Below are 288,358 nucleotides of genomic sequence, written 5' to 3'. Positions count from 1 at the left end.
TTCCAAGAAATGGATTTTATAGGAATTTTTTAAACTTAATCGGCGAAAATTGATAAATTCGAAAAAATTGTTGATCATTTCAAAAATTTATTTCTCAAGAACTGAGAGTGATTTTTCAAAACAGCTTTTTGCATTAAGAAGAGGATACTTTAATTATTAATCAAAAGTGATAACCGCCACAGTTGTGTTAGTAATGAATGTGATGATGAATTACAAGCGAAGAGAAGGAAACTAGACGAAACTGCAACACGAGATTTTATATATCGTATTGGGATTGTTACAATGAGGTTGCTAAACGACTTTATATACATAAAAGGGGTAGAATTAGCTTGGCAATTTTTAGCAGTATCTGGGCTTTTGAGTAAAAAAGGAAAGCTTAAGCAACTTACTGAGATTACTTGCAAAGTTTCCGTAGCTTTACCAAATTTTTGTTTTGCCATTTGTTGTTTATCCCAATTCAATTGGAATAATTTGTACAGACAACATTGTGATGAAATTGCACTTGCTTTCATGATGATCGAAAGTACACATTGATTTGAACTCTGACTTATTGTTAGTTTCCAAATGTAAAGAAAATATTGTTGTTTCTTTTCAATCATTTCCATACAATCTAATTGAAAAAGATAGACAATGGGTAGGTTTACGTCTCTGAATGGTGAATGGACGTATAGTCAATGACCGAGACAAACCTGATGGTGGATCTATTCGGTTTTGGAGAGACGCGACGCGCGGCCACATACAATTAAAACAACAATCGCCCATACTTCACTGGCCTGTCGACGTCACATCCGAAAAACAATGGCGACCGGTAATGGTGAGCCGCCCTTGGGGCTCGGAACCCCAAGAGAATTTTGTAACAAATCCATAAAGATGGGATATATTTATTTGTTTCGTCTGCTCGAACGACAGGCCTGTTTTTGGTCGCTGATTGCCGGCCCGACATGTATGGAAGACGGCGGGTCGTGGCGCGGAAAGGGACGCCAAAAAACTGCTCGACTTTGGTCCGAACGAACTCGACGGTGCCATCCCGATTTTGCAGGCCAACGTCGACACTATAAAATATTTATGTTATGCGTCAACGCGACCGCTTCTAAAACGCGACAAAAACCGGGATTCGAAGCTTCCAAAGAAACTTTCGATATCTCCTTTTTGATGCAAACAATAGCTTCCAAACGGGATCCTTTTCAAAACGTTGTTTGTTTTGCAATCTTTAGTTTTCTTTTCCACCAAAAACCTTATGATGTGACAATTCTTTTAAAGATATGGTCCAAGAACAAAACAACTCAGATTCCAAATTTTTTTTATAAATTTAATTCAACACAATTTCAACACCATCGTCGTTCTAAAAAGGTGACGTTACGAAACGGCGCTTAGAAGAATGTGTAGTCTTTTTGCTGTACGTATGAATAAAAGAAAAAAATGGAGCAGAAAAAAACGAAATCACCTTAATCGCAGGATAACGGAAGGAGTCAGCACATTTCTCACCGAACCGTGTGCTTTACACGGCCCTAGACTTTTCGGTTTTTTTATGGGCGTCCGTGATTATGATTTTTTCCCGAAATTATGCCCCAATGAAACAGCGCGTTCTAAACAAAGGCTGCGCTGGACCTGTTCGATTATCCTGTATGACTCGGCGCTTATGTCCTCTGTACTCATCTACGCGAACCCGACCGGTACTGGCATGTTCCTTGCCCATTATCAGAGTTGTTTTTGTAATTATGATGCCTTAATGGTCGGTACAGTCAATCTACATGTTCAAAAATTCACTCGATTTATTTACCTACATTAATCAACAAAATACATAATTTAAAACATTCTATTCACACTATTATAAACGCTTACCTTATTATAATAGCAAATCATATTTGACGAAATAGCTTAAAAATAAGTGGAGTTTTTGTAGAGATACAAATTTGTGAATCTGTTTTCTTGTTGAGTGTACTCATGACATATACAATCTACGACGTAAGGTTTTAATAAACCAACCTCGAATCCGGTGTATTACCGAAGGGTCCAGTAATGACCACTTCTATACCTACATATTGAGGTCAAAGGGGCTTAAAAACCCAACATTAATTAAGCCTCTTCATAATTAACCCATAGCAGACTTGCGAGGAAAGATTCTCTCGTGTAAATAACATCAAGCTCACGAGATTGAGTTGTAAATTAACAGCTGTTCGTATCAGCAAAGAGTAAACTTGCGTTTTATTACATTTTTTTGTACAAGCGTTGCTGGAAATTAACCGTTTCTGAACGGCGTTAGTTACTAATGGCAATGAAGTTAAAGTGTAACTATTACGAATCGTTTGTCTAATCAGAATTGCGATTTATTATATTATATGATGTTTGACTCACTTCTATTTTATATAAAAACATTAATATTAAATAAAATAATAAATAACTTTGTCATTATAAATTATGCTTATTTATTTTGCTATCTTTTTTGCTATTGTCCTAGAAAAACTCTAAGTAATAACAAGAAGGTATCTCTTGTCTGTAACAAGCTTTTAAGTCAAGCAGCTTTATAATTGTTTACATCTCATGTTGTATATGTTCTCTTAACACGTTCTTCTCGAATTATTTTCCTAGAACTTGACAATCTTTTTTATTTACTTTTAATAATATTATATTTACTCTAGAAGTGTTCATAAAAACCGAAAGATATTATACTTGTCCGTTTGGGCACTATAAAAAATTGTAAGGGAGTAACTTTGGTCATTAGTTATATAAAGCTTATTCTAAACAATAATGTTTTGGTTTAATAAATACTATTTGAAATTCAAAATGTTTATACTAAAAGATTACGTATTAAAAAACAAAAAACCTTATACTTTAGGCATTTAGACATCGCAGTTTCTGCATTGCACAACATTCAACGCATTTTGTCATCAAATACTATTCAATGTTCTATTTTATCATACAGCTTTGTTTCTGGAGGGTTCGGCTGGAATCTCTAACATTATAAAGGACCCAATTCTGACTCCTATCTCCAACTTGGAACTACCCTACCGAAGACAGCAGACATTTATCCTAATGAGGCAAAAATTTAAGAAATAATGACTTAATTCTGTGCTCCAGGAACGGAAGACCTCTATATCGGAGCAGGCTCTCTAACCACTAGGAGATATCCTGGAAAAATTCAAAGCTGGAATAACCTCCATCCAAGAAGTTAGTTGTACCGAGTAGGACCATTTACAGAAGAAGGATTATGACATTTTATGTAGCTGTCATGACAGTAGGCATGAGTTCGGAAAAGATAGTTGGCTTCGAAGCATAGAGACCCAAAATTCTTTGATATCATGACAAAAATCATAGGTGACTTTATTGCTATGTAGGAATTCCAAAAATAGGAAAAATTTGGCGCCACGAACAAGTAGGAATCAACAGCCTTCATGTGGTGTGGATTCATCTCATAATCGTAACGAGTTGCCAAACATTGACTCGGACTATTTTTTGCGAAATCCAGATTGATGAATATCCAGATTCAACCCCGAGCTGGTGTAGGACGCAGATAAGCAAAAGCAATTTCAGGAAGAGCTAACGTCAAGTCTACCAACCAACGAGGGCTTGTCAACACAGGAAAGATAGAGAAAGGTAGGACAGCTATCTTAACAACTAGCTGAGAAGTTATAGGCCCACGTAAACAACGGAAAAGAAACGACTGATTTAAAACCGACTGTGATGGAGCAACAATACGAAAAAACAGTTGTCATAACAAAATAGAACAGAGGAGAACAAGGGAAAATGTCAAGGAATGCAGAGAGACCAGAAAGCAGGAAACGAAATCACAGAACGAAGAAGCGAACCGATAAAAGTTTTGAAAAATCTTCGGCTAGTTAACGAAATGAGAATGTTTTACTGAAAACTCAATGAACAAAAAAATTTGGAACCCAGAGTCATGTTGTGCAAGAGTAAAGTTGGGAATCTTATATCGAACCCCAACTTAATATTAAGCAGATGGACCCAGTATTTTGATCAGCTTAACACAACTGTAGACGCTAACATGGCCGCGAAGAATCGGAGGGCACTAAATAACAAGAAACTGGAACCAGTAATTTAGCAGAGATAGAAGATCGTCAAAAGCTAAGAAATAATAAGTCAGCTGGTACCGCCCAAATCCCTGCGGAATTCTTTAAACAGGGAGAGCCTTAACTTATCTGTCAGTTACTCAAAATAAATATAAGAGCAAATATGGACTTGAGAAGAAATACCGTAGGAGGAGTGGTACCTGGGGATTATCTGCCCTATCTATAAAAAGCAGGGCCCGTTGAAGTTTGGAAATTATAGTGGTTGATGGTAAGCACAAGAAATAAAGTAGGTCAACGACGGACCAAATATTTGTTCTACGCCAGATCTGGAAAAGGACTTAAAGCACAATATCGACACATTTCACATGTTTATTGATTTGAAGCCCGCTTATGACAGCATCATACAAGCTAAACTATATAATGCCTTGTAGAGACTCAACATCCCAAGAAAACTGGTAAAAATGAGAATGAGTGACGTCAGATGCTGCATAAAAATATAACATAATATCTCAGAGAATGTAATATATAGCAGAAAATAAGTCACGGACTCTCCACTATCTCTTCCACTATCTACACGTGGATAATTCACAAGTGGCGTTGTAGATGAAACGACTAAAAACCGGTAAGACATCAAATCCAGAGAATATCTCCAATAAGCGGTTGAAGTGAGGAATAGAAGGACTAGCAAAACAACTGGCGGAGCTGTATAATAAAACAGTATCACTATTCTACTGTTTAAGAAAGGAATATGCTCAGACCCAGAGAATTAGCGAGGAATTCCCTTCCTACACACATCCCTGAAGCTGTTTTCTCGGCTCCTGCAACATCGCATTCTGAAGCATATAACATATATGTCGACGTGATCTTTATACTTGACCAAGTAGGAAAGAAGGAAATACAATATAGAAGAAGCCAGGAGATTCGGGAGGAATGGATAGCCAAGGATTGCTAAAGATTGTAGAGGGAGGATTGCTACTGAATGTAGTACTTCATTTAGAACAGGCGAGATGTTTTTACCTACCAAGTTTACCCTATGAATAACACAATACACAAGAATCATTTCTGGATTTGCATCTTTTATCAATTTTAAACAGCTATTTTTCTTGCCTATCATATTAGGAGCACCATCTTCAGCACAAGATGTTATATTTTTCATTGGTATATCATTGACATCTAAGTAGTTTTTTTGCTTATTATATATATCTTTGGAGGTAGTGGTGCTTTCTAATCTTTTACAGAACAACATTTCTTCAGCAAAATGCCCTTTATCAATATATCTTACGTAAGTTATCAATACTGCGTCACTGTCTCTCAAAGTTGATTCATCCATTTGCTATGAGAAATTTCTTATTTTCAGCTTTTCAACAAGTTGTTTTTCAATATCTTCACTCATTTCGTCTATTCTTCTGCTAACAGTATTGTTTCTGAGTGGCTTATAGCTTTTACATCTTTGTTATCTTTTTCAAGAACCGTTTTAAGAAATGCTGATATCGATTGTTTTATTAAATTCTCTCCTATAGTATGATTTTTTCCAGTTTTAGCGACGAGTAATGAAATTTGATAACTAGCCTCAAGAACACGATTATTAGTTGAAGTATGAGCAGTAAATAGAGACTTTAATGTTGTTCTCTTTTCAAAATTTTTCTTTAAAGTTTTAAAGCAGTTCAAATCTGAATTAATATGAGTACTATGTTTCGTCTTCAAATGCGCCTCAAGACGACCTCGTTTCATTAATTTGTTGGTCGAGCATTGCTGGCATAAAAGACAAAGAGGAATCCTCATTGGGAAACACTGCTTTAGAACCTCTGCTAGTACGTGTTATGTTCTCTGTGGGAATCTGATGGTTACTTGTTTCATTGTTCCAAACTACCTCAGATTTTGGTTTTCAGCTCTTCAACTAAATTAACACTAGTGAACCAGTTCTGAATTATAAATGGGTTTGGAAACTCTCAGCACAACATCTGACGGTTTAATATAAGTACGAAGGCTTTCACGGCCGGTGTTAATTTAACTAAAACTAGTACTAACACTAGCACTATCACTAGAACTAACACCAGACCTAGAAACTTTCGGGTTAAGCCATGCGTTTTTTGAAAAAGATGTTTGACGTTTCGGATGCCATGTAGCAACCTTCCAGTCCAGTTTGGCCAACGTAATATTTCCCGCAACTGCACGATAGCCGGTAGACTCCCGCTCCCTTTGATGGGGTTAGTTTGTCTTTGGCTATCGGTAGGGCGTTTTGTATTTTGCTGACCGTACCGTATCGTACCGCGATATCATTCTTCTTCAGACGCCTCGCATTCGCTCCGTCACACCTGAAACAAAAGGAAGGCAGATAAAACCGGCTAGTGTCGTACTTACCGAGTCATCCTTCTGTTTGCGTGGTTTGGTCGCTCGTCGGATATCTCCCATCGTATAGCCGTTCTTCTGTAGCACATCTTCTAGGAATCTTTCTTCGGTTCTCTTTATTGCATATCCTCTCTGCTCGCTGGAATAAGGTTTGAATCACGGACCTCTTCTGTTGTGGGATGAAGCCTGCAGGTACCTATTCGTATGCTTCTTCTTTCGATATACTCCCAGTTCCATGCCTCCATCTGTCTTCTTAGTGACTAACATATCCGGAAATGGCAACTGTTTTGCAGTTTCTGTTTCCTTGGTAAATTTTATCATGGGGTGCTGTGAGTTGAGGTGGTCTAGAAATTCCTGGAGTTGCTTTTTTCCATGTTGCCAGATCACGAAAGTGTCATCGACGTAACGGAGCCAAAGCTTCGGTTTTCAAGGACTCTTCTTTAACGCTTCCTCTTCAAACATCTCCATGTAAAAATTGGCTATCACAGGAGACAGATCGCATTACTCGTAGAATTCCCCCTTCCAGCTGAAGTATGTCGACGATAGGCAGTACTCCACTAGTCCTGGGACATACTTGGGCAAACCCTCCGGGATGAGTTTATGGCGAAGACCATCCACGGCATCTTTGACTGGTACTCTAGTGAATAGAGATTCCACGTCGAAACTTACCAGCATATCCTTAGGGTCTAGCTTCATACTCCTAATTGATTCGACAAAATGTGTGGAGTCTCTGACATATGACTCTGTTCTAGCTGCAAAAGGAGACAGAATCTTGGAAAGGTGTTTTGCTAGCTGATAGGTGGGAGAATTTATGGCACTGACAATAGGGCGTCGTGGGACGTCTGGTTTATGGATTTTGGGTAATCCATATATCCTTGGTGGTACTGGAACCTGTACGAATAAGCTTTTTTGTTGATCTGCTGGGATTTCTATGGATTTTACCAGTTCTTTCATTTTCCTTACTATCTTCTCGGTTGGGTCCTTTTTTATTTTCTTACAGGTGGCTGGGGCCAAAAGGCTCTTAATCTTGTCGTCGTATTCCTTTCTGTCCATAACCACGGTCGCATTCCCCTTGTCCGCTGGTAGGATGATAAAGTCTGGTTTTGATTTTGGTGCCTTTGCTGTTTTAAGCACTCTCGCTATGTCTTGACGAATTTCTTCTGCTTGCACTGCAGGTATTCTGCGAATAGCCGCTTCCACTTCACATATAATTTCTTCTTTGGTAACCCTCTTTGGAACGACTGCGTAATTTAAGCCTTTGACGAGTATTTTAGTTTTGTCCTCTCTTAATGGGGCGCTTGATCGGTTGATAACGCCTGTTTCAATTGGCAAATCATTGTTTTTCCTCTTGTGGGTGCGATGGTAACGCGCGGCTTAACCCGAAAGGTTCTAGTTCTAGGTCTAGTGTTAGTTCTAGTGATAGTGCTAGTGTTAGTTCTAGTTTTAGTTTAATCTGACGGTTTGTTACTGATGCGATATATTTCTTCTGGCTGCAACCCAGCCTATATATTTTTAATTTACATAAACAGAATACTTGAGAATCAATATCTGTTTGGTTTTTTGGGATGTAATGTTTAAAGCTGCATCTTACTTGAAATCTCTTAAGTTTCTCATCAGCTGTAAAGTTCTTTCCCAACGAATAACAGTTTTGAAAAATTTTAACAAATTTTTCGAATATTTGGCGTCAAACAAAATTTTTCAATTCCATCTCCAAGGGGGTCTAAAATCGATAGACCTATAAAGGCTTTTAATTTAATATCAATTTTTATTGCATCTTTTTCTTGAAGAAATTTTGTTCTGGTGTTGTCAATTTACTGATTTTAATTTTATACAATAATGTTCAAAATATCATTATTGAGCAGTTCTTGCCGCATCTATAACTCCAGGAAATTTTTGAATTAAATTATGCTTTCGTGAACGTATTCTTTGTAAAGGCGGATTCTTGTTTCGTTCCGTTTCTTTGTTTTCGCCAATAAAATAACCCTCATTGTAACAATATTTGCATCGTCATTATTGTCTTCTTCGGCCTCCGAATCTTCCTAGTGACTATTAAATTCTTCTCGTTCTGTGTTAACTTCGTCTTGAAAATCTTAGCTAAAATACCAAAGTACATACCACCAAAATAAATGCTTATAAAAGAAAATTAATGGCAAGTCTGTAATGGTAAGTCTGTAATCTTCTCGTTCTGTATTAACTTCGTCTTGAAAATCTTAGCTTAAATACCAAAAACATACCACCAACATAAATGCTTATAAAAGAAAATTAATGGCAAGTCTGTAAACATGCGAAATTGCTCTCAAGAAACGCTGGGATCGAATGGATTAAATATGTTCCCCTTGAAATTTAACTTAATTAATTTAAAATTTTTTTTATTATTATGTATTTATTTATCATGGGCAAGACTGGTTTTGTAGTTGACCATACGACGTTGCCAAATACCGTAATGTCGAGCAAAGAGACACATGATACGAGAGTACCGCAGTTGAATTTTAATTGATATTGAATCCGCTCGCGCACCGCATCAATAAGCAATAATTAATTATTTCGAAACGGTATAGACGGGGAGAAAAAGGCAATTGGAGAACGTTAAATGATAATTGGCGCAGCCCATCGCGTACAATAAATATTTATTTCTACGAAGGCATGCGGTTGTGCGCGGTTTCATCGTTCTTGTGTTCACTTGTGACCGCGATAATAAACCAAAGGATTCATCATAACCGATGTGGATTCGCATCCTGCAAAGAACTGAGTCCGTTGAAAATATTATCTTTTGTAAAAAAGAAGCTTATTCTACTTAAAGAAATCTTCTGGTTCCATAAGCAAAGTGACAAGAGATTCCATTAAAAAAATGAGTTAAATGGACTAAAGCCGACTGGAAGGGTTCGTACTTAAATGGGTTTTATCATAAAAATGACACCTTCTTACGCGTTTTAAGCGCACACAACGAAAGGCTATACGTCTTGGCGATCCGGTGCTTCGGTGACACTGCGAAGCACCGTGCAAGATGTGGTGTCGATGTCCCTCCGGGTATCAGATACGTATCGGCTCGGTGTATCGTATACCGACGACCATCGATATGCACTTGACCGCAACCCTAAAAAACCAGAGGACCCTGAGAGATCCCGCCGACCATCCTTTCACATGGTTGAATCCGGGCACTCTCCCTGGTGCGTTATCTACGGACCACTGGGCCGTGAAAGTCGTGCTCGACTCAAATTCAATTTCGTTCTTGTACTTGAACGAAACCCATTACCTATAACACAAGCGAGAAAAATTAAAATTGAAAATTAATAAATTTTTAAATTATGAAACCAGATAAGGATTTCTGTTTTCGGCGTCGTTGTTAATAAATGCGGTACGATATGGCGCAAGTTCTTTCTCATGCAGTCCATCCGACTGATTAACAGCATCCAGCTGCACGGAGCGTTTCGGATCTCGTTCCACAGTGGTAGAGGCATCGATGTCGGAGGCTGGAACTGGATACGGTAGTAGATGACACGTGGGAATGCCTTTGGTCATACCGACCGTGACATACCGCGTCCAACGGGGCAGAGGCCGAAAATACCAGCCGAAAGAAGCAAACCTGAAACATTTGATGTGTTAGAGCGCTTACCTGTGAAAACTATTCGAAAGAGAATTTTCATAGATTGTACTTTTAAAGCGTAGATAACCTATAACTATAATTTATCGACTGTAGAATTATAGATTATTCGTGTAGCTGTAGACGGAGAAAGGAGTACTAATTTGAGAAAGTGTTCTAAAGCTTACACCATAAATTTTATTTAGATCATGACATTCCGATATTTTTATACTTGCAAATGGCAATATTAAGTAAGTGTTTACGGCCTTTCAATGTTGAATTGAGCTCTGTCAATAGATAGCGTGTTGATGTTACATTTTGTTCAGTGACCCATTAAAGAGATCCGCGTCTTTGGGTACACCTTTAAGAAGTTGTCCTTATAAACATACTATAGTAGTTTACATGCTGATACTATTTGTGGAACTTGCATCTTAATTACTAGTGGTGATACCGGATAGTTACCAAATAAAAACCTATTACTTAGTACTCCACCATTCACAGGAATTAGTATCTCTTTTACGTGTTGGACTTTTTTCATTGAATACGATTTTATTTCTATCAGGTTTGTCATTAGCAACCTCATTATAACAATCCCAATACGATATATAAAATCTTTTGTTGCAGTTTCGTCTAGTTTTCTTCTCTTCGCTTGTAATTCACCATCACATTCATTACTAACAGAACTCTCGCTGTTATCACTTTTGATTATTAATTAAACTATCCTCTTTTAATGCAACAAGCCGTTTTGAAAAATCACTTTCAGTTCTTAAGAAATAAATTTTTGAAATGATCGACAATTTTTTCGAATTTTGCAATCTTCGCCGATTATGTTTTAAAAATTCGTATAAAATCCAGTTCTTGGAATATGAGTACGAAAATTTCCCAAAGGGTTAATAAAAGTGTCCTCTTTCCAATGAACCTACATGTTTTGAAAAATAACTTTTAGTTTTTGAGAAAACAACATTTGAAGTTTTGATAAAATTTTCGGTGTTGCAATTTTCATCGATAGTTTTCAAAACTTGCTATAAAATTAATTCTTTGAAAGATCCTTGTGGAAATATCACCAATTATTAATTAAACTATCCTCTTTTAATGCAACAAGCCGTTTTGAAAAATCACTTTCAGTTCTTAAGAAATAAATTTTTGAAATGATCGACAATTTTTTCGAATTTTGCTATTTTCGCCGATTAAGTTTTAATAATTCGTACAAAATCCAGTTCTTGGAATATGAGTACGAAAATTTCCCAAAGTGTTAATAAAAGTGTCCTCTTTCCAATGAACCAACACGTTTTGAAAAATAGCTTTTAGTTTTTGAGAAAACAATATTTGAAGTTTTGATAACATTTTTGATGTTGCAATTTTTATCGATAATTTTTAAAATTTGCTATAAAATTAATTTCTTGCAGGATGCTTGTGAAAATATCACCAATTATTAATTAAAGTATCCTCTTTTTAATGCAAAAAGCCGTTTTGAAAAATCACTTTCAGTTCTTGAGAAATAAATTTTTGAAATGATCGACAATTTTTTCGAATTTTACTATTTTCGCCGATTAAGTGTTAAAAATTCGTACAAAATCCAGTTCTTGGAATATGAGTACGAAAATTTCCCAAAGTGTTAATAAAAGTGTCCTCTTTCCAATGAACCAACACGTTTTGAAAAATAGCTTTTAGTTTTTGGGAAAACAATATTTGAAGTTTTGATAACATTTTCGATGTTGCAATTTTCATCGATAATTTTTAAAATTCGCTATAAAATTAATTTCTTGCAGGATGCCTGTGAAAATATCACCAATTATTAATTAAAGTATCCTCTTTTTAATGCAAAAAGCCGTTTTGAAAAATCACTTTTAGTTCTTGAGAAATAAATTTTTGAAATAATCGGCTATTTATTCGAATTTTGCCATTTTCGCCGATTAAATTTTAATAATTCGTATAAAATCGATTTCTTGGAATATGAGCATGAAAATTTGCCAAAATATTAATAAAAGTGTCCTCTTTCCAATGAACCAACACGTTTTGAAAAATAGCTTATAGTTTTTGAGAAAACAATACTTGAAGTTTTGATAAAATTTTCGATGTTGCAATTTTCATCGATAACATTCAAAATTCGCTATAAAATTAATTTCTTGAAGGATCCTTGTGGAAATATCACCAATTATTAATTAAAGTATCCTCTTTTTAATGCAAAAAGAGAGATGCAGAGTTTTTCTTCTTTCATTCCTTTAGATGTCCTACAGCACATAAAATAACATTTTTCTTTACCTGCCATTAACATCTGGAGAACGTTAATTTTCATTTTATGCAAATTTAATTTTTTATTAGTTATTCCTTCCTTTGGAAGTACATTACCGGTTACTTTCGACGGTATTTCGTTCCATTGACTTCGTCGTAACTCGTATAAGTCGTTGTCGGTTAGGTATGGCGTGTCGAAGTCCCCCTGATATCAATCTTTTTAACAAAACCCATTAAGAAAACGAAAATTCCCGATCAACGACATTTTAAAACGTTTATACATCCGGATTGTTGAAACGTCTCTGCACATATAAATAGTTTTATGACGCAAAATAAACGCCACATCAACTCAATCAAACGCAGACGCAATTTCTTGGCGAATTTGAAAGTGAAAATTCTGATAAAGTTTATATTAAATCACGATTAGCTTGATAAACAACCATAAAACTTAGTTACGGAGACGTATTTATACATAGATTCGGTTTTATAAAGCTTGATTACTATGAAGGTCTCTATCTATCAAGTACTATTAATGTCACATTAACTTAACTAAGCGCTAACATAATGACACTTAACGGTTTGTTAAAACTTGATTAATGTAATCATCATATTAAGTTAATTGAAGGCTAATATAATGTGTTAATCAATCAGAGAATGTAATTGCACGATTAAGATAATATGATTGTGATGAGTGATGATAATATGATACTTACCAGTTTGGGGATCGGTATAAAAGTTTACCTATCGAATAAAATTGGCTTATTTATGTTTTACCTAAAATTGTAATAAACCCCCTACAATATAACAGTAATTTAAACGGTGATATAGTGGTGTTATATCGATATCATACACCAATTAAATTAAAAAAACTATTACCATAGTGAAATTGAAATGATCTGAAATTGATAAAAAAGAAGTTTTGGAGGAAATTAATGATTTATTTCTCATTCGGGGTGGACACGTAATAAAAGAAAGACTATATAATTTTGACCCTACTTTTATACTATGGGGACCCTAATGCCCTATTATAGAACTTAATTACAGACCTTCAAAATTACCGAGAATAAGTGCATTTATTGAAACTTGGCAATGCTGCTCCGCTACATCCCATATAGGCACTACTAAAATAAATAAAGAAGAAAGATCTATGTTCGTTATTTGTTTAAAAATGTTGGTAGCAGACAGCATGAAACCTAAGAAACTTAGATGCCATTTGGAAACACTTGATAGTGAGTACGTTAACAAGCCCCGAGAATTCTTTAAATTAAATTTAAAGTCAAATGAAGAGCAAACATCAATCTTGAAAAAAACTTTATCTTTGAATGAAAAAGCTTTACTTGCTTCTTACAAACTATCATATAAACTAGCCAGATGTAAAAAGGCTGGCACCATTGGTGAAGACCTTATTCTGCCAGCTGCGATGGAGATTTTAGAAACAATATTTGGAGATAATTTTGCCAAACAATTGCAATCCGTACTTCTTTCAAATGATACTGTTGCCCGTCGAATTGGTGATGTAGCCGAAGATGTACAGCATCAGCTTCTTGAAAAGTTGCGTGACAAATTGTTTTCGATTCATTTTTTAATTGTTTTATTCATTTAATTGCGTATGTCCGATTTTGTGGTGGTATATCGGCAGTAGAAGAACTACTTTTCTGCAAACCTATAGAATTCAAAGCAACAGCACTCGCTTTGTTTGATATTTTAAATGATTTTATTAATGAGGCAAACATAGAGTGGAAGAATTGCGTTGGAATATGCACCGATAGTGCTCGTACAATGTCTGGGAAGATTCCAAAGTGTACAAGTACTTGTGGAACAAAAATCTCCGCAATATGTCTGTACCCATTGCATGATCCACAGAGAGGCTGTGGCTTCCAAAGAAATGAGTCCTGGTTTCAACATTGTGCTAACGACGGTTGTAACTGTAGTAATTTATATAAAAATGAGACCCCTAAAATTAAGAAACTTTAATGCACTTTGCAAAGATATGGGTGCAGAACATTCGACGTTGGTATTTTATTGAGGCTTTGAGGCTAGATGGTTATCGCGTGGGAAATTTCTACAACGTATTTATGAGTTAAAAGACGAAATTGCCACTTTTCTAGAAGAAACCGCCCGGAAGCCAAAAAGTTTTGAGATGCTTTATTTGTGATGAAATTGAGTTACTTGGTCGACATATTCGAGAAATTAAATATCATGAATCTTCACCTCCAAGGAGCAAACACACATATGTTAGATAGCAGTGATAAACTTAGTGCTTTTTATAGAAAGTTGGAGTTATGGAGCAGAAATGTGAAACAAAAAAAACTAGAAATGTTTGCAAATGCGAATGAGTGTGTCAAAACATACAAGGAAGAAGAACAGTATGTGAAAGTTATTTTTGTAAACATAGAAAATCTAAGAATATGGAACTATCAATGATTTTGTAAGATTTACTCTCGTTTTTTTTTAAAATCTTTATTTTCATTTTACATTACAAAAATCGGAAAACAAGAAACAAAATAATTATTTCCTCACTATAATTTTCTAAATTATCCGGAAATTTATCCAGATGATTGCGGAGATAGTGTAACTTGATACTCATATTTGCTCCTAGACTCTGAAAGTTTGTCAGCATATTTTGTACAATTTCTTTATAATTTGGTGCTTTATGGTTACCTAGAAAATTTTCGATTACCAACACAAAACTTTTCCAACCTTTACTTTCCGGAACAGTCATAACTTTAATAAAATCTGTGTCTTTTATCAATTGCCGTATTTGAGGACCATCAAATATTCCATCTTTCGACTTTTCCGTACTAAGCTTCGGAAATTTTCTACAAATGTAATTAAAATAATCTCCTTCCTTGTCCAACGCTTTTACAAATTGCTTTATCATTCCTTAATATGTAATGGTGGAAGTATGATTTTGTCTCTGCTCACCAACGCCTTCCTTATTACATTGGCTTTACCGACAGTTAAAGAATTTCTTACAGGCCAACCATCTTGTTTCCAATGAAGTTGCTTTGCTCTACTGTCCCACATACAAATGAAGCAAGGATATTTCGTGTATCCACTTTGTTGACCAAGTCAAAAATTAGCCATTTTCAAATCTACACAGATCAGCCATTGATGCTCCGAGTAATTAATTTGATCTAAAACTAATTTTACATTTTCATATTCTTCTTTGAGTTTTGTACAATGGGCAATTGGAATTGATGCAAATTAATTTCCATTGTGCAGTAAGACGCATTTTAAACTTTTACAACTGTTAATAAAAAGGCGTCACTCAGTAGGTTTGTACTCTTTTAAACCCATGTCTAGAAGCAGCTTCGCAATATCATTACAGTACAACAGTCCTTCATTTTCACTAAAAAATTGTAATAACTCACTTTCTCGCGTTCTGTATGTTGTAATTGTTATTGTTGGAGCCAATAAATTTTTTTCTTTCATCTTGTAGCTAACGGTTCTGATCCTTGTTTTGATAAATTGAGATCACGTATTAAATCATTGAGTTCATTTTGAGAAAATAACTTCGGCGTAGTGTTTCACCCTCCCATTCCCTTCCACTGGTAGACTGTCCCGATTTCTGTGAATTTGGCAACATCATTGTTTCTGAGGGCATGCGAATTACTTTTGAAACGTAAATAGGCCGAGGGAGATTTTCACTGTGTAGAACAGGACATTTTGTAGGCTGTAAGTCTGGATATCTCCACGTTTGATTTCGATTAAAACCTTTAGCATCTACTACGCAAAAGTAACAATCATCGAAATGATTCTTAGGCTCCATGCAGATCATAGGAATACCAAAGTCTAATCTAGAACGTTCTCCTTTTTTCCACAACCGTAAAGACTCAACACAGGGCTTACAAACTTTATGAGGAACCCATGATTTATCTAGTTTGTTCATTTTAAAACCAAAATATTCAGCATAAGTCTCTTCGACAAAGTCTGTGATATTTCTTTTTTGTTATATAAACACCGCAAATATAACAAAATAAATCACTACTATATTTACACTTTCTTCTCACGTTATAAAAGACAAGACAAATATATTAGAATGGTAATTCAGTAATTGAAACAAAATATTAACACATGACAACTTATCCAGATTCACGTATAAGTACTTCAATATTGTCAAATAACTGAGATCTCAGCTGTTGGGGATGAGAGTGGGGATCACGTTATGTTTGTATAAGCGAAAAAGTTGCGCAGAAGCCTAATCATGACTGAGAAAATAAATTTTATTACTAACAAGATGATAATTGTTCAAAATATAAGATAAGTAAAAATTATGAAAAACAAGAGCACATTCAGTACTTTCATGAATATATTCGTAGTCTGGGCAGTTTAAAACATAAAAATTTGCAAAGATATCCAGGGTAACAAAAAAAAATTTTTTGTTGTAGAGCTGTGTAACCAATAGATAGACTCGAATTGTTTAATTATATTTCGTGTTTCATTTTGTTATACATATAGTAATGTAATATAAATGTACAATATGAAAAGATAGAATAGTATTGAATTGGAGTGACGAGTACTGTTGCAATCCACAGTGAATATAATGGTGAATATCTTCACGTCTAGGTCAAAGACAAAAATTTTTTCGCCGTCCACAGTTGACAACACACACGCCAGTATAAATCACACACACGGTAAATAATTGATGTACCCCGTTCGGAAGCCACATTGGTACGTCGGGCAACAAACGAGCTAACATGTAATGCATGGGAACGGTCGGCGGCGCGTTCTGGGCCTCGCCATTGATAGATAGGTGACACAGACTAAACCCGGTGGTCTAAACGATTTGAATATAATTCCCGCTGCCCGCCGATCTTCTTCTTAGCCCGAACAAACGGGGTCCCCTCGGATTCTTTTTGGCCGTTTTCGCCGCCTCGGAACGACGGCGGCGGCTGCGGCCTCCGCGGCCCTATATTTAAATCGGCCACCGATATTTAGACGTATTTATACCTCATTGTCCTCGCCCGTCCGTTCTTCTTCGGCGTCGCGTTTTTTCCAGCCATTAATTGCCATTAGCCGCGATGGACGCGCGCGACGACTGCACATCAAAGGACGTCGCCGGCAGCGTCTTTGTGCCCTCCAACTCCGGAGTACCGTGCACAATCGGCACTCGCGTCGTATACCTGCTAGATATAAACGTTTACATCCGAGGGGCATTTTATTGCGCCTTTATCGTGTTGATTTATTGGCTCGTGACCCTTCGGCAACTTTCCGTCTTCCAGTAGCACGACATGTGTCATATTTGTTTTTGTCTGATAGATATTTTTCATTATCAATCGACGTATACATCGCAATGTGAATGTGACATTTGAATTATGATGTTCATAATCAACTTTTCAAAGTTTCAAACAGAAAAAAATTACGATGATTAATTTAGTGATGGAGGAGTTATATCCCGGAATTCAGGATACTTACCGTAAATAAGAATTAAAGTTATCAACATAAGATATGCTTCCATAAGCAACTCACCTTGTAGCTTATGAAGCTAGAAAGTTAGAGCTAGTTAGCTAGAAAGAAAACGAGTTTTCAGGGATATTATATGGAAGAAGGCCACATAAATAATCATTCGTAACTTCGCACGATGTGGTCTGCGGAAAACGAGAAAAAACGCGTAGCTAATATTTCCAAATCTATATTGTACGCCAAAATTGATTGGGTAGGTTTAATCTAATTTCCTGATTTGTAATAACTCCCTTTTGGTTTATGTGTGGTATATCAATAGAAAGCTCTTCACTTTCAGATAAAACGACCGAATTCAAAACTAAATACCAGAAACATGTAACATAAAGGAAAACTGTAACGTAGCAAAACTGCAACGTGTGCCATAAATACATACTAGCGACGGAAGTCCTTTGTACTATAGTACGAAAATTTGCATATTCAATCTTACGATATATGAGATACTTCCACCCAACCCTACTTTCTCTTAAATAAAAATGCAATCTGGTAATTCGAGCTTGTTATTACATTACATAAATTGATTTTCTAGTACAATTACGGAGCTGCTTTATAAGTACATAAGTGTTTCAACTCCAACATCATAGATTCATGAAAATAGACAGCATACATAGTGCAAGAAAAAAGGCATAAAAGTATATTCCTGTGTACACCATTCATGATTGGTTATCAATTTTCCGCATAGTCAAAACATGTAGGTCTAACAAACAATTGTACATCTTAAAATTACTGTTAGAAAACAAGCTAAATGATATCTTTTGGGAAAAAGTACGCTGCTTTAAAGTTTATGCAAAGGTTCGCCTAAGAAACCCTCAAAATATTCGGCTTTAGCACTATGTAAAGGCGATTATTTGTAATTTTGTGCAGATTTTGCCCATCCATGATTACTATACAGATTTAATAAGAAGCCTCTGCAAAAGTTGGATTTGTCCATTAATAAAATACACAGGCCAACAAAAAACAACTTCTTAAAAACTTGTTTAGCATTTATAGCTGATCCTTATTCCTTTTCTTGTGTTGACTCTATCTGTGGCGTCAGTTTTTTTTATCACCCACAATTTCATTACAATACCACTCCCTTTTGCTTATCACATTACTTTTTTTCTTGTTTGATTTACTAACTATTAATTAATTATATTACCTATTCAACCTCATCCTTCGAATTTTAAACGCTATTCTGTGATATTTCCAATAAGAATGATAGGCTCTAATAGAAGCCATCAGACCGAAACTAGGATACAAGATACGGACCAAAATGTTAGCATAGTTTGCTATGCTGACGACGTCGTTTTGATTGCAAGTAACGAAGATACAAGCAATGCAATGTGAAAATATCAACGGAGAAAACAAAATGTATGTATGTATGTAAGGAAACGGGAGTTCATGCGTTTCCGCACACCGCACTTAGATCTTATTGGACCCCTTGAAAAGAATATGTATATCCAAAGAACCAAACTACAATTTGAAGACTTTATAATAGAACAAGTTATGCATGTTAAATATCCAGGTGTAGAAATTACAAGCTATCTATTATCGAGATCTATGTAAGGAAGCACAAGCACAAGTTATAAGAGCGACACAAGTGACAGGCTGTCTAAAGGACACTATATGGCGGAACAAATACATGCGTGTAGAAGCAAAAATGAAAATATATAAAGTCGTGATACGACCCATACTAACATATGGTATCGAGATGACAGCAGAAACAAAGCAGACTAAACAGAGGATGAGGGTGATGGAGATGAAAGTCTCTAAATCTATGTTGAATGTGACACTGCGAGATAGGGAGACCACCACCTCTATCAGAAAAGGTGGAAGGGGCATGTGGAAAGAATGGAAGAGAGGAGATTGACCAGTATATGTATGTATGGACAACCAAAAGGAAAAAGACCACAAGAACGACTGCCCAAGAGATGGACACAGAGCTGGTTCTCCTCGTCTGCGGAGTAAAGTCCAAACATAAGGTTTGACAAACAAGGATGCATCCCTAGTAGAAGGTAGAAGAAGAATGATAGTCTCTACAGTTTTTATTATCATGACAAGGAGGTCATATACCAACCTAACGAATATCTGAAACACTGTTTTTTAAGAAAATTTATTCAGGTATTAACACAAAAATTAATTGTTTTTAACATTACACAGGATTTATATATTTATTTCCGCTCCATTTTCTCCTGAAAGATCTTCTGAAAAATCTTCTCTACATTTCTCTTCACTGGCATTATTCAAATTGTCTGGGAAATAAACTTCTCCATATTGGCAATTAGCGAAACATAAAGTGGATCGATTGAAGAATTTGATAACAACTTGCTTGAATGGTACCCAAGCTTCTGTCTTACGTACTATTATTTGTGATTCAAACTAAGAGTTGACATCAGTTTTCGTGTATCAGGCTTAACAAACACACCTGTTTTCAATTTTGCTTTTGACTGGTGTGAAAACCGCTCGCAGATACTCTCTATTGTCCATCTTTAAGCAAAAACTTTCACAAACTGTTTTTTAATCTTAATTTTATGTGTAGAAGTAGCAGTAGAATGCTTTTCGAATTCTCAAAGTTCTCCCTCTAGGTGGTAAAGATTTGCTAGCAGGTCATTTTTTTCAGGACGAATGAGATTTGCTACTCTACTGTCCCATTTAACAGTAAGAAGAAGAAACATAGGTATTTCCTAAAACCAGTTTGCTTGCCAAAAATTACATTTTCAAATTATTAAATATCTGCCAACCATGATACCACAATAATTTATTTTATTTAAAACTATATCCAAATTTTCATACATTTCCTTTATATGTACAGATTGAGTAACAAGCAATGATACATAAATGTTCCCATTGTGTAATAAACCAGCCTTTAAGATAGCTTCAAATGGATCTATAAATAACCTCCATTCATTTTTTAGTACACTAAAACGTCTGTTTGTTTGAAAAATTGAGAATTTTTTTCTTTTTTTACCTACATACATGAATGTTAGTTTCACCTAGAGTTTCAAGCCAAGTAATTGGGACTTCTCTTTTATTGAATCCAAATCCTTAACCAAGTCAAGTTGATATTTGTACGACATTATGGATAACATTGTCCAAAACGTTTGGTGGTTTAGAGACGAGAGGATCGGAACCATAGGTAGCTTATTAATCACAAACCTGCCATAAACATAACACAAAATGTCAGGAATGTTTTTACAAATGATTCTACTATTGGTTGACGTCTCGATATGGTTTACTAACACTGCAGTGTTAGTAAGTCATCAGTGCACTGGTGCTACATATGTGTACATTCTTATTTTTTTTAGAAAATACATAGTTTCCTCGATTTACTTTATCCCTATTCAACGCTATTTACGAGGGATGGTCGATTATAAAGGTTCGTTTGCACAGTACACCTGCGTCATTCCGGTCAGGTTGAAACTTATGCATATGCATATATGCACCTATGCATATGTACTGCATAGGTGGCTATTGTCATTGCCTTAAGTTCAGTAAAACGTGTGCAGTGACAGCCGTAAAATGTCAATTTCGATCGAAACATAAACTAAGGTTGAAAACAATTAACAAGAAATGAAATCAAAATGAACATATTGTCAAACTCTCGAAAAACTGCACCAAGCCATTCGGCAGAAACGAAGAGGAAGAAACAAAGTAGTATTTTAAAAATTTGGATCGCACCTTTTACGACGGAGACATACAGACGTTTATCCAAGAGTGCTTTAATGAAGATATAGTAAAGTAGATCTAGAGATAATAAAGTAATGTAATTAAGTTAAACACCAACATTTTTTAATTTTTCTTGAGCTTATGATTTCTGAGAATATAGAATAAAATCATAAATTTTTCGCCATGGGAGTTAAAGTAGCTTATGGTTCATAAACTACCAGTAAAATTTGTTAAAGAATTACCTCCTAAAATGTGGCAATATTGCTCAAATATACCCTATATACAAGTGTCCAGAAATGGTAGGAGGTGTTTGATGAATTGTTTGATGACAGAAACGTGAGCGCCCATTACATAGTCCAAAAGTAATTATGTGAGCTGCCATGTCTGGTAAAGGCATCATTGGAGACATGTTAAGAAACTTTTTGGTTTTACAAGCAGAAGTTTCAAGGCTTTAATGTTGATAGATAATTTCAACACGATGGAACCACATCTACACCTTAACCCAATCACTTGAGATTGTTAATAAACTTTTCCCTGCAAAAGTAATCTGTCGTAGAGGTACCATCAACAGATCTTACACCCTTTGAACCCACTGAATGTATACATGTGTATGTATCTGCACTAAAATGGTCATCGTTTCCAGAGAGATTTGTAGACGAGTAATGGTTTTACATGTTTGGTTAAAGGACCGCCAACAGCGTGACGGTCAACATTTGGACATGATAATCTTTGGCATATACTTTTTTAAAAATTTGTCTAAAAATACAAATACCCCCACCCTTTCTGGATACTTGTATATATATTTTGTATTAGCTCTATATTTGTACAATTGATGTTTAAAGGCAATTTTTACAATAAAAGTTAGTAATAAATAAGAACTAGTAGAACTAATTTCTTACACAACGGCTAATATCCGGTGCATAGGAATATTATATACAAAATTTATATACATATAGGTTGATTTCGAGTCATTAATTATGATTTCACCACACATAACGTTGTTTTCACATTTAATGACAAATAAAAAGTATTTCTTAATTGTTCGTATAACATTTAATTTTCTATGAGATTTCTTAGAGATTTATATAGCAGGAAACCGGCGATTTACTTAGCCCGTCATAATAATTTACGTTATCGAGACGAACGTCGTAATAAAGCATACTCCCCGAGAATAAAATGTCACTTCGCGGCCGTTAGCATAATTGTAATTAATGCAGCGCGACCAGAGGAATGTAAGAACGGGCGCGCGGAAGGAATGTAAATTGGTGTTCTACAAGAAATGATAAAAGATTCTCGAGAAGCGTTATCAAAGCAACCACAAACGGAAATAACTGATCTTCACAAAATGAACGCGCCTTTAATCGTCTGTTTGCGCTCCGCTTCTTTGCCCGGGAAGTTATCGTAACTTACCATAACCCGTCATTACCACTCAAATTAATTGATTGAACACGTGTCTTATTGAGTTTCGATAAAAATGCCGCGAGACTTCGTTAGGACTGAAGATTGTATTTATGAATGTACTCAAGGAGTTTTGCATATTCATTAGTTATAACTGTGGGTTGGTGTTATTTACATTTCTACTTAATAAGCATAGAGATGAAACTAAATACTAAAAAATGTTCATGAAAATACTCTCGAAATAAAGAATTATTGTCTGGATTTCTAAGGGCCTTTGGAAAACAGCTCGGTATCGTAATAAAAGTCGTCTCCGGTTTTATTCGCGTTTTACGATTCAACGGCAGCAGCCCCTTGATCAGATATGTATCAGCATCGGCGAGGCTTCGCTGACCACCCGATTGATATGTATATAAGCAATTAAACTGGTTAATTACTTCTTCAAATGGTCCGAGTCGAACGGGCAGTCGGTGTCGTCAATGAGACGTTGTTACAGTTGTTCATCGACCGCTTTTTCTACTTTGTAGACTCTCCCCGATTCCGTTTCTTATGTCTTCTTTATTTTTCGATCGAGATTGTACGTTTGCACAGCGTCGGCTCGTTAGAGTAACGACGGAATCGGTGTTGGTATGCCCCCGTTTTATGATTATTTCATTCACCTTCGTTTCGTTCGACGACAACTATTTAGCTTTATGGGGAAAACGACGATTGATTGCGACGACTACGACATTCGAATAGTCTATGTTAGAGAAAATAACCGATATCCTACACGTCGTCGTCTAACGGCCAGGTGTTTCCTGATAACTAGCTGTCAGTCAATGTTGAGGCATAGTCGAGGCGTTAATATAATCATGGAAATTAAGTTTCTAAAGCCGATTATGGATAACATGTAATTAACGAGTTAAAGGAGTGGCTAATAAACCATGTATACGTATTGTATCTATTCTAGTATACATGTTTAATTGCATAGAATTTTAATTAAAAGACGATTAATTTGTGGCAAGAATATGTTATTTCCTTGATGAAATCGTTTTTTTTGTTAAATTATATTGCATTTACATCTACTTTTTTAGCCTAAGGAGTGTTAAATGCTTGAACAATGGGGCCGTTACACTTTTTTTTTATTGGCTTGTTCGATAGTTTAGCAAAATTTAAGACTTCTATAATTTTTTATTTTTCAACCTGGGCTTTAATTTTTCCAAAAAGAATAATGAAAATTTGAAAAAAACTTTGGTGACGTCACCGTCGTTTCGCAGGCAAAATCTAAAAAAGGTGTATGAGCGAGATGCCACGAATATCTTATGCGCTAGAAGAAGAGATCCGAAAGATGCACGTTTGTGTCTTCTTGATCTTACGCGAAAACTTCGTAAACGTCACCAAAGCTTTTATAGAGGATATTTTGAATTTTAATAATAAAATTCATTATAAATTATTTCTTCAACATTATGATGGTTCCTTCTGGCGTACCGCAGGGTAGCCACTTAGGTCCTCTCCTATTTAATATTTACATTAATGACATCTTTGAGGTGATTCACAGTGCACAGTGTTTGATGTATGTCGACGACCTAAAATTATTTGCTAGAGTGTCCTCACCTCTGGATTGCTCTAGGTTACAGCGCAATATTTCTTAATCCTGGCAAATGTAATGTAATCTCATTTACAAGGAAGGCGAATGTGGTCAGATATGAGTACGACATCGGTGGCATAACCATACCCAGAGTAACTCAGATTAGAGATTTGGGCGTTATATATGACGAAAAACTGATGTTTGAGGGCAACGTTGGTGCAGTAATCGCCAATGCATGGCGCATGCTTGGATTCGTTATGAGAACCACTCAAGACTTTGCGGATGTCAATGCTATAAAAACTCTATATTTTGCTTATGTTCATAGTATTCTGAATTTTTGTAGCTCCATTTGGAATCCGCAACATCAAACATACATTTCGAGAATTGCAAGAATTCAAAAGAAATTCGTAAAGTATCTTTGTCATAAGTCCGCAATTAATTACATTGGTTACGATTCCGCATGCTCATCCTTCAATCTTTTATCTCTTCGTCAGCGCCGTCTTTGTATTCCTTAACATACCACAAAATTATCAGTGGCAGCTTCGATTCGCCAGCACTTCTTGAAACCATTAATATACGCGTTCATCCCCGATTGCTTCGATTAGATTATATATTTCACACTCCCATTCCTCACACGAATGTCTTTCAGAATTCTTCTATGCTGAGAATGGCACACACTTGTGATCATTTTCATCGCAACGCGGGGGTTGATGTCTTCAGTAGTTCACGTAGGGAATTTAAACGTTTGGTAATTGCATATTCTAAGCTTAAAGCTGATCAATTAATTTAAGTAATTCGTTAATGAAGTTTAATTTGCGTTTTCTTTTTTTGCAATGTCTTGTTATTATTATAAAGTCAATCCTTTTATTTTTATAATTATTATTTTTATTTTTATTATCTCAATTAACTCGTTGCGCGCGCTGTTAATGTAATTTTGGTTTAACATAGTTTTTTGGTGATTTGTTTTTGTATTATTTTGTGGCGCAGAGTTTGTGGGTTAATAATAAATAAATAAATATTAATTACACTGGTCTACAGTGATTTTGCTGCCCTAGATATAATATTGATTTTGGATATATTTATGCTCACAATTCATGAAACTATCAATGATTTTGTAAGATTTGATCTCGTTTTTTTTAAATCTTTATTTTCATTTTACATACAAAAATCGGAAAACAAGAAACAAGATAACAGATATATTTATAATATCAGTTTTGTTTTGACATATTAGGATACATCGAAGTAAATAGAGAGGAAAATGTCGAAAACATATGTTATATTTCTATAAAACACCTTTATGAGCTTTTCTTTTATAATTTTTCAGGGAACAATCTCTTTTTAAAAACCAGCAATAATCTGCCAACATGTGACAATCCCATCGACCCTGATACCTTTCCTCCATCACTTGTTCACCACCCTCTCCCTGTTCCTCACTATAACTTCCTAAATTATCCGGATATTTATCCAGATGATTGCGGAGATAGTGTAACTTGATACTCATATTTGCTCCTAGAGTCTGAAAGTTTGTCAGCATATTTTGTACAATTTCTTTATAATTGGTGCCCAGGAAATTTTCGACTTCCAACACAAAACTTTTCCAAGCTTTACTTTCCGGAACAGTCATAATTTAAAGAAATCTGTGTCTTTCATCAATTGCCGTATTTGAGGACCATCAAATATTCCACCTTTCAACTTTTCCACACTAAGCTTCGGAAATTTTGTACAAATGTAATTAAAACAATCTCCTTCCTTGTCCAACGCTTTTATAAATTGCTTTATCATTCTTAACATAATATGTAATGGTGGAAGTATGATTTTGTCTCTGCTCACCAACGACTCTCTTATTGCATTGGCTTTACCGACAGTTAAAGAATTTCTTACAGGCCAAACATTTTGTTCCCAATAAAGTTGCTTTGCTCTACTGTCCCACATACAAATGAAGCAAGGGTATTTCGTGTATCCACTTTGTTGACCAAGTAAAAAATTAACCATTTTCAAATCCACACAGATCGACCATTGATGCTCCGAGTAATTAATTTTTTCTAAAACTAATTTTACATTTTCATATTCTTCTTTGAGTTTTGTTGAATGGGCAATTGGAATTGATGCAAATTTCTTTCCATTGTGCAGTAAGACGCATTTTAAATTTCTTTTACAACTGTCAATAAAAAGGCGCCACTTAGTAGGTTTGTATTCTTTTAAACCCATGTCTAGAAGCAGAATTTTCTTTGTAGACTGTAATGTTCTGATGAAGGATACAAATAAATCCGAAAGCTTAACGTTATAAAAGAAAAAGCGTCTTATTCAGCGCCTTGCCGATCAATCCCAGTACTAATTTTTCGAAATATAACTTATAACATATACAATAATATATAATAATAATAAATGTCTTTATTTGTACCCAATAATTATAACTCAAAATAACATTAGAACATTAGAAAATAACTTAATTGTTATATCCCGAAAACAGAAAAAAAAACAAACAAAAAGGGTTGAGAAGGGTACAAAAGGGCGAAGTTCAGTGACAAACACTGCTTAAACTTTACCCAAAAAAAAAGAATACATGAATTCAATGAATAAACACCAATAGTAATAATTATAACAAACTTACAAAAAAAAGAAAAGAAAACAAAGAAAGTGTCTATAACTCTCCGTTTGTATGCAACGTATCCGTCCAACCAAATAAACGATTACAAAGTTAACAACATTAATGAAATTAATACAGGCTCATTACGTTGGGGTAACTTAAAATTAGGGTACTTAAAACTAGAAAAACTAGAGGAATTGGAGGTAGGCCACCCAATCATGCACGCTATTTATTCTGCTAGTAATCACTAGTAATCAAATTTTGAAATTTGATATGGTTTGTTTGAATAAACATTAATAACAAAATTATTGCAAACGCAATTATTAAATTTAAGATCTGAAACTAACGGATTCACATTTTCAGTTGAAATATGTACTTGTTCGTTATCCATCGACTCGGAATAAATTGGTTGGTTCTACCTGCTTCCTTTCATCGTACCACAAGAGAACATGGTGCTTGGCACTGCTTAGATTTAAAATTAACGTGTTAGACTGGAACTCATTATTGTCATTCAGTGACCCCGATGTTAGCAATATGTATCATGAGTTTTCGGAAATGTTCATGTATTTTTACGATACGTGTTGTCCGTTAAAACAGAGGCGTCCTCCTGCAGGTTGTGGCCTCTCAAAATGGGTCACCCAGGAAATCAGAGATGCGGGTAACTACTTGAAAAATACTCATTGGCCCATGTCCAATGGTTTCCCTGAACTTAAACCGAATTACACGAAATTGAAATCTAAGTACAAGTCCCTGATAGAGAATACAAAAAGAAATCATTTGTCAAATAAAATAGCGAATTCCGAGAATCTTACAAAAGCGTTTTGGCAGTGTGTAAAGAATGAAATCGGTAAAGATACACGGAAGAGTACTGCTTCAAAGTTGGTAATAGACGGTACAGTGTAAAAGGCGGTGTAAAAGACCTACAGTGTTGGTCCTGATGGCGTCCATGTCGGCTGTGTCAAGTTTCTACGAGATGTCTTAGCCCCATCTCTATCAATGATTTTAAATCGATCAGTTTCCACGGGTACATTTCTGGATAAACTCAAGACTTGCAACACGATTCCCGTGTATAAAAGGAGAAGCCCGTCGGATATCTCAAACTACCGCCCTATTTAGTTATGTAGTGTTTTTTCAAAATCTTTGAAGGTGTGCTTAAAGAACGTTTGGCGGGCTTCCTCGAAAAATTCAATATTGTGTCAGATGACCACGATCGATTATTTCAGATATATTTATGAATACCTAGATAGGTGTAATTTCGTCTTTGGCTTATTTTTCGATTTGACTCGTGCCTTTGACTCCTTATCTCCGGAGTTTATTGGACATAAACTGTTCAGATTGGGAATCCGTGATCCAATACTCGACTGGGTCATCTCATTTACGACTGGTCGCAGTATGAGGGTAATTTTAGCGGATGCGACATCAGAATATGCTCCAACTGAACTGGGAGTCCCCCAGGGCTTCATTCTTGGACCCTTAATATTTTTATTATTTATTAATGACCTACCCAAGCACATTGACAGGGAGTCAGGGCAGTGATTGAAGAATTTGAAAGTTGGTATAGGAAAAATAGGATAATTCTCAATTCGAGGAAAACGGTCTGCATACATTTTCACAAACGCCGTGTTTTTCCCAATCATACGTGTTTGGCCGTTCTTTTATCGGAATCGGTGAAATTCCTGGGATTAAACGTTGACTGTAACTTGTCCTTTAGATCACATATAGACCAGGTATGCTCTAAATTGAATTCCGGTTATTATGCAATACTAAGGTTAAAATCGTGTTTGGCTGAAGGATCGATATTACAAGCCTATTATGCAGTGTTTTTCTCACCTTGCATATAACATCTTAATATGGGGTCTGGGTACCGATTGGCAACGTGCTTTTGTGTCACAGAAGAGTGTCTTGAGAATGATTTTTGGGTTCGGAGTCGTTGAATCATGCAGGACTGTTTTTAGGAAGCGAGAGTTGCTGACCTTTCCGTGTATCTACAGGGTGATTCGAAAAACCTCTGACACACTTCTAGGGCAGGTAATACATCAAAAATTAAGATGAAAAGTCTTAATATACATGGGGTCGCAAATGCCTCCCTAACGATATATAGCGGGTCAAAGTTTCTTTAAAATTAAACATTATCTGCAATAAAAAGCATACTACAGCCAGTGGGAGTATCTTTCTGATACCTTAGTAATTTAATTTCATTGAAATGTTAATTGTGATCTATAATTTTGCTTATGTTATTATTATCTTATTTTGTGTTTTGACAATGCATATCCACTGTTGTGGCCCAAATGTTTAATAAATTATTATTATTATTATTACCTCGGAATGTTGACCAAGTACTCCACACTGATGCTTTACAATCCTTCATATCTTGAAAGTACGCCAACCTAACCTTTTCGGAAATGTTTTTCAATCCTTTTTCTTCGCGCCATTTTTCAAATTTATCATATGCCTCTTCATACTTGCTTTTAGATTTTTGTGGTATGATTAAACTAATAGCAAAATTTGCCGCATCTTCTACATCAGAGGGCATATCAGCATCCATTTCGACTTCAGTAAGAAAAATTTTTTCACTGACAAATACCATTTGTTTGTTACATTCTCACGAATGTCCGTAATAAGAGAGACATTCGTGAGACTAATCTTTTCGTGAAACATTTGTGAAATTAGTCTTTTAATTATAACTGGTTGCGTAAATAACTATTGTTGTAGAACTGTGTATTGCAAAAATTAAACAATTTTAGGATCTGAAAATATTACCAATCCTTCTATTTTTACATAGTTTATCGATTTTTTGAAAGACGGTCTTTCTGTTCGATTGAGGGTAATGGTCCCATTGAATGTGTCACTAATTCTAAATCTATCATCTCACTCTGCAATTAGTGATTGATTATGGCACTTATTTGATATAAATTATATTTATAAAATTTATGTATATTCAAGCAATTAATTAAGATTTCTCATTTAAATTTAATCCTAATAACGTAAGTTGTAAAATTTAAGTATACAGGCGATGTCGATAATCTCCGTTCAATTAAATCTATTTTGACGTGAATTCGCATCAGAAGAAAACGAGAATACTGCTTCGGTTGAAATCCGTTTAACCGAACCAGTTGAGTTGTTAAGTCAGTTTCGTGGCGACGAACAACCATCGGGTGCGGTTTTATACGGCAATAATATCTAAATACCAACAAATTCATTAAGATTACCATTAAGGTCTGTGGATGCGACGCCGGTAGCGGTTTCATTACCGAACCGGGGGGCAATTATAAAAACGACGCACACCGGCATTTATATCAAACCGACGCCGCGCGGCGACCGCCGCATTTATTCTCATTAGCGGCGAGGCAATTAAAGCCGGGGCTGTGCTAAGTGCCTTCACTTTCTCGGATCCGAATCCGAGAGCATAAAGCCGTTCGATTATATGCGGTTATGAGGGACGATCCAGGGATCAAAAAGAAATTAAAAATAATATGACGATAATAATAAAAAATAAATTAAAAAAGGAAGTGGGGACGTGCGCGCGAGATACCCGCAAATAACGTTGAAAGAATCTGTAAAGAGAAGATTGTTGTTTCTTGTACGTTTGCCTCTCTAATTAAGTCGACGTGGATTCGTTTCGGCAAAAACTGGCGGAAAGATAGTGATTTGTGGAACTATATTAATAATCTTGCGATCAATCATCATTGAAAGAGGACGCCACTTCCTTTTTATTTCGTGCTCTTCGAACGATTATTTTAAATACCATTTAAATTGCATCAATTAGTAACTAGTTCATGTTATAAATTAATATAATTGTATCTTAAGAATTTTCAGAAATTGTTCTTCTTTTTCTCACCTTTAGAGTTTTATAAATAAATAAAATATTTTGTATAATATAGTTTAAGAAAAATCAAATCAAATTAAGATAATTAAAGTATCAAATTGAATACTTCATAACAGGATAGGAACGGTAAGAGCTAAAGTGTAAACAACTAAAAATTGATTGCACATTAAACGTGAGTTAACTTTAGAAATCATTGCTATACCATATTTTGATGTAAAATTAATTTACATTCAAAATATAAACCTAATAAGGTGCAGTATAGTGTATTTTTCTTGTTTATATAAGTATCTATGTTTTCTGGGTTATTGCTATTTAATTAAAATTTTCATATACGTCAAATGTCCATCATAATATTCAATATTTTAGGAAATTGTAGAAAGGTCAACTACTATAGACTTGCCTAGGGGTGACTGTGTACACGCTCATTGAAAACACATTGAGGCCATAATATATATCATCGGCAAAAAGTAAAAGTAGAATTAGTAATAAATCAGGTATAAAAATAATATTTGCATTAAAAAGATCTGGTTTAGTTTACAATATACACACTTTTAAACAAAACAAAAAAATTTTTGGTGATAGGGTAGAGTGGGATAGGTTCAGATAAGGGGTACCTCCGGACACTTCAAATTTAGCGCCTCAAAATAATGTTGGTACACTGGGTATCTAGTATGCAAATATACTATTACAACATCGGACGATTCTATTATCAAAACGGCTAAAAAACAGCTGAAATGATCGCGATAGTATGTTTTCCATGCTTCTGATAATGCTTGTTGGGTTGTATTCATAAGCGTGTATATTTGGAATAAAACAATTCAGGTGAGTTCTACTTATTTTACGTGAAACACCATTTAATACCGAACAACATAACCTCACTAAATTTGATCATTGGCACAGTAGTAAAAAGCTGTCGTAAATTTTGTGTGATATACCGGTGTGGGACAAATTCGGACAAAGTTCATGGGGCAGTTCCGGACAGTGTCCGAATATGCCCCAACGTGTTCGATACTGTTATATATCTGGAGAGTTTTGACATTCGTGGGTTGGCAATATGTTTTTCGACAGTTAACGATTCGCAAATTTACATGTATAACAGTTACGAATAAATCGTAATTATTAAAGTAACTTTATTATTAAATACATATACAACAGTGGCGACGAGGCGAACATTCGAACCGCAATACAGTGGTGAGCACATACAAATTACACTACAAATTACGCAAATCTTACAACCATTACAATTGAGGTTATGATACGGAAGCGTTCCAATTCCCGAGTGAACCTTTACGTTTTTACCTTTCGATCAAGGGCCGCTACATTCCCAAAACGCCTTGATAGCCCGCTAGGCGTATCCTAAATTCTATACAAAATCCTATTTTCAAAATGGAACAAACATTATTACAAATTACGCAAATCTTACAAACGTTACAAGAAAACCAAACTACCATTTCGTCAACGATATCAAATCAAAAAGAAGTTGTTGATGTAAAGGGAGGTAATTTACAACCGTACGATGAAGCCAACGAAACATTTAATTCATACTTACAGCGATTACAAAATTATTTAGATCTACGAAATCTAAAAGCAAATACACCCGAAAGAAATAAGAAATGTGTACAAATTTTAATAAATTGTCTTGGACCAAAACAGTATCAACTACTTACAAGTCTTACAGCGCCAGAACTACCAAATACAAAAAAATTCGAGGAATTGAAGACATTACTGCAAGACCACATGTGTCCGATACCTAGTGAAATATCGGAACAACACAAATATACATGTAGGATACAACAAGAAGGTGAATCTATTTCAAGCTTTCAAGCTGAGTTGAAGCGATTCTGTACAAACTGCAATTTCGTATGCGAACATTGTAAAAAGCCAACTATAAATACTCATTTAAGAACTCAATTTATTAAAGGTGTTCGCGATTCAGATACAAGAGAGAAACTTTTACAAAGCGTCGATTTAAGTTTTGACAAAGCTGTTAAATTAGCTCTATCGATTGAAGCAGCTAAATCAGAAAGCAGAGAATTACAAGAAACAAAAGGATTAAATTACATTAATAAAACTAAGAATTACAAAACAAATAAAAGAGATTATACACAGAAGAGAGAAGAGAAGAAGAGTGGAGAAAAGAAGAAATGTTTCCGATGTGGAAAATCTACCCATTTTGCTGCAGTGTGCAAGGAGAAGAACTTAAAATGTAAAGCATGTGGTAGAGATGGTCATGTCGAGGTGGTATGTTTCAAGAAGAAGCGAGATGTTAAACAAGTAGAAACCGGAGAAGAAACAGAAGAGGAAATTACAGATGAAGATGAAGGACCGGAAATAAACTGCTTAAACACAGTCAATTTAATGGGAAGTAATTATTCTGATAAATTCAAGATTACAGTACAAATTGAAGAGCAACCATGCATTATGGAGGTGGATACCGGAGCAGCATTATCCATAGTTTCTTATTCAACATTCAAGAAGCTTTGCCCACATTTACAATTACAAAAGACATCTACGAGACTGCGGACGTATACGGGGGAAATTATCAGACCGAGGGGAACATGCACTGTGAAAGTAACATACAATGGACAAAAGATTACCGAATCACTTTGTGTCTTAGACGGAAAAGTCGACAACATTTTTCGAAGAGATTGGTTGAAAAAGATTAAATTAAATTGGTCAGAAATAAACCAAGTAGCAGTTGTTGATAAAAGGTTTAAATCAGACGTTAATACGCTTATTTCGAAGTATAATGAGATTTTCCAACCACAATTGGGTGAGATACCTAACATTAAGTGTGACTTTAAAGTAGCACAAGAAGTTACACCTATTTTTGTCAAACCAAGACCGATACCATACGCCCTTCGTGGAAAAATAGAAGATGAATTAAAACGATTGGAGGACGCAGGAATAATCGAAAAAATAAAATACTCAGCTTGGGGAAGCCCTATTGTTCCTGTTGTTAAAAAAGATGATCGCGTGAGAATTTGCGAAGACTACAAGGTAACAATAAATAAATATCTGCAAGATGATAATTATCCTATACTAAGAATAGACGATTTATTTGCCAAGATGAGTGGAGGAAAATTCTTTAGCACATTGGATATTAATCAAGCTTATCTGCACATGCGAGTTAGTGACGAAAGTGCAGCTTTGCAGACAATAAACACTCATCTAGGAACATACAAGGTTAAACGGTTAATGTTTGGAGTAAAAAAAGCTCCTAACGTGTGGCAACGATTTATGGATCAAATCCTACAAGAGTTGAACGGCGTAGTGTGCTTTTTCGACGATATATTAGTCCAAGGAAAAACTAAAGAAGAATTTCTTCATAATTTGGAAATGGTATTTCAAAAGTTAAGAGTAAATGGACTACATTTGAAAAAGGAGAAATGTCAATTTCTTGTGGATTCTATAACGTACTTGGGACATAAAATTGATAGAACTGGACTTCATCCTACTCAAGACAAAATAAAAGCCATTATAAACTGTCCGAAACCAACGAGTGTATCTGAGGTGAGAACATTTCTGGGACTGGTGAATTATTATCAAAAGTTCCTACCGAATGTGTCTAGCAAATTGGCACCTATTTATGCTCTACTCAGGGAGGACACTAAATTCTGTTGGTCATCGAAATGCGACAAGGTGTTCAAACAGTTGAAACAAGAGATTGCTAGTGACAGGGTTCTTACACCTTATAACCCAGAGCTACCACTTTCGATTGCAGCTGATGCTTCACCAACTGGTTTGGGAGCTGTGATTTCGCATACCTTTCCGGATGGAACCGAACGACCGATTGCGTTTGCGTCAAGGTCTCTGACCAAAGCAGAAGCAAATTATAGCCAGATCGACAAAGAGGCAACAGCTATAGTATGGGGGTTAAAGAAATTTTTCTTATACTGTTATGGACGACCTATAACACTGATAACTGATCATAAGCCTTTAACAAGAATTTTTCATCCAACAAAGGACTTGCCAGCAACGTCTGCAATACGATTGTTGCATTATGCAAATTTTCTGGCAGGATTTAAGTACGGAATTCAATATAGAGAAACAAAAAAGCATGCGAATGCTGATTACTTATCTCGATTTTCAAGACCAAATTACGGAAAGGACGAACATTTGGATATGGATTCAACTTATGCCTTAAATCAATTAGATACTTTACCAATTGGACGAGAACAAATTCAAAAAGAAACTCTTAAGTATCCTGAAACTGCAAAGCTTTATAAGAACATCCAAAGTGGATCTGAAATGGAAGCTGATGAGTTAGTCAGGTATTCCATAGAAAATGGATGTATTTGGATATTGGACATACAGGTATAGTAAGAATGAAGAACTTAGCAAGAAGCTATGTGTGGTGGAAAGGGATAGATAAGGATATTGAAGGTTTAGTAAAATGTTGCAGGAATGTTGTTTATATAAGAATAATCCAAGCAAACAAACACCATATCATCCTTGGGTGTATCCAACTCAGCCGTGGCAGCGTATTCACGTTGATTACGCGGGTCCGTTCCAGGAAAGGTATTTTCTAATAATAGTCGATGCTCATTCGAAATATCCTGAAGTGTTTATTACAACCAAAACGGATTCGAAAACCATAATAAGGTTGTTGCGTGAAACATTTGCACGATTTGGCATTCCAACAACTTTAGTGAGTGATAACGGAACCTGTTTTACATCTCAAGAATTTCAGAAGTTTTTACAACTTAATGGAGTCAAACACAAACTTACAGCACCTTATCATCCGGCTACGAATGGCCAAGCTGAAAGATTCGTACAAACTGTTAAACAAGGATTAAGAACTATGTCAGGTGAAGGAGACTTATCTGTAAGGTTGACACGTTTGTTAATGCAATACAGGGGAATTCCACATTCCGAAACTGGACAATCACCGGCGGAGTTGTTATTTAAGAATCATTACCGAACCAGGTTGGACTTGGTGAGAAGAGACCTTCCTGCAGAAAAAAATGATAGAATTCCTGATGGAACTTCGAGAGATTTCCAAGTAGGTGACTATGTGCAGGCGAGATTTTATGCTAACAAAGATGAGAAGTGGAAGTTCGGAGAGGTATCGCAAAAACATGGAAAACTACACTATGAGGTCAATATCGAGGGACAGTCGCACCGACAACATCAGGACCAACTAACAAGTTGTGGAAAACCCAATGACGAAACTGAGCCGACTGTTGAAGAAACGCCAAAACCAGAAAATACAGAGAAAAGTGATTCAGATCCAATTCCGGAAGTGATACAACAGAATGTTCCAGGAATAAGGAAATCATCTAGAATTAGGAAACCTCCAAATAAGTTAAATCTTTGACAACTTAATTTGCAGTGGTTAAACTTTTCAAACGGGGAAGAGGAAGGTGTTATATATCTGGAGAGTTTTGACATTCGTGGGTTGGCAATATGTTTTTCGACAGTTAACGATTCGCAAATGTACATGTATAACAGTTACGAATAAAGCATAATTATTAAAGTAAGTTTATTATTAAATACATATACAACAGATACATTCATTTAAAAAAAAACAATGTAGGGAAATGTGTAGGCCTCTTATTCAGACGCTACATTCATTTCAGGATGGTCAGAAATTACATCAGGAAGACTCATAGACCTGAAATTCTCGAAACGGAATTAAAAAATGGTGTCAAAAACGTGTTAAATCACACGATGTCAGTCCGCGAGGCTGCGAGTTCTTTTAATATACCAAAATCTACTTTGCAAGATAGGTGTAAAAAAATTAAAAATATCAAAAACCAGTTTATCGATTCTGGTAACGATTCTTCAGAACCCGAAGAATCTCGTTCAAAATACGCCACGTGTCAAATATTTTCTGCTGCAGAGGAGTTAGAGTTGGAAACGTACCTGAAAAAGTCATCCAAGATATAGTATGGACTGACATATAAGACTACACGAGCCCTAGCATATGAATATGCTGTTAAACTTGGCAAGAATTACCCGCAAATTTGGAAAGAAAATAAAGTGGCTGGAGTCGATTGGATGAGAAGTTTCATGAAACGCCATGCTAATCTTTCTTACTGCAAACCTGACAACACAAGCATGATCAGACCCACTTGTTTCAATGAGGCTAAAGTAGAAGATTTTTTTCAAAATTACTACGAAGTACAACAAAAGTACAACTTTGCACTTAACCGAATATAGAATGCAGATGAAACAGGTATTACCACCGTTCTGCAGGCACCAAGAGTTATTGCCGAAACAGGTGCCAAAAGTGTTGGGCAATATGTATCAGGTGAAAGAGGTGTTTTAGTCATATGTGTGGTACAATTTCGGCTACTGGAAATTCAATCCCACCAATGAACCATAAATCATGAATCCCACCAAATCCTATTTTACTGTTGATGGACAATCACGGGACGCATGTGTCTTTGGATGCCATATCTTATGCCCGAGAGAACGGCATTGCTTTATTGTCACTTCCTCCACACTGTACATACCGCATGCAACCCTTACATAAAGGGATGTATGGTCCGTTCGAGGCAAGGTGCAAAGTGTCCTTTAACGATTTTATATTATTGTATCCTGGGAAACCAATAACAATATACGACATAGGAAGACTGACTGCACAGCCATTTTTGCAAAGTTTTTCACCTAGAAACATAATCAGCAGTTTTAGCGCTACGGGTTTGTGGCCCATTATCAGGATGGTATACAAGGATAACGACTTTTTGGGATCTTTTACTATAGATCGGCCTCTGGAAAGTTCTAATGAGATTATTGCTGATATATAAACTCCAAGTACTTCTGTTAACAACTCGATGAAGAAAGCATCTTCTGCAGCTACTTCCGTGGATCATGCTCCAAGACCTATGTTCAGGAGTGGATGTTAAGGGCTGCACAATAATGATGATGGATGATCTCTCTCAATTTGCGAAGAAATCTTTCTCTGTTTCTTTGAAAAACTGCGTATATATTTCGTCGGTTTTCTTTGTTTTCTTGTTATTCTATGTACTTGTTAATATTTTTTATTAGTAACCATATTGGACATTGTTCCCATTAAATTTAACATGCTTATTAGTCTTTTATTATTCCTCTTTTTCTTCTTGTACTCTGTGTTTCAGATAGGTTATCGAGACTTTCTTCTCCCTATCATGTGTGACATGTATGATATTTGCTCGTCGATATTTTTTTTTGTTTTTATCGTGCTCTCGTTTTTATAACATTCCTCTCTACATTTATCCCAGATTGTGAACTTATTTCTCATTATTTTGTTCTTTATCTACCATTCAGGTCTAGTGATCATCATTCTGACATTAGAATGGCTCTGTTTATACGTCGAATTGCCACATTTCATCTATTTATGGGAAATTTGGTAAGAATTACTTTGTAGACACCCCGATGTACCCTCAATGTATACACCAAATTTCAACTTATTTAAATTTTCGACAATCTTTCCGTGTTAAGTACTACGGTTTAGATGAAAAGCGGTCATTGACCCAGAATGCACAACTTTTATTATTAGGATTAAAAGGGAATACAGAGATTATTATTAAAATCTCGAAGTCGAATTTTTGCACTTTCTCTTTTACATACTTCATATACTCGAGAAAGTAAAAAAATCATAGAAATATAAACCAAGCATCAAAGATAACAACATGGTGTGATTTTATTTGAAATTTTGCGCAGTTGACTTTATTATAACAAGTAATTGCAAGGAGCATCAGAAAATCACTACATTACTTTGAACTTATTATAATCCGTTAAAAGTATGCTGTAGGTGTTGGGGAAATGTGGTATAGTGAATTTCTTTAATCGTCCCAGTTTTCCTTAGTTTATTACGAACGTCATCAGCACGTGCTGCTTAAGGCTTATCTCGTCCATGCTAATCCGCCACGGACTGGCATAAATTATTCACGAAAAAGTCCAATGTCATGAAGCTAGCCAAAGGACGCACGCTCGGCGTTTGTTCCGAGCCATTGAGTCCGTGATTCATACTTCTTGCGCTGTTGCGCGAATAACAGCAATTACGACTTCCTCTGGCCGCGGCACCAGCAGCCGCCACCGGCTTTTTCGCGACCTTTTTCTTCTCCAACTCAGCCTACGAGTAACATAACATTCGCTTCAACCGACCGTACTCAAAACCAAACGCCATTCTAAAACTATCACCAATCTTTAATATATGACACGTATATTAAGTAAATAACGGGTTCAGTTGTGATTTTTATTGAAACAACAAAAATCAATCAATCTTTATAATCAATTTTTAATATCATAGTTAAATAGTTACTTGGAGTGACCTACAACTGTAATTTTATTAAATACTTCCCTGTTATCTACACTAACAGTGACTATTACCGCGTCAAACTAATTGACAACGACACAATGCATGCTGCAATTTGCACAACAGGCGGTCTCCGAACTAGGCACTATTTATTTACAATAGTAATAATTCTTTTTTTGCATTTATCATCTAATCGGACCCGTATATCATTCACTCGGCAAGTGTTCACAATCTATTGGTTTTGCAAATCTAACCGAGGTTAATATGATTTATATTTTCATACCCCATTATATTCTCGAATACATACTGGTTAAAAGAGAAAAGCATTACGGAAATTACAAGAAGTAAATGTCGTTTAAATGTAGATCAGTTAATCGAATGAAATGGGACGGCGCGCAAGGTGTTCTTTATGTAATTGAAATTGTATAAAGCATTCTGTTCTTTTTTTATTGAAACCAGTAAAAATCGACATTTATCCGTGGCATGTCGGTAGCTGGCAGCTAACACTGGCATTTCAACCAGCCTTCTTTTATATTAATTGTTGGGTTTACATCCTGTTGATATTTATAAGTGAATTATGATTGTAATCGGTAATAAACGTTGTTTCTACCATAATTGAATCTTATATTTAATTACTACAGTTAATAACCAAGATTAAAAAAAATAAATTGGAAACATTTCCTTAGATTGTTCTTGTTTTTAATTCAATTCAAATTACCTTTTGCGCCATCAGAGTAAAAGTATTCTTGCTCAATTTTAATGATTTAAAAAACTGACTATCCAATAAAATTATACTACTTATTTCTTAAAGATTCTAATACAAATTAAAGTTTACGATGTAAGAGTTCCACTTTTTTTTGTATATAAAATATCCTTCTCATAAATTAAATCACGTTTAACTCCATAGGGTACATTAAAAATCGCATCATTTGTGAAGTTACATTTCATGTTTTCTAAAAATAATTATTTCTTCAAATTCACAACGCAAGAAAAAATAGTTCTTGCATTCGTGGACGATTTGCTGTTGGTCACACAGGCTGATAGACGCTAAAGTTTTCAACGAAGAACAAATAGTATGAAAAGGTGGAACCCGAGCAATAAAATAAAAATGTCTAGTAATTAAGCCGAATAAAGGCATCTACGTGGAAAAGAGAGTCGACTGTGCTAATCATGTACTAAAAGTACATCATGCTCATCTGCTTCATCCGACGATTCAATAAGGTTAACCAGATGTAACATCACATCTGACCACAGTGACCATTTGACAGTGACTTAAATTGGTAGAAATTAATCAAATATTGTATAAGTCTTCATATTCATGATAAACATCGAAATATAAATTTTCAATGACATTCCCTAACTGGAAGTAGAACTTTATGATTTGCGTTATCTATCGATGATAGCTTTGCACAGTTAGTTATATACTTTTATAAGATTAGCTGGTGTAACTGTTAGCATAATTATTTATAGGAAAGAAATCACTTACAATTATCAACAAGTTTGACAGAGAAGAAACAAGCTGATTACTCTCACCTCATTCTGAAATATAACAGACACATTAGTGGTGTGAACTTATTATATAGCTTGATGGATAAAACACATACGTGTTTTACAATCCAAAAAATCCACTTATTATTGAAACAGTAACTAGCATCGTGACATGACTAATGTTGACTAAGTGTGCAATGGTAATACGATTTGATAATGAAATATTAATTAAACGAGAATCATGCAGATACTATTCTTGGGCATGTTTAGTTTATTTAATTCTATGATTTATTGGCGAATATTAAAGTTGTCTCACATTTGCTGCAGGTAATAACAACCAATTTTCTTCACAAGTTGAAAATGTTTCTATTCTTTTAAGTGTAACTTTTTGACACATTTTTCTGTTTTTCGGAATTATTGTACTCTCTTGTATATACTGAAGTGAATGATCAGGTAGCAGATCTTCCCGAAAAGCCGAAAATGAAGCTTCATTCCATACTGTTCACGATCAAATCTTTTAGTGATTCTAGAATCAGGACTCTAAAAACTATATGAAAGCTGCAATGTTTTGCATTGCAGCTATCACCATTTCACTTTAAGTGGAATTCTTCTAGCACCTGCGCTGTTGTACAACGAAATAGTACGTTGCCAAAACTTTTATCTCTGGTGAGCAGAAGTATATTATCCAACTAATTACTAATAATTTGTATAGTTAGATATAAACCAAATCCCTTGGTATTTGATGAAATAAGTCCCCACAAGGATGGAACTGTAGGTCGGTTTTTAAGACTTATTGATAAAAGACTTGTTTGTAAAAGTTTCTGAGGAAAAAAAATAATTCAATACTTGTTGTCAAAAATGGTGTACGGACAACAAATTAAAAATGTGTAGTAATTAAATGTACGTCTAGTGCATCCCTACCCTAGCGGTTTTCATAGAAGAGAGGGTCAACTGTGCTGAATATGTACAAAAACTACGTCATTTACAATTGCATCAACTGGTATTCATGCAATAGCAAAGTTAACTCTGAAAATAAAAAATCCTAATTAAGAACATTTAACTCTATATGAAATCTGCGATGGGTCGAATAATCCAGAGGGCAAACGTACAGGCAGAAAATGCTGTAAAAAGCTTGGTAAAGCAAAGATGAAAAGAACTAAACGATACATAACACAGTGTCCTTCCACTTTTTGAGATGTCACGGAGTGTATCTATACGAACAGAAATTATAGGATTCCTATGTCTAATAATTGCGGGGAAATAAGATCAGTATTAAGTCGACACTCACAATATGGTATTATCAGAGATCAAGAGCTTTACAGGACAATGTGGGCGGTCAACAACTATTGCGAGGTTTCCTTCTAGAGAAAACATCAATTACCCAAGTTGTAATAGTGGTGTTGAAGTCTTGTGGGGTTCCGTATACTTCAACTTCAACTTGGTTGAGACGTTAGTGTCCGCTATCTTCCACAATCTGATCCAATCGTCACTCAATATTTGAATTAGTTAATTTCACGACGTCATTGTCTCTCAGTTTGCATGGTATGCTTATCCTTTTGACCCTGGTACGCGCAAAACAATCTTGCATTAACGGGTAAGAGAATTCTTTTAAGAGATTTTGACAAATGTCTCTGAAGATGACCTACAATCAAAACTCGTACGTTACGATAACTAAATAAAAACAACAAGTACAATAAAGTCTTTAAAATTATTTTCAAAATATAGTAACCATACGTATTTGGGAATTGTATTTTATAGAACAAGATTATCTATCCGTAGTAACTTGTAATTCGTGCTGTAGAGCTTGCAGCGTTGGCGGAGGATGCAGTAAGTTCTTTAGTCACCTCCTCATAATATCCCTCAAAACAACATGCTCGATGGACGAAAGATCTATGTTTATGGCATAAGATTGATTTAATTCTTTGCAAATCGATCCATACAACTGATCAAGAAATTGTGGAAATTGCGTCCATTGGCGTTCATATTGTGTTAGAGAAATACTAAATGACACCTAGTCCCATAAGTGGCAGCAGCCCATACCATAACCTCCACAGTTTGATGTAGATGCATCGCGAACGTTGCTGTCGGTCATGTCGTTGTGTTACCACTAACACAAGATGTGGTCGATGTAATTGTAAGCTAAAAGCTCTGATTCTGCGATAAATAATTGGAAGGGTTACAGGACGACCTTCGTCATAAGTTGGAAAGATTTCTTCTTCGCTCCCGGTTGTTCAGCGATGTGTACCTAATTAATGTCTGATAGCAGCACATGGTGGTGGATTGATTCCAGTTATGGGGTATTTGCAATTTTTCTGAAAAATCACTTTCGTACAAGCCAACAATTCGAGGTCTGACTTGACGATCATTTCCATGTTGGCCCAATGATCACAACCTTAGAATTCAGAAAAGATTAAAAAAATAAAGAGCTGAGCAAAATCTCGCAAACTGATAAAATTGCTAGAAAAACCTGACCTCACATCACGTGGGCCATTAAAACGAACTTTTAATCAATTGCTACTTTTTATAGATGAACATTCTGCCAAGTTTTTTGAGCAACTTCCTACCTCTTTTTGACGTTGCGATTTCCATGTCAATGAGTATAAAAACACAATTAGTTATGATGATGAAATTTGGTATATAGGTACATAACTTTTGGGCAAATGTTAGTTTATAACATTTAATTTGTCACATGAGCTTTTTTGGCATTTTTTACTTTATTTTGACTCCCCAAGGTGGAAAACAGGTGTAGAAAAAAATTATAAATTACGAATACCCATATTTAACTTGAAACTGGTCTTCCAAATCGACCAACATACGAGGACTCCATTTGCTTTGGTATCGCTCTTCCATGCTAGAAATATCCTGTTGGAACCTTTCTTCATGTCCATCGCTAACAGCTCCTATGTTCTCGGAAAAGAAGTCGAGATCGGAATGTAGAAAGTGTATTTTAAGTGACATATTACAACCGAGTATTTGATACGTCGAAAGTAATTTTTCTATCAGATCTTGGTAGTTGCTTTGTGGTCTTTCAACAAATTTCGCGCGACATTCTTTACATTTTTCCTAGCAGATGTCTTCACCGAACTCAATTTTTCTCCGAATATTATCTTTGAATAATGGGGCCGTTACACTTTTTTTTATTTTTCAAACTGGACTTTAGCTTTTCTAAAAAAGAATAATGAATATTTAAAAAAACGAAAAACTTTAGAGACGTCACCGTCGTTTCGTAAGCGGTTGGTTGAAATAAAAATCAATAAAAGGTGCATGACCGAGATGCCACGAGAATCTTATGCGCTAGAAGAAGAGATCCGAACGATGCACGTTTGTGTCTTCTTCATCTTACGCGAAAACTTCGTAAACGTCACCAAAGTTTTTATAGAGGAGATTTTGAATTTTAATATTAATTATTGCAAAAATTAAACAATTTTACGATCTGAAAATGTTACCAATCCTTGTATTTTTACATAGTTTATCGACTTTTTGAAAGACGGCCTTTCTATTCGATTGAGGGTAACGACCCCATTCCCTGATCTGAACTCCAACGAAAATTCCTTCCTTTATTTTACGTCACTAACTTTAGGAAACTTTTCTTTCAAGTACATAAAATCTGAACGGTTGCGATCCATGGCTTTGACGAAAATTTGTATCAAACCCTAGAACAGTAGAATCTAACAGGACTGCTACATCCATTGTTGTTTTGTAGCCCACTACGGGTTGGTTGCCCGCACTCTACGTCACACTATTTGCCACGCCCAGTTAACTGTCATCGAGTTCTATGCGTTTGCAGTGTGTTTTTAAAAATTATATGATAGTTAATTAATACGTCTAAAAAAATAAAACTTCAAAAATATAACATCCTGTTAGATTCTACTGTCCTTGTATCAAACCTAGTTTTATATGTAATGATGGTAAAAGTATTCTGGCGAGCTAGACAAGAAAGGGGTGTAAAACATTGTTTTCTCCAGGCATGAGGCATACTTTGGCCAGTCTTTCTTGCGGTTGTGATTGTTTCGATCTTTGAAAACCCAGCTGCTATCCTAGAAGTAAAGCAATGACTTCTAAGTCACCACATAGTTTAAATAACAATGTATTATTATATGATTTTTTTCTAGCACCAATTTCATGCTTTCATAAGTTTCTTTCATACCGGAAGCATGTGGTACCGGAACACGTACATAGGTTGGATCATAAATTTCATCTGCAAATGCACTATATGAAGCTAAATCAGCACTATGAGGGAGTGGTCGTGTTGCAGAACGTACATTTGCATATTTCATAGTAGGTATATCTTGACGGTATATTTATCCTATTTATATTAGTCTGGTAAAAGTAGCAATCTGATACGTGGTCTACAGAAAGTGACTTCGCCACATACATAGCAAAAACTGTTAGGATGATTGATATATTTCATTATTATTATATTTATAATCATAAGCTTCTCCTTAAACAGTATTACCTACTCTAAGAATTTTCAAATAGAAAACTACAATGTCCTTTCTTGGTATATTGGATTGATACGCAATATAACATAGTACTCATAAAGTATTAGGTGCATCATTTTTTTTTAGAAAAATCAATGAGTTAGTACATCTAGTTGTTCTTTTTAAGTTTCTAGATAATACGTCAAGATTTGTAGAAAACAAAAAGTTTGTCGATTGATCGAAAATATTCATGCTCAAGATTTCGAGCTGGAGACGTAGATAAATCTTTTGAAAACGGTAGTGGAGGCCATTCATTATTGACCGGGAGCCTCGAAACAATTAAAGCGACTTCTTCTTCGGCGTATACCTTCCACCCGATGGGAGATGAATATAGGCGATGGCCTCCTCGGACTGCCTTGAGTGGAAAACCAATTGTTTGTGTAATCACAGAACCGAACCTGTAGGCAATATTTTACCGGGCTTATCTATTTATTACGACCACCCGTCGACCAACCCAACAGTGAACGATTAGCTCGTATCGGAACGTTCACGACTTAGTTTAACCACTGTACGCTTATTATAGGAACCCTATAATGCCCCCGATTGGTCCCCGAGCAATTAACAAGTTTATTACGGTGAATTATCGCCGGACTCTATCTAAAGCAATTTCGATGCTAATTGATTTCGTGTGGTTTATTTGGCGTGTATTGCCGAGGTTGATCTTAATCCCCCTTTAAACCCAAGTTAGAATGACATTTAGCTATGTATTTATCAATTGTAATACCTTTGTGTTTTTTTTCGTTCTAACGTATATTTGATGCTATCTGACTACGTCGCTTAATTACCAGTAAATGTCAGTCGTACGACAAGGACAACGGGGCATCGTTAAGCTTCAATCGCGTCCACGCAACGTCTTATCCCGTCTTAATTAGCTCGCCGGTGGTGGTTCTTATATACGCAAGGTAAACCCAACGTTGAAAATTGAGATCGTGCAAAACATACTTATGGTGTATGTAGGCGTGTCAAATGTGCCACAAACTGACACATGCTAATTGACGCGCATCTGGATACGTCCAGAGGGGCTTGGTTAACATCCCGAAGCCCGGAATGCAGTTATTATAGTTATTATTCAAACGTAGCTCATGCTACTACATTTTAAAGTGCTTCCTATTTGTTTCTTGATGCTTGGAATATAAATTTTCTTAAGAAGCTTTCATTCACACATTGATGAAGCGAAAATTGCTTTTATTAATTAATAAAAGAAATAAACGAAATCCTTTATTCCGCTATAAATGTTGTACCATAGCCGGTGTCGAATCCCCAAAACCGCCATATCTTTCATTCTTATCGAATTCGATTCACGCGACTTCTCCGCTACGCGACGCTCCGTTCGGTCGGTAAATCCCTTAAAAAGGGACCCGACACGACCACAGCAGCACGTTGGTTGGGCAAACGTGGGCGACGGCGGCGGCGGCGCGGCGGCAGGCGAACGGACCGCTTTATTTTAAATTTGTCCGGGCCCTCATTAAGTGTCCGGTAGCTTCATTTCTTAATTAACATCTCTTGCGTGCTATCTGCGAGAGTGATGTCGGTCTGGGGCCGGCTTTGCGATAGCGCGCGCTGCGCCATCTACCTGTTGCCGTTATGTATCCCTTCTAGACACGCACGTCGGCTTTTACCGCCGACACTACCCTCTATACCAAGTGCATCCAACCCGCGACCTAAAGCAAATGGCAATGGATCTGTCAAATAAAGAAATATTAGATTTCTTCTCATTTATTCCATTCATTACAAATAGGCCACGCTACCATCCTAATGTTAGGGTGATACTAAAACATTTTTTGTGTACTAGTTATCCCTGTATTTTTGTGTGGAACAGACTGACAACATAGCCAAGATATCCAACTATTTATAAACTAATGTCAAAATTTAAACGTTGTTTAAAACAACAAAATATTTACATGTTTTGAAATATTAGGATTCTAATACACCAGAAAACTGTTTCGGTAGATATGAACTCTAAAAATACTAAAAATATTGTAGAATACACCATCTTTTTCATGTGGCTGAAGTTAGATTCATATTAGAATCTGTACCAGATTCAGATAAAATAATTACATAAAATTACAGTTGACCAGACAAGTATTGAACATATCAATTAAAAAATCGTTTTCTGAAATTACAGAAGTTGTAGCAATTTGCAACTACCCTGGATAATTCGAATAGACCCTCTAGTATGTTTCCTGTCTACCCTCACCCCCAGATTTACGTAGAGGCAGAATGGTGAATATTTGAAAACTCATTGATTTTAATAGCAAAGTTAAAATTTATTTTCTCATCAACTAAGGACTGCAGCACCCTGGGACTAGTGTAGATTATTTCACTAGCTCCTCTGGTATCCTGATAGCCCACTTACACCCCCAGATTTGTCATAGGAGCTTTCAATGGCACATTTACACATTACTTTGGGAGACATTTTCTCAATAATTATGCAACACCCTGGGACTGGTCTAAATTATTATATTTAAAATTTATTCAATATTTAGTTTGATATTATATTCATATGGCTTTTACTTCTCTTTTTAATGAAACTTGAACGATATGGATTCAGGGGACCAGCCAAAGATATAACATCTTATTTAAATAATTATAACACCTTATTTAAATAATAGGTCATACTCTACTAAAGTTAATTCAAAAACATTAACAGATAAGTGGTTATCAAACTACTGCATCGACGCATTTGCGTTTTCATATTTAAAAAACATGACTCATTATATTTATTACATAGATACTGTTTCAGTGCAATTTATGTTTTCCGGAAACGATTACTTAAATTTAAAAGTATTTGTAGAGAATTTAAATAATTATAAGTACATATTTATTCCATATAATGTAAACTCTAGTCACCGGATTTTAATAGTCCTAAGTATGACAGAAAAATTAATTTATTTACTCGATCCCGGTCAAACAAATGTGGACAATAATATAGCATTTAAGAACATTAAAAACCTTTTCCAAAGGTGTAATAAAACAAAAAGTCGTAATGAATGAATAAATATAAAGGTTGGAAAATGGATAAAGACCACAAATATCCTAAACAAACGGATAGCATAAATTGTGAACTATTTGTTATACATTTTATGAACGTTATAGGAGAACGGGGCATTATTAATGATCTTTTTTATGTAAATAAACATTTGGATACAGAGGAATACCGGTTTAGGCTACAAGCGTACTTGTTGAAAAATTCAGAAAATATTAAAAAGTAGGTACTGCCCTAGGTGTGGTCTCTATAACGAATCGCAAAACATTTATTGCAATCAATGTCAACGGTGATATCATTGTAAATTTTTTTTCCAATATTCCACCAAACTTGTCTTTTGAACAAGCGTCCCACATTACCTTCATATTTACTTGCATTCTTTGTTCAATTTAAATGCTTTAATGTCTCCCAAAATAACGTTTAAATTTGCCATTGAAAACGAGGAATATTAAAAAAATTCACCCTTCGGCCCCCTACAGCAAACCTGGGGGTGCTGGTGGGCTAGAAGGATACCAGAGGATCTAATGCAATAATCTAGGCTAGTCCCAGGGTGCTGCAGACTCTAGTTATTGAGAAAATAATGTTTAAATTTGATATTGAAAATGAGCAATATTAAAAAATTCTCCCTTCGGCCCCTACGACAAATATGGGGATGCTGGTGGGCTAGAAGGATACTCAGAGGACTTAATGCAATAATCTAGACTAGTCCCAGGGTGCTGCAGTCACTAGTTATTGAAAAAATAATGTTTAAATTTGCTATTGAAAAGGAGCAATATTAAAAAGTTCTCCCTACAGCCCCTACGGCAAATCTGGGGGTGCTGGTCGGCTAGAAGGATACCAGAGGACTTAATCCATTTGATTTCAACTTGTGGAACTCAGTGGAAATTCACACACGTGAACGAAGAGTTATTAAACAGAATACAAATGGCTGCTACTGAAATAAGAAATCAACCAGACATTTTAATTCGGCTGAAGAACTCTTTAATTCGTCTTTGTAGAGTATGTATTCTCATGTATTAATAGCAGTATGTATTAATAGCAGAAGAGGCTATTTTGAACAATATTTGTAATATTTGTGTTTTAAAAAATATATAGCAGTTAATTATGATATAAAAATTAAAACTTTAGTGTTATAATTTCGTAAATAATTGAAATAGGTTCATTAACTTTTTTTTTGTAATTGGATTAGCTGTCATATGTCAAAATTTGATGGTGAGCTAATAAATCAGCTTGTATATTTATTTCATTCAATTTTGCAATTCCATTGCTTATATATTAAGCCAGCAATATACGAGATAGTATATGCAATAATGTATCAACCCCATTTCTCTAATTTCAAATATACAGGAAATATAAGCATTTTTTGAAATTATGAAAATTTGACTTTTTGGCTATAACTTAAAAATAAAAGAAGATAAAAGTTTGATGTTTGCGGGCACCTACTTTTTTCGTGTCTCTTACAGTTTCTGAGACGGCCTATAATAACACCCAAATTTGCCCACCCTGTACATTTCAATTTTACCAAAAATGTGCGTTAAAAAAGATAACATAGATGTCCGAATATTTTTCTGGAAGAATATTCCTCGAATTTGTATCGAATTTATTCCTTACTTTATAATAATAATAATCGCTTTTATTCTCCAATAAAATAATACAAATAATCCATATGTTATTATATTACAACCTATCAAATAACTAAATATTTAATTATTGGAGAACCTCAAGGTGCAGTTCAGATGAGTGCCAATGACACTTTCTATTCTTACACTGAACCTTGCAAACTAAAAAGATTAAAAAAGAAAAATTAAGAAAAATTGAAAAGAAAATGAACAGAAACTAAAAGTAACAGCAGAAATAATGGCCTAAAAACTATTACTAAGAATCTACTTAAGCCTAATTAATCCTAATTAATTCCGCAAGAAAAAGAAAAATTCCGTGTCAATTCCACAATATCATAACAATTCAATTCAAAAAAGGACTCATTGCAAGGGATTATTGGTCGTTGAAGAGCAAGAGGAAAACAGCACGTCTGAACGCCACTACACCTTACTTTTAATTTCTACCGGCAGGTTATTTATATTTATATTTAAAGTAAATGTTATAGCTAAAAGATCTCTCAAACAATGTTGTCCTATGGGCTGGAGGAGCTATCAAGTTTCTATTTCTAATGTTAATAGGGTGAATATCACCCCTAAACCTAACTTTTTTGAAAAGATAACACGGTTCTCCTGTCCGCGATAACCGAAGAGAATCAGGGAGCTCAGAATACAAAGATTTTTCATGTTAAGCCAGTTCAAAACCAATAATTTATGTGAGATTCTATCAAATTTTCGAATGCCAAATATATACCTCATACAAGCGTTTTGAACCCACTAAACCCTGCGCACACACACCGAATTCAAACAAGGACCATAGACAGGCGAGCAGTAATTGAACAAAGACAACACCATACTTTCACCCAGCACAGTTTTAAGCTTCACACTGAAAATGGAGGCATAAGGGTAAAGCAACTTCAAATTACAAAAAGCAGCTCCAATTTTTTTCGAAATATGAGCGCGATACCAAAAACTGTTATCGATAAGAAGTCCCAAATTCCTCGCTGACGAGGTAACCGGAAAGCGCGATCCACCAATAGTTATACCGATTGGTAACTTTAATTTTAGGAGATACACCCAACACGGACGTACGTATAAGTATACTTGTGTGTGTGCATATGCGCGCGGAGTATGTTTGTGGGAGGGGAATCGCAAGAGTAGTGGATTGGAGAGCAGTCAGCCGTTTGACATCGTTCAATGATAAGAAATATTATAAAAATAATAACTAATATTTATAATAAATGAAATTCAAATAAGACAAAGCAAATTCTTAATTCTAAAAATAAAAACAATTCGTAAGTAACTGAAATAAACTTTGTAAAACAACAAATAAACCACCATTCTGTGCTAAACAATAGCCCAATCTATCGTAAAAAGTTCGCCTTACATTCGCTAGTATATCGGGACTAATATCCTGTATACAATTGCGAATTTTTGTTTGTAAGTCATCCAGATTGGTTGTCCTTTCTTCATCAAAACCATAAATTTTCGATTTTAAATATCCCCATAGAAAAAAATCATTGGGGGCTAAATCTGGTGATCTAGGCGGCCAAGTTAACGTTCCGCAAATAGATATTACACGAATTGGAAATTGTGCGTTAAGATACTCTTTAACTTGCCGGCTGTTGTTGGAACCAGATACTTCCAAATTGAACATTGTCTAATTGTTGAAGCGATGGGATTACGTCATTTTGCAAAATGTTTAAATACTTGTGACCATTTAAATTTCCTTCTATGAAAAAAGGACCGATAATATGGTCACCTACTAAGCCAGCCCAAACATTTAATTTTTGGGGATATTGTGTACGAGCCGCATAAACTTTGTGTTCATTGTCACGACTCCAATATCGAGCAACGCTGGGATTATGCCGACCATGCAAAGGAAATGTAGATTCATCGGTAAGTAAAATGTTTTTTATAAAATCAACATTTCCGTTGGCCATTTCCATCATAGTAAAGCAAAATTCCGCCCTTGTAATATTATCGTTCTCGCAGAGTTCCTGACTTTTTTGTACCTTGTACGACCTGTACCCGTGTTTCTTTAATGTTTTTAGGACGGCAACATGGCTGATAGCAAACGTCTCCGCAACTTGTCTGCTTGACTGATTTTTATTGCGTTCAACATCAGCACATATCATCGTATCACGTAACTCATCTCTTTTACCCCTTCGTAATTTGTGTTTCTGTGGAGACACACATCCATGTCGCTCAAAGTTTTTAATAATATTTGAAATTGTTCCGCGACTAGGAATTGATCTGTTTTCATAGGCCACAGGAAACAAATTAATTATTTGGGCTACAGAATTGCCACCATAAAACCATTTTATAATCTGTACCTTTTCCGCTACAGTAAACAACATCTTAGTTTTTTTTTGCTAGGGTTAACTGCAAAGCGATGCGACCAACTTCGCCTCTCAACAATCTATGAACGATTTAATTTGTGCATTACCCCTACGCTTGTTTATCCCCCACTTAACGACACCGAATATACACACACACGTATACTTATACGTACGTCCGTGTTGGGTGTATCTCCTAAAATTAAAGTTACCAATCGGTATACAGCGATTCGCTCAGCAATTCGACTTTTTTATCGTTCCCAAAAAGTATCACTAAGCTTTTATCAGGATTCAATTTCAAGGAGTCCATTCGAGCATAACAAAATAAACTTTCGAGATCATTATTGATTTTACCCAAAGCGTCATCTAACTCTTCCCGTTTAAAACTTAAGTATAACTGCGTATCATCCGCATACATATGAATATTACAGAAATTTATAGATTTCGGTAAGAACGCGATATAAATACAAAATAATAACGGGCCCAATATAGGGGCAGATATACAATTCGGTAATTTAACTGTAGACGATTTTCTAAGTATGAACATATAAATTTCACAAACGAAACATCACAGCCAATATGGTGTAAAATAGATAATAAAATACCGTGATGGACCATATCAAAAGCTTTACTAAAATCAAGAAGTACAAGTGCAGTACATTTATTGATATCTTTAACACAGATTATATCATCAGTTATCTTCAACAAAGCAGTAGAGCAGCTGCGGCCTGACACAAACCCAGATTGATAATCAGGAAGAATGTTATTTACATTAAGGTACTGCCTTAGCTGAAAATTAACGATTTTCTCCAACACCTTGCGGATGGTCGGCAATATACTGATGGGGCGCAAATCTTTGTACTCAATTGGTGAATTTATTTTGGGTAAGGGGAGCACTAGCGCCGATTTCCAAGCATTAGGAAAGTAGTTTGCTCGAATGTACTCATTTACAATATGTGTAATGTGGTGCAGAAGCTGAGGAACAACCAACTTTAACATATTTATACTGATACTGTCCGCGCCAGAAGACTTACTCTTAATTTCCGTTAATAATCGCATGATCGTATCCTCATCCACACCAGTTAATCGAAAGGAAGGATTCAGGTCATTAGTAGAATTCTGATAGAAATCTATCATGTAGGATGAGGGATCATAAGTAGGCTGAGGAACATCATTTACAAAGACCTGATTTATTAAATCAGCGTCTCCTAGATGATCGGGACGCCCCATGATCTTATTGGGTCTCAACAGTGAGTCTTTTAAGCGTGATCCATAGAGCACTAGAACCAGAATTTCGGCTCAACTGCTCAAAGTACGCCTTCTTTTCGTTACTCACCGCTAATGTTGTAAAATTACGCAGCTCTTTATAGTACTTCCAATTTAGCTCTATCCCTAAGCCTCTGCAAAAGTTTGACAGTAAACCAAGGTGTTCTTGGTTGTACACAGTTAACACAGTGTATAATTTTGATATAAAGATATAAAATTTATAGAAGTGAAAGAGATTATCAAAAACGTCGCTATAGTAAACGTCATAGTAAGCGATGGTGGTGTAATGGTCAGCATAGTTGCCTTCCAAGCAGTTGATCCGGGTTCGATTCCCGGCCATCGCACACTTTTTTTTTGTTTCTATACTTTACTAATTTATGTAACATAATATAGCAACATTTACAGTTTTCTTTTCTGTTATTGGAATGCTTATCAAACACAACAAGTTAATAATATCTCAGTTTTGTATTTATCTGGTATTTATTTATCAATAAAAAACCGTAATATAAAACAACCGCTTACGTAACAATTACAAAACAAATAGTTTTCATTAAATTGAATCGAAATTTAAAACAAAGTACTATTCCATTATAGTCAATTAACTATTGTAGTTAGATACAATAAACATAGGTACAGAAGTGCCATTGAAAGGAAATTCAATTTTTAAAGTGTTTAGAAAATGCTGGCCATAAGGGCGTAGAAATGGAATATATAAAAAAGAAAATAAAAACTTCTTACTTGCTATAATTTTAATTTAAACGGACCCAGTTTCAAGCATTCGGCAAGAAGTATCTTCGACCGATAACCGTCGGAGGCAAATTTAAAACGATCTATTCGGGGTGAACGGTTAAATAAAGTACAGGAACAACTTTTTACAATTTGCTAATATATTTCGGTTGTCGAATTACAACCTTCATCAGAGCGAATTTACATTTGCTGTTAAAGAGAAAAAATTTCTTAAAATGATAGAAATTTTATAAAATTGGTTTAAAAACTTACTTGTTTATGAAGTTGGTAAACTAAAAACATTATTGAATACATTGCTATTGAAATTATTGAGTTTAATTAAATTAAAATATGGAAATAAATGTTAAAATTATTAAGACGATGATAAATAAATAAAATGTTTTAAAGAAAAGGGAGGTCAGCCATGTATGTGTAATTACAACGTTAAAATTTTTCTTTCTTGTTTTGATTCTGAAATTCTAGTTTTATTTGAAACAAATTGGAACAATGCGCACAGCGCATGCGTTAAAATGTAAAGAGGACACCGTTATTGAAATTCAAATTAAAAAATTTAAACATGATGATAAAAGTATACAAAACAAAAATTTAGTTGTTTAAATTAATAATAACAAATTTATAAAACTTTAAACATTGATGAAATGTTAATATAGGAAAAGTCTTATATAAAAACAGAAAAACAAAATGTCTAGGGAGCTAGCCTGTTCTTGTTCTTATCGTTAGAAATGACGTAAGCATAAATGTTGCTTAAGGATTGTGTATCCGTTTTGAAGTTTATTGAGTCATCAGTGTAGTTAATGTAAAGAACTTCTAAAAGGTTTCTGCTATGATAGTTCTTTTCAATGTCTAAAACTTTGATATTATCAAAATCAAATTTATGTCCTGTGTCTGTGATATGTTGTGATAGAGCACAGGAGGATTTTAATAACCTACAATCGCTCTTGTGTTTTGAAATCCTACTTTTTAGCCACTGGTTGGTTTGTCCAATGTATTTGCCATTGCATTCGCCACACGAAATGCAATAGATGACACGTGATTTTAATAGTGGATCAGTGCTGTCCTTGACTCTAGTGAAATATTTCTGCAATTTGTTATCGTACGAATCCACCACTTTGAAGTTCACACCGGAAGTTCATTCCCATAAGGAATTTTACGATATTTAACAATCTGTCTAGTTATGTTTGTTGTTGTATTTAAGGTGTTGGTAGAGAATAACAATTTATTAATAAGTTTTGGGGGGTACCCAAAATTAACAAAAGCATTACTTGAAAACCTCAAATTTTCATCAAGGAATCTCCGATCACTAATGTGCATTATTCTATGTTTCATTGTCAATACTGTTGCTATCTTGTTGCCAAAAGTGTGGTTTGAATAAAAGTTTAAATATCTACCAGAATAAGTAGGCTTAATATACCAATCAAAAACGATCGAGTTATCCACGTTTCTGATGATTTTAGTGTCAAGAAAGGGTAACCCCTCGTCGACTTCGTGATCAAGTGTGAATTGTATGCTAGGGTGAAAACTGTTAAATTGATTTAAAATTACCCCTGCATCGTCTTTGTGGACACCCAAAAATAGATCGTCTACATATTTTTTAATGAAATTAATTCTGAAGTTAGTGTTATTTTTCTTTAAAATGTTATCAATGACGTGGTCCATCACTATCAGAGCCAGTATCGGAGAGATTTTGGAGCCCATAGGGGTTCCTTCAATTTAACGGTAGATTGTTCCATTAAAAGTAAAAATTGAGGTTTCAAAGATTAATTTCAAACCCAATAAAAACGTATCTTTATCCCAACCACACTGGTCCACTACCAAATCCCATTCTTCCTCTATAATTTTATTAACCAAGTCTAAAGGAATCACCGTAAATAAACTGATAGCGTCAAGGGAAATCAGTATGTAATCCCGTGGCAGCTTATAACCCTTATAAACGTTAACAAATTAAAAAGTGTTTTTGATATTGTAATCAGTTCTGTTGTTAAACGCTAAGCCTAGTATGTCTGCCATGTAACCAGACAATTCATAGGAAGGGGTTGCTACAGAAGAAATAATAGGTCTTAAAGGGTTATTTTCCTTATGGATTTTTGGAAGAAAATACGCTTTGGCCAAGACTGAGTTATATGTTTTTAATTTTTTAGCTTCGATATCATTGATGTATTTTTGTGATTGTATACATTTAATAAAGGTGTTAATTTGTTTTTGAATGTTATTTAATGGGTCTTTTTTAATAACCTTGTATACCTCATTATCACTAAGCATTGTGATACCTTTATTTATATAATCGGTTTTGTCCATTATCACTGTTGTTGCCCCTTTATCAGTCGTAGTAATTATAATATTAGGGTTATCTTTAATGTAATTTTTGGTGGATTTTAACATTGAAAAAATTCTGTTATGCAACCCATCATAAGTTTCCTTGTCTGATTGGAAATTGGTTATAATGTTTGTTATTTTAGCTGTAGCTAAGTTTTTTTGTTCTGTTTTTCTGTTTTTATATAAGACTTTTCCTATATTGATAATTAACATTTCATCAATGTTTAAAGTTTTATAAATTTGTTATTATTAATTTAAACAACTAAAATTAGTTCTAGGTTGTGAATTTGTATCGCTGGGGTTACTCTAAATTTTTGTTTTGTATACTTTTATCATCATGTTTAAATTTTTAAATTTGAATATCAATAACGGTGTCCTCTTTACATTTTAACGCATGCGCTGTGCGCATTGTTCCAGTTTGTTTCAAATAAAACTAGAATTTCAGAATCAAAACAAGAATGAAAAATTTTTACGTTGTAACGTGTTCGTCTTAATAATTTTAACATTTATTTCCATGTTTTAATTTAATTAATCTCAATAATTTCAATAGCAATGTATTCAATAACGTTTTTAGTTTACCAACTTCATAAACAAGTACATTACATTACATTACATAGAATACATATCGGGTAGGCGAACCAACCAACCTTGCACCGCGACCCTAAGGATCTATTGTACCCCGATAGATATCGTTATCAAATTTCACCGTGCAGTCCAATGCTCTTAACGAACATTAATACCTTGCTCGGCGAAAGGTCATTCAGATCTTTTGAGAAGATAAACTGCGACCCAAAAATCGAGAATCTGATACGGTTAACGGCAGGGCAGTGGCATAAAACATGCTCAACCGTCTCTGCTTCCTCCGCACATAGTCGGCATTCAACATCGTCGGCTAAACCCAACAAGTTGAGGTGTGCTTTTAATCGGCAGTGCCCAGTAAAAACACCCATTAGAACTTTTATGCTACTACGGGCAAGTCCTAAAATATTCCCGGGTTTGATAGTGGCGATGTTAATAAACACCTTAGCATGTCTCATTCCAGGAGAACTGGTCCACAGTGGGCGAAGTCTCTCTTCAGCCCACAGTCCAATACTATATTTGGCCATCGCAAATGATACACCAACTGCTGGTTCCGGTCCCACAAACGCTTCAGCGCTGCCATCTCGTGCTAGCTTATCTGCCGCTTCATTGCTAGCAACCCCAGAGTGACCCGGAACCCAGATCAGAGAGACTCTGTTATCACAACTCAGTGTGTTTAATGTTCTCTTACAATCATTAACCAGAGGCGACACCGTTTTCACGGCTTGCAGCGCCTGGAAAGCGGCTTGACTATCTGAGAAAATTCGTACTGTCATGTTCTTCACCCATAGCATAGCAAATACTTCCGCCTGGAATACAGTACAGTACGTACCCAGGCTGTAGGCTTGCTTAATTCGAGGTGTCTGGCAGTATACTCCTGCTCCTACCCCTTCAGGCGTTTTTGATCCATCTGTGTACAAGCAAATGTCTGCCCGAACCAGAGAATTTTCATTTTCGATCCAGGACTGCCGCTCAGGCAGTACGATCTGGTATCGAGCATTAATCACTGATAGTGATACCGCCAAATCTGACGGCATTGATAGCACAGTATCAGTGCTTATAATGTCTTCCGCAGCCCATTGGTAGGACATGTCGGAACAGTTTTGAGCATATTGCTTAAATCTGTAAATGGTTGTTCTAGCCACTTTCTCTATATGCAAATGCAGAGGAGATAGGCCAAGCAGAACCTCTATTGCTAGAATTGGCGTTGTGCCTATCGCACCAGAGATTGCCAATCCAGCTACTCGTTGAATTCGTGAAAGTTTACTGATAACTGAAGTCTGTCGGACTTTCCTATACCAGGCTGCTGCTCCGTATGTGTTCATAGGTCTAACCACAGTCACATAGAGCCAGTACAGTCTTTGCGGGGTAAGACCCCAATTTTTTCCACAAAGACTGCGACAAGTCCACAAGGATAGTCTAGCTTTGTGCAAAACTCCCTGCAAATGTCCATTCCATGACAGGGTTTTGTCTAGGATTACTCCTAGATATTTGACTTCCTTTGAGAAAGGAATTTCTTCACCTTGGATAGTTGGGCGGATTAGTCCATCCAACTTTCACTTCCTGGTGAAGGGCACAACAATTGTCTTTTGCGGGTTTATTGAGAGGTTCTCTTCCTTACACCAAGCGCAAATGTTATCTAGGGTCACCTGGAGGACTTTAGATATCCTCGGCAAACAGGTTCCTTTGACCATAACGACAATATCATCAGCATAAGCTTGTATTTCCACACCAACGGCTTCGACTATCGCAATCAGATCGTCAACTAGGAGGGACCAAAGCAGGGGAGATAACACCCCTCCCTGCGGGCAGCCACCTCCCGTCCTGAAGCGTATCGTATCACCGTGGAGTGAAGTAGAAACTATTCTACTATCTAGCATATTGCGGATCCAACCCGCTATAGTTGCTTCCACTCCCCTGTCAAGAGCAGCTCTTTAAAGAGATTGTAGTATTGCGTTGTTGAACGCTCCCTCTATATCCAGAAACGCACAAACCAAGATTTCTTTATCCTGCAGCGTCCTGGATACTCTACCAACTAAGTTGTGTAGAGCCAATTCTGCTGATTTTCCCGCTTGATAAGCATACTGGTGGCGACTCAGTGGACCAGATACCAATGGCACCGTACGGATATACCGTTCCAGAACTTTTTCAAGTGTTTTCAGCAGAAATGACGTTAGGCTGATGGGTCGAAAGGCATTAGAAGTAGGGACCGAACGGCCCGCTTTGCGTATGTAAGATACCCGTACCTTAGTCCATTCTGCCGGCACATATTTCCAGGCGACACTCGCTCTGAAAATTTTTACCAAAATTGGCAACAACAAAGACCTCCCCTGCTGTAACAAAGCAGGAAATATATTGTCTTCTCCAGGCGATTTGAACGGCTTAAACGTTTGAATTGCCTGGTCCACGGATGTGTAAGTGACGACTTTTCTAGCCACGCTCCAATCCGTATTTAAGGGGCGCTTTGCCTTGCAGGAATAGCCCGCTGTGGCATTATCGGCCCTCATCATCAGGCTTCCTGGGAAGTGAGTCTGCATTAGAAGCTCCAACGAGGCTCTGCTAGAGTCCGTAAAACTACCGGATCTCTAGCGGATCTCTAGCGAGAATCTTGTGAATTCTTGCACTGCTGAGTGTGTCTTTCACTTCCTCACAGAACCTCCTCCAAGACTCTCTTTTTGCCTTACGTATGTTTTTGGTGTAATTCGTTAGAGCCTGTTTATATTTCTCCCATTCACCTAATGTCTTGGCCCGGTTGAAAAGCTTTCGGACCTCTTGTCTTTCGGAGCTAAGAGATTCGTTCCACCAGGGTGTGCCCCGATTACTACTTTTCACCTTCAGTGGACTGCTACTGTGATATGCAGAGCGAATTGCCACAGAGATCTGCTCCGTGGCTATTTCAACCTGATCACAGTTCCTAACGGTTGCGATAACACTAGTTAGGTTATCTGCAAGGCAACTCTTAAACAGATCCCAATTAGTGCTACGGGGATTACGGTACGTACAGTCCGATTTCATCCCTAGATCAATTTTAAATTGAATATGTCTATGATCTGAACACGACGGTTCAGAGGATACCCTCCAGGAGGTTATCTTAGAGCTTAATATAATTGAGCTGAACGTAATGTCAAGTACCTCTGCTCTATTTCTGGTAACAAAGGTTGGTTTGGCGCCTACATTATTAACAGTAAGCCCCTCCCCTAATAGGTAGTCAAAAAGTAACTCACCTCTTTCATTTGTATTGGTGATTGCCCACATTGTGTGGTGGGCATTGGCGTCACATCCAACATAAACAAGTAAGTTTGTAAACCTATTTTATTAAAATTCTTTCATTTTAAGATTTTTTTTCTCTTTAACAGCAAATGTAAATTCGCTTTGATGAAGGTTTTAATTCGACAACCGAAATATATTAGCAAATTGTAAAAATTTGTTCCTGTACTTTATTTGACCGTTCACCCCGAATAGATCGTTTTAAATTTGCCTAGTTTCAAGCTACAAGCTCATCCTCGGTCGAATCTAATTAATAAATATCAATTAAGAGCATGACAATGTCAAAAACTGCTGTCATCGCGAACATGTCGACATGAAATTACTCAGGAATTATCGAATTTTAAGACGGGTTTTCTCTAAATAGTAGGATCAAACAAAACGCTCTACAGCACACTTGGGAAACCAATATTTTTCACTAACTTGTATGTCTTTCCACACGAGCCGAAGGCGAGTTACATACGACGCGAGTTTCATACTCGTTAATGAAAAATCATAGTTTCCTCACTTGTACTGTAATATACTATTACTATTTATAATTATAATTAAACAACACAACGTACGATTAACAAAAGTTAAAATCTTTTATAGAATGACAAGGTGAAAGAAAAGGAAATGGCCTGAAGAAAATATCTCTTTAAATAACAAGTTCAATAGCGTTAAACCAATAACAAACATACAAAAAATGAGACATCGAAATATATTCGCTATATGTATGGTTTGAATTTAAATTTATACAAATATGCGAATAGAGGTTTATTATTAATAATTCTTGGTAGAGTTGTTTTGTACTATTGTCTTGAAGGGACTCTATGTTAATTTTTTCGATTATTAGTCGACATCGACTACTTTAAATCCTTGTGAAGGTTTTCGTTGATTTCTTGAAATGTACCAATTTTCACTATTTTCGTTCATAACTTTAGCAAGTAGCAGCACATTCATGGCTGACCTCCCTTTTCTTTAAAACATTTTATTTATTTATCATGACAATATCACCAAGACAATTTGTTTATTATTATTTATTATTCATTCATTAAAAATTCACTCAACATATTCGCTTCATTTATCTATTAAAATATAATTATTAATTTATTAAAGAATACATATTTTTTATCATATTGTGGATAACATCCCCACAATAGTCATGTTCATTATTTGCGTTGATCTTCATTTGATCATTATTCACTACTTTAGTTTGGTAATTTATTTTATTTTTTGATTTTGATAAAATTACTAAAATTGGTAATTTTATTTGCTATAATCGGTGCTTTTGCGTTTGTTTGCAATCTCTTGTCTATTGTGAGTGACGTTAGATGGAATATATTTGTAAATCGGATAATATTAATATCAAAAAAATTCTAAAAAAACTTTATTAGTCCATCACATAGTACCGTATAAAAACGAGTGAAAGTTTAGTGTAGGCCACTCCAGTTAATTGAATTATGTTTTATTATTAAATAAATCATTCTGACAAGTAATCATACTGCTGTGCGAATTGACATGTACTAACATCCGTTATTCGACGGACTTTTCTTACTGCTCCGTTTCTTAAGCTTTCTTAATGAATATTTCTTCATTAAGAAAGCTTCTATGTCTCAATTAATTTTTTGCACCTATTTTTCTATTAATACCAACAGAAATTTATAATATTCATGTAGATCTGGTGAAGTTTAATATGCTGGTCTGAACATTCCAATGATTTATTCTGTTCAGTTACGAATCATTTATACATGTAAATGTGTCTACGTTTTCTTTTTATAAAACGTCTAATTTTAAAACGAAATACTACGAAAACTAATTTGGTGTCAACAAACCCAATTTACTTGATTGTACGAACTAAATTTCTTACAATATTATGATAGGATACACATTATTTGAATTAATAGACGATGTTAAGAAATTGAGTTTTACCGCAAGTTGCATATAGATACAAAATTATTATTTTCTTATCTTTAGCTTCGTGTGTACACAGTCTCATTAGCGCGCTTACCGTTCAATTTCACGTCCCAGTGAACATTGTAGTATACATACAATAATCGGTGCGCAATTAAGCTAAATTGATTCTGAATTGACCGGTAGATGGCGTTTGCGGGAAAAAAACCTTCCATCTCGCGGTAGCTGGCAGAGGAAAAGAGATAAAGAAGGGCGTAACAAAAAAAGTTTTGCTCTGCTGAAAGCACATCTCTCCGTTTTGCTACGACAATTACAAAAAGGCGAACGCGGTGCGGTAGCGAACTTATAAATGCAAATTTATCCGCATGATGTAAACGAGGGCGCGCAAAAAGAATCATAAAAACGATGACAACGCCTTCTAGTTTAAAACTGCTGATTCGATTTTAGATAATATTCTATTGGACACAAGACTAAAGGTTTCTGGTAAAATTTAATATGCATCATTGAATAAATTAAAAACTTGTTTAATAATATCTTAATTATTAATAATATATTTACAAATTACGTTATTATTAGACGATTACTTTATTTATAGGTATATGATAATGCAAAACGGTTGATTGTCGGTAAATTTTTTAACATTTAAGTAGTGTGAGTGTGATCTTAAACAGAGCACTAAACGTCTTTTATAATCGAGTGAAAAATCCACGGCTAATGAGCCATCTCTCATGTTTAATAACCGTCGTTAAGTAAAATTAAACGTTTTACATAGTAATCTAGAGATCCGGCCCCTTTTACTGACGGTGTCGATTTTTCTCTCTTAGCGCAACGCAAATTGCCGATGGTTTCAGGTTGAAGAACGAAGAACGAATAATTTGCGTCCACAAGACTCGATTACCGAGGCCGAGTGGCAAACGTCAAAATTAATTAGCGCTAATGATGAAATTGAGATCCATTACGGAACCGGCCGCCGGACGCTCTAAATTATTAGGGGAATAATTTAATAACTCGGCAACCCCGAGACGACGATGATGTTTCTTATTGCTTGCTGCATTACTTTGCTGCTATACATCGAAACGGAATTTCGTCGTCGCAATAAGCGGAACGATGCGCTGATCAAAGGGTCCCCGTATTTAGTCGTAAACATTTTTGGAGCACCGACTTCTGCGCGAAATCCCTTGTACGTACGTTTAATTAACGAAACCGTAAAGATAAGGACAGCAGATGCTGCTCAACGAAAATAATCCAGACGATGCAGAATGTACAAGTCTATAGATGTTGACTTTAAACCCACATGGAATTATCTTATGAAAGTCAGAAATTTCGATAAGGTAAGCGTTTACCCAATATGATACAAAATGGTCTGCTAATTAATTTTTGTTTTAATTATAGCCTTTTAAAGTTTATAATTAAGGCAAGGAGAAATTGTATACCATAATATATTTATACAACATCGTTGTATACATTATCGGTTATTTTTAAGGTACGTGAAATTAAAATTCATGATATCAAAAATATTCATGAAAAATTTAACATAGTAATTTGAAGAGATTTGTATCTTTGTATCTTTGTCGGCTATCAATAGAGATGATTTTTTAATACATTTTTATATTGTTATGGAATAAAGAAAGAACTTTTGTGATTACAATTTTTCTTTAAATGTCATTTTGAAAAGTATGTTTTGTAGGAGAAAACATAAATAATAGAAATTTTTAAAAGTTACCACCGAATCATTGCAATTGTATCTGAATTTACCTCAATTTCTAAATTAGTCATCTGTGAAGTACTTAAAAAGTTTCAAAAGCTCATGGATTAAGGTGTAAAATATCGATACAATGCCAATATGGTGTTCAATATACAGGGTGAGTCAGAAAGAATGGGAAATCCAAATACCGAAGACACTAGACATCAAAATATGACGATTTAACCTAATCAAATTCCTTTTTCGAATTTTCTTGCTAATTACCAAGAAGACTAAGAAGCGGCACTTCATCTAGTTGTTCCAAATCATCTAATCTGCGAACTTCCATGCTCAAATGATGGGTTGCCTCATCCCACTGAAGTACAAAATTTCTAGAACCTCGGCGAATTTCTTTCAACTCTAACAATTTCACGTGAATTTTCAGTATCCCAGAATCGCACATTATGATGGTTTACTTTCCCGATTATATGCAATGCAGCTTCATCGCAGAATATCAACTTAACATCGAAATTTTCATTTTACATCATCCTCCGGTATTAAATTGTTGCAGGAGTTGCATACGGTGCAGTTTGAAATGTAAGGTATTCCCTTTCCATAAATAATACATGATTCAGCAGTTATTTGAAAAACATGCTCCTTTAGTCTTAAGAAGGGTAACGAAACCATTTAAACCTTGGATTACTAGTAACACCAAATATCTAATGAGGCTAAGAGCTATGCTAACCTGAAATACAAGAGAACGAAATTAGATTCGGACTGGCGGTATTACAAAGTGATTTGCAATTTTACTACAGGAGTTATCCGTAAGGAGAAAAACCGACACATTGCTTCTACAACCAACTCCCAAATACTATGGAGGCAACTCGTAAGGCAAGGTAGCCACTCTGCGCCACAGTTGATTATACCTGAACACGAAGAGGATACCAGTACATTAAACGATTATTTTGTTAACTCGATCCGTGTTGTTTGCTCTGGTCCGCATTTCTCATATGATAATCGGTGTGGTAAAGATTATTCTCTGATAATAATTTTAAGTTTAAATTAATTAGCGACATTGATGTGCTAAATGCAGTGTATATACACTATATATCATCTAAAGCAGCTGGTTGTGATGGCAATGATGTGTTCATGATGAGATTGTGTTTGCCGTACATCATCCATTTAGTGAATTTTTGTATTGAACATTTCGTTTTCCCTAAGAGCTGGAAGACGTCTTTAGTCAAGCCTCTCCCTAAGATATCAAACCCTGTAGAGGCAAAGGACCAATTCACTTACTGCCTATTTTGTATAAAGTTTTTGACAAAATTATCTTTAAGGAACTTTATGGAATTCCAAGTAAATGATATATGGCGAGTATGTCAGTTGGGATTTCATCAGGTACATAGCACCACAAAAGCTTTGTTCAAAGTGACCAATGATCCTCTAAAGGATTTAGGACTAAATTCTGTTGTAGTATTGTTGGATTTTAGTAGAGCGTTCGTGACTGTTGACCGTGATGTATTGTGTTCGGTTTTGTGGTACAAAGGGATTGAGCTGCGACAGCTACTTCGAAGTTATCTTACTGATAGATCACAAGTTGTGAAGATTGATAGTTGTGTATCGGATCCTAGATCAATTAATAGAGGGGTCCCACAGGGTACTATTTTGGGCCCACTACTACTTTCGTTATATACTTTCCAACTTCCATGTCAGTTAATGCAGGCAGAGTATCATATGTATGCAGATGATTTAGAACTTTATATAGTGTTTGAACCATAAAATTATAAAGACGCTCTCCGCAGGTTGCAGCAGGATTTGATTAGTGTTATCAATTTTGTATTGAGGCATGCACTTACTCTTAATGCTGACAAATCGGTGCTGATGCTGTTTGGGGGTAGATGTGAGACATTGGCGAAACATGTACGGCTGGAGGTCGGAGGAGTTCCGATACCATTGGTTGCCGATGCTATGAATTTAGGGTTACTTATGGACAACAAATTTAGATATAAGAAGTACATTTCGAAATACGTTTCTAGTTCATACTTGCAATTGCGAAAACTATTTCTTTTCAGAAATGTGTTACCTTAGTCACTTGTTCTATCGTAATTTACTTATCTGACATGCATGTTTGGACAGTGTTGATGTAGTTAAGGTTCAGAGAATACAAGATTCTTGTTTACCCTACATATACGGGATTCGTAAGTTTGCATGTGTCTTATAAATTAGAACATGTACAATGGTTAAATATACGCAATAGATGAAAACTACAATGCTGGTCCCTGTATTATGTCTTAAAAGCAAGTAAGCTTTTAAGTCGCCTGGATATCTTCATAAACTAATTAAATTTGGGAAGAATGTACATGCAATTAACACTCCATTCCGAGACCGCCTCTCTCCACTCTCACTCACAGACTGGCAGTTTTTCAACGGTCATTCTTATATCAAATTTATACAATGGTTAATGGAATTAGTAATGATATAAAACAACTTTCACCTGCGCAGTTTAAGAAAAGGATTTTCCAGTACCTAAGATGTAAAATCGTAGTAAAAAATTCTTTACAATTTCAGAAACCTCAACATTACATCTGTTAACAAACCAACCGTCATTATTTTTGTATACATTGTTGAAGTTAAACCTTTCTTGCAACTTATTAAGCTTATATTTAATTTTTTTGTAAAGTTTTTGTATATGAAAATGTTCAAAATCATGAAATATCAACTAGCTTACGTTCTATTTGCCTAATACTAGCCTTAGTCTTTTTTAAATCATAAAAAGTAATCTATTTCAAAATTAAGTCAGCAATAAAAGTATTGCTAACTTATCATTAAATTCGCGAATCCTTCCTGCGTTTTTATGCCCATTCTTGACGTGTGCTGATGTTAATCCATGTCGTCGACATTTGAGTAAGAAATATTTTCTATTACGTAGCTTGGCTAACCTGGTACTAAGGTTCATCGTTGTCTTTAGTAATTGAGCAGCTGAAGATGTTATCCAAGAATTACGTGGAAAGGATCTTAGTCTTTTAAATTAGATGGTTTGTCCTGAAGAAGAAATAAAGTTATTTCCTAAAGCTTGGTTAAAAAGAACAAGGACGACATTGTAATTCCTTTTGCAGTGGTTGATTTTGCCAAGATTTTTTACAGTTTTAGCATAACAATAAATTTCCACATCATTTTGCAACAAATCATTCTTGAGCATAAATGTTATGATATATTATTATAGTTTTGAAATATTAAGGTAGGTATGTTATATTAATACCCCGAAGGAAATATTAAGAAGAAAATGCGAACTTTCAATTATAAACCAGAGTACAGAGAGCATGTTTGGAATGATGACAGATTTTCTTAACAACACCGAAAACATGAAACAGTGTTCGTATTGCAACACGAATACTGTGATATTGGTTGCATACTTTCAATGATGACGACAGTAATTAACACACTGTATATTACATACAGTGTGTCCACAATATTCGAAAAAATAATTAAGGAAAAATATAGATGCTTTTCCACACTTAATCAGGCATGAGTTTTTCGATTACTTTTCATAAAGCATTGAAAGATTTCATGAAGTTTTCTTCTCTATGCAAAGATATTAATCTTTTCATTTTAATCAATACCTTTGCTCTTGAACCAATAAAACGACAATAGCTAAGAATGTTTCAACTACCGCGCATTCCAATTGAAACAGTAGCCTTTTTTCGACGATTTGCCTCTTATAAAAAATAACCGCGACAGCACACGAGTAGCGATTGCCTCGCAGCCAATTAACTATAAGTAGCTAATGCGTCGAGATTGCAGTGCGCGTAATCGCGCGAGTGGCTCGGCTATAAGAAAGTAGGAAGCGATCGCACGCACGCGGTTACCACAAAGTGGCCGTTTAAGTCGTTTCCTGCGTACTCTGGCGAAGAAACACATCGGCGGCCGTCCAATAACGATAAAATAACAATTAGCCGAGCGGCTCTTCTTCTATCTTTCGTCTCCGCGCGGTTCGATTTTTATGGATTAGAGAAGAAGGGGAACATACCCGCACAATGGCCATTAGCATGCGTCGGTCTTTGCATAAATGAGATTGTTGTTCCCATCGGTCCTTATCGATCAGATCGGATCTTGCGATTCGGTCGCCCGTATGGCGGACGGGGAATTGATTTTTGCCCTCGTTTTGCACGTTTTTTCTCGTCAACTAAGCCCAAGACCAACGTACTACACGCTCGTCAACATTAGTAAAGGTCTCTTCGGCCTTTCCGCTTGATGGATGGTAGCTTCGTTCTCATCGACAGAGTCGAAATCACCGTCGACTTCGTGCTGTATTATTCACTTACCTAAAAGACGGATTTAATTCAACAGGAATAAAAAAAAAACATTAATACGGCGAAGGGAGTATGTATCTATATTTAAAGTTCGTTATATGAAATAACTTTTATATGGTAATAATAACACGGGAACAGGTGCACAGCTCAAAAGTTCGTGACGTAAGTGCTGAATAACAATTAAAACTAGAACTAACACTAGACCTAGAACTAGAACGTCTGAAAAGTTTTAGTTCAATAAAAATATGCAACGTTGTGATATTTAGTGCTAACCTAGTACTGCCACTAGAACTAAAACTAGACCTCTTAAGACGGCTAAACCCGGATGTTCCTAGTTCTAGGTCTAGTGTTGGTTCTAGTTTTAGTTCAAGAGCAAAGTACAACAATCTAGCGCTGAATAACAACTAGATATAACTAAAACTAACACTAGACCTAGAAATAGAAACATTCAGGATTCCAAATCCGAAACTTTCTAGTTCTAAGTCTAGTGGAAGTTCTAGTTAAAGTTTTAGCTCAATGAAAAGTATACAACGATCTAACGCTGAATAACAACTATAACTAGGACTAACACTAGACTAGAATCTAGGTCTAGAGACTAGATCTGTTTGATTCGATGTTGATGTCTCTTACCTGCTCCCCAAATCCAGATGCATAGAGAGGAGTTTGGAGATGACCCTAGGACATTAAGGGTAATACAATGCAACTTGCACCGTGACAGGGCTGCAACTGCAATATTATGCAAGCACCTTGACATGATGCAAAATACCATCGCTCTGATTCAAGAGCCATGAACTACTAACTCAAATGTTTCCGGTTTCGGTTCTCTTAGCGGTTCTCTTTTCTTTTTCAGCACTCAGGATCGACCGAGAGCTGCAATCTACGTTCCCAGACACATCTCCGCGTATCTCTTGCCGGAAAAATCAAATCGGGGCTTCGTTGTACTCAGAATTTAATGCTTCCTAGCGAAGGAGAAAACGACGCTGATTCCAGCATTTGTCTACCTGCGAATAGAAGAGATGACTCCTACTACGGCCTTGACAACACTAGTCAATACTAGTAAGGTATATAATTGGCTACTCATTGTAGGTTGCGACTCCCATGCTCATTCTGTAGCTTGTGGATGTGATGAAGGAAACTTTAGAGGTAAGAGGTTGCTTGAATTTATTACCAGTAATAACTTGGAAATAATTAACTAAAGCTGTGAACTAAAAAGTGCATGAATACAAGGTGTCAGACTATTATTGATTTGACCTTGGCATCGACGAACGTATCTAAAAAGATTAACAACTAGTGAGTCTGCCAGAAAGCGTCTGTGTCTGACCATGGATGGATTACTTTTGAATTAGGACCAACTACGCTCTTGAAAAAGAGGATCCGGTATTCAAAGCGGACTGACTTGAACATTTTTGCAAGCTGTCTAACCGAGCAATTGCAAGAATACCGATGAATCGGAGAATTATTCAAGCCTCGTAGGTGACACACTGACCCAGGCTTTCCACAGAGGCGGAGAGCGCTGCTGACGCCTCACGCCTTGCGGTCAAAAACATGTTGTGACATGCTAAAAAAGACTGATGGCAGTTTTGCCAAAGATCCAGAAGAATCATTGCACTTACTAACAGATGTTCACTTTCCAGGTTCCTTGCAAGATTTTTCAACGCTTCCACACCATGTGGAACTAAACAACTCTCCTACCAAACATAACTGGCAGATAGCCAACCAGATTGTACTGAACGAGTGGGCCGTTGGCAGTTTTGAGCCCTTCAAAACACCCGGATCCGACGGGTGTTTTTGTTTTTTTGTTTTTGGGACGGTATCTTTCCTGGTCTTCTTCAATGGAGCCTAGAAGATATAAAAATACACTTGATGAAGGTTGGGTTGGAGGAGCTGGAGGATCAGCTGGAGTAGGGTCACAGTAACTTTTATAACAAAGAATGGAAAAAGGATCCAACGGATCCCAAAGCTTTTCGGCCCATTAGTCTCTCATCATTTCTTTTAAAGACACTTGAAAGACTATGTGATCATTACATTAGAGAATCCGTTGATGCAAAGCGTTTGCATCAACATACCCACATCAAAGGTAAATCTGTGGATACCGCCCTACACATGATGATGGGGCGCATCAAGCTAGCACTTGATTCGAAAGAGTCTATTTTGGAAGTTTTTCTTGACATAGAGTGTTTGGCAAAACCACCTTTAGTCGCATTAATCTGACACTGGAATCTCAAAGAGAGCCGTTGGTCATCGCGGGCTGGATAAAAAAAACAATGCTAACAAGCAGAGTTGTTCAAGCTAAGGCGAAAGACCACACAGTACAGAGAGCTGTGGTTAGAGGCTGCCCACAAGGTGCTTAACGGTTGATGATCTCATTCGTGAAGTAAATAATAATCATCTCTTTACAGTCGGTTACGCCGATGACGTGGCTATTCTGTTAAGAAGTAAACCTGACAATTTCATTGTTACAGAATGCAACAGGCGTTTAAACTTGAACGACGGTGTGAAGAACATACCCTCTCTGGGGGGCGAATGGCTCCGTAGTAAGCTCTCGGGTTGCCACGCCGGCGTCCTGGGTTTGATTCTCAGTCAATACACGCCGAGTCGCTTCCCCGTCCTTTGGAGAGGACGTAAACGGACTGAATGCGCGTCTGCGCTCTTTGACCGGTACTGCCGCCAGCGGATGTATTCAAGTTTTCTGTGCGTTGGAGTTACCAGCCCGGCTTGAGGCGAAGCGAAGAAGCGATATCGGCCTATCGGATGCCATTCGAACATCTTTCACTCCTCCAAGTAGACATACACATGGCCGAAGTAAACCGTGAGGATGTACAAAGGGACCACTGTGGTTTAACCAACTTCATTTGAAACTACATACATAACCTCTCTGTTAATCCTAAAAAGACTGAGATTGTTCTTTTCACTAAACAGAAAAAACTGGGACACTTAACACCACCCTACTTTCTGCAATAATCCATTAACCTTTGCTCCAGAGGTGAAATATCTTGGTGTTATCTTGGATAAAGGACTGACATGGAAATCACACATTAGTTGCAAAACCAAAAAAGCAACGATTGTACTGACCCAGTGTCGAAAGGCAATTGGAAATACTTAGGGATTAAATCCGAGGGTTACAATGTGGATCTATACTTCTGTGATAAGACCCATTGTGGATCCTTAGTTTGGTGCTCAGCACTAAAACATGCATCTAACGCTAAATTGCCGCATAAGTTGCAACGACTGGCCTGCCTGTTAGTTACGGGCGCCATAAGATCGACACCTACGATCCTGATGGAGACTATACTGAGCATGCTGCCCCTAGATATTTTTATCAGGGAGGTGATCGTGATGGCGTTGCTTCGACTGCGATCAGTGAACACCAAACAGGTTGTAAAAATGGGAATAGTCCGAAGCGAGCTCTAGAGCGAGGCATTGAAACGATACCATAGAGCAACCTAAGGTCGGGCAAAACGCTGACCATCTACACTGATGAATCAAAGAAAACTGGAAGCTCTGGCAAAAAAGTCGGCAAAAACGTTGTAATCTGCACTGATAGCAGACAGGCTATACTGGCGGTTGATATCGCTACTTTTTAATACAGCATCAAAATTGGCCAACTCCATCTCCCATCGAGCTTTTTGCGATAGATGGGATGAGACGGCAGTAGGTGCCTTTGCAAAAGTCTGCTCTACCCTGACTGGAAAAGATCTCAGTTCCTAGGAAAGTCAAAAAGTGACTTGAGGCTCCTCACCCACTTCCTGACCGGACAATGCAGGTTACGCAAGCACATGTTCTACATGAAGCTGGCCCCAAATTTCGAATATAAGGAACATACCTTGCTGTCCTACAGTGTGTTAATTAATTATCGTATCCGACGTAATCATTGCAAGTATGCAACCAATATCACAGTATTGGTATTGCAATACGCAAATTGCGTATTGCAATAAAGTCCGAAGTCCGATCTAACGAGGTCCGTTATATAGGGATTTTACTACCTATAATGCTAAAAAAAGTGACTCAACAAAAGAAAACGGTTTCTTACAGCAAAAGTGTGTCTTTTATAACTCTTTGTTGCAATACGTTAAAAGTTACTATCATAAAATTCATAGATAACTTCTGTAAAAAATCGAAATCTAAGAACGTTTTGTCTGGTATGATTTAAACGATATCGTTTCGAGATCGTTGATATACACACGTGGATATCCTGCGGCAGGAGTACACAGGACGTCGCGGTCAGTTTGGGTCATAAAGTAACATTCGACTCGTTAGCGACTATGACTTACGACCGGAGTCCGGTCCGGCGCAACGCCATAAACAAGCGCTACTTAATTTCGACCGGTGACATTATGGCACTGATCCGGGCGCTGAAAAAGCTTCAGCGCCTCGTTATTCAACGCCCTATATATAAATATTCAAATAGCGAGAGCGCGCCGCAATCAACGTGCGAAAGAAGGACGAAATCAATGTAGAAAACGGCGCGGCGAGGACGCGCGGAGGGCGATCGCAACCTGAAAAGGGATATTCATTACCGTGAAATATGACGCCGCGATATGGCTCGGTCCGGACCTGATTTAGGTCTAAACGGGGCCCGACCGATAAATTTCTTCGATTCCGTGCACCGAAGCGGCTCTTGCATCGGCTTTATCGGACGCGCTCCTGCTATTTTTCACAATCAGGATTCTGCGAATGGACCCATTAGACACGCAACGTGCGCAAACCACCTTAATCTCAGGAACGATTTGGTACGAGGATGTTTAATTTACATGATCTACATTCATCGCACTAGTATAAATAATTTTTAAAGTTTATATAAAGTACGCGTCAAATGTATATGATATACAGTGTGTTAATTAATTATCGTACCCGACGTCATCATTGCAAGTATGCAACACAATACGCGATTTGCGTATTGCAATACGAATACTGTGATATTGGTTGCATACTTGCAATGATGACGTACGATAATTAATTACCACACTGTATATCTTGTAGCATTTCTTTATACATATAAACTTATAACACATTACATCTTGAACAGTCTTAAAGCAGGAACTACACGTGGTCGAAAATAATGTAACATTAAGGTTTTGTCTGAGTCTGAAAACTCTGTGTACTATTTATCATGGACGATTTAGTGTTGTCGATCTAAGGAATAGTAGTATGGCATTATGCTAGTTCTGACGTTGGAATCGTAAACCAAAGTCGTCGGTGACATTCGAAATAAAGCAGGCACCTCTCGGAACGCATTGCCACGTTTGATCGGCGATTCTATGGACCGTGGGATCGTCCGCGCTTTACATCTCGATCTGGCAACGGTGCCGAACCAGTTATTCGATTGTTAATGCTCTTTCTCCCCGGTTTGTCTCATACGTTCCCGCGGGCTCATTATCTCTAATGCCGTACAGGGCTGCCGATAATTTCTACGAGCGGGATCGCCTTTTGTCTCCGACGAACGTAAGTCTCCGCTATATAGGCTATATGACCGACTACCATTATGGATAATTGCCGTTGTCATTTCGTTAGTTTACGATCTTTTCCATTGATGGTAATCGATGGAATCCGAACGAGCCAAAAGATTTCTTGAACTTTTTTCCACGGGTTGTAATAAATAAAAGTATGTATGGTGTAAAATGTAAAATAACTCCACAATGTGTACGTGTATTTGTTTTCGCGGAGATTTTAAAACTTTTATCGAGATACTTTAATGGTATGGCGTTCGTTTGGAATTCCAGTGAATCCGTTGATAAATCGCGTCCGCAGTTCTCTTGCACGTGGTAAGTGTTACGTCGCGCTCGAGTACGTCGCCGTGGACAAAAAATAATCGGTAGCCGGTCCAATATTAATTGTTGCCGTCGCCGTCCCGGTATTACGTGCGAAATACCGTGGCTTCCGTAGATGCACATACCTATACCAGCTGTATCAACCAAAGGAACTTTGTTCTATGGTAGCACTATATATCATGCAGTATATAAACTAATCTCTTTAAGATTTTCTATTCAATTCCTTACCGTACTAATTCATTTTAACTCTATAATTCATGAAAGTAAGAGAATTAAATAAGGCAATAATGAACAATGGATTTATATACTTAATTTTCAAGGTACATTTACCTTTAACAAAAAATATTGCAAAATGTGATATCAATGGACTGTTGTCTATCACTAGTTATTGCAACACTTTAACACTAGCACTATAACTAAAACTAACACTAGACCTAGTGTCACTTTGAACTTGTTTCTGAAGAAGGTTCCAACATGGCATCCGAAACGTCAAACATTTTTTCAAAAAACGCACGGCTTAACCCAAAAGTTAGGAAGTTAGGAAGTGTTAGTTCTAGTTTTAGTTTAATTAACACCGGCCGTGAAAGCCTTCGTACTTATACTTTTATTACTGTTATAACGTATTGGTTTCATTAGTCGCTTAGAAGATATTTAGTTAAACTTGGATAAGAAAAATCTTTATAAACCAAAATTCAAACACCACTTCAACCGTTTTTACTGAAAAACACCGGAAATGTCGGTTAACGAATTCTAATCTAATTCTGGCGATTTAGCTCACAAATTTGCCATTTTCTGTGCGTTATAGTATTCTATTAGTTTTGTACCTTAATGTACCGGTGAAAAAGTTTTGTACCCCACCGGTTTCCGAAAAACAACCCCTTTAATAAGGCGGGGGCTGGCTGAAAGTTACATTCTGGCGATTTAGTTCACAAATTTGCCATTTTCTGTGCGTTATAGTAGTGTACTAGTTTTTTACTTTTTCTATACAAAGAGAAAGTATTGGAACTGTCTGTGTGTCTGTATGTCTATAAGCAAGATAACTCGAAAACACGACAAACTACGTTGCTCAAATTTTATATACGTCAATTAGAGCAAAAAAGTAGATCTGTATCAACTTTTGAGCGAAATTCGCCTAGACACATGTCCGATCTATTTCATATAAAGTATAGTTTTTGATCAAGCTATTTGGTTCATATTTGGTACAGATTCACATAATAACTAACAAATACCATATCTAAGATTTCATGCATATTGCACAACCGGAAGTGGTAACTTACCTAAGCACCCGAGCGATTCTTTCCCATATACTATAGTTTTTAATATAGATATTACGAGAAAGTCCCGGGGAGAATACTCCCGATTTTTTGTTGATGTACTAGTATTTTATTTAGTTTTAGATTAACTAATATTTTGCAAGGAGAAATTAATTTTAAATCGAAAATAAAGTTTAACTTTTGTTCTGATCAGCAGTCGTTCTTAAGATATTAATAATTTGTAGTAACAATTGATAAGGTTTAATATGGGATTTTGGACAGTAACATCATAAAGTATGCAACATCACAACGTATATAATATTTCGATAGGTAACTGAGATAGGTATCGAGAACAAATTAAATTTTCTTAATTATTCAATATTTTATAGTATAATTATTAGTACATATTTTGATGGAAGAAATGTACTGTGTAGAAATTACTTTTTTTATGTTTTCTGTACGAAGTAAGCATTTAATCGCTGGTATTCCCCTGTTTTGATTTCTTGCAGAAGCCATTCATGAATAAAAATCGCCAGAATATTTTTCACCGGTACATTAAGGTACAAAACTAGTACAATACTATAACGCACAAAAAATGGCAAGTTTGTATGTTAAACCGCCAGAATGTAACTTTCTGCCAGCCCTAGCCTTATAAAAGGGGTTGTTTCTCGGAAACCGTTGGGGTACAAAACATTTTTTCATCGGTACATTAAGGTACAAAACTAGTACAATATTGTGGTGTACTAAAAGGTTCGTTTTCATCACAAAAAACGTTATAGTTTAAAAATCGTAGGGGTACAAAACTTTTCGTCGGGGGGCTGCCTACATGGACCTCAAAAAAACTCGTCTTCTCTCCGGAACCGCCAGAAAGGCATTTATTCAGAGTTGGCGTCCTCCATCCGTTTCCTTCATTTTCGACTTTGTTTTCCTCTACCTATTGTCTTCAAAATGGATCGTAGAAAGTCTCGGATATTTTCAGCATGAAATAAACAAACATTATATTACTCTTTGTATGAATTATTTGCTTACCTCGTACCGGAATCGCGGTGGGTGGTTCCCACCTCACCTTCTCTTCTTCCATTCCTGGTTGGGACGGGGCTTATGTCGTAATTGGGTGGCTTTTTTCCATGCTCGTTGGGTGGTAAGTCATCTCGGACGTTCTTGCTCATCATGGAAAACAAAACCAAGCCTTTCCATTACTTTTAGTCTAATTTATTACTTTACCTTGCACCGGGAACGAGGTGGGTGATTTCCATCCTTTTTCTCCCTTCTGTTCCAGATGGACCCTTGAAAGTCTGGACGAAGGTTTAAAAATCACGGGCTGTAAACTAAAATGTTCAATAAACACAAAAAAAATAGAATTTTGATATGTATACAGTCTATGCACAAAATGTAGATGGTCAAACATCTTAAACAAAATTCTCTGCGCAGTCGGTGCAGCATGGATTTGAATGCTCCAAACAGATGCAAGTACCACAAAACTTGCAAAAATGTTTCGATTTTCGGTCCTTGCAGTATTTACACCTTTGTCGACCAGTCGAAACCGTTTGAGATTCTTGTGAAGTTGGGAGTCCTGATAATTCCTGATAATTGAGCCGCTAGTCCTCTTACTTTCCGCGGTAGGGTCGGTTTATTAGCTCGTATTTTCATATTTTCTAAAATTAATTTCTTGCCCAGCTCCTCCAAAAACAGTACACTGAGAAAAATGATATGGAAAATTGAACTAAATCAATTTAGTTGTTAGACAAATAGTCATTTTTGCTAGAAAATTTATTGATTTACCTAACGTAATTTAGCCGACATATACAATTCTAATTAGTCAAATTTATGATAGTTAATTTATCTATTTACTGAGGAGATATAACTAATTTTTAGAAAAAGAAACTACGTCGTGAAAACTCGTTGATAAGTCTAGTTGTTGAGTAGTTTAGTTACCTAAAGTATTTGGTATTTTGTGTATTTTGTTCTAGTCTGAATATCTATATACATTTAACAATGAAATATTTTACCTAAATGGACAAATGTACTATTATTAAATACTTTATTTAAATGTATTTTAGTCATTACATCGATCGTTTATAGAAAATATTTCTTAATACAAAAAATTAGGTAAGACGTCTATATTTAAGTAATAAAGCTATGTACAACCATTAATAATAAAAATAATATTAATAGTAAAAACATCTATTAATACTATATATTGAAACTAATTTGATTAGGTATTTATAAGATATATTTTTCGATCATTTATCTATCTTAAATTATCGAAATAGAATTAGTTTTTATAACTAGTAGTAGTAGTTAGCTAATTTTTGACTAAAAATTCTACATAATATGACTAAATTTTAGGTCGTTTTCCCACATTATTTTTCTCAGTGTAGCCTGCTGTTTGAAAATTCGCCATCGGGGCTATTACTTTTATTTATTATGAATGCGTTGATTGCTGCTACATTCAGTATGCCGAAGAAACTACCAATGGCCACCGCCTTGTGTTTCGAGCAACGTTGTAAAATGTAATCATTCTATCAACTACATCAACACCACTCTTTGTATTATTATAGAATGTTATAATTCCTGTTTATGATTCCCTGATAGCAAACAAAAATTTACCTTCTTATTCAAAAGTAACCGAAAGAATTACTTCTTGTATTCAGGACTTCCCCTAAATAGAAGAAACGCCGTATAGTTACAACGCAGGGGATGCCCCAGGAACGTTTTATACATAATTGAAATAAATTACCTGTACAATTTTTATCATTTATGATAAAAAGTTACATGACAAAGAGCGACACGAACACACGGGTTGGGTCTAATAGGCCCAAAGCCCTATTAGATTTATTAAAACTAAATGACTATGACGTCTTTTTTTTTTCAACACGATTAACGCGATTATAATTAACAAAACATCCAAAATCAACAAAATCACCCCCCACTAAATAATGGCGATATTCGCGGTACCTCGGCTTCCCAGTGAAGATAGGGGTAGGCAATATTTATAAAAAGGCGCCACGCAATTTACACCACGAATCACTCTAATTGCGAAGAGAAGTTGGCGAAGAAAAGATACGATAGAAACAGATAAACAAAATTGAAATAATCAAAGGAAATTAAAATTTTATATCGCACATTTAAATTTATTAAATTAAGGAAACAGTAATGAACGATGTAATAATAAAAAAATAATATAAATATATAAAAAAATTATGAATAGTGAAACGAATAAATAGTACCCCGAAATAATGGGGTAAAAAAACATTAATTCAAAACAAATAAGCAATAGAAAATGAACCCTAAATTTGACCGCGTTACGTCCCTGTTTGATTGAGATCTCTACCAGGTGAACGGAAAATTTAATATAAAAAAAAATCGAAAACAAAACTAACCAAAATTTTCCCTCAAAATCTGACCACTATCTTTACAATAATTAAATGAGATGATAAAAAAAAAGAGTCTCAATAATAAAGTAATTACAAAACTTTGGACTATACTCCAAAGAGGTAATTAACATGAAACTTTTAAATTAAATTTAACACAATAATCAAATTATTTTTCTTTTAGAACAAAAAAAAATTAGCCAGAGACTTAAAACAAACTGGATCACTCTGACCTTTATTCCTGGTTCCTCTCCGAGTATCTTATCTTACTTCCACGGGTTGAAAACACACCAACAACCAGCAAACGTCCTCCAGGAGCACTTCGTTGGTAAGGATTAAAAGATAGTTGGCATTGTTCCTTGTATAAACCTTTGCTCTAGTACTCGAACAATTATTCAGAAGATGGAATTTGTAGGCTCGTAATTAAAACCTACATATTAAAGAAAATTAGAAAAAAAAAGAGTAGAAAGGATTTATATTTAAGTTATATAAAAAACGTAAGGGTAATTAAAAAACCTACCTCTAGATGTACTGAGGTTTTCTAAACCAGCAAAATGTGAAGTATCGGGACCAAATAATATCCGGTAAAACCGTTAACAATTCGTCGAATGACTTCCACAATAATAAAATTTCTAGATGGGCAACAATAACCCCGAAAAATCTGGATAAACGACTTCCAAAATTCTCACACGAGACCCCAAAAATCAAAATGTCGCTAATTCGTTACCCAATCCTTACGCCCCAAACGCTGGTTAACAAAAGAGATCGAGACCTCCTTTTCCGTTGGAAAATTACCCAAATCTCCCCAAAAAAACTCGTTTCTATTCTTACTACTCAAAATAACAAGCGCGCTCAAGCCACAAATTTAAAATCAACAGCACCCCCTAACATTGAAAATTTAAAACTTGTCTAATTCAAAGCAAAAGGTAACTAGTTAACCGTAATTTAAAACTAATATTTGGTTTTTAACAACAATAAAATGTAAAGGAAAAGCTTAAAGGACCAATGTAAAGGTAAAAGGTAAAGAAAATTGTAAAGGAAAAGTGTTGGAAATTGGGTCGGGTAGAATTTCTTTAAGGCGCCACACAGTTGCTCCCGTATTGTCCACGAACTGTGCCGTGAAGTTGGTAAAGTGAGTGTTGTAAACAAATGAAAAAACAACAAATACAACAACAAAAAATAAGTCGAAGATTTGAGTTGCAATAATATTTATTTGGGATAATACCCAAAGAACGAAAAGCAAAAAAAAAATAAACAACAAAAAAATTAAATTTAGAATTTCGCAAAAATCAAAAACAAAATAAACAATTGAACAATGGAAAAAAAAACAAAAAAACTAAAAAGAAAATCCCTAAATTGAACCCGCACGACTCCGTATATTTGAGCTCAAAATAAAGCCGTAATAATAAAAAAAATAAAACCGAAATCAAAAATATTCGCTAATGAAAATTATCTAACAACAAAACAAAACAATTAATATTCAGAACCAAAAAAAAATGATCAAACAATTACTTTTCGTAAAACAAATTTTATTTTAGGTTTTTATCTGACCTTGACTGTGATGAACCTAATCCAGTAAGTCTTCTTCCTTAGCAACGCCTTCCAGAACTTAGAAAAGGATGGATATAGATGAAAGAAATGGAGTATTGGATTCCAAAAATTGACTCCCAATATAAAATTTAATAATGTGTTTCCTCCCAACAGGAAATGCAAATAAACCAAAGAAAATGCTCTCCAATACAAAAGGCCTAAAGCGAAAATAAAGAAAATTAAGAAAAGAAATAGAAATGAAAAAGAAGTGGGAAGAAAAAGGAAAAAAAGAAATTTTGTTAAATAACTCAAAGATTGTTAAAGAGTTGTAAATTAAGGATTAAAAGAAAATAATTTGAAAGTAATAAATTTTGTACTTTTACTGGTTAAAAACTATTTTCTATTTAGTTTTTAACCAGTAAAAGTACAAAATTTATTACTTTCAAATTATTTAGTCACTGGTTACAATGGATCCAACTAATAATTTCTTTCAATTAAAAGAAAAGTCTTACCTCAGATCTTCGAGGCCTTAACCAGGATAAAAATTTGGTTTTTAAAATATGGTACGAAGAAAATCCGGATAAACCGTAAACAGGAATGAAATAATCACTTTCCAAACTATTTCGCACACAAGTAATAAATCCTCCAAATAAGGAAAATAGAAATTTCCAACCAAATAATTTTAAAATTTTATAAAAATGGCTATCACCAAAAATTTCCGAAACTCACAGGTGTGGCACGTATCAAAGCTGGTTTTAAAGAGAGCGAGAATCGTCTCTGAAGACTTGTAAAAATACTTTCGTTGTACAAAAAAATGAACGTGCGCATAAACAAAATTTGAATAAAAGAAATAAAAAGGAAATAGGAAACTAAAACACGTTGCATAAACCCACCTTAACTAAAAACAAACTCATTTAGGCCCACTTTTACCACCTCTAGTTAAAGTGGTTGTTAACTTTAAGTAATGGTTAGCGCAAAAATCGGCTTTTACCACCATATTTACCTTGTTGATAGCGCTAACTAATAGTTATTTTCGGTCTATCCGTAACTATCGGTTTGGGGGTCGGATTAAATATTTACCTCATTGATAAACTTGGTTCAAAGTATTTTTAACCAGATGGCGTAACATAAATCTAACCTAAAATCATAATAAACGCTTACGTTCGCTCAAAACTCCATAATAGTGATTAAAACGGTGTTATTGTCGTGTTATAACAGTGTTACACAGCGATAGAACAAAAAATCTTGGATTTCGAAAGGTTTGAAATTGATGAGCAAGAAATCTTGGAGAAAATTAATTATCTATTTCCCATTCGGGGTGGACGCGTAATAAAAGACAGAATAGACCATCAAACTGATGAATTTATTAAAAGATTTCGATTATCAAAGGAATGTGTGTTTTCACCACATTTTAGCACAAATTGATAATGATATCAAACCACGAACGAGGAAGTATTATATATGTATAGCACCTAGTTTTTATCAGTAGAAGAATTATAATTAATTTTTTTTAGAAATTCTGCAATCCCTGTTTCAAATAGATTGTTGCTTACTTTAAGATTTTTTGCCACAGGCAACATGTTATTGGATGTAGCTGACATTTGTGGAATCAGCGAATCATTAGCTTCGAGTCAATAATAGAAGATTAGTAGTTATCAATTATTTTCGGAACTTATAAAAATAAACTTTATTATTATAAAAAATAATAAAAAAAAGCGTTATTTGCAATAAATATGTACATTATTATTATTTAAATATCGTCAACAAATATTTAAAAAATAGATTAACTGTCTTTTTCTTTTCTTAACTTTTTTATCTCCACTTCTTTTTTCAAATTTATCACTTCCATCTCTTTCCTTCTCATTTTCTAACATTAATGTTGTTAACTCTAATCTTTTCTTTAATAACTCATTATAGGTATCAGCACAGCTTTATTGGACACTACACCATATAAAGCAGATCAATTTTTTATAAATACTGTAATAATATCACTTATGATAGCATGAAGAGGTGGCGTTAATATCAAAAAATAAAAAGTTATGGAAACAAAAAAAGAATAGTAGTAAATAAACATAAAAAGTGTTAAGTCGGATTTTTGAATTAACGAATTTCTGTTTGAACCTGCTCCCAAAAAAATTCTGTTATATATTTAAAAATTGTGTTTTGATATAAAATACACGTTCATCACAATTTTGGCGCCCAACGTGGGGCGAGAAATCAAGAAAATGGCTGAAAGACAAATAAAAACTAGAGCGTCATCGAAAGGTAGAAAAGATGATACCGACAAAACGAATCAAACTTCGAGTATAGCTAATACGAGTAGTGGCGATAAGAAGAAGACAGCAGAGAAAAGTCAAATAAATATGAATGATATAATGGAAATGATGCGAAAAATAAATGAAGATAACAAAATAAGAGATGAAAATAATAGAGTAATAAATGAAGGAAATCTAAGAAAATTAAATGAAGAGAACAAAATCATAAATGAACAAAATCAAAGAAAATTAAATGAAGAGAACAAAATCATAAATGAAGAAAATTTGAGAAGAATAAATGATGAAATAACAACTAAAATAATAGATGAAAACAAAAGAATGAGAGACGAAAATAAGAAACTAAATGAAGAAAATAGAACATTAATAGTAGAAAACTTCGAAATAATTAAAAAAGAAAATGAAATAATTATGAAAAATTGGAACAACAATTAAATAATTAAATAGAATTTAGCGATTTGGGATTCCAGTCTCATCGTAGTGTGGATAATGAAATAAAAGTAAGTTTTACGATGATGATTGTTTATTTTATTTGTTTCGGTGCGACAATTGTTTCGACCAATATGGTCTTCTTCTTAGGCACGACGTCAAAAGAGATTAGATGTCGAGACGGAAAAGTGAAAGTTGAAAACACGTTGAAAAGTGAGGTTATAAGTTTTAAACAAGGATCATCGTAAAAAGAAACAAAAAAGTTAAGAAAACAAAAAGATGAACTGTTAAATGAAAAGAACAAAAATTGAGAAAAAACTATGAAAAAATAATTAAAAGTGAAACGGTACTTTTCCGTGAAGCGCAAAGTCTGACTTTTGCGCTTCAAATTTCATTTAACAAACTTTAATGTAAACAACGTTCCGATTCGAGAAAATGTATCACTTAAAATGTACACAACCCCTTTGCGACCGTTTTTGTAAACCAATTACTGAATCAACTTTAATTCTCCGTCTCGACATCTAATCTCTTTTGACGTCGTGCCTAAGAAGAAGACCATATTGGTCGAAACAATTGTCGCACCGAAACAAATAAAATAAACAATCATCATCGTAAAACTTACTTTTATTTCATAATTAAATAGAAGGTATAACTAAAGCACTAGATGGAAAGATAACGTATCAAATTAACGAAAAGATTGAAACAATTAGACAAGAAAACACAATTCAAATTATTACGACAATAGATCAACAAATAAATGAGTATTCCGATAAAATTTAAAATAATAAAGATAATATTATAGACAAAAAAATTACGACACTGTAATTAAAATAATCGAAGATATAAAGAAAACTAGAAGTAATATGATAAATTTAGATTCTACATCGACATTATCATATTTAAAACCGGAAATGTGGCCCAAATTTAGGGGTACCAAGGACAAGATACACGATGACATACTTAAATAACTTGATAAGACTAACCACCGATATCGACGATCCTAAATTAATTTTGAATTTGATTCAACTAACTTTAGAAGAGCAAGCTTTAGAATGGTACGAAATGGTAGCGAACAAATGCCACAACTTGGATGATTTTAAAAATGAATTTGTGAAACACTTTTGGAATAGTAACCAACAACACCAACAAAAATTAAAACTATTAAATGGAAAATATAACGAAAATTGAAAAGTAACCAGGGAAATTTATGCGTGTGATGTATACAACCGTAGCAAATACATACAGGGTCTGGAAGAAAAGAAAATAGCAGAAATTTGAATCAAACATTTTGTCAATGCAGATAACGTAGCACTTGTTTATCAAAATATTTCCAGCATGAATGAATTAATGGAGATTTTAAGAAGATTAGATGATTTTACGGAAAACCAAAGAAAAGAAAGGAATTTAAATTATCAAAATATAAACTACGGACATACAAAACTAAACTATAACTACAATTACGACAAAAAACCAGAGCAAAATCAAAGAAACTACAATTACAATAACTATACGAACTGTGATAATAATGATAAAACCTACGGTAGTAATAATAGATATGATAACAATTATTCTCGAAATAGAAATGGAAATGGACACGATAATTATGGATATAGAAATTCTCAATCAAGATTCCAAAATAATGACTATCAAAACAGAGGACCACCACGTAAATTTAATTTTGTATCACAGAATCGAGGAAATCCCCCAGAACGAGAAAATGTATATATGAATCAGGTGACTTATAAGGATTATTCCGAAGATAGAACTAAGAATGAGACGGGTAATTCAAGTAGGAATGAGGTATCGACAGTATAACCAAAATGTGGATGATAAAAAAAAAACGCTGACTGTACCAACAGAAGAAGAATGGAACGTTGAATTGTAAAATTTCCGTCATCTACGTTTGTAAATTTTCCAATTTTAAATATGGCGAAATTGCAATAATATCACTTATGATAGCATGAAGAGGTGGCGTTAATATCAAAAAATAAAAAGTCATGGAAACAAAAAAAACCTGTTTGAACCTGCTCCCAAAAGATTCTGTTGTACAGGTGTATCTGAATGACTGCAACAAACTTCAAGGGGTGAATCTTTAGTGAATTTTAAGGGTACTTTGATATATGAACCATGGGCGACTTCGGCTCCCCTAAGGAGCTACACCCCTCCAAAAATGGCGGAAAATTTTGGTTTAATTTTTTTTTCTCAAAAACGATAAACGGAAAAGAAATTAGGAAAACTAGGAAAATGAAATTTGGGGAATATGTTTAACTCATAATAGGGCACGTTTTGACCCTATTTGTACTTTCAACCTACGCTTCTAAACTACTAAACGTAACTACCCCCTTTACATTTTTGCTAATATTTTTTTATGCAGATGATAAATATATTAAAAAGATTTTATCTAGGTAGATGAAAGTATCCTAAAACTTTTTTGTCTTTTTAAAATTTTTCCAAAAACGACTAATTTTTGAGAAAAAAAATAATAAAGCAAACACAATATGAACATGATATATGAACATGGTTCATATATCAAAGTACCCTTAAAATTCACTAAAGAATCACCCCTTGAAGTTTGTTGCAGTCATTCAGATACATCCTGTATATTTAAAAATTGTGTTTTGATATAAAATACACGTTCATCACAATACATAGTAGGTTAGTTAGTATTTTGATTGTACTTTTGCTTTTCCTTGTTGTTTGCAAAACCCAAACGTTATTTTCCACGTACTAACGTGGCTATTTTTATTTTCGAGGACATTTTTATGATCCGCCACCAAGTCAAGTAAAAGTGTTATTTCTTCAGGTTAAAAATTTGCTCCCCGAATACGCTTTTCGGCCTGATTTGCGGTTTTTATTTTTTCGTTATCGTTAATTGCCACTAACAGAACTGACAGGTTTATGAGAATTACCCACGAATTACCGACCATTACCGACGGACAAAGGAGATAGAAACCTGTAATACCTCCTTTACACGTGTCACCAACAGTCATTATAATATTCCCCTAGATTTTCACGTTAACTACTACATAGCATATCCATTAGTTAGATCGAAATGGTAAAAGTCGTTTCGCAGTTAACTAATAGATAAACGTTATCCGATAGTTAGACTAACGACCAGTTTAACTAAAGGTGGTAAAAGCGGGCCTTAGAGTTTTCTTATGTTAACGATTCTTTCATGACTAATGATATTAGTTTTGATGACGCAGTCTATAGTGATGATGATAATATGTATGTGTTTTCTTTTCTTCATTTTGTCTCTATTATAAATGTGAAGGCTTCATCCGTTGGTTTACAATGTCTTCGGTTAGTGATCAGAAGGACTTAATCCAATTTCCATGTCCAGCGGTCGTCCTTTTGGCTGTTAACGGGCTCTCGGCGTCGTCCGGTATCTAAGTTAGCGTACGTTACACCGACGTTTACTCCCCTCGTTTTAATTACGCGAATAAATACGGTTGTATATGCGACGTGTCAGGTCCGGGCCCAGGGAGGAAGCCCGTCGTCGGCTCCCCGTTTTAAAGCCGAAATAAAATCGGTCCCCGCGGCGTTATAACGCGTTTTTATGTAGCGTAATAAAAGTGGCCTAGCGGCCTGGGGCGGCGTGGCGCGGCGCCGATACGGTTCCGAAACGATCCGGACCGTAAATTGCCGGTTTTTATCCCGTCCGGGCCACTAAACATGTCGATAGAATTATTAAATCCGGGCGGATGCTGTCGTGCGGATTTCGAAACGTTCCCGTCGAGGTCGAACGCGATCCGCCGCCGCCCGTAACGTGCCCTATTGAGTTGGTACTAAACGTCAAAATCTTTATTGGCGACCAGACTTAACGGTTCGCAACTCGCCCCGTCCCCGATATAGATATAAAATCGTTGAGAAATGCTAAGGCACGCCGATAATTGAGGAGTTAACTGGGATGGTTATGACTCGATCGAACATAAATTGTATTGTTTGTTACAGGACAAGTATTCACAGTGTCGGTACCGTAAAGGCTCCGGTCGATCATTTCAAGAAGAAAAGAAAACTGTAATCTTCTTAAATTACTACTTCTTTCATTCTTTCTTACGATTTGAAAAAAAAGAAAAAACTCGCTGTTCTCAATAACTATGATCCATAAACATAATTCAATATTTTTAGTAGCAATAGTATCCAGTTCTTTATTTCGTACGTTTCCGTTTTGTGTATTTAACGTGTATTGTCTATTGACGTACGGTCCTGCTGGAACGACAGTCGTATATCAGTGCGCGGCAATCAGTCCTGGGGCAGCGTCAGCCGTACCGGGTATGGGCCCCCGGTGCCGCGGACACCTTCTGTCCGTTGGGGTGTAACGGCTACCATCAGCTACTCAGGTGTAACATGTGCGTAGTCCCCCTTCTTCTTCTTCTTGGCCGTCGTCTTCTTCCTCCAGCAGGTGCAGCCGCACCTGCCGACGTCGGCGCCCCATAAGCGATCCAACGAACGAACGTACGTCCCCGGCCAGGGAACCGCAGACTCTCCAAGGCAAGTCGAACACGAGCGTTCCTTACCCGAGTCGATTCACCTGTCCCGATCATTTCAAACGGACTTCTTCGGCACGACGACGACGGTTAGGCAGTGCGCCTTTGTACGCCGAGGACCTTCTTCAAGCATCTGTCTCGCGCTAATTGTAGGAATACATTAGAGCGCGGTTTTTTGGATGAAGATAACGATCGCCATTTGATCGGAACGAAAAAGGGGAAACTAGAAATCGTGATAGTATTAGAATACACATGTGTATAATATAAAGAAGACGGTTAGAATTTTAAGCCAAAGTAAATGTTTTTTTTTAATACTTTATGTATTTCTTATTTTAGTAAAATAATTTAAACAAACAAAATTTACACAACCTGGAATAAGAAGACCTCTTCTAGTAATAGACCTTGCATTATTACTACAGTAACCGCCCTAAGACTCAAATCCTAAACACAATGAACAATTTAATACATAGAGCATACATAGATTGCATTGTCTGATAAACCATTTAGAAAAGAAATAAAAACAGTGATATATGAAATTCTTTTGGAAAATGCTTACCCCAGAACTTTAACCCTCCAGTTGACGGGCTGGGTCTGTGAGAGCTACCAAAATCATCTTTTTATTGTATTTTTTCAAATATTTTTTTAATTAATTTATCTTCTGGGTACCTTCTTATATTTACTAAATCCTTGTTTTTCTCCTTTGTTTTTAATTTTATAGTTTGTTATTTAGTTATGAGAAGGGCTTTGGGCCCTTAGGGCTATTAGACCCAACCCCTGTGTTCGTGTCGCTTTTTTCAAATAACTTTTTTATCATAAATGATAAAAATGTTATAGGTAATTGATTTCAATTATGTATGAAATGTTCCTGGGGCATCCCCTGCGTTGTAACTATACGGAGTTTCTTCTGTTCAGGGAAAGTCCTAAATACAAGAAGTATTTCTTTCGATTACTTTTGAATAAGAATAATAAATGTAACCAAAATGGGCGATGAATGGTTTTATTAATGTTTCGGTGCTACAATGTTTCGAGTGAAATCCTCACTCTTCTTCAGGCACTACTGAAGGTGATATATATAAAAAGAAAAGACATAAATTATATAATGTTGTGTATTTGGTGTAGTAACGACATATTGGATTGCTTACACAAATGTCATAAAAAATCTTTTTCTGTTATTGAATTCAGTCAGGTCGTTCATTAATTTGATTTGATTATTATTGTTTATATTAATGAATAATTCTTCGTACAGGTCCACTTCACGAGACTTTCTTAGGTTTTTGACAATTTTGACGTCTTCAAATTTGATCTCATGTTTGCAAGCTTTAACATGTTTATATACCGATGAGTTGCTTTTTGTGGTGTGTTCCTTAAATCGTGTGTATAAATTTCTTCCAGTCTGTCCTATGTAAATCTCATCGTATTTTTGACACCTTAACCTTAACCTTAACCTAGACAATCTATCTGCTAAAATAAAGAAAATCATAAAAATTGGTATTAACAATGGATACAACATCGAAGAGTTACAAGGAATATATAATATGGTCCACAAATCCAGAATCAACAACCTAATTTTTCCACAGATCAATAACACGCAAAACTTCATCTCACTACCTTTCCACCCTACACTAGAATACAAAATGAAGAGAAACTTATTTAAATTCGACCTAACCCCTGCTTTCACCTCCAGAAATAAAATACAACATCAGTTAGTTAACAACAAGAACAAAGTAAAGATTGAAGGCAGAAGTGGCGTGTACCAAATTAAGTGTCAAAAATGCGATATTATATGTCAATCACGCATGCGCTTTACATTTATTTTAACGTCAGTACGCCATTGTTATAAGTTGTAGAACGCTCTTTCGAAAACTCGCTAAACCGATAGTTGATTTTGCTGACCATCTATTTTTAACACCCTTGACAATAATTGCTGTTAACAACGTGTTGTTCATACAGCAACATAACTTTTTACATTTCATTATCGGTTGATGAAAAGATCTTTCGCTTGCGTGTTCGTCGTGCTTTTGACAGGATAAGTAAGTCGCCATTTTGTTTTATAACCGTTTTCTCGAAATTAATAACTATATATTTTTTAGCAAGTTAAGAATCGAATAAGAAGTGAACCTTGTTTTCTTTACAAAATAGAAAACGAATACTTTTATAATTAAACCGTTGCGTAAACATGGTTTAATGTTAATCTATCTTCACTACTTGTGTCGACAACATAATCATTTTCAACATCGATAAAAATTTTTGACGGTAAATTAGTTTTACACACTTACATCTATCCTTATAATTTATGTCTTTTCTTTTTATATACATCACCTTCAGTCGTGCCTGAAGAAGAGTGAGGATTTCACTCGAAACATTGTAGCACCGAAACATTAATAAAACCATTCATCGCCCATTTTGGTTACATTTATTATAACTCACAATGAACTTAGAATCCATTTTATTCAAAATTTGAATAAGAAGGTATATTTTTGTTTGCTATCAGGGGATCGCATTCCTTGGTTTGTCTACTGTAGAGATGTAGGAACATAATTGAGAAATTTAATCAAGTTTGTAATAGTATATTAAAAAACAAGTTTCGTAAGACACGCTTGAAATGCACGAATTCAAGTTGAAAAACGAGTGGCGAAGCCACGAGTTTTTTAATGAATGAGTGCTTTAAGTCTTATGAAACGTGTTTTTTATGCTATTTTTTGTAATTCGCGTTTTTATCCTTTTTTTTAACAAAAATAAAATAAATTTTGACAATGTAGGGAAATAGGTATGCAGCAGTTGGTAACACCGTAACACTTGAAAATAGAAATTTGAATTGACAATTAGAAACTGTCAAAACACAAAATGTATTCACCTGAAAAAAATGTTTCATGTACACCTCCCAAAATAAGAGAAAGTGCTCAGTGTTCAATGTCCTCATCATTGTGGACCTTATATTCGATACTAAGAACGTGTTTAAACATCCATAGACAAAAATTGTCACATTGACAGCTAGAAAAATTAATGACCCAATGTCACCAACTTGAACTGGTTCCATAAAATGTTACTAAAATCTCATTACAGCATCGGATGCTGTAAGGAGTCTCATTACAGCACTCGTTTGAGTACTGTTAGAGCTTTCGTTACCGTCGCGAATTACAAAAAAAATATTACAGTGTGGGTGAATATGTGACCTTGGGCGAAATGTTATTAGCATTTCGCGGAAGATGTTGCTCTACATTCCAAATAAACCAAATAAATATGGGATAAGAATATTGTCTTCAGTGATTACAAGAACCTTTTACATCGCATTTGGAGTGGTGTAGCACACCATAAGGTGGGCTACAACCTACAGGATCCTTTCAAATTTAGATTCAGCTGATGATGAATTTTTTAATTCGAAACCGGTACTGATACTAATTTAATAAAACACGCAAGAAGTTTCTCTCTTTTGTTATAATTTAAGTATTGTTGATTCTTAATTCAGTTTTTGCGCAAAGCTGTATTAGTCTGTTGGCTTTCGCTTAAATTCTCTTTATGGGATATGTTTTTATGTCAGTTATAATCTTGTCGCTAATTCTCGTATTTATGTCTTCCAAGATTATTATTTCATCCCATTCCCGTTTTCCTTCCAGTACAGTTTGCAGGTTGTTGTAGAATGTATTCATCTCCCCCTCTGTTTTGTTGGTATTTGCCGAGTATATGTCGCAGGGAAATGATAAAACTAGGGTTTTCATAGGGTATTTCTAAGTTCAATACATTGATTACGAGTCAACTTGCATATTTTTTCGTATGTTAACCCTCAGCCAGCGTCGCTTTTGTGGGAATATATTGTATTTTTATAAACTTTTGAATAACAAGTGTGATTTTCCTATGCTTGTCGGTTCTATATGTGTTCATGTTCCTCCGAGATTACTTTGCGTTGACTTTCTATTTATGACACCTACTATTAGATCCAATACCTGTCAAAACTCTTCTTTATGAGAATGGCAAGATCCGCAAATCGTGTTAACATAGATCTGTTTTAGCATTCTTTCTATGCAGTTAAAAAATTGCTCTTTGCTGCAGCTGGTGTGTTGCCTCGAGCCTTCATTTGATTTCATTTGAGAGCGTTCATTTGAGATTCATTAGATCCTTTCGATGCAGTTTTGTACCATTAATATTAATTATTTAATATTATTAAGTATTTAGAGGTATTTATAAAATTTAATTTAAATTGAGTTGATGGCAGTTTTGCAAGCACTTCAAGAATGCAGAGTCGATTATCAACCAAACTTATTTATAACATCTACATTAATGCTACAATTACGGTAAAATTGCATGAAAGTACTGAAAAGAATAGAAATAGTAAAATACTGATTGTGAATAAAACAAGCCGATAAATTGTTGAATCCAAATTGTTCATCACAGTCCTCAGAGTGTATTTAAACAACTGCATTGGGCCCAAAAAGGCATAAGCATTGATTACAATTGCTTAAGTAATTTGCGCTACGCGGACGATATAGTTCTTATATCGGATAGCCTTGGAGAGATTAAACTAATGCCGGACGACTTAAAGGAGGTATGTGCAAGAGTCGGGTTAAATATTAACGAGGAGAAATCAAAATTTATGACAAATCTTGTTCCCAGGTCGAACATCAATAGCTATGTATATCTTGATTATGAGGTTCATGTATCGAGAGATAATCGAACAAGCAAACTAAACAAAAGGATCACACTCGTATCGGCAGCCTACGGGAAACATAGAGACATCTTCAAGAGAAAAAACCAAGAAAGGCTTTCAATCAATGTGTCTTTCCGATTATGACATAAGGCTCCGAAAATTTAACATTAACGTTAACATTAAACATTAAAAAAATAGATGGAGAGGTCGATCCTGGGTCTAACTCTGACGGACTACATACGAAATGAAGACCTATGAAGAAAAACTGGCGTAAATGATGTGGTCTACAGTATGGCAAAGCTTAAGCGGAACTTGGCGTCATGTCGCGCGAAAGAAGATAATAATCATAATAAGATCCGTCTAATGATAATACGTCTTTGATTGTTGATAATTCCTCGTGTCAACGTCCTCATCATCTTTCTCTTCATTTTTTTTTGCAATCTGATATATTTTTACTGGTATCACTTTTATACCTACTGTTTGGGTATTTACCGTGGGCCGTGGTAAATACCCGGATAAATACCGGGTTTGATCAAACTAAAAATTACTTTTTCAGGCAAATCACTTTACAGATTTGGTATTTTAACATCTTCCGTAAATTAATCATATGCCTTAGGGATTCAATATCTGTAGGAGTCTGTGCTCCTTTGGGAAAACTCTATAGAAATGATCATATGTTCCTCAATTTTCGGAGTCTTTATCATTTTTCTTTGTCTCCGTAAAAATTGCTATATCTCCTTTAAATGTACCACTTCATTCAGTTTCTTTAAATTGCCCTGAATCACTGTTAAAAATAAATTTTAACATAAAAATAGTATTTTTATTACTCTTCCTAGTTCCCTTCGTAAAATGTTTTACAGAAACTTTGTCTAATAATTTGAGATTGAAATACATTGAACCAAAACTTTTGGTATAAAGCTGTATTTGATTGACTAGTATATAATATTATTATAAAGTATAATAAATTGATGATGTAATAGGATAGATAGCTTAGTTTATAAATTATTCCATCAAATAATTCGCATAATTATCAAGTAATAGACTTATAACATGACTTCTAGTTTCCTTATAAGAAAATCAAGAAGGTGCAATTGCGTGAATCGTTCTCTTCGTCTCAGAGACCAATATTCGAGCGGCACCATTGATCTTGGTATTGAAGTCATCTATGGGCCAAGTTACGTCCTATTAGCTGCAGCTCGCACCCGCTACTCACTGCTCAGAAGAAGCCGACGTCACGATAACAATACCAACAATACCTTGAGCTATCCGATGTTACTTCGAAAGACTGTCTTTAAATGTCTATCTGCGAATATGGATACAGTCTTCGCTGCTTATTCACTGGAGATGTTGCTACTTTAATAATAAAATTCAAATCACCTCGGTAATAAATCGCCTGATAAAATTATGCCAACCCCGTCGGGAGGCGAACAAAGTCGGCGAGCAAAAAGGGGGGCTGCGAAAAGGCCGGATCCCGGACCGGCGCTAGCCAAAGAATTATAAATCAGGAGCGGAACAAGATCTAATTTACATAGTACAAGTCCCTATCTAAGACATTAAGGTCTTAATTGAAACTTGCGTGACCGTATTATATTACACACACCTCGTCGGCGTGCGTGGAGCGCGGCGGGGGACGAAATAAGACTACATGCCGCGCACAGGGAACAAATTTCGAGCGTAAATTATTGTTTTAACGGCGGCGCAAAGAAACAAAGGTTATATGGTGGATCGCCAAGTTATGACTCCGCTAATTTATCGCTTTATGGAACTCTGTAATGAAACCCACACATTCTTACTGACCAACATGCATTGCTTTTAATAGGTTAATACATAAAACGAGGACTACTGTTTATAGATTTTTATAAAAATCAGTAATTAACAAATTTATTAAAAAATAGGAATATGAAATACGAAAAAATGAGAGAAACTACCTTCCTGTGTTAGCCTAATGAACCAACCAATAACTTCTTGCAATATACGCTTTTTGATTAGCGTTTCTCTTACTAACCACAAAGAACAAAACAACAAAAGTAGACCACGTGGGCAGAAACGCCGAAAGCTTTACAACTGCTTCTCGTCGGTCAATTACGACTTTGACCATAAACCATCCTCGTCCCGTATCTTCTCGCATTTCGCCGCGATATCATATTGGGAACTTGATCGTCGTCATATTCATATGGCATTCGCCTCTGCGTAATGATTGGTTGCTCCCCCTTGCGTCTCTCCTTTACTTCTCTTGGCGCGTCGTTATTTACGTGATACAGACGTAAAAACGATGGCATCTTTATACGGGGAGCATTTTTATTGCGGGCCACCTCTAAATATAGAGCGGCCGGATCCCCCCTTTTTCGCTGGGGGCGCGCCTCGGGTAGAGGTACGTATGTGACAGTCTCACGCCATGGAAATGGAGCGCCAACTTTTCTATACCGGTCAGCTTTTTGCTCTCGTAATACCAATGCGAGCCTGGATTGCTAGGGGAACTTTGTGTTGTGCAAAAGCGTACGGATCACCATACAGTGACGTATTTAAACACTTTTTCATTGCAAATTTTATAATAAATAATAAAGGTTTATTAAAACTACAAAAATAAAACATCTCTTTATAATCTATACTACTACGTTGTATCATCGTTTTATTTTTATTACATATGCATTCACAAGTACAATGTTTAGAATTCCATACAATACGCACAAAGGCCACCGTTTAGTTTTGCGAACCTAAAGCCGAATGATTTTAGTTCTAGATAGACTGTTAGTTCTAGTGACAGTGTTAAGTAGCGCTAGTAAGCACCAGATAGTGCTAGATTGTATATTATTATTGAAGTAAAACTAGTACTAACACTAGACCTAGAACTAAAAAGTTTCTGGATACTTCTGGACATCTTTAAAAACCTTCTGGAAATCTTTAAAAATCTTCTGGAAATCTTTGAAAATCTTCTGGAAATCTTTATCACTGTCTAGAAAGCATTTAAACACTATTTGATAATTATAGAGGCCATTAGAAGTAGAACTAACACTAGAACTACAAACATTCGGGCTTAGCCGTCTTAAGAGATGAATGGCTAAACCCGAAACTTTCTAGTTCTAGATCTAGTGTTAGTACTAGTTTCATTTGTTATTCAGCGCCAGATTGTTGTATAATATATCTTTATTGAACTGACACACTAGACTTAGAACTAGAAAAATTCGTGTTTAGCCGTCTTGAAAGACGAGCGAAAAATCATTAAAAAGTTTCTGGACACTTCTAGACGTCTTTAAAAATCTTCTGGAAATCTTTATCGCCATCTAGAAAGCATTTAAACACTATTTCATAATTATAGAGACCATTAGAAGTAGAACTAACACTAGAACTAGAAACATTCGGGTTTAGCCGTCTTAAGAGACGAACGGCTAAACCCGAAACTTTCTAGTTCTAGGTCTAGTGATCATTTTTAGATTTTAAGATAAATCAACACTACAAAAAACTGAAATAAACGTTATTAACTTCAAATTTATTGTATATCTTTGATATTATTCAAAATATATCATTGAAAACATGTTTAGGTCAAATTTGGAAATCACAAATTCTCAACGCAATCGACACAGAATTTTCCGTGATGTTGTCACAAATTCATTGTGGTAGATTTTGAAGAAGGCCATGGGATCTGTCTGGCACCGAATAGATTTCCAAAATTTGCGACTCAAAGTTGGGTACTCTAACCGCTGTAGAAACCATGGCTCGATAAGGCTGAGGTGTATTTGCATAGCAAATTTTTTTCTTGAAACCGGTTTCGACTTTTCACAACATTAGTGACGTAAATGCCATGTGCATTCACAAGTACAATGTTCAGAAGAAGTTTCTGGATACTTCTGGACATCTTTAAAAATCTTCTGGAAATCTTTATCACTGTCTAGAAAGCATTTAAACACTATTTGATAATTATAGAGACCATTACAAGTAGAACTAATACTAGAACTACAAATATTCGGGCTTAGCCGTCTTAAGAGATGAACGGCTAAACCCGAAACTTTCTAGTCCTAGATCTAGTGTTAGTTCTAGTTTTATTTGTTACTCAGCGCCAGATTGTTGTATAATATATCTTTATTGAACTGACACACTTGACGTTGAACTAGAAACATTCGTGTTTAGCCGTCTTAAAAGACGAGCGAAAAATCATTAAAAAGTTTCTGGACACTTCTGGACATTTTTATTAATGTCTACAAAGCATTTAAACATTATTTGATAATTATAGAGACCATTAGAAGTAGAACTAACACTAGAACTAGAAACGTTATTAATTTCAAATTTATTGTATATTTTTGATATTATTTTGATTAGATTAAATAGTTTAAATAATCTAAATACGTGCCTGTTTCGTTCGGTGATATTCGTTCAACATTCTTGGACACACGCTATATACATCCAGTGGACAACGAAATTTATTTGAATTTCGCGTGATTGCGGACGATCCTCAGATATCAAGACTGTGGCTATCGACGCCAATATCAAATTTTTGACAAAACGTAAATCAGCACGCTCCAGACGAGAGAAAAGCGTTGGACTTCGTGATTCATAGGCACGTTGGCGTCGTGTGCTTCGTAACTCTTTCGAAAGAGGGATAAAGAAGATTGGCGCAGTTTTAGCTCTCTCGTTTTATATTACCAATTAATAACCACCAGGTTTTGTCTAAAACGACGAGATCGGTGGTCGTCTTTAGTTCGGCTACTGAACGGTGGCGGAGCAGTGTAGCAGGTCCAATTAAGCCTCGAATTTAGGGGCCGCATTCCTTCGGACGAACAAAGACCGGACTGTGCGTGATGAGTTCGCCCGTTTAGCCCGGGGTTGTCATTTTTTCAGAGAATTCCATCGACTGTCGTGCACGAGTACCCTTTTCTTCTCGTCCGGTTCCTGCGGCTCTCATTTCTGCCCTCTACTGATGCCATTACAGTTAATTCCTCCGGCTATGGATCGTATTTAATATAGCAATTTGGTCATGGAAAGAAAAATTTTCGATTCAAGACTGCAGGAGACAGTAAAGACCGGAGAGGAACAGGATCGGTAACGACGTTTTGAACTGTAATTTTTTCCAACTATTTCTGCACTCCCAGCTTGCCGTAATTGTACCCTGCCAACGGAAATCGATGATTTATAAACCTCGAAGAAATATTGTCAATTACTTACTTCATCTTTCACATCTGCGTGATTTTTATACTTGATAAAAAATCCTGTATATAAATTTGATTTAAAGACTTATCAAAAGATTTCGGTAATTTGACAACGCTTCATCAGGAATTCAGTATAATTATTATTTCATTTCAAGTTTATGTTTTATACAGCTATCTATGTAAGTGAAGTAAAAAAAGGAAAAGTTATGCTGTGCGTCATCCTTGGCTTCTTCTTCGCTACGTTGATTAGCATCCCAATCATCTCGAGGCCGAGTCGAGATGGGATTTGTATAATTAGGAGGGGGTCGTTATCGTTTTAACTTCATTCCCGTTTTAATTAATACGTAGAGTCGCGAGCATGGCGCGTCCTGTAGTCGGTAGCAGAATAACGAGAGCCGCGCGTTCGATTTATGATCGCGCCTCTGCCATTATTGGAATATGGCAGCGCGCCGCGTCGGGTCATAAGCGGACATGGAATGGAAGACGACATTCCTAGCCCGCGGTTCCCGGTTTGTTCCTCGCGTGTTCCGCGTAAGAAACACACGGGCAACACCTATGCTTTTACGTTCGACGTAAGTATAAAGTCATCAATCGCGATGATCGTGACGTTCAAAGATGATTTCTTGTCTTTATAGAAGATTTTTTCCTCCTTTTATTGACCAGGTTCTCTACTTTATAATAACAGTCCGATCGTTTTTCTTCCCTACAAATTCTGTTGCCGCTGCCGTTCGGTTGCGGGAGACGTATTGAAAAAGTATAATTGAAGTCCATAATAACAATCTCGTCGTTGAATGCCGTAACCGTTCCGCAGTCTATAGTTGTTCACAAAGCACGTGGTCGCCGCTTTGTACTGACGATAATAGTTGATTACTGACGGGGCGTCACGAGTATAATATGCATGATTTGACGTCTTTATGAACGGATATCTTCATTGTATAACTCTGCGTTTGGACGATCTGATTCTTATAATAAAATAAGAAATCTTATGAAATATTTATATTCACTTTCGTTATCAAATTTTTATATCACAAGTACATTAAAGTTATATAAATAATTCTTAATTGCAAAATTGTTTGATAATGTTGTTCCATCAAGTACAGGAAGAACTCTTAATTAGTGCGAGAGTTAGGATTAGTGATGTTCATACATGTTTGATATAACGAATCATAAGAATAAACAACGTAATAAGTACTGCGGCTTCCTGCAACATATATGAGATATGAGATGAATATATCTGGCATCCAGCTTACACGTATAAACTTTGGTTAAGTTTTATTAGCTCCGATTGAAAAAAAAGCCTTCTTTTTCAAAATAAATAAACTTTATTTACATAGCGTTAGCAGATCATTCTAACGAGAGCAACGAGGTAGCTATAAAGTTTCCGCTCTTCATCAAGTAAATAACCTTACTTGATCAGCGCCCTTCCTAGCGTTTACGTTACCCCGGACAAAAAGACAAACTACCACCCTTTAAACATATAATGCCTTCCAAAAAGTCTGCATCAAATAATCAAACATATAAAGCTATGCTATCAAAAATATATAGCTAATTTATTGATACAAACTTTTTGGCTGACACTGTACATTTTAAAATATCTACTTTTTAAGTAAAATAAAAATCAAATCCTTTTAAAACACGGAAAACGTATATTTAGAAAAAATATATATATAAAATAATTAACATGCAAGTAAGGAAAAACAGTAAAATAAAATATATTATTGCTACTACACATAACAAAACTTATGTCATATAAAAACTATATGTAAGTAAGCAACATCAACAACACTAAGATCACTTAGAAGAAGCTTTTCTTCTGACTTTTATTTCCGCAAACTTTTTTATCACGTCTTTTAAGTTTAACTGATCAACAATTTCATGCTCAATCGCCAAAATGGCTAAACCATTGAGACGATTTTGTGTGGTATTGGACCGTAAAATGTTTTTAATTAATTTTAATTACAGTTATTGGTATAGTGAGCAATATTCTTAATGCAATGCTTAGGTTTGGGGCAAAATTTAACTTGATTATTAATTTTAGGACATTGCTTACGTTTTCTTTTTTTCCTAAAAGCGCAGATACAGCAAAAATTTCCTCTGTTAATTCTACCCCATTTATGTCAGCAGAATTGCCGTCAGCTAAAATGCATTCCAATTCCTTGCAGTGTTTTAGTAATGTTTCTTTAGACATGTTTTTTTAAATCGTATATGTTATATAAAAATTGAAAGTAGCTACTGTGGTGATTAAGTTGTTCAAATCTAGTATCTAGTGCATTTAGTACTTGGTCAATTGTAAAATAAAAAAATTATATTTTATATTTTTCTTTGGGATCTTCAATCGGTTTATCTCGAGATTCGTATGGGAAAATATTTTTTTTTCTTCGTATGCGGTGTCGTGGAATTGTTGATTCAAAATTAGCTTCAATATCAATTTCGGCAGCCAGCTCTCCTGCAGCAATTAAACTTTCATTGAAAGACTTGTCCGATCGAAGATCCTTAAAGAATTTTTTGCAATTTTTTAAGAGGTCAAGTGCAGATGCTTGATCGAAATCTTTTGTTTGCATTAATTTGCTTATAGGATTAATGCAGTTTAAGATTTTGTACCAAACAACAATCGAACACAAAAACTTAAACTGTTTAATACAATTTAATAATCCCGAAGATTCGTCTCTTATTAAATTGTCAATATCTTGATTTTCATAAATGCTTAGTAAAGCGTTGTATACTTCTCCTATTTGAAATCGTAAAGGCTTTAAGGCCTCTATCCTACTCTCCCATCTAGTGGCACTCAATGGTTTCAAAGTTAATTCTGTAATATGTTTCAAAAGTATTGCCCACCGAAACGTAGATGATGAAAAAAATATAGTTTCTGGATTATATTGAAGAAATTAACGGCTACCGAAGAAGCTTTTGCCATATTATTAACCACTGGATTCAGTGAATGACTGCTACACGGAACGTAAAACGCTCGTGAATTTAAATTCTTAATTCTAGATTGCACTCTAGCTTTATCGCCTTTCATATTAGATCCATTATCATATCCCTGTCCTCTAATATCTTGCAAGTTTAAACCCATATTAGTAAGTTCTTCAATTATGATTTCAGTCATTTGTTTTCCTGTGGACCTTTCAATTGGAAGGAAATCCAAAAAACTTTCATTAACTTTTATTTCAGCGTCGTTGAAATCACATTTATTGACTGTAACACCTTACTTACGTCAGGAGGGCAATCTAAAATTATAGAATAGTATTTGGCCTTTTTTATTTCATTAATAATATGATACTTCACTTTTTGATGCAACAAGTCTATTATCTCGTTTTGTATATTTTTACGGAGATAGTGGGCTTTCGTCTCCTCTTTTTTCAGCACCCTTCGCACGTGTTCTTCCATAATGAGATCAAATTCAGACAGTAGTTCAACTATTTTTAAGAAGTTACCATTATTATGCTCAAATAGTTTATCATTTTAATGATTCCTACGATTTTTAGAAGCACTTCATACCAATGATTTGTATCAGCATTAATAATTCTTTGAGCAATTGCATCTATAGTTTTACAACACTTTAGTCTTTGACTCAGTTCCAGCCAAATTTGTTTTATTATAGTTTTGTTATTTATGTATAAATATAAATTCGATGTAAAGTGAAAAATGTGTATTGACTTTGTTTATATAAAAATGCATTATATTTAGTTGAAAAAAACATAATATTCAACAAAACTGGTGTTGTCATCATAGATTAAGCGTGACATCTATGACACATTTTTGAAATAGGTTAGATTTTAGGTAGTTTTTTAAAGATTTTGTATGGACCGTAACTACACCAATAACATTGTTTTCTTCAGAGTTGTGGATTTTTTTTTAGTTTTTAGACAAAAATAGTAAATACAAATACAAAATATAAATTGCATGTTAAGTTTCGTCAAAGAGAAAATCGACAAGCAAAAATGTCGATTAAATTCGATTATCAAAATTTTATCACATTTTGAGTCAAAATGCCGCCCTTTAGAGGTGCCGCCCCGGACAAATGTCCGGATGGTCCGCCCCTAGAGCGGGCCCTGACTTGATATAACATAATTTAACACCGATCAGTATTACATGTGGATATAAATAACCTAATAAAAAACAACTAGAAAAAGACATACTTAACTGTAATAATGAATAGCACCTAACCAATACTGCATTTTTGACGATTTTTACCCTGCAACACTACCCATAAAAAAATATTAAAAAAAGGTTTAGAATATAAACTTTTATCTTTTATTATGTACAAAAAACATATCTCGAGACAAACTTAGGCTCTAAGTAAATTAATGTTATCAATTTTGAGTCACTTTGAGCACTCAGGTCTTACTTTGGTTTGATGCTCTAAACATATTATAAACTTATTACAAGTTATTACACTTTTTATATGAAATCTGCGATTTACGATATTTTTTTCTGAGACAGAATGAACATCTGCCAGACGATGACTGTTTAGGTATTGGAATACTGGGTTCTAGCTGGAGTTCTACGGATAAAGTAGGTATTTGTAAGCAGGGTAGAAGTACTGGTTGTACAGCGTTAAGAATGAAAGTATCAAAGTAATACTGGGAAAGTCTACCAGAAAGGTGAGTTAATAATTTCCTTTATTGTTGCCTAAGCTTTCAAATTTTAATTTTAAAACATTCTGTAACAATGTTTTAAGAGAACCGTTACAGTCAAGAACTCTAATGCGGTGGCACGTTACTTACAATTAGAGCGTTTATTCGATATAACGCGTCGAAGATGTTAAATACTATAAAACACTACAAATTGGCATCAACCACGTTGAATTAACAAAGCTAGAGGTGACACACACTTCACAGAAAACGGATTGATTAGGAAAAATCCAAAATAACAAGATGGCGAAGCAGGAGAACGCGCCAAATATCGGCAATCTATAACCGTCAATAATACACAATCTAACTCCCTATATGGTGAAAGAGAGAGAGATTTTTTTTTTCGGAAGAAGTGAAAATTGTAACCACAAGTACCCGGAACCTGAAAATACTTTAGTTAAAAAGCTGACATCAAACATCACAAGTCAGCAAATTTTCAAACCTCCACTTCATTTGGTTATTCACTAGGTCACACTAGATATTTACGGCACACTAGGTTAAGTATCGATATGATGTGTGTGCATTTTTCAAAAAACCCTAATTATCTCCCAAACTATAAATGTTAGGTATAGAATATATGGGATATAAAAGATGTAAAATGAGACACCGAAGACGACTAAGTAATAAAATATGGGGGGTGCCATTTAAAAAAATGAAGTTATGGTATTTCTAAATTTCGAAAAGTTAACGTGCCTTAGTAAAATGACCAAACGTTGTAGACAACCAAAACATACTCCATCATGTTGCTTACGCATGTTCTGAATCCTAAATTAATATCCCAAAAATCGAGTGTTGTCTGATTTTTTGAACAAATGTCTGCTGGAGCAGATTTTTCTAGAAAAATTCGAATAACTCGAGAACGGCGGAATCAAATTGCAAAAAGTAAAGTTATTCATAAACGTTGAAAGCAGACAAAGCCAAATATGTAAAAATATATAAGGTGTTCCATTTAAAAAAATAAAGTAGGTGGCGACTTCCGGTATAACCGGAAGTGCTAGAAATCTGAAGATATTTTAGCCGAAGAGAACGTAATTAATAACACTTGAAAAAAACTTGAACTTGATTGTTACTGAAAATGTACTAATTTAGCAAAATCAAGAACATTAAAACTACATTAAAGTGCCCCTCAGCTCGGACATAACAATTTTCCAAGCAGAAGTTCTTCCTATAAACCTCTGCACCGTTTTGAACCTACAGAAGGGACAGAAAGGTGCATCCATAAACATTTTCACAGACAGTCGGGCCGCTTTAAGGCAATTCAGGCCTACACGTGTGACTCCGCACTGATCAGAGAGTATACCAGCAACCTGAGAGAACTCGCTAGGGGCAATGATGTTACCCTATGGTGGGTTCCAGGTCACATCAGCATTGAGAGCAATGAGAAGGCAGACAAGCTGGCCAGAGAGGCAATGTATACGCTCTTCATGTTACCCCAACCTGGTTGTGGACTACAAAAATGCCACCTAAAACAAACAAATAAGCAACAGTTGGAAGGTCTCAAAGGTAACCTTACGCTGGAAAGAACTTCCAGCTCACAGACAAGCGAAGAGTATGATAACTCCGTCGCAGATCAAAACCAAACAGGTTTTATGCCTCAGCAAAAGGGATCTAAGGACGCGCTCAGGTTACCTGACCAGCCATGCGCCTCTAAAATACCACCTCTTCCACATTGGACAAGCTGAGGATCAAATTTCTCGATTTTGCAACGACGAGTCAGAAACAGCTGAACATATAGGTACTGTGCAATAGAGTGGCCCAAGGCCGTCTAAGACACAAAATTTTCGGTAAAACTCTTGAAACCTACCGACATAAAGGTTGAAGACCTCAGGGCAATACTAAGGTTGATCAAGGACCTACATTTGCCCTAAACTTTTGGAGGGCTAAAGTTACAATAGATCTTATAGGTCGCGGTAACGAGAGGGGCCGCTCCCCTCAGTCCGGCAGCAATAATAATAATAATATTAACGCACCCTACGCATTACCCACATTCGAAATGATGCATAGATGACAAAGTTGATATCTACCCAAAACCATCTGAGCTATTTACGAAGGTTGAAGCTGCCATAATTAGCTATTTAGGCGTGTCATTTCATATGAAACGGAAAGCTGTCATCAAGTTCGCAACTAATGATATAAACAAGGTCATAAAGAAACAAATAAATAAAAGAAGGTTTCACGCTTTGACCTTATGACTGGGAAAGTTCTACACGAAAAAAGTAGTACTAAAAATGTTCCAAAGCTAGCACCTAGAAAGTTGTTCATGATTCATAAATCAGAAATAAAACACCTATCTAAAACACCTAGCTTGTTACCAATGCTTTTCAAAGTTTTCGAAAAAGTGTTTTAAGACTATAATGATAGAGAAATAATCATCAATCTGGCTTCAACGACAAATTCGAAATAATACAGCAAGTTTAACTAATGAACCAAATTAATAAGGATCCAAATACTAAAAGATATTGTTCTACCGCTTTCCTGGATATATTTGAGCTTTTGATAAGGTATGGCACAGAGGCTTTCAAGTCCAACTAAAGAGACTTCATTACCATCGATACTATCATCTGCTGAAATCATATCTGACAGATTTCCTTGTTCAACAAGGTGTTGATTACTATAATTTATACTCCGTGCTATCAGGAGTGCCTCAAAGTAGTGTTCTGAAATCAGTCATGTATTAATTGTAAACGTCAGATCTGCAATAACGCAAAGTATCATTGTTGTAACATATGATACAGCAGTATTGGCATCGCATACTGAAGCAATATTTGTGACTACCTATGACCATTGGTAAACGTTAACTACCCCACGCGGAAGATGGCAAATATCTAGGTATACACCACGATGGACTCCTTACATGGAAAAATATATTTTTTCCAAATTCAAGCAACTCGGTATAAAGCTATGTAAAATGTATTGAAATCAGTGTGGACGTACGGTGTTCAGCTATAGGTGCCAGCACTGCGTACTGGCAGTGCTTCCAACATAGTAATCTTCTATTAGTTCAGCTTACGCTATAATGAATAAATGTTTGGGCACACTAATGTTCTCGTCGAACAATTAAATATCTAGTTATAGCGGAAAGATAAATCCAGACACTGAATTAGTATAAGATCTGTAATAGTTAATTTGAAATAGATTATGCGATAGAGTGGGACACTACATAACTTACGTTGTCATAACTATCATAATCACTAAGAAAAGGTTAGTTTTAGCTTAAAAGGCTTTGTATCAAAATGCTAATAGCAATTATGTTACTGGTCCTTATTGTTAAGATTTATGAAGAAGCACTTAAAAGTGCGAAAAAATCCACTCTGGCTGCTTCAAATTGCTTGTTTGGGTAAATGCAGGATTATTTTGATGGTTTCGCAAGATCTAACAAAGGTTATGAATTACCGAGGTGAACCCTCTGCTAAATTTCGACCTGCAACGCAGTCCCTCATCGATCTCTTACTTTGGGATGATCTCTTGTCTTTGGGAGGATATTATTCCCAACGATTCATTTAAGTACCCTTACACTCCAATTATAATAGCTTGAAAAAAGTATCTTATTCATTTATATTAAATTATTTTTAAATTATTACACGAGATATTTTATGTCAAATTGGCACTCTTCATTCACGCTATCTTTTTGTTCAACAAATGAATAAAAAGAATGTTTTGGATTTTTTTCCCTTCCATTTAATTTTGTTATTTATGTTGTTGAACGCTCAAAGTCGGCAATATAATCTGTAGCTCATGATACAGATGCAATGGTATGTTGTTAATATTCAAAAGAAAATTATCTAGATAAACTGAAGTTAAAAGAGAAGAAGAACGTACGCTTGTAATAGTCTACGAGCTGAAACCGTGCTCAACCAGCATTACGAAAGATTGTATTACCATGCTGTACATTTAATAAGGCAAAAGGACAAATATGCTTACAATCATGCGTATTATTATCGGCGATCGTTTATAAATGTTAAACAGTGGCGAAAACGGGCGAAACCGGAATGGGTCGATTTCCCTCCTCTCCGGAGTCCTATCCGGATCGCTGGTCCTTCCGCAATAGAGATATGGGACCACCGTGGAATCGATGCCGAAGATAGCTGCTAATAACATGTACGGCGGCATGTTAAGTAGCCGGCGCTGTACAATCAATCAGCCCGGGTTGGAACCTCTGTTTCGCTCCCCGATCGTTGGATTCGAGATCATTACGCGCTGTGTTTTCTCGAGTCGCCAGGAAGTTCACTGACAGATGGATGTTGCGGTTGTATGCAGTCACGGTTGGTCCTCAGGCCATCGACGAAACCGATTCTCGTAGATCTCCATCCGTGTACTCAGCGTAGTATAAAAAGAAAACATAACCAAATGTTCTTCTTGATGTTCCATCACGTTAATGGTGCTTGCAGACAAACCTCATTGAAAGATTCGAAAACGACGGTCCATATTCTCTTGTCCCATTAAAGATTTTAGCAAAAAAATAAGACTCTAACTACAGAAATATCAATTTCTACGAAATCGAATATTCCCATTATGTCATTCACGTCGAACGCAACAAAGCATTTTTTCTTTTCGTTGCCGATTGATATCAGACACATTATACTCCCATTCGACAATGGTGCTCTTCTCCAGATCAATTTTTTATCGGGCCAGCGTGAATTTCGACACCCATTGTCCTGGAATTAGGCCGCCACCCGTAATTAACGCGGCCACAAAGGGTGAGATGACACCCTGCCAACTCGATTTAACTCGAGCCGAAGAGAAGCCGATTTAAGAGAGGCGAAATAATAAAGCACCGCACCACCGGGGTCACCGGGGTGTCCGCTACAGAGAATATGCCATCGGAGGGGATAAGACCCGGTTAACAATGAAGCGGTCACACAATGGACATACCGTGTTCTCAGACCGATATCTTTTGGGCCTCCTTCACGCTGATAACCGCAGGTGAGCTACCTGTTGTGGCTTTACCTTACGATCTATATATGACTCACGCTGTGTACACCTGACTTTTATTATGACGCAGCAACATTTGAATGGTATCAACTAGTGATGGAACAGATAGTGATTTTGAGAAAAGCAGGATTCGGTATCCCCTTCGGCCGGATATCCGATTATCCGGTATATCTATCCGGCCATTGTGGTAATAATTTCTGGTGCATTTTTGAAGTGATACCCTATATCGCCACATTATTGCGATATGTGAATAAAAATGAAATTAATAAGAAAGCTGATAGGATGTGATAAAATGCTATCACTTACACTTTATCATAACATGATTGTTGGTCGCAATCCACCTTACTTAGCTAGAAAGATTTATTTTAGAGGTGATTTGCATAGTGTCAGTATCAGAAATAGAAATGTTATAAATCCTCCTCAGCATAGGACCACCCTTTTTGAGCGATCCTTTTCCTACAGTGTATATTCTCTATACAACTCTATTCCAGATTATATAAAAGTTAGGCGTGACCGTGCGTTTAAACGTTTAAATGTTTGCTGTTTAATTATCTTATCAACATGCAGTGATTTTAACATTCAGGAACATCTCAGAAGGTTATTACATTTATGTTATGTTGTTTGATAGCATTAGGTTTAAATTTTGATTCTTTAAGATTGATAATTTAAGGATAATACGGAATCTTAGGTTTAAGTTCTTTTTAGACATTTTCTGACCTGTTTTGATAGCTTTTTTTTAATTTAAGGTGCGGTGGAAGAATAGTAATGGTCTTTTGGCCATGGCATTGAATCCGCGACCTTATGACACTTCAACATTTATTATTATTATTTTTCTTTTGTTTTTTTTTTAATAAGAATATACAGTTTTTGTATATATGTATTGTTGAAGAATAAACTATTATTATTATTATTATAAGTCAACTTGTTTGGATCCAAGATACAAAATGAACTTTTTTAATGCTGATTGAAGTAACGAAGCAACTCTAAAAAGAGGATACTTCAATTAATAATTGGCGATAATTCCACAAGGATCCTTCAAGAAATTAATTTTATAGCAAATTTTGAAAATTATCGATGAAAATTGCAACATTGAAAATTTGATCAAAACTTCAAATATTGTTTTCTCAAAAACTAAAAATTATTTTTCAAAACGTGTTGGTTCATAGGAAAGAGGACACCTTTATTAACATTTTCGCAAATTTTCATACTCATATTCCAAGAAATCGATTTTATACGAATTTTTAAAACTTAATCGGCGAAAATTGTAAAATTCGAAAATATTGTCGATCAATTCAAAAATTTATTTCTCAAAAACTAAAAGCGATTTTTCAAAACGGCTTATTACATTGAAAAGAGGATACTTTAATTAATAATTAGTGATATTTCCACAAGGATTCTTCAAGAAATTAATTTTATAGCGTATTTTGAAAATTATCGATGAAAATTGTAACATCGAAAATTTTATCAAAACTTCAAATATTGTTTTCTCAAAAACTAAAAGTTATTTCTCAAAACCTGTTGGTTCATTGGAAAGAGGACACTCTTATTAACACTTTGGGAAATTTTCATACTCATATTCCAAGAACTGGATTTTATACGAAGTTCAAAAACTTAATCGGCGAAAATTGTAAAATTCGAAAATATTGTCGATCAATTCAAAAATTTATTTCTCAAGAACTAAAAATGATTTTTCAAAACGGCTTGTTGCATTAAAAAGAGGATTTTAATTAATAATTGGTAATATTTCCACAAGGATCTTTCCAGAAATTAATTTTAGAGCGAATTTTGAAAATTATCGATGAAAATTGCAACATTATTGAGAGGTAATAAATAAGTAAATAAATCGTGTTGATCATTTCATTTAATGCAAAATTATAAATATAATGAAATTACATTTTCTTGAAATATTTAGGTTTGATTTAAATTTTGAATTTTCTTTTGTAACACTGAGATTCACATTTTGCTAAAATGTTAAACTTCTACAGCTAGTTCACCTTTGTTGTTACAAAATAAAAAACTTTGTACATTCCTTAGTTTTGCACATACTTCAGTCATGTTCTTAATATTTGACGTACAAGTTTCAGATACTTCAACATCACTTTTACAGTTTGAATCGTTTTTGCCTTTATCGTCACTTAATTCGCTGATTATTTCTTGTATGTCTACATTGGGATTTTCAGTTAATACATTACAATCAATAGACGCATAATTTTCCAAGTTTATGTTTGGCATAATTTTTAAATTTGGAAAAAGCTGGGCCAGTGGAATTTCATCCTCTTCCTCAAAATCTCCTTCTTGTTCAAGAATCTCGAAGAATGCGGCTTTTACAAAGCATTTTGAAATGGTTGTTGGAGAAACATTTTTCCAAGCTGCTATTGTCTAAACTAAGGCACTGGTCAAATTGATACTTTTTTCGGCATCTTCGAAACAACTTTCATTGTTTGCAAATGTTAAAAGCCTTTTAATTAAGGATCTTCTGTAAGCTACCTTAAAGCTATTGATGATCCCTTGATCTAATGGCTGGCAATGTGAGGTAGTGTTTGGAGGTAGAAACACTATTTTTAAATGTTCTAATGCAAGTTTGGGATGGGACACGGCGTTATCCAGAAATAAGAGTACTTTTCTATTTTGCTTTCTCATTTTTTCATCAAATTGTTTTAGCCACGAAGTCATAATCTCTGTTGTCATCCAGGTCTTTTACTTTTTCCGATGATCCCCCTTGTCTCCTTCCATGTTTGCGCAAAATAAAATTGTCAATCTCTGTTTAGGTTTTTTTTACCCGTAGATTTATCGCCTTTGAGAGCAAACGTTTTGTTCGACATTGAAAGATAAAACAGTCCAGTTTCGTCAGCATTGTACACATCTTTTGGTAAGTAGTTCTTCAATATCAATTTTAACCTTGTTTTCCATGCTTCAACACTGATCACAACTGTCTTCGACAAAATTTTTCAAGCCATTGAAGCTTTAAAACTCAAAAGTTTTAAATTTTGGGCTGCTTCCACTGCTTTTTCTTTTAATAAAGGTCCAGATATGGTGATGTTTCTATTTATCGCTTTACAGAACCAATTGTAAACTATTTGATCAATAGCCAGTCCTTCGGTTTTAGCAAATTTTCTCTTTTGCTGTAGATTGGAATTTTCTTCAAACAACTTTTTAAAGTGGGATTTATTTTTTAAAATGTCGTTCACTTTTGTCCTTCCAATTCCAAATTTTTCAGCCAACTTTCTAACACTATTACTGAACTTTTCACTTTCTGCAATAATATCAATTTTGTCTTTAAGAGATAAACGTTTTCTTTTTAGCGACATGTTGATACACGTAGGCGCTGTAGAGCGTAGAAAACTCAAAATATTGGAAGGGATATTGGAACAGGGTTTCGTACGTAATTGTTCCAGGAATTTGAAAATTGGCCGTTTCTAGAGGTGACCGTTTTTTAGAGGTGGTCGAAAATAGAGGGTTTACTGTATAATTACTAATTGGTGATATTTCCAGAATGATCCTTTAAGAAATGAATTTTATAGCGAATTTTGAAAATTATTGATGAAAATTACAATATCGTAAATTTTATCAAAATTTCAAATATTGTTTTCTCAAAAACTAAAAGCTATTTTTCAAAACGGGGTGATTCATTGGAAAGAAGACACTTTTATTAATACTTTGGAAAATTTTCATACTTATATTCCAAGAACTGGATTATATACGAAATATTAAAGCTTAATCGGCGAAAATTGCAAAATTCAAAAAAATTGTCGATCATTTCAAAAATTTATTTCTCAAGAACTGAAAGTGATTTTTCAAAACGGCTTTTTGCATTAAAACAAGGTTACTTTAATTAATAATTGGTGATATTTCCACAAGGATCCTTCAAGAAATTAATTTTATAGCGAATTTTGAAAATTATCGATGAAAATTGCAACATCGAAAATTTTATCAAAACTTCAAATATTGTTTTCTCAAAAACTAAAAGTTATTTCTCAAAACCTGTTGGTTCATTGGAAAGAGGACACTCTTATTAACATTTTGGGAAATTTTCATTTTATACGACATATTAAAACTTAGTCGGCGAAAATTCAAAATTCGAAAAACTTGTCCAATATCTCAAAAATGTATTTCTCAAAAACTAAAAGCGATTTTTCAAAACGGCTTGCTGCATTAAAAAGAGGATACTTTAATTAATAATTGGTGATATTTCCACAAGGATCCTTCAAGAAATTAATTTTATAGCGAATTTTGAGAATTATCGATGAAAATTGCAACATCGAAAGTTTTATCAAAACTTCAACTATTGTTTTCTCAATAATTAAAAGGTATTTCTCAAAACATGTTGGCTTATTGGAAAGAGGACACTCTTATTAACACTTTGGGGTATTTTCATACTCCTATTCCCTCCTATTTCCTCCTATAAGAGATACTAATTCCTGTGAATGGTTGACTACTAAGCAATAGGTGTTTAATATCTAGTGATACCAAGTGAATAAATTATTTTGTAATTATAATTTCTACCTAAAATGTTGTAAATCACTGCAGAACGCTACCGAATCTAAAGATTACGCAGGAAAGGACGTGGTAAATTATTCAGGAGCGTCTACTATTTCCTGGCACGCGAAATTAGATGGAAATGCCCGGTTACAAGACGCAACCCGAGAATTAGAGCCAATTAAGTGGCCAGTGCCGTCTATCGAACCTATCAATTCTAACGTATCCCGAGGAAGTCTTGTATAGTTTTTCTTTTTATGGTGTATGGTTCAACCTCAAGACTCAAGGTCGCAGGTGTTATTGAAAAAGAAATATGCTCTCTCTGATCAATAATAATCTCAATTACGATCGAAATAATTAAAATAAATTTTCGTTCATGTAAATCGTATGTAAAACTAACTGGTTGGATCGTTTTATCATCAATCAAGCTTCGTCAAAATGTTCGTCGTCTTGAGTTCACTTCCTCGAACTGGCGTGTTACATCATAACCGTTTATCGATGCAAGTTAAATGATTAATACGGATCATTACGGTTTTTCCACTTCCCGTAGTCACTCGAGCGAGTGATCTCTCGGATATTAAAACGTAAAGAGTCGGATTTGCGGTTCGAACGCCGGACTTCGCCTCGATTACTCGCAATTCGAACCGATGCCGATGATGAATAATCACCGGATAATATATCACATGTGTCAACGGTACCATGTTATTATATGGGTATAGTCCGGTTTCAATCACTGTTTGAGACGACCTTCACTGGCAAGTTTACTCCAACTTTTTCTCTTCTCCTTAATCATTTCAAATAGGTCTTTTTTTACTATCGTTAAAAGTTATTGATGTCTACCACGGAGATAATTTTTTAATTGCGATAGAATTCAAATTTTACGTTCGATCTTTCTAACACTATTACTAACCGTTACCCATCGATCGTTAGAAACATTTTAATTGCCTAATGATAGTAAAGCCATTTATCTGGTTGGTACGTGCCGATAAGTTTGATGATAATCCGTGTTTAATTGGCCGCAAACAACTTACTACCCATCCACTTTAATTATACAGGGTTTAGAGCAATTTGGTTAATTGCCCGGAGACTTAAATTGAAGATCGATACGAATACATCAAACAATAAATAACAATTACAATATTGCGTTATGAAAAGTAGCCCGAAGCTGTATGAACTTCAATCAATATTATTAGCGTTAATTGCTGAAAATTACAAGTCAGTCGTTGGGTATCAAGATTGGTGTGCAAACGAGACGAGAACGCAATCTCACTTCCGTTAATCTTATCTGCCCAGTATATCTTACGTGAACCAATAACCTGGCTAAACGACCACGATAAGATCGCCTAGCTATCCGGTGGATATGCGACGGTTTTATTTAATTCGTTAAATATCGATCGTTTCAGCCTCAATCTTAATTGGCAATTTTCAAAGGAGAAAGTGCTAGTACGCGTTAATTATCCTTATATTGCTACAAATTAATACTTACCTCAATAAAAATTTGATACCTTTGAATATAAAGATAAAAACAGACAATTATTTTTAATTAGTATTTTATTTAAACACTTGAGTCAATATCAAATATATATACAATCTGCTCTCTTTCTTCAAATATATATAATAAAAATACAATTGTCAACAACAATAAATATGGCCTAAGCTAAGCTTGCGTAATAACGCGATTTCCGATTTAAGTATTTCGATAGTGAGAGAAGATTGTCAAAAATCGACGACGTCTCGTTCTCTACTTATGTACAGGTGGCTCGCTAATCCTTTTTGATCCGTCAAGTCGCTCGCCGATGAGAACATTTTTGTGGAGATATGGCATTCCGTTCTGTACATGTACACGTCAGGTAAGATGTTCTCATACTTTTTCTTTAGCAGCTTTTGCTGGTTTTCCTGTAACAATAAAGAAAAAAAACATTAACATCTCAACAATATTGATGATTTACAACTTAATTTCGCGATGGCAAAAATTACTTATATACTTTTATACCACTTCGCACACGCATTCATGCAAGATTCATCTGCACACGCATGATTCCGGTAGTTGGTTTCGCATATTTCAGGTTTAACTGCCAATTACGGGTCGGTGGACGCGCGTTAAAATGCTGCGTCGCGTCACGTTAACGCGTTAAGCGTCGATAACAATTACTCGATCAGGTGTGAACCACTTAAGCAACTCGCTTGGGCAAAAAGCCGCGAATCGATTACATTTTTAAGTACCCCGCGCCAAGGTAGGGCAGTTAAACTTATTGGAATCGGTCGAAGCCCGGTGCCGGTAGGCGATTAAACTTTTTTCGATAACCGTCCACGATAGCGATTGCGTTCCATCTGCATATTTATTGGAGAATTTTATGAGTTTTTTGTATAAAATAGACCAACAAAATTTGTAAATCTAGATGAGTAACAGGGCTGGATTAGATTAACTTTGTGGAATTGAGAAATTAAATTTGCATTTATTTGAATAAAATATATATAATATTGTGTTTTATTAGGTTCCAAAACTGAGCACTCCTTCCTATCAACTTATTATTATAATAAAGAGCAGCATATCCATCATGTTGTAGTCACATGCATCATATCTCAAATCTTTCAGTAGTAGTGGTCCATGAAATAGACACTCAACTGCACATTCTACAAATTCTGTGCAAAAGAATCAAGGTGTGCCAAAATACCCTGGCAGACATAACATAATCGTAATATAACAACTGAAGGGGTTAAAAGCAAAATCGATTCATCGTAGTTCATGATTACAATGCAATATACACACACACTCTGGAGATTGAGCAAAATCACCACCAAGGCAGAGAACTGCTAAAAGCTGATCAAGCGCAAGGATGTGGAACCGTCTCATCAGGCAAACCTACGTATTGACCAACAGATCCAGATCTGAATCCTAAATCTGATTGTTTTCTACATCATCAAAAACGTGCAAATCAAAGACAACTTTGAGCTATACTCAGGTCACTCACAGATTGTATTAACTTTAAGTAAACACATAATCTCAAAATCGAGTAATCGCCGTCTGAAGAAGCCATTAGAAGAAAGACTTACTCTGGCAATCTCACTGAAGACCAAAGATGAATTGCATTTTAAGGTGGAGAAGCTAAGATATCCAATACTCAGCGTAGCAATCTAAAACAATCTAGAAATGAGAATAAATCTAAATGGCAATAGCTATCCTAAAGAAATCAGATACAAGAAGAACGAGGAAGAAATGGGCCCACAAGACAAATCAACAAGTGGCCAACCAACAGTGAAGTGAAGTTGTACCCAAATATTCGCTGTAGAGATTAAACAAAAATATAAAATGACTTCTCAAGCAAACACCACCGATCAGAAATACTGATGGTAGCTGTATTTTATTAGGTTCCAAAACTGAGCACTCCTTCCTATCAATTTATTATTACAATAAAGAGCAGCATATCCATCATCTTGTAGTCACATGCATGTTGCAGTACTGGTCCATGAAATATCTGGGTTGGCCTACACTCAACTGCACATTCTACAAATTCTGTGTAAAAGAATCAAGGTGTGCCAAAATACCCTCGCAGAAATATCATAATCGTAATATAACAATTGAAGGGGTTAGAAGCAAAAGGGTATAACTGCACGGAAGGCAAAGTGGGGAAAATCAGGTTGAAAGTACAATTTTGCTTTATAGTAATCCATATGACTGTTGTAATTTTGACTTTATTGTCAATTTACATACAGGATTCTTCCGATTTTTAACACATTTAATTTGACAATTTAATTTAAAGTAAATCAAGACCAATATTAACCCGAGAAAACCGATAAAAATATCATACATGGACAATAAAACGTATCACCAGATCTACATAATTATTCATACCATTGAAAAGTCACTAGGAAATAAAGAACAAAAAGCTTCAAAATTTGCAGACTATACATAAGGTAAGGATATTTCAACCTAATCCAGTGACCGAGTGTAGCCCACTGTCAGATATAGGATAGCAGAGTAATTCCACTCGCCTCTTCAGCTGAAATCATAAAGTAAATCAAGATCAATATTAACCCACATCTACAGAATTACTCATACCATTGAAAAGTCACTAGGATAATGAAGGTTTGCTCAGCGATATTTCTGGATGTGGCGTTAACCTTCGATAAATTATAGCATGAGAGATTGAACCACAAGCTTTAAATGCTTCTTCCTGTGCATTATTCAAAAATCTTAGAATTGTATTTATTTGAACGCTATTTCAGGATCTATAGAATATGATGATGCCTACCCTGACTTGACAAGAATGTGAAAAAATTGAAACTATGGTAAGCTGGCCATTTATTTTATATACAGCAGACTTACTTACATTTGATGAAAATGTTACGGTCACATTTCCAGATGACATCACAAGTCTAGCTAGTGAAAACACGAACAGCTACACAACCGAAACTTACAAAACCTATTGCCGAAATAAAAAAGATTGACGGAAATGTGAAAAACAAGTCGGTCACAACATATAGTTTCCTGCGAAAATACAGCAAATACATTGTCATACCCTTGACGCTAAACTCAGGTGGAAACCACATCTCATGAAAATATATGAAGAACTAAGATGTAAGTACAAGAAAATGTATCGTCTGTATTGAGCAAACAAGGTAGCCCTAACAGTATGTATTAAACTTATGTTTAATCAACAAGTCTTCAAACCAATGCAGTCTTATAGCATTCAATGCTGAGGTTGTACCAGAGAAGCAATCGAAATATAGTACACAGGTGTCAGAATGAAGTACTCAAAGGATATGATAACGCCTCATGATACATTCGAAACAACAATCTACACAATGACCTAAAAGTGGACACTCAAGTTGAGGCTCTTCCGCTCCTGGATAATGATGGCTTAGTTAGAAGATTGAAAAGAGTGAAACCATTCGAATAGGTATAGTGAAAGTGATAAAAACTTAATGCACATGAAATGAGATATAAGAATGGCTGAGCCAAGTTAAAGCAACTATCATAGGATAAATACTTTATTATGTTATTATGTAAGTCTTATTTTAACAAATTGCTATATTTAATTAAAAAAAGTGCCACAGATATGGAAATAATAGACTAATAGCATTTGCAAAACCTTCATTGATAAATGATGGATTATTAAATTATGTTATGTGTTCTACTCTGGTTTCAGCTGGATGGCATCATTGCTTTGTAACATATCAATAGCTTGTAAATGGTTATAGAAATTGAACAAAGATAGTCTTTTTTTGACACTGAATAGAACCAGTCAACCGATTTCGATAAACAATGTTTCATTCAAAAGCTTAATCTTTGGCCAATACTAAAGTGGAAATGCCCGGTTCGAAATCTCTTTCGAATTCTGCTAAAACGCCAAAATAATGCAAAGGTACACGAAAATAACACAAAGCTGACCTTTTTAAGTGGTGATAACTCGTAAACGATGTACCCGATGATCAAGATCTATACGTCAATCGATTCGTCATAGTTTCTTCTATCGAAATCACAAAATACCCTGTTTCAATTCTCTCCCGTTAACCTTGTACAGCCCTCGGAATGACACCGTGTTCGGTTCGTTGTTTATGCACGTATGAACGCCCGAAAGTCTAGCCCCAATATAAAAAAATTAATTCAAACTAAACCGACTATAATTAGAGAACGGTTTGACGGATTTTAATGTTTTATATCTCAATTAAAAGTTGGTGTTTGGCTAAATGCGGTTGTGGAAATGCCCGATTCGAAATATTTAGGGATTTTGATTAAAACACAAAAAACGAATTAATCAAACACATCAATTATCTCCTTAACTAATTGACCAATTTTAGTCATCAACATCTCGATCAAAAGTATGATCTCCAATGAATGCGAAGGTGGAAATGCCCGATTTCAAAATTTAGTAATTACTAATCTAATCACGTACGACTATTGAAATGATGACACTTTCGATTGAGATATAAAACATTAAAATCCGTCAAACCGTTCTCTAATTATAGTCGATTTAGTTTAAATTACATAATTTTTTTATATTGGGGGTTAAACATTGAAATTCGATTAGTGCGTCTTATTTTAGTAAAATGACGTAAGTTTTATTTGAAATGTTTCGAGAAAACGAGTAATTTTTTTATTGAAAGGTTGAGTTTTAAAACCAAAAAACGATTTAAAACCGCTTCGGCTCGTCGTGTCTACATTTTTTGTTTATTCACCTCCAATATTCCTTCTTCCCACAATAAATTAAGGAGGGGATGTTTGGAAGATGATTCGCTAATAACGCATTTTAGTTGATATGCGGGCATTTAAGGGTGATAAAGTAGTTTAGAAAAATAAAACTTATTACTTGAATTAAGTGATAAATGCGTGCTATATTTATGTTAAGTGTTAGGTGATATTAGTGATATGATATAGGACATCATGGGATTACTATTTTATGGATGTTAAAAGGTATGGTATTAATTCATTTTTTTTTGTCACAATAAATTAATTTATCTTTTCTTTCTAGCTGAACTTCGAAGTAAAATCCAAGGGACACAACATCCATTCGGTGAGTCGTTTTCAATTTTATTTAAGCTAAATAAAAACATATCGGGAAAATTCGCGATTTGAACGGTGTAATTTTGCCAGATAATAACCGTTTGAACGCTACTCATTGGATTTGTGCTTGAAAAACGGTACCATTCAATAAATTTTTGTATTTTGTGCTTGAAAAATTATAAAGTTTTAATTATCAACATTGTTAAAACATGAAATAATTTGAAATTGAGTGTAAACCACTCCAAATAATACTAGTATAATCTAATGATTTCTTTGGGAATTTTTCGCTGCTAAATTATATGGTATTTCAATTTAATCTTTTGCATTTGTTTTCATGATATATTTATTTATTTAAAAAGAATTGTTTATAGAAAATAATCTTTGCATTGTCCCTCAACCAAGTTGGTGCGTGGATTGTCTAAGTTGTTGGTTGACACAATATCTATCCTTGAAATGATTTGAAACCGAAAAATCAAATGATGTTCTTTTCTATATATGTACTTATGATTATCGAACTAGAACTAAGCAAAAAAAAGCATTATTGGCAAAATGGCGCCTAGTCAAATTAAGATAATCGATTTTGTTCTTCAAATCGATAAGTTTATACAAAAAAAAAACATGTATATATCGTATCAGTTTCTCTGTAGGTTATACGATAGAAAGATGCTATTTGAAAGTGCAGTTCAAATTTCAAGGCAATCGAACGAGGTAGGTTTTTAGGTTTTTTAATCGTGTTAACCACATGTAAAAAGGAAGTTTCGAGAAAAATGCACTTACAGTTTCATGTAATACAATGTTATTCGTGTATACGGCTTGTTAATTTAATGTTTATAACTTCTAGATTCAGCCAGACGCAAGCTTTTCATTAGAGATATATAACAAAATTAATTTTTTCGTATTGGGAGCTAGACTTCCAGTCGGTAGGTACTTGGAGTCGTTTAAATAACCATACGTAGGTAATTAGTAAATTTTGAAATCGGGCATTTCCGCCTTCGCATTCATTGTAGATCATACTTTCGATCGAGATGTTGATGACTAAAATTGGTCAATTAACAAAGGAGATAATTTACTTATTTGATTAATTAATTAAATCGTTAAATATTTCGAATCGGGCATTTCGACATAGTTATTCAGCCAGACACAAACTTTCGATTGAGATATAAAACATTAAAATCCGTCAAACTGTTCTCTAATTATAGTCGATTTAGTTTGAATTTAATTTTTTTATATTGGGGGCTAGACTTTCAGGCGTTTACAAGTGCATAAACAACGAGCTGAACACACGGGTAATTAATAAATAAAACTATGACGAATCGAATGACGTGTAGATCTTGATCATCGGGTACATCGTTTTCGAGTTATCATCACTTAAAAAAGGTCATTTTTCTGTTATTTTCGTGTACCTTCGCATTATTTTGGCGTTTTAGCGGAATTCGAAAGAGATTTCGAATCGGGCATTTCCACTTTAGGCCAAAGATGCTTTCGATTGAGACATTGTTTATCGAAATCGGTTGACTGGTTCTCTCCTGATAATCAAACTACTATACATGTAAAATCCTATCTAACTTTCTCAACGATTCTAATGATATACCACTTGACATGGATTTTATTAATAAATAAATTATAGCCATTTATTCTTTTAATTTGCAAACTGTTCAGGTAGTATGCTATGGAAACAATTGACAATGTTTTCGTACCGATAGCTTGTTATGTGGTGGTGCCCCATCATGTTGAAACCATTTAAGCAAATGACGTATCTGCAGGAACAATTCATCTAACATATTATCGAACTCGTTCTGTAGAAAGTGAAGATAACGATCTCCGTTTAACGTATCATAAAAAATGTACGGACCAAGAATTCTTGAATAAATGACACCGTACCAAACATTAAATCCAAACTTAACTTGAGGTCTCCTCTCTTGAACATGGTGCCGATTTTCCTGCATCCATAAATGTTGATTATGTCTATTAAACATGCCGCAATTTGTAAATCGTGTTTCATCTGTCCACAAAACATTAATCCAAGCTTCATATGATCAGCTTCATACATGTCAATAAACCACGAAAATATTCTATCCGCTTATTGTAGTCATCTGGGTAAGTGTTTCTGAAACTGCCATTTTATATGAATGAAATCTATGCTTTTTTAGCTCTCTTACGACAGAACGTTGCGACGTGCTTGCTTCAGATGCAACTTGTGTTGAAACCGATGCATCTTGATGGATTCGTGCTAATACATTTACTTCTGTTTAGAGGTAACAAAGGTTTTTTTTGAGCTTTGCACTTTTACTGGTTAGTAAAAAATCTTGTATTAAATATAATACGTCTCTTTATTTACATGTTTCGCCTATCCTAGCAGGCATCTTCAGAAAAAAGAGTAAGGTACAAGTTGAAAATAAAATTTTTGAATAGCGGAAACTATTATATTGTTGAACTAATGGAAAAATTCTGTTTAAAAATCACAAATGGGTAGTTTTTGGAGATAAAACATTCTTTACAATTTGTCATGGTAAGGTGACAATCTGTACTTCAACTTGTACCTTACTCTTTATTCTGAAGATGCCTGCTAGGACAGGCGAAACATGTAAATAAAGAGACGACAAGATTTTTTACTAACCAGTAAAAGTGCAAACCTCACAAAAAACCTTTGTTACCTCCAAATTAAAAAACTGGTTAATAATGGACTACAACATCAACTTCGACTACATTTACTTCTGTCTTGCATCCTTAGTTGGTTTACAGAAAGAACCATACTCGCCCAACTTATCAGCCTCTTAAAAGTAGGTAGAGAAGGCTGGCGATGATCAAAATATTGTTCAAAATACTGATCTGAAGCTTGTATTGCATTTTTATAGCATAAAATATAACACTCAATGATATCACGCTTTTCTTGATTAGAAAAATTCATACTGATTATAATTTACAAAATCTCAATCAATGTTAATTAGAAACTAAACGAAACATACGTTTGCCTTGAGCTGTCACAACACACCAAACGTATCTATCAACTGTTTCCATAGCATACTACCGGTACAGATTGTCAATTAATAGAATCAATGGCTAGTAGTCATGGCCAACTATGGTTTACATTAGAAATATCACAAGTTTGTGTTATAACTCAAAAATTATTGCTTAAATAAAAAAAACAGTTAGACTGCTTTATTAAACATGTAATACCCTACAAATTTTTCCTTTATACATTTTTCCTAAAATCAATAATAACGGAGCCATAGGTATCGAACAATATAACAAAAATACGGTTTTTTCGAGATATCTAGTTAGCCATGCATTTTACCCAAAAAATAAAAAGCTCATTAAATTGAGTTCATGAAACTGCAATTCTTTTATTATTTAATCGTCTCTCTATCTCCGCTAGTTTTCGAGATCACCATACTAAACATGGAAAAAAACTCACCCTGTATGTATAATCATGAAACAATAATTGAAAGCAAATCTGTATTATTAGAAAACTGTTGTCTTTTACTATTCCCTTGAATGTGAATACACTCAAGAAATATTACACTCCCATATCCATATACCCATTCTTCCCATATCTAGAAGTAGGCTATTAAAGTTATTTAACCCCTCATCAAATTCTTGATTTTGAGGTTCTGATTGTCTTGATACAGGAAAGTCATCACTGTTGTTAATAGCGAAAATGCCATTGATCTATGATGGTGTCTATGATGATGTTGAATACGTAATGAATTTTTTGGAATAATTGAACTCTGAGGGTAGGTAACACCATATTTGTATCTGTTCCGTCTTAGGTGGAAATGAAATAGATCTAAATTTATGCTATCATTTACTTATAAATATCTATTTACAAATATGGTGTATCAATTGATAAAGAAAATGATGCCAATAAATGTTTAACAATAATTGGCACAAATGTTCTAAGGAGCACCAGCAAAAAACTGGTACCGCAGATAATACTATAAGCTACGAATTATCTGATGGTGGAGACGATAAATGATGTCCAAAAAATATTGAAAGACAAAGAAAATAAGAATAATAAAATTCGCAAAAATGGCAAGCACAATACTTCAACAAGAAGTATTTCCAATTCTATTAATGAAAATATGTATCTTTTAAAAGTGCCCACCATTTTTGTGCCACGCCAAATAAACTATAACAGTATTAAATGTTATAAGTACGAAGGCTTTCACGGCCGACTAAAACTAGAACTAACACTAGAAACTTTCGGGTTTTGCCGTGCGTCTTTTAAGAAAAAGTTTGACGTTTCGGATGCCATGTTGCAACCTTCTTCAGAAACTGGTTCGAAGTGACCAGACATAGAACTGACCTACTTCGTTGCTGTTATTTATCTCCTATAATGTAGTCCATATTGTTGAGTTGGTGATAAAATTCAACGAAAAGTTGTGGGTACTAGTGTATGTGAAAAACTTTGACTAGTCTATATATTATACATTTTGATAATTTCTTCAACACAATGATACTGAAGCGTACAATTTAATCATACAACATAATGCATTGGTACAATAAGACCAGATCGAATGCGTAACGTTGTATAGAATCATTTTATTAACACATTGGCTGCCACGTGATGACGTCATATATGAATAACAATTAGCAATAACAATGTGTTAAAGGTAGTAGAGAATCAATACATGGTTTGCTAAACTAAAGTTACTCAATTTTATAAGAAAAATTAGTTAGTCTGCGGTGTATAAAATAAAGAACGGGTTATAATATACTACCCTCTAGCACGCATGCCTGCCACAGTTTCAGTTTTTTCACATTCTTTTCAAGTCAGAGTAAGCATCATTATATTCTATAGATCATGAAATAGCGTTCAGATAAATACAATTCTAAGTTTTTTGAATATTCGAGAGGAAGAAGCATTTAAAGCTTGTGGTTTAACCTCTCGTGCTATAATTTATCGAAGGTTTACGCCACATCCAGAAATATCGCTGAGCAAACCTTCATTTTTTTAGCGACTTTTCAATGGTATGAGTAATTCTGTGAATCTGATGATATATTCTTTGTCGATGTGTAATATTATTCTTTTTACCAACCGATTATAAACCAGGAGGATAATATTGGTGTTGATTTACTTTATGATTTCAAATGGAGAGGCGGGTGGCAGAAGTCTGCTTTCCTGTTCAATGATGTCTGACAGTGGGCCAGCTTGAAATATCTTTTCCAAATAGTCTGCAAATTTTGAGCCTTTTACTGTTAATTATCTCCTATAATGTAGTCCATATTGTTAAGATGGTGATAAAATTCAACGAAAAGTTGTGGGTACTAGTGTATGTGAAAAACTTTGACTAGTCTACATATTATACATTTTGATAATTTCTTCAACTTAATGATACTGAAGCGTACATTTCAATCATACAACATAATGCATTGGCACAATAAGACCAGATCGAATACATAACGTTGTATAGAATGATTTTATTAACATATTGGCTGCCACGTGATGACGTCATGAATGACATTCATATATGAATGACGTGGTAGCCAATTTGTTAGAGGTAATAGAGAATCTATACATGGTTTGTTCAACTAGTTACTCAATTTTATAAGAAAAATAATACTATTTCTTAGCTAATATAAAATAATCTATAATCATGAAACAAATGGTTAATTTTCTACCAGCACGATTACAATACTTTCTTTTTTATGTATTTCGTATACAGGGTGTCCAATTAGTGCGATATCGGACGATATCTCCTTACAGGGTGTCGCTAGAAGAAAATGTTTATATATAAAGTTATTTGGTGCTCGAAGGTGCATAACCTAAAAATATTTTTGTTTATACAGGGTGTTGCAAAAGCAAGGTAACTCAAGGTACAACTTCGTAAATTTAAATGGAACACCCCATATTTTATTACATTTTTGAATTACCCTTAAAATTCGACATACTTTTTGTTAAGCATTACCTATACCAAAATTTTACATTTTGTGAAAAAATCTCCGTCTGCACGTGTCTATAAAAGAAATCATACTCAATTTATTTAAGACCCTACAAAGCAAATCTTTTGTAGATTATTAATGCATAGTTACAGTAACTTCATGCCCCTATAAAAATCTGGTAACCTTCTACAGGGTGTTCGTAATATTGTACTCAATACCAGAAACTTGAAATAGCTATATCTCATTTTTTTTAAATGGAATGCCTCAATTTTTTTATCTTAAATTATTCGCCAAGTAATAAGGTTTCTTTTTTATAAAGCTTTATATATAAACATTTTCTTCTAGCGACACCCTGTAAGGAGATATCGTCCGATATCGCACTAATTGGACACCCGGTATATTTTATAAAGCAATTTAATTGATTTGTATGTATTCTTAAAACTGTTTCGCACATTTAATAATCTAGAATCTCTTAAAGATTATTATTTATCGATCCTAGATAATTTTACCGGGAGCTGTTGGTGTCTTCTGGTTTTAATCTAAGTTGGGGCGAGTTGAGGTCGCGGTATCCAAGATTGACCGCCACTAGGACGTTTAGATTACGGCCCTCGCCGTATAATTACTTGCGGACAGTAGTCCGATACGAGCGGCGGGCAGGGCAGTAATCACGGGCGGGAGCGTCCCGGCCGCATACCGCCGCGGGGCCTTCGGGGACCCCGCTGCTACCGTCCCGGTCGCCGAGCCGCCGCCCCTTCACCGCAGTCGCACCGCGCCGCTCCCGTACTCAATTAATGCGCTGCCAACGCCAGTTACTGAGCGTCCGGGCAAAATGAGGACGTTCAAAGAACAGGACCCAACCGGCTCTGATTTCCTTCTGACGGCCAAATGCCCATCGCATCTACGTTGTACGAGGTGCGGTAATGCGCGGTTAGGTAAATATACACGAAGGAGCACTGTCTGTTTCGCTGCCTCCGACCAAGAATGCGAGCTAGTAATGATAGCTTTTGTTGCGGAAGGATTGACCGCGTTAGTTTGCGCATTCCATATCATATCAACCGTAAAACTCAAATAAATGTAATCCAATTGTTATACTCTAACAACTTTTACATTTTACTATTCAAATAAAGAACAATCTCGTTTAATTTGATTTAATACAACATTACTTTCATCAAAACATAATCATGTGCATCGGACTTTAAGGCTTTGCCATACCGAACAGGTTCTTGAAGTCAGGTTCAAAAGGGCCTGAGGCGTTGTAGCACGAATACACACACACAAGCATACGGAGAAGAGGCTCGTATATATTACGTGGGTATTTTACATACTAGTAGCACTCTCCGGTATTAATATATCATTATTTTCCGAGGGCAATCGGAGGGGCCGCGGATACAACCGGGTCGCCAGAGCCCATTCGGACCCGACCCGAACGGCGATTAAACGGTAGCTAATGGAGAGACCGTCTCCTCTATCTCCTCTATTAACTCCCTGAGATTCGAAGGGCGTCCGTCGCGGGCTACCGCCTTGATTGCGGTCATTATTCATTATCGGACGGCGAATCGTGTTGGACGGGCTTGGAACATGACTATTATACCGTAATCTCGCGAAGGGATCTCGAAACTGGGAGTAATTAGAAGTCGTTTAGGTCTGTGTGGAGGAGGTTAGGATAAGAAGTTTTTCTATTACTTTATCTATACCACCTGTTACCATTCACTTCATTTTGAAGCAAATTTTTCAATAACCACACATTTTAGTACTATCCTGGTGGAAACAATGTGATCATTACAATATAAGTTGTCAGATGTAATAGAAAGATGAGTAGTAAAGAGGGTGGAGATTCTTGAAGAACTGGTATTCATGTAAGTTGCGCTTTTAAAGAAGAAAAACGAGTAGACGAGCGGCGGCGGTGAGGGACAGAAGAGGGGCAGACCGATATTAGCGGGCCTACGTGCGGTGTCTATAATGATATATGCGGGGCATTAAGAATGCGCAGAGGCGGTAGCAAGATGGCGCGCCGCCGCTCGAGGCGCTACCGAGACACTACCACTCACAGGACCTGGTCCTCTTCGTCTTGTTGCCTTCTTCTTCATCGGTATAGCCAACTTGAGTGAGTCTCCGTCCGGTCAAGATCAATTTTAATAAAGTATCACACCAACATTCTAAACATACTCAAATAACTAACCATACTGGAAAGTGTAAGGGGGATAATTTTTGATTGGAAGATAAAATGCAACGCTTGATGAAGAATAGAAAAACATGACTTAAATTTTATCTATAAAGAATTAATTGGGTGAACTAAAATGAATTGATTAATAAATATAAATTGATTAATAAATTGAAATACCAACGACAATGATACTTTTAACGTTTAACAAATGTTTAAAGGGAATAAAAAATCTTTTATAGTTCTTAGCAATGTGATTACTTTATGCAAATTGCACTATGAATCCTTTCCATAGTTTGTCTTCACATACTCGTTTCAATATTCATCCTCCAGTATGAATCGATACAATCATTTTAACTCAATAAGTGGGCAATGCATATGAGGCTTCATTTAGCTCGGCACTGGAAAAATCTCTTGCAGTCATATAATGATCTATTTAATTTTTAGATCTTATCATTATATCAGCTGTGTTGTATGTAATAGTTCGAACCTGCATTAATGGAAGTAGTTTGTCATAGGATACAATATCATATTCGGTATCGTACACGGGTTGGGTTGGGTTGGGTTGGGTATATTGTAAATTTGGGTGAGATTCAAGGGGCATGTTTGTAGATCAGGATGCTGGACGAGAAGTAATCTAAAGTTATTTATAACTGCACAAAATAGCTTCTGTCTGTTGATTCATGTTACATGTAACGTGATATGACACAATTTTCGTGAAACTGGATAACTGGGAAACTGGAAACTCGATTAGAAGACTTCAGTACAATCTTTCCAGAATTCTTCTTTGGAAAAATTTTAATCTTGATAATACTGCTTTGACGATCATTCACAACCTATCTAATTTTATTGGACAAATGGATTTAAACAAATTTGGCAAGAAACATGAGATGAAAGTGTACAACATTGCTTTTGGAGCAATAGCATTTCAGTAACTATGGTGCTATGATGCCATAGTGATGCTACAATAGTATATGTATTAACATGTGTTATTTATTGAAATATTTTCATGGATTCGTAAAAAGTATATCCGAAGTATATCGCAGTTCTACGTCTAGTGTTAGTTCTTGTATATCGTAGTTCAAGTCAGCAATTTTCCTAATTTTTGATGTCCACGATCTTCACATTTCAATCTTATCATCTTGAAGTATGATATTATAGTAAATTATAGCGTATTGCTTTTAAAACAACTTCTATATACCAATAAAAACTAAAAATTTGCTAAATTTGTTGGAAAATCCGAATCAAAATTTTTTTTATGAGCACTAAAACTATCCTAAATAAATCAGTAGCATGTTTCAAGAAATAATAGCCGTCTGAACATTTCTCAGTAAAGAATTATGATAAGATGATATTATGATACTAATAATGGTTATATGATTTACACTGACTATTAAAATAGATGCTATTTTTCAAAATGGGTTGGTTCATTCGAAAGAGGACACTTTTATTAACACTTTGGGAAATTTTCATACTCATATTCGAAGAACTGGATTTTATACGAATTTTTAAAACTTAATCGGCGAAAATTCTAAAATTCGAAAAAATTGTAGATTATTTCAAAAATTTATTTCTCAAAAACTAAAAGTGATTTTTCAAAACGGCTTCTTGCATTAAAAAGAGGATACTTTAATTAATAATTGGTGATATTTCCACAAGGATACTTCAAGAAATTAAATTTTATAGCGAATTTTGAAAATTATCGATCAATATTGCAGCATCGAAAATTTTATCAAAAGTTCAAATATTGTTTTCTCAAAAAGTAAAAGTTATTTTTCAAAACGGGTTAGTTGATTGGAAAGAGGACACTTTTATTAACACTTCGGGAAATTTTCATACTCATATTCCAAGAACTGGATTTTATACAAATTTTTAAAACTTAATCGGCGAAAATTGCAAAATTCAAAAAAAATAGTCGATTATTTCATAAATTTATTTCTCAAGAACTGAAAGTAATTTTTCAACACGGCTTGTTGCATTAGAAAGAGGATATTTTAATTAATAATTGGTGATATTTCCACAAGGATCCTTCAAGAAATTAATTTTATAGCGAATTTTGAAAATTATCGATGAAAATTGCTACATCGAAAACTTTATCAAACCTTCAAATATTGTTTTCTCAAAAAGTAAAGGTTATTTTTCAAAATGGGTTGGTTCATTAAAAAGAGGACACTTTTATTAACACTTTGGGAAATTTTTATACTCATATTCCAAGAACTGGATTGTATACAAATTTTTAAAACTCAATCGGCGAAAATTGCAAAATTCAAAAAAAATGGTCGATTATTTCATAAATTTATTTCTCAAGAACTAAAAGTGATTTTTGAAAACGGCTTTTTGCATTAAAAAGAGGATACTTTAATTAACAGTCTAAAGTGATAACGGCGACAGTTCTGTTAGTAATGAATGTGATGATGAATTACAAGTGAAGAGAAAAAAGCTAGACGAAGCTGCAACAAGAGATTTTATATATCCTATTGGGACTGTTACAATGAAGTTGCTAATGATAAATAAAGTTGTATTCAATGAAAAAAGTCCTATTGGGGTTGAACTTGATTACTATCTACATTGTCCAACACCTAAAAGATACTAATTCCTGTGAATGGTGAAGTACTAAGTAATAGGTTGCCGGATATCCGTTCCACCACTAATCACGATGATTACTACATCCTGTGGTTGATTCGTAACATGTTTTACACCGAATGGTGGATTATTATTTATTCCCGTGGATTATTCTTATATCCAGCTGTTAGACACAGTATCCAGTTCCAGTATCTAAAAGTTAGATACAGTTTTCAAGAAACTAAATCCATCTAGTGATTATTTCCAATTATAATAAGTGCAGTTCTGTCACCTTCAGCATTCCTAATGATTGATTTTTTAATACAAAAGTTAGATGCAGTTCCATAGTGTTTTGAAACGAAGTTTAACCATTGGCGCTAATATCTAATAAATGATTCTAACATCGATTCTAATATCCAGTAGATTATTCCAGTACACAGTTGCTAGGTGCAGTAATCATAGTGATTAATTCCAGTATTTCAAAGTTAGATACAGATTACATCCAGAATCTAGTGATTAATTTTAGTAACTGTAGAATTCATGATGATTAATTGCAGTATCTCGAAGTTAGATACAGCTTTCCTATTGCTTTGAATCAAAATCCAACAGTTAATCTCACTACCAGGAAGATAATTCCAATATATAGTTATATCGTACAGTATCTACAATAATTGATTTCAGTATTCAGAAATTAGATACACTTTTCAAAGAGATTAAATAAAAAAGATAGTTTCAAGTATCTTTTGCATGATTCCAATATTCAGTTGTAGGGCGCAGCAAAATTGGTGCAGAATTCATACAGATTGAATCCATTCTCTTGAAATAAGTCACAATTTCTATAGCGCTCAGAACCAAAACTTACTTGTTAGCTCTAGTATCTAATAGATGATTCCAGATTCAGTCAAGATAGATGCAGTTTCCGTAACATTTAGAACCAAAATCTCGTTGTTAGTTGCAGTGTCTACAAGATAAGTGCGGTATTCAGTTGTTTGATTCTGTATCTATTGCGATTCGTTCCAGTATCAAGAAGCTAGATATAGTTTTCATGCAAGACACAATGTAATGATTGATTCCAGCATCCAGATTTCAATACCTTTATAGCGATTTATTCCAATATGCCAAAAGTAGATGCAGTTGTAGTATCCAATGGGTGAGTTCGTTATATAGTTGTTGGGTGCAATAAAACATGATAACATTCCCCAAAGCTATCATCTTCACAACAATGCCTTTATATTCGTTACTATTTGCAACTTTAATTGTTCTAAACATTTGTCACATTATTTGTCTCTGCCTTTACAAGAAAGAAACTCCCTACATGCTATAATCAATGAACTAATGGCACCGATAGATAAAAAACGACATTCCCAGAAAACGTTTGAAGATTTCAAAGGTGAGCAAGCTGTATAACGGATTTCATAACTAATAATAAAGTTGATTTTAACTTAATTCCTTTACATTCTCAAGTTTTACATTAGAAACACACAGAGGTAATTATTTTGAGGCAAAATTAATATTTTTTGTTCTGTAAGACTCTTTAATTTTTAAGATAGTTTACGTTTGATACCAATACGACTTTTCAATCGGTTCAAATTTGTTGTCGTTCTGCCAACAAAAATTGAGAATTTTTACTATCCTCCATTGCCTTTAATTTGGCATAAAATCTAAACCACGCTGAGTTAATTCCATGAGAAGTACGTAGACGAAGATGATTCAATATTTGACCTCTGCATCATGATGTTCTTCTTTTGGTTATTTCTTTTATTTTGTAGTAGTTAAGGTAAACTAAGGAATGTAAGCAGAAGTTTCTGAATGTTATTAACATTTAGTTTCAAGGTGTTGCCCAAAATCATTCCACAGTTTTTATCATAATTATTTCAACATCAAGATAAATTTAATTTTTGGACATTAGCACAAATTATGTGACATAATACATTTAATAGAGTTTGATGACATACCACATCTTTAATCAATCTGGTAATGGATGGTTGATTTTGATTACAATAATTATTGCTTATTGAATAATTTAGTGGGGGCTTTTTAATAAAAATAAATGAAGTAAATACAAAGATTTTTTTATAATAAAGATGCTAAGATAACATCGATTTTTAAAATTTAAATATCTTATTTAGAAAATGAGAAAATAAGCTATAATCGTGAAGATATCTACTTGCATTGAGAAGGAAGAAAATAATTGATGACAAAGGGTCAATTGAGGAACAATGTGCTGATCGATTTAATTCGTAATATCAGTGAATCTTGGCTACTTGGTTGCATTCCGTCAAGGATCATTTCTCCACCAGTTTGCACGCAGCGTACGCTTCACCCTTTTTAATCTCTTTCTTGAATTGAATTGCCACCCAGCAGATTGGATATCGATATCAAACGATCGGTAGCGATCTAAACACACGTTGTGGAGACCCATTGGCGAGAGCCGGTAATGAGAGAAGGCTGAGTTCTTGTCGCAGTCTCTGGCTCCCGAACCGTAATCACACAGGATCCTCATCACAGGGCCCCGATGCCGTTGGCGAAGGGGCGGATCCCCGCGATAATTAAACCGAACGGGGGCCCTGGGATACCAGAGGGGCGCGTACGTAACGAGCGGTCGCCGTGCCGCGTTCCGGTAAAAATTAAATTTAAATTAAAATTACCTGGCTTCTCCGATGGACCCACGAATCTTCGACGCTTTCATTATGAGACCGGAGCGAAGTCCGGTGGAAGAAGCTCCCGCCTCGGACTTACCCAGGGGGTAGTAAATCTTTGGCCCGATTAATGGGTACGGCCATATACGTCGCCGGACGTCATAGCGTCGTATTGACCATTTTGCATAAATTATATTACGGATCGTTTTTTGTGGTGATTATACGGATTTGGTGTCGTTAAGATGGTGGGGAAGATCAACCAATGGTTACCTCAGAGATATGCATTGTGATAACGTTGGACGTTATTATATTGAATATCCCTAAATTTGCAACGCTTCAATTTTTGGGCAGTTATAACTACCTCAGAGGAATTTTACTGCATTTATGAAATTTTTAGAAAGTTTTGATGTAAAAAAATTAAATCGCATATCCAAGTACTAATTCCAACCAAGATTATTAATATTACATTCCAACATAATAAAACAGGGTAATATATCATATTAAAATTCTACAATCGCTTTAAAGCAAATATTATGCAGATTTCAAGCGATTATCTCATACCTGTACGCAATTCCTGTTTTACGTTCAAAAATAACATCAAAGCCCTTTAAGGCGGTTCAAAAAACGTTGCAGCACCCGTTAATTTCGCGATATAAAAACGAGGCATAACCTTCCCCGCGTGCCGGAAATTGCAGTCGAGTTCTTTAAAGAGAATCCTGATAAGGAGTCCGAAGATATGCAGATCGCAGCTCTTGTCCGATATGTAACCGTCAATTTGCCTTGCGCGGTGTCGGTCTTAAACGCAATTGTTCCCTCGGGCGTTCCCATATGAGCAAGTATGTGCAAGATTCGAATTGATAAGAATATGGCGGGACAATTATTATAATTTTTCGTGATTTAATTTCAGTTAGCAAATCTTTGATATAATTCACGTCTCTCAAGACGGCTAAACCCGAATGATTCTAGTTCTAGGTCTAGTATTAGTTCTAGTTTTAAATGTTGTTTAGATTGTGGTGTATTTTTATTGAAAGAAAAGTAGAACTAACACTAGATCTAGAACCAGAAACATTCGGGTTTAGCCGTACATCTTTTAAGACGGCTAAACCTGAATGTTGCTAGTCCGATAATGTCTAGTTCTAGGTCTAGTGTTAGTTCTAGCTTTACATTAACGCTATCACTAGAACTAACACAAGACCTAGAACTAGAATCATTCAGGTTTAGCCGTCTTGAGAGACGTGCGGCTAAACCCGAATGATTCTGGTTCTAGGTCTTGTGTTAGTTCTAGTTTTAAATGCTGTTTAGCGTTAGATTGTGGTATATTTTTATTGAACGAAGGGTAGAACTAACATTAGACCTAGAACCAGAAACATTTGAGTTTAGCCATAAGTCTCTTAAAACGGCTAAACCCTAATGTTTCTAGTTCTAGGTCTAGTGTTAGATTGTGGTATATTTTTATTGAAAGAAAAGTAGAACTAACACTAGACCTAGAACCAGAAATATTCGGGTTTAGCCGTGCGTCTCTTAAGACGGCTAAACCTGAATGTTTCTAGTTTTAGGTCTAATGTTAGTTCTAGTGACAGTAGGTAGCGTTAGTTAGCATAAGATATGCGATCACTATGTTGCATATTTTTATTGCACTATCACTAGAACTAACACAAGACCTAGAACTAGAATCATTCGGGTTTATCCGTCTTGAGAGACGTGTGAGAGGCGTTCAAATACCGTAGGAATGGAGTGCTTGTCACTAATCCACTCCACCCTAGCCAACATGCTTACCAGAAAGCAAAATCAACAATTACTGCTCTCCATGCTTTGACTAACTAATCACAATCCGCGGTAAATACAGGGTCCGGCAAAATGATCTCCCTTGGATTAATCATAGTGATTAATTCCAGTATTCCGAAGTTAGATACAGATTACATCCAAAATCTAGCGATTGATTTTAGTATCCAGTATATGATTTTAGTACCCATTTATTAAGTGCAGAATTCATAATAATTAATTGTAGTATCTCGAAGCTAGATACAGTTTTCTTATTACTTTGAATCAAAATCAAGAAGATGATTCCAATATGTAGTTATTGCGTACAGTATATACAGTGATTGGTTTCAGTATCCAGAAATTAGATACACTTTCAAGGAGATTAAAATCTAGTGATCGTTTCCAGTATCTTTTGTATGATTCCAATACTCATTTGTTGGGCGCAGCAAAGTTAGTGCTGAATTCATACAGATTGAATCCATTCTCTTGAAGTAAGACACAACTTCCATAGCGCTCAGAACCAAAACTTACTTGTTAGCACTAGTATCTAATAAATAATTCCAGATTGAGTCAATGATTGTAATGGCCATTTGTTGGGTGCAGTTTTCATAGCGAATCAATCCAGTATGTTAAAGACAGATGCAGTTTCCGTAACATTTAGAACCAAAATTTCGTTGTTAATTGTAGTGTGTACAACATAAGTGCGGTATTCAGTTGTTGGGTGCTGTATCTATTGAGATTCGTTCCAGTATCAAGAAGTTAGATATAGTTGTCATGCAAGACACAATGTAATGATTGATTCCAGCATCCAGATTGCAATACCCATTTCTTGGGTGCAGCATTTATAGCGATTTTTTCCAATATGCCAAATGTAGATGCAACCGTAGTATCCAATGAGTAAGTTCGTTATGTAGTTTTTGGGTGCAGTAGGTATTTATTGTGAATCGTTTCAGTCTTCAGAATTTAGAATATAGTTTTTATTCATATTCTAGTGAAACTTGCTACAATGCAGTTGCAACATTGCATTAATATTGGTAGTGAGTAAACAGCGAGTAGGGAATTAGTTGACTTACTAGGAAATACTATCTAAGAGGTTTTAATTCAACAGGTATTTGCCGTTTTAATACAAATGTTTTTAATGACTATGATTGTTTATCTTCTGCAGAAATAAACAGAACGGGAACTTGTCACTAATCCACTCCATCCTAGCCAACATGCTTACCAGAAAGCAAAATCAACAATTACTGCTCTCCATGCTTTGACTAATACTTTACAGGAGGCAATTGCAACCAAAGAGATAGCCCTATGTGTTTTCATAGACATAGAGGGTGCTTTTAATAATACCTCGTATGAATCCATAGGGAAGGCTCTAATCGTAAAAGATATACATCCATCAACAATCAAATGGTGTATCGCCATGTTGAAAAGTCGGCAGATCACAGCCGAGTCGTTGATTATAAAGGCGCTAAGACGATGTTCCTAAGGGGGAGTGCTATCACCTCTACTATGGTGCCTGGTAGTTGATGACATGATGAACACCCTAACAAAAAATGGATTCAAGATTCAGGGGTATTCTGATGACCTGGTAATCTCCCACATTTTGCAACGCCACTGTGCCCGAATTACTGAAAAATGGGGGAGGTTTGCGTATTTGGTTGGTAGTTTACGCCTTGTCATTTGTCATGTTGTCATGAACAGTCATGAATTGGACGGGCGAGCATCGTGTCTTCATTATCGAAACATTTATTAAAAAAACGAATCAGCGCAAACAACTTTGCGTACTCACTTCGAGCTACGTAGACATGATCCGGTTCTAAATCGCAAAACAATACTATTGTGGGTTTCAAATTTTAGAGCCACAGGTTCAGTCTTAAAAAAAGTCAACTGGTAGACCCAGAAGTGTCGGACATCTGAAAATGTTGCAGCTGTAAGAGAAGCACTTGAACGATCTCCTACCCGTTCAGCTGCTAAACATGCCTCTGCTTTGCGTTTGTCAGATCGTTCTGTGAGAAGAATTTTACACGCCTATCTGAAATTCCACCCATACAAAATGATGATTGTACTTAGTTCCAACGATTTTCTTCAAAACGTCCCACAATATGCTCTTTTGATAACAAGTGACGAAGCTCATTTCCATTTGTCTGGCTGTGTGAACAAGCAGAATTTTTGCTATTGGGTACCAGAAAATCCGCAGCAGCTCCATGAAAGGCTACTTTACAGCCCACTCGGTAACACGTGAGCTGTGTTTGGTGTGCTGTTGGATATTTTGGCGTATGGGGTCCCTATTCTTTTTGAAGAGGGGGCCGTAATGGTTACCGTAACTGCCGATCGATATGTCGACATGCCACGCAATTTTATGGAACCAAAACTTAGAGAACTTGAACATTCAGATGTGTGGTTTCAACAGGATGGAGCTACGGCTCATACGGCAAGAAGGACAATGGATGTTTTAAGGGAAATGTTTCCAGGACACGTAATCTCGTTACGTGGGCACGTTGGGTGGCCGATCTTGCCCCATGCGACTTTTTCCTTGGGGCTACCTAAAAGCAAAGGTTTTTCAACACCATCCCCGAACCATTGACGAATTGAAAGCAGCAATACGCCAAGAAATTACAGGAATACCGCCTCAAATTACTACTCGAGTAATGGAAACTTTCAGAAATCAGTTTCGAATGTGTATCGTAAAAAAAAAATTTAAATAACATTTACAATGACGTTTTTATTAAAGATTAAAATGTGGGAGATCATTTTGCCGGACCCTGTATGATACAATCATAACTCAACTAATGCAGAAAGCCCTACTACTCATCAGTACTTGATGTAGAAGCAACGGGCTCAGCATCAATTGAAATAATATCGAAATATTCCCTTCACTCGGAGAAGGAAGCTACAAATAAAAGCACCCTCCATTGAACGCAGAACTATTAACCTCAAAACAGAAATTAAATACGTAGGGGTAATACTAGACAGTAAACTAAACTGGAACTCACACCACAAAGGAACTGGGATTTCAAACCAGGAATGGCTTATTGGGCCTACGTAGCAATAATCAGACCTATGGTCGCCTACGCCTCATTGGTTTGGTGGCCAAAAGCAACAATAGTTGGCACAAATCCAGCGGTTAGCATGTCTTAATATAACAGGTGCAATGAGATCTTGTCCGACCGCTGCTTTGGAAGCCCTGCTCGGTCTCACACCGCTCCATTTATATATACACAAGGAAGCAGCTTCAAGTGCCTTATCACTGAAAACAGTTTCTTCACTCAAGTTGATCCAGGGTAACCTCAGAGGACACCTCGAAATCCTCAAGGATCTATGTCTTAATCACCTAATTGAAATTAAAACGGACCTTATACCGACAGAATACAATTTCAACCAGCCGTATAAGGTCATGTTTAGATGCAGCGGTGATTGGGCGAAGGGTGAGCCTCAACTAAACAGAGGAGCCCTAGCCTGGTACACCGATGCTTCAAAAACAGTTAGATCCGGAGTAGGTATGGGCATCAGTGGACCAAATAGCCACATTAAACTGCCCCTCAGCTCTGACATAACAATTTTCCAAGCAGAAGTTCTTGCTATAAACTTCTGCGCCGTTTTAAACCTAAAGAAGGGAGAGAAAGGTGCATCCATAAACATTTTCACAGATAGTCGGGCCGCCTTAGAAGCAATTCAGGCCAACACGTGTGACTCCGCAGTGATTAGAGAGTGTACCAGCAATCTGAGAAAACTCGCTAAGGGTAATGATGTTACTCTATGGTGGGTTCCAGGTCATAGCAACATTGAGGGCAATGAGAAGGCGGACAAGCTGACCAGGGAGTCAGCGAACACGCCTTTCATTGGACCCCAACCTGGTTGTAGACTACAAAAAAGCCACCTAAATTAAATAATCAACAGTTGGGAGGTCTCAAAGCTAGCCTTACGCTGGAAAGAACTTCCAGGTCACAGACAAGCGAAGAGTATGATAACTCAAATACCACCTCTTCTACATTGGACAAACAGAGGATCAATCTTGTCGACTTTGTAACGACGAGTCAGAAACAGCGGAACATATACTGTGCAATTGCGTCGCCAGAGGTCGACTAAAACACAACATTTTTGGTAAAACTCTCTTGACACCTACCGACATAAAGGTTCAAGACTTCGGGGCAATACTAAAGTTCATCAAGGACCTACATTTGCCCTAAACTTTTGGAGGGCTAAAGTTACAATAGATCTTATAGGTCACGGTAACGGTAGTTTTCGGTCCAGTGTTAGGCCGGGTTTATACAGACGATTTAGCTGTAAATTTAAATTTAAAAATTTAGCTGTAAGAGTTAAATGTGTTGAAACCCCATGTATCGTTTATACAAAGCTGTAAGATTTAGCTGTAAACATAAAGTTGGTCAACTTTTCTAAATTTACAGCGTCACTCATGCGCAAGACGACCTCAATCAGCTGTATCTGGCTGTATCCAATGATCGGGCGATGTAAATAGCGCGTTCTAACCTAACCTCAACTGTTGTTTATTTCTGTGTCAACAAAATGAGTGAATTCGATGGAAAATTAATTAAAATTGTTGAGAACTACCGATATATTTATGATAAAAAATGTTCTGAACATAAAGATAACATATTGGTAGAAAATGACAACACAAAAACTAGTAATATTTTGTTTCTTGAGGTTGCGATTCTGTAAATCTTAAATTCTGTATAAATCAATTTTTTTCTTAAAGCTAAATAAAATCCTTAAATCTAAATCTTTAAATTTAAATTTACAGCTAAATTCTGTATAAACCCGGCATTAGTTCTAGTATTAATACAGAGTCTATTGACAAATTGTCTATCCAACAACAGGTAGTGAGTCGTTATGCATCGAAATCCTAAGAGAAACACGGGTGTTTTATCCGTAAATATACATTATAATCTCACCTACTATAGTGAAAATAACTTTACTTTTAAGTTTATCAGATTGATTTTGTGCGCGATTTTTTCCAAATCTTTTGTACTTACCGGTATGTAAGAAGAGGTGATTCTTTAAGTTTGTGTGTTTTGAGAATCCTCTGGAGCAAATATGGCATTTGAACGGCCACGATCCTGAGTGAACGTACATGTGTGATCTTAAATCTCCTGGGGTTGGGAACGATTTGCTGCATAAATTACATTTGTGGGGTTTATCCTGAAAAATAAGAGAAAATATTAAAAATTACAAATTTAGTATGTTTATTTCATTTAAAGTCAGTTTTGACATCGACTTGAACCAATTTTTTTTGTAAAGAAAATTACATGTGAATATTCCAAAAATAGAAAAATTCATGTCGAGCATTCATAAACTATGTTATTGCTATAATTTAATTTGCACAATCTTTATTAGCACAAAAAACATAATGTGCAGTGTCATTTCGATTTTATCGAATTTGCTGTTGGAAAAATGGAAAACCTTTAGAATATACGTTGAGGCTCGCCTTTTAAATCAACGCCCCGAAACAATTACAAATGTTGTGAGAAATCGATTCCCGAATAAAGAAGCGATCGTAAAGATTTGTGTGAAACCTCTTTTAAGAAGTAAGCTATATTCTCAATGTTTATTACAATCTTTGGATAAAATACCAACATGTAATCAAGGTCGAGGAGATGGTAACTTCAAAAAGAAAAAGCCAACAACAACTTTTAACCACAAAGAAGAATTGTTGGACGTCCTTTCCGATTTAACCCTAAACGGAACTGCAACAACTAGCGTAGCTTGTTTAGAAGAGCTTTATTCAAGCGATGAATATGGAGGTGCTTTATGTGACTCCCTCTTTGTAATCGAATATCTTAATTCACCATCATGTAATCATCATAAAAAGGAAGATACATTTTTAACGGAACAACTTGATGAATATGTCAAATTTCCTGATGAATCCAAAGAAGATTTGATGGTAACCCATCCAAGTTTAAGTTCCGCTAAAAGTGTGTCAGTCCGAGACAGAAATAACCCTAAAGTCGTAAAAGCACCTTACGATCGAGCACGTTAAGGCTTTCTTTAACTGCCGTGTCTTAACCGATAAGGCGAAGGGCAGTGTGGGAACGTTGAAGAAGTTGGGCTCCCTTCGCGCCCATATGTCTTCACGCGAGAATAACATTTCCGGTTTGGCCAACCGATACAGATCATAATAGTAATTGCTATAAGACAATGGGTTATGCGTGTCTTAAGATGTGTTGTCCCATGACCTTCACGAAAAGAATCCGTGTAAACGACTATTAAGTAATTGTGTTTTTGTTCAAGGAAAATGTTAATAAATATGGGATTAAAAATTTTTACGTTAATATAATAATTAATTAAATAATTATTATAAACGGGTAATGAGAACGATAAATTCAGTGTTGTGATGATGACTTAAAAAGTTAATCAAAAAAATGTATTATTCTTCATAAATAATTCATAACATACAACGATTCAATTTTGGATCGTTTAAAAAGTATATTCCGTTGGTTAATTTTTCGTCGTTGTAAAACTCGTTGGAGTCTTTGTACTATTAATTTTTGGAACGGCCTCCGGCGGTCCTTTTGTAAATAAACTCCATTACGCCGGACCGAAAAGAAGGAGCAACGCATTAAATATTATTCTTTGGGATGAGAGAGCGGGTGTGGCCGGTCCGGTTCATTCCGGATGAATGGAACGTTACTCTACCTTCACGTTACACTTCAATCCATTAATAACTTTTTATAGCTGAAGGAAAAATGGTCCAATTCGGCTGCAGATGATTGCGTTACGTAATTATACGCCACAGGGCCATACATCATCTCCACCCAGTATTGTGTTTTAATTTGTTTACACTCGATAGTATTAAAATCGAATTAGTCACAGGACATTTTGCCATCAACCCGACGATATCCTTGGATTTTTTTCTTCCAGTCTTCTCTCACGGTATCGCACCTGACTCTTTGTTTTGACTCTCCACAGTTGCAGGTAGAAATTCCTTTTATCTCTCTCCACCGTTCGATCCTTGTTTGGACTGCGGTGCAGGGGTGTGACAAATTTCTGTTTGGAGATAGGATCGCATTTATAATTGTCTAAATTACGCCTTCTTTAAGGCTTCATTAAAAACAGCTTACCGGTTTTTTACCCATTAGTATTTGTCAGCGCGGCCATTACCTGTGTCAGTGGGGGATTATTATTTTATTCAATGCAAGAAAAGGCGTAATGGCCTTCATGATATCACGGATTAATCATTTTAATACCACACTGGCTGCAAGATATTGCAGCCTCCTTGAATCGCAGGTTTAAATATTGGTAACAAAAATTTCTTTGAAGGAAATAGGTTCCTTTCTTTATGCTTTTTAGTTTGAAAAGTCGTTTTTAAGTCATATTTAATTTGACATAAACCTCCTACTATAATCCCATACGAATAATCTTTAATAACCATAACTCCTGCTTTGCATTTATCTAACAAGCAGTCAACCAGATAGATAGTCGATTAAGTGCGGATTGAACGGTAAATTAAAAGACAAGTGTTCTTTTTCTTTCAAGAATATCTAGTTTCATGGGAACTAGGTCCTCATCAAGGAATTGAAATAGGCTTAGTTAGAATTCCATTCCTTTTTAGTTAACAACCGGAGGAAGCGAGCAATTTTCCACGCTCACAACAATAAGACGCATCGCGTTTCTTCTTCTACTGTGCTTTGCACTTTATTCGATGCCAAAACAGTGAAAGGACATTTACCGTCAAAGACAGAACGGACGGACAAGTCTACAGGGCTTGTTGCTCCAAGATCGGATCAGTTCAATACCAATTCACTCGGAGAATCGCCAACAGTCGAAGACCACGAGAGGAGATAACACATTTGTCCTCTCTTGCGTTGAGTGATGTATAACGGACACCGAACACAGGCTGAGGACAGCTTAAGAAACCGACGACACAGCAACAACCCAAGGACCGACCAAACGGACCATCAGGATCGACCATGATGCAGAACCGATTATATGGGAACAAGGTGATTGACGCGAGATAGACGCAGACAACGTTACTGTGGACGCCACCATCATGTCAACAGATTACATTACTTTACTATTATTTGTATATGCATATTCTTAAAATAATTTACAAATTACTAATATCCAAAAAACGTATAATCAAGTATTTAGGAAATTTATCGTATCGTATGGTATCGCCACCAAACTGTTTGTTTAATTTGCTTCAATCAATATATAAATTTCCAAGATAATGCAATAATTTTGTTAACTATACATAACTACGCTATAAAGTTTAAAGGTGCTTTTATGCCGAATAAAAAATTAATTCTGACCTAACAATATTCTTACTACATTTCTTATTACACTTTTTAATGTTAACGTTTATGAGAAACATGGGTTGATGCTATCGAGCGATTTTTTAGATGTTCGGGCATAAGATTGAAAAACAAATCCTCATTTCCTCATTACTACATTGACAATTTTCTCTTTTAAGACTTGATTGTTTTGGGGACAAAAAATCCTAACTCACACAATTAATATCATATTCATCCTAAGCTGATTAACAGTTTTTACAGTGCCTTGGTCGCAAAGGACCTTAGCTAAAGTCATGACAGTTCTGGATATGATGATAATTGTGAAACCTCGGCGTAATCAGAAGAAATCACACCCTTTTTACTGATACCTAAGCCGAGGTCGCTTACTGCCGAGGCATTCAATTAATATGATATTTACTAGTGGTGGAACGGATATCCGACAACTATGCGGTATCCTATTACTTAGTATTCCACCATTCACGGAAATTAGTCTCTCTTTTAGGTGTTGGGCACTGCAGATAATAATCAAGTTCAACCCGACTAGGACTTTTTTCATTGAATACAACATTATGTATCATTAGCAACCTCATTGTAACAATCCCAATACGATATATAAAATCTTTTGTTGCAGTCTCGTCTAGTTTTTTTCTCTTCGGTTGTAATTCATTATCACATTCATTACTAACAGAACTGTCGCTGTTATCACTTTCGATTATTAATTAAAGTATCCTCTTTTTAATGCAAAAAGCCATTTTGAAAAATCACTTTCAGTTCTTGAGAAATAAATTTTTGAAATGATCGACAATTTTTTCGAATTTCACAATTTTCGCCGATTAAGTTTTAAAAATTCGTATAAAATCCAGTTCTTGGAATATGAGTATGAAAATTTCCCAAAGTATTAACAAAAGTGCCCCCTTTCCAATGAACCAACCCATTTTGAAAAATAGCTTTTAGTTTTTGAGAAAACAATATTTGAAGTTTTGATCAAATTTTCGATGTAATTTTCATCGATAATTTTCAATATTCGCTATAAAATTAATTCCTTGAAGGATCCTTGTGGAAATATCACCAATTATTAATTAAAGTATCCTCTTTTTAATGCAACAAGCCGTTTTGAAAAATCACTTTCAGTTCTTGAGAAATAAATTTTTGAAATGATCGACAATTTTTTCGAATTTTACAATTTTCGCCGAATAAGTTTTAAAAATTTGTATAAAATCCAGTTCCTGGAATATGAGTATGAAAATTTCCCAAAGTATTAACAAAAGTGCCCCCTTTCCAATGAACCAACCCATTTTCAAAAATAGCTTTTAGTTTTTGAGAAAACAATATTTGAAGTTTTGATCAAATTTTCGATGTAATTTTCATCGATAATTTTCAAAATTCGCTATAAAATTAATTTCTTGAAGGATCCTTGTGAAAATATCACCAATTATTAATTAAAGTATCCTCTTTTTAATGCAAAAAGCCGTTTTGAAAAATCACTTTCAGTTCTTGAGAAATAAATTTTTGAAATGATCGAAAATTTTTTCGAATTTTACAGTTTTCGCCGAATAAGTTTTAAAAATTCGTATAAAATCCAGTTCTTGGGATATGAGTATGAAAATTTCCTAAAGTGTTAATAAAAGCGTCCTCTTTCCAATGAATCAACCCATTTTGAAAAATAACTTTTAGTTTTTGAGAAAACAATATTTGAAGTTTTGATCAAATTTTCGATGTAATTTTCATCGATAACTTTCAATATTCGCTATAAAATTAATTCCTTGAAGGATCCTTGTGGAAATATCACCAATTATTAATTAAAGTATCCTCTTTTTAATGCAAAAAGCCGTTTTGAAAAATCACTTTCAGTTCTTGAGAAATAAATTTTTGAAATGATCGACAATTTTTTCGAATTTTACAATTTTCGTTGATTAAGTTTTAAAAATTCGTATAAAATCCAGTTCTTGGGATATGAGTATGAAAATTTCCTAAAGTGTTAATAAAAGTGTCCTCTTTCCAATGAACCAACCCATTTTGAAAAATAACTTTTACTTTTTGAGAAAACAATATTTGAAGTTTTGATAAAATTTTCGATGTTGCAATTTTCATCGATATATTTCAAAATTCGCTATAAAATTAATTTCTTGAAGGATCCTTGTGGAAATATCACCAATTATTAATTAAAGTATCCTCTTTTTAACGCAACAAGCTGTTTTCAAAAATGACTTTCAGTTCTTGAGAGATAAATTTTTGAAATGATCGACAATTTTTCGAATTTTGCTATTTTCGCCGATTAAGTTTTAAAAATTCGTATAAAATCCAGTTCTTGGGATATGAGTATGAAAATTTCCTAAAGTGTTAATAAAAGTGTCCTCTTTCCAATGAACCAATCCATTTTGAAAAATAACTTTTAGTTTTTGAGAAAACAATGTTTGAATTTTGATAACATTTTCGATGTTGCAATTTTCATCGATAATTTTCAATATTCGCTATAAAATTAATTCCTTGAAGGATCCTTGTGGAAATATCACCAATTATTAATTAAAGTATCCTCTTTTTAATGCAAAAAGCCGTTTTGAAAAATCACTTTCAGTTCTTGAGGTGCTGAAATATATAAACCAAATATTGTAACGTGGAAGTTCAAAATTCACAGTGCCAGAAGCTAAAAAGATAAAATTGAGTTCTCATTTATTCAAAAAACACAAGAATTTTTTGTCATAGCTCTAATACACGACTGAATACTTCTTCACCTGACAACTACCTCACGTCAGTGTGTAAAAGAAACCGTTTGTCTCGGAAGTCCATATCGAACACAAAGTTGTTTGGATAAACGTAAATTAAAAAGTTGTTGACACTTTGATACTTTGATAAATGATATTCAAACACAAAAAGATGAAATTTATAGCAAAACTACCTAAACTCTCCAGAAAATCCTGACTACTTCGATTAAAAAAATAAATACAAATGAAAAGAATAAAAGAAACGAAAAATCCTTTACAACAAATGCCATCTCACCTGTTTCTTTCCATTCATATCCAATTAGTAACATAACGAGATACTTATCCAATAACCTAGTCAAAGGGCGGAAACATAAGGCACATTAATAAAAAAAGTGGTAAGAAAGAAAAAGGGAATGTTTGCGTTTACATGGAGGCAGGTGCCTTCCGTGAACTTATCCTTCTCCTTCTTGAGATCCGTCGAACGGTGGTTTTGGGAACTTCTTAGCGTACGCCATGTGTTACATCATAATTATTGTAATTTGTACCACCCGAGTTTGAGAACATATGGGGCGACAGGTTCACGAAATACCTCTTCTTCTCATATTTTTTTTTACTGGGGTTCTTTATTTAACAATAGGTGTACCGTTTGTGATCGGGTCGGATTGGAGTCTGGTGGTGAAAAGGGTGGAATTAGAAGCCGGTGATTTGGGCTTATCAGACGTAATCGGCTTGATGGAAGTTGAGGACAGGTAATAGAAAGGTTGTTGGGAGGGTGAATTCTTCAATTTAAAGTTGGGTAAATTTTTTGATGACCTTTCTTAATAATTTAAAAAATAAATTGCTACGTTGAATCTACGAAGTTAATGGAAGTTTTAAGAAGAAATTGATCTAGATTGTGATCTCTCAGAAAATATTACCGGAACAAAAAATAAAACTTGAAACAGTTATTAAATCGTTGTATTCGCTTGGAGTGACATAAGGGTGTCATAACGAATGGGTTAAATATCAAATTCAATTGCGGAGTTGCCGCGGAGGTAATCCATCCTTTGACGGTCATGTCGAACATCATTAGCGACAGGCATATCGACTATTTTTAGTGATACGACGGAAAAACGACCCGATGTCTTCGACAAAACCCGTGCCCTCCGTGCGGCCATCAGTGGCATCGTCCATCGGTTGCGGCCGCCACGGTGATGCTTTTTGTGACCGCAGCGGCTCCCTTTCCACAATTACTCATTCAATTATCCCGCTACGACTATAAACAACAGCCTTAATACCCGACAGGGTTGGTACCATAAAAGTCCATCACGTATACGCAATTGATTCTTGGACAACGTTCACCGCGCGACCACCGATTGGCTACTACTTCAGATACTTAAGCAGTACAGTATCCAGGATTATTTGGACCGCGTTATACATCACTTGACGAAGCGACATTTTATCGTTTATTAGAGATTTTCATGCTGTCTGGTAGGTAAAGGTGTAACTTAAAAAAGTAAAAAGCTAAGCGCCAATCACATTATACGATTTCAAGTCCGATTTGCGTCATATGTCTAAGAACCGACTTAGATACACTAAGAAATTCTACAATAGCAAAAATAGATGAACTTACAATTTTGGGCCAGTATCGTTTTCTAGATGTTAGTATAAAATTAAAAGTTTGTCTTTTATTTTATATAGAATTTAAGTCTAACTAGTTTCGGCCCTTAGACATCTTCAGAGATTCTACAAATAGATTAACATCTCTCATCTTATCCATTTTACAAACGACAGCGGTAGGTAGCGCTAGTTAGCATAAGATATCACTGTGTTGCATATTTTTATAACACTAAAACTAGAACTAACACTAGACCTAGAACTAGAAATATTCATTAGAAATTAGGTGAAAAAGTATTCAGCCGTGTATTAGAGCTATGACAAAAACTTGTTGTGTTCTTTGAATAAATAAGAACTACATTTCAACTTTTTAGCTTCCTAAATTTTGGGCTTCCTGGTTACAATATTCGATTGATATATTTCAACAGCTTAATATTTTGAACTCTAGCATGGAAGGCAAAGGTGAAACTATTCTTACATCGACCGACAAAATTAAAGCGTTGCAGAAAGAAATGCACATTTGGCAAAGAAAAACTGTTAAAAATTTTACGACAGATCGGATCTCCGTGATGCAGAAGAATTACTCAACTTCTTAGAAGAACTTAGCTCTGATGATGAGGAATATTTACAAGTAAATGGTAGTGCAAATTTAGAACTAGTTCTGTTTCCGTTAGAACAATTGGCAAAGGTGTTCTAAGAGGCCCCATGGAAATGTTGAGTACAAATCATGACAATGAGAACGAAAAAGTGCTGCTGCACAAGACATCAGAAATTACATCTGATGATGATGACGCCCAGCTTGGAAATCCATTATTTATGTGATCACCTAGTAACCAACCCATCCTTAATCAGGCATCAACTTAATCAATAATCTGTTATCTTGACTTTAGTTGTGGTCGCTTGCGAAAGAGGGTTTACAATTTATATGGTATCAACCCAAAGGGGATAAAGAGTTATTAGTTTCAGTACCTTGTGTGTACTAATTTTTACGAAACTTGGTCTAAAATTAAGGTAGAAAATATAAGATGATGTTGATGAAGCCTACTTAGGTTGCTTGCGATCGAAGCGCTACAATGTCTTTACCTCTTTTGGGTTGATACCATATAAACTGTAAAGCCTTGGTCGAAAGTAGCCTTGGTTTAATCAAAAACACCCCCTTTTAACTTTAGCCAATCTCATCTGCTAAGGTACTGTAAGATCTGTTAATTAGGTTCAGGTGAATATGATATTAATTAAAGGCCTCGAGCGCAAGCGACCTTCGCTAAAGTGTTGAAGAAAGAAAGGGTGATTTCATAGGATTAAACAAAACTCGTACCTTTATAGGTCGTGCCCTACACACATTGTAGCGCCTCGACCGCAAGCGACCTCGCCTTAATTAATAACATCCTCTCTCATGATTTTAGCCGAGGTCGCTTGCGGCCGAGGCCTTAAAAATTAGATTTGAATATTATGATTTGATCTGATTATGCTAAGGCCGCTTGCGGTTTTAAAACTGGTATGCACATTATAGTGCCTTGCCGGTAAGCGACCTCGGCTTAACACGTTGGCTACCATATGAATCACGTACGGTATATTAGGGCAAAAACGTTCCCATGGCATTGGTAGCCAACGTGTTAAATAAAATCCTATATCCTTTGTTTTAAATTTAGCCGAGATGTTGCCCAAATTAGTGTTAGTATGCTATTTGCAGCATTTCTGTTTAAGCAGCATCCACCGTCTTCACTTTATCCGAGGTCTCTTGCATCCGAAGTATTGTAACACTTATTAATTAGCTTCGGGTGCATATGGTATTAATTGAACAACTCGGCTGCAAACGACCTCTTCTAAAGAATTGAGGCTGAGGCTCCATAATTAACATCATATCAATCCAACACTAGTAAACACATTGTAGCGCTTTGACTGTAACTGTTTTGACTTTAACCAAGGTCGCTTACGGCCCATGTGCTGTAAAACCTTGTAATCAGGTTAGGGTAAATATCATATTAATTGAATGCCTCGGCAGTAAGCGAGCTCAGCTTAGGTATCAGTGAAAAGGATGTGATTTCTTCTGATTTAACCGACGGTTCACAATTATCATCATATCAACCCTAAACTAATAAACACATTATAGCGCCTCGGCTGCAAGCGACCTCAACTTAATCAATAACATCCACTGTCATGACACTGTTCATAAAATAACCTTTAAAGTGAGTCCAAACTTGACGTATTTATCTCAAAAAACCAAAAAGTTCGACCTTTCAACTTTTAATTTTGACATATTTATCAACTTCATAAAAAAACCTTCAAAATGAGTCCAAACTCGACATATTTAACTTTAATATTAATGAAAATACAATTACTTCCGGTTTGAAACGTCAATGTCAATTTTGACATATTTGTATACAAAGATGACGCACTTATCTCAAAAAACAAAAAAGTTAAAACAAAAAACATTAAACCCTAAGTTAGCAACAATGAAGATAGCAATTTAATTTTTAAATATTAATACCAACCTTAATTTTTTATTTTCTTTTTTATCATATTTTTGTTTTAGTGACAAATATAAAGACATTTTATAAATATTAAGAATATGTCAAAATGACATTGACATATCAAACCGGAAGTTGCTTATAGCTCGAGTAATATTGGAATTAAATGTATCATGTTTCGACTCATTCAAAGGATTTCAAATTTTTCAGGACGATTACAAATATGTCAAAATAATGACGTTGACATTCTTAACCGGAAGTTGACCATAACCTCATTAATATTGAAGATAAATATGTCGTGTTTGTACTCATTTTAAAGGACTTTTAATGGAGATTACAAATATGTCAAAATTGAGGTTGAAATTTTAAACCTGAAATTAGTTATCATATAATAGAAGTTTTATAACTGAAATTAATCTAGTGTTAATCACTTTTCCGCACTTTCTTTTTATTTTTAACGTGTTTTTTGGGTCATTTCACATTGATTAAAAGAAATCGTCGATTTTTAAGCCACATGATGATTCTTGAATTTTTCCCCAGTTTCTTAATATTTCTTTTGTTAAAAATGAGCGTTCTTAAATTTTAACCTGTAAACTTGTAACACTTCGTCCTTAACTTCATTTTACAACTTTTTAAACTTTAATTTTGTAAATTAGTAACTAATAATTTGATTTCGACTTTGATATGTGATCTTTTTTAACAAAACAAAAAGAAATATTAAGAAACTTGTTTGTAAAATGGATAAGATGAGAGATGTTAAACTATTTGTAGAGTCTCTGAAGATGGCGAAGGGCTGAAACTGGTTAGACTTAAATTCTAGATAAAATAAAAACCAGTTTAAAAGTACGAAATCAAGCTTTAGATTATTTTTTTCAAAAATTTTTACACGAATCGTCATCATTTTGTCTCTAGTTTTAGTGATTAAATTTATGCCACGACTTACAGAAACACCAAGCGGCTTCTATGCTTGTGATAGCTGGCATCAGTCAAACAATTTTCAATAGTTTGAGCCTGTCTATTCTGCAAAGTCTGAAGAGAGATGAAAACTCAACATTATCCATTTGTCGCTTAGTCAAGTGCATAACGCATTTATTGTAAAAGTATATTCTTTCAAACAAACAGTAATAGATTAGAAATTTCAATGTTCTATAAAGATACAAGGCAAAAACCTTCGTTCATACAAAAACTTACATCTCGTTTAGGCCACTTTAAGAACAGCACCGAGACGTTTCGAGTCCATATCGTTCATCTGACAGTTAGTCAAACCGCTATTCGAGCTCGAATAATAAATGACGAGATCATTTTTTGCCCGGCGATAGATGGCGCTCCGAACCGCGTCCAGATAAGAGCATAGATGTGCGATCGTATCTATGATTGCGCAATTTCAACCTTCCGATCCTGCTACTAGTAGTTACAATTAGAGGTGGTTGTTACTGAGGCTACGTGCTTTTATGAGTAGCCTTCTTCTTTTCTTCTTATTCATTTTCATTTTGTTGTTTTGCTGTTACTAACCGAACGGCGATGAGTATCGGTAGCTGTTCGTACGGTCGAAGATGAATGACTGGCAATATACAATAGGTGCTCTTTGTACTTGAACTATTTCGTTTGTAATTGGTTAAGATTTAAGGGTATAAATAAATTGTTTGTGCACGTTTTGTGTTTATAATAAATTATATGTATTTTTTTTAATTTCAACAAGATTCCCAATTTTTAATTATTTGTAATTATTGATCATAAAAGTAAACAACCGCATTATAATCATTGTAGAAGGCATATTACAAGCAATAAACGCACGATATAATTATACCCCTTAAAAATACCAAATTACTCAATACCATTGGGCGATACCTTCGCGTCAGACAGGTGTTCGATTGCGTCAACAAGTAACATTCTGAAAAGTCTACATATTAAATTGTTCTGCGAAAGTAATATCCGAACAATTAATTTTGCTTAATAAATAGGACTTTGCAAGTCTATAATTACATATTTAATTGCTCAATCGTTTTGATTTTCATTGTGAAATGTGGAATTTAATTTTTTGAAGGTAACGTAGTTCAGTGCACCTGTAGAGAAGGATGACGAGATAGGTCATTATGTCAGTGGTGAAATTATCTACAAAAGCATTCGAAATTACAGCAATCGAGGGGCGGCTCTGCGACCGCAGGTTCAAGCCTGTGAAAATTCGCGATTGTTTGTGGTGGACTTAAGCAACGAATGAGGGTTGAGGGGCGCTTCTTTTTCTTGTCAGAATGACACACGGTTGCGTCTCGCGCGTTCGGTCTTTTCCAGCGGATGCTCTGAACCAGAACGTCTCGAGTTCTTTCTCACGATCGTCGTCGTCGAGACCGCTTCACTACTGCCCCATATAATCAGGATTCGTCCTCATTTAAATAAAATTAATTAAGCCATCGGATCTCTTTGTTTCCGATCCCACTCTCGCTCGCATGGGAACTGATTACGTATGTGCATCCGATTTTATACATTGTGAGCAGTAAACGGCGTCTGGATGGAAGGTTAATAACGGAAGACGGGCTGCAAAACAAATTGCCGACGTTGTAATGAAGGATGTTTTGATTTCTAATGGGTTTGTCCGCGTGACGAGCGCCCATCAACACGCAGAATCAATTTCCAGAGCAATTCAAACAACTGTAATTTTGAGAAACGTCAGAATGTGTCAGCATTAATGCTACCCGTCTCAGATAATCCATTTATTTTCGTCACAACAACTTAAACCATTATCTTACATAACACCATTTTAATCATTCATTCATTATAATCACTTACCTTAATGTGTGTCATTCGATGATAATAAAGATTTGACGACGCAGTAAACCTTTTCAAGCAAACGGGGCATTGATGAGGCTTCTCGCCACTGTGTATTCTTCTGTGGGTGTTCAATGACGAAGACGTGCTGAATCCTTTTCCGCAAACCATACAAACGTGTGGTTTCTCTCCTAAAAACAAACCCCGTGAAGTGTTAACAACTATTATGTTACATAAAAGAGTTTGGCTTACCAGTATGCGTACGCATGTGCCTCTTAAGTAACGAAGGTCTATCGAAAGCTTTACTACACACGCTGCAAGGAAGAAGACTTCGTTCCCTTGGTCTAGCCCTTGGCGTTGGTCCCGTCGTTTCTGGAATATCACCTTGCGAACTGGCTGCCGAACTATCACCGGAAACCGATTTTCCTTCGTCTTCAGCCGATGGTGGAGATCCAGATAAAGCTCTCGATAAAAGAGACATTGAAAGATCTAACGGAGAATCTGAAATAAATCAATAAATAAATCAAACCAAGAAAAAGTAAATTAAATTTGCAAGCTTGTTATGTTTTACAATTATTAACTTATCTACTTAGTTCTTAAGAGATCTAGTCGTGAAACTAAAAAGAAGAATCAGGAAATCTTTAATTTAATAAAACCACAGTCCCGTTCTTCGGATTCCTTGGTATTTCTTCCGCTCTAGTACACTCGAATTGTGCGACGGCAAAGCGGATTGAGTCCCAGCAGATAGCAATAAAGGTGGCAATCATTGGAAGCATTGGTCCGGGCAAACAACAGGCAAAGAACGTCCGTGGAGAATTTGTCACGTCTAAAAGATGGAATCTACTTCCAATTAATCAACATCGAGCTGTGAGCGTTTTAGAAGGTTCGCGAAAGTGCAATTACGATTTAGAGGTCTCGCAAGAACCGAGAGAGGAAGAAGAAAGTAAACTACTTTGAGAACAGAAAAAAAAGGTTACTTTCGTATGAGGAACGAGAAAGGCTTGGATTTGGAGCAAAACCGTTTCAAACAGTTTCGTCCTTTTATTGTAGGAACGAATAAATATGACGAATGTCCGAAGAAAATTGCTACAAATTGAAGAACGACAATAGATCGTTGTGTTAAACGGCTGCACAACCGATCCGTGGCCAATTTCAAAGGACGACGGCGTGATAGAGTCATTCCAGAACCAAAAGTGGTACTGACGACCGTCTACAAGACGCGGATGGCCGTCGGGACGAGGAACTATGTTAGGAGCGCGCGGCTGTCGCAGTAAATTGCGCCTTTTTGCCCGTCCGACGGTCCGTCTGCGTGTTTGATACCGTGACGACGGAATGCGTTTAATGAAATTCGTGATTAGCGGCCTCCGGCTCCGGAATCCGGTCCTGCTCTCGCTGCTCGCTCAATCCCGAACGGGAAGGAACGGAAAGGAAAATTGGGCGCAATACCGCGGCCACTTTTTCTCTCGTTCTCTCCCACTTTCGTTTCCTACACGTATTCAAGACGACGCATTGTTTTGTCAGAATAAAATGACGCCATATAAACACACTCGTTCTTAAAGGAAAGTAAACATCAACTTTGGACATGGTCACTTTTTTATACTTTATAAAAAGATTTCTAATTATCAACATCTTATAAGATATACAGCTTATTGTTTATCTCATCTTATAAGATAAGGCAAGAATAAACAAACAGGTAACGCAGCTACTAAATCGAACTAACACAAAATACGGAGAAGGAAGTGTCCGTTATTGCCAAAAGTTTTCAGTTCAATTTTCAGTTTAAACTGTTTGAATGAATAGTTTTAAAACAAACAAATTTCGACAGCTATCCACACCATTGAGTTCACTCTACCTAGTTTTATATTTATCTATCGCTGAATAACAACTAAATCTAGAACTAACACTAAACCTAAAACTAGAAAGTTTGAAAATGACGAATTAATGAATTTGGGGATTGAAGGTAAACTTTTTCTGAAATCGTCATTAAAAATATACTTGGACACCTTAGATTTTAATGATTTCTGGCAGCTTGAAGCCGCCTCAGAGCGTTACTAGTTCGTGGTAACCTCGAGAAGCTCTTGTTCATACTATTCTGGAATTGAAATTCACTCTTTCAACTTTAAGAACTAAGAGAATTCAAAAGGGATTAAAAACCAAACGAACTAAAAATTAATATTAATATAAAAAAAAACAAAGAAATAACAACGTGGCATCTTCAAAAATAAGTATAATGTATTCCTAAAGAAGACTGCAAAACACTTCAAAATTGTTTTTAATTAGGTATATATAGTTGCAATCTTTTTCAGAAATATTTCAAATTTGTTTCTGAAGAAGATTGCAAGTTGGCTAAATCACTTGTATATTATTTCTGGCTATGGTACATGTGGCATCTTCAAAAACAAGCATAAAGTATTCCTAAAAAAGACTACAAGATGGTGGAATCACTTCAAAATTTGAATATATCAAGTGCCAAGTCTTTTATTTGTATTGTCTAGTCTTCCCTTAATAGTATATAGTCTTATGCAAGCAGTATTTAGCCTTTTGCACATAGATTTAGTCTCCTAATAAAAGTATATAGTTATATTTGGTCTTCCACCAGCTATATATAGTTTTACATAGCAACATCTAATCCTCTGCCATCAGTGACTAGGTGCATCCAGCTATATCTAGTCTTCTGCAAGAAGCAGATAGTAACTGTATTGAGCAAATATCACCATCAACCTCGAATCACTTTGAATTTGATTTTAAAGTTCACTCCAACTTAGAATGACTTTAATATTACTTTTTTAAGACTATATTACCTTAATATCTTGATAAACGCATTGAAAGTATTTTGGACAAATTTGAAAATGAATCAAAAATGAAATAACAATAAAAAATAGGTGTGACAAATTATCTAAGATATATTTCTAAAAATTAATATTAATATAAGAAAAATCAAAAAAGTAAGAGGATAAATTGATTATTAAGAAATTAGTCAAGACTGCAACTTGGCCGAAACACTTCTATATTATTTCTGAAGATGGTTACAACGTGGCATCTTCAAAAATAAGTATAATGTATTCCTAAAGAAACTGCAAAACACTTCAAAATTGTTTTTAAAGTATATATAGTTGCAATATTTTTCAGAAATATTTCGAATTTGTTACTGAAGAAGATTGCAAGTTGACTAAATCACTTTTATATTGTTTCTGGATATTCCTAAAGAAGACTACAAGATGGTGGAGTGTCATGTCTTTTATTTGTATTGTCTAGTCTTCCCTTAATAGTATATAGTCTTATGCAAGCAGTATTTAGCCTTTTGCACATAGATTTAGTCTCCTAATAACAGTATATAGTTATATTTGGTCTTCCACCAGCTATATATAGTTGTACATAGCAATACCTAATCCTCTGCCATCAGCGACTAGGTGCACCCAGCTATATCTAGTCTTCTGCAAGGAGCAGATACTAACTGTATTGAGCAAATATCACCATCAACTTCGAATCACTTTGAATTTGATTTTAAAGTTCACACCAACTTAGAATGACTTTAATATTACTTTTTTAAGACTATATTACCTTAAGATCTTGATAAACGCATTGAAGTATTTTGGACAAATTTGAAAATGAATCAAAAATGAAATAAAAATTAAAAATAGGTGTGACAAATTATCTAAGAAATATTTCTAAAAATTAATATTAGTATAAAAAAAATCAAAAAAAGTAAGAGGATAAATTAATAATTAAGAAATTAGTCAAGACTGCAACTTGGCCGAAACACTTCTATATTTTTTCTGAAGATGGTTACAACGTGGCATCTTCAAAAACAAGTATAAAGTATTCCTAAAGAAGACTGCAAAACACTTCAAAATTGTTTTTAAAGCATATATAGTTGCAATCTTTTTCAGAAATATTTCGAATTTGTTACTGAAGAAGATTGCAAGTTGACTAAATCACTTTTATATTGTTTCTGGATATTCCTAAAGAAGACTACAAGATGGTGGAGTGTCATGTCTTTTATTTGTATTGTCTAGTCTTCCCTTAATAGTATATAGTCTTATGCAAGCAGTATTTAGCCTTTTGCACATAGATTTAGTCTCCTAATAACAGTATATAGTTATATTTGGTCTTCCACCAGCTATATATAGTTGTACATAGCAATACCTAATCCTCTGCCATCAGCGACTAGGTGCACCCAGCTATATCTAGTCTTCTGCAAGGAGCAGATACTAACTGTATTGAGCAAATATCACTATCAACCTCGAATCACTTTGAATTTGATTTTAAAGTTCACTCCAACTTAGAATGACTTTAATATTACTTTTTTAAGACTATATTACCTTAATATCTTGATAAACGCATTGAAAGTATTTTGGACAAATTTGAAAATGAATCAAAAATGAAATAACAATAAAAAATAGGTGTGACAAATTATCTAAGATATGTTTCTAAAAATTAATATTAATATAAGAAAAATCAAAAAAGTAAGAGGATAAATTGATTATTAAGAAATTAGTCAAGACTGCAACTTGGCCGAAACACTTCTATATTATTTCTGAAGATGGTTACAGCGTGGCATCTTCAAAAATAAGTATAATGTATTCCTAAAGAAACTGCAAAACACTTCAAAATTGTTTTTAAAGTATATATAGTTGCAATCTTTTTCAGAAATATTTCGAATTTGTTTCTGAAGAAGATTGCAAGTTGGCTAAATCACTTGTATATTGTTTTTGGATATGGTACATGTGGCATCTTCAAAAACAAGTATAATGTATTCCTAAAAAAGACTACAAGATAGTGGAAACACTTCCAAATTTGTTTTTGAATATATCAAGTGCTCTGCAAGCAGTGTCAAGTCTTTTATTTGTAGTGTCTAGTCTTTCCTTAACAATATATAGTGTTATGCAAGCAGTATTTAGTCTTTTGCACATAGATTTAGTCTTCTAATAACAGTATATAGTTATATTAGGTCTTCTACCAGCCATATATAGTTTTACATAGCAATATTTAATCCTATATCTGCAAGGAGCAGATAGTAACTGTATTGAGCAAATATCACCATCAACCTCGAATCACTTTGAATTTGATTTTAAAGTTCACACCAACTTAGAATAACTTTAATATTACTTTTTTAAGACTACGTAACCTAATATCTTGATAAACGCATTGAAAGTATTCAAAATGACACTTTTTCATTCACCAATATTTCGCTTTTATTATTAAAGCTTTTTCAGGGTTGGGTAGCTGATTTTATTGATTTTATTAATTTTTTCGCCCTTTTCAAACGCATCAATTGGTGAAAGAGACTAGATATTGCAGGCAGAAGACTAAGTATTACTAATGAAAGACTAGATGTTGCAAATGAGGCAGATTCTTCTTACAGAAGACTTCACACTACTACTGGAAGACAAAATACTGTTGGTAAAAGACCAGATATTGCTGCAAAAGACTAGATATTGCTGGTAGATGACTAAGTATTGCTAGTGAAAGATTAGATATTGCAAATGAAGCACATCCTTCTTACAGAACACTACACACTACTATTAAAAAATCAAACACTGTTAGCAGAAGACTTAATTTTACTGTCAGAAGACCAATGGTAAAAATCCCGTCTAAATTTCTACCCAATACTTGTTAAAATTGCATCTCTCGCTTCCCGATTTCTATGTTCTTTAGATTTGGTATTTCAAAGAACTGCATTTTCTTCATACACTTCAATTAATTCAAATATGTCTTCTTGGGACTATTTTCTTTTAGGCGTCATTTTTAAACGTGTTATCTTACTCGCAGCAAATTCGAACTATGTTCGTTTTTTGACAGTTATTCTCACGATAGATAAATTGTACGAGTCCACTTTGTTGAGTCCACCAGAAAAAATACTCTCGATAGCTCGACACCTAGCTTAACACAGCTTAGAATTAGAAACATTCAGGTTTAGCCGTCTCAAGAAACGCACGGCTAAACCCGAATGTTTCTAGATCTAGCTTTAGTGTTAGTTCGACTTTTCGTTCATAAAAATGTACAACAGTCTAGCGCTGAATAACAATTAAAACTAAAACTACCGGCCTTGATTTATACATCATAACTTGAAGGAAAACTTGAGAAATAACTCGAGTTGGAATCAAAATAGTATCACTTAAATATATTTTGTCCGTTATATCCAAAGTCAGTTCTAACGAGGTTAGTTATATCGAGGTTTTACTATATAAGAATTGTATAACCTACCTTCTAGAATAGAATCCATCGTTTGTCTATACAACGAAGCCCTCATTCTAACAAAGAACAATTCTTCAGGTCTCTCAGGAAGGTAATACACGATCAACTCCGTATCTGGAGGTATGGGTTTGACGGCTTCGTACACGGGTTCACCTCTGACCTTAGTTGCAACCAAATTGACCGAAGGGTTAAAGGCGTTGGCTACTCTGATGAACCGAACCCAGTTGCAGTGTCGGACTTTTCTCGATCCGATTCCAGAAATCTCATCGTAACAACCGAACCTATGCCGGATCTGTAAATTAAATAAGAAAAAGCTAAGATCATTCGTTACCGACCAAATCGTAAACAATTAACGCGTCAGCGCGACTGCAAAACCGCAATTTGTTGATGCGCGAGCTCGCCTTAAACGCGCACGCTTAATTGCTTAAACAAAGATGGATCTGCGTTTCCCATTTTGCACCGGGCGCCCATTAATAACACGTCAAAAGTGATTTACCGTGGTCGGTACGGGGCAGCTTTCCGCGGGTCGCATTAAGCGAAACGGTCCCATATTTTTCGCTTAGACCCGCAAACCCTTTTTTTCTTTAATTATAAGATTTAATTGAATGTCGTTAACAAGCGGATATATGAGCGCGTGAACGTGCATGTATATTCATGCGCCAATTGAACGAATCGTTCGTCATTTGTTATTCGAGATATAAGGCCATTATTTCAGAAAAGAAAGAGGAAAAAATGTACACCTTTTACATTAATCGGATCAATATCAGGGCATCCTGTCCATATGTTTTATAACTATTGAAAACGTACACTTTTAAACGAAGCGAATTCGATGTGTTTAGAGAAAAAATGTGAACTATTAAGGGTTTGAGCAATTAAGAAATGGTAATAAAGCCGCAGGTGTCAACAGGTGCCATGATGGTCGTTATTCTTTATAAGACAAGGACGTGTAGAACATTTTTAATGATCTCTACCTTCCGTAGACCATTATAAGGAACTACCGATATCCTGCTCTTTTATTATTATTTGAGATCTTGACGGGTTAGATCTCGTTATTTTTGATTTCTATTCTATTAAGTATTGAAAATCCAACCAAAAAGCATCTATTATTATATGACACAATATTTTAATGTTGAATACCTTTTTTTATGGAATTTCTTCTGGATTTTAGTTCTCACACTCCATATATATATCGATCTACGAGGTCATTGTCGTAAATATAATTGGACCGTCGTCTTTACGGCTCCTAATTTCACCTCTCCCAGGATATTTCCAATCTTCCAAGAGTACTGGCGTCCAGAAAGATTGTTCGCGGCGTCTTTAAAAGCAGCCCGGAGGGCATTCTTCTGGCACATATGAATACGACCAGAGGCCGTTCGAGCAACAGAGCAGCGTCCGTTCTAGAAAAACGCATAATGGGCGGCAAAGCCGCGATCGTCCGCGACGGATATATTTCTTCCTCGGGACAAAATCCCTTCTGTGCGAGTGAGACAGAAACGGTAGCAATTGCTGCGCGATAGCGGCGAGAATCAAAGTGCGCCGAACGGGCCGGACACAGTAAATGCATGCATGTATGTATTAGCGCAAGGATGAGACAATGGCGGCCAGGATACAAAGGAAGCCGACCGGTAGCAGGATCAGGTCCTCCTCAGACCGATACTTTTCTAAAGATAAACAAGGACCAAAACAGCGGATCTCCTTTTCAGTTTCTCTCTTCGTTTTCTTGTTGCCCTTCTACCTTGGTGCGCAGTGGTGTGCGTGCCGGATCCTTTGAGCTTTGAGCCTTACAATTGCATAGCTTACCGGCTCGATTGTAACCCGTGGTAAGAGCATCCGAGATATGCGCTGGCGATGCCGCCAAAGTAAAAGGACACAAGAAGTAAGGGGAAAGGGAACAGATTTCTAAGTTTTTTCTTCATTTTACTTTAGTGAAGATCGTCTTGATTAAACGGTTTGTTTGGGACATCTAGATTTAAACATTTTAAATAAACTCTTAATCAATACATTCATCGGGAATTATTTAATATCTTTTACTTCTTATTTTCAGTAATTATTTTCCCATTTTCATAAATCACTGCGTGTTTTGATAAGTATTCATCGTAGAGGTAAATAATAATTATTGTATCCTTAATGTGCATAAGGTTTTTATTATTAATCATCCATCGAAAAACTTATAACTACTGAGACAATCACTGGCTATGATGGATTATCTCGCCGGTAATTATTCATACCTGTGTTCAAATTGCCCGGCGATAACCACAGCAATTAAGCATGATAACGTGCAATTAAGAGCTATTGTGCAAGGCTCGCGCAGTCATTGAAACAGCACGAATCCGAAGCGATTTATCTAGACTTTTTGCATTTTTCTCAACTGTGTGCCGAGAAAACAGAAGTTTAGCAATTACCGCGGTTAACATTTCGATAAAAATGACCTGTCCTCGAGGTGAGTTCTCGTATCGTCTATATCTTGAGGTTTGTATTGTACAAATTAACAAGGCAACGAACGCCTTAATTGACAATCGAGTAGAAAATAGTAGTGACATTGAAGTAATTGCGATCTATTTTTATTCTAAAAACTTCTTTTTTCTCAAGTTAGGGTATTTGTAGAAGAATTATTATAGAGGATTTCGCTTCATGAATGAATTCAGCGTGTATAAGGGCGTCGAGGATGCACAAGATTCATATCCTCGTACGGTCGGCGAAACGTACAAATGCGCACTTTAAGACGCATGTAAGATTTGATTTACCGTCCGCTCCGCAACCATAAATCGTCTGGATACATCGGCAAGAAATTTATAAATCTCCCGGGACGTTGATAAATCATGAAAAGAGTTGTAGTGAATATGATACCGATATTCGGTAAATTAATATTTTGCCACTTAGCAATAAAAATATCAGAAAATGTTTTATACATACAAAATAATCCAAAAAATAATCGACGATAAATATACAGAAGATTCGAAAAGTAGACTAATTCTTTAAGGGTTATCACCCGATTTATTATTATTTTTTCCTTATAACTCTTTGAACTCTAATTACCAGTAAAATCCAAATACGAGGTAAAAGATTGATTGCTTCTTTCACCTTTTTTTTTAATTAAAAATGTCTCTCAAATAATTATATTATTGTATCGTTTAACCTGAATCACATTAGTCTTTAATTCATTGCTTACTCTGTGCATATCTACCTATTAAATACGATTTCAAGTAATTTGTATGATACAGAATATCATAGATAATGCTATAATACCTTGTTAATCACACACGTTTTGTTAAAATCCAATAACACTTCTACCCTTTACTGCTGTATCCCTTTATCATTCTAATTTCTGCCCTTTATGTCATTTAATAGTGCGATTAAAATCATTACATCTACATGTAATGTAAAATATGGTATGTGGCGACATATGGTATTTAAAAATATAGCCAAGAATATATCCGCCAAGAAAATTAATTGTTAATTGCCACAGTATTTTATGTGCTATCGTCATATACTATTACAATAGTATAAAAGTAGGAATTGCAAAACCAAACAAACGTCTATGCAACAATTATGGGAAACATAGGAATGCAATGTTTAAAATCTGTTATGTTAAAGGATAAGTTTAGTGAGTTCCGGAGAAAAGAGATTTCGACGACACATTCAACAAACATCGTCGTATGTGTGAAGAAATGGTCAAAAAAATGAGAATGAAACAAATTTCTATGGGATCCTATGGCACTGATCATAACAGTCTAATCGTAACAGTGGAACCTGCGTGAACCTCGATGGATGGTAGTGTGGTAAGCTTAAGATATCAGAATGTTGAAATATTAGCCTGAGTTTAAACTCAAGGATCTTAGACAGAAACGTCAAGTTCAAGCTCTTATCAAGTGTCAAACCCAGATCTATAAGTACGTAAGTTAAAACCCTGTTAAGAAAATATTAGAAAGAAAAATGAACTAAAGCTAAAGGAGAATATATTTCAAGACAGTGGTGCGAGGTTGAGTTTTGGCAGGTTTGTTCGGTCCCTAATGACGTAAATCGCATTGCAATCAGTGGTCCGAATGCTGTAGTAAAGGGATTGAAGCAACCTAAATAGCTAACAATGTCAACAACTGTAACGATGGATACTGGATGGATACATTCTATAAGAAGTTATTGACCTCTTGTATTGAAATAAACCATACTTAAGACTTGTTCTGTGGATCTAGTATCCGATATTTGATCCGATTTTAGACTACACGTCATTGATCCAAAGAATTTGATTATAGTTACCAAACCCTGTATTTTGTGGATAAAATACGTTGTGTTGCAGAAACATATGGATGACGGGTGTTCAGAAAATCGCTTTGTGTGTGATATTAATATAGCTTAATTGTAAACTAGATAAACGTTGAAAGAAAATGCTCCCAGTCGGGTTGTTTTCCAGAACATTCCAGTATTGCGACGGTCATATCGGAAATATAGACCGTCCTCTCAATATCATCGCATTGTTGGTTAGGACCTCATAGCGCCTGCGATAAGGTCTTCGTCTTTACAACTCAAGGGAGATATATCGTGACATTCCTTTGGGCGCGTAGAAGTTTCTGAATGCAGTACTGTTGAGGTTGCTGTTGAAACTTTGAAGGGAAAATCAGTGGTGAATTTTACAAACCTTAAAAATTGATTGGGGTTGGTCCCTCTTTGCAAGAATACAAAACCTTACTATAATAACTTTAATCAAATTTGCTTATAGTAACTCCCTGAATGATGATCATGATCTTATTCTTCTTTGGAATTTTTATACAGTTTCTAAACGTGGCCGAGTTTCTACTGTTATAGGTCTCAACTCGTGATGATATCACACTTATAACCTTTCTGGTTCTATCTCCTGTTTCGAATCATCTGGCTTGTGTGACATTACATTTTAGCATGATGTTTGCTGTATCTATATTTTGCCTAATAACGATACTCTTTGAAGCTTCTGAGATTTGCTGCAATGACTTTGATTGAAGCTTTAGTTCTTGTTATTCCTTGTTGTTGTATTGGGCCAGCTAAGTCAACATAATAGTATAAGTACGAAAACTTTATAAGTACCTTTATGTTTGATGGCAGTGTTATGTTTGGAACGTTGCTTATCTCCTATACTTGAATTTTGTTGTAATGTACACCAAAGCAACAATATGATTGACTAGTTTTAGTTTGACATAATATTTATCCATTTGCTATTATATTTCGTACAAAGTTATTAACAATTGTATGACACTGTCTATGAAACATTCTACACCGCTTCATGGTCATAAAACACAAATATGGTATAAACAACAGAACACAGATTTTGTACCATTTCGCGTCAATTCTTGGACCACCTTTGCATCTTAATCAAAAGATGGCGCTATAAAACTGGTCTTTAATCTTTCTATTTTTATCTTTCAACCGCTTTGTTCTGCACGGTTCATAGCTATTGTAGTGCTTCGGGGGACTCTTAAGGGTTATCCCACCTCATTCTCTTGGAACATAAGTAACACCTTACACGAGAAAGATATACACAGAAAATGGTAATGGTGTATAAATACCAGCATGCAACCTAGTGCAGTCGAATTAAAAGCTGTAAATTAGATTTAACCGCATGGTATGGTTAAATCCGAATCATTGAATCCTCTGTTACGTTCCGTTGTGGTTCATTGATGGGTCGTCGTGACTCTGACTCTCTTTAGGTGAAACCTTATTATAGTTGCGATTATTGTATAACAAAAGGAATTGACAATGAAGGATATTTATTTTAAGACACTGCTGATACTGAAATAAACCACCTCTGTGAGATCACGATTCATTTACCATACAGAGAGATTTAAAATTCGCATACCTACATCAAAAATACATCAATGTTGTATGTTTGGAAAAGAGCAGAATGAATTTATGGGAAACTCAAACGGTCGTCATTTATCAAAATGGTTCAAAGCAATAGACAACGATCTGATCAACAGGCTTCTCTCTGGATAGGCTATAACGCGCCAAAACCCGTCCTATTGATATACAGCGAATGTTTGTAATCTTCAGTGTTTTAATTTACTTTCATTTATAAATGGTATAAATGGTTAAATTACTCTAAAACGAATTGATAAATAGATTTACTGAATGCAAAGTTATTATTTTGCATTGTTACATCATTCAATATAGCGTACATTTTATCCAATAACTTCGAAAGATATACGGATGCTTGGTTTGCAAAAAAACGAAAGCACTAGCCATAGATTGATGCTATTGTTTTCAGTCATGAATAGACATAATCGCTACAAATCGCTGTTTACTGGGCAACCCAAGACCCATACTTTACTATGGATGAGTGTGAGATAAAGAGCATTTCACGATGACACACCAACCCCATTTGGAATTTTTCTGTGCAATAAGATGTACCACCGCAGTTCAGCCTAACAACTTGTGAGCTACTGAATACATTTTTATATCGGCGTTGAATTGGTCGAAATCTTGCTGAATAGTCAACTAGGCACTGGAATCGAACACCACTACAACAGGAAATCACTAAGATGGCAATTAATTTGTTTTCACTATTGCCAATTTTTTGTTAAGTCATAGATAGTGTATGGATACAGTAATTTGAAAAATTGGTTGGTTTGCGTTTATTTTAGTTAGCCACTGTAGTAGTCATTGTGTTATGTTAATTGTTATGTTTTACCATGTTATAATTTCAAGCAGAATAATAAAGTTACCCATTAATCAACGTGAATGGGATATCTTAAGTCGTAGCAATACCTTAGATCGTTTTGTGATATCCGAGGCTGAGTAGGTCTATCATAAAATGAAACGTCATATAGCAGACCGACTTGGTTCATGACTATTTCGCACAGGAACTTTTCACATTGCTTAAATGTGCATACATCTTAGTAGATCTAGATCCCAGTTTGAAGTCAATGCACACCATCAATAATTTCAGCCACACTTTACTACTGCTATAACCCTCTCTAATAAATAGTAATAAATTGTAATAGATATGAAGATGGTCAGTAAATCCTCAAGTCGCCAACGAATTGATCGAAATTTGAATCAGTACAATTTCAAAAAATGTTTGAGGAGGTTTTGAAAAGCTTTATGATAAGCCTTACTGCGCAATGCATGATTAATACATAGGTATAATTATGTGGTATACAAATGGAAAAAAAATGCTTAAGCTATTCTTTCATGCTGAGAGATGGTCATATGAGTAGTAATGAGGAGAAATAATTACAAAATATAAATTTTAGTATTAAATAATCAAACAAATAAATTACATTTCTGCATGACCTTTGTTTATAATACATTTACTGTTCTAAAATTTTTGTTACTTCGTGTATTATGTATTGCGGTAGCCTGTAACTCTGCCACTTGTCTTGTAAACAGTCGCGTTCGGACGGCCGTCCTTATTTATGGTGGCTGTTAATGTGCTCGCATTAAAAATGCTTAAATTATTAATGGTCGCTATAAACCTATAATGACTTCTCTATAACCGGCGCGCGTTTAAGTGGTTTTAGCTGTTATGTGTATCAACTTCCAGAAAATCCCCCTCCTTCTTATATTCACGTTCCTATACGGAAACAACTTAAATAAAATTCACATCAAAATTAAAAATAAATAATGAAGAGGATTCAAGGTTTTAGTAATAACAATAATATATTTTTATGAATCATAAACACGTAATAGGCACCACATAAACATAAATTCTTTTGAAGTAACTACTAATAATTAAAATTACAATTACTTCTTCTTCATTAAACGAAACCAACTAATTGGTGTACAACTTCAAACGTTCTAAATACAAACCATTTAACATCACAACCAGTCAAGTTCATCTGCCGAGGTTTCCAAGGAACATTTCTGTTCGTCGACAAGTGAAGATTCTTCTCTTGTTACCTTCATTACAGAGACACGTAGCCTTCTAACCTACAGCTACTAAATCACGTGTTGTAGCTCTAAACTTTTCACACGGCATACCGCAGCTCACATTACCGCTCTGGTATCAAGGAAGTGCTCCGGAGGAAGACATTCCACGAGTAAATATCCAAACTTAGAACCGCTACAACTTGAAAACGCGCGCCTTGGTGAATATGCAGAGAAGTGTCGCTCCCGAGACTATTCATTTTCGCGTTATGGCCATATACCCGGAATGGAAACGACTATTTATTCGTAAAATATTTCGCTTTATCAAAGGGAGTGAATTAGATTACTTTAGAGCCGCGATATAGCATGTACTACATACATGCATATACATACATTAATAAATTTTATTCTAAAAGAAAAATGATCTGATGGAATGGGGAAATGAAAAGAAAGTTGAAAACTACCTTAAAAGTAATATAAGAGTTCCTTTCAAGTTCCAGGATGGTATCGATTATGATACTTTAATCGATGGCACCTGGACGTTTTTGATATGGTTTATTTTCATATAGAAGTGTATTGGCACAGGAAGTATAAATAGTTAGTAGGTTTTTCTTGAAACTATGTCCGATGTTCGCGCACAGCTGGTTCGCAGCTACTAATTGTGCAAGAACCGTATAATTAAGAGCGTGTAGTTTTTTGTTGGTTTTAATAACGATTCCGCGATTTAAATTAGATACAATTACCAAAAAAAAAACTAAAAGCTGCTAATTTAAATTTAATTAAATGTTTCATAGAGAAAATATTATTAATAAAAAAAATTAAATTAAAAATTACTTAAAATTCTTGAGTTCAACGATATCATTATATTATTTAAAAAAATTTTGAGCAACCCCCTAATTTTCGTTTACTTGATACAACATCGAGTACTTTGCATAGGAATTTCAGAAAATTGGCCCTCCCATCGGCGCGCGTCGCGTAATTCGTTTCAGTTAATTTTCGGTTTCAGTTTTAGCTAAGTCCGGGACTATCGCGAGAGACGTTTACCGGATTAATGCATACAAATTAGTTTGTAATCGTTGGACGACCGTTTTTTTTTTTGCAAATCGGCATGAGTATAACGAGCAGGTGTACGTCTCTGCCCGAACGGGATGATGATAGTCATTTCCCGGTTAAAGAATTTTTAGATTGCGGGCTTGCACGCGAATTGCTATATAAATACTTGTTAATGCATTTTTCGTCTGGGTGGTGGTGAAACCCTTCTTACAATTAGTTCGAAATTCTATTAACTTTGACACAGGTTTTATAATGATATATCATATGCATTATTAGGTTATTGATTTTTATTTTTGATTTAAAACGTATAATTTTAAAAAATTAATTTTTATTCAATAGCTATTTTGTTTATTTCTGTATTTATACTGGAATACATCGAGTATTGCCTTAAGTTTCAATGAATTGATAACTCTCCTCTATATAATTCTCTTTATTTTTATCACAATTTTTCAAAAAGATAAATTATAATAAAGACCAATTAATATAACAAATTTCTTAGATAAAATCTGAAAGTGAATACTTTCGCGATTTAATCGCTTTGTAGATCACATTTGTATACAGTTAATGCGAACTTTACAGATAGAAATCGTCAACCGAAACAGTTATATATAAATGCTGAAAAATGTTAACCTCGAAAATGTGTATATTGTTTAAAAAAACGTCTCTTAAAGACAAAATCGTTTTCTAAACGAGTTAATTTATTGAAAAGTTCTGATTCCCATTGATAGTTTTAACATTTCCATTCTTATCTTCTAAGAAATGGGTTTATGTAGATTTTACATAAAGTAAAATGTTGTGATGAAACTTTAAATTCTAAATCTTCAGGATAAAATACCACTTTCAGTTACGCAATTTTTCTGGTTAAGATCGATCATAACTCAAGAAATGAAAGTTGTGGACAAAACTATTTTATATATTAATTGTTTATAATGATCAGAAAGGCATTATCTATAACCCAATTATGCTTAATTATAACAATATACTTGCTTCGAAACAGAAATCCTGAAAAAATCAAAATTAATGATCGTTACTAAAGACGTTCGTAACTCCAAAACTAAATGCGATGGAGAAAAATATTTTTGATATAAATTGTTTATATGAACCAAAAATACATTATTCATAACCAGATTCAGGTTAGTTATAACAACATTTTAGATACGAAGCGCAAATCTCCAAAATATCAATATTTATGATTTACGCTAACAAAGTCGTTCATAACTCAAAAACTAAAGGCGATTGAGGAAGATATCTTAGAAATAAATTGTTTATAATGAACCAAAAATGAATTATCCATAACCAGATTCATCTTAGTTATAACAATATTTCAGGTACAAAGCGGAATTCTCCATTGTATTAAAAACTGACGATTTTCGCTACTAAAGACGTTCATAACTTAAAAATTAAAGGGGATGAAGAAAGATATCTTTGACATAAATTGTTTATAACGAACCAAAATGATATAATCCATAATTAGATTAAGCTTAGTTATTATATAGTATTCCAGTAGAGAAGTGGAAATCCCTAATATGTCAAAAATTGTTGATTTTTGTTACTAAAGACGCTCATAACTTCAAAACTAAACGCGATGGAGAAAAATATTTTTGATATAAATTGTTTATAATGAACCAAAAATGCATTATCCATAACCATACTCATCTAAGTTATAACAATATTTCAGCCACAAAGCGGAAATCCCCAATGTATTAAAAATTGATGATATTCGTTATTAAAGACGTTCATAATTTAAAAATTAAAGGCGATGGAGAAAGATATCTATGAAATAAATTGTTTATAATGTACCAAAATGATATAATCCATAATTAGATTAAGCTTAGTTATTATAATATTCTAGTGGCGAAGTGGAAATCCCTAATATGTCAAAAATTTATGGTTTCGTTACTAAAAACCTTCATAACTCCAAAACTAAACTCGATGGGGAGAAATATTTTTGACATAAATTGTTTACAATGAACCAAAAATGCATTATCCATAACCAGATTCAACTTAGTTATAACAATATTTCAGGTACAAAGCGGAAATTCCCAATGTATTAAAAATTTATGATTTTCGTTACTAAAGACGTTCATAACTTAAACATTAAAGGCGATGGAGAAAGATATCTTGGAAATAAGTTGTTTATAATGAACCTAAATGATATAATCCATAACTAGATTAAGCTTAGCTATCATAATATTTTAGTGGCGAAGTGGAAATCCCCAATATGTCAAAAATTGATGTTTTCGTTACTAAAACCGTTCATAACTCCAAAACTAAACTCGATGGAGACAAATATTTTTGACATAAATTGTTTATAATGAACCAAAAATACAGTATCCATAACCAGATTCAACTTAGTTGTAACAATATTTTAGGTACAAAGCGGAAATTTCCAAAATATCAATATTTATGATTTATGTTAACAAAGTCTTTCCTAACTCAAAACCCAAAGGCGATTGAGAAAGATATCTTAGATATAAACGGTTTATAATAAACCAAAAACGCATTATCCATAACCAGACTGATCTAAGTTATAACAATATTTCAGGTACAAAGCGGAAATCCCTAATGTATTAAAAATTGATGATTTTCGTTACTAAAGACGTTCATAACTTAAAAATTAAAGGCGATGGTGAAAGATATCTTGAGTATAAATTGTTTATAATGAACTAAAATGGTATAATCCATAACCAGATTCAACTTAGTTATTATAATATTCCAGTGGGGAAGTAGAAATCCCAAATATATAAAAAAATTATGGTTTTCGTTAATAAAGACGTTCATAACATCAAAACTAAACGCTATGGAGAGAAACATCTTGGAAATAAATTGTTTATAATGATCCAAAATTGCATTATTCATATTCAGATCTAGCTTACTTATAATAATATTTTTAGCACGAAAAGGAAATCCTCAAAATATCAATACTGATGATTTATGCCTACAAGATGTTCATAACTTAAAGACTAGAGGCGATGGAGGAGGATATCTTGGAAATAAATTATTTATAATGAATCAAAATGATATAATCCATAATCGGATTCAGCTTAATTATTACAATATTCTCGTGGTGAAATGGATATCTCCATTATATCAAACGTTAATGATATTCGTTCTTAAAAACATTCATAACTCGAACATTAAACGCGATGGGGAGAAACATCTTTGAGATAAACTGATTATAATGAACCAAAAATATGTTATCCATAATCAGATTCAGCTTTGTTAAAGCAATACTTTAACAAAAGAAGAACTAAATATCTAGAAAATAAATTGGTTATAATAAACTAAAATCATATGATTCGTACATAAACCACTTATAATAAACCAAAAACACATAATCCATAACTAGATCATGTTTAGTTAAAAATTGTAACTCCACAAAATACCAAAGTCATTGATTTTTGATACTAAATTCATTCATAATTCCAAAACTAACGATGGTTGAAAACGAAATCTCGGAAATAATTTGTATACAATGTACCGAAAATAAATTATTCATAACCAAATTCAGCTTAGTTACCGCAATATTCTGGGTACGAAGTGGAAATCCCAAAATATCACCAGTGATTTTCGGTATTAACGTCAATCATAACGCAAATACGCAAATGGAAATTTTGCATATGAATCGCTTAAAATTAACGAGAAAGACGTAATCCATAATCGTTTTTATCGTGGCTTACTTTGCTTGGAAACAGCAAAAATCCTGATAACATTTTTATGAATGAAGTTCGTTACTAAAGTATGTTGTTGGAACGTTTTGTTTATAGATTGAACCATAAAAGCATAATTAGTTCCATGTAGGTATAATTGTTGCTGGTGTTATATGATAATTACTTATTGTTGCAAAGATAATTTTGTGTTGAATGAGCTTTATCAAACTATTCCAAGATAAGCACGTAAATTACAACAATAGAACGCTTTTAGTATCCCAAAGCTACCACATTTTGTTTTCTTATGTATGTTTATATTGTATTTGATAACAAAATTTCGAACAATCAACATTTTTTGAATAGAAACCAAACATTTTGTTTTATTAAAATGTGCAAAAAATGTTGTTAATTCATTAGAAATTATTATTATTATTGGCGGTCCCTCTCGTTACCGCGACCTATAAGATCTATTGTAACTTTAGCCCTCCAAAACCTTAAGGAAAGTGTAGGTCCTTAATAAACCTTAGTATTGCCCCAAGCTCTTGTTCCTTTATATCGGTAGGTGTCAAAAGAACTTTACCGAAAATGTTGTGTCTTAGATGGCCTCTGGCGAAGCAATTACACAGTATATGTTCAGACGTTTCTGACTCGTCGTTGCAAAGTCGACAAGTTTGGTCCTCAGCTTGTCCAATGTGGAAAAGGTGGTATTTTCGGAACGCATGGCCGATTAGGTAACTTGAGAGCGTCCTGAGATCTCATTTGCTGAGGCATAAAACCTCTTTAGTTTTGTTTTGCGACGGAATTATCATACTCTCCGCTTGTCTGTGACTTGGAACTTCTTTCCAGCGTAAGGCTACCTTTGTGGCATCCCAACTGTTGATTACTTGTTTTATTTGTTTTACTTGTCCAATGAAGGACGTATTCGCTGCCTCTCTAGCCAGATTGTCCGCCTTCGCATTGCCCTCAATGTTGCTGTGACCTGGAACCCACCATAGAGTGACATTATTGTCCCTAACGAGTTCTCTTAGGTTGCCGGTGATCAGTGAGGAGTCATACGTGTAGGCCTGAATTGCCTTTAGGACGGCCCGATTGTCTATGAAAATGTTTATGCATGCATCTTTCTGTCCCTTTTGTAGGTTCAAAGCGGTGCAGAAGTTTATAGCAAGAACTTCTGCTTGAAAAAATAGTTATGTCCGAGCTGATGTGCAATGCAATGTGGCTATTTGGTCCACTGATGCCCATGCCTACTCCGGATCTAACTTTCTTTGATGTATCGGAGTACCAATCATCCCTGCTTCTAAATATGACCTTATACGGCTGGTCAAAATTGTATTCTGGTATAAGGTCCGTTTTCATTTTAACCAAGTGATTTAGACGTGGGTCCTTGAGGATTTCGAGGTGTCCTCTGAAGCTATTTACCTCAGACTTTACCAATGGAAATGGTAAGCCAGTTTTTAGAAATCATGGATGGAAAGAAGAGAAAGAGGAATTTCGAACCACAATCGAAATCCAAACAAGAACTATATCGACTCTAGTAAGAATTGGCAGAGAAAACGTGAGTCGTTTTTAGTTACTTATTTCAACGACTTTAACTCATTATTGTTAAAATAACCTTTAATAAAAACAAAACATATTTCTGATATGATGTAAATTAAAAATCGGTAAAGTGGTTTCCACACAAGGTCGATGAAGGAAGAAGCGCAGTAGCAAGCAGTATGAATGACAACGAGTATAGAACGCGCAGTTTTGGGCTACCACACGGTCGCCTTTGACCGTGCCGCTGATACAATTTAAAATGCCCATTCCATTATACTGTCCCGTCCGTCAGTCGTTGTCCTGTTAGCGGTGCCTGATTTATACGATTTCGGCAATGGCATTGTCTTTCTGCGTCCAATACCCGTTCGGTTTTGGTACCGGTTTCGACCGGTAGCAGTTCTCCGCACGATTGTACATTCTTTCACCTTTTTTTTTCTCTAAAGCTATACATACACACATATTCACTGTAATAACCTTTATTAGAATAATAAAGATATTAAATAATTTTGTTAATTAAAATATGTAGATATAATAGAACGATTTAATGAATTTCGTGGTTACATTCAAAATAATTTCAACACATCCGTCACGCCTCGCGTCATAGAACCACATCCTTAATTAACATACTCTCCTGGTTTTTCTATCACGTGCCCGGCACGAACTACCGTTCTTCACCAACAAAACGAGCATCAAAAAAGTAACATAAACAAAAAAAGTAAGCTCAACGTTGCAGTGATGCCGATGGAAAGGCTCATTTTAAAGGCATGCGACCCGAAGCGTCCGGGCTTTGGCCGGAATTTCGTTTACGTGATTATAAGGTAATTATTCGTCGCGTTCATTCTTGCTCCCGGCGATCTCTTGTATAGTAGCTGGTATACCATCCTGTCGAGTCCGGGACCCTCGGGCTTAAAACGTCGCTGACCCGTAGCTGGACGGCGGGATAGCGGTGTGCTGTACGGGTTCAGGTGGTTTTATTTTGTAATAATCGGTGGCGTTGGGTGTGGTTGCTGCCGCTCTCTGGGAGGCGCTGCTCCTGCTGCTGCCGTTGCCTTCCGTTCTCCGACCGTACAAAACGAAGAAGAAAATAACGTACCGTACCCGTGTAATATTATTTGCGCCCGGCAATTACTTACTTATTACGGTTAAGAGAAACGGGTGCGGCAGGAATCGAACTCTTAAGCCAACCGTAAAGAATTTTTCCAAAACTACTGTTAAGTTACAATTTACTTTTAACTATCTTAAACTATATAAACACTTGTAAGAAACTCTGGCAGAGTCCTATAAGAGACCTTGTTTTAATTCCACTTACGTAATAATATTTATAGTATCGACCACAGATTGCATTAAGTGGTATTGATTTCCCCATAATAATAAACATTAACGGGAGTGCGCATTTACAAATGTATCTTATCAAGTCTCGCCTAGAATTTTCTAATAGTGCTAGGTATAACATTGGCAACGACCTAATTAAGATCTAATTAACTTGTCGTTGCGCTTATATCGCGCATAAAACACACGTTCCAACCGACGACGAGGCGTTGTTTACCGATCAGATGCGAGGAGAATTACTAATTGCACGAGCTTAATTAATGATCTCGCGCACAACGCATTCCTGTTGACATTCTGTCCGGCTGCCTGCTGCTGCTGGTTTCTTACCGGATAAAGTTAATTAAAAATTTTCTCCGCTGATCTGGAGCGAGCCGATCAATTTTTAACCACTCAAAACCTAATCTATTAATACTACAGCAATAATAATCTGTGTAGGTTTCGATTTTTGTAAATAAACTAACCGAAGCGGTTCTCTCGTCAAGGAGACGAGAAAAAATTCGTAAAGGCACCGAACGGTAAAAGGCCAATTTAGCGGCGTTGCTCGATAACGATCGGTGTTCTTTGGCTTCGGAGGCGGCCCGAATTGTAAACGCCATTGTATTGCAAAAGAAGCAAATTTTGTCTCGCCGTATCCATTCCTTTTTCCCCTATTATTCATTCCGAAAGAAGCTGCCTTCATAAATACGCCGTTACGGTTATGCAGTTACGGTTTTTGTCGCGGCCGTTGACAAAACGCCGACTTAACTGCTAAATAAAGCGTCGTCTATCGACTAATGGGCGGCAGCAAAGAGACTCGCGACGGCAGGTGGGCGTAAATTCGGTTACAAGACGCAAAAACCAGATCAATATGTAACGAAAGAAGAGACTTTAGGAACGGCAACAACGAAAACAAACCGAATCAAATCGAATAATCATCATCGTTAATCTTGACATTTATTACGTTTTTATACGGGGCGTTTAAAAATTGTGCTTGGATATTTTGCCCGCTTATAGTTCTCATCAAGATAAACAAAAAAGTCTTAGTCTACCTATGTCCTAAAAGCAGTGGTTTCGAAGATACAAACAATTCCAGTGTTATTAGTGAATGAAGCGTCTTGGTCTTCAAATGTTTATTTAATTGGGGAAAATACAAACAGAACATAAAAACTGAACACAAAATCCAATTGAAGACATGCTTAACATCTTTTTTGCTTTTCTGCTCGTTTCGTTTTGTATTCTTTGCTGGAGATCCTCCAACTTATTAACAGGTGCTGAATACACTAATGATTTTAGGTAACCTCATGACAAAAAGTCTAGAGGATTGAAATCAGGTAGCCAAACTATTGAACCTCCTCTTCCTATCCATCTACCATAAAATTCAGTATTATATCATCGAAAGGAAAATGGGACCAACAAAGTTTGAAAGCTGCGGTAAATAAGGGTTTGTCACTAACACCTTCTTACGTGAGTACGAACAAATTTTAGTGGAACACGTAAAAGATTTGTCCAATAGATGTCTGCCGCTGTTGAAAAAGGAATTTCTGAAGTTCGACCCGTTTATGACATAGAAACTGTGGTTAATACTGTGTTTCTACTCTAAGGCGTGGTAATTTGGTATCTTGTTATACAATTTTGAGCCCCAATAGTCCACGTAATTTTGGGTTGTGTTGGTCCTGTGATATGGTAATTGTAGAACATTCTTGTGTCTTGTATCAAAATTATGTGTGTGATTGTTCTTGATATATTTTTCTTTGTTCTCATGCACATATTTCAAACAGATGAGTATGTAAATACAAGGCAGGGTAAGTATTTTTTCTGTATTAAAGTGATCTTTGCAGCTTTCATACGGTTTTAGATTGCAAAATGATCTGATTGCTTTTTTTGAAGGGTGAAGATACAAACTGAGTCCGATGCCATACCCCATAACTTGCAACACTTTAGAAATTTGCAAAATAAGTTATCTTTGCTACTTCGGGAGTTGCGACCATTTTCATTCTCCTGGTAGTATATATTGCACTGGCTAATTTGGAAGCTAAATCCATCGAGTTCGCTGAACTCGAGTATCGCTGAGAACACCTGAGTCGACGAGCATGATTAAAACAACCACAAGGAGATCTTTTTTATGATAACTTGGAAAAACTGGTGACACAATACAAATTTCAACCTTCCAATATTTGTAACTGATGAAACTGGGGCGAGCTGCGTGCATAAACATCAAAAAGTTCTTGCTCCGAAGGCTGTACGTCAAGTAGGAAACTTTACTTCTGCTGAAAAGGGCTCAAATATAACAGTTTTGTTTTGCATGAGTGTTAACAGCGACTTCATACCGCCATTTTTTATATTTCCTAGGCAAAGGATGAATGATCGGCTCATAATTAATGCTCGATCCGAAAGCGTAGGCGTAGTCCAGCCAAAAGGCTGGGTGAATAGTGTTTTTTTCCTACAATGGTTGGATGCAGCTATCATCAATTTTTACCGAGAAAACAACATTTATTTGATAAGCATACCACCACACACCAGCCATAAACTATAACCACTAGAGAGAACATTCATGAAGCCATTTAAGACTACCTACAACTAATGATGCGAGATGTGGATCAGAGCAAATGCTGGATCTTGGATAACCGACTACGATATTGTCATCAATTCCCAAATCAAAGTCCTCTTCATATAACACTGGTTTCCGTCCGATTTCAATTTTATCCGTACTATCAAAAGCTCTTGAACGCTTAGTTCATTTACAGGTTCAAGGATTTCTAGAGAGGTTTAATTTACACAATGAGTTGCAATCTGGTTTTCGTAGTGGGCATAGTACAACTACTGCCCTCATTAAAGTTACTGATGATATTATTAGATATGCCTGCGAAAACAGATGTGTTACTGTGCTAGTACTGCTCGATTTCAGCAAGGCTTTTGATTCTGTCGACCACAGCTTTCTTTTGGCGTGTCTTTCTGCCTACGGATTTACTTAAAGTAGCTCGAGTAGATATTGCAATCTCTAGGTTCAAATGTACGGGAATTCACCCATTCGACAGACATATATTTTCTGACCTGGATTATTTGTCTGCAAAAGTGACCAATATTCCACTAGAAGAGCCATGAATTTCCTCAAACGCACCAGGTCGCATCGGGGAAGTTTCCATGTATTCCACTGATTTGGTCTTTGCTGGTAGCTCATCAACTTTCTGCGATGCAGAATTGTCTAACAATTTGGTGTCAGAGGAATCCAAGCACACTTCTAAAAGATCTACCCACGAACCAACAATCAGCAGTCGCAAGCCATCAACGAGCTTTGATCCAAATATTATCCAGATTGTCCATAATTTATCCCCATTGCCCGATACTTCCAAAAAACGGTCAGAGGCTCAGAGGAGAAAATGTGAAATTCTAACATCATCACCGTACAAAATTGCCGTTGAAGAAAATGAGAATTAAAAGAACGTTAAAGACAAAAAGAAAAGTTTGGGAAAAAGGTTTAAAGCAGCAATAGGTGAGAAGGGGAAACAAACCAAAGGAATAAAAGTGGAAAAGCAAAGAAGGAACCGTTAACTAAAGTATCTGACATTGGAAGATCTATTTGCGTAGTGTGCTTAGAGGACTACAACGAAGACTGGATACAGTGCTTCAGCTGTAGAGGGTGGGCTCATGAAGAATTTGCAGACATTATGCGATAGATGCAGGATGTTTTGAAAATGTCCGGTACTACGTGCCGTTTGCAGTAGTTGCTGTTTTTGTTACCAAAGTTTAACATATGGTTCTAAGTATGCTTACGCAGAAGTTGCATTTTTGTTAATTTATTTCGATTTTAAACTTTCTTTACGTACTTAATTCATAAATAAACTTACATTTCTCATAATAGTTTTTATTTTATTTTCTGAAAACCTTAGGTATCCGCCACTAAGGGAATGGCTTTTTGATTGCGCAGCAGCGTGAGGATTTTCATCCGCCCAAACGTGATTGTTATGAAAATTCAAAATTCCGTCTTTTGTAAAAGCAGCTTCGTCAGTGAATAAAACACTAGCATGAAATATCGGATTTTGTGCAAGGTTTTGCAACATCACTGCACAAAATGCTCTTCTCGAAACGTAGTCAGGCGCGACAAGTTCTTGCACTCGTTGAACATGGTAAGGAAACAATTGTTGCTGATGTAAAATTCTCTAAACTAGAGAGGCATTAATGTTTACTGCAGCAGAGATCGACTAGCAAACAATGCTGTGAAAAATTTATAACTAGGAAAGTTACGGTTGGGGTAAATTTGAGTGTCTCATAAACGTTACCATTAGCAGCACCATACATAAAGTGCATGTCTGCCATTTCTGCATTTGTGTATTCATTCATGCTTACATGAAATAAAAGCACTCAACTACACCAGCGAAAGTGATGTGAGATTGACAATAACTAAAGAGAAAATGTGTTTTGTTTTGCATGGGTGATACGTCTAAACGAAATTGAAAAGCAATTATATCTCTGAAACAATTAATGAAAATCTGCTAAATACGTTCTGTTTCAAAAAAACCATTCATCAAAGTCAACTTAAACAGTTTGCAGATATCTATGTATAAGTAATCGCTGAAAATTTTAATCCTTTTTATCTCTTTACAGTGAATGATTCATTAACTCGACCAGTAAAGTTCCCAAAAATGTATACCCCGCTGTTCATCAAGTAGAAACGAGTTGATTGACAGGAACCGGTCGTCTCTGAACGGTGTGCAAACGCCGTCCATAAATCAGAACCGCGGCCAAGCACGTCACCCGCGGTGTCCAATTAACAGATAAAGTAATCTTCGGGCCACCCCTTAAATCGGCGGTCAGCTAAGCGTGACCCTGGTGGCCTACTGTGCCACGGTTCCGCACTCGCTCGCTCTACCGTCCGTGTAAATGTTGAGCTTTAACTCCTCGACGGACCGTAAACGTGACGTACGCCTCTCGCTTAGTTCTGGCGAGTTGAGCAAAACTTACATTTGTTAGAACACGCTTGGACACTCTGCGGCCCCTTTAAATACTAACCATCCATTTAAAATGTATACGAGGGAACCGATTCAAAATCGCTTACTCACGATCAATCTCTACATAATATATACGAAATCTTTATAAAAACATAACCGTTAAATTACTCAAACAATTAAATTAGTATTCGAAAAGTTATTTATTCCGTTAAAGCTTTTATTACATAAAAAATTAAGACGTCATTGACATATCACTTCCACATAAGGAAGTCTTTATAAAACTTGTTAGTTGGACTAACATGTTTCTTTTCAATTTGTTCTAGAAAAACTGGATTAGATATATTTATACAGATCGTTGTTAAATAAGTAGTAGTTCAATTGAACACTAATTTGTAGTAGTTCGAATAAATGATTGGTATCTGTTAGATTTATATTTTCAATTGAATATATATTAATAATTTATAGAGTTTCCTTCATTAGAATATTTATTAAAACTATGTCAAATAAATACATAACAAGTTCGACTGGGAAGATTAAAGCTTATATGAACTACACTAATTCTTCGTCGTCCTCAAAATATACAAATTGCATGACATGCAGCATGCGGTTAACTTCTAAGCATGCAATTCAAAGAATGTGCAATTCTTCTAATGCAATTCAAAGAATGTGGAATTTTGCCTGATTAAGCCGAAGTTGTTTGCGGTCATGACATTTCTAGAACTTTTAGAAAATAGTTTAAACTACCAATACTCCAATTTTGCTCACAATCCTCAAACATTGGATGCCATCAAATCAGTACGTAAAGATCTGAGTAATGACTTCTTCTCATTTGGTGTGTAGGCGAAAATACTCAAAACAATAATGTGTCTTTCAATGCCACCATCTGGGCAATTCTATCTGTTATTTGTATTACATCTCCATCGGCATTTACAACAATGAATTTGAATCAATTATGTAAATGAATATTATGGGCATGAAAATCTGCCCGAACACTTATAATATGTGCTGTGAGATCGACGTGAAACGCATTAGCAATACAAAGAGATCCTCGTCTTACGTTGCAAAAGTGGCGAATCGACACAAAATCGCAAACGAATGATAATCTGGACATGATAATCTGTTACAATTAATACCATGTTAAACCCAAAATTAGATAATACATTGCAACGACACATATTACACTGTCTTGGCTGCAACCCATCTGTGCTAAACGCTGGTATTTCTACACCAACCATACAAAATTCAACAACATCTACTGGAGAGCTCCAGCTACAAGCGACATTCCTCTGAATGAGTACGAAAAGATCCAAGCAGCGCAATAGCGCTTGTCTTAATCCAATGCGAAGAAGCTATGTGATATACGTGCGTCAGTAAATCTGGATAAGTTCTTTGGTAACGATAACTGGGATGTTTCGATTGAAAATGTGAAGGTCTGAATTGCGCTGCTTGGACTCAACAGATAACACACACTGCAGCATCTTGACTAAACTTATAGAAGATACTGTACGATATCACCGGAGTAAGTCGAGATGTCTTGCTGCGGAGGCGTTTTTTCGGATACACTATCGATACCAAATTGAACAATTCTACATTTAAGTACCGTTTTGTCGAATTGAACAGAGGTCATTCACGGTCAAGGCTGTACAATTAATATATTATATCATTCAAATCTGCTCAAGTACTGCAACGCATCGGTCTGGGCTATATTTATGACGGAAAATCTATCACCTGATTAAAAGCGAGATCGCTTGCAGCAACGGATCTACATTAATATTATAGGTTCCAACTTCATTTCTGACTAACAAGCAACGGATAGAAGAAAATCGTCTTTCTTGCGTTTTCTTCGCGGCTTCTTTCCAAACACTTACAAAAATCAATTAAAAGCCTCGAATTGTCAAAGCTGTTTCGTGGTATGTCGAAATTTCTTTAGCGCATGATTATTATTATTATTATTGCTGTCGGGCTGAGGAGAGCGGCCCCTCTCGTTACCGCGACCTATAAGATCTATTGTAACTTTAGCCCTCCAAAGGTTTAGGGCAAATGTAGGTCCTTAATGAACCTTAGTATTGTCCTGAGGTCTTGAACCTTTATGTCGGTAGATAACAGGGGAGTTTTACCGAAGACGTTGTGCCTTAGACGGCCGCTGGCGACGCAATTGCACAGTATATGTTCAGCAGTTTCTGACCCGTCGTTCAATGTGGTATTTTAGGGGCACATGGTTAGCGCATGATAGTATCTATAATATATATACATATATCTACAAAAGCACCTCCGTGACAAGTGTCCTTGGCTAACCTAGGACAACAAATTTAGCCTTTTGCCTGATTATGACAATTGCACTTGCGATCAAGACACTGTAATTATATTGTCTGATTATTATGGATATGTATTATTTCGTCTAATTAAGTCGAGGTTGCTTACGGAAAAACCCTGCAACTGACACCATACCAACCTATAACTGGTTAACGCATACTACAACGTCTTCATTGCAAGCGACTTTGGTTAAATCAGCTAATCTGGTTAAACGTAGGGCGGAGAATCTACCATTCCACCTTTTATTGTTGAGGAATCTTCGTCTAGGCTAAGATCTGAACAGAGAATGTAAGATATCACCTGATTAAGGCGATGTTACTTCTCCAAGGCGATATATTCATTATCACATCGATATATCAATTCGCCTCTCATCTTAGGCGAAGAATTTGTGGTTTCGCCTGATTATTACAGAAATGTATGATTTCGCCGATTTATAATATTAATCGACAGAGTGATAAAAAATACAAGAACAATAACAAATAAATATCATACAGTAATAGCTTATAAAAGTTTGGAACCAGTAAAAATAGATAATATACTATATGCTGACGACAGAGTGCTGATAGCAGAGAACCATAAAAAGACAAGGAAGTTGGTTGAAAAAAGATGAGCCTGGAACTGAACGTAAATAAATGTAAAATCGTGATAATAAATAAAAAGGAAATAAGAAATAACGCGAAAGAGATATTTATTAAGGAATAAAAGATAGAAGAAGTATCATCATATGAGTAGTTGGGCAGTAAATTTAAACATAAATGCAAGAATAAGGAAAACAAATAACGTATATCATAATCTAAATAGAACAATTTTTGGGAAGAAGGAGATGGAGAAAAAGATATAATTGAAAGTGTACAACTCGGTGGCAGTCCCAATATTTACATATGCCAGTGAATCATGGACACTCCAAGATAAGCAAGAAGGAAATATCACAGTAATGGTAATGAAATTTTTAAGAAAAATAGTGGGGAAGGCGAACGAGAAAATAAGACTGGGAGTAGACCAAGAGGAGATAATCAGAAACATAGAGAGAAGGCAACTAAAGTGGTACGCCTACATAATTAGAATGAAAGAAAACACAATAGTAAAAAGCTATTTGAAGCAAAGAATAAGGATAAAAAAAGAGGGGAAGAAGAAGTGGGAGGCAGAATAGCAGAAGTTGAGAAGAAGAGAGAGAAGACTCTAGCAGATATAAAGGAATTAGCCAGCAACCAAGATTTATCCGACGGTATCAGGCATAAGAATCAGAAGAAGAAGATGATGATTTCGCCTGATTGCTCCGAGATCAGTAGGTTGGGCAGTGTTTGAATAGACATAGTGTTAATTTTGTTCAGTTAATCAGTGTTCACTTATTATTAAAAATTAATTTTATTAATATATTGTTCTTTTCAATTTAACAAAAGAACCATTTGATATTAATAAGCACTTGTTGTACATCGATGAGAAAGACCACTTTACCTGCAAACTCTTTTTTACAAACTTCTTGCGTTAACTTTGGTGTTTTTTGGACATTTAACCTGAAACTTCATTACATTTCCTTTTATGACATCAAAACTTGAATTTTAAAAGATAAAGTTTAGATTTAGTGATAGTTCAAAAATCAGCAGAAAACTCAATGTGCTAGAATGCATCTTTGGATAAAAGTGCAATTTAAAAACTTTTCTATTCAAACTCTTATCCTGCCACGGTTTAGTACTAATAAATTCGTAGATTTTCCTAATAAATTCTATATATGATTTATGCCTGAAGAATTGGTTCATAAAAGCTGAAGTGTTTGTTTTGCTTCCTCCTAATTGTTTGTTTATGATTTTGTTTTGAACTCATTTGCAATTAGCATTTGATGGGACCAATGATATGTGGCAGAGAACATTCTTTTGTTGGAAAATCATTTTCGAATAAATTGATAATGGAAAATTTTCCAAATGTGGGATAAGATGGTTTAATAATAAATTTTGGTATGCCATGGCATTCAGCTTGAAGCAGCCCCATACCATTACACTTCCGCAGCCGAATTTCACTGTCTTTCTCGTGTACTTTGGATGTAACTTTTTAATTGGATTGAATTCAGATTCGTCGCTCTAAATTACGTAATTCCAGAAAGAGAAAAGAGATTCAATATGGCTTTTTACGGTTACCAAGCGAAAGCTTCTGTTTTTTTTCAACTTTGGCATCCTCGTAGAATGTTGGACAATTAAGAAATCTTCTCTTTTTGAGGTTCTTCTGCGTCTTGATTGTTTTTGATAAGAAAAACTTTTAGTATTTCGATAATGTTTGAGTGCATTTTGAACTTTTTTACACGAACTCCCAATAGATCGATCAATTCTACTTATATTTTTCTCTTTTTCAATCATTTTTCATATTAGATGTCTTTCTCCCTCCGTAGAGCTTTTTTTGCGTCCCACGTCAATTTGCGTTTATTATGTTGTCTTACCAGAACCTGTTTTACACCTTGCAGCATTTAAAAATTAATGTAATTGTTTTACATCAATCACTATTTGCAATTTTACCACAGATTTTTAGCTAATGGTGTTCCTAGTTTAATGCTACAACTTTCACTCAAAAGCGGAATTCATTTACCTTGAATAGTTGAATGATAAAAATGTTATAGATTGAATGGATATTAAATATATATTGATAGAAATGAAATCAGAAATGTAAATATATAACGTAAACTATGAAAGACATTGTAACATGACACCATTTAGTGTAAATTACGTAAGATATTGAATGTATTGATCGAGGTGACCGTTTGTCGAAATGTCAGAAACGTGCGCTATTATTATTCAAATTCGTAATAAATCCGCGCGCACGTTGCGCATTTTACGTTCTACCATACCGCAATTTGTGGGTACGACAAAACCAATAATGTCGTTTATATAGCCGTGGTGTGGCCATCGGTTTACCGGCGCGGCACCGGGTGCGATAATTGCAAATTAATTCGCCCGTATTCTTGTGGCAACGCAAACCATGTTCCGTGAGCTGCTCCCACGTCATTATCGTCGTTGAAGAACTTAATCTAGGTGGAAGGGAGGGTCGTAACTCTATTTCCCAATAAACGTAATCGCGGCGTGACAAACACGTCGCGTTACGTCTCCTTTAAAACGACGTCCGCCCCGCGGTGCCGGTACAAATTGCGCTCTCGGAATTTATTCAATAATAAAGTGCGTAGTTTATACGGCGACAATAACGCGCATAAACTCTGTCGTCCGCCCCTCGGCATTTTATATCAGGCTGTAAAAACCGTCGCGTCGTCCGAATGGACCCATCAAAGTAGTAAAACTTTAATAACCCCGGTCTTTTTCGGTCGTGCGCTTGTTAATTGGGACGTTAAGGATTAACATGCGTCGTATATCGTTACTTTATCGGCTCTTTTCGGCTTCGTCTACATTTTATACTTCATTGGTGCTTTATCGTCTTAAATGCACCATATTCAAATATCAACAAAAAAGTTGATTTGCTAAAATAAGCATTGGGCAAGATTAATATAGCACAGCACTATTTTCCCAGTCATGATTATAGGCTTCTGCGCAACTTTTTCGCGCATACAAACATCACGTGATCCCCCCTCTCAGACCCCTTGTTCCGCAGAACAGCTGAGATCTCAGTTATTTGACAATATTGAAGTACTTACACGTGAATCTGGATAAGTTGTTATGTGTCAATTACTGAATGTCCATTCTAATATATTTATCTTGTCGTTTAACACATGAGTTCGTCACGAAGAAAGTGTAAATATAGTAGTGATTTATTTTGTTATATTTGCAGTGTTTATATAACAAAAAAAGAAATATGACAGACTTTGTCGAGGAGACTTATGCTGAATATTTCGGTTTTAAAATGGACAAACTAGATAAATCATGGGTTCCTCATAAAGTTTGTAACTTCTGTCTTGAGTCTTTACGGTTGTGGAAAAACGGAGAACGTTCTGGATTAGACTTTGGTATTCCTATGATCTGGATGGAGTCTAAGAATCATTACGATGATTGTTACTTCCAGACTTACAGTCTACAAAATGTCTCTGTTTCAAAAGTAATTCGCATGCCCTCAGAACTAATGATGTTGCCAAATTCACAGAAATCGGGACAGTCTACCAGTGGAAGTGAATGGAAGGATGAAACATCTACGCCGAAGTTATTTTCTCAAAATGAACTCAGTGAGAAGATAAGTAATCAGAACTGTTGGCCTCAAGATTGAAAGAAAAAAATGTATTGGCTCCAACAGTAACAATTACAACATACAGAACGCTAGAAAGTGAGTTATTACAATTTTTTAGTGAAAATGAAGAACTGGTGTACTGTAATGATATCGCGAAGCTGCTTCTAGACGTGGGTTTAAAAGAATACAAACCTACTGAGTGGCGGTTAATTTCTTACTTGGTCAACAAAGTGGATACACGATTTGCTGATCTTACCATTCTCAATAAAGGAGAGTTTTGACAGGCATTGGTTCTAGGAGCAGGTGTCATAAATAGAAAGTCAAAGTGAAGTAATCTCGGAGGCACATGAACACATATAGAACCAACAGGCATTGGAGAATCACACTTGTTGTTCAAAAGTTTGTAAAAATATAACATTCTCCCACAAAAGCGACGCTGGTTGAGGGTTAACATATGAAAAGAAGTGCAAGTTGATTCGTTATCAATGTATTGAACGGAAAATTTAAAACAAAGGTATTTGAGGAATTTAGATTGAATACGCTCAATTCTAGATTTATACGAGAGATACTGAGAATTACAAACGACGCTACAAAAGTTAAGTGTGCTGTAGACCGTGGATATCATAATAAATCCTACAACATACGCCAGGCTTTGGAAACAACAGTATCAATATGTTTATCAAATAATAATTTATAATTAAATGTAACACCCAAATCTGTAATAAATGAGACACGTTGCAACCTCTCACCAGCTACGCTATAATTGTAGTGGATTGTGTTCACCCTCCTAGAGAAGGAAATAATATTACACTTTGATAAGTTTAATGAAAGGAGATTATTTAAGCAAAAAGCATGTAGATTGTCTAAGTCAGATTGCAGTCTAGAACAATCAAGAGGTGAGGAGATACAGAGAAAAAGTTTTAAATCGTCAGCATACATTAAACATTAACGAGGTCAAATATGTCGTTGACATAAATATTAAACAGTAAAGGGCCCAGGTGGCTACCCTGTGGAACACCAGAAGGAGCCGACACAGGATTAGAAAAAAAAACATTAACCGAATCAATCTGGCATCTCTCCTTTAGATAGGAAGCACAGCCATTGCAAAAGTTTCTCCTTTTCATTAGTTTAAACAGAAGTAAGTTGTCATCCACCCGGTCGAAAGCTTTACTAAAATCTGTATAAACTGAACCAACTTGACAAGAATCATCCAGAGAAGATAAGATATACTGGGTATATTGGGTATACTGGGTATACTGGGTATAGCAAAAAACCATGTTGTCTACAATTGATTTTAGACTTAAGGGCAAAGAATAGACGTGCATGAACTACTTTCTCAAACACTTTCCCAAATGCTTGCAAAATAGATATGGGGCGGTAATCAGATATAACACCACGGTCCCCAGATTAAAAAATGGGAAAAACAAAAGCCCGCTTCCACAATGAAGGAAAGACACCCATTATTAATGAAGCATTAAATAAAATAGTTAAAGGAAGGGACAGAGAGTGTGAACATTCCTTGATTAAAATTAATGCAATACCATCAGTACTAATACTGTCTGTAACCCTGACGCCCATCAGGGCCTCCTCAACCTCAATTCTGTCAAACTGCATCTGCTTCTAAGGAAGGGCATCCATTTCTACACAATCTATATTCTGCTGCATTAGAGCAGGATCAATAAAAACCGAAGAAAAAAAAAAGAACCAGCGAACAATGAGCATATTCCGACACCGTCGCCGACAACAGTTCCATTCCATGACATCGTGGAAGGAATGACATCCGCACGCTTCTTAGACTTAGTAAAAGCCCAAAACACCTTTGGGTCAGATTGGGTATTGCTTTCAGCTCTTCTAACATACTCCATGTAATTGTGATAGATTAGATACTTTACACGACTCCTTAGAATTGGAAAAGTGAGGTAGTCAAGTCGGCTGCCAAAACGCTTCTATTTACAGTGCTCCCTCCTTTTCTCTCGAATTACTTTAATTGTATTATATGAGTATCAAGTTACACTATATCCGCAATCATCTGGATAAATTTCCGGATAATTTAGGAAATTATAGTGAGGAACAGGGAGAGCGGTTCCACCAGGATGTAAATGTGATGGAGGAAAGGTATCAGGGTCGAAGGGATTGTCACATGATGGCAGATTACTGGTCTTTAAAAAGAGATTGTCCCCTGAAAAATCATAAAAGAAAAGGTGTTTTATGGAAATATAACGTACGTTTTCGACATTTTCCTCTCTATTTACTTCGATGTATCCTAATGTTTCAAAACAAAACTGACATTACAAATATATCTGTTATTTTATTTCTTGTTTTTCGATTTTTGTAATGTAAAATGAAAATAAAGATAAAAAAAACGAGAGCAAATCTTACAAAATCATTGATAGTTTCATGAATTGTGAGCATAAATATATCCAGGACAAGAAAACCACTGTAGACCAGTGTAGTTATATTGGTCTTATTGGTGTAGATTTCATAAAAATGTTTTCTTTATTTTCTGTAATGTTGAATCAATTTGGATCGTTGAATACACGTAGGTTACGTCTGAAAGACATTGAAATATGGTTGCAGATAAGTTGGCGGCGTTGAGGCCGAGGAAACATCGTATCCCGTAGCGATAGCTCGGACCTCATAAGTGTAAATTACAGGTGCAAGAATGTAGATTAATTACTGCTGGTTCTCCGGAGCACTCGAAATTATAACACGTAGCGGTAGCTGACCGCTGGTCGAGGCCTTTCTCCCGAGTACATACAAGAGAGACACAATAGTGCCTCCGTTGTAGTGCCCCACGTTGTGTTCCCGTTCTATTAATTATAATTAAAATCGCCCTCTCCTATACGTATGCCTTTCTTCTCATTTCGCGAGCAGCACCTTACATCGCGTGGCCTACCTTTTATTGCTCACGACGGATATTAGCGGGTAATCGAAATAATTTATGTTCGTCCAGCGATGATTTAAGCTTGGACATTAGCGTCGCACACTAAACGGTTTAGTGCGCGGCTCTAAACCGGCATAAATAATGGCGTTTACGCGTCGTTTTGCCGCCACGGTGCCAAACCGTCGGGAACCGTTTCGTTTATATGCTATTTACTTAAGTTACTTAGGTAATTATAAACGGTTTCTATACGGGCGCGAGATGATGTTTATAGGAGGAAACACCGGAATATGACTTCCGCCATTCTTCACATTGTGTAAATTACATCTGCATAATTTAAGTGTACAAAACGTTTCTCGTTATGAAATGTAGAGGTTGAGTTTGTTAGTTAACAGTCATCCTCTATAAATTTCATTTACAGTCTATTTCGAAAAAGTTAGATATTAATATACTTAAGAAAAAATGTTATCGTGGCACAAGTATAGCAAATTCTTCGACATCCTTAATGTTAAGGGTAACAAATGACGAAGATATCTACTGCCACGAGATTCCATTTCCTTTATTTGCCATCAATAAATTGTTCGGTAACACATCATCTAAATCTAGACATCTTTCAAACACTTCGTTTCTGAAATTCACAATTCGTATGAAACAACATTCAATGTGATTTTCGCTGAAAAAGGTGAAGCATAAAGATAACCTGAATACTTAAAACGACACCCCATAATAGCAGTTCTGTAATATAATTAAGAAGAAAAAGAATGGTATATACATACAAAAAGCTGTGTTTTTCAAAATAAATAACGTTCTTATCAGGGCTATTACAGATACACACGTTAAAGAGCTGAAACGACACTTAACTTAATGCAAATATCATATCTTATCCTATATTACGGTGCTAAATGTATAAAGAAGTGGGAGAAGTCTTCCGGATAAAAAATGTATGTATAATTAATGAATTCTGGAAAGAGAAATTAAAATAAATAAATAACAAGACTATATTTTTGCATGTAATGCAGAGTAAACATCTTGACCTCGATACAGTTATCATAAGTAGTAGTTGTAACATAGGAAAATTTATGTTTCGATGATATCGTTTTGTGTGGTATGAATATGAGTTCTAAGCTTAATATTTTCATCTAAATTAAATTTTAAATTAATGCTTTTCCTTAGGGTTTACATTACTATGGTAGTGTATATTATATACAATTTAGGTAGTGAAGATTTCACAAAGCTAGCCTTATTTTATTAGAAATAAAATAAAATTATAAAACTTGGCTTGGAAAAAAGTAAAACAACTTTGCTAAGAAATACAAACATATGGCAAATAAGAACGAGTTTTTGATAAGATACATTCGATAAGACCAGTCTTAAACATGCCTCGTGGTGTAGCTGTTTGTAAAACTGTGAAAGAAATGGTATTAATGATTTTAAAAACCATGTTAAACAATGTGATATCGTTCGCAAATGCTCTTTACACAAATGTGTAGTATAGCGAATTATTAAACAATATCGTGAGACGGAACTTGCAGACTTCAAGACAAAGTCTATACGTCCCAGAAAAACCAATGGATGCCTTGATAGAATAATTGTAAGAACAGCTAAAAAATATCAATTTTATTCTTCAGCAAAATTAAGGCTGAGGAGTTACAATTTAATATAATAAAATTAAAAGTTGCTCTATTTTTTTCCAATACTGTAGTAATGTATTAGAAATCAAATGAATACTAGAAGCTTCAGGATGTTTACTGCTTCAAAAACTTTTGAACGTGTTTCTGCAGAAGGTATCCGAGACGATATCGCCAAAATAGTTATTTTGGTGAACCCACGGTATAACCCTTAAGATTCTACTTTTACGTTTATTTCTAATAACAGCAACCGTGAAAGTCTATGAACTGAGGTAGTGTTTTATTAATAATAGTCTTGTGAGATAGGTAAAGGCGTTAACTTGGCGCAATTCAGGATATGAACCCTTTTCTGACTTCAGTGTGTGAGAATTTTTTTGATTTCGTAAATGAAACGACGGTAAAGACAGTCTTCTTCTAATATAGTACAGAACCTTGAGGAACACCAGATTCAACACACATGATTATCTGATTTCTTTCATTTGGAAAGTTTGAGAAACATCAATAAAAATTCTAACTATAATAGACAAGGACCAAGTTCTCCATCATTTTTAACATGATCAGAATCATTACAATTAACATTAGAAAATGAGGTAAATGAGGAAAACAACGGTATCCTTTCAGATATCGTAGAAAATAGAACTAATAAAACATCATATATCAATGTGAGTTATGTACAAAACGATGTAAATTTAGTTAAAGACCTAAATATAGCTGCCAGCTACGCACTGTCCCATACTCTAAACACTTTCACTTAGCTAACCTCGAAGCCTCATTAACAGCTTAAATACTCCAAGTACAGCACGTACTTTTCCTATTCATCTAAGACCACTCTGAAATTTTTTATAAAGTTAAAACTGAAATTATACTACCCATGGCATTTTCAACGTGACTTGTGAAACAGATACAATCATCTGATTTAAATATCGAGTACAAAATGTAATACTTGTCTACCCAGTTGGGTGTACTACAAGAGCAACACGAAGCTTTTTTTGTCTAGCCCTTTGCTATTCACTTCAGGAGAAGACTATGTGTGAACACTAGGAAGCATCGCTATCAACGTTAGGTTTTTCATTTAGAGAAAGCTTTTACGAAAATGGTTATTAAGTACGCGGTGACCACACACCTTGATTCCATATAAGGCTATTGAATGAAACATGCTCCCATAATTGGTTGGTTGTTCCTATGGAGTAAACACTCCCACACTCTTCCTGGCTTGAATTCTAGTAGATGAGGTATTATCTCAGAAGCAATCCATAATTCTTGCTATGGAACTTGTAACGTCTCCGGAGGACGCAACAAGTTCCTCTGTGTCTTCCCAAAATGTTCCAAACATGCTTGATCGGGATATGAATGGGTGATCGGGGTGACCATAGAACATCTTGAAAAACTGCTGCAGAAATTAAATATGGGATTCTACCACTACATCCATGCTATGAAGACTACCGTTTTTATCACAGTTTGACATACATGCTTCGCAACAAAAAAGTCAATAATCATCTAACAGAATCGAAAATAATCATTGAACACCACCATATGCCCTCCATTGGTGTTGAACCTAAAAAAATACAAAAAAGAAAAAATACTGGAGAAGAAGACTTGTTGGTGGGTGAAGGATCGATAATGGTCTACGTAACAGTCTGGCCAATAGAACTAAAATCAGCACTAAAAAATTCGTCAAAGCTATAAAAGGCACCGGCTGCCAAGAACGCTGCAACCGTGCATCTAAAAGATAGAGTTGGTAATGTTTCAATGTTAGAAGGTAACGCATTAAAAAATTTAATACCATAATAATTCAGTCCATCTCTCGCCCTAGCCGTTCGGCTGTAATTTATAATAAGATCATTCTTATTTCGGGTATTGTAATTGTGACAGTCATAGTTTTTTAAGTAAGAAGGCAGATTTTTCCTAACGTGCATCACACAAGTGAGTATACACAGGCAAGGTAGTGTCAAAAGTTAGTAATCAACAAAGTTTCGCCGACAACACTCACCAAACCTATGCCAGCCATCACCCTTACACATCGCCTCTGAATTCAGAATACTCGTACCGCATGCGCAGATCGCATAAGGAAAGTGAGGATAAAAACAGCCATAATAAGCTTTTATTATCACCTCGAGTGGTACTATATTGACTAAATTTTTTATAGCGAATATGCTCTTGTTTAATTTTTTTGTTATCTGAAAAACATGTTCAGGTATTTAATAGGTTCAGATTGATAGTTTGAATCAAGTTGACGAAGAGAGAAATGCGAAACATGTGTTTTAGACTCATTTAATTGAAGTTGATTGATGGAGAACCATTTTACAATGCTTTCATGTGATACCACGATCTGTTGTCTCAATTCCTGTGAGGAGGCTGACACATTTAAAGTCGTGATATCATCAGCAAAAAGAATACTCCTTGTTTGCGTTGGCATACTTTTTGATATATCATTGATAAAGATTAAGAACAATATGGGACCCAATACAGAACCTTGAGGTACCCCATGTTTATTGAAGACTGAGTTGGAAACTTTATCATTAAATGATACATATTGTTGACGGTTAGACAATTATCTTTCTGTTCGCAAAGTATCTAGAAATCAGAGTTTCAGGATCTTGCTTATAACCGCCTGCAAAGAAAACTATCTGTAAACTGCCAATTCTTACCAAAAAGTTAAAATAAGCCTCCAACAATTGTTTAATTTGCTTAGATATTGTACTATCCAGAAGCCTTTTATTCGTGAAGGTCTTTAACGACAGCTGTAACTTCAAATTTTTAACACATGGGAGATCTCAAAGGTAGTCTTGCGCCGGAAAGAACTTCCAGGACACAGACAAATTCTATCTTTGAGTAGTCCAGCTTCATGTTGCAGCTCTAATATGTTGATTTTACACTACCTAGTTAACTCTCTTCCATCCACAACTTGAAGTCAACATTTCACAATGCCTCAGAGTTCAGTTGAAGTGTTTATAGTTTTAAAATTTGTTTTCAGATCTCGTTTCTTGTAAAATACTTTTAAAACTTACGCAAAAAATTACATCATCAAAATTAATAACCACGGTGCGTGTCAAAAGCATTAGAGTGAAGTGAAACACGCAGTTTTTGAAAACCGACGTCATCAGCAGTTAAACACATCCACAAGCTTAGCTATTTAACGCATATTTAAATAGTGATGTGGCATCTAGGAACTTTATTTCTTAAGAAAAGTATGATAATTTTGAGTTAGATTTAGTAACATTAAAAAAGCTATCTTCAACTTAGCAGTAATTAAATAGAAATGCTATTATAACTGTGTAGTGGAACCCACTTTAATTTTAATGTAGCTTGGTTCAATTTAAATAACATGTGGTTAGATTTTGATTAAGTTTCAAGAGCATGGGTGTCAACTTAATGTAGTCAGAAATATCGCTGTGTACTTTTGATAACTTGTATACATTCATGAAATCATGAAAGAACAGGATATATTAAATAAGAATAAATTATAATGATAATTAGGTGAATACAGAAATAAGTTGATATACGTAAGCTGAAAATGAATACTCGACTAAGAGTAAATACTAGTAGCTCGGAGGTAAAGTTAGTTAAGAGAAAACAACAAAAAGGCGTTCATGTTTAAAACAGAAGCACATTTCATTACGGCTAACACAAAATTCCGCAATTACGACGGCGATACGTGGGTTTAAGCGTAACTGGCCGGCTGTGGAAGACGGCAATTTCAGTAATAATCCCCGATAGGACCGGTAGCCGGTCCGACAACGGACCGAGAACGGGCCGAAATCGCCCCGCGGCAACGCCGTATCTTCGCCTCGCCTTTGCTTGGGCCTCCACCGATCACGTACCTCGCATAAAACACGTCTATTTGCCCCCGAGTGGAGCAACGGCTACCTACCTACCCGTCCTTATAATCTGGCTGTTGGGGCCCTCGAACCGTCTCTCGTGATCCGTTCCAATCTTGCTCTCGCGCAAGAGAGGCTATAATGCGCAAATTGCCCCCGGCTTGCACTTATTACCGAAGAGAAGAGTACCCGAGACTATCGAAGGAAGGCAAACTCTTCGGGAAACGACGACGTCGTAATTTAGTGCCATCCGACGCGCGACGACGACGACGGCGTCGCTGCATTAAACTTAATAAATCCGTTCGCAAATTGCTTATAACCCTTCACTTCCATCTTTTCACTCGATTACACTATATCAATGCTTATAAATATTCAAGTAACTTTTTTTAACGGGAAATTACTCAACATCCGAAAGATTTTTATCTTAACCATCTTGTTCCTTTATCATAAAATTCGATTCGATTATTTTGTATGAAGATTCAAAAAAAAATCTTATTGATGTCATCGTTTTCGTCTTGAAAACTAAAACAATCACAAAAACAATAATAATCATCGTGGTCGACGATCGTAACCGCAGATTGCGGTAGGGCGTAAAAATTCTTAGACCGATCCACGTTGTTACAACGGTAACTAATAATAAGATTAGAAAGAAGATGCTTGAAAACCGACAAAAGATGTGCACGACAATCGCAAAACCGCTGGATTTATCGGTTTTATCAAACCGGAACGAATCCAGTACATACAAGAATTGACGAGACAAAAACGTTTACGTAACTTGAAACACGCAGTAGTAATTTTTTCTAATCACGTAATCAATTAGGAGGAATATTGCTCCAGATAGAAATGAATATTTAATTTTTTCGTATTAATCCTACGTGTATATATAGATTACCTTAGTATTCTTTCTCGGGACTTATTAATTTCAAGGTTGCCGACTTTAATAAGAGTAAATAAGACTTATAGAGATCTACGTATATACTTACATAATATGTATCAATTAGATATGTTTATATCACGTCACTACTTATAACTTTATGCATATATTTCATAACCAGCAAGAATGTTAAATATGGGTTTTCAATGTTTCATTTTTTATTATTCTCATTTTTCATCGTTTAATATACAGGTGTTCCAATTTCTTAACTATATAGAAGGCAATAAAATTAAGACTTAACATCACCTTTACGAAAGTTAGCCTCAATTAGATAGGATTTTACATGTATAGTATTTTGATGATAACAAGAAAACCTTTCCATCAATTTTTTGAACAATAACAAATTCGTAAACTTAATCCTGGGCCAATACGAAAGTGGGAATGTCCGATTCGAAATCATTTTTGAAGCCTGTGCTTTACCAACAACAATATAAAATAATATTCGAATTTTTCGCGATATTTATGCATCTGATAGCAAAAGTGTAAACGATTATTGTTAGAAATACAACTTTTATACTAAAACTTTTTTTCTAAATCGTCCCGAATCCCGTGCTCTAGCAACTACAATATGTAAAATAACGATTTTATCTAATTTTCTAATTCTAGATATCTATGCGTCTGAGAGCAAAATTGCTAGAGAGCAATATTGTTAAGAATACAATTTGCTACAACTTTTGTTCTAAAAGTTTTTTGTAATATCCTCAGTTTTCCCAGTGTTACCATCAACAACTTGATTCATAAAATTGTATATTTTCGTATTTCTTCGATATGTATGCGTCTGAGAGTAAAAGTATAAGACAGCAATATTGCAAAGAATAAAATTTCCTACAACTTTCATACGAAAACTTTTTTTCTAAAACGTTGCGAATTCCGTGCTCTAGTAACAATATACAAAACAACGATTTCATCTAATTTTCACCTATTCGAATTTTCCTCGATATGGATGCATCTGGGAACAAAAGTGCTAGAGAGCAATATTGTTAAGAATACGATTTGCTACAACTTTTGTTCTAAAAGTTTTTTTTGTTTTATGCTCAGTTTTCCCGGTGTTACCATCAACAACTTGAAAAGAACAAGGAATTCATAAAATTGTATATTTTCGTATTTCTTCATTATGTATACGTCTGAGAGTAAAAGTATAAGACCAATATTGTTAAGAATAAAATGTTCTACAACTTTCATACTAAAACTTTTTTGCTAAAACGTTGCGAATTCCGTGTTCTAGCAACAATATGTAAAACAACAATTTCATCTAATTTTCACCTATTCGAATTTTTCTCGATATCAATACGTCTGAGAGCAAAAGTGCCTCAGAGCAATATTGTTAAGAATAAGATTTGCTACAACCTTTGTTCTAAAAGTTTTTTTGTAATATGCTCAGTTTTCCTAGTGTTACCATCAACAACTTGAAAAAATAACGAATTCCTAAAATTGTATATTATCGTATTTTTTCGTTATGCATGCGTCTGAGAGTAAAAGTATAACACAGCAATATTGTTAAGAATAAAATTTTCTACAACTTTCATATTAAAATTTTTTTTCTAAATGTTTGCGATTTCCGTGCTGTAGCAACAATATATAAAACAACGATCTCATCTAATTTTCACGTATTCGAATTTTCCACGATATCTACGCGTCTGAGAGCAAAAGTGCTAGAGAGCAATATTGTTAAGAATAAGATTTGCTACAACTCTTATTCTAAAAGTTTTTTTTTTAATATGCTCAGTTTTCCCAGTGTTACCATCAACAACGTGAAGAAACAACGAATTCATAAAATTGTATATTTTCGTATTTCTTCGATATGTATGCGTCTGAGAGCAAAAGTGCTACAGAACAATATTGTTAAGAATAAGATTTGCTACAACTTTTGTTCTAAAAGTTTTTTTGTAGTATGCTCAGTTTTTCCAGTGTTACCATCAATAATTTGAAGGAACAACGAATTTATAAAATTATATTTTTCGTATTTTTTCGTTATGTATGCATCTGAGAGTAAAAGTATAAGACAGCAATATTGTTAACAGTAAAAGTTTCTACAACTTTCATACTAAAACTTTTTTTCTAAAACGTTGCGAATTCTGTGCTCTAGCAACAATATGTAAAACAACGATTTCATCTAATTTTCACCTATTCGAATTTTTTTCGTTATCTATGCATCTGAGAGCAAAAGTGCTAGAGAGCAATATTGTTAAGAATAAGATTTGCTACAACTTTTGTTCTAAAGGTTTTTTTGTAATATGCTCAGTATTCCAAGTGTTACCATCAACAACGTGAAGAAACAACGAATTCATAAAATTGTATATTTTCGTATTTCTTCGATTTGTATGCGTCTGAGAGCAAAAGTGCTATAGAGCAATATTGTTAAGAATACGATTTACTACAACTTTTGTTCTAAAAGTTTTCTTGTTTTATGCTCAGTTTTCCCAGTGTTGCCATCAACAACTTGAAAAAACAACAAATTCATAAAATTGTATATTTTCGTATTTTTTCGTTATGTATGCATCTGAGAGTAAAAGTATACCACGCAATATTGTTAAGAATAAAATTTTCTACAACTTTCGTATTAAAACTTTTTTTCTAAAACTTTGCGAAGTCCGTGCTGTAGCAACAATATGTAAAACAACGATCTCATCTAATTTTCACGTATTTGAATTTTCCTCGATATCTATGCGTCTGAGAGCAAAAAAAGTGCTAAAGAGCAATATTGTTAAGAATAAGATTTTATTCTAAAAGTTTTTTTGTAATATGCTCAGTTTTCCTAGTGTTATCATCAACAACTTGAAGAAACAACGAATTCATAAAATTGTATATTTTCGTATAGAATAAGTAAGAATAAAATTTCCTACAACTTTCATACTAAAACTTTTTTTCTAAAACGTTGCAAATTCCGTGCTCTAGCAATAACAATATGTAAAACAGCAATTTCATCTAATTTTTACCTATTTGATTTTTTTTCAATGTTATGCATCTGAGAGCAAAAGTGTAAAAGAGCAATATTGTTAAGAATAAGATTTGCTACAACTTTTCTTATAAAAGTTTTTTTGTAATAGGCTCAGTTTTTCGAATGGAATGCCATATAGATCATGATAATCGAGTACATCGTTTACGAGTTTTGATCACCTAAAAAATATAATTTTTGTGTTATTTTCGTGTACTTTGGCAATATTTTAGCGGAATTTGATTTCGAATCAGGCATTCCACTTTCGTATTGGCTCAAGATAAACCTTTCGATTGAGATATTGTGCTTCAAAATCGGCCAAGATTCAATATTCCATTTGGTATAGTTTTTTTAAATTAAAAATTGTATTAGCAATTGGGTTAAATCTTTAACTTGGTTTAACTTAGAAAATACCTCGGATATCTGTGTAATTTCAATCTGTGTGTAGTCTGGTAGCTGTATAATTAGCGTAAAGGTCTAACGGAGGCAAAAGAGAAGATTTAAATTAACCGTTCTCGTCTTTTTGCTTTCGGAAACGCAATTAAGATAGGAGTGATAAAGAGATAGAAGCCGATGGAAGGCCGTAAAGATCTTTTTCATCGCTTTACACGTCCGCGTTATGACTCCTTGTAAATTAGCAGATCGATCGCGTGCGTTTAACATTTTCTCGCGTCGTGGATGTAGCACCAAGTCGTTACTGATGATTACTCCGGCTTATCAAAACGCAATCTCCCTCTGTGGATTATTGGTCTTTATTGTAACACCATTAACTTTAACTCTTAATGACACACAGATTGGTTGATACTTTATAGCTAACATTACTGTTATGCAAGTATCAATCAAAATGTGTCCTTCAATAAAGTTACATTAGCTTTTTTTTTAAAACATCTCGAGAGATGAAAGACGAGAATGAAGCAAACGATTACGCGAAGAATGGCGTGCTTCGACGATCACGAATGATCGTGGCTCGCGTGTTAAGCCTTCTTCAGCCTATCGGCACGTGCACGTCGACCTAAGTTGTTATTTCGGCCGTTGTAATCGCGCTCGGAATAATAGAAAAAGTCGGCACGAAAATTACTGTCATTTTGCTGATGTAGTAGAACGTTATGTACGCGTCTATTCGACGACGACTCTCTCGGTTTGAACGCTCGAGGACACAATCAAGCGAACCAAGCGAAAGAAACGGATAGAAAAAGAAGTTTAACTAGAAGATGACCAAATTTGGCGCCACTTAAAATTAGATTTAACCTCAATTATCAAATCGAGTAACGGCACTGAACATTTTCTTTATGCAAAATTCTATAAGAACCTAATAGGTGTAAAATATATGTATAGTGAAAAGATAAATGGAATTGTATTATCATTTTATAAGTAAATTCTATATGTTAAGTGTTAGATCCTGTTCCAATGTAGTTAAAGATCCTTCCCGCATCCTTTTTCTTGCGTCACCATTGAAATACAGCCGAATGCAAATGAGTACAAATGTATTCAAAAGGAAGCAGTAAATTACGCGTTTTCACCAGGTACCTCACATATACAACACATATGCACATGAGAATTCTTGCCGAGCCATATTCACACATTAAAAAAATGAAGGGCTGTCGAATATTCGTCGATAATGTATCGTATACGAAGGCAGCGTCTCCGGTGGAATGTCGTCCAGTTACCAACGGCGTCCGCGGCGGTTAATAATTGTCACGTAAAAATCCACTGAATTCAGTTCGGTTGGAGTTATATTGCTTTACTCAACCTTTCTTCTTACCAGGAGCAGCCGGCAGGATTAGATAGTTTCTTTGTCTAGTTAGAAAAGTGCGACAACGCCATGCCCCGCGTCGAAGAGAGTCGTTCTGGTTTGTGGCTATGTTTCTATCTAACGATGCCACAGAATCAATCACGATTCTATTATACGTAGCGCTTTCGGTAAAAATCTTTCGGTTATTACCTTCCTATTATTTTCTGTTATTAACCATTGGGATGGACGGCGATGGTTGCATGCAAGAATCGTCATCACACTGCGGCCAACATAATCAACATGAGATAATCGATAATCTTGACTCAATCACATTCTTTTATAATTTCTTTTCTCGCCTTACAATTAATTTAATTAAATTTTTTGAAAAATATGTATTTATTGAATAATGTAATAAAACAAATTGATTATCACCATTGTGCTAGAATTTACAAATGAGATTCCATAAGAAAAATTTCAAACAATATTAATTGCAAAACCACTACAATTTTTTAATCCCCGCAAAATAAGACTGAGTTAATCAACCATAAGATATTTACTATATTGCGGTTGAAATCCATGTTGCAACCGTAGGATAATTGAATTATTCAATTTTGTTGATACCACACAATTGATAACAAACCAATTTATTACAAAACCCAAGTTCCACGAAATAACAACATCATGTAAATTTCTGCCACCGAACAGATTCCAAAACAGAACGTCAATTTATAATTTAGTCGGGTAAACTAACCTCGCCTCGCCCCTTCAATGTACCCGATAAGTTACGATCTGGTCCTAGGCGGCGTTCAAGCTCTCGAGACAAATGCTGAGGCAGCCCGCGGCGTCCACCCCTACCGGTGCAAACGTGTACCCGATTAATAAACACAATGGCCGGACACACGTAGTCATTTTTTAAACGGACCATTCACACGACCGCGGAGAAGAAAAATCGCGGTCGGACAACGCATCGGACGTGCCTTGTTTTTGCGCCCGCTGCCGCCACCACCGCCGCCGCCGCTAGATGGCTCGATACACTCTACCATGATGTTATCGTTAAAACGCACTTGGATATAAATGGACGCCGTCTAACGTCGCGACGCTTCTACGTGCTTACAGAAGATCGATGAATACTTTTTGGTTGACCAATTAGTCTTGGAAGCTACTAATTTAATAAAACATGGGAAAGAATACAGAATACATGAATGATGTTTCTTGCAAAGAACTGGATGATACAATCTTGAATAGATTATATATGTATCAGTAAGAACACAGAGAGAATCTAATCATGCACCAAAATCTGGTTTACATCTTTATTATACCAAGAAGATACTACTTTAAGTAGTGCATAACACTAATAGTAACTTAGACATGAATGATAAGCGAATATTTCATTATGGTTAATTAGCAAAGACTCCTAAAATTGTAGTGGGCAAAGCTTGATGGATATTTTGGATCAATAGAAAAAATCACAAATTATATTCTTGGGTTTTCTCGTAAATCTTTTTTTATGCTAACTCAATCAACGAAGATTATCTACATCGTTATCACTAATCTCGATCATTTTTGCATTTAGAACCTTTTGATTCTCAAAATTTCGCCGAAGTATCTTATTGTTCTAAGCTTGCGAAATTCACTTTTTCATACAATATAGGTCCATCAATCATGTTTCTTCCAATGTTAGAGATGAACATTACTGCATTAATCAAAATTTCATAATAACTTAAACCTTTTCATCTCTTTATGTTATACATGAAATCAAATTTGTTCTGATCGATTAATACTTTTTGGTTGACCAATTAGTCTTGGAGGCTACTAATTTAATAAAACATGGGAAAGAATACAGAATATATGAATGTTGTTTCTTGCAAAGAACTGGATGATACAATCTTGAATAGATTATACATGTATCAGTAAGAACACAGAGAGAATCTAATCATGCACCAAAATCTGGTTTACATCTTTATTATACTAAGAAGATACTACTTTAAGTAGTGCATAACACTAATAATAACTTAGACATGAATGGTAAGCAAATATATCATTATGGTTAATTAGAAAAGAATCACTAAAATTGTAGTGGGCAAAGCTTGAAAAATATTTTGGATCAATAGGAAAAATCACAAATTATATTCTTGTTTTTTCTCGTAAATCTTCTTTTATGCTAACTCAATCAATGAAGCTCATCTACATCGTTATCACTGATCTCAATCATTTTTGCACTTAGAACCTTTTGATTCTCAAAATTTCGCCGAAGTATCTTATTGTTCTAAGCTTGCGAAATTCACTTTTTCATATAATATAGGTCTATCAATCATGTTTCTTCCAGTGTTAAAGATGAACATTACTGCATTAATCAAAAGTTCATAATAACTTAAACCCTTTCATCTCTTTATGTTATACATGAAACCAAATTTGGTCTGATCGATTAATACTTGTTGGTTGACCAATTAGTCTTTGAGGCTACTAATTTAATAAAACATGGGAAAGAATACAGAATATATGAATGTTGTTTCTTGCAAAGAACTGGATGATACAATCTTGAATAGATTATACATGTATCAGTAAGAACACAGAGGGAATCTACTCAAGCACCAAAATCTGGTTTACATCTTTATTATACTAAGAAGATACTACTTTAAGTAGTAAAATTGTAGTGGGCAAAGCTTGATGAATATTTTGGATCAATAGGAAAAATCACAAATTATATTCTTGTTTTTTCTCGTAAATCTTCTTTTATGCTAACTCAATCAATGAAGCTCATCTACATCGTTATCACTGATCTCAATCATTTTTGCACTTAGAACCTTTTGATTCTCAAAATTTCACCGAAGTATCTAATTGTTCTAAGCTTGTGAAATTCACTTTTTCATACAATGCTGGTCCATCAATCATGTTTCTTCCAGTATTAGAGAAGAACATTACTGCATGAATCAAAAGTTCATAATAACTTAAACCTTTTCATCTCTTTATGTTATACATGAAACCAAATTTGTTCTTATGATGTTCAAATGTAGGTTGCACTCATTGTCGAAAATTACATAAAATAGTTACTCCATAATACAAATTCGTTCCTTTGTTGTCTCCTTCTCGTAGGTTTGAACTTACTATCGATATCATTTGCTCAGCTACTTCTTTCATTACAAAGGAAATCATTTTTATGTTAATTTTCAATAGTTTGCGTGTTAGGTCTTCCCCATCTAAATGCATATGCTGGGGCCTAAGTGCGCGTAAAAATTACGCACCCCTCTCTCTACATACATACATGCATATTCTTACTAAATCAAAATTTCCTTATTATATTTATCTTTGTGAAAATGTTATAACATATGACTCAAGCAAATATAAATTTTCTCTTCTAATGGAATAGGAATGAAATCATTAAAGCTGCATTTATCGTTTAGTTTAATTTTAAAAAATGATTCTATTCACAAAACAGAGTTTGCAGCCTTTGTAGCAAATCAAGAAAAGATTTTGCTTCCTTCAACACATATTATGCTGCATCTACTAGAATAAGATTTCAGCTGTGACTCTTATATGAACTGGAAGCAAGTCTTTTCGAAATTATACTCCAAATTATATTCATTACCTTATTATTGGTATGTGAAGTTTTGCTGTGATATACTCGGCTATAACTCTGTAATTTTAATCAAATGATGTCAATATCAGATATATTTGTGTTAAATAATCTTATAATAATTGATAGTTGTTCAACACTAGAAACATGACCAGGATAATTAAAAATAACTGAGTAATATTTTTTCTCTATCTCTTTGTAAACAATTTTAGTCTTCACGTGACTTACCATTAATTTATTGTGTAATCTCGTTTTGTATATTTTTTAAGTTGCAACATTGAAAAAAATCTATAGAGTTGCCACCTTATTTGAACTTGAGTTTTAATTTCTCCCTGTGACCTGTGAGGGCCAAATTGTAAGGTACTAACAAAATTACAATTGATGCAGTTGAAAATGCAGTCTTTCTAAAATATGTTATAAGGTAGCGTTGAACTCCCTTTCTTGTTCAATTTGAATCTGGGTTGAAGAGTCAATATTGGTACAATCTTTGTGCAAATGGACTTATTCACACATTTCTTCATTAAATCTAATTCTTGTATTTTCCAGTTTAGAATATTTTACATGGAAAGCAGTAAACAGCAACATTTTGGAAATAAATTATACATCAGCCTATTAATAAAGAATATTTGAGAGGCTTCTTGGCCATCACTCTTTATATAATTATATGAAGACCTATGTAGATTTTCTCTATGTGCTATCTTTTGAAAGTATTTTTTGTAAATAAAGTCTCACTAAAACGTTTTAATTTGTTTTCTTGGCTATATTTTAAAATTTAAAAATGTTAATAACATTTCCTAAACGGATAGTTGTAAACTTTCTAATTCTGACGTTTGCATTAAAGTAGATATCCTAAATCATCCATTAATTGCGTATTTTCTAAGAATTATAGGGAATGTGTTTTTTTCAAACATAAATGTACAACTTTGTTAGTCTGCTTTACAAAAGGAGAAAGTGTGAGTTAGTCCAGTATTCTAGATGGTAATAGAGTGAAAACTACTGTTTCACTACATGTTGTGTAAAGTGCACTCCCGTTCTGGTTGTGGATTAAAATATAATAATGTTATTAAAATCTACAACAGTTATCTTTAACTGGAAGGAAAGGTTTATTTTGAGTATTTGTTAGGTTGTATCTAAACAGAAAAAATACGTTTATGTAAATCAATATTTTACATCCAACAAATGTTTTTGAAAATGACTTAGAAACAAAATGGAGCTGTAAAAATGTTTTATAAAAATGATGGTTTCAAAGATGCACAAGGAAGTTCCAACTTCTTTCAGTTTAAGGATTAAAACATGGATTAGAAACTTTAAAGGTGCTCGTACTCCATAGAATAACGAAACTCTACGCGTTTTAGCAAAACGTAGCCCACGGCATTCAGCAAAGAGATCGCTATTTAAGCCATACTGAAACATCGTTTGTCTGCAATTTATCATTCAGTCTATTTTGTGAATTTGAAACTTATGTTGTAATGTTTTTAATGAGATAGTAATCGGGGACTTTTTTTTGTCTCTTTTTGTAAATTTGAGATTATTAGTTGGATGCCATATTACACCAAATTTATTTTTTAAAAGTTCATTAATCATTTTAATATGTATATGTATTGTATTAATTGCCTCTAAGTTGTTTACACATTTGGTGGTAAGAATTTTATTGGTTGTAGCGAATTCTCACCATAGAATTTTTGATGTTCTGAATCGTAATAAAGATAGAAAGTAGTCTAACAAAGTATTGTATCTGAATAAGTTAAGTCTGCTTTGATTTTTTCTAAGAAATATTTTGGGTAATAATGTCTTGATACGATACTTACAAATTCTTAATTAATTACATAAGCGTTTTAAGACTAGATACTGTTTGTATTGCTTACGAAACACTAGATAGAGCTAGAAAATGGTTATGTACTGCTTGAAAAGGAGTACATCTTGTAAGGAAAAGACCTATACCATACTGCTTTTAAAAGGCAAGTTGCTGCTTGTAGAAAACTAGGTATTAGTGTTATTACTTGGCCTTAAGTTTGCTGTTATTGAAGTGTAATCAATATTCACGTCTATCATCAAATTCCAAGGTATAACAGTTCCAAAAGTTCAGCAACTAATTATGTTGTTGTTGTTATTAAATTATATAGCTAGCAGAAGACTAATTATTGCTTGCAAAAAACTAGATATGCTCTCAATTTTATCAGCATTGCCTGAAGGACAATAATATCCCTCATTTCTATGCTTCCTTAAATAATTGTGAATAAAGGATGATGGTAACTTTAACAATTTACAATTTGGGTGGAAGCTGTTATTGATCGACTTAAAATTTCATTCGGCATTCTTGATTGTTCGTCTTCCCCTGTACAGCCTACAGTTAAGTGTTTTTTAGTCTCAATTATTGTCCAAGGTAAGGACGAATTATGTTTTTCACCAATGGGAAGTTGCTTATGTGAAGAAATTGACAATGTTTTATTCTGGAGGGCAAGACCAAAAGAATTTTTACGAAGTACCGTAGAATTGTAATCTGCATCTATTGACTCCTCACTTGTGATGGTACCTGAATTTAGACAAGTTTGCCATCAATTGTACCAATGCAATTTGGGACTTAGTACCTTGCTTTTCTTGTTTGTTAAATCATACACTAGCAGAAGATTAGATGTTGCTAATAGAAGCCTAGATACTATTAATGGAAGACTACAAACAGTTTGCAGAAGACTGTTTATTGCTGCAGAATTAGATGCTACTAGCAGATGGACTGCTTGTAGAAGACTACTGGAGAAGAAGAAATACTTTTTGTAGCAGAAAACCGATTCTTTGTAGAAGACAACATACCGCCAGTGGCAAGACTGAATACTGATGGTAGAAAACTAAATATTGCAGGCACAAGACCAAATAGTGTTGGCAGAAGACAAAATAATGTTGATGGATAACCAGATCCTGCTAAGTTTTATGAAATTTTGTTTGTTTAAAGTCCTAATTTATATAAAAAATCACAAATAAGTGTTTAAGTAAAGTACAATTTACAGTCAAGCGATAAGATTAAAAAAAGTCCTCAGTTGAAAAATTGAAATCAAGATTACAACTATACTATGTAGTATTTCTTTCACTCATTTCGCCTTAAATATCTTACAAAAATAACGAGAATTAAAGATAAAATAAAGGAGAAAGTAAAAGGAACTGATCTGTCGATAAATCCGACTCATAGTAGGTATAGATTTATAAATGACAAAGTAATTGTCGTAATATTCAACACTTACGAGTATAATGCAACGATACACGTGTAGTTTCAAGAATTTCTAATGGAATTGTATTTAAAAGTTGCCATCGACAGTCATTATAAATCTTTTTCCAGTATACGTTCGTTCGCTTAGTTGTGTGAGGTATGAGATATTTGCCAATTTAACCACAATTGATTCAAACATTTACTAGTTAGAGTTGTAAATAGTAATCGTAAAAGTGTCGGTGTTAAACAATAAAACTTAAAATAGCTCTGTCAATGACTAAGAATCAATCAATTCCCACAATTGGTACAGAGTTAAAAACGCATTAAGATATAAAAATAACTTCATTTAACACTATTGGATTAAACAATAATTTTCTATTTAATTCTTTCACAGGCAATAAATTTGGGAATTCAAGTGCTTTCGATAAGATTAATAACTATTAATATTTTATGGATAATTTAAATATAATGAAGAAGTTATTAGATATGGTTAAAGCATTTAAAGTTAATAGACTTAAAGACAGTCACGATAAGCGTGATAATTGGGATATTTCAAATATCTCTTTAATAACAATTGTATTACGCCGCCTGGAAATCGTTACAACTTTACAGTTTATATAATAAAAATAATTATTATAATCTAATTTAATTCTGTTGCTACTACTCACATTCTTGTAATATTTTATTTAACGATGTAATGTTAATCCTGGGGATCATTAAAAGCGAATTTTATTACAGATCAACACCGTAAGTAATAAATCGATATGTAATAACGTAATTCTAATTTTATTACTCCGTATACTCATATAAGGATATTGTGCGACCTATCCTCGTTATTATTCAGCACATAAAATTGGAATAATTTAAAATTTTTTAATAACTACGTCATTGACACTCGCACTTAAATAGAAAAGCGCATACTTAGCGTGTTTGTTTAGCCATTGACATTTTGGTAGTTGTAATGTTAAAATTACCATGCATCAAATCCTACGTGTTATACACCATGTGTTTATAAGGCGGGTTGAAAAGGCCGGCTGGGGGCGAATTACTGAAAAAGAAGTTTTTAATTAAAACCGATACGGGAATTGTGCAAAAGCTCCCTGTCAGTAAAGGACACATAACCGCATCTGTGATTCAGATACACAACCGAGAGACACCGGTTCGAAAACGAATTAATCAATGGGTTGACATTTAACAAGTATATAGAACGTTGTAATTACGCCTGCTTTTGCATATGTTTGTGCTTGTACCCTGTTCTTTTATATTTTCTCTTAAGAATTTTTGATTAAATCACTATGTTAGGTGTTGATTGTGGGTGGTTGTTTCTGCAATAAAGCATTTTTTCGTTATATTAAACATTGCAAAATTTAAATTACACTATCAATGTTAAATCTTATCGATTATTAATCAACCCACTATTATTAAGAGTTATAAATCTAATTTTATTATAGAAAAGGGTTTAAAAAAAACCGGATCGGAGCGTAAAATTTACGTCCGGGGAATAAAATACCGATCAATTAAAACCGTATAAAAACCGATTGATGGATGTACGCTTTAGGCGATCAGCGTCAGAGTCGTCGTCGTCTTCGTCTTCGAGAAGGGGCATGCACGGAGACCAATGATTTATTTATAACGCATTGTGCGCGTCCGTTGTCGGACTTTTATTTTCGACCGTTCCATCGGATATCTCGAGATACGTCATCAAAAAATGAAAGTGCTGCAGCGAGTCACTCTTCGAGTAAGATGAGGTGCCCGGACTTCTTGAACCATAAATTCTCCTTAATTACGTTACTCCACCATGCTAAGTGACTTATCAAACTGTACAGCTGCCTATTCCACCAACCATAAATCACAAGATTTTTTTTTCCTTTTTGCAATCCATGCGGAATGAAGACTACATAAATTTTTCATTTTTATTATTGTCGTGAATAAATTTAATGTTAAAATTTATAGAGTTAACACCCTTTTTGATTGTTATACTTGTTACTTGGGGATTGTTAAAAGGTTTAAAGAAGTTTTAATTGTGGGTTTGACATCAATACCAAAAACTGAATAATTTGTTTCTTGATCCTTTCACGTACTACGTTCACCGGCACACGTACATACGTCTTAAGTGATTTATACGTTACAAAAGATTTATCCTCGAACGAGCCATTAACGTCTCGTCGAGGTTCATCCGTCGCGGACGTGCAGGTCACCTGCTAATTGAAAAATACGGCGTAAGTGATGCGATTAGCGCGGAAAATAAATTACGGGACACTAAGAAGATGGGAACGGCCGTCCTTCTTCACCACCGGCACCAACTCGCAGATTAATAGCATTTTCGCCTTACCCTCACTTCCCCCTTCATATATTCTCTTAGTTAACGACGTCCATCGATTTTCGAACGTCCCGACAATATTCATATATTATTCTTTGAATAAATTTCCATCTTTTACTACTTGTGTATTTTTTTAATCCCGGATTGACGTCGACTTAACATTAGACGACTTTCTTAAGTCGTCTTCGACTCGTTTGACATCGAAGAATTTTATGGTTCTGTAGAGAGAGGGAAACTCCTATCACCTGTTCTCCATTCATCATAATCCAACGAGGCTGATAGAAAAGTTGTTGATAATTCTCTTGGGTATGTTAACAACTTACTCAAGATGTTTTTTTTGTTCGTTTTCATGGTTGGGAAATGAAGGATGCATCTTGTAAGTGTCGAGATTAATCGTTGACGGGAATAAAACGAATTAGACGATAAATAAGATATATAGAGTTCATGAACATGTAACTATCAATAAGAAGTTGCAACTATCGACAAGAACGTTACATGGTTTATGTCTTACTTATTGCAGTGGTGTGTATAATAGAAATTTTTTTATTTAGTGGTTAAAAACAAGATACTTCAGACTTAACTAAGTCCTAAAGGGGCCATCTCTTGAAAAAAAATTATAGGCTGTGGGTAAACTTATGATCGTGTATGGGTCAGCTTTTGTATGGTTAAATCTTACTTTATGATATATTCCTTTTTTGGACTGCTCCTCCGTAGTACAAGTACCTCCGTAGCTGATGTGGTGCTATCAATTCCGTGAGATCTGACATAGGATGTACAAGTAGGGCATTGTAGATTTGAGGTTCTTCTTGAGAAATAGGTATGAATCAAATCAAAATTTTTGAAAAAAATGTTTGGATTTATGCAAAGAACTTGGCTTATATAATTTGAAATGACCAAATAAAAAAATTGGGCGATGAGTTGGAAGAAATCTTTTCTTACCATGTACTAATTCACATTTTTTAACTTACTCTCACTTTTCAAAAATGTAATTCTTCATTTATGATTTTTTTTACTTTCGATCACATTAGCAATGTTCATTGATGCAAATTTTTCTTCAAACGAATCTAATTTTCCCCAAATTGTCATGCGGACTGAATAACTGGCACACTCTCTCAAAAAAAAAGTAAAATGAAATTTTTTACATGAGGATTATTCTCTCTTTATGCCAGCATTAGACTTGTTGAGTGTTTAGTACACATACATTTGGCAGAAACGTAGAGCTACCAACAAGAAGGTAGTATTAAAAAGAAAAATTCGTTCTTTGATGAACCTGTTTGATAATGATCTGTGTGATAAGAGCAGTTAGATTAAAGCAACTAATCAAGATTTGTGATTTTTATGAATTTTGAAGAAACTTTGCTTACACTTCTAACTTATCCGAAATGATATCCTGGAGTCAATGTCACTTTCCGTTTTCGCATGGTCGAATTGCACTTATTAAGACATGTGTATTGTATAAGATAATAAGTGTGTTATCTTCTCCACACTAAAACATATGCCTTTTGAATCTTAGCTGGAGATCAGGACCATTTCTGGCATTATTTACTAATACAATAATGATGCCACTTGGAGAAAAGTGCAAACATACTGCAAAGTGATTTAGATGCAATAGAGAAGTAGATTGGAGCGTAACTTATATTTATTGCAAAAGCATTTTATAAATACAAATACTTACATATTTGTTCTGCATAAAGTTTGAAGATATTTTTGTACTATTCGGAATAAAATTGCTCCATCGGCTCAAGTACTTAAGATATGAACTAAAGTTTTTGAAGTTCTAAGGTTTTCTGATCGTAGCGTTTGATCGATTTTTGCACACAAGATATAATCCTCAGCAATTATTAGCATTTCATTCAAAATATAAAAACGTTTTTAGCAGCTTTTTTTTATTTTTTGACACTATTTCGAAAGCAGTGAATTTCTAAGGCCCATCTGGCCAACGTGTATCTCAAAATTTTTGGATCAATGCTTTTTAGCATCAATATTCAATTTGCAATTTAATAATGAAGGTAATCAGCGGAAATGATCGTTTCACATTATACCTCGCATTTCAGAGGATTCAGAAGAGTGGTACTGGAGATGAAATGGGATATGATATTTTCTGGAAACGATTCTTCGAGTTCAGCCTAATTCAGTACAGAGCACATCGTAATCCCTTTGATACTTCGAATCAGTTGGTATATCGTCTTGATAAGGAAGTTCTTGTTTTCGATTATGAGACCAGATTATTTGAGAAAATCCTCCATCATACCCAGAGACCAAATCGCAATAGATTGACTAGCAGGAGTACAATACAATCCAACTTAACCCAACCCAACTCAACCTAAACCAACCCAACCCAAGAATAAATGTATATACATCTTCATTTGCAAAAGATATATTTGTTAGATTAAGCAGCTATCTGAGTATTTTGGAACTTGGTGAAAACGTGGAAAGTATGACCGTTCAAGTCTGACCAATGCGCAATGTTCAAACATTACTTTATCAATTATAATGGAAACAGTTGCAGGATGCAGAAATAATGATGATAAGATCAAAAAATGGGCTCATTTGCTTTATTTATTATAACAACTGAAGTAAAATCCTGGCTTAAGAGCAGTTAGATTAAAGCAACTCATCAAGATTTGTGATTTTTATGAATTTTGAAGAAGCTTTGCTTACATTTCCAAATCAACCGAAATGATATCATGGAGTCAATGCCACTTTCCGTTTTCGCATGGTCGAATTGCACTTATTAAGACATGTGTATTGTTTAAGATAATAAGTGTGTTATCTTCTCCACGCTAAAACATATGCCTTTTGAATCTTAGCTGGAGATCAGGACCATTTCTGGCGTTATTTACTAATACAATAATGATGCCACTTGGAGAAAAATGCAAATATACTACAATGTGATTGAAAACGTTTTAGATGCAGTAGAGAATTAGATTGGAACGCAACTTATATTTATTGCAAAAGCATTTTATAAATACAAGTAAGTTACATATTTATTTAGCATGAAGTTTGAAGATATTTTTGTACTATTCAGAATAATATTATAAAGTTTTTGAAGTACTAAGGTTTTCTGATCGCAGCGATTTTTGCACGCAAGATATCAGCCTTAGCAATTATTAGTCTTTCTTTGAAAGTGGGACATGTGTCAAAATTTTTTTGCTAACACTGCACGAATTTTTAGCTTTTTAGCTATGCAAAATGAAAATTCATGGAAATATCGAATGGCCAAACACAAGCATTGTAATCTTTCATACTGTAATTTCTTTCTCTGGTACTTGAAAACTAAGGTTTTCAGCTCTGAAGGGTCGCATTTCAAAAGAGCAAAATCATTCAGTACTAGAACGCTTTGTGATGAGAATTGCTTGTAAAGGCGATGTATACTTCGTGTTGCTATATAATATATGTGGAGAAATAAACTTATTATGCTCCAAAGTGATGTACTTTGACTGTTGGTGTTGATTGAAAATTTCTCACATTAAGTACAATGGACACAGCTTCTTATAATTCAAGTACACTGACTCGTTCAAATACTTGCGGATGTGTTATTGTTGTATGAATGGCTGATGTCATAGATGACAAATATCAGCTTCTTTACAATTAAAGATCCTGATACAAAGAAGCCAATAACACCAGATTTAAGCTTCATTACATGTTGCTCAAGTTCTTCTTGCAATTAATTTAATTTATTTGCGTTTATCAGCTCATACATACTCTTTTCCAACGTCTGTTCTGCTGCACTACTGCAATCTTTATCAGTAGTAGATTATGTTTTGTAACCTTGTGGTGCATATATGCAATTTTGACTGATTTATTACTCCTTTGTCAATGAAACTTTAGTCTATTAGGAGTCTGTTTTGAGTGGATATCAAGAGAACTTTCAAGAAGATAACCTTTACAGATATTACCGAGGTCTTCTTAAAGGATAGTGTGCCACTGATTATATGTTAAACTTATTTTTAGTGATGCCACACTTAGAAAGGGCGCATCCAAAGTTGACTCACCCTATAGAATCTCATTGTATGTCTTCCAAAATTATTTGAGAAATGGTGAAGTATATAAAACCTCTCGATCATTTCAAAGAAGAAACACAAACTACTATTATTTGCAAACATTCTTTAGACATTATGTTATGAAGTTAAATATCTAGACACAACGTTGAATAATAAACTAAACTTTTTACATACATTTGGTGGTCTAAAATCCTACATGTATACATAATGTAGAGTACAGAACGGTTCACACGTTTTACAACGTTTTACAGTACGTTGTAACGTAACATCTCGTTAACCAGTTGGCAACCCGTAATTTTATCCCACCAATCTAAAAATGGTATGCGTAAATAACACGCACTTGATGATCTTAATATTAATTATAAAGACGGGATAATTAAGCCAAAAAAACAAAGGTTTTTGCAGCAACTTTTTTAAGCAGCTTGTTGGGGTACTTATTTGCCAAGTAAGTTTAATTTTTTTGATGTAGAGGAGTATAACACGGTTATATGTCACCTCCTCAAGCCTTAAATTGCACTCTACAATCAGCTCAAATCCTATTGCTTCTTAGAGCTAAAACAACTTAACAACTAGCTGGCGCAAATGATATAATAAATATATACAACACTGTCTTTTGCATCTAACTGTTTTGGTGAGATCTTCCCCAAGCAATACAAGCAAAGAGTGTGTTTCAAAAAATAAAGTTTATGGTTTAATTTGATATAAAAGTTATTTTATAATTTTGAAAAATACGATCTCCACCATGTTTTGAACTTTGTCTTATTTAGTGATTCATCTAAAACCTCAACAAAGATATCAGTGGTTTGAAATTTTTTACAAAATCTGTTTAAATGCAGAACACTAGCTTATAGTTTCTGAAAGAAGACGATTTAAGCTAAAACTATTTCTTTATTTTCAACAATACCAGTTGTACTGAATTTTTTAAAATTCAACGTTTACTAACTAAGATAATAACCAAAGATAAGAACCAGACATAAGGTTCTTATCTTTCACCGCTCTCAGGATTCATTATGGAAGTCCATGAAAGAAAGTTTTTTTCTATACATTTTATTCAAAATATATTAAGATGAGCAGATGAATACCAGAAATCACTTTGATAACTAAACATATTCAATTCGTAATTCAATAATGAAAGTCATTAGCGGAAATGAAGAGATTCTTTCAAAGGAATTAGCGTTATCCGATCTAATTCTTCTAAAATGCGAGGTTTAATGTGAGAGTGGTACCTTTGAGATTAGACAAATTTTATTCTCGTTGGTAAACGATTTATTTCATGGAATGGACCAAATTCAGTGCAGAACACCTTGTAATTTCGTTGATACTTAGGATCAGTTGGTTGATCGTCTTGATAAGGAAGTTCCTGAACAGATTATTTAAGAAAATCCGGCATCATACCCAGAGAGCAAATGTATCTCCATCACGAAAAATATGTTTGTTAGAGTAGTAGGAGTACAATCTAACCCAATCCAACTTAACAAAAACTAACCCAACCCATAACATCTCTATAACGAAAGATATATTTGTCAGATTAAGCAGCAGGAGCTTAACTTAAAATTTTACTTAGCAGTTTAGCATCACATAAAGATAGCTTTAGCTTGTCGATGTTTCCAATCGTCTTCTGAATTGAAGCTTAATTTAATCGGTTGATTCGACGACAGCTTCTGTATCTCAGGATGGAGTAATTTGGTGGATTGTGGAAAGTCTGGCCATTGTTAAAACATTATTTTACCTATTATTAGGGAAACAGTTCCAGGGTGTAGAAATAAAGATAATCAACAATAAAATGGTAAATAAATTATGACAAATTTTGAGTTTGAGTTGACTGATTCCTGACATTTAGCATGTTTTAATTTTAGGGATGGATTTTTGAGGAAGATTAGCCATTGTTGCTGATTTGTTCAGGGGTTATTGTCAGAGTCTGTTGGTTTCAGTAGACGGTATTTATTTTAGTGATTATTGATCTCGTATTAGTCTTAGAACTTACAATTTCTCTCTCTGTGATAAATCGTTAGGGATTTTCCTGTTATAGTTGATAATATGTTAAAATGTTATCCTATTTCTCCAATAATCCAGATTGTTGATTGATAAGAAATTAGATAAGCTGTTTTGGTCATCTCCGATATTGCTTTTACGCTTAAATATTCTCTAAATTATAGTTATTGCGGCTGGTTAATGGTTTCATTGAAGCCATGTACATTTTACTAACATTATGTCTGTTTCTTATCTTTCACCGCTCTCAGGATTCATTATGGAAGTCTATGAAAGAATGTTCTTTCCTATACATGTGACACTGTTTCGAAAACAGTGTATTAAAACCCATTTGTTTAAAGAATATCTCAAAATTTTTAAATCAATGCTTTTTAGCATCTATATTGTTTCTAAACATATTCAATTCGTAATGAAGTCATCAGCGGAAATGAGGTTCTTTCAGAGGATTCAAAGGAGTTGTACTGGAGATGAAATGGAATATGATATTTTCTGGAAATGATTCTTCGAGTTCAGCCAAATTTTGTTCTCATTGACAAACGATTTATTTCAAGGAGTTAACTTCAGTACAGAACACATCGTAATTCTTTTAATACTTAGGATCAGTTGGTATGTTGTCTTGATAAGGAAGGTTTTTGATTATGAGAACAGATTATTTGAGAAAATCCTCCATCATACCCAGGGAGCAAATAGCAATAGATTGAGTAACAGGAGTACAATCCAATCCAACTTAACCCAGCCCATCTCAACCAAAACCAACCCAACCCAAGAATAAATGTATATACATCTTCACTGCAAAAGATATATTTGACACCATTTTTCTAAAGTTAATTTTCTTTTGTCGATGTTTCCAATCCTACCTGTGCATTGAAGCTTAATTTAATCTATGTGATGGTTGATTCTACGACAGCTTCTGTATCTGAGGATTTTGGAACTTGGTGAAATTGTGGAAAGTATGACCGTTCAAGTGTGACCAATGCACAATATTTAAACATTATTTTATCAATCAAATCGGCGTCAGCATCCTTTTTCTTATAGAAATCCGGTTTGCTTGATTTTGTTTCGGCTCATGCCAGTTATGATGAACCTTATTTACAGGTTAAGATATTAAATAATCGGCTATAAAATGATAAATAAATTATGGGAAATTCTGAGGTTGAGAAAAAAAATTCTACATTTTTGTGGATGACAAGCCATTGTTGCTGATTCGTTCAGAGGAGAGTGGACTTTTTTAACCACCTTTCTGCGGTTTTAATAGACGCTATCTATTCTAGTGATTATTAATCTCTTATTAGTCTCAAAACTTACAATCTCTCTCTCTGATAGATCTCGTTGGAATGTTATTGTATTTCTCCAATAATGCAGATTGTTGATTGACGAGGAATTAGATAAGCTGTTTTGATCATCTTGATATTGCTTCTCCGCTTAAATGCTGTCTAAAATGAAAATGTGGAAGAGTGAAATAACTGCAGAAGCTCATAGATCAGCAAAATTAGCAACTAATAAATTGTTTTATTTTATGCGTAAATTCGATTCTTAATTAAGAACATCTTCGAAATTTTCAAAATTCAATTAAATTGTAGTCAATATTGTGGTTTATTATTATGAATGATGCTTATTTATATAAGACTCAATACGTTACATTGATTGATAGTTAAGTGTCTTACTCTGATGTAAGTAAAGTTGTAAAACAACGTTATACTAACGATACGTAACAGATAGATGTAGAGGTAATACACAAAGTAACAACTTATTCGTTAAATCATAAAGTGTAAGGTTGGAAAACACATATTAAAACATTATTTTAAAAACATCGAAAACAACAATTATTTTAATAGACAAATTAAGTGATTACGTCGAGAAATGATTCTAGGATTTTCCTTATTGGCTTACCGATCAAGGACGTTTACATAGATCGGGTAATTTTTTTCTTTTAAAGCCTTTTATTATGCCTTTATCGATAATCATTGAAATAAAAATCGCACGCGTTAAACGTTTTGGCCGCGTTCGTTTTACATCATTAATCAAGATGATTTAACGGATACGACAAATAAACAAGCGTCGCGGACGTCAATGATGCTGGTTTCAGTGTGCAACGGCTGGTTTTGTAACAAAGCGGCGGGTTCATTCATCCGTCATTAGCGACGATTACGCCTTCGGGTTGAATGAAGACGCATCTCCGGCGGCGTGTCTCCGAGTGGTAACAGAGAGAAGATGAAAGAAAACCATCGTCTCTCAATGAAGTTTGCTTAATACGCCCACCCGCCCCCATGACAAACGACTTTACGAGCGAACCTTCTGCCCATTGACAGGTGTAACAAGCTTTATTGACAGAGAGCCCCTTCTTATTCCTCCCCGTACACTCTACGTTTTTCCTCTTAGGTCGTTTGGGCGCATTAACGCGCGGCTAATGTAATAATCTTTAAGCCTAATCGACTTAAGAGAGCACCGTCTCTTTCTCGAGACAAGCGAGTTGAGTACGAAAACGAAGACGACCTGCTGCCAGGGAACCCTTATCTTGATTAATATAAAGTCGATCAAACGCATCCTTCGATAATTGTAGGATTTATTTTCGCCTACGTCGCCTCATTAATGGATGATGTTTAAGGCTTAACGAACGGACGGTCCGGGGGACGAGATCTGGGAGGAAGAAACGGGCCCTCAAGACGGCCGGTGGTCGTCACTCGGGGATAAAAGCTAATTTATGTAAGTTCGATGGACGGGTCGTCGCCGCGCAGAGGCGTGCAATCGATGTTTTTGATTTATTTTTGACGTCCACCACCGTCACCCGATGCTTAACGCCGCATCAGTTGCATTCTTTTAGTGTTTGCTCAAAACGTTTCTGTCATCAGTCAATCTCAAAATAGATTCTGAAGGTAGAACTACAAGAATTAGGTTCTTTTACCAATCTGGAATAACACAAATTATAGGATTTTGGCAAATTGCTTAAGGATTAAATTCGATCATGATCGCCCAATTAAAATTTTAAGGAATTTTAATTGACGAGGAAAAAAATATTAAAACCAAAATTTTAATGTATAAGTTTTTCAAACAAAATTGAACTCAATCCAAGAAAGGTCTAAAGAAAAGTTGATGCAGAATTAATTCCAACAAAACCACTTAACTCGATATCATCGCAAGTGTACCCAAAAAAAATCTTAGATAATCATTCAACTTCCTCCCTGCAAATCACCTCTCTCAATCCTTCTTCTGAAATCCATCTCGAAACCGATTAAAAAACATGGTAAGGATCTTCGTTAAAATACTTGTGCGCATTATCGAATCGTTCCAAAGAAAACAGAAAGAACGAAATCTCGGCCAGAAACCGGAGCGTGTCGCCACCGGGCGTCTGAAAAACCGAACCTAACCTTGTGCAGTCATTAGGCGAGCTCGTGGGTCCCGATGTGCAATTACCAGTAATTATGCCGGTTTTACGTTCGTCAGGGCGCCATCATTCTTATTTTTTAATTTCGATGTCAACGAATAACAATCACGTTATACGATTTCAAATCCGATTTGCTTCATACGTCTAAGAACCGACTTAGATACGACACTTAGATATACCAAGAAATTCTATAATAGAACAAATAGATGAACCTACAATTTCGGGCCAGTGTCGTTTTCTGATGTTAGTATAAAATTAAAAGTTTATGCCTTTTATTTTATATTGAATTTAAGTCTAACTAGTTTCGGCTCTTGACCATCTTCAGAGATTCCACAAATAGATTAACATCTCTCATCTTAAGGTTAACAAATATATCACTATGTTACACTAAAACTAGAGCTTACACTAGACTTAGAACTAGAAACATTCATTTTTAAATTAACCATATTTCTCTCTAATATTTTTCTCAAATTTTTTTTATACAAACCTTTTAAGCGCTATACATGTTTCGAAAGAAGACATCTTCAGCTTTCATTTGAGATATAAATCAATTCTCCATCTTCATAAATAAAGAAGATATGATTTTTTTACATTAACCATTTTTCAATCGACATTAAGTTATCTAATAAAAATTATTAGTTTTTTTCTCAAATTTTTTTTATATAAATTTTTTAAGCATTATACATGTTTCGAAAGAAAACATCTTCAGCTTTAATTTGAGATATAAATCAATACTCCATCTTCATAAATATAGAAGATATGATTTTTTTAAATTAACCATTTTCAATCGACATTAAGTTATCTAATAAAAATTATTAGTTTTTTTCTCAAAATTTTTTATATAAACTTTTTAAGCATTATACATGTTTCGAAAGAAGACATCTTCAGCTTTAATTTGAGATATAAATCAATTCTCCATCCTCATAAATATAGAAGATATGATTTTTTTAAATTAACCATTTCTCAATCGACATTAAGTTATCTAATAAAAATTATTAGTTATTTTCTCAAAAATTTTTTATATAAATTTTTTAAGCATTATACATGTTTCGAAAGAAGACATCTTCAGCTTTAATTTGAAATGTAAATTAATTCTCCATCTTCATAAATAAAGAAGTTATGATTTTTTTTAAATTAACCATTTTTCAATCGACATAAACTTATCTAATAAAGATTATTAATCTTTTTCTCAAAATTTTTTTGTATAAACTTTTTAAGCATTATACATGTTTCGAAAGAAAACATCTTCAGCTTTAATTTGAGATATGAATCAATCCTCCATCTTCATAAATAAAAAAGTTATGATTTTTTTTAAATTAACAATTTTTCAATCGACATAAAGTTATCTAATAAAAATTATTAGTTGTTTTCTCAAAATTTTTATATATAAACTTTTTAAGCATTATGCATGTTTCGAAAGAAGACATCTTCAGCTTTAATTTGAGATATAAATCAATTCTCCATCTTAATAAATATAGAAGATATGATTTTTTTAAATTAACCATTTTTCAATCGACATTAAGTTATCTAATAAAAATTATTAGTTTTTTTCTCAAAATTTTTTTATATAAACTTTTAAGCATTATACATGTTTCGAAAGAAGACATCTTCAGCTTTCATTTGAGATATAAATCAATTCTCCATCTTCATAAATATAGAAGATATGATTTTTTTTAATAATCTAATAAAAATTATTAATTTTTAAGCTTGTTTGTAAAACGGATAAGATGAGAGATGTTAATCTGTTTGTAGAGTCTCTGAAGATGGCCAAGGGCCGAAACTGGTTAGACTTAAATTCTATATAAAACAAAAACCAGTTTAAAAGTACAAAATCAAACTGTAGATTATTTTCCTCAAAAATTTTTAGACGAATCGTCATCATTTTGTCTCTAGTTTTAGTGATTAAATTTATGCCACGACTTACAGAAACACCTGTATGCCCTCTGTGCTTGTGATAGCTGTCATCAGTCTTCTGTGATGAAAATGGACAGGCACCAAACAATTTTCAATAGCTTGAGCCTATCTATTCTGAGAAGTCTTATATTTTTAGAGAGATGAAAACAAAAATCCCGTTTATCTCAACATTATTCATTTGTCGCTTAGTCAAGTGATGCATAACGCGGTCCATTTATGCGTAAAATCTTTTCAAGCTTGTGGTAATTATCAAAAAATAATTGTTTTAGATTTAGCACCAAGCATGCGGATACACATATATTGAAGTACGTATAATAAACGAGGTGTAAATGAACTTGGAGAAGAATTTATGTCTTCTGTATACTTAATAAGATAATATTTCTTTTTGCATACACCATTATTAATAACAGTAATAATTGCATTGAATAGTAAAAGGGTGCTTTTAAATCAAAATTAAATTAACGTGTAATTTACGCAAGATACCACCAGGGTTACTTAGGAGCAATTATGAACAATCTTCATACATTACAAATTCGTTTTAATTAAATCCATACATATGTAATTGCGGTACAAATCACGTACTTACATACCTAACCTGTTTTTCAATCCATTAATTCTCGTCTAATAAGTAAACAAAGTGCGCAAGAATAACTGTGAACCGCAAAGCAAATGAATTCAAAAACAAATAAGCAAAAATGAAAATGAAAAGAAAAAACAAAACTGTGGTGAAAAGAAAACTTGCGAGGATCAGATGGAAATTATTCTATTGCACGCTCGACGAGTCATAACGACAATTTATGCTGTCGGAATTACGCAGAAAACGGTGGTTGCGTGCGACGACGACGTCGCCGAGATCTTCTTGCAAAAACCCAAGAAGATTTGCATATTTAATACGTTTTACTGTTAGTGGCAATCAAGTGCTGCAGTGCGCAGCTCGCGCTTAAATAATAGCAACAGGTTAATAACAACCGTCTCTCGACTTCTCTTGCTCCTTTCGTTGTGTCCACTCGGCTGGCAAAAGAGAAGGTACGGCCCCAAGAAGTAGAAAAAGGCTGCTCCTTGCACGGTCAGTGAGTGTCCAGTTTATGCCGGATGATGATCTAGGAAGTGGGCCCACGTGCAAGTGAAGGGCAACGCGTTATTAACGATGTCATCTACTAAAGCTGGGTGAAGAGAAGGAGAACGAGTGGAAGCCGAGCGCGTTAGCCTTTTCTTTCATCTCTTTAGCGACGGAAAGAAAAACGGTTCGATAAATCGCGAGCACGAGCGGATCGGAACGATTCAAAACGGTGTATTGAAAATTGTAGTCGATTAAAGACTACTTTACTGCGTCCGCAATTATCTGCGTGTATGTACTTATGAGACATGTCAAAATGTTACACGTAATCAGATAATTACTGTAAGTGTAAGCCATATTTTCTTGCCACTACGTCCAATACACATACAAGATGTTAATGTGCGCAAAATATTAATGACTTACAATTTGAAAAGATCGAGAGATTAGACATATTACTTTTTCAAGTAAAATCAAAGTTGTGTAGCTAGTTATATTAATCGTTACGTCGGATTAATACTCACGTAAGTGTCTATCTCAAGCGTGTGTGAATAATATCGTTTTTCATTTCAACTGATGATGGTTAGAACCTAATTGAATTAGCTTTTTGACATGAATTTGATTTGTAATGGTATCAAAATCAAAATTTTACATTCATTGAAAGATGTATCTAACATCTTCGTTGAATTCATGATTTGAATTTATTGCAATAAAAGGCATAGTTGCTTGCATCGCACTTCTAATAAGAGAAATATCTTGACAGTCAAATACAAGTCGATATATACAGACACAGGAAATAAACAGAAAGAATTAATTGAATATGTTTCTGTAATAATATCAACGGCTTATTTGATATCATGAATATACAGTACGATCGATATGAATGCCGTTTGTTCGTCTATGATTAAAAATGCTGTCTAAAGGTTGCTGTCATACAATGGAAATAAAAACCATCGATTTCGATTGTTCATGCAATGTAAACCAAGGAATGTTACCACATAATTCAATCAAATCTGTAGCAATATCAAAAAACTGAGTATGAATGGAAATTTTTATTTAAATTTGAAGCATGAATTTTTAGTCTTTTTAGAGTTCTTAACGAATTTATACTACATATTCTTGTCATCTCTTCACATCACATATGGTAACCAACTCTTTACTTGTTGCTAAACGATTTATTCCAGGAAAAGGATCAAATTTAGTACAGAACACATCGTAATTCCTTTGATACTTAGGATCAGTTGGTTGATCGTCTTGATAAGAAAGTTCCTGTTTCCGATTAGAAGAACAGATTATTTGAGAAAATCCACCATCATACTTAGAGAGCAAATGTATCTCCATCACGAAAAAAAATTGTTTATTAGAGTAGTAGGAGTATAACCTAACCCAATCCAACTTAATCCAACCCAACTCAACCCAAACCAACCCAAGAAAGAAGCAAATGTATATACAACTCTATAAGGAAAGATATATTTGTTAGATTCAGCAGTTTGACACCAAGTAAAGATAGCTTTACCTTGTCGAATTTATACGACATATTCCTGTCATCTCTTCACATCACATTTGGTACCCAACTCTTTGTTTAGAACAAACAAATTCTGCCAACCATTTTACCGTTTCATCTGTGTTAGTTACCATACTAGTCAAAACTTATTGATGAAATGCAACAATTTTGCAAACTTATACAAAAATCAAAAAAAATATATTTAATTCATTTCCGACATTACCACATTTAATTGAAGAAATAGGAGGAAATACTTTTGATCAAAATATGAGAATATTTTCTGAGCATTTAGAAATGTTAATGGGATTAGTGCAAGATATAAAAGTCTATTTGCTTGCCATCAACACACAAATAGTGTTATATAGTGTAGGACGAAATGGTTATGTCTTGAACTTTCCATCTCAACTGGTGTTGAGAATAGGTACACCGAACCATTTGTTGGATTCAAATAATACGATGATATTCAACTCATGTTATAAAGCTGCTACGCGATATTATACACAGGTCTGGAATGCTATATATCAAACGGAATATAGATTATAGTACATTACCTTCTGGAAGCGCTATTCGTTTTTTGCACGCCGTATTCAATTCGTATTCAAAAGTCTTCTATTTTCAATATTTAGTTTTCTATTGGTAGTATGTAGTCCTCTGCCCACCGTATCTTGTCTTTTTCTAGAAGTATTTCGTCTTCTGCATGCAATATTTAATCTTTCGTAAGCCATATACAGTCTTTTGCAAGCAGCATCTGGTCTTGCATTTTCAAATACAGTTCTTGTATTTGTAGTATATAGTTATTTGCTAGCAGTAAGTATGCAGTATGTATTAGCGATACGGACTAAATGACGTACATACATACGTAGAGTTAAGTTTTGTCAACATTATCATGAAACATCTGGGCTTAGTCCTTAATCCTCTCGACACAGTTAGACTAACTCAAATCCTTTGATTTCTACTTCCATACACCGATAGATCAACCACGTCAAGAGACATTTCTTGACACGGTGCTTTGACAATCCGTAATGACTACATTGTTGTATTACACAGAGTGGGATCTCTGTAATTAAGAAGACGCCGTAATTCCGAACATCAATGCTATTTAACAACACCAGCACGCGTATTGCAGTGAACTTTGATGGAAACTTTTTCTTCTTCCTCGTAATAGAGGTGTCCCCTGTTTTATCGGACTACCTTTGCTCGTTCTGTTCTTGTGATGTCGATGTCCATCAGTGAGCTCATTACTTGAGGAGAGTCATCCCGGTGGTCTTGTACTATACGGCTTCCTTATTTTGCGATCTTAAAATCTTAAAATTTGTTTTAGGATTTGGATGTACATTATACTGTGGGTCTGGTGTGGTCTCGTCTGATGTTTTTTCTGATGTGTACAGAGTGGCAAAACGATCTATCCAAGTTTGCTTTTCTATGTTGCTATAGGATATCATATATTCATTCACCAGTTTTTGTAATTTTCTAAACATTTTCCATATAGTTTCTTCTCAGCCATTAAGGTCTTTTTTCATTGACCTTGAAAAGTTTTCCAGTAATGTTGTTTAATCTCCTTTATTCGGTTATTCGCTTGGTTTCCAGTTGTCACGTAATTTGAGTGGTCATGTTCCGATTGGCTAATTCTGTACATTTTCCAAATACCTCCTAAATAACATCCAAATCATGCTATCTAGGCGCTCCGCAACGCTATGCATTGACTTATTATATCAAAAACTAAACATTTTTTGCAATTTGGGTCGCAATGGGTCGCAACGGACCAGCTGAAACTCTAATCCATAGATCATCTTTTATTTGTATAATGTGGGAGTCTGTAAAGATTACTTATATTGTATCAGAGTGTATTGATTACTGTAAGTTTGGGATAAACTGTATTACGTCAATAGAGAAGTTTTACAAAGCTCTCACTGCATGTGGATAATCGAGCATGGGTTAAATGCTGATCCCAAACAAGATGACATAACTGTAATTCTGGAAAGAGGTGTATCAATCATCTAAAGTTTATCATACTAAAAATTCATCTCGGCAATTCATCTGCAAAGTATTTAAAATATTTAATATTCTGCAAGCGGTAGTTAGACTTTATAAGGAAATTCTAATTGGTGCTATCTAGCACAAAGTAGTCTATTGCAGTGTCTAGTTCTCAGTTATACGTAGTATAAGTATCTACTCTTCCAATAGCACTATCAAGTCATCAGCAAATAGAATCTCGTATGCTATTATCAGCGTATAGTCTTTTGCAAGCAAAATTTATTGTTCTGCAAGTAGTATTTCGTTTTCTACAAGTAGTGTCTCATCTTCCGTAAGCACCAAGTAGTCTTCTGTATGTAGTATCTGTTCTGCTATTAGCAATATCAAGTTCTGCGTAAGCCATATATAGTCTTTTGCAAGCGAAAGAGGTGTATCAATCATCTAAAGTTTATCATAATAAAAATTCATCTGCAAAATGATGATGTATGATATCACATAGTCTACCTTCTCTGCGGTAATATTCGAAAAGATCAAAGCACGAGTATTTCACTAACCTCAAATACGTACTCTCGTCAACAACGATTACTTTGTAAATAAGATGATCATGTGATGATCAAAGCGAAATGTTTCTTCTTTCGGCAGTTCTTCTAATCTTCAGGTTTTGAAATCTAGGTTATAATATGTAAAACTATCAAAACTGCACATCTGCATTAGTAATGGTAACTTAATAACAACAATTACATAAAGCACATTCTTCAATTAGAGCTTAGAAAAATGTTTTTCGACTAATTTATTCAGAAAATCAGCAACAATGAAAGAAGAACCCTGTTACTGTTTTGTAGTGTTTATTATTAGAAAAGTTAAAAAGTTAAAAAAGTCTTAAAGTATAGATATTGATTTTTTATAGTACCAGATTTCGTCTTCTTTTAATGATGACATAATATCTATATTTAAGTAATTTTCCAATGTGAATATTGATTTTTTAACATTCTATATTTAATAATTCAAAAAAAAACTTTAACGTATTATAAAATCACATAAAATTTTATGGTTATAGTAAGTTTAGTCAAATTTAAACGCTTTCACATTTACAAAAAATCATCCAAAACTAATTTCTTAGCTCGATCGATCGTTCAACGTAATCATTATCCGTCACTTTCTACGGTCAAAGCAATCGCCGTCCCCGGGTCAATTCTTTCATCAATAACGCACTCCACCGTGTGAGCATGTGTCTGTGTGTATTCGATCGTGTGTTTGCAATTATACGAGGCGTTCCTGGAGTTGGTGTCGTGGAGGAGTTGATTTTCCCAGGTGTTACAAAGATCCGTTAATTATACGTTTAAGCATCAATAGATCATAATCTGTCGATTTTTATCTGCGTTGTCGAAGTATCCGAATCGCTGGGGATGTATCCCCTTTTCTTGGGATCCTTCTAATGGCCCTCTAGTGTCCGTTCTAGAGCACGCTAAGTGGCGTAACCTTTGAACTGAATGCGTGACGCAACTTTGTAAATGGACGCACGTCGTCCCCCTTAATTACTTTCCGAGCGACGAGCTCGATCGCCGAAATATTGCCGAGAGTTATTTATGGGCACAGGTAATGGATGTGCCCTATCACCTCCTTCGTGTACCGGACGACTGAAATATATTACTTTCGGCCGAGACCCCTTCGCTCCTCCACCTTTTCCCCCCTTAAGTCGTACCGCTTTAGTCGGATCGGAATTAATTTTTCTCCGAGCACAGTTTTGTTTCTTTTTGAAAGCTGCCGTGCTGTATTCTCGTTCGGGACAATGAAAATAAGTGCTGTGCAAGTCAATAACACCTGGTGAAGTAATCCGGTTTAACCAAAAGTCATCAACTTTCGATTTTCTCGTAATTTTAAAGACACAATTAAATGCGACCTTCTTTGTAATTATTAGCTAATGGTTAAGTAAGAAATTTGGCAACAAAAGACAGATTTAACTCACTTTTTTGGTAAAAATTTTCATTCTCCTAATGCCTTTCGACTCATCAGCCAAAAGTTCTGGAACGGTAATCAAAAAAATCAGAAAATCAGCAGAATTGACTTTACACAACATGGTTGGTAGAGTATCCAAGTCGCTCCAGGATAAAGAGATCTTGGTTTGTGCGTTTCTGGATATAGACTTTGCGTTCAATAACGCAATACCACAATCTCTTGAAAGAGCTGCAATATGAAGATGTCCAAGAAACCTGTTTGTTGAGGATATCCAAAGTCCTCCAGGAAGAATCTCTCAATAAACCCGCAAAATATAATTTTGTGCCCTTCACCAGAAGACGAAAGTTGGATGGACTAATCTGCCCAACTATCCAAGCAGCAGCCTGGTATAAGACAGTCCGACAGACTTCAGTTATCAGTTAACTTTCACGAATTCAACGAGTAGCTGGATTGGTAATCTCTGGTGCGATAAGCACAATGCCAACTCTAGCAATGGATGTTCTGCTTGGCCTATCTCCTCTGCATTTGCTCAAAACCGTTCCGACATATCCTACCAATGGGCTGCGGAAGACATTATAAGCACTGATACTGTGCTATCAATGACGTCAGATTTAGCGGGATTACTATCAGTGATTAATGCTCGATACCAGATTGTACTGCCTAAATGGCAGTCTTGGACCGAAAATGAAAATTCTCTGGTTCAGGCAGATATTTTCATGTTCACAGAGCAGGAGTATACTGCCAGACACTTTGAATTAAGCAAGCTTACAATCTTGGTACGTACAGTACTGTATTCCAGGCGGAAGTATTTGCTATTGACATGGGTGCTAAAATCCTTCTTGAAAGAGGGGTGAAGAACATGACAAAACATGCTGTTTTGCTGGCCAAAACCTATTTTATCAAACATTTTCAAATCAAGAGAGAAGTGATAATTATCGGTACTAAAAAGAATAACAATTTTAGTACACAGGTCAAACTAAACCGTAAAAAATTAGACGTATACAAAAAACGCTTTTAAAATCGAGAGAGTTACGAGCTGTCGGTTAATCCGAAAATTTAGCGGAACTTCAAAACTTTTTATTTTAGAAACCATTTCGGAAATACTTCTGATTTTTTGTATATACTAACTTTGATATGTATTCTATTCATTTTATACAAGAACATGTCATTATCTTCGCTAGTTTTCTTGCTAGATTTTCGTTTGTATAAGACTGCCAGTTAATAAATAATTTATATTTAAGTAGACATATCGTTGTGAGCTAAATCTACCTACCACTAGAGTTTGGTATCAAAAAATTCCGCATTTAATATAGAATCTGCTCATAATAAAATCTCGTGCTCGTTTTTGCCCTATTCGAAGAAATATATTTTAATTTATCTGCAGAAGATCTCAATTGTGCTGTTCAAAATATTCCACGTCTGCTGCCGTCTTTCAAAATTAAATGGTCTGCATCTCATAGAATGAAAGAAAGTGTTTTAGGGCAAAATTCTGAATGGTTAGATCAAGATTTCGTTGTGAATCTAAAAGAGGAAAATCTACCATCTACGTCTGCAGTAATCTCAGAAATAGGCCGTCCATGTAAAACATTTGATGAGTCAAGAGAAGAAATTCAACTCGGTTGCTGCAGACTGAAGGTTTTGACCAATTACGTCATGCATTTTTGCAAGGACTACGAGCAGAAGGCCAAATTAGGAACGCAAATATTGTTGAAAGAATAAAAAATACATCAACGGAACAGCAAGATTTGGTTTATCCCGAAATGTATTATTATTCCAAAATGAAGGTATCGAAAGTCCATTGAGTAAAGAAAATTCGTTGGCTCTAATGGCAGATATAGGACTATGTAGGTATAATATATTACGATCATACGCTGCAACACAAGGATGTAAATTATTACCTAGTTATTACCAAGTTCAGAGCGCAAAGAAAGATTGTTACCCAGATCCTCCATCGATAACTGTCACACCAGTAAGCGCCAGTATATCATTACAAAGTTTATTTGACCACACCACTGGAAGTGTTGGAAGTGTTAAAATATCTTACGGTAACTGATCTCATATTAATGTGTAAGTGGGGATGTGATGGGTCTTCTGGACAAAGCCAATATAAAGAGATTCTACCAGATGAAACAGATCAAATAACCGATTCTCATTTGTTTATTTCATCATTAGTCCCTTTGCGTATAACCAACAAAACATCCACAACAATATTATGGGAAAACCTAACTCCTTCTTCGACTCAATTCTGTAGACCCATATCTATAGAGTTTGCAAAAGAAACTGCGGAGAGAATCAGATGTCTAGCTTCAAATATAGAATCCCAAATTGATTAAGTTAACTTATAATGGTAGGTGTTAAGAAATTTAGTGCAAACTACCAATTATTTTTTACAATAATCGATGGAAAAGTATGCAGCACATTAACAGACACTTCTTCTACATCTACTTGTATGGTATGCCTTGCCAAATCAACGCAAATGAATAATCTGGAGAAGGTAACAACAAGACCATCTCGGTAAGATATATATAAATTTGGTCTCTCATCTTTACACTCTTGGATCAGATTTATGGAGTTGGTTCTTCATATCTCGTATAATCATCATTTAAAAAATGGACTGCCATTGATCCTTATTATATTTAATCCTTATATTTAATCTTACACAAGATTGAAAAAGAGACTAAGAAAAAACAAGTACAAGACCAATTTAGAGATGAAGTAGGTATAATTATTGATAAGCCTCGACAAGGTACTGCAAACTCCAATGATGGTAACACTACTAGAAGATTCTTTTCTAATCCTTTTTGCACAGCAGATATTAGAGGAGTAGTTGAGGATTTAATTAAAAGGTTTTCCATAATTCTTCAAACATTAGCCAGCGGAAGAGCCATAGATGCCATAAAGTTTGGGGAATACGCATATAAAACAGCAGAACTGTATGTAGAGCTGATACTACATGCCGGCTTCAGTACACAAAATACTTATTTACGGTGAAAGCATCATACAATATGCTGTATTACCAATAGGACAACTTTCAGAAGATGCACAAGAAGCTAGAAATAAAGATTATAAAAAATACCTGTTACATAACGCTCGGAAATGTTCAAGGATTGCCACCAGTCAAGATGTTTTCAATATCTTACTACATACCTTTGATCCTTATATATCATCAATTAGACATGTTGTACAAAAAAGCAAGTTAGACTTAGATTCAGAAGCTATTGATTTGCTAAACTAAATATTTATTAAGTTTCCATTATAAGTGTAAGCATTATTACGTGTAGTTTAACAATTAAGCAAGCATTATCTTTTTCATTTAAATATCATCTGTGTCTTATTTTAGAAGAAAAAATGGTGACTAACTTATGATTTCTCTGCAAAGTATACATAAAATTCTAGGATAATGATTATACCGTTTATATTATTTATTGGAACTTCACAGGGTTGCTATTAGGCGAAGGGACAACATCTTAACTAACACTTTTAAACATACTATAAAGGTATTATGTAAATGTTGTTAGAATCGATAAGGTAATTTTTTAATAAAAGCAAAAAAGGGCCCATGCAACCCTCTGACATATATGACTTTCGACAAAAAGAATGTATTTAAAAGTTATAGAGTTTTGACCAGCAAAATAGCGTTTCGTCCCACTCTGCTCCGGCCCATTGCACACACGTAGTATCCCAAGAATTTACCTCAATGTTCGAAAAGATGTGGATAAGGCGGTTAGGACCGTGGTACTGGCCAGCCAGATCTCCAGATTTGACGCCTGCGGATTTCTAAGTTTGGGAATGTATAGTACATCATCTTTTGTTGCGGTTTTTTTTCGTTTTTGACTTTTATACATTTCATGCTTAACATTGTATGTTTCATGATACTACTACTACACCGGTAAACACGAGGGACGAATTAGAAGCACGCATGTGAGCAGTATTCTACAGTCTCTCTCCTCAAGAAGTATGAAGAGCAACACTTGAGGGTGTTTCTCCACGTATAACACAGTGCTTGAACGCGAACGGCCACTATTTCGAACATTTATTGTAACTTGTTTCTAGCTTTTTATACCAATTTTTGGTTATCTGAAGTAAATGTTGATAGCTATTGTTAAATATTCCGCAACTTACAGGTATCCGGAAATTGCGTCTATATATTTAAAGAGGTGATTCTACATCAAAGATCATAAAGAAATGTTTATATAATGTCCGGTCAGAAAATGCTTCCTAAGGGCGATAGAGCCCTTTAAAGATGGCACTCCAAAAGTACTTTTTTAGCGTTATCTCAAAAATGGCAAGGTTTAGATGCAGACCATGAAAACGGTGTCGGCTCTGGTTAATGATTGGAAGAGAACATTAAACACACTGAGTTGTGATAACAGAGTTTCTCTGATCTGGATCCAGGTCACTCTGGGGTTGCTGGCAATGAAGCACGAAGGGCAACGCTAAATCGTTTGTGGGGCCAGAACCAGCAGTTAGTCTATCATTTGCGATGACCAAACATGGGATTGGACTGTGGGATGAAGAGGTGAAATTTGATAACGATATCTATCGGGGTACAATAGAGCCTACCCGATATGTAATTTATGTAATGTAATATAACTCACTTTTCATACGGTTCATTGTATTTCTTCTTAAAAATGTGTAGAATAAACATGGGCGAACTTACCTGAAATAAATAAGAAAAGAAAAATGAATTAACAAAATATTTACTCCTTAATATGTTTTTGAATTTAGTTTGATAATTACATATAATTTATTTTAAACAAAACAAAATAAAAAGTTTGAATTATTAATGTTTTGCAGGTGGATATGATTTATTTTCTACATCATATTCTTATTTGAAAATACCAACAACCAACATCGTGTTACGGTTCGAAGAAGAAACTGACCGTTTTAATAAATCCCGTTTATTATCTGTATTTGGCAATGAAAGTGCACGGGCACCCGGTTACCATTCGCGCTAATTACGAACACAGTCCGCCGCGGACTCGTTAACATGCTAATTGCGACTAATTAACGGGAAAATATCTCGAGTTCCACGTCGGGGCCCGGGGATCGCGCTCCCGGATTCCAGGATCGCATAAATAAGAGTTAATTAGGTCCTTGGAAATGACGGGGTCTCTTTCTCTCAACTCTTTCTCTTCTCCACCAACCAGATAGATAATCACCTTCTTTGCGACTAGTCCCCGTTCTAATACCCCGATTTGTGCGGGGCGTCTTAATTAATTAACGTCTTCTTTAAGTAACGATAAACATGGTGTAACGGCTAAAAGAGAACTTAACCCGATTCGGAAAGTGGAAAGAATTTTTTTTTGTTCCAACTTTTTAACGCAGGAAATTATCAAATTAAAATGGCGCAATTTGGATGAGTTTATCTTTACAGGAAACGAATTTATAGCGAACAAGGTTCCGTTCGAGACGGGAAGCAATCTTCTGTTGATAATACGATATTTTAAGGTGGAAGCAGATCATTAAATTTTGAATCAGTTAGTTCGTTGGAAGAGTCATTAGTTATTTTGGTGTTTCCTTTATGTCATGTAATCATATTTTTGATTAATATGTGTTGAACTGAAACTGTTGAATTGATTATTTTTGATCTATATTGTACCGTTAATGATGTATTTACGACCGATATTGGATTTCTTTTCGTGAGATTCGCGCGTTCAACCGCAGATCATCAGTACGACGCTATTTGTCATTGATTGATACGGACAATACCCACCGGGTTAGTCATTTCCACGGACTTGGAGTAGATTTAATCGGCTCCGTAACGCTCTAGTAGCGACAGTTAACTATGACGAGGATGACGACGCCCAGAATCCGCAAGAATCTCGTTCGTTTAATTGCTGCCATCGATGGCTCACGGTCATACCTTCCGGCCCTTTTCTTTTTATTTATATAAAAACCGCGATTTTTTAACAAAACAAGCAAAATTATCATCGCCATTCGAAACGCGTGCTATCATTAATTATTGAAAATAAATTCATGTTGGTTTCCGTTGAATTAAATTTTAGAGTTAAATTCCTGATAGAAATCGCTACATCTATGTGCTTTAAAACATCATTAAGGATTTATAAATTATCGTACCTACCGGATGTTTCATGTATATAGAGTTGAAGCAAATAACGATTGATTTTTTTGGGAAAATTTCTTTATTTTTTTATTAATAATGTTTTTTGCCTCAAAAACAAATATATACATTCATAACAAATATAGACATTAAGACAAACGGATCAATTTATTGCAATAAGCGATATCTTACAAGAGACCCAACTGGCAACAGTGTATATGTAATTTTAAATAAATAATTATGGCTACCAAAAAGTAATACCAAATGATGTGCTAATAAAACTGAGCAAATGAGCATATTTGAATTCTGTAACGGATCGACAGTCAGTTACTACAAGGAAGGAAATAGACACGAAAAAGTGCAGCAAAAGATAGATGAAAGGCAGACTAGAGAAGAAAACAAACACGTCTAGGTCAAGAAGAAGATAGTTGAAGAGATAGCAGATGGCGCCTCAAGGCATTTTTAAAATTTATTAAACTAGCTGCATTGCGAACAACGGCAGCCAAATCGTCTGCACTGTAAAAGATCTGGGTAGATTTCCGACATTGATCGAGCGAGCAAGTCATGTGATGCTAAAAAGTGAAACGCATCAGACAAATAAGCAGGAGTGCGGGTATGGCTTGCGTTTTACCTGGATTCAAGTTAAGTCCATGACGTCTAGATCGGTCAAGTACGCTAGAGAGATCGTTGTTAAGATGCAACAAAGCATCTGGGAGGTTGTTAACAGTTGACGAAATATAAAGTTGAAGGTCATCTGCATACAAATGGTAGTTACAGGAGATACCATCACTAATACTATTTGTGAAAATTGAGAAGAGCAAAAGACTCGGCACACTGCCCTGGGGAACACCACATTTGATGTCAACAGGAGAAGAGAGTACAGATTCCACGCGGACACGTAAAGACCGATAGGAAAGGTAGGACTGGAACCAAGATACACAAGAAGAGGGCATGGTCCACAGAATCAAAGGTCTTACTAAAACCGAGTAACACTAGCAAGGTAACACAACGCTTATCACAAGCAGATCTAATATCATCGGTGATCTTAATCAGTACTGTAGCAGTACTATGTCCTTCACGAAAACAAGACTGGAACTTGTTAATCAGATTAAACTCCTCAAGATATTTCTGAATCTGTAAATAAGCTAAACGTTCAATAGCTTTTGACAACGTAGATAGATGGGTCGAAAGTCACCAACATAGGGATAAGAATAACATGGGCGATTCGCCAGATTGACGCAAATATAGACTGTTCAAAAGAACTGTTGAAAATATGTGTTAGGGGAGTAATAACTATATCCAGAATGAGTAAGAGGAATCTGAGTCCAATACCATCTGCTCCGACACTAGTGGACTTGGAGTAAGCTAAAGCATCCCAGACCTTAGCATCTGTAACCAAGCTGAATGAAAAGAAAAGCACGTTGGTAGATGCAAGGATTTATTATTTTTTCCACAGAATACCTTATAATATTATTAAACAATCTTCTAGATTCTTTTAATATAATCAGAATAATACGGTTTAATTTCTTTTTATACTTATATTATTACAGAGTCCACAAATAAATAACAACATAAATTATATCTTCGACTTGTTTTCTTCGTCCCCTATAAAAAAACACTTCCACTTCAATGAAGACGAAATATTGCCATCAGTCAGTGGAGTATCTGGAAAGATCCAGAAGTGTTTCAAACTCTTCAGGGATGGCCAAATCAATGCAAGTAGTATTTATCAGCTTTTTTCATAGTTTATTCCATCTATTTTGTCAATTATCTGTATACCAACATACAATAATAATACAGGCCTGCAAAAATTAATTTCATAAAAACTTTTTAGATTATATAGGGTGGTGTAACAGTTTTAAAAGGTGCTGAATTTTTGAAGTTTTGATTATTGTGCTCAACACAATAATTTGAAACTAACTGGTATGAATATGACTGTTACTTTTCCTCTTGTGAGTACACCTGGATTCCCTTGATGAAGTAACCAGCAGTAGTCACCCATCATACTGACGTTCCAACTACCCTGGTACTACCCAAGATTTCAAGGAAAAAATTCAAATAAGAATGTAGAAAGTGAACTTTTTGCTTATCAGGTAGCCAAGATTTTCCATATTTTTGAGAAAATCATAGACTATTCTGATATAGTTAGGATCTTTTTTATTCCCTAAAAATCTAGTGATTACCTTTTTGAAAGCATTCCCAGCTTCTCTTGCAATACCTGACATTGTGTACCGAAATTTCTCATCAAGTATTAATTTACGTATGTCACGACCCACAAAAATTCCTTCTTTTAGTTTTACCTCTGACAATGTAGAAACTGTGTGCAGAGGTATTGAAAGTAGTCACCAGTGTTTGGTAAAGCTTTAACGAATTTGTTCATGAGTCTTAACTTGATGTGAAGAGGGGGGTCGACTAAAGTCTTGTGGAAAACTTTCTTTTCACCTGGCCCCAATGTTTGTTAGGTTGGCCATACTTTTTTAGTCCAGTTGTTCATTCCTTGCTCTGCTATCCCATTCACAAATAATACATGGGTACTTAGTGTTTCCTCCCTGCAAACCAAGCATCACGCCCAAAACTTTCAGATCGACACAAAGTATCCAGTTATGATCTGTATATTAATTTTATTTAGCACCTCTTTCAAATTCTCGTAATTTTCTTTGAGGAAGAGAGGAAGAGAAGCATATGTGTTACCATTGGCTTTTTTGTGAAGAATCAATGAAAAGCCTCCATTTATCAGCATTGTGTTCAATTCCAAACTTTTAAACCAAACCAGGAACATCATAACAGCAGACCAACTCGTCTTCTTGTTTGAAATAGTCAGTAAATTCACGATCTCTACATCTGTACTAATAAAAAGAAGTTCCAGCGGCCAGTAGCTTTTTTTCTTTTATTCTAGAACTTAAGAGTTCAGCTTGGTTCTCCTTGGTATTCTCCTTGGTAAGTACCAAGTTTCTCACCAAATCATCAAACTCAGACTGAGCAAAAAGTTGTGGGGTGGCATAATCTGAAGGATCTTGGAAATCATAGTCACATCAGATTTACTAGAGCTCATCTCACCTAGCCTTACTGGAGGGTGAGGTACAAGCACATCTGGTCCATGAGCTACAGGTCGCTTTGCAGATGGAAGGTTGTGGTCACTATATCTCTTTTATTCTTAGAGTTATAGCCATTAAAATTATAGTAACAAAGATAACAGTCATCGCTTTGATTTTTTGGTTCCCTCCACACCATCGGAATACCACATTTTTCACTTTAGGTGAAATAGAATTCAAAGTTTAAACAGAATTTTTGGTTCTATGTGAAATTTTGCCTCTAGTACGATTTAAAATAGATGGAATCCCTTTATTAATAGCGTTAAAAAAATTTTTAATCGTCAATATAATAGTCTGTCGAGGTTGAAATTGATATATTAAACAGCGTAAAGAATAGAAATTAAAACCAACTCATTTTCTGAAGAAACTAGCAATATGGTAGAATTATATTTAGCGCAGTATCTACAAGATTAGCTCAAAACTTCAAAAGCACTCCTAGCACAGGGATGGTGGTATTATATTACCATAAATAAGAAAAACTCAAAACTAATGTAACAAAACAAATTGAAATAGGAAAAAATGTTATGGCAGCACAACAACGTTTAGCCATTTGTAGTATATTTGCAAAATTTTACAAGAATAAAAACTCAAAGTACTTTTCCTTTTGACGCAACCGAAAATGAACTCAAAATACTTAACCACCGTAAAAGTACCATACGCAAAGTATATCCGTGAGATGTTAGATTTTACCTAAATCTGCAAAAAATTCTCATTGTAGTCTGGAAATGAACTGATAGAGGGTTTCCAAACATTTTATTTAAGGTGATTTATGGTGTACATATTTATGCTGCAATGTACTTACCCCTGCAATCTGCATTTTACCTACATTTTGTTTCGTAGACGTCATATAACAATTTGTCAAAAATTTCATGAAAACTTTGAGTCGCTAAGAATTGAAGCCTAATAATAAGTGATCATGATCTATTAAATCAATTAAAAATCAGAAACTGAAAAAAAAAGAAAAAAGCTTGCGGCGCTGCGACAAATGAGGATGAGACATTGCCATTATGTTTCTAATCTAGTTGCTGAAATTAGTTGATTACATCCAAGAGAGTCAACAAAGAAATCAACATACAACTAGACTAACATTCAAGAAACGGAGAGATTAAAGTGCTTCAAACCACAGCTCATCGTGGAACTAACTGAGCTCAATAAAGCTTCCTGTAGGAAAAAGTTCCGCTGTTGGTGTTTGTTGGTTGTTCTTATTCTTTTTAGATCATTTCGTTTTTAACAAATCTTAAACACAAAATTGTTACAGCAGTATGTGCTTAATAGAGGCTTTAAATGGAAGAATTTCAGCCTCTTAAATGTTATGTAGATGACACGATCTAGAATATTAAGCATAATTACGTTCCTTCATTTAAATTTTTCAAAATGTTCTTTATGATCTTCATGGATATTTAAGAATTTACAAATATATTCAAGGCCTTCCAATGAAAACAAATGTATCAATACCAAAAATATGAGCAAACTTCTTTTGTATCACTTGAAATGTACACAATGTTGTAAATCATCGTACCGGATACATTATACGTATAAAGTCATACCAAACAACATTTAATTTTTCTAGAAAAATCTTAACTTCTTATTCAACGATTAAAGAAAAAAACCCATAAAAACGTTTGTTTATGTTTATGTAGTTTTATAAATCGTCAGAATAATTATCTTTGTGGCGTACCTGTGGTAGAGAAGGTCGTTTCGCTTGCGATCTATTTATCAGAATCGAGGATAATTGTACCCGAATAATTGCTTCACATGCCTCCGTAATGGAGGTTTATGCCTAGTGTTTTAGATGAAACCCATTAAAAAGATTGCCGCTCGAACGGTTTTCCTATAAATAAAACCGCGCACTTTACTACGCGCGAACATTTGAATTATTGTTATTGTGTAACTCAATACTATCGATAATTGTGCTTTACTTATCCTTGAATTATCTTCAATTATAAACTCAACAATCTATGCAAACATTAAACCTAAACATTAAAGAATTAAACTTTTTTTATTATTACTTCGGTCGTTCCAGTTCAAATACTAAGCGTACCTAATCGAATTCTCCACGGTCCATCTCTTCCTGTGGTAGTTTTTAGAAACAATACTTTGGTTGCGTAACGACCAGGAAAACCTCGAATGAGAAGGTATAAACCGCCAAAGAAGTTCTTCCGCAGTTTCCAGGAACCGACCGCTACTAATATTCGCTGGTACGTATCGTGTTGCTTACCAAGGACGATGACCTTGCTCCAATTCGAACCGGTGGCCTAAAGCTCTATAGCAGGAAGGAATGCTCCTGTGTGCATATTATGCAGCGGTGGCGGCGATGCAGAGAGAGCCTTCTCGACGGTAGTAAACTTTTTTCGACTATTTGCGGTTTGCCGTGGACAGCTTAACGGCCCGTAGATTTCTGCCGGGTTTTTCTAGTCAAAGAGAGTCTGACTTTTATGCTCCAGCTTTTATGATCCCATCTGATAAGGAAGTCGTTGCATGCTAATAATCCTCCAGGTGCAGTTGTATCCTTTGAAACGATCTTCATTTCCATAGATATTGATTTAATGACTCTAAATTCTACTTATGTAAGATGTTTTTTTTACCTTTTAAATGAACGATTTCATAAATTTTATTTTTGATGTCACGTTAAATGTTGGCAATAAATTAATTTTTTAAACAGCCATTTTCTTTACTTACTAGAAAGTTATTGTATTTCAATTATTACTATAAGCTATTGAAATTCCAGTGTGAATACATTAACTAAGAAAATTATTCACCATATAAATAGAGATTTCTGTACCGCTAAACTTTTGCTCGAGGCAATAATTACATCTTTATACATTCCGAAATTCTTCCTGTCCCGAGATTATAACTTACCGTTTTATTGGTGGCTCGCGACTCAAGTCCAGTTGGATCACCGGATGATTATGCATAATAATCTAGTTTCTAATATGTTTATTTAGGAAAATGTATAATTATACGGCGCACGCATCGCGTCTACGTATATACATATAGGTAGTAAGATGCGGTTTTTGTTCTTGCGACGACGAGTGGCTTGGTTAATTGGCGAACGGACCATTAGCCGATCCTGTTATTTTCGATTTACATCGATCGACGATGCGACGTTCTGCGGCCCAGCGGTTTGCACACGTGGCAACGATTATACCGATGGATAGATACGTTTTGGTACGGTGCGCAAAGATAATCGTTTCCTTTAGGGACTAAACCGGGGATGTCATTAAATGCCTAATTAATTCTATAACTAGCAACTTTAACAATCAAAAACGAACATTTTAATACCCAGATATACTTCATTATTTTCATGTTTTATTTTGTGCTATTTATCTGTTGATATTATGTATCATTGTATATTATTACAATGTCAAAGAGTAAACACAAAAAACTTCGAGACGACAAATAAGGCTTTAATCTCCACCTATTAAGTAAGATAAGTAAGGATTAACTCTTTTAATTCCCAATTAAATATATTAATTTTCTTCTTACTATTTTTGTTTATTTTTATTATAATAAAGTTTGAACTAAAAAATCCTTAAATTTGTAGGTAATTTGTTATAATCAGCTTAAATCAGCATTAAATCTTACAAACATAAAATTCTTGCAGTATACTCAGTCCATTATCATTTTTGCGTTTACTAACGTTTAACGACCATTCCATTACTTATTGTAATAATAATTGCGAACATTAACCATATCGTTAATTATCCACGCATTATGCCATTACCGGAGTTAATAACTACCGGTAGAAAGGGGTATCCCTATCTAATTCAATAATCATAATCAACGCTAATTATCAGTGTTTGCCAGTCGTAATATGCGTTATAACCCGCATCAGATACCTTATACGCAAAATCAAGCGTACGCATAATGAAGGTGGTTCGTTATAAAATCAAAACAAAAACTCAAAAATGCTATTTTGAAGGTTATAGGGGCACTATTATTTATTTTAAGTTGATATTGTAATTTTTATAATAAAACGATATTTATATGTAAACATTATTATACCATCATCAATTAAATAACAAAGATATGTAAGTAGTTAAATCTGTTTGGGTAATAAAAATATAGAGTATATAGCAGTGTTGTCCACTAATTTTTGATCAAGATCGACTTTTTATATAAATGTCTTGCCAAGATCGACCGAAGGGTTTAAAGTAACCTTCCATTTTTTTTTGCTCTGAGGCCCAGATATTGATATTTCAGTATCGGTATTTCCCCATCGCTTTTAGTTTTTGAGTTATAAGTTATAATTGAGTTAATTTTCGAAACTCAACAATTTTGATGTTTAATCAATTTAGAGCTTATAAATAAAAAATGGTAATATTTGGGTTCAATCTTGTTATGGATCTAGTCTTTATCGCTCATTACTAAGGTTTCATGTATAAAGAGTATTTCCCCATTGCTTTTAGTTTTTGAGTTATAATTGAGTTAATTTTCGAAAATCAACAATTTTGATGTTTAATCGGCTTAGAGCTTATAAATAAAAAATGGTAATAATTGGGTTCAATCTTGTTATGGATCTAGTCTATATGGCCCATTACTAAGGTTTTATGTATAAAAAGTTTTTCTCCATCGCTTTTAGTTTTTGAGTTACGATTGAGTTAATTTTCGAAAATCAACAATTTTGATGTTTAATCGATTTAGAGCTTATAAATAAAAAATAGTAATAATTGGGTTCAATCTTGTTATGGATTTAGTCTTTATGGCCCATTACTAAGGTTTTATGTATAAAAAGTATTTCTCCATCGCTCTTAGTTTTTGTGTTATGATTGAGTTAATTTTCGAAAATCAACAATTTTGATGTTTAATCGGCTTAGAGCTTATAAATAAAAAATGGTAATAATTGGGTTCAATCTTGTTATGGATCTAGTCTATATGGCCCATTACTAAGGTTTTATGTATAAAAAGTTTTTCTCCATCGCTTTTAGTTTTTGAGTTACGATTGAGTTAATTTTCGAAAATCAACAATTTTGATGTTTAATCGATTTAGAGCTTATAAATAAAAAATGGTAATAATTGGGTTCAATCTTTTTATGGATCTAGTCTTTATGGCCCATTACTAAGGTTTCATGTATAAAAAGTTTTTCTCCATCGCTTTTAGTTTTTGAGATACGATTGAGTTAATTTTCGAAAATCAACAATTTTGATGTTTAATCGGCTTAGAGCTTATAAATAAAAAATGGTAATAATTGGGTTCAATCTTGTTATGGATCTAGTCTATATGGCCCATTACTAAGGTTTTATGTATAAAAAGTTTTTCTCCATCGCTTTTAGTTTTTGAGTTACGATTGAGTTAATTTTCGAAAATCAACAATTTTGATGTTTAATCGATTTAGAGCTTATAAATAAAAAATAGTAATAATTGGGTTCAATCTTGTTATGGATTTAGTCTTTATGGCCCATTACTAAGGTTTTATGTATAAAAAGTATTTCTCCATCGCTCTTAGTTTTTGTGTTATGATTGAGTTAATTTTCGAAAATCAACAATTTTGATGTTTAATCGGCTTAGAGCTTATAAATAAAAAATGGTAATAATTGGGTTCAATCTTGTTATGGATCTAGTCTATATGGCCCATTACTAAGGTTTTATGTATAAAAAGTTTTTCTCCATCGCTTTTAGTTTTTGAGTTACGATTGAGTTAATTTTCGAAAATCAACAATTTTGATGTTTAATCGATTTAGAGCTTATAAATAAAAAATGGTAATAATTGGGTTCAATCTTTTTATGGATCTAGTCTTTATGGCCCATTACTAAGGTTTCATGTATAAAAAGTTTTTCTCCATCGCTTTTAGTTTTTGAGATACGATTGAGTTAATTTTCGAAAATCAACACTTTTGATGTTTAATCGGCTTAGAGCTTATAAATAAAAAATAGTAATAATTGGGTTCAATCTTGTTATGGATTTAGTCTTTATGGCCCATTACTAAGGTTTTATGTATAAAAAGTATTTCCCCATCACTTTTAGTTTTTGAGTTATAATTGAGTTAATTTTCGAAAATCAACAATTTTAATGTTTAATCGATTTAGAGCTTATAAATAAAAAATAGTAATAATTGGGTTCAATCTTGTTATGGATTTAGTCTTTATGGCCCATTACTAAGGTTTTATGTATAAAAAGTAGATGTCTCTGTCGCATTAATCTCATGTTCTAGATTGAAGACCTTTCCCATAACAACAACAATTTAAATATTACTTCATAAAGAATCCGTCAGGGATTTCCAAGTGTTATAAATCAGTTCAAATGTGCCTTTTTTGGTATTGCTGCTATTTTCTTTTACGTGGTCCATTCATCTTTCAGCATTTTGCAAAACGCATCCATTGTTAACCTATTTCCAAAGACTTTTTTTAACTTGTTTCTGCCTCAAAAGGACCTAGTTTCAGTTTTAGTTCTTATAACACTGGCCGTGTAAACTTCATCTGAAGCAAGAAAGTTTGATGAAAATGTAAACTCATTTAAATTTGTAGTTAACAATTTTCAAGCCATCTGCTACTTAGCGCTATTCTTATTCGATGACAATGTTTCAACCACGATTAAGACAAACATGGCTCAAGTTATGCTGGTAGCATAACGTGAAATATGATAAAGACGATAATATATAGAAGAAATTATGACACGTGCAAGCGTTGGTAAATTCAAAACTAATTCGACAGGCTATAGATCGATAAGTCGCTTATACGAGATGAATCTAGATTCAGGGCAGCGCACTCAATCACTTTTAAATGAATCATATTGACAAAGAACATACTTAATAAGGTTAAGAGCGAAAATATGGAAATCAACCACAATAAGACAATAAATAAAAAATGGAAAATACGAAAACTGAACGAAGCTCCGTATAAATACTGATCTTTCGACTTTTAGATTTTTACTTCATTAATTAATAACGGATGAGTCAAGATCGGCAGATCTAGATTTTCAGAGAATATTTCAGTTCAGACACATCAATACAGTGTTGAACATATACCAGAATTATTAAGCTACACTTTAACATGATAGTCGATATGATTTTTTTTGTAAATTGTGTATTATTTTTTATTCATAAATTGTCAATTTCTTCTTTAATAACTTTATTCAGTAAATTCTAATAATATTATCTTATTTCTTTTATATCATATCATAAACTAGAATCTTTAAGCTTGAATTTAACATACATATCATATCATGATTCCTAAAAATACAATTGTTATAATTTTTTGAAAATTTCGTACTATTTTTTATTAATAAATTAGACAATTTCTTCTTTAATAATTTTTTCCTGAAAATTTCAATAATATTATCTGATACTTTTTATATCATATCATTATGTTTATGTCATACATTCAATCTTTAATCTTTATTAGAAAATATATTCAGGTGAAATAATTACGTGAACTTTTAAGATACCTGTATAGGAGTTATTAAATTTGAAACAATTTTTAATAACGACAATTTTTAATACCTTACAAGGAAGTACTAAATAAACAAAAAAAGTTGTTTTAATTGTCTTGCGAATGGTCATAAAACGGCAACAAGAAATAGAAGAAATAACAACTAAACTTTGTTCGGAGAGTTAAAAGTTTTACAGCCCTATAAAACAGCAGATATCAAACAATTAAGTGCTACGTCGTCGACACGACGTAACATAGATGGCAATAAATCTAAAAAGCGACAAATTAATTTACATTGAGTAACAATCCTGCTTTCCTAATGGATCTAATGATTTATTGGGTTTTTAAATTAGCACCAAGTAATAGCTGACATGTAATAGAAAGGAAATAACAACGGGATTGTTTTCTTGCTCATTTAATAATAATAATGTATCAAATCGAATAAAAAATCGTTTTAAAAGATTTAATTTTATTCACCTTGTGTTAAGAAATTCCAAATAGGGCGATAATAAATTATGATTACCTCCAGCGTACGATAATCAATTTATCCTTATCATCATTTGCTTCCTTATACATCGATCAATATGTAGGTATTTATCTACACATCTCTAATCAACCAGAACTAACAAGTTTGAAACTGGGAAAATTAAAATCGCAATCAATTTGAATAAAGAATCGAAGCAGATGTTAACATAAGTTTGGATTTCGAATGCAGGCACGCGCTATATTTTTTTTTATTTTTGATCGTTGTAGATCGATGAATCACACTAATATATAACGAAACGGAAGCGTGCGCTTTCTTTGATTAACGACCAAAGCCGTTTTACAAGAATTAAAATGCAAATGGTAGCCGATTTATCGCTGGAATATGGAATACGGTTTTTACATGAATCACCTAAGTAGCTCAGAAGCGGGAAATATCGCTATTATACACTCTGAGTGCAATTATTTCGAAACGCTCCGAGCCCGGACTCTCTCAAAGGTCGATTGGAGCCTAATTGGCCGAGTGACATGTTTCTGTCATAATGGCGTAATTACGCGGTCGGTAATTCTTCTAAGTTAGTTATTTGCAAAAAATAATGACCAACAAAACAAGTTCAAAGAAAATTTTGTTGTTCAAATAGTTAAAAAAATAATAATACAGTTAAACCTCGGTATAACGGATTAATACGGGGAAGGGAGTGTTTGTTATAGCCAAAAATCCGTTATATGAAAAGTTTCTAATTCGCACAGCAGCTATCCACAGTTAGTTCAAGAAAAATATACAACAATCTACACTTGAAGAACTAAAACTAGAGCTAACACTAGCATTAGAACTAACACTAGACCTAGAACGCCTTCTTGAGAGACGTGCGGCTAAATCCGAATGTTTCAAAACATGTATAATGTTTAAAACATGTATATAAAAAAATTTTGAGAAAAAGATTAATCGTTTTTATTAGATATCTTTATATCGATTGAAAAATGGTTAATTTAAAAAAATCATAACTTCTTTATTTATGAAGATGGACGATTGATTCATATCTCAAATTAAAGCTCAAGATGTCTTCTTTCGAAACATGTATAATGTTTAAAATGTTTATATAAAAAAATTTTGAGAAAAAGATTAATAATTTTTATTAGATAACTTTATGTCGATTGAAAAATGGTTAATTAAAAAAATCATAACTTCTTTATTTATGAAGCTTGAGGATTGATTCATAACTCAAATTAAAGCTGAATGTGTCTTCGTTCGAAACATATATAATGCTTAGAAAGTTTATATAGAAAAATTTTCAGAAAAAGATTAATAATTTTTATTAGATAACTTTACATCGATTTAAAAATGGTTAACTTTAAAATAATCATAACTTCTTTATTTATGAAGATGGAGGATTGATTCATATCTCAAATTAAAGCTGAAGATGTCTACTTTTGAAACATGTATAATGCTTAGAAAGTTTATATAGAAAAATTTTTAGAAAAAGATTAATAATTTTTATTAGATAACTTTATGTCGATTGAAAAATGGTTAATTTAAAAAAAATCATAACTTCCTTATTTATGAAGATGGAGAATTGATTTATATCTCAAATTAAAGCTGAAGATGTCTTCTTTCGAAACATGTATAATGCTTAGAAAGTTTATATAGAAAAATTTTGAGAAAAAGATTAATAATTTTTATTAGATAACTTTATGTCGATTGAAAAATTTTATTTATGAAGATGGAGGATTGATTCATATCTCAAATTAAAGCTAAAGATGTCTTCTTTCGAAACATGTATAATGTTTAAAACGTTTATATAAAAAATTTTTGAGAAAAAAATTAATAATTTTTATTAGATAACTTTATGTCGATTGAAAAATGGTTAATTTAAAAAAATCATATCTTCTATATTTATGAAGATGGAGAACTGATTTATATCTCAAATTAAAGCTGAAGATGTCTTCTTTCGAAACATGCATAATGTTTAAAACGTTTATACAGGGTGAGTCAGAAAGAATGGGAAATACTCTACGAGCAATAACAAAACAAGTTTCAAATTCGTATTTCTCATGTTTGAAAACATAAAACTACCAAATTTTATGCTAATAGTACAAAAAGCTTCTAAATTATCAAGAAATTTCGAAATAAGAATTTAACTTTCAACACCCTGTGCCTCGAAAACCACTGACATTTGTATAAGAGATGTTAGGTTAAATCATCATATTTTGGTGTCTAGTATCTCCGGTATTCGGATTTCCCATTCTTTCTGACTCACCCTGTATAAAAGAATTTTGAGAAAAAAGTTAATAATTTTTTATTGGATAACTTTATATTGTTTTAGTGCAACAAAAATTTGTAACATGGTGATATCTTATGCTAACTAGCGCTACCTACACTGTCACTAGAACTAACACTAGAACTAGAAACATTCGGGTTTAGCCGTTCGTCTTTTAAAACGGCTAAACCAGAATGTTTCTAGTTCTAGGTCGGTACTTTTAGTTCAATAAAAATATACAACAATCTAGCGCTGAATAACAATTAAAACTAGAACTAATTGTCTTTGATTTATACATCGTATAGAGAACTCGAGGAGTACCCCGATTAAATATTGAAAAATTAGACACGTATTTCTTATTCATCCAAGTTATATACCTTTACAACCGGTATTTATCATCGTGCTGTGGTGATGATAGCAGTTAAAAAAATGTTCAACAGTAGGTCCGCGTTGTGAGCATGAAAACGGTAGACATTATCGGTATACGCGACCTACGCCGTTGTGGCACACCGTTTACAATCGAGACCTGACGTTGAAGAGGAAATGGTCTGGGCTGATGGCAGATGAAAGTTAAAAGGAGTGGTTATACTAGGCTGTCGATAGACTCATCAATCATCCCATCGCACACTGTTAGGCGTCGTCTTCTATCCAGTTTCCAAAAGAATCGAACAACAGGTGGTTCAAATAATACCGGGTTTGATAAGAACAAGGATTTCGTAACGTTACTTTGAAACGATTTGCATATATGGTGGATGTTGAAATTTATCTTTTGAGTTCATCGTTTCTATTTGAATTATACCATACATGAAGCTAAAACTTACATACACAAATTCAGATAACACCCTGTTATGTAAATTTTAGTCAATTTTAGAAATTAAATTGTATTATATATCTAAGAAAATAATTTCCTTAATTATGATAGCAATTTTGATTAATTACAATTTACTTTATTTACGACTAATTATTTAAATACTGAATTTGTTTGCCAATATTAAAATTAATGTCCATATCCGTTAGAAATAATTCTCTAATGTAAGTTCCAATTAAGACAACCGCAATATGCAAAACGTATTTATCCGCGAACTTCATTCTAACTAAGAAAGCATAAGGCCTTTCACGAACCACAAGTAACGTGAAAGCTTAACTAATTACAAAAAAATAAATACAAATTTAATTCAAAATAGCCACGTTTAAGACAATGTGATCAACACTTAGGTGATTCAAAATCTTCTTCGAATAATAATCGTGAATAAATTTAGCGCATTCGAAGAAAGTAAAAATAGTATCTCACGTAATTTTTACGAACGATCGCGTCCCCGCAATTATTTTTAATATATGCGTCGTAAGTAAGAGTGAAAGTCGCTCTTACTGATTCTCAAAAGAAAGGTAATTGCGTGTATATGTGGGCAAAATACATTTTCTGGGCGTTAGAGATATCTAAAGTATCAGCCGTAAATAATCTAATTTTTGATAGCTTTCCACTTCCTTCTTCACCTTTTCCTTTTAAAATTCTTCAAATCGTTCTTTGCTTACCCGTCAATTTATTTCTTCTAAAAAGGTTTTCGTTGAAAGGTATTCCGTATTTTCAACAGAGAATATAGAATACAATAGAGGTATTGTTAAGACACTCACTCTCAATTTCACCCGAGACATAAGGTCACCGGTTGTTGTTTACCTCATTATTAACGTTTTAATTGCTTCGTTTACATACGACGGGCACCAGGGAAGTGTGTCAAAATGAATTCAGAATTAAATTAATTGTGTGAACACTTTTACGTAACCAGTTATTCAGTGTTCTTTTAATAAATATTAACACGCACTTATATCTATGCAAATATTAGAAGCGCATTATTGATTATTAAAGTAAATGATTTTAAAATAATAACATGGTAATTTATTTTATAAAGAAGTTTTAATTAAAATTCGTTGAAAACAATCAATTATATGTTTTTCTTATAAATCTTAATTGATTCATTTAGTGAGGAAGTAATTTCAATTCAATAAAATCTGTTATTTGGGTCAGATAAATGAATGCAGCTATATCTCAGTAATAAAGTTTGTATGAAATGAACTAAGTGCATATACATTCAGTTAGTATCGAAGTTTCCAATGCTTCATAAATACTTTAACATCCGTTAAAGGAGTGAAATTCATTGAACGGTTGTTTTTCTTTTTGAGATGAATCTGATTTTATTATTTTTATTTATTGAGTTAGTTGTGAAGTTCATAAAGCACGAAAAAAAAAGGTAATGCTATAATCATACATGATATAACGTAATCGTTTTTTAAGGCAATAAATGTCAATAATATGGAGTAGTATTCAGAGGAATTATGGTTAAAAGAAATAGCTGCCTTGACATATAAGTGCGAAAATAAATCAAGTTATTTTTTATAAAAGTTCGTCGTATTCTAGATTCCTTATTATTGCAGTTTAGTTTGAAACAATTCCGGAAATGACAGTATTGTGTATAATAAATTACTTTGTAAATAAACATTTATAGAAATTTTCTGAACATAGTTGTAATACATAATGTAATAAAAAAAAAACTTCCATAGACTCAAAATAAAAATCTAGATTAATTATTTAAGAACACCGCTACATACTTGATTTCATTACAAGGTGAAAAAACTCAGGTTCAATTTAAATTCGTGTGTAATAAACAAATAGGATATTTCATAAATATAATTAATTTATAATAATTAAAACATCTTTTAAAGGAATCTAAACGATGTTTTGGAATAGTTAGTCATTCGCGAAACCTGACGTTGTTTTAGAAATTTATTTTAAACTCCATGTTTTACTTCATATACCCACTTATATAGAGCTGCCGGTGCTGATAATATCAGTATGAGTATGTTGAATATGTGTCTTCCATTTATATTAGCCTACTTGACACATTTACTCAATGTTTGCATTGAAACTTCGGATGTACCTGACTGTTGGAAGTTGTCAATTGTGGTTCCTATCCCAAAAAAACGTGACCCATCTGAGCCTAAAGATCTGCGGCCGATTAGCATATTGCCAATTTTATCTAATGTTCTGGAAAAAATTATGTTTAATCAGTTGCATCAATTTGTTCAACTTAATAATATTTTACCGAAGCATCAATCTGTTTTTCGTAGAAACCATAGCTGCGGTACTGCTCTTCTCAAGGTAACTAATGATATTTTACAGGCTCGAGATAAAGGATTATGTACGTTGGTAGTCTTGTTGGATTTTAGTAGAGCTTTGATAGTGTTTGTCATGACTTGCTTGTGGAATTGTTAAAGTATATTGGCTTCAGTGAATCCGCTTTAAACTTAATTGAAAATTATTTAAGTAATAGGCATCAGCCGCTTAGAATTGGTGATGCTTTGTCTGAATTTCGCTGTTTGAGCAAGGGTGTACCACAAGGTACTATTTTAGGGCCTATTCTATTTTCTTTATATACATCTTAAATCGTTAGGGGGTTAAATCATTGTGAGTACCATATGTATGCGGATGACTTGCAGATGTATGTTTGCTTTGATCCACTAGACTTCGCGTTGGGTATTACTAATATGCAAAAAGACTTTGATTACATTCATAAAGTGGCTCGGGAATACGGTCTACATCTTAATCCGAGTAAATCCAATGCTATACTTTTTGGAAATTCCGCTATATGTAATGGTTTTCGGGAAAGTATTGATTTGCAAATTGATGGTTGTAACATTCCTTTGGTTAGTGAGGTAAAGAATTTGGGTATGATTATGGACAAAAGTTTTCGCTATAAGAAGCATGTCTCCAACTGTATATCCAGGGCTTATTATCATCTGAGGATGTTGTTTCCTCATCGACACTACCTTGGTATTCATCTGAAAAAAGTGTTGTGCGAAGCCTCTGTGTTGGCTCAATTCACTTATTGTGCTGAGGTCTACCATCCGTGCATTGACGTTAGCGATGTAACACGTATTCAACGAGTGCAAAATTCGTGTCTTCGGTATATATATGGAATTAGAAAACATAACAGAATATCTTATAAACTGAAGGATGCGGGATGGCTAAATATGTATCATCGTAGGAAAGTGCAGTGTTTGTGCCTATACCATAAAATTATAAACTGCAAGGAACCACAGTATCTCTACCAACTGATAACTTTCCGAAATGATGTCCACCGATGGCCACCCTTCTATCGTTTGTCTTTGTTTCAGAGATCATACATATTTCAAATAACTTCGAAATATAATGAGGTGGACGATAATTGCAAGGGGTTCTCACTACGAAGGTTTAAATTTACACAGAAATATTCTTGTTTTCTTGAACAATGTCTACATGGGGGCAAACGCTGATCTGACATGTTTTGCAATCTTGTTGTTGTATCTAGCTGTTGCTTTGTAATTTTTGGCCGAATCATGTTTTTCTTTTTTTGTTTCTTAGGTTAGTTAGAGCAGCTGTACTAACTAGTACAAGCTGGAACTCGCCTATTTTCTTTTGTATGTTTTTTTTGTACAATTAAGCTTATTTTCTAATAAAGGCATTTATTATTATTATTATTATATGACGAGAAAATTTTTATTTTGGATCCTCTGCCTATCATGAAGTTTTTGTTACGAGTAATAAACCTTGTTACAAGATTAGTAACTATTTTATTTAGATTAATATTTCAATGTTAACCTAAGTTATAACACCAAGTCTTCATGTGAGACTACAACGAAAACGAATTTTCGAATCAAATAAAAAGCACATTTAAAGAAATTCCATCTAGTATTAATTCTTCAAATCGTATATTGTTTAACATAAAGTAAAAGTAATATATTCTGTTGCGAATGATTAGTTTCCTAAACGAGTGAAATAAGTCTGTTAATGACTCATAAGTAGTAAGTGACAAATTTGCTCGTAAGTGTCTAATGATGTCGAATTACCTTGTGCTGATTCGATTCCTTTAGCTCTAGCTTTATCACTGTTTCTTTGTAAGGTGCCTTAGGTATCTTAGGTTTGGTACTGAAGTTTATATTTATCGCTGTTGGATGTCTAAATACAGTATGATGATTCATATAAGGAATAGTTATTATTAGTTACTCAAATCTTCATTTTATCTGGCATCAAAATTTTTTTACAAACTCAATTTCAAACCTGAACTTCTGAGCCTGAACTTGAATTCTTTTTCAAAATAAAAGTTTTGCTGCAAGCTGGTTCTCAACTGGAATTTGATTCTATATAAAATTAGATATTTAAATTATTCTTGTTAGTAGCTCAGCATAGATTTATTGAGCAAAATGCGTCCTTCCTTCAATATCACTCATTTAAACGTTTTCAAATATGATTTATTGGGGTAATTGTTCTGTTAAAAAAATATTACACAATGTTGCACATATTTCTTTCATTACTTCAGCAGGTATTTATCTCCATAACATCCAATATTAGATATCTTGAGAGAACTTTGATGTCACTCTTTTCCTTGATCACAAATATTATATTGTCTACTGAAAGAAAGAAAGGTTCTGCTTGTAATATTTCCAAAAGCTCCAATGAAGGCACTTCAATGTTTCGTAGTTTCCCAATTAATAACTTTATGGTCTGACACGTTCTCTTCATATTGTGCATCAATTTATCGAAGATTCCAACGTTATGTTCAAAGGTTCAAAGGTTTAGGATTATCGGAATTTGTATTTGACATGGTGGTGCAGAAATTTATCCAATTTTATTATTAAAGTGATACTAACTGCCATATTCTCGAAATGTCGTTTAAATGATTTCACTACTGCTTCATGCAACCTAACGCAGAATAAAGTCTACATCTCGAAGTAAATTGGTTCAAACATGTTTTCCATATCAAGTTAGATACATGTTCCAACAGGAAAAATAAATGAAGACACCAACCAACATTTTTAATATTCACCTGCCACAGTATTTCATGTGATCTCAAATGAAACAACAAAGTCAAGTGAGATTCATTGAAAAGATTAGGTTATTACCGTTTTGGCTTCAAGTATACTACCATCTTTAGTTGAAAGTGGTTAAGTATGTATTTGTTACGTACAATACAACATTGTAGTATACTCGTAATAGCATTCTTTCTAGCTGTTGCCAAATGAACTGTCGAAATACATCCAAAGGTCTACATGAAAATATACAACCAATATCTCCACCGTTTTTTTTTGGGTGAAAGTACTGCATTTTGACAAATATTTATATGGTATGGCACTCTAATAAAGAAAAGATGAAATAGATTTTAGTTTCTTTGAATTATCTCGTGGTTACTTAGAAACCTAAATGTTCTATACTTCTTTAGCTTAGTGAAAGATTTTAAAAGAAATTTTAATTAGTATTAAAAGAAAACTGTGTATTTTAAAGATGGATATTTTTATTGTCGGCTCTACCGGTTTCGACTGCTAAACTTCAGTCATCCTCAGGAAAAAAATAATAAATATAAATGCACAGATCAGGTTTCAGTTCGCAGAAAATAACATCAAAAAATAATAAACAAATTATGTTTTTGAAAATATGTTTTAATGACGTAGCTAACTCCTGAGGATGATTGAAGTTTAGCAATCAAAACCGGTAGAGCCGACAATAAAAACTTCCATCTTTAAAATACACATAGTTTTCTTTTAATACTAATTAAATAAATTCTATGTTTCAGGAATATCGCAAAGTTGCTGCGTATTGGACTATTACCAGAATTTGCTAATATTTTCAAAACATTCTCTATTTCATATTTAATTTAAAAATATGTTTGTCATTAACAGCTGAAGCTGCACATTTTTTTAAAAGTTCTGTAGGTTATCCTTCAATTTCAACAGAACAAAACCATGATCTTTACAATAATTTTGTTGATATCACCAGTTGAAGCTATGATTATTAAAGGATATATTAAAGTTTGTACTAAATTGTTTCCTATCTGGTCTCTTCTTTCATCAAATGATACCCTTTCCTGAATTTTGTAGTATAGTTAAAACATTCTTTTACACATCTCTCCTTTTTTGAGGTTAACAATTATTTCAAAGGCCATATTTGCAATTCATTCTGCAAATTTATGTCACTTACATTTAAATGAACCATCGAAACTTTCTTTAAACAAACTGCAAATCTCGATTAACGTATTAGCTGATCCGCTATCACAAAAATATTCATACGTTATGGTCAAAAAACTGTTCTAGAAAATATAAAGGAGTTGGCACTCACTATGCCTCCGTGGACATGTCAGACAATCAGGGCCGCTTATTGTCTTTCCACGTACTTTTATTTCAACAATCGGGTTGGAATAACCAATGTTCGTAACACATATAAGGTAATATATAGTAATGTTACAAACTTTCAAGATGCTGTTATACAATGTACTTCTCCATATATGGAGACGCACACGATTTATATACTCAGAAAACATTACCGGCACTTCCAACATTGCAACCAAACATTAAAAATGTTTGCAAACTGACATAAAAACCTGAGGCAGAAAGTTTTATTCAATCCTTCAAATTAGGTACCAAATTTCTGCCAAATAGAATCATATCTCAATGCGATCTAAATCTCTTTGTAATCAGATATTGAATCAGATCAAGTATGTGCGAACTGAAACCTGATCTGTGTATCAGGTTTCATACCTGAGTAACTTTTCAAGCTGGTGTCTAAATCATTTTCCAACATAGAACTTGAATCTTTTTGCAATCAGATGAAGAATGTTTGTCCAAACCCACAATAAATTGCGACATGAATCTCTAAAATCCTGCACAAATTTTTGCCACACAGGAAATTTATCTTGGAAATAGATTTAGATATTTGAGTAACCTCCCAAATTGATTATTATTGTCCAAAATAGAACTCCAATCTTTTTGCAATTAGATATAGAACTTTTCTGCAACCTAACATTAAGCTCAGGCATGATTCTAGTTTTCAAGCGGTGTTATTCTGATTGGCATTTTAACTTTAATAGAAGGTTTCTCGTTGAAACCTCATTGAAATAACTTAAATTAAAATAGTTACATATGCGCATTGCAAAATTTTTTCCCGACGCAGACTGCAATATAACGCAAGTGACATTAAGAGAATGTTCAGAAAGTGTTTCAATTCTTTTATTTGCTTTTATTCTGCTATTCTTATTCTATTTATCTGCTAAATGAAACTAAAGTTAGGCAGATGTTGAATTATACTAATAACAACGTCAGAAAGTGAATAATGTGAGAGTTTTGTAGATTGTAGATCCAATAGGTGTACGTGTCTTAAAAAATAATTGTTGTACCAGGTATATATACAACACTCTAAACTAAAGACAGATACTAGTTAAAAAAAACGTAAAAGTAAATGTTATTAATATAAAGCAACCTCAGTTATTCCCAAAGGGCGGACTACCAGACCTTTTTAATTCTATTATTAATGGATTTTGCTCCAATACTTTATCAACATTAATTTAAGAATTTTTATTACTGAAAAATATATCTACAACATCAAGGACGATTTAAGTAAACTTACTTATCGCCTTAAATTGTAATCACTTATTCATTTAATATACTGCATATATGTACATATAGAATAAATGAAAGTTGGACGTTGAAATCAACAGATCATTTCAACTTTATTGGATAGACGGTAATTACAACTCTTAATCACATTTATTTAATCAAAACAGATTTGTAGAGGTCGATGACTAACCAGAAGCGATTTAAACCGAAATCCGGGATTTACTTTCGAGAGGACATTCTAGCGCACCTCAAAAGTCCGCCGTTTCTCCTGCAGCATGTAGAGCGAGATTAGGTGTGGACCAATGCTGCGTAACAAGCCGTTGCTATTTGCGCCGCCGCCACCGCCACAACCGCCACCGTCTTCTTCATATATAGCCGCCACCGTGGCCGCTGGTGGTTTTTCAAAGCCGCAGCTTCGGGAGCGGCCCTAACCAAAGTCCGCTCTCTTCTTTTCACCGCGCAGAAGACGTGGTCTTTGGAGAGCAGCACCAAGCAGCACGTTCTACGCCTTCGGCTACGACCGAACGCAGAATAGCCAACGCCAATTACTCTTTATCGCCGGACCTCTCTCGGTGAATGTACCGGCGGCGGCCGAAGAAAGATGTTTAATTACCGCTTTAGAGAATAGGAAAAACGCGCGGACCCGCTCCGGCGCTCCGGAGAGCGGCAAAGAAGTGACTGGAGACCGCCGCGGCGCTCAGCCGAGATTTATTAATAGAGGGGCCTTTTCAATCGAATCGCCTAAATGGAATATGTGTCAGGACGAAATTTCCGCTGACAAGTACCGCTACGCCTCCTTTTTTCTCTACGCAGGATGATTCGGTATTGTATAACTGGGCCTCAATAGATACTTTGGAACGTTGGCAGATTGCTCTTTTTGTCGACTGTATTAGGAAGGTATTGAAAAAGTTCCTTCGTGCTGATTTCGTGGAATTTTCTATGGAGTTATTAGTACTTCACCGTGCCACGTCGAATTCTTCTAAAGAACCATTATCACTCTTTGTATTTTGTATACCGTAAATGAAATTGAAAAAAAAATAGATCAAAAACATCTAAATACGAATTAAAAAATTGCTGCAAAACAATCAATACAATATTTCCTTATTAATTTTTAATTTAGTCACATTGAAATACGAACACTAAAATAAACAATTTAAAATTGGTGAAAGTAAACATCGTATTAAACTAACCCAGAAGGAGTATTAGTGAAAGGACCAAAACAACCAAAACAGTCTATCAAGCTTTCATCAAGAAATCCTAAAAATATTAACAACTCATAATACATCTTCAATTAGGTATACCAAAGAACACCTATACTCTCTACTCCAGTTCTAGTATCAAGAACTCGATTTGATCTAAATAGAAACTCCACCACAAAGCAAATCTCTTTCTCTAACAACAACCTCACGTCGAACCCAACCCGTTCGAATAAGTCTAACAGTAAACCATAGAATTATCGAGAGAAGGAATTCGTCTTTTTCCTCGTCATTATTGAGGACTTTGGCGCGTGAAGAGAGAACCACGACACGTTCGACGGACATTTCCGATTTAGCCATGACCAGAAATGTAGATCAGCAAAGTAACTTCGAAGAGTACGTCGACCCTAAACATTTTAAAAAAGTGCCTCGAAAAAGAAGACACACTTGCAGAAGACTTTGACGTCATTGATAGAAGTTTGATGCTGCCGGGCAAAAGACGCGAACGAAGACGAAAAAAAAAAATAACACAAACCGTTGGCTTCCGACGAAGCAACACACCGCCCCGAGTGCTACACTTTGGCGTCAATTACGGCCACGGTTCTTTCGACATGGTAACACCAAAGATTTCATGGTTCGCGCGATGGATGTGTGGTCCAGAAGTTAAAAACTTAGTAATAAAGACGACGAAGAAAATAGATCTCGCGTGTGCGTCGCATACTCCGCTGGAGATGTTTTTTTTTCTAACCTCTAATCGATAATTGATTGCCTTTTTTGTCTCTAACATCCGCCACTTACAATTAGGCCGATGGCGAAGAATATTATAGAAGAAAAAAAAAATACATTAACAAACCGATGTTCAGATCTTAGGTGTGTGCTTTCTGGGAAAGCTAAATGTTGTTGCGGTTCGAAAATTATTAAAAGCGCATTAAGGTTTCATCCTAATAAAATCTGTACCGATGATGCGGTAACGTTGAGTATAGAATTAATTTAAACATTGTGTATATTAATTGATTTCTAGGTGGGCACACCATACCTGAAAGAACAGCTACGTTTGATTGCTACTTCTTATACCGAGTTAAATGGATTATTCGTTTAATTCATTCCTTCGATTGGCGGAAGTAATGATGTTATTTCTAAACGAACTGGGGTTATTAAATATCATTAAGATCCTTGTTGTGGCTTTTTCTTTTATCTATCTTTGTCCCTGGTATTTTAATTAATACTCGTAATGAAATTGCATCGCATAATTTCATAAGCAGTTAAAAGAGAACAATTTATTTAATAATTATGGTTAGCACATTTAATTTTATGCGAAGTTGATTTTTTCCATGTATCAGGATAACTTTATTTTAAAAATACACAGATTAGCAACAATTTTAATAACGATTTAGGTAAATTAAGGGTTTACAGTTTTCAGTTAGGTGAAGATATAGTTGAGGTTGTTACGAATTTGCTTCATAACGTTTTACTAATGTAAGATATAGTCTAACGTATTACTTTAGACGACCATCCTACTTGGCAAACATCTTTATTTTGGTTTTAGCCTTATTAGTGGTAATTCCCGAGATACTTAGCACAATATTTATTTTCAGTAAAATACCAATGGCAAGATGGAAAATGACCAAGAAATATAGGATCATTAACTTATTAAATCTCACCATAACAAAAACAGAATGGTTAGAATACAACTTTAACAAGAAACCATCACATACTGACACAATAATAAATCAAACCAATACGATATAAAGTAAAACCAGTGATAAAAAATACTTCTATAATATAAAGGTAACTGGATGATAGCGGAGACTATAATCTCGAATGTGGGACATTCTCGGTCACCTACATAGTAGAATGCTTAGAATGCAAAATGTGAATATAAACTGAAACTTTATTCTAATTTTGGAGCACTTACAAATTGACGATAAAGTTGATTACTGAATCTCTCTCTCATAAATTTATTGGATAACACCGCTTTACACATATCTCCAATACAATAAGACTTGATTTTTAGCAACGTTCTGGAGTCCATTGCCCAGGTTCTCAACCTTCTGGTATCCTTTTATTCGTTTTATCCATGACATGGAATAACTATTGTTTTCACAAATCTAACACTATAATAGTTTTAAAACTGCTATTAGGATGGTGCTAAAAGAGCCGGTGGTTAATTTCCTTGAAATATATAGAATGAAAATACTTAAAAATCATAAGACAGAAACCAAAAATTGTTTAGGCGAGCTTCGAAAGCTGAAATAAAAGTAAGCAGAAAGATTTTCTTGTTTTATGACTCATCCTGTAATGTTGCTAAAATTTTAACTAACAAAAATTGGGTTGCTGATGTTTATGCCTGGATATAATTGAAACGATTTTTTTTTATTGTGGGAAGTTATCGCCAAAAACTAGATTAAAGGCAATAAGGACCATCTTATTTTGATGAATCGTGACAATATCCTTGCAAAATAGGCAGCGTCAGTGGAATGGACAGAACTGGAGATGAGCAATTCTAAAGAAGCGATGTGGTAACAATAAACTTACCACAAAGACGCAATAGTGACATTGGAATGTTTGATAAATATTGCGATAAGTTCAACATGAAATTTTGGTGAAATAGAACTTGGCGGAGCAGACTTGGACAACTTATAAACTAGGATGTTTGTAACCAGGATTATAAACCAAAACGATTGGCTAACATATATATTGGTGGTCATAAACGATACAGAATAATAGGAAAGATTGTTTTAGGTTAGGTTAAGTAGCAGCATCCAGAAGTGGATGAGGAATGAAAGCCAAAAAGAAAGTTTATATGAAGTGAACAACTACCTGAAATTTGGAGCAATGCCTGCAAAATTATTAGAGGGATTACAAATTGATAATAAAGAAGTAATATTATCTGTAGATAGAATATCTCAGAATGAAATTTCCGTACTGACTATGATGAAGTGTGCATAATTCAACCAACTTACAAACATCAAAAATTTTCCTGAAAGAAAGTATCTGTGTATGGACTCATATAGTGATCAAAAATAAAATCATATATGTCCTGTATTTTATGTTTTGTACACCAGCAATATACCAGACCTACACCAGATAACACAGGCTAACATTGCTTGCAGTGGGACTAAACGTGATAACTTAACTCTCTAACTTTGACTATTAACAGAACAATAGTTCCATATGAAAAAAGTGCAAAATACTTAGGTATGACACATAACACCAAGTTGAGGTAAAAAATTCATGTTACAAAGTAAAAGGAGAAATGACATGAAATTTAGAAATTTCATTTGTTCTACATGCCATGCTCGCATGGATAAAATCAGTTGAATTGATGTAGTAAAATTTAGAACATTGTGCAAAGAGAGATCACAGATATTATTAGAAGGAAACAAAACAGATCACTAGACTAAATTGGTTTAGATATGAAATACCTTCTTAATGTCAGATCATCAAGAAGCGCAGTTGATGAAGCTAACCAGACACTTGAATTGCAATATATTTAAGACGGGTATCGCAGATTTGATGATAGCCTGATTTGATGAATGATGAGTCCTAATCCAAAAATGCATTTAATATGGTTCGTTGAGTATACTTACTGTAAAATGTATACTATGAAGTATGGGTTGTATCGTGCAAAATTACCCAGCTTGAATAGGAAACCTCTCACCTGGAATGCTTGGTGGGTAGCTCACTGTAGCCATTGAGTAGCTCACTGCCGGCAAAAGTCCGGATAAAGGTGGAGGGTTTATAGCTAACATTAGGTTCCTGTCTATAAAAAGACTTAAATTTGACTCACAGCACTGAAAGGAATACCTTGGATGACGGACGAATTACAAATATGACATAAACTGTTGTTATAAATACTTTGAAGAATACTTTTAAATACTTTTACCCATACTTTGAAGTGTGGGTTGTATCGTGCAAAATTACCCAGCTTGAATAGGAAACCTCTCACCTGGAATGCTTGGTGGGTAGCTCACTGTAGCCATTGAGTAGCTCACTGCCGGCAAAAGTCCGGATAAAGGTGGAGGGTTTATAGCTAACATTAGGTTCCTGTCTATAAAAAGACTTAAATTTGACTCACAGCACTGAAAGGAATACCTTGGATGACGGACGAATTACAAATATGACATAAACTGTTGTTATAAATACTTTGAAGAATACTTTTAAATACTTTTACCCATACTTTGAAGTGTGGGTTGTATCGTGCAAAATTACCCAGCTTGAATAGGAATCCTCTCACCTGGAATGCTTGGTGAGTAGCTCACTGTAGTCATTGAGTCACTGCCGGCAAAAGTTCGGATAAAGGTGGAGGGTTCATAGCTAACTTAGGTTCCTGTCTATAAAAAAGACTTCAATTTGACTCACTGCACTGAAAGGAATACCTTGGATGACGGACGAATTACAAATATGACATAAACTGTTGTTATAAATACTTTGAAGAATACTTTTAAATACTTTTACCCATACTTTGAAGTGTGGGTTGTATCGTGCAAAATTATCCAGCTTGAATAGGAATCCTCTCACCTAGAATGCTTGGTGAGTAGCTCACTGTAGTCATTGAGTCACTGCCGGCAAAAGTCCGGATAAAGGTGGAGGGTTTATAGCTAACTTAGGTTCCTGTCTATAAAAAAGACTTCAATTTGACTCACAGCACTGAAAGGAATACCTTGGATGACGAACGAATTACAAATATGACATAAACTGTTGCGATAAAAGTTTATATACATATAGTGGATTCCAGGTACATCGTAGAAATCATAGATTAAAATTTCATAAGTTAAATCAATGTATAAATTTCTTTATTAAATCAGTGCTACATATGTTTCGAATCTAATGATTCTTTTTCTTTGGCACAACGTCAAAAATATTAAGCTGTTTGATGGAATATAAACACCAAGAAGATTCTTCTTCACCAAGAAGGTTCTGATTGTTTATATTCCATTAAACAGCTGAATATTTTTAACGTTGTGCCAAAGAAGAAGAATCAAAGAAATTTATACATCGATTCAACTTATGAACTTTTATTCTATGTTGTGATAAAGGCAAGATAAGCAACAATGCGAAAGCGTGATAAATGCATTGCAAGACAAACCTCTTTGAACATAATATGCTGGAACGGAAGATCATCGACATATGATATGCTGTCATAAAGCAGAAAATCAAAGCAACAAAGAATCCAATTCAGAGTCGGCATACTGCGGTACAACAAGTATTTACAAAATTTTCAAAACATCCAATATTCAACAACTAAATTAAACAACACCAAACCTCAGAAGGAGCCAAATGTTCAGAAAACGTGGTAGAGCATAAAAATGTGTCCACGAAGCAGCAGAGGAGTCCATCGATAAGAAGAAAGTTAACATCGACGCAACTAAAAGCATCAAGCCATGGTTTTGTGAAGACGTTAGGAATCTGATAAAACTAAAAAAGAAAAGCTACTTATCCTACAAACGCAAACCCACAACCTAAGTGCTAACTTTAAACATCCTAGGTTTAAATAAAAATAAAATGGACCAAAAAAATGTGCGTAATAGGCTATGAAGGCGCTGCTATAGTCGCCAACTTAGAGGATAATCTGCAGAGAGAACTATATACGATCTATCAAGCGAGCTAAGCCATCAACGTGGGTTGGGTCTCTACTTCAAAAATTAAATGCATGGTGGTAGCCAACAAGATATAAGCTGGTAGTCAAGAATGCACATCTTAAATCATCCGCAATTTCAGACTATGCCTACGAGATTTTATTTGGTCAAACACATGCGTATGGATAGTAAAGTGCAGATATACATGATCTGTATCCGCCCAATAATGACTTATGGTATTGAAATACATGAAAATGCAAATAAAACTAAGAGCTAATTGGGAGTAGCTGAAATGAAGACTCGGAGGACAATTCCAGAAAAGACCAGAAACAACTACGGGTTTCAGTACATTGCCAGATAGAGAAGACGGCGCAAGAGATTTTGTTACAGACCACCAAAAAGATGAAAAGACAGCAGACAGTTAACTTCTAAGGAGATATTTCAGATTAATCTTATCAGGATCATTAGATCCAATGATCCCACAAAGAGAGATGAAGTTGAAGGAGATAATCCTATGTATGCAAGTATTTTCCAGAACATAGGATTTTTATCCCGATTATTTTAATATGGTGAAAATCTAGAACCAAATCTATGCTGGAGAGCATGGCTGGAATATAGTAACCTCATTTATCCTTAGATTTAGCCTTATCCTTAGATGAGAGATTTTTTGTAAATTTATAAGATCAAAAAATATGTTCAGTTAAGTATACTTTTCGTTCATTTCATTCATGTAACCAACAAATTGGACTTCTTTACACCATTTTTCTTACAAATACATTCAAGCACAAAAAGATACTTAAAATTAATCTATTTCTAATCATTTTTTAGAAACTTACTGAAAGGTTAGTAGAGCATAGAATCCATAAAATATAAATTTATAATCATGTGAATTAGTTTAACTAGTGTTTCGACATCCAACCATTATTATAACAAATAATAAATTTCCTAGTTCCGTTTAAACCGTTTCCCTAATGATAATTATGAACTACATTTACAATTGTGGTAACAACTTAATATAAATAATCTCGCGTAAAATGATAATGTTCGGTCACCGAAGCCTAGTTGATATCATTTCAAATTCAAATTTTAAACGCACTTCACTCGTCGCGTATATAATATTAAAATTGTCCGCACAATTTAGCAGCCTATCCGTGCCGCAAAACTGGTCATTATGTGTACTTTCCTCTATCAAGAATTTAATTTCTACATAATTTAGCTTCGAAAGCGATCGTGCCAATCGTAACACCGGTAACCGTAAGGCCGTTCCGGTGAATTTATCGTTAAAACGAACGCCGCTTATCGATTCCGAACGGCACAAATCAATAGGATAACCGTTAGGTTACAAGATTTCGATATAAGTTTGCTTGGCTATTACCCACAGTTAACTATTTAAAACATTGTTAAGAAATATTAAATTCGATCGATTAACTAACATGCTAAATATTTTCAATCGTAAAAGTCTAATAAAATTCATAACACAACATAACTAACTTAATGAAGTTCACCATTAGATTATTTTAAGTATTTCCTTAAATTAAAAAGAAAGTTTTCGCTAGAATAAAATTAGGCAAGTAATTTTTTCGATTTATTTTTTTCTGAACTCTACATCATTTCCTCCTATCAATCAATCGAGACGGAAACCTCACAGGTGTTGAGTTTAATAAATAGCCGCACCATTAATATCAAATTTTTTAATGTCCGTATTGATTCATCGTAAAAAAGTACGATCTATCCATGTTATCTCAATAAGCAAAATTATACCCTGTTATGGTCTTTTTATTACAAAATTTTTTTGTCATAAACTTCGACTATTATTTTTTTCCGCGTGCGATGATTACTCTATCATTTTACTCAATACAGTAGCGTATCTCGCAATAATTGCTATTATCTTCTGACAAGGATGTCCACCGAATTCTCACGACCGCACGATAAAAACCATCGTAAAGAAGAGGACACAGTGCGTTCGTAAGATAACTCAATAAAGATAACTCGACACCACCGGGATCGTCGACGTCGACAATGAACAATGATTAGAGACAACGCCGACAACGGGTCGACAAAAACTTTTTGTTTTAAGACGGGTGTATTCGCCGTAAAAAGCTCTCTCAGAACCGGCAGTAGCTTGATGGCAATTCCACTGATGACGTAATAAAATCTCGCTCGAACGGTGCAGAAATTAGGCGCGGTTTTGATGATAAAATAATTACATGTGGTACTCTCCGAGGAAAATGACCTGTATGCTTCGGAATATGAAAGTGGAGTAATCATTTCATAAATTTTTTTAAAAGTTTTACAGTTATAAAGGCGATTAACACATTCTCAACAAAAAAAAACAATACCAGCATTTGGGGTGAATCAATTTCTCTAGAGAGGTGAGATTACTCACTGTATACCTGCTGTACATATTTTCAGAGTTATTTCGAATTTTGGTGATCAATCAGGCATGTGATTTCCAGAATCAATGCAAACCGCTAATCGTAAGGCAGAAGTAACTAGTTGAATGATTTTGGCTTTGTTGTGGACCTTACAAAAAAAACTAAATGAGCTTAATTTGCAATTTCAAGGGAAAAACAAAGAATTAGCGGAGATGATTTTCAATGTACAAGCATTTATTAGATACCTTGAGTTTTTGGAACAAAACCTTATCAACTGCAGCATCAAGCACTTTCCAGTACTTCTAGAAAAAATATCTCAACATCTTTTGCAATCTTACAACAGTAAAATAGAAGCTATGAAATAAAAGTTGAAACATTCACTCTTCATTTCAAAATAATTAAAATAGCTCGAAACGTTGTTGACCACAGCTTTAGATCATGAAAGAGTTTTCAGGAAAAATACAAATGAAGGGATTTCAAGGGATATAGATGCAGCCAACGCCCTAATTTTTATAACTACAACATAAAAAGATTTAGGTTGTGTTTTAATCGTTTTTTAAAACAACTCTAATCATTTTCTTAACAATTATTAAAAATCCTTCAATTTGATGCGTCACTCGAGTGGATTACGACGATTTTTAGCAAAATTCAAGATGGCGTCTGACATTAATGACATCAAACACCATCGACTGACATGTTTTTCAGGTCATCTTGATCGTTTTTGAGATAAATATTTCGAGTTTGGACTTAAATTATTCATCTTTACCGCAAGGTTACAAAAATAAATATATTTTTGATCGTTTTTAAAATTATAGAGGGCGCTGCTTAAATCGAATCGATTTAACTTACGTTTTAAACATTTTTAAATCAACTCTAATCATTTTCTTACTAATTATTAAAAATTCTTCAATTTGATGCATCACTCGAGTGGATTACGACGATTTTTAGTAAAATTCAAGATGGCGTCTGACATTAATGACGTTTTTCATGTCATTTTGGTCGTTTTTGAGATAAATATTTCGAGTTCCTTAAATCGAATCGATTTAGGTTATGTTTCAAACATCTTCTAAATCAACTCTAATCGTTTTCTTAATATTTATTAAAAATCCTTCAATTTGATGTATCACTCGATTCGATTACGACGATTTTTAATAAAATTCAAAGTGGCGTCTAACATTAATGGAATTTTTCAGGTCATTTTGATCGTTTTTGAGATAAATATTTCGAGTTCGGAGTTGAATTATTCGTCTTTACCTCAAGGTTACAAAAATAAATATATTTTTGATCGTTTTTAAAATTATAGAGGGCGCTGCTTAAATCGAATCGATTTAAGTTACGTTTTAAACATTTTTTAAACCAACTCTAATCATTTTCTTACCAATTATTAAAAATTCTTCAATTTGATGCATCACTCGAGTGAATTACGACGATTTTTAGTAAAATTTAAGATGTCGTCTGACATCAATGACGTTTTTCATGTCATTTTGGTCGTTTTTGAGATAAATATTTCGAGTTTCTTAAATCGAATCGATTTAGGTTATGTTTCAAAAATCTTCTAAATCAACTCTAATCGTTTTCTTAATATTTATTAAAAATCCTTCAATTTGATGTATCACTCGATTCGATTACGAAGACTTTTAATAAAATTCAAGATGGTGTCTGACATTAATGACGTTTTTCATGTCATTTTGATCGTTTTTGAGATAAATATTTCGAGTTTGGACTTGAATTATTCGTCTTTACCTCAAGGTTACAAAAATAAATATATTTTTAATCATTTTTAAAATTATAGAGGGCGCTCCTTAAGTCGAATCGATTTAAGTTACGTATTAAACATTTTTTAAACCAACTCTAATCATTTTCTTACCAATTATTACAAATCCTTCAATTTGATGCATCACTCGAGTGGATTACGACGATTTTTAGTAAAAATCAAGATGGCGTCTGACATTAATGACGTTTTTCATGTCATTTTGGTCGTTTTTGAGATAAATATTTCGAGTTCCTTAAATCGAATCGATTTAAGTTACGTTTTAAACATTTTTTAAACCAACTCTAATGATTTTCTTATCAATTATTAAAAATTCTTCAATTTGATGCATCACTCGAGTGGATTACGACGATTTTTAGTAAAATTCAAGATGGCGTCTGACATTAATGACGTTTTTCATGTCATTTTGGTCGTTTTTGAGATAAATATTTCGAGTTTCGACTTAAATTATTCATCTTTACCTCAAGGTTACAAAAATAAATATTATTTTGATCGTTTTTAAAATTATAGAGGGCGCTGCGTAAATCGAATCGATTTAAGTTACGTTTTAAACATTTTTTAAACCAACTCTAATCATTTTCTTACTAATTATTAAAAATCCTTCAATTTAATGCATCACTCGAGTGGACTACGACGATTTTTAGTAAAATTCAAGATGGCGTCTGACATTAATGACGTTTTTCATGTCATTTTCGTCGTTTTTGAGATAAATATTTCGAGTTCCTTAAATCGAATCGATTTAGGTTATGTTTCAAACATTTTTTAAATCAACTCTAATCATTTTCTTAATATTTATTAAAAATCCTTCAATTTGATGTATCACTCGATTCGATTACGAAGATTTTTAATAAAATTCAAGATGGCGTCTGACATTAATGACATTTTTCAGGTCATTTTGATCGTTTTTCAAATAAATATTTCGAGTTTGGACTTGAATTATTCATCTTTACCTCAAGGTTACAAAAATAAATATATTTTTGTACGTTTTTAAAATTATAGAGGGCGCTGCTTAAATCGAATCGATTTAAGTTACGTTTTAAACATTTTTTAAACCAACTCTAATCATTTTCTTACCAATTATTACAAATCCTTCAATTTGATGCATCACTCGAGTGCATTACGACGATTTTTAGTAAAATTCAAGATGACGTCTGACATTAACGACGTTTTTCAAGTCATTTTGGTCGTTTGTGAGATAAATATTTCGAGTTCCTTAAATCGAATCGATTTAGGTTATGTTTCAAGCATTTTTTAAATCAACTCTAATCGTTTTCTTAATATTTATTAAAAATCCTTCAATCTAATGCATCACTCAATTCGATTACGAAGATTTTTAATAAAATTCAAGATGGCGTCTGACATTAATGACGTTTTTCAGGTCATTTTGGTCGTTTTTGAGATAAATATTTCGAGTTCCTTAAATCGAATCGATTTAAGTTACGTTTTAAACATTTTTTAAACCAACTCTAATCATTTTCTTACAAATTATTAAAAATTCTTCAATTTGATGTATTACTCGAGTGGCTTACGACGATTTTTAGTAAAATTCAAGATGGTGCCTGACATTAATGACGTTTTTCAGTTCATTTTGGTCGTGTTTGAGATAAATATTTCGAGTTTGGACTTAAATTATTCGTTTCTTTCTCGAGATTATGAAAATAAAAGCCCTTTTTGATATTTTCAACTGTAATGATTACATTTTACTTTTATAGATACTATTTTTTTGCTACTATTCTGATGAGGAAGAAAATTTCGTTGTTAAATCAATGTTTTATAAAAAAAAGAAGTTTATGATCTTGATTAACCGCCTCCTGGCGATTAACAACACACTTCTCGTCTATTATTAACACTTCCAAGGCGGAAGGAAGAACAAAAATGAGACTTCCCGTTGAACTCGGATACCTCCTACTTCTTCTGCTAATGTTAGAGTGTGTTCAATATGATTTTTCTATCTTGTTGACGTACGACCTTCCGACGGTCGGATAAAACACCAACGACGACGAAATCGGGCGCTTTCTCTCTCTCACCCATTCATGATAGAAGCAAACGGCGGCGGCGTTCGAATACACACCGGCTGCTGCCGGTAATTGCGGGTAGAGGTCGCCTCCGATGTGGCCATTAATAATACACGTACGTTCTTCTTAGCGTCCGATCGCAATTTTTCTCAGTACAAGCTTCTCCCAACCCAACAATTAGATCTTTACACTTGGATGCTCACTTCCCGGATACATGGTTGCACAATAATATTGACTACTTAAGTACTTGAACTTGAAATATTTTATACACTTAATGTATAATTGAAATATTCTTTATATAAGCATTAAGTTAACTTTTTCTGCACAACTCCCTATAATTAAAAATCGTTCAACTTTCAATCTAATAACATACGAACTCGTGGTGTTAACTTTTTGTCACGTGCCAACCGCCAACAAAAAGCTGTCACTTTCAAGTCGTCTACTTTTCATCGTATCCGAGAGCAGTTAACTCGTGGAACACTTTCGTCCAACTCGCGGTTTATTTTCGGTTTATTTCAGCGACTTTCATTAGAATTCAATGGGCGTCAAATGAATTTTTCCCGATCACGATGCTTTGGCGAGCAACTCGTGTCTGCCTCCTGGCGGTGGCGATTTGCAGGTGTAAAATGGTATCCTTTCCTGCGGGACCTAGATTCTTCGAAGCCCGAAGAACGGCCTTGCCGCGTGCTTTCCCTTTAATTGTATCCAGCAGTGTAACGGTATAGTCTCGACCATTACCATTTTTCTCCTGGCATCGGGAACCCGTAGCGCGCTTTCTGCTAATGGTTCCGGCGTAGAGCTTAGATGGTACATGAGATAAAGTGAGCCCGAACGATCTCAGATCAACTAGGTTAATAAACAATTACGGAGAGTTGGGTGTGTTGAAACACTTTGGTAATGCAACCAGACACCTGTAACCTTATTAATGACGGATTTTTTTGGTCTTTTTAAACCCCCGATCCTCCATTTAATTTCGTCTGTAGATATCTATAGCCATTAAGAATCATTAAGAAAAAGAAATTTATTATCTTAAATCAGAGATTACCCATTTTTAAATGCTCACTTGTATACACCGGAAGTCTCGTCATATTTTTGTTTTATTTTCTCTGTACTTCACGCACGATCTCCCAAACATTCACCAGAAACATTCGAAACAAACGTCCATGCAGAGCCTATCACCCAATAAACGTCGCATCCATTTACCTTACAATCCTTTGGCAATCACTTTCGATCTCCTGCCATTTACTTTCAAACATCAAAATGTTTCCTGTATAATACGCAAATTAAATACTTACTTTCTACACTTTATTTATTTACGCGTCATTTTAAAATGTAAATGTACTAAAAACTGTTTGAGATGTCGATTTGTAGGTTACCTCTGAACTCTGATATCCGCGTTCTGTTCGGACCCCGAAGGCATACGCCATACGGTTGTATAGTTGTTAGAATCTCTTGACGTTCGAGCTTCAGACTTCGTCTTTTTGCTTGGTAAATAGCGCGCAACGGTAACGTTTCAGATGCTGATTTGATTAATGAGATAGTTCGGACCACGGCAATTAAGGTTTAGTGAAGTAGACTGGCTGTTGTTGATGTCAATTTTAATCTTTTAGATAGATTGGTTTACAGTTACTTAACGTAATTTGAACGTATGCATACTAAAAGATCCCTTCATCAAATCATATTAAGTGATGGTTATTAATAATTAAGTTTTTTGGGTTCATTGTTGAATTCTTAAAGTTTGTTTGCAATAGAAATTTTATTCAAATTAACATTTATAGAACAAGTATTGAGCTTGGATTTGCTTGATTAAACAACTAAGAGATAAAAATCTATAATCGGTTTTGTCTGTTAACTTGACATGTTAATAGATTTGTTGCAAATTATGTAACAAAAATAGAAGAAAGTTTTAATATGAGTATGAAATTATAATATTTTGGCTGTATCTTTCAATCTGTGATAAATACATCCTAAATTACTAACGAATTACACAATCGACTCGTATCGTTTTCCATGTAGTGTTCTTAACGTATACTAGGTCTGGTGTTAGTTCTAGTTTAATTGTTATTTAGCATTAGATTGTGGTATATTTTTAACACTAGACCTAGAACCAGAACCATTCGGAGAAGCAATCGCTGAACCAAAAAAAAGCAAAACTATCCAATGCAAGCAAAAGAAGCTTACAATAAGAATAAGTGCAGCTATTGTAAAGAAAACCACATAATACACTTCTGCATGAAATTCAAAAAACTTTCAGTTCCAGAACGGACAAAGTACGTCAAAGCTCAAAAATTACTTATCTCACGACAAAAGCAACATGTGCAACTCAACGTTAAGATGTCACATCTGCCAAAAACCACATCATACGTTGCTTCATAGAGATGACAACAAGCAGATTATCCAAAGCACAAAATCTACAAAAAATGTAATCCTAGTTTCTACCAAAAAAGAAAGAAAGAACAGGATTGCATCAAGAGGATTAGAAAGTAAGTTCTTCTAGCAACAGCCCTGGTGAAAGTCAAAACAGTTTCCGGCAGTTCCGAAAAACTCCGAATACTTATCCATCCAGGATCCCATGCCTCCTTCATCACGGAAGAAGCAGCGAACTTTTTCGCTCATCCAAGGCAAAAAATACATGCCAAAATATCTGGGCTGGAAGTGGACCTAAACGTTCAACCTCATTTTCAGAGTAACTTTACCTTCTACTCCTCTACTCCTTATTCTATCTAAGCTAACGCAATCATTACCAAACAAAAATCTACCAATTTCTTCAGACGAACACTGAAACAACAAAATCCTAGCTGATCCCACCTACAATATTCCTGGTCCCATTGATGCTATCATCGGAGCAGAAGAATATGGAAAAATCATTCAAGACGGGATTCAAAAAACTGAACATGGATTATTAGAACAGAAGACGGAGTTTGGATGGATTTTATCAGGAACAATGAAAGAGAAACAACCTACCATAATTATAAGCATGATAAATCGAGTCGAAGAAGACGCTCAAAAAGAAGTTCTGGGAAATTGAAGAACTTTTAGTTCCAAGAATGCCGATTGTGAAGCTCATTACCGAAACAACACAAAGAGAAATGATGACGGTACATACACTGTCACAATCCCTTTTAAAACTGAACCAGAATTTGGTGAATCCAAACGTCGAGCAGTACCAAGACTAACACAAATAGAAAGAGGACAATTCAGAATCGAATCCAAGATCAACAAAACAAAAATAGACGAAGACATGTGATAACATTACTGCAATGGGACATTCTACTCATTGTGAAACTCTTCTACATCATTTGGAAGAAGAAAACAAGCAACTAGAATGGATTTATGATGGATTGTATAATGTTATGTAAAGAAGACAGAAGAGAGGACTGTTGGGACGATTATTAACAAGTGATTTCGCGTCAAATCATCAAACAATTTCCACTTTCAACACTACCGAAGCAAGAGTTTATGCCCAACTAGAGAAGTTTCGCGTAAAAGTAAACCAAGGTGTTTCTGCGTTAATCGAAATGAATCGTTGGTTCACTAAAGTCGATGTGAATTAATTGAACATCTATGTATTGAACTCATATCAAATAGTTGTAACATCATTTCGGAAATAAATCAATTTTGCAACAAGGTGATGCATCTACACCTGGGCCGAGAAGATCTGTATGACATTATGTCACCAGCTCACATACACAGAATAATTGCCTCAGTGAATTCAAAACTTCCGTCGAATATTCAAATCCTTCAAGCTTCTATCATAAAACTTAAAATGGAACAAGATGAGGAGTTTATTATGATATTTACGTATTTTCCCATGGCAGAAGTAATTGACTTCGAAATTATTGAAGTCAATACTATACCGCTCAAGATTACTAATGCAACATACTGGATACTAGAAGTTCCAAATGAAATCTTCGCTATTGATTACAACAATCAATTATATTTTCAATTTAGTCACGAAGAATTTCATGAGTGCATAGTGGTAGAAGTTACTGAATACTTATGCGCTCCCGCATTAGTAAAAAGCATCGAAAATAATACCAGTTGTGTCATCATTGAGATTTATAAACGTCAAGATGAGCCACCATGCGGAATTCAAGAATTCCCAATAAATTCGATCATCTGGAAAGAATTATACATAAAGAATACGTAGATTTTCATAACACCGAAACCAGAGAAGATCGCTATAACATGTTCTGGTACACGAGAAGATGTACTATTAAATTCAACTGGTGTACTCCAAATCTCTCAGGACTGCGTTATAAAAACTAAACAAATTATATTAGCACCCAAGAGAGACAACAGTATTACCATAACAGCCAGTTTGAATCAACCCATCGTACTTCCAAGAATATCACCATAAAAGACTAAAAAACTATCTGAAGAAAAAAGGTCATCAAAGCTGGAGATGAAGTTTCTCAGCTTATGGCCACAGAAGAATTAGTAAATGAGAAGATACGAAACGTGAATTGGCATCATGTGAAACACCATTGATCAGCATCTTTACAACTCTATCAATGTTGAGTCTATCAAGAGTTGTAAGGGTACTACAACTCTATCAATGGTCATTGTAGTTGGTCGCAGTAGTAGCCGCATTGTGGCTCATCTTGACGTTTATAAATTTCAATGATGACACAACTGGGATTTCATGGGGATTGTATCAATGGTGTAAGGTGAAATATCAAAGAAAACCAAAACCAAAAAAGACATCCAACATTGAAGAAGGGATTCAAAATTAGAACAAACACATCTAGGGAAGACTAGATAGTGTTAATAAACAACTACAAACTGATTGGAAAGACGAGATACTGCTTACTCCTTTCAGAGTGCTATATAATACTAGGAAAGATTACGACCTGCTGGGAGAAGAGTAAATACTGCTGGGAGAAACAATTATTTGCTTAGAAAGACAAGATACTGTTTCCAAAAGACTATTAACTACTTTCAGAATGCTAAATATTGTTGGAAAGACTACTAATTGCTTGGAGAAAGCTAGATATTGTTGGCAAAGACTATTTAATACTTTCAGAAGACTATATACTGCTGCCAAAACACTTGGAGATTACAATGCTACTGGCTGAAGACTATTTACTGAAATTATTCCTCTGTTAGGTGATATCTTTCTGTGTCCCTTCCATTACAGATTTAAGAATTGCTGCTACAATGCCATGTGTCTTCAGACAGAGATTACATTAAGCCCGACACATTCTAGTTCTAGGTCTAGTATTAGTTCTAGTTTAACACTAGCACCATTACTAGAATTAACACTAGACCTAGAACTAGAATCGTTCGAGTTTAGCCGTCTTGGAAGACGTGCGGCTAAATCCGAATGTTTCTAGTTCTCGGTCTAGTGTTAGTTCTAGCATTTCATTAGCACTATCACTAGAACTAACACAAGACCTAGAACTAGAATCAATCAAAAGGTTTAGTCGTCTTGAGAGACGTGCGGCTACACCCGAATGTTTCTAGTTCTAGCTCTAGTGTAGTAGATACTTTCTAGCTCTAGGTCTAGTGTTACTTCTAGTTCTATATTATTGCTATCTGCCACTATCACTAGAACTAACACAAGACGTAGAACTAGAATCAATCGGGTATAGCCGCACGTCTTTCAAGACGGCTAAACCCGAATGATTCTAGTTGTAGGTCTTGTGTTAGTCCTAGTGTTAGTGCTAGTTTTGCACTAGAACTAACACAAGACCTAGAACTAGAATCATTCGGATTTAGCCGTCTTGAGACACGTGCGGCTAAATCCGAATGTTTCTAGTTCTCGGTCTAGTGTTAGTTCTAGTTTGCACTAGATCTAACACAACACTTAGAACTATAATCATTAGGGTTTAGCCATGTTGAGAGACTAATATGAGTATGAAATAATAATATTTTAGCTGTATCTTTCAATCTGTGATAAATACATCCTAAATTACTAACGAATTATTACACAATCGACTCGTACCGTTTTCCATGTAGTGTACTTAACGTATCGTTTCCTCGGTTAATCAAATTCAGCGCCATTACCAGTTTCCGGCAATGAACCGATGCGAACGTCCGGTAACGTTTCAACGATAAATCACTTCACGGCAATAATAATCTCGTGTAGTGGCTTGGCCGTTAAAAGTCGTCCTCGCATCTACCGCGTTACCTCTAAGAAATAAAATTTCGTATCCGTTCGGGAACCGAGTAAGAATACCATCAGCATCGTGGTGTTTAAAGAAGCTTCATGAAGAAGTGTGGCAGCTTGCAAGAAGTTTAATAGTGGTTCTTCGGCGGCGCCGGAAGGCATACGAGCCGCACCTCGCCGCCGAGCAAATATCTATCCCCCTGAAAATATCTAGCACAACTCCGGAGAGCACGCGCGCCCGGTGAAAGATAGCGGTGAGATGTAGAGGAGACCGCGCCGTTGTACGTGGTATACTTTTCCACATTCTGAGCTTACTTAGGTGAAGTTAATGGCGAAGTTTCGCTGCATGCTAATTTTCTAGATTACTGCTTGACGGGAGGCAGGAATGAACCCAAAGATAAATCCGCCTTTGAATGTAACCGAGATAGAGAAAATGGGTACGAAAACTTCTTGGTAAATACCAGATCTGGTTCGGTAGCTAAAAGAGAACCGTTACTTAAGTATTTTAAAAATAACAAACTTAAAATCGGAAAGTTACAAATAAATACTTTGTAATAGTTAGCTATTGGAGGTATGCGGAGTTTGATCTCTTCATTTCATGTGGTCGTGATCTTCAGTGTCCACCGAATGATTTAAACGGTGCTTTAAACAGGTGTCTCAACGCGCGTGTGCACACGCCCGAGGAGCTCGTGCGGCACCGTGACTCTACTATAGCAAAAACTGAAACCGCATCATGACTTCCTAGTTCGAGAATTTTGCAGATTTGATAGCGGAAATTTCAAAATGTTTCTACTTCGGCGATCAGCGACAGACTTTTATTTTTATTTATCAACAATAAATGCTAAACCTCAAAGACTCAAACACAAAAAGCGGTTTATGCCCGACTATTAAATAAAACCGTTAGTGTAAAATGAAAAAAAAAATTAATTTTCCAACTCAGTACATTATGGTTGAATTGCTTTGATGACAGGTTTGTAATTATTTATTATATTTATAGAATTCTTCAACTTTAAATAAAATAAATAATTTATTCTCGTCGTGTCAAAAAAAAAGAAGATGAGACAAAGAACATTGAATAATTAACGTAGAGATGGACTTTTCTTTATTTCTGTTAATGATAAAATGATGAATTTATTATGTTGTGTAATAAAGTTAAAACTGTATATACTTGGCTTTCTTGATTGTAATTTAAAGGGATTATAAAAAATTCATGAATGAATGATTAACGGTATATCATATTATGAATCTATTATAGAATTATACAAATACAGTGAATTTTACTTAAAATGCAATATACAAAAATATATTTCCATAGAAACAAGGGTGTACCTTCTTACTTTGTCCCACATAAAATTCAACATATCAGTATAATTTGACATTACATTAAAACCTCGATATAACGGATCAATACGATATCACTATGTTGCATAGTTTTATTACACTAAAACTAGAACTAACACTAGACCAAGAACTAGAATCATTTGGGTTTAGCCGTCTTAAAAGGTGCGCTTGTAAACCCGAATGTTATTAGTTCGGTTGTAAACATTCGGGTTTACAAGCGCATCTTTTAAGACGGCTAAACCCAAATGATTCTAGTTCTTGGTCTAGTGGTAGTTCTTATTTTGCACTAGTACTATCACAAGACCTAAAACTAGAATCATTCATAGTTCTTGGTCTAGTGGTAGTTCTTATTTTGCACTAGTACTATCACAAGACCTAGAACTAGAATCATTCGGGTTTAGCCGTCTTGAGAGACGTGCGGCTAAATCCGAATGTTTCTAGTTCTCGGTCCAGTGTTAGTTCTAGCTTTACACTAGCACTATCACTAGAACTAACAAAAGACCTAGAACTAGAATCATTTGGGTTTAGCCGTCTTGAGAGACGGGCAGCTAAATCCGAATGTTTTTAGTTCTAGGTCTAGTGTTAGTTCTAGTTTTAAATGTTGCGGTATATTTTTATTGAAAGAAAAGTAGAACTAACACTAGACTGCAGGCTAAACCTGAATGCTTCTAGTTCTAGGTCTAATGTTAGTTCTACTGACAGTGGCAGATAGCGCCAGTTAGTATAAGATATCACTAATCGGATTTAGCCGTGCGTCTCTTAAGACGTCCGAAAACTCAGGATTATCATAAGGACGTCACCTTTTTCCAAGCAAAACATTTCCTTTGCAAAACTACCCAATTCTTGTACTATTAAGCTATGTTGCGTTTTATGTGGGACAGCGTAAGTGCATAGTAGTTTCGTAACTATGGTTGCTGCATTCATATATGTATTGTGAGTTATATGAAAATTCCGGTATATTGATCCAGACAAATTGAAAAGGATAAATAATTACAAATTCAAGAAGTACTAAAAATAGACAAGGGAGCCAACATGAATTAGCACAAAAGTTATAAGACAGGTTTATTAAAAATAATAAAAATAAAGATGTAAAATCTGATTCGGCTCAAGTACTACATTATATAAACTATAAAAATACAGAACTGATGATCTTATAGATGTTTTAGAATGAAGAATTTTCACTCTTGATATTTTAAAAGCAATACTCAACTACTAATCACATTTACCTATCAAAACAGATCCCATGGAAATATGGAAAAAATACAGCTTTACTTATGACTTACTTATGACTTATATTACAAGCAATAATTGCATAAATTTCTAAGACTAAGGTTAGCTAAATATCCTTCGTGAAATTACCATTTACAGATAGTTTTAACAAGCAGGGGTATTATAGACAATCAAAATTCTGTTGCGCAAACAGATATTTATCTATACGCAGAGAGATCAAAACCGATTGCAGAACTTGAGGTTAGAATTTACTCTCAGAAAGTATTAGTTAAGCAAGCATATAGCATTTATATGTCAATACATTTTCTTCTCAGACAATTATATCATTCTTTAGGAGCTGCAAGCTGTCAAAACGTCGTCGACTCTGATAAGAGTTCACAAAACGCGATCAAAAAGTTCAGAGGATTTTGGCTTGACTGGAAAGTGAGCAACAGATGAGTTAGTATATATAGGAAATGCCTATAATAAATTACTGTTGAGATCAGAACAAAATCATAAACAAACAAATAGCGGAGTGGTAAAAAAACTTTACCTAGTATGAACTAATTTTTCTGGCCTTAGTTAAATTTAAACGAACACAAACAAAATTACAACTATTTGATCTCAGTATCTTCCTCTCAACTTCAGATTTATCTCAGGTGTTTATTACACAACACTTACTAACGAAAGTTTTACTATCTTTTAAAGTATTTGTGATTAACCACAATTAATACCATTTTCTTAAATAATCCTTAAAGCGATTATTGAGCTAGACGTTAATGGTTATGTAACCTGTCATTCCTTTAGGTACAATCACCAAATCAATCTTGGATCACCTTTGTTTTACATAACTTTATTTTTTACGGTTCGATTAACTTACCTTGAAACTCATCTAGTACTAATATGCATTTCTAATACATTAACTTAAATATAATTTTGAGCTTTATGACATCAATCGTCTAAACATTGATTTTTCTCTGCAATTCAACGTCTTCAAAAAGGGAAATTCTAATGAATCTGTTTTAGCCATAGTCTTGCTGAAGATAGAGTATCATCTTTTACATTCTTTGAGATTTGAAAACTCCTACCAACATTAATAAGCCAAAATACCGTAGAGACTCCTTAACAATCAGATTTTTCCATAAGGCAATATTCTTCATATAACCCTCTATATTAGTTCACTGAACGATGCAGATCCTCCTACTCCATGCATTATGTTTCACTGCGGTTTGCGGTTTCACTTTTCAACTTTTTAATCTCCACTACAATATGATAGAAAAATATAAACACTTGCAGGTTAAAAGTGTTTACACAAATTGTGAGTGTGACGAATTTTTGTGCTTGTATTTTTTAGAATAGGCTTCTTCACCACTATCATCTGTATTGACAATAACATCCTGATCATCTTCATCATCAATTTCGCTTTCTTTTTCTTTCAACCACTTCCCCAAAATATCTTCTGCATCTCTACCAGTTAGTCGAACCAATCTTCATGCGTCGATGTTTATAGAATGATTGCAGAGAAACGTTACAAGTTGTATGATTAATAATATTAGAAATAATATTACTGTAATTCGATGTTCTTCTTAACCAGTTGTAACGTGTTTAACTTCTTTTTATCTTTTTTCATCAATATCACCAATTTGATATTTCCTTTTCTAAATTGAGTTATATGTTATTTTAATAAATTGTTTACTTTTATTGGACGTCTATCGGAAACTGGTAATTGACGTACAACGTTTTAATGAAAATCCATTGCGACGCATTAATCTCCCGCAACAACCTCGACTCCCCTTAAATTCCACTTCAATGTTCTTAACGATTTCTAAGTACTTTAAGCTACACGTTATCATCTGACACGTTACTGATAGTCATTTATATATTTTCCTAGTTTAGAATGCTTTCATAGATGCTTTGCATAAAAATAATGCATTGGATTGGTTTCTGCAAGGCTCTATATTTATCTATTTTCGTGTTTTATTGAAATGCCTAACTATAAAATTAAGATAAACTGTATATTGAACGTTTTCTTTATTTCTGATCATAAATTAATTTACTTCAGTCTGAACTTTTCCAAACCAGCAGATGAGCCTAAAAGTAGACTAAAATGTTTTACCATTTCTTCTATTTAGGAATATTTAGTGCTATGTCAATTTGATTACCTATATCATATACCAATGTTGAGGTATCAAGTGAAGCCTCGATAATACAGTGTGTCAATTAATTATCGTACCCGACGTCATCATTGCAAGATGCAACCAACTACGCGATTTGCGTATTGCAATACCAATACTGTGATATTGGTTGCATACTTGCAATGATGTAGATCGAACTGTGGGAGAGGAAGTGTCTCTTATCCCTCGATCTTGAGATGAAATGCCAATAGAAATAGAAGTTCTATAGAAGTTAGAATATAGAGTGATTGTTGTATATATAATATAGGTTGTTGTTATAACGATTTAATCTTAAACGAATCAAACCCGAACGATTTATATTTCAATTCCGTTCGAGAACAAATCTAATTCCAAATCAATGCCAAAGTATAAATATTCCGGTTAAATGGTGCCCATTAGAACAAATTAGCAAAACCTTTTTCATCTAATTGCCAAGGCAATTTTCAAGACAATTTGAAAAGTATTAGTAAATTAAGACTAATAATATGTTAATATTTTGGTGCAACTGTAATTAATACTGTAAATCTATTCATTTTTGTTATATTTTTTCCTCCAATTTTCAACGCAATTTTTATACAAATAAAAGTAAAATTGAACGGGAAGCGTTTGCCTTAAGATATTGCAGACGCTCTAAACAGTTTCATTCAAAGTTTAAATGGAGTAATAACTTTCATTATTGTCGATCGAAAGTACTTGGTAAGTTAGCGGTTTAAGTATTTCAAGACTTAGCGATCCTACGATAACAAACTTAACATGAAAAAACCATAAAATTTTTATGTAAAAATATAAGATTAAGTTTAGGACTCTATTAATCTATGCATGTTTTGTACAACCGTCGGAGAGAATTATGAAAGGAAATCATATTGATGAAAAAATAGAGTTAATGGTAGGAAAAAAAGTTCATAAATTAACAACGAAAATGTTCTTCGAAGAACTTTAAGAGAACAAAAGTCGAATGATTCTTTTTTTTGATATTTGACTTTTATATATCTATATCTCTATCTATATCAGTATTCTTTAGAATTGAATAAGTCAAATAAAACAAAACAATAAAAAATAAAATAAAAAATAATAAAAAGTAAATAAGTAAATAATAAAATAAAAGACTCGAAATTAAAGGATTTAGTTTACCATGAATGTAATGATTATTTCAGATTTAAACTTTTTTAGAAATCAAAAGCATTATTGACTCAATTTGAGATTTTTCAGCTAGTTTTTCTGCATTACTCTTTAAATTAATATGGTGGGTAAGTTAATGTATTAATTGAAGTACTTGGAACAAAAAAGGTTCTCTTAATGAATACTCTATCAGCAATCAGTTCGGAGATAAAAATGATTTTGTGTTAGAAAGAAGTAAAAATCGACAAAATTGCAATATCTTCATTATCGCTCTTATAACATCTAAACCTCTCTTCAAATTAAAATGATGGGTATGTTTATGAATACACTGAAGTATTTCGAAGAAAAAAGTTCTCTTAGTGAATGCTCTATTAGCAACCGATTTGAAGATAGACAGAATTTTGTGTGAAAAAAATGAAAATCGGTAAAATCGAGATATCTTTATTTGCTTTCCTATCATTTTCGCGTTACTCTTTAAATTAATATGGTGGGTTAATGTATTAATTGAAGTATTTGGAACAAAAAAGGTTCTCTTAATGAATACTCTATCAGCAATCAGTTCGGAGATAAAAATGATTTTGTGTTAGAAAGAAGTCAAAATCGATAAAACAGCAATATCTTTATTATTGTTCTTATAACATCTACATCGCTCTTTAAATTAAAATGTTTATGAATATACTGAAGTATTTCGAAGAAAAAAAGTTCTCTTAGTGAATACTCCATCAACAACCGATTTGGAGATAAACAGGATTTTGTGTGAAAATCAGTAAAATCGAGATATCTTTATTTGCTTTCCTATAACTTCTGATTTACTAGTTGTTATATCTACTACATATTTAGAAAAAGGGGTTCAAGACAAACGTTTGGGATGCTTAGATTTTTATAATTGCTTGAGAAATTAACAGAATAATAACGTTATGAAATTTTTCAACTTATTACTCAATTATATTTAAAAAAAATGTGATGAAAGGTTGATACGTCAACTTGCAAGTCATACTAGATAATTTTAAACAGAAACTCCATAAAAAGTTAAAATGTGATGAAAAGTAAATTAATAAGAATTATATTCATTTTTATGCCGAAACAAATCTTATAATATCTATAGGAGTAGTTAATAAATCTTAGATAACAACTACTAAAACACCAAACGATTTAGTTGTGATTGAAGCAATCAATATTTATGTTTCAATCACGTAATTCGTATTTGTAAACAGGAAGATGAAAACTAAAGATGCGTACTATTTTGCATATAGTTTACATGTTTCAATTTATTTAGAAAGGTTGAGAGATAACCATCCATGTTGTGTAACAAAATGTCACGATTTTCACGAATATTTTAACCATTAAAGCAATTCGCGATAACTTGAATGAATTTCTATAAATTCCTATTCCAACGATTTTAAGTGCACTTAACTTATCTTACTTATCTTTAATGATAAATTGACTTCGATATAAAGAGACAATTTGTTAGAATGAATCGTATCGAATTTATTAAGATAATTATTATAAAATAACACTTTATAAAATTTTAAAGATCCGTGTCTTATCCGTTTTCGCGTTTAAATCCTATACAATTATTACCCAGTTGTTAAACATAGAAAACAAGTTAGTTAATATAAAAGTGAATCACTTAATGAGGTATTTCCTTGCGCGTGAAAGTGTACCGTGCAATTTACAACAATTAAAAAACCATCCGAAATAAGCTGTATGTGTGAGAACTCGTGGTGTTTCACGCTTTCTTCGTGGGCCAAGCGTTTTGCAACGCAACGAAGGCCACAGCAGTCGCGATAAAAATTTCTTTTAACATTTCTAAGCAGTATTTTTCTTTCTCTTTCTTATTTTTTTCGTTATAATTCTCTTTCTGCGTTAACTCCACCGGTTAATTGTACGGTTTCACTTGTTGTCTTCTCCTCAAACCGTAACTTGAGTCTTTGTACTTGAATTAGGTATTATAAGTTGTTATTAAATTTAATTTAAATAACTTAAATTATTTCTTAAAAATTTTTTTTTATTAAAGATTTGTATATTTAACTCTTAACGCCATCTCGTTGAATGCGTTAGAACTTAAGACATTTGAACGAAATTGAAGTTATAAAGATTACTAAGGCTATTTAATTAGTAATAACTTACATCATCCTCGTCGAGTTGTCCATAAACTTCCAATTTGTCCAAGCGGATGGTTCCTTGGAATGGATAACAGAGTGTTCCTTGCGAAATCGGGCTGTTGGACCAAACCGAAACTTCAGGTTCTGTCGTTTTCCTTGATCCCAATGGAGGTCCTCGCACACACAAGCTGAATTCTTGCGGAATTAACACGCAGGTTTCCATTATTTTTGATTTTATATAAAACTACCCTTTTTCTTAGAAAGTTCTTGTGGAAGAGTCCTTTAAAGTCCAATAAACAGCACTTAACAAAATAATTAATGTTTTTTTCGAAAACAAGTTTATGATTTTGTTATTAACTAAGAGGGGTTTTTATTATAGATAAGTGGTGATTAAAAAAACTTAATAACTAAATAACTTTTTCTTGAAATTTTTCGTTGAAAAAGTTTTTGTTCAAAAAAGCTTCGATTTTTGCAAAGTTAAAGTTTAAGGAACCTGCGCGCGCGCGCGTTCACAGGTTCTCGGGCGCCCGTGATCTGTGAGTTACTTGTTGATCTAATGGCCACAGCCTTGCTCGAGTGGCACTGAACTAACATTGACCCTCAAGACTTCTCACTCCGGCCCGATAATCCCCACCAGGGCCGCCTCACACGCGTGGTCTACCTGGTGGAGACTCCGGTTTGACTTAACAGGTGCAATCGGAGCGACGCCCATGAAGCCGTTCGCTCGCTCACTCACAACCGCCACCGCCAAGCCACTGTTGCTTGTGCTTCTCTACCTTACTGTTGCTTCTTCTTCGTCTTCTTGTCCTTAGCAGCAGTTATACAATGACAGACAGATCTACTGTACCTTCTGATCATATTTCTACAACTACATTTCACTTTCGATATTACTACTTCCTTCAATCCAAGCACATAGACCAAATAATGATGTAATTGACACTTTATTTTCAACTCATTACAAATCTTAAAAAAGTCAAACAAGTTGTAATCCTCAAATATTTTCACTAATATAGAATTTCGAAAGTTTCGTGCTTTACCTAGTATTTAGATCTCTTATAAGACTTGATTAAATTTTGCGATATTACTCAATCTTCATAGACCAAATAATTATGTAACGCTTTATTTTCAATTCATTACAAATCTTTAAAAAAATCAAATTGTTATCTCCAAATATTTTCACCAATATGGAATTTGGAAGGTTTCGTGCTTTACCTAGCATTTAGATCTCTTATAATACTTGATGAAATCTTGATAAATAAACAGTTTTATATCATAGTAACTTATTTCATGAATACAAAATAGCTATACGATTAAACTTAATATGTAAAATTTGCATTAGCGTTTTAACCACATCATTTTCCGGAAATTTATGAGGAGAAATGCCGCACTCGCAGTTTTTACCATTCTCAATCGAGCAAAACGCAATCTATAAATCCCTGCGTATAATCACTCAGTGAAAGGCGACTTATAAATAAACAAACGCGTTCATAGGTAATTATAAATGTCGAGCTTCTTTTTTTTATTGTTTACCTACATCAAATGTCTTTAAGCAACTTTGCAAAACAAATTCCTTCCCAGATTAAGTATTTTATTCAATAGATCGTTGTTGAACCGGCAGCCAACTGCGATCCCATCCAAAGTCTCTACACAGGTAACTTGATATATACACCTGTCGGTGTTACGGTCGCAAGGCGGAGTCTAGAAAGTCCAATCTCCAATCACGGTTGGAGATCTTGCGCACGTCCAGCCAATGAACTTGAACCCCCGCTTCACAGAGTATCAGTTGAAGTGGGAAAATTTGCATCCAAGTCGCCCACTTTTATTCTTTTATTCTTTGATTTTCAAAAAACAAATACTTAAATTAAATGGAATTTCCAGGCAGATGTCTATAATTACTTTAGAGACATAAGAATATGCCATTTAAACATAACCGATAATTTTTTGTGCATACCAGTCGGAAATTATTTCTAAATTATTCATCGAGAATGTTATGCATAAATATACAAAAGATGAACCAAAAATTGCAATGGTTTCGTTTAAATTAAACACCCTGTATTCAAATTCTTTATAACAACAATAATAATGTTTATAGTTTAAGTCCATATAAATTCATAACCATATAATTAAGTTCTAGATGCCTTAGCTTCTCAGATTCTAAACTCACTAAAATCTAGAAGTAAACATATTTTATTTTGCAAATACTGTAATTAAAAAGAAGTCCAAAGCAGGAACTAACCTAAATAACGACCAGCTAAAGCGATCAACTAAAGCACTCTACAAGCTTTGCAGACTTCATTTCTATAGACCTAAAATGTGCAAATTTTACCCGAATTTAAGTCTATAGCACTATAGGTGTTAACTATAGGGATTTGCAAAATTAAACTTTCTACATTCACTTGTAAACAAAGTTTGTGGATTCATTAGAACTCGGATTTTTATGCAGTCAAATTATAGGAAATATGCGCATAAATATGCAAGCTTTTTATTCAAAATATGCAAAAAAATATGCAATAATATATAGAAATATGCAAACAAATACCTTTCTTATAGTTGTTATCAATCTATTTCTATCACATTTTTGTATATGTTTTGCACTTTTCACATGTTGTTCTATTTATTTCCTTCCTTTCACACGTTATCTTAAAAAGGAATAATTAAAAAAGTTAGCCATAGATATTCGAACAGATGAAAATTTAATTTTAAGCCTATAAAACAGATTCGTATTTTTCATTGTCGATTGTATAGAAACATATGTAAAAACATATTCCAAGAAGATGGGACATCAAATTTAATATAGTTTTATTTAGTTTTAGTTTAATTTTCCATTTTTTTTAACTCCTAGTGTAAAAGTCTATGAGAAATACAATTTCGGAACAAACCATTGGCAACTCCTCTGAAAACTCTAATTATTAGCTTAAATCTTTGGCGAAAACGCTACGACATAATTTTTAAAAAATACTTACAACTTTGGCACAAGTTTTACAAAATAATTCCTCATTAATTAAATTTAGTTCGGGATAACTTTTTATTCACTGGGACACAAGACACGATATCACTTTAGGCATTGTTGTTATAGATTGGTAGATTAATATTCACTCACACTGAACACAGCCACAGTAACTATAGTTGGGGATTTCCTTAAACTTAAACTCAACAACGCTAGGGATTCCCCGCATGTTTCTGTGAATCGTTGTAAACAAGAAATCAACCCGCAATCAAAAAATATCCTGTATCGTGCTTTAAACTGAAAGGTAAGTTCGCATATTTAAAAATAACGCAGTCATTATATTTATTTTATTAAGTAACAAGAACAAATCTAGTAAAATGACAAAATATGCGAAAATACGCAGTAAAACAATCAAAAAAATTGGAAAAATATGCAAAATATACAATTTTTTTTATTGTACCATCTGCCTTATTTTTATGTAATTCGCCCAGAAATCAATTTTGAAAAAAATATTCCAGAAAATAAAGAAGATGCATTTTGCATAAAATCCGAGCCCTAATGATCATATATAGATTTGAGATTTGTAGCCGACGCCGCTACCTCAATTACTTACCCAACAATTTCACATGCTGTGTTTTTAACATTCCATAAGAAAAAGAAAATATAGAGGTTCCATAGACTTTAAATTTAGAAACTATATACATCTAGTTGGCTAGTACATAAACCGTGACTTTCTTGTGACCTTCTGCAAAAAAATCTTGAATCTATAGCATTAAAAACTACAGATATGAGCTTCACAGGCTTTCCATAAACTACTTTAATTAATCATTATTGGATTTCAAATCGCCTACAAAGCTCTTTAGGTTCTATACAAATTTGAATCCACAGCATTAGAGATGTGAGTAGAATGAACTAAACAGATTACAAAATTGAATTAGAGGTCTACAGAACTTAGTTGTAAAGTTTTAGAGTTGTACAGGGTGCTCCAAATTCGTTGTCCGCAAAGGTTAAGATAGGGCAAAAACAAAAAAAACGATGGCTGTTCAAAATTTTCGACATTAGCAGCTTCTCGAAAAACAAGATTAGACAGCTACTTTTTTTCTATCCCTTTTAGTTTCGGCAATAGCCTATGCGGACAATGAATTTGGCAAACCCTGTATATTCAAGCTTCTGTAGATTGAGTTATTTATTAAATCATTAAGTATTATGGCTCCTTATATTATGTACCGAAATTCCTTCAAAGTGCACTGCCGGCTTTCAATTTAAAATAATCTTTAAATTGTTCGCAAATTTTTGTGTGATATTTCTTCTTAAAAGAGTCATGTCAGTAAATCCCGATTTGACCTTATTAATTGAAATTAAAAAATTGTCAAAGTCATTATTTGCGCAAAACATGTTATCCAGACAACTACAGGCTAGCACAATTGCATCTATCATTTTCAATTTCACCTCAAAATGATTTGCAAGATTTGATTTGCAAGGAACTGAGCGGTTGCGGTACATATCAATTAAATGTATTACAGCAGAATTGGCCAATTCAATGTTAAATCACACTTTCTGCTATTATAAAAAATAATGTGTGCCAATTTGCCGAGTCAGCGCTTTCTTTCATACACACAGTATGCTAAACACAGCATTACACCAACTATAGATATTCTCCACCCTGACATTGAAATAAAGAGTCTCGAATGCGGTGTCTAAAAATAACCAAGTGGTTTATCGAAACGGGTTTGTTATTTGGTATCGTTAGCTTAATTTGTTAACATGTTAAGTTCATTTTGACAAATTTTACAAAAACTACAAAAGCTCCTAACATTAAAATTACTGTATGGTGTTCAGAAATATTAACATTTTGAACACACCATAAAACTTGCAAAATAAAACTTGTAGAATATAGATATTATGTCAATTTTTTGGCTTAGGTGACCAATGAGAAAAATTCAAAATAACTTAGGTACGTTTTGAGTAAATGATTTTATTTTTATGAAGATTCTTCAGCTTGCTCCATGAATACCAGTTTACATTTGATAATTTTCTTCGCACTTCTGCTCTTGATAAAGCGCCTATACAATTAATTCTATGTAAGATAACGTTAACAACTTCAATTCACGTTATAACTTTTCATCATTATCACCAGGACTAGCAGTTTCAAGAGCAACCTCTAGTATTTCAGCTGTCTTGATTATGATAATAATCAAACTTTCTCCACCAATTGCATGCGTGATTGCAATAATGTTGGGAAATTCGGTTGTATAATGAATGAATGAATCGCTTCCTAACACACATTTCATGTTGTAGATTTTAAATTCAACGCTGATTTAACGTATTTGACACAATCGAAAATAAAGGATTTCTTCAACAATTCAATGGCGTTGTTAAAAACATGTTGGAATGTTCGTATTACGTACTACGTTTTAAGTGTCATAATAATACCTTGGTTTGATTAACTGGCAATATTAAAGAAGTTGTATTTCGTGGTACAAATACAATTTGAATGTTTGGATCATAAGAGTTTTAAATTCGAAATCTTTCAATTTTATATATCGTCTGACATCTGGGATGAAACATTTCTTGAACCATAATATATTTGTCATTCAGTGAATAAGTAGTTTACCGATATCTATACCCTTCATTGAACGTGGCATTTCTGCATGTGTCATACCATAAAACCACCAGCAATCCGATATTCGTTTCCAAAAGAGACCACTTTCTGTATTCCTTCAAGTTCATGAGTTTTTGACGTGGTTTCATCTACCGATGCTGTTATACGTTTAATTTTTGTATTGTGTAAAACCTATCTTTTAATAAATCCTATCATCTTATCAATTCTTGCGGAAAATTGAGTTCGATTGATTCAGAGATAAACTACTTACATCTTTCTTTCTTCAAACAGTCTCCAAAAGAGTGTTGATGTTTTCTTGATAGTATTTCCATCTACTGTTGTTCCTTTCCGTGCCATATTTTGCATCCATATTAGTGGACCAGTTTCTATTCCTCGCTTGATAGTATAGCTTGTATATGATACATGTTCTAGAATATACCGACTTCCTAATTACAGTTTCATTTCTTTTGATTTTTGATATGGTAGCTTCATTTAGATCAAAATATTTACTCACAGATATAGGGTCTTGTCTATTTCCTAGACGATCCAAAAAATTGTTTTCCTTGTTCTTTCGACTACACGATGTAGAGCTTGCCTGTGTTAATTACTATAATTTTCTATGTGTAGTATCGAATTAATAAAGATGTATGAAAAAATTACTTATATTTATCTACTTTTGATGAAGTTAATAAATGTAAAATGTGGACAAATTTTGCTAAGACGTTTCATTGCAAAATTTAACCTCAGTTGTATATATTACTATGTAAGAACATAATGCAAAAATCCTGTTAAATCAAAATTAGTCTTGTAATAATGAGCATTACACGATTTGCTGCATTATCAATCAGACAATTCTCAGAACATGTACAAAAAAACTAAAAACAATCATTATAAAAGTACCGTGCATAATCACTTCAAGGATTTCTACTAATCAAGCTGTTTTTAATATCTTACTGCACTTAATCAGACGTGTTATTGAAAATCGCAGCTAAAATTAGTAGGTGGAACACATTAATTTGTTTTCAATAATTATCGATCAATAATTTGAGTTATACAGAGTGACTACAAAAGATTAATTCAAACATGAATAATATATCAAAATAACTGAATCCTCTCTAAGTTTTTTTGCACACTTACAAATGTTCCATGTGAACCCCCCTGGATGATAAGTCTAATATCTAGTCGATACTTCAATTCGTTCCGCACATTTTGTAGCTACACCCTGTCAATTATTTCTGCAACATTAATCTTTTACCGAGTTTTTCCAATGTTATTACAATAGACGAACAATTCACATATTTTAAGACACATATTTTTCCTGCTTTGTTGCCATATTGGGAAATACTGATAGTGATCTCAAGCTGTCACCAGAGGCAACCAATAAAAACTGGGAGAGTTTGAGATTATTTTGATATATGATTCATGTCTGTAGGTGAAATTAACGATTTCGTTGAAATTAATAGCAGTACATTAAACCGTATAAAAACACATTTTGCATACCGATTTTCAACTTTATAGGATTACGCATTTTTTAGGTTTTTTTGGCTACCAAAGCAGCACATTTAATGAACAAAAAAACTATAAACTTAAAAATAATCAAACTTTAATTTTCTTAAAAACAAAACATACTTAATATTAATTATTACCATTAATATAAAAAATTAGCCAAAAATCAGTCATGTTCTGTTAAAGTTAATTAGTTAGGCTTTTTAATTAATATTTAAAATCCCAAAGGGGCAGATTGTGGTGAAAAAAAACTAGCTTTTCTGCACGATTGGGATCAAGTCGGTCTTCATAAATCAGAAAATAGTCTTTCTAAATAAACAGAGCTTGCTGGTGTGATTAAGTATCGTTTAGCAAGCTTACTTAAAATGGGGAATCCATTCTTATTGGTACTCAAAGCCCACCATTCGTATGAGTTTGTACTTCTGTCAGCCTTTGATAATGCGATGTAGTGGGCGATTTTTCCAGTAGTGGCATTCTTGGGTTGCTCTTCAGAAAGCTGCTCAGTCGTAGATTTTTCAAAACATGCATAAAATTGTTTAGAATCGACATTCCCACATTCATTATCTAACCGAGGTCTTTTTCTTCTGGATCTGAATCATCATTTTCGTCGTCTAACGAAAGCCTAACTGTAAGACCTTTTCTGATCACAACTCTACGAACCTATTTAGCTTGGGCAGCATCAGGAAAAAAAAAGTTCTTGTAGCGAGGATCTAAAAATGTCGACAAATAATGTGTCTTGTGAAGCACAGATCCTCCAAGTTAAAACGGGCTTACATTTTCTATTAACGTTTTTCTAAAATAATCAACGTGTTAATCAGTTTGTTGAATCAGCACATCTTTCATTAGGTATCTTGTTAATGAAATTTTTCTAGGTATCACATTTGATATAGGTGCATATGTAGAACTCGTTATTTTTGTTATCTCTTCGAAATAATCTCAATAATCTCGCACTGATTCTGAGATATACAGTGAAATTGTTGTTTTTTATTCAAGTAGACCCTCCAATAGGTAATATGTTGAGTTCCAGCAAGTTTGAATATCTTAAAACGGATTATGTTTAGGCAGTCCGATTTCAAATTGAATACTTTCAAGTTTTGTATATCCCGAGTGATTGAAATATACAACTGAAGAATTTGTATTAAGCAACGCTCTGAAGGAAGTGGAATTTCCCTTACTCCTTTAACCATATTCGCGCATTATTTACTGAACAAGTCCAAAAATCGATAGTAAATGCTGTATCTTCAGCCGTTTCTAACTCGCTCTTTAGTTTGCTAACCACTCTCTCATACATGTCTGGAATGATTTTCTCAGTGAAGTAAGTCCTGCCAGAAATAGTGTATTGCGGCAAAGTATTATTAATCAGACATTTAAATTCCATATGATGGAAATTAAGTAATGGTACTTTTTGCACGAGAGTCGTTGATGTCCCAGAGCTTTTTTTTTCGAATACATGTTGCAGAGACGGTTGCAACAAATGCAACCCTGGTGGATACGGAGGTACCTGGATTTGATTCTGCTGGCGGATTATTTTGAGCATGTCTAGCTTCCATAAATTTGACCATACTCATTTGCGATCAAAGGAACCTTTAGTCAGAAACGTAGATAGCGGCAATTATTCAAACCATTACAAAACTCACAATGACAGTACTACTTAAATGAATGGTAAAACTGTATAAGTATATAAAGAAATAATAAAATAACCTGGGTGTTTAAATTTCAAATGATTCTGCAAGTCTACATTCAACAAAAAGACATTAATTGATCTTGATATACCTATCCCTAGACATCATTGCAAGTATGCAGCCAATATCACACTATTGGTATTGCAATACACGATTTACATATGATGCGTATTGCACTGTGATATTGGTTGCATACTTGCAGCACTGTATATGACACCATTCAAAATAATCTCTTTCATAACATGTGTTCTCATTCTATCATTACACAAAAAATTTTGGGTGTTATTTCTCTATATTTATTTTATACATAGAAAATTATTGTATTAATAAAAAACATGTTTGTTACAGGACAATGGATTGCGTTCAAAACAGGATATTGTCAATCAGAAATCAAGTTAAACGGAGTTTATACGCAGGATATCCATCGCCCAAGAGAACTTTTAACTGTGGTAATAGCCGGGAGATACATATCTCTACTTTAAGTAAGAACGTTGGAAAATGCACGTAAATTAGAAAAGGACAACGAAGAGAATTATTGAATGTGATAGTGTTTTAGTAACAGATTAAATGTTTTATGCGTCATGAACTTCCGTGAAAGACAGATTATAGCCTATAAGATTGTAAAATTATCTGCATTTTTAAAAACATTACCTTCTTTCAAAACGAATTACGAATTAAATTCTTTGCATAATGAACGACATTTTTCGGTAATTTCTATATTTCGTGTATCTTTCGATCTCGAATGAATTAATGTAATACGGTTACAACATCGTTTCTTTTCGAAAAGTTAACCACGTCGCAGTAATTTCTTTAATTGGCGCCAAAATAACCCTCAATTACGAACCAGACGGTGTCATTTAATTTTTCGACGGATCGCGAACGTTTCCGTTTATAGCATCGTTGGCAGGTCGAAACCATTTTTGGACAGAGTCCGGTATCGGTTCGAACCTCACAGCGAAGACCCTTCCATTAACAAGCCATTTATTCGAAGAGAAAATTATTTACGATACAACTTTTTTGATTTAACACCCAATAGGTGTCTACTCTTTTATGGAATCAACACTGGT

General features: G+C 34.5%; 5 protein-coding genes, 3 long non-coding RNA genes and 1 other non-coding gene across 9 annotated transcripts; 5 read left to right on the top strand and 4 right to left on the bottom strand.

Annotated features, from left to right (window-relative positions):
- The first annotated feature begins 53,344 nt into the window (after positions 1-53,344).
- On the top strand, positions 53,345-53,416 carry TRNAG-UCC (transfer RNA glycine (anticodon UCC)). Its single transcript has one exon. It is a non-coding gene; the product is annotated as a tRNA-Gly (tRNA).
- Positions 53,417-79,310: 25,894 nt separating this feature from the next.
- On the bottom strand, positions 79,311-80,428 carry LOC139429199 (uncharacterized). The gene is made up of 3 exons (XR_011639868.1): positions 80,297-80,428; positions 79,806-80,002; positions 79,311-79,365 (listed from the first exon to the last, which is right to left on the bottom strand). It is a non-coding gene; the product is annotated as an uncharacterized lncRNA (long non-coding RNA).
- A 1,581-nt stretch (positions 80,429-82,009) lies between these two features.
- LOC139429188 (uncharacterized) lies at positions 82,010-82,492 on the top strand. The gene has a single exon (XM_071194693.1). It carries the CDS (start codon positions 82,010-82,012, stop codon positions 82,490-82,492), a length of 483 nt encoding a protein of 160 aa, XP_071050794.1.
- Positions 82,493-83,821: 1,329 nt separating this feature from the next.
- LOC139429186 (GATA zinc finger domain-containing protein 24-like) lies at positions 83,822-84,301 on the top strand. Its single transcript, XM_071194691.1, has one exon. It carries the CDS (start codon positions 83,822-83,824, stop codon positions 84,299-84,301), a length of 480 nt encoding a protein of 159 aa, XP_071050792.1.
- Positions 84,302-88,678: 4,377 nt separating this feature from the next.
- On the top strand, positions 88,679-90,126 carry LOC139429070 (uncharacterized). The gene is made up of 3 exons (XR_011639773.1): positions 88,679-89,006; positions 89,067-89,229; positions 89,302-90,126. It is a non-coding gene; the product is annotated as an uncharacterized lncRNA (long non-coding RNA).
- Positions 90,127-99,062: 8,936 nt separating this feature from the next.
- On the bottom strand, positions 99,063-99,865 carry LOC139429185 (uncharacterized). The gene is made up of 2 exons (XM_071194690.1): positions 99,703-99,865; positions 99,063-99,565 (listed from the first exon to the last, which is right to left on the bottom strand). Exons 1-2 carry the CDS (start codon positions 99,863-99,865, stop codon positions 99,063-99,065), a joined length of 666 nt encoding a protein of 221 aa, XP_071050791.1.
- A 9,408-nt stretch (positions 99,866-109,273) lies between these two features.
- On the bottom strand, positions 109,274-109,633 carry LOC139429184 (jerky protein homolog). Its single transcript, XM_071194689.1, has one exon. The coding sequence runs from the start codon at positions 109,631-109,633 to the stop codon at positions 109,274-109,276; it is 360 nt and encodes a 119-aa protein (XP_071050790.1).
- A 2,701-nt stretch (positions 109,634-112,334) lies between these two features.
- Positions 112,335-279,201, bottom strand: LOC111416387 (zinc finger protein 235-like). Its single transcript, XM_071194540.1, has 6 exons — positions 278,580-279,201; positions 156,295-156,577; positions 150,340-150,588; positions 150,109-150,278; positions 137,301-137,466; positions 112,335-112,697 (listed from the first exon to the last, which is right to left on the bottom strand). The coding sequence occupies exons 1-6, from the start codon at positions 278,775-278,777 to the stop codon at positions 112,663-112,665; spliced, it is 1,101 nt and encodes a 366-aa protein (XP_071050641.1). The 5' UTR covers positions 278,778-279,201; the 3' UTR covers positions 112,335-112,662.
- LOC111416384 (uncharacterized) lies at positions 137,532-138,588 on the top strand. The gene is made up of 2 exons (XR_011639772.1): positions 137,532-137,852; positions 137,913-138,588. It is a non-coding gene; the product is annotated as an uncharacterized lncRNA (long non-coding RNA).
- Positions 279,202-288,358: the final 9,157 nt, after the last annotated feature.

Source organism: Onthophagus taurus, chromosome 2 (genome assembly GCF_036711975.1).
Source record: "Onthophagus taurus isolate NC chromosome 2, IU_Otau_3.0, whole genome shotgun sequence".
Lineage (NCBI taxonomy): Eukaryota > Metazoa > Arthropoda > Insecta > Coleoptera > Scarabaeidae > Onthophagus > Onthophagus taurus.
The sequence above is the reverse complement of the archived record's forward strand: the minus strand, read 5'-3'. Positions and strand labels throughout refer to the sequence as shown.

Excerpts from the sequence above, each read along its gene's own strand:
- LOC139429188 (XM_071194693.1), top strand. The coding sequence starts at position 82,010 with ATGGCTGAAAGACAAATAAAAACTAGAGCGTCATCGAAAGGTAGAAAA.
- LOC139429186 (XM_071194691.1), top strand. The coding sequence starts at position 83,822 with ATGAATGAATTAATGGAGATTTTAAGAAGATTAGATGATTTTACGGAA.
- LOC139429185 (XM_071194690.1), bottom strand. The coding sequence starts at position 99,865 with ATGACTGAAATCATAATTGAAGAACTTACTAATATGGGTTTAAACTTG. Across the intron at positions 99,566-99,702 it reads GTTTTACGTTCCGTGTAGCA|AATTAACTTTGAAACCATTG; the intron begins GTCATTCACTGA and ends AACATATTACAG.
- LOC139429184 (XM_071194689.1), bottom strand. The coding sequence starts at position 109,633 with ATGTCGCTAAAAAGAAAACGTTTATCTCTTAAAGACAAAATTGATATT.
- LOC111416387 (XM_071194540.1), bottom strand. The coding sequence starts at position 278,777 with ATGGAAACCTGCGTGTTAATTCCGCAAGAATTCAGCTTGTGTGTGCGA. Across the intron at positions 150,589-156,294 it reads GATGGATTCTATTCTAGAAG|ATTCTCCGTTAGATCTTTCA; the intron begins GTAGGTTATACA and ends GATTTATTTCAG. Across the intron at positions 137,467-150,108 it reads ATCGAATGACACACATTAAG|GATAAACCCCACAAATGTAA; the intron begins GTAAGTGATTAT and ends CTTATTTTTCAG.